The sequence below is a fragment of the Bos grunniens genome, chromosome 10 (genome assembly GCF_055505025.1).
Source record: "Bos grunniens cultivar Pamir isolate PY7600 chromosome 10, Bosgru_T2T1.0, whole genome shotgun sequence".
In the NCBI taxonomy this organism is placed as follows: domain Eukaryota; kingdom Metazoa; phylum Chordata; class Mammalia; order Artiodactyla; family Bovidae; genus Bos; species Bos grunniens.
In genome coordinates, this window is record NC_141174.1 from 86,445,793 (window position 1) to 86,682,857 (window position 237,065).

The 237,065-nt window shown below is 42.0% G+C and overlaps 2 protein-coding genes, 4 long non-coding RNA genes and 2 pseudogenes across 12 annotated transcripts; 3 read left to right on the forward strand and 5 right to left on the reverse strand.

Annotated features, from left to right (window-relative positions):
• Positions 1 to 11,683: 11,683 nt before the first annotated feature.
• Positions 11,684 to 38,948, reverse strand: SPESP1 (sperm equatorial segment protein 1). The gene is made up of 2 exons (XM_086322806.1): positions 38,723 to 38,948; positions 11,684 to 12,884 (listed from the first exon to the last, which is right to left on the reverse strand). The coding sequence occupies exons 1-2, from the start codon at positions 38,793 to 38,795 to the stop codon at positions 11,848 to 11,850; spliced, it is 1,110 nt and encodes a 369-aa protein (XP_086178932.1). The 5' UTR covers positions 38,796 to 38,948; the 3' UTR covers positions 11,684 to 11,847.
• A 23,238-nt stretch (positions 38,949 to 62,186) lies between these two features.
• LOC147365267 (small ribosomal subunit protein uS11 pseudogene) lies at positions 62,187 to 63,194 on the reverse strand (annotated as a pseudogene). Its single transcript, XR_015133793.1, has one exon. The product of XR_015133793.1 is annotated as a small ribosomal subunit protein uS11 pseudogene (transcript).
• Positions 63,195 to 66,744: 3,550 nt separating this feature from the next.
• LOC147365268 (uncharacterized) lies at positions 66,745 to 156,301 on the reverse strand. Its single transcript, XR_015135336.1, has 4 exons — positions 156,164 to 156,301; positions 82,717 to 82,848; positions 68,155 to 68,257; positions 66,745 to 67,296 (listed from the first exon to the last, which is right to left on the reverse strand). It is a non-coding gene; the product is annotated as an uncharacterized LOC147365268 (long non-coding RNA).
• Positions 124,677 to 145,223, forward strand: LOC147365269 (uncharacterized). Its single transcript, XR_015135337.1, has 3 exons — positions 124,677 to 124,913; positions 125,451 to 125,532; positions 145,059 to 145,223. It is a non-coding gene; the product is annotated as an uncharacterized LOC147365269 (long non-coding RNA).
• Positions 149,125 to 155,373, reverse strand: LOC147365270 (uncharacterized). Its single transcript, XR_015135330.1, has 2 exons — positions 155,236 to 155,373; positions 149,125 to 152,767 (listed from the first exon to the last, which is right to left on the reverse strand). It is a non-coding gene; the product is annotated as an uncharacterized LOC147365270 (long non-coding RNA).
• On the forward strand, positions 152,637 to 191,464 carry ANP32A (acidic nuclear phosphoprotein 32 family member A). Of its 3 annotated transcripts, none has more exons than XM_086322807.1 (7): positions 152,637 to 152,843; positions 183,097 to 183,246; positions 183,479 to 183,601; positions 186,149 to 186,347; positions 187,731 to 187,828; positions 189,974 to 190,037; positions 190,238 to 191,464. In XM_086322807.1, the coding sequence occupies exons 1-7, from the start codon at positions 152,790 to 152,792 to the stop codon at positions 190,297 to 190,299; spliced, it is 750 nt and encodes a 249-aa protein (XP_086178933.1). In that variant the 5' UTR covers positions 152,637 to 152,789; the 3' UTR covers positions 190,300 to 191,464. The 3 variants fall into 3 exon arrangements, 2 of the variants coding, with proteins under 2 accessions (XP_086178933.1, XP_086178934.1); XR_015135329.1 differs by lacking the exon at positions 152,637 to 152,843 and adding an exon at positions 155,308 to 156,048; XM_086322808.1 differs by lacking the exon at positions 152,637 to 152,843 and adding an exon at positions 155,797 to 156,222.
• Positions 191,465 to 194,587: 3,123 nt separating this feature from the next.
• On the reverse strand, positions 194,588 to 230,064 carry LOC147365272 (uncharacterized). 4 transcript variants are annotated; one of them, XR_015135334.1, is made up of 3 exons: positions 229,865 to 230,064; positions 212,706 to 212,820; positions 194,588 to 194,727 (listed from the first exon to the last, which is right to left on the reverse strand). It is a non-coding gene; the product is annotated as an uncharacterized LOC147365272 (long non-coding RNA). The 4 variants fall into 4 exon arrangements; XR_015135331.1 differs by lacking the exon at positions 229,865 to 230,064 and adding an exon at positions 222,893 to 223,025; XR_015135332.1 differs by lacking the exon at positions 229,865 to 230,064 and adding an exon at positions 222,756 to 222,893.
• On the forward strand, positions 210,165 to 210,782 carry LOC147365273 (large ribosomal subunit protein uL16-like; annotated as a pseudogene).
• Positions 230,065 to 237,065: the final 7,001 nt, after the last annotated feature.

The following is a 237,065-nucleotide window of genomic DNA, read 5'->3' on the forward strand; positions in this document are numbered from 1 at the left end:
TTTTTTAAATTTATTTATTTTAATTGGAGGCTAATTACTTTACAATATTGTTATTTGTCTTTTTAAATTGGAGTTCCTTAAGCCTTAGTTCTAACTAAGAGAGAATCTTGGTATTTCAATGGTTTATATTTCCATTTATACGCAGATAGCTCCTAAATACTTATATTCCCAGCTATTTCTTAAGCTTTAGACCAACATATCTAACTGGTACATGTCTCATAGGCATCTTAAATATATTAAAAAATAGCATTTCCAAAGTAATCTCATCCGTAAATTTGCTTACTCTTAAACCGAAAACTTCCAGATGTTTAAGCTGCATTTGGAAAAGGCAGAGGAACCAGAGATCAAATTGGCAAAATCTGTTGAATCATAGAAAAAGCAAGAGAGTTCCGGAAAAACATCTATTTCTGCTTTATTGATTACCCCAAAGCCTTTGACTATGTGCATCACAACAAATTGTGGAAAATTCTTAAAGAGAAGGGAATACCAGACCATTTTACCTGCCTCCTGAGAAATCTATGTGCAGGTCAAGAAGCAACTATTAGAACTGACATGGAACAACAGACCAGTTCCAGATTGGGAAAGGAGTCCGTCAAGGCTGTATACTGTCACCTGCTTATTTAACCTACATGCAGAGTACATCATGAGAAATGCCAGGCTGGATGGAGCACAGGCTGGAATCAAGACTGCAGGGAGAAATATCAATAACCTCAGATATGCAGATGACACCACCCTTATGGCAGAAAGCGAAGAGGAACTAAAGAGTATCTAGATGAAGGTGAGAGAGGAGAGTAAAAAAGGTGGCTTAAAATTCAGCATTCAAAAAATGAAGATCATGGCATCCAGTCCCATCATTTCATGGCAAATAGATGGGAAAACAATGGAAACAGTGACAGACTTTATCTTTTTGGGCTCCAAAATCACTACAGATGGTGACTGCAGCCATGAAATTAAAAGATGCTTGCTCCTTGGGAGAAAAGCTATGACCAACCTAGACAGCATATTAAAAAGCAGAGACATTACCTCGCTGACAAAGGTCCATCTGGTCAAAGTTATGGTTTTTCCAGTAGTCATGTATAGATGTGAGAGTTGGACCATAAAGAAAGCTGAGCACTGAAAAATTGATGCTTTTAAACTGTGGTGTTGGAGAAGACTCTTGAGAGTCTCTTGGACTGCAAGGAGATCAAACCAGTCAATCCTAAAGAAAATAAACTGAATATTCATTGGAAGGACTGATGCTGAAGCTGAAGCTCCAACTTTGGCCACCTGATGCAAAGAACTGATTCATAGGAAAAGGCCCTGATGCTGGGAAAGATTAAAGGCAGGAGGAGAAGGGGATGACGAGGATGAGATAGTTGGATGGCATCACTGACTCAATGGACATGAGTTTAAGCAAGTTCTTGGAGTTGGTGATGGACAGGGAAGACTGGTGTGGGGCAGTCCATGGGGTTGCAAAGCGTTGGATACAACTGAGCGACTGATCTGAACTGAATGTGTTAATATTATTGAGCATTCCTTTGTCTTAGACATTAATCACCAAGTTCTATTGATTCTTAAATCCTAAATATCTCTTAAACTCAACTACTTATTTCTATTCCCTCTGTTACCTTCCAGATCCAGAACATCGTCTTTCACCAGATTCCTATAGTCTCCTAACTGACCTCTACTCCCAATCTTGTTCCCTCCTTTATGTACCCTGCAGCCAACTAGAATGACTTGTTCAAAATGTTTAAAATCATTTAAAATATTCTTATGGTCTTTAGGACAAAGTACAAACTCCTGCTGCTGCTAAGTCGCTTCAGTCGTGTCCGACTCTGTGCAACCCCATAGACGGCAGCCCACCAGGCTCCCCTGTCCCTGGGATTCTCCAGGCAAGAACACTGGAGTGGGTTGCCATTTCCTTCTCCAACAAACTCCTAAATACAACTAAAATCCCTGGACATTATATATAAACTAGATATAAGATATAGACTCTTAAAGGTGAACAAAAAAAGGTATACTGGCTAAAGACCTCTAAACCCAAGAAATGACATGGTAGTGCATTCTCCATGGACTTCCCTGGTGGCTCAGTCGGTAAAGTGTCTGCCTACAATGCAGGACACCTGCGTTCTGACTCTGGGGTGGGAAGATCTCCTGGAGAAGGAAATGGAAACCCACTCTAGTATTCTTGCCTGGAAAACCCCACGGACAGAGGAGCCTGGCAGGCTACAGTCCATGGGGTCACAAAGAGTTGGACACAATTGAGCAACTTCACTTGCAGTGCATTCTCCAGATTTCCTTCTTTGCCTCATATACCCCAGACTTGGAGCTGAAGAAGTTGACAACTCTGAAAAAGGAGGCAGCACATACATAAAAACCCCATAAAAGCCATTCCCTTTAGTCAAAGGATCTGGGAAGGGGCAGGCTAACAATGCAGAAAACTTTTAGATAGTAACCACTCTATTCCCGCAAAATAATACAGAAAAACTTTGACCTCCAGTCCAACCATCTCTACCAGCAAAACCCAAGTAGGGATGCTGCCCTCACCAGTGTGGTGCCAGAGAAAGGGGAGTAGGAAACCAGAAATTTCATCCCTGATGGGTATACTAAATAGTGGAGACCATGGGGACAGCCTGGACTTTCCTACCTCTATTCAGCAGTAGTAAGTCATCCTTCCTGCTCACCACTACAGTGGTGAAAAAGGAGGCCTAGTGGAGACTTAGAATGTTCACCACTAACTTAGCAGGAATGATAATCAACTGATGTCAACACCAAGATGACAGAGATGTTAGAATTATATGACAAAAATGTTAATGTAGCCATCATAAAATGCTTCAGTGAACATTATAAATATAATCAATATAAATGAAAAAGTATAAAATCTCCCCAAAGAAACAGAAGATATAAAGGAGTACCAAATGAAAATTTCAGAATTGAAAAATAAAATAGCTAAAACAAAAAGCTAAGTGAACAGTCTCAACAGAAGAATAGGGGGCAGGAGTCAGGCAACATAGGAAAGAATAAGTAAACTTGAAGACAGAGTAATAGAAATTACACAAATCTGAATGAGAAAGCAAACCAAAAAGATAAATGAAGAGAGCCCCAGAATCCATAGTACTGTAATAAAATGACATGCCTGTCACTAGAGTCCTAGGAAGAAAGATTAAGGTAGAGTTGAAAAAGTACTCAAAGAAATAATGAATGAAAAGTTCGCAAATTTGGCAAAACCCATAAGCCTATAGATAAAAGAATCTGAACAAATTCCAAATAGGATACATCTAAAATAATCCACACCAAGACATATTGTAGCAAATGTCTCAAAATTAAAGTCAAAGAAAAATCCTCGAAAGCAGTGAGAAAGAAGTGACATCTTACCACCAAGAAAAGACAAAACAAATGGCAGTGGATTTCTCATCAGTTATACTCCTGTATTTTAGTAATGACCATGTGAACACTGAAATTAAAATACCATTCTAAGTGGTTCAAAAATGAAATAAGTATGCTGCTGCTGCTAAGTCGCTTTAGTCGTGTCCGACTCTGTGCGACCCCATAGACGGCAGCCCACCAGGCTCCGCCGTCCCTGGGAGTCTCCAGGCAAGAACACTGGAGTGGGTTGCCATTTCCTTCTCCAATGCATGAAAGTGAAAAGTGAAAGTGAAGTCGCTCAGTCATGTCCTATTCTTAGCGACTCCATGGACTGCAGCCTACCAGGCTCCTCCGTCCATGGGATTTTCCAGGCAAGAGTACTGGAGTGGGGTGCCATTGCCTTCCCTGAAATAAGTATAAACCTAGCAAAACATAAGAAGGCTTGTCTACAGAAAATTCAAAGTACTAATGAAAGAAATTAAAGATCTAAACAAATGGAGAGACAGACTGTGTGAATGGATTGGAAGATTCAGTAAAGATGTTACTCATCTCTAAACTGATATCTAAGTTTGATGCAGTTTCTATCAAAATCCCACAAAGATTTTTTTTTTGTAGACATAGGCAAGTTTTTTAATAAAATTTACATGGAAAGGCCACAAAGCTAGAATAACTATTTAAAATAAGAGAAAAAATGGGAGAGGGACTTCCCTGGTGGTCTAGTGGTTAAGACTCTATGCTCCCAATGGAGGGGGCACTGGGTTGGTTCCTAGTTGAATAACTAAGATCCTGCATACCCCACAGTGCAGGAAAAAAAGGAAGAAATAAGAGAAATTCCAAGATTTATTAAAGACAGTAATCAAGACTGTATGCTATTGGTAAAGGGATAAACACTAAACCAATAGAATAAAGTATTCAGAAATAAATAGATCTCCGCATACATGCCTAACTGATTTTTTTAAAAGATACAAAAGCAATTCAATGGCAGAAAGATAGACTTCTCAAAATATGGTGCTTGAGCAACTGAACATTCATAGATTAAAAACAAACAAACCCTCAAGCTTAGCTTCACAGCTTATGTAAAAATTAACTCAAAATGGATCATAGACTTATAAGTAAAATTTAAAACTACAAAACTTTAAGATAAAAACATAGGAGAAAATCTTCCAGGTACAAGGCTAACCAGAGCTCTTAGTCTTGACACCAAAGTCATTATTCATAAAAGGATTAACCGACTTCATCAAAATAAAACTTGTGCCCTACAAAAGACTATGTTAAAACTATGAAACGACAAGCTACAGATGGGGACAAAGTATTTGCAAACCACATATGTAACAAAAGACTAGCAACTAGTATGCATAAAGAGCTCTCAAAATTCAACGGGGAAACAAAAGGAAAAGGAAATAAGAAAGAATCCAATGAGAAGACAAAATACACGAAGTGACATTTCACCAAAGAGAACATAGTGATGGCAGATAGGCACACGAATACTATGAATAACCATTATGAAAATGCAAATTAAACCCACCATAATCTACAATACATACACATTAGAATTTCTTAAAAAAAAAAAAAGGATAACAGCACCAATGCTGACAAGGATAAAGAGAAACAATCATAACAATCATTTACATATTTCTGGTGGGAATGTTAGATGGTATAACCTCTATGGAAAAGAGTTAAGACAGTTTCTTTGAAAACTAAACACACAGCTTCCATACAATCTAGTTATTGCACTCCTGAGTATTTATCCCAGAGAAATTAAGACTTATGTTTACATAGAAAGCTATATAAGAATTCTTATACAGCTTTATTTGTGATAGCCAAAAACTGGGAATAACTCCCATGTCCTAGAATGGGTGGAATGGTTAAACCCTGGTACACCTGTTTCATGAAATACTACCCAGCAATGAAAAGGAGGGAGGTATTGATACAGCAACTGGGGTGAGTCTACAGATAATTGTGCTTAGTGAAATTAGGCAATGTCAAACATTTACAATTACACAATTCCACTTATACAAAATTCTTAAAAGACAAAATTATAGAAATGTAGAACACAATCATTGTGTCAGGGGTTAATGAAGGACTGGGGGCTGGAGAAAAGTGTGGCTATAAAAAAGCCAACATGAAGGATCTTTGTGCTGATAGAAATGTTCTGTATATCGACTGTACCAATGTTAATATACTGGTTATGATATTTTACTATAATTTTGTAAGATCTTACCATTGCGGGAACTGGTGTAGGCTGTACAGAATTTCTCTGCACTATTTCTTACAACTACTGTGAATATACAAGTATCTCAAACTAAAAATTGCAGTTAAAAAAAAAGAGAAGTAATAAACTGGGGAAAATATCTGTAGCAAGCATATACGGCATAGGATAACAAAATCATTTTACAAAAAGCTTTAAAATAAACATTTTTAAAAGTTTTAGTAAAAATCTTTTTTAAAAGCTTTAGTAAATTAATAATTAAAATAGTAAAATTCTTCCAGAATGATAGGGAAATAGATGTGTATATATAATTTAAAAAAAAAATAAAATTGCTATTAGAATTTGGAAAAAAAATTTTATCAGCATTCAAAGGAATACAAATTAAAACTTTAATAAGGTATAATCGTCTTTCTATGAAATTGGCAAAAAAAAACCCCTAAATTTAAAAAAATATATCCAAAGATGACTAAGTTGCATGAAAAATTGCTCTTGTATATTCCTTGGAGTACATATATTTGCTAGTGTTAACTGTAAAAAACGTTTCTAAATTTTGACCTAGTAACCCAAATTCAAGAATCCATCTGAAGAAAAATAAAAATGTCGTCAAAGATGTACAACCAGTAATGCTCACCCCAGCTTTGTTTGCAATAGAAAAACTTGGAAACAAGCCCATGTTTAACAATTGGGAATGATTTTACAATTTACATATAGTACATACATACAATGGAATTATCTAAAAATTATGCTTTTAAGAACACTTACTGACAAGAAAATGTTCAAGATATATTAAGTAAAAAACATACTAATTTATCACTAAGTGATTCTCTTTGGGTCATGGGTTTACAGAGTTACATTTTTTTGTTTCTACTTTTGATATTCCAAATCTCAGAGTGGGAAGGGCAATACACAAAGCATAAAGACTCTCAAAGAAAAAAATGTATAAATTGGTTTTATAAGTGTTTTAAATTTCTACATGGAAAAATCAAAATACAAACAATACACCTGAAAAAATATTTGTAAAACTATGACACAAAATTCTATTTTCCTTATTATATAAAAGGTTGTATGCATCACTAAGAAAGAGCAAACCATAGAGAAATAGACATGAACAGACTATTTCCACAGATAAAATATAAATATGAAAAAATGTTCAACTCATAACTAAGAAATATACATAATAATAATTACTAGCTGGCATTTTTTTCACTTATCAGATTGGACAAATGTAAAAGTTTGATCAAGTATCTCACTTTCAAAGGTGTGAAAAAACTGGCACAACTGAAAGTGCATGTCTACACAAAAACATGCACACGGATGTTTACAGCAGCTTTATTCATAACTGCCACATCTTGGAAACAGCCAAGATATCCCTTCAATAGGTGAATGGATAAACTGTGGTACATCCGTACAATGGAATACTATACAGTACTGGAAGAAATGAGCTGTCAAGCCACAAAGACATGGAGGGGACTTAAATGCATATTGCTAAGTGAAAAAAGCCAATCTGAAATGGTTATGTACTATATGATTCTAATTATATGATATTCTGGAAGAGGCTAAAATATACAGTAAAGATACCAGTACTTCCATGGGCTGGATCAGAGATATCACTTTGCCAGCAAAGGTCCGTATAGTCAAAGCTATGTAGTCATGTAGGGATGTGAGAGCTGGACCACAGAGAAAGTTGAACACTCAAGAATTGATGCTTTCGAATTGTGGTGCTGAAGAAGACTCTTGAGAGTCCCTTGGACTGCAAGGAGATCAGATTACTCAATCCTAAAGGAAATCAACCATGAATATTCATTGGAAGGACCAATGCTAAGCTCCAATATTTTGGCCACTTGATGCGAAGAGCCGACTCATTGAAAAAGACCCTGAAGCTGGGAAAGATTGAAGGCAAAAGGAGAAGGGGGAGGCAGAGGATGAGATAGTCAAATAGTATCACCCACATGAATCTGAGCAAACTCTGGAATAGTGAAGGACAGAGGAGTCTGGCATGCTGTAGTCCATAGTGTTGCTAAGAGTCAGACACGACCTAGCTGCTGCTGCTGCTGCTGAGTCACTTCAGTCGTGTCCGACTCTGTGCAACCCCATAGACGGCAGCCCATCAGGCTCCCCTGTCCCTGGGATTCTCCAGGCAAGAACACTGGAGTGGGTTGCCATTTCCTTCCCCAATGCTACTGAACAACAGATGGAAGGTTGGGAGAAGGAGAGATGAGTAGGTGATGCACAAGGCATTTTTTAATATAGTGAAACCATTGTGTATGATATTGTAATGGTGAATACATGGCATTTTACATTTGGCAAAACTGAAAGAATGTACAACACAAAGAGTGAAGCTTAAGGTACTATGGACTTCAGTAATAATAATGTATCAACAGTGGTTCATCAGTTGTAACAAATGTACCAAACTAACATAAGCTATAAATAACAGGGGAGATATTGGGGGAGGAGAGCAAGGTACGTACGAACTTTGTATTCCTTTTAAATTTTTTTGCATGCCTACGAGTGCTCTAACAGAATAAAGATCTGATTTTTAAAAACTGGTCCCATTGGAGGATTCTATGAACTAGCTGTTCTGAAAATTATTAAACATAGAGGAAGATTCAAGCATGCGATGCCTTTCCAACACACTGGACCACTGGGGACTCAAACAACATATGGGAGGCACTTTCTCTTTATAAGACATATCTCAGCTAATAAAGGAAGGAATGACATCCCCTTTTTTAACACCTGATCAATTAATCTACCCATGTAATAATCATCAAAGGCTGCTAATATAAAAACAGACATACCAGATTGACAGCACATCTTGACAAAAAACAAAACAATCAACCTGAGTCTGACAAAGCCTCTCTAGATCTAACTACCAACTTACCAAAACCATACTAAATGGTACTATGGGGTGATATAATCAGCAAAATCCATGCTGTGTAAAACCATAGGTCCAATGACCGATTTCTTTGACAAATTTCAAAAAGGGGGAAAAGAAGAGGTATAGATTAAACGAGATTTAAATAAACTAACCTCAATATGTAAATGTTATTTGGATCTATTTAGTTTCATTCAAACTAAATTTTTTATTATAATTTTACTTATTATTTATTTTTGGCTGTGCTTGATCTTCATTGCTTTGCACAGGGATTCTCTATTTGTGACAAGCAGGGGCTACTCTCTGGTTGTCGTGCTGGACTTCTCACTGTGCCGGCTTCTCTTGCTGCCAATGGGCTCTAGGCACGCAGGTTTCACTAGCGCAGCACACAGGCTCAACAGCTGCAGCACGGAGCTCTAAGGCACACAGGCTTTGCTTTAGTAGCTGGGGCACACAGGCCCAGTAGGTGCAGCTCATGGGCACTACAGCAGGGGCTCAGTAGTTGGGGCACACAGGCTTAGTTGCTCGGGGGCATGTGGGATTTTCCCGGACCAAGGATCAAATCCATGTTCCCTGCATTGGCAGGCGGATTCTTATCCACTGCGCCACCAAAGTCCAGGCTGATAAAATTTTAAAATTATTCCACAATCAGAAATTTGAACATTGACTAGATTTGATGATTTAAAGAATTATTAAACTTTTATGTGTGGTATTTTTGGTAGTGTTTTTTTTTTAAAGCTAATAGAGCTTCACACTATCATATTTACAAATAAAATGAAAAAGTATCTAGTGCTTAATCCAACATAAAAATAGGAAAGAGAAAAGGGGGTTAGGTGAAATAAAATTGGTCATTAGTAGATAATTGTTGAAACTGGATGCTGGGTACATGGGTTTATTAATCTGTTTACTTTTGCACATGTTTAAAATTTTCCACAGCAAAATTATTTTTTAAAAATACGCGACAGTGGACTTCCGTGGTGGTCCAGTGGTAAAGAAATCACCTGCCAGTGCAGAGAACACAGGTTCAATCCCTGGTCCAGGCAGACCCCACAGGCCATGGAGAAACAAAGCCCTTGCATTCCAGGGCTCACACACCACAACTACTAAGCCCACATGCTGCAACTACTGAAACCCACTCCAGAGCCTGTCCTCCACAGCAAGAGAAGCCACTGCAACGAGAAGCTCGTGCCCTGCAACGAGAGTAGTCCTGGCCAGTCATTACTCGAGAAAGCCCTCACCCAGCAACGAAAAGCCAGCATAGTCAAGAGTAATAAATAAATCAATGATTTCATAAAATAAAATAAGCAACAGTAGTAAACAGTAAAAGTGTCTTGAAACAAAACTTTTATACTCCTTTTTATAATACAGCTACCTGTGAGGGAGTTATTTTTGATCCCTGCTACTCCCTCAGTCACCGTATCCATTCAATCACCAAATCCTGTTGATTCTACCTCTTAACTATCACTTCCTCCCATCTAGTCCAAGCTAAATTTGACCTGTGCACAGTACACTTCTACTCCTGCCTACTTTCAAAACTGTAGCCAGACTGGGGTTTTTTAAGAACACAAATTTGATCATATCTAGCCTTTGCTTAGAATCTACTGACGACTTCACACTTAACTATCAGATAAAGGCTAAAATCATTCAATGTGCAATTTGAGGATTTGCAAGATCTAGTCCAGCCCTGTGTACCTTACCAGCTCCATCTGGAGGTGCTCTCCCTTATCTTTCTTTTTTTTAATTTCATTTATTTAACTCTCCCCTACCTTTCTATACTCCGGCTGCTTCTTGAACTTGCCATTACTCATTCTCACCTCACAGCATTTACACGTGCTCTTCCCTCTACCTGGAATGCCCTCTTCCTTACATACAACCTTATCCTACAGATCTCACTTTAAATGCTACTTTCTCCGGGTAGCTTTCCCATTATTCTTGGTCTTGGTGAGGTCAAATTTCTCAAACTTTTGTAACAACTTATCAAAATTGAAGTTTAAAACTGTTGAAGTTATGTCTCTTTGATGCTATAATTTCAAAGAGAGAAGGAACTAAACCCTACTATTGCATTCCCAAAATCTAGCATTTTGTCCTGCACAAGGTCAATAAATGTTTATTAAACTATAAATGACTGGCCTGATAAATGAATAAATAAATACTTCATAGCTCAGTCGGTAAAGAATCTTCCTGCAATGCAGGAGACCTGGGTTCGGTTCTTGGGTCAGGAAGATCACCTGGAGAAGGCAATGGCAACCCACTCCAGTATTCTTGTCTGGAGAATCCCATGGACAGAGGAACCTAGCAGGCTACAATCCACGAGGTCACAAGAGTCAGACATGACTTAATGACAAAACCACCACAAATTGTGAAACAGAATTACCTGTACCATAATTACAAAATTACAGTTAACCTTAATGGTGTTAGTCGTGTCTGTGTGCACGTGAAGTCACTTCAGCTGTGTCTAACTCTGTGCAACTCTATGAACTATACAGCCTGCCAGACTCCTCTGTCCATGATATTCTCCAGGCAAGAATACTTGAGTGGATTGCCATGCCCTCCTCCAGGGGATCTTCCTGACCCAGGGATCGGAACTGCATCTCCTGAAACTCCTGAACTGCTGGTTGGATTCTTTACCATTGAGCCACCAGGGAAGACCTTGTTACTCATACTCCCAAATACAAAATTTGGAAGGCTTCCATGTATATGTGTATAAACAAACAAAAAGAGACAATAAGTGAGAATGATCTCATTACAAATCCAGGTTACAGTCCTTCACTGATACTCCAGAAGTATTTAACAACAAAGGAATAGGGATGTATCTTAATATATCATTTACCTTTCAAAGGTGGCACATATATATTCAGATAAAAGTTTTGATACAAGCTCCAATTATGTTATTTGGATAGAATACTCAGATCCTCTAAAAGAGTAATAAGATAACATATCCTAAAATTTTACATTTATATGCAATTATTTAAAACCAGCTACTCTGGAGAAGGGAATGGCAACCCACTCCAGTTTTCATGCCTGGAGAATCCCATGGACAGATACCTGGTGGGCTACAGCGCAAGGGGTTGCAAAGAGTTGGACACGACTGAGTGACTACCACTACCACTACTACATATATAGTGGACTGCACAGTCTCTTAAGTCTTATAAAACGGGAGAATTTACTAACCTATCAAGTAAAATCAAAGCTTAAACTTTAAAGATTTAAAGATTAGATATTCATAACTTTTAAAATTAATGAGAGAAAATACAAACTCCTGAACCAAAATTTTATTTTAAATTGTTAGGTTTCAGTGCATATGAAAATTTTTCATAACATGTGACATATAAAGATGTTAACACAGTGAACTACAATAGAAAATATTTTCATACAATTTTTGAATCACTAGTATGCATATTTCTCCCATGAATGAATGCAGTTAGCTTGAATCATCTTTGTCATGAGTATCAAGTATGTGTAAAATTCTTATATTATTATTTAATAACTGCTTAAGGAGGTTGTGAGTTTCTTCTCCATGACCAACACATAGTATTCTTTTCAATGTATGGACTACTACAGTAGCTTTTCCTCTCATCTCTAATGGAACATATTTTATATCTAAATATTCAGATAATTTATATCTAGAATTATACAGCATGTTAATAACAGTTATAATGTCATAAACTCCACCACTGCTTCGTCCTTGTGGTAACATCTGGGATTTATACATTTTTTCTAATTTATGTTCTGCTGCTATGGCTAGAGCAAGGCTTCGTTTTAGGTGTTCTTTAGAAGCTCGAATGTCCGCTCTATATTCTGGCTTGTAGCTCTCAGGAAGAGGGACGTGATGCAACTGTGAATTAATATCTGCAATTCTTTTCAAAACGTCTTCATTATACATGTCATGTGATTCAAGATAATCCATTTCATTGTCACCTGAGAGCTGAGGAACATCTTCTTCTTCCGTGGTGGTACCCAAGTCAGTGCTCCCACTTAAAGAGGTGACATCCTGACTTGGTTCAGTAACACTTGGCACTTGCGTTGGTGCCCCAGTGCGATGTTCAACTGGCTCTGGCTCTGGCTCTGGCTCTGGCTCTGGCTCTGGCTCGTCTTTCTCAATAAAAGGTTCTTTTGCATGTAAAACAACAGAAACATTACTTGGTTTAATCGACCAGAATGCTGTGCTTTTAGTACGTTTTTTCTTGTCTACTTCCAGTGTGAAGCCCCTAGTAGGGAAAGTTGTAGTTTCTTCACTGACAGGATTGATTAAAACATCATTGTCACCCGGACCTACATCATGTGTATATTTTAGCTCCTTAACTCTTGATACTCTCGGTCCTATGAAATTAGCATTATTTGGAGACTTTGATTTTTTCTGACGACCTGGCTCCTTAGTGGGAACACTTAGTATTAGGTTCTGTAAAACTTGTACGTAATGATTCAAGTTTTGTTCTTCATCAGGCGTCACAGTTACTCCTTAAGGAAAAAAGAAAAAGTAACATTTATTATTATATATGACATATTGACAGTATTTACTCGCCTAAGTTTACTTCACATGCTATCACTTAAAAGTTGAGATAAAGAACCAAGAAATAAAGCACCTGACACAGTCAACTCTCACCTAAATAAACAAAATTATTTTTTCAGATTCTTATTAAAATACATGAGCAAGATTACTGTAAAAGTTGCATATTAACACAATTCTCTATTTCTCTTTGCTTTTACTTTCCCATATAACCTATGATTCAGCAGGTAGCTTATTAAAACAAAATTCTTGGTTATGTTCTCTAACACAGGGGTGTGCTATAGTAGACTCATAGTGGCTCATTAAAGCCAACTATTAAATTTTAATGAACATCATGAGCCAGATGGTAAACACAGACATTAAAAATTAAATTCTGTATTTACAATTAAGTAAATATATTCAAAACAAGGTAATAAATACTCAAAACTCACCCTTTCTTATTATTTTATTTCATCTTATTATTATTTCTGCTCTTGAGGTTATTTATATCTAGTATGTTATAAATGCTATGTAGTGGTTGGCTTCCCAGGTCACTTAGTGGTAAAGAATTTGCTTGCCAACGTAGGAAACATGGGTTCAATCCGTGGATCAGGAAGATACCCTGGAGTAGGAAATAGCAACCTGCTCCAGTATTCTTGTCTGGAAAATTTGTATCTAGTACATTATGCTGCTGCTGCTAAGTCACTTCAGTTGTGTCCAACTCTGCGAGACCCCATAGACAGCAGCCCACCAGGCTCCCCCGTCCCTGGGATTCTCCAGGCAAGAACACTGGAGTGGGTTGCCATTTCCTTCTCCAATGCGTGAAAGTGAAAGTGAAGTTGCTCAGTCGTGTCCAACTCTTCGCAACCCCATGGACTGCAGCCTACCAGGCTCCTCCGTCCATGGGGTTTTCCAGGCAAGAGTACTGGAGTGGGTTGCCATTGCCTTCTAGTACATTATAAATCCTATTTAATGGTATGCCTCTGTTTATCTCTTTCACCTCCCTGTTGAGTGATGTCAAGTAGGTAGTTTGAAATCGACCATGGTGAGAGTATTTATACCATGTAAATGGGCAAATGCTATAAGTCAGGGTGTACTCATCTCTCAGAAAAGCCAGTTGTTAAATATTTATCAGTATATCAGTCAGACACAACTTAGCAACTAGACCATCACCACTCCTTTCAACCCAGAAAAGATCTAACTACAGCCTGTGGGTCATATCCACCCAAATGTTTTTATAAATAAAGTGGTTTTTTTTTTTCCCCACTCAGTCTTGCTCCTTTGTTTATGTATTGTATAGGGCTACTTTTGGCTGTTCAGTAGAGCTGAATAGTTGGAACAGAGACTTTATGGCCTAGAAAACTATCTGGGCCTTTACAGAAAAAGTTTACTGATTTCTCGTTTAAATCATCAACACTTAACTCTTACAATAAAATGGCAGTTCTATTTATACTGGTATTTTGTTGCATCTTCTCATTTCCAATGTGGAAAACAGAAAAGATTACTGAATAATATACTCTGAAATTCTGTTCAACTCCCCTACTCTGATGGATAGAAATTGATTTAATTCAAGGAGGTAAGTTACTTTTCCCCAAACACTAGTGAATAAGTTCTAACTGAACATTCCCTCTGCAGGCAAAATGGAATAACAAACTTTCTGCCCAGGAGGCACTTTTATTCAGCTCTTTAGCAAGCACAAAGAAGTCCCCAAATGCTTTTCCTCCTCTCTTTCTTAACTCATCTGTTAAATTTAGACCAGATGGAATTTTAATCAAACTTGAAAGCACATTTCTAAATTTTAAAAAAGTCTTAATCAGAAGTTTAATAGGCAATGTGATAGTAGAAAGATACTAGACATGTCTACTAGAGATCTAGATTCTAAAAGCAGACTCGGCATTTTATGTCATGTTTAGAAAAGTCTGGCATACTTCAAGATCCATTTGATGATACATGAAAAAAGACAGAGAATGTAGATTTATTTGTATATTATCCTCATAATTTTTTATGAATAAATGATATAGCATCATACATTTGTCTGGGAATTGAGATTTTTTTTTACTGATTAGAAGGATATCATTATCAAATTTATGTGAGCATTTGCCCTTGAGGAGAGAGAATGGGACTGAAGTTGGACATTAAAGGGGTCTTAACTTTTACTCTCTAAGCACACACACCCAATCATTTAACACAGTAAACAATTAAAGGCCATATTTTAAAAAGAAAATACTTATTTACATATTCTTATGTGTATAAATTAAATTAGGTCCAGTAGACAGAATGCCAGAAGAACTATGGATGGAGGTTAGTAACATTATACAGGAGGCAGTGACCAAAATCATTCCAAAGAAAAAGAAATGCAAGAAGGCAAAGTGGTTGTCTGAGGAACCTTTACAAATAGCTAAGGAAAGAAGAGAAGCAAAAGGCAAAGGACAAAGGGAAAGATATATCCAACTGAATGCAGAGTTCCAAAGAATAGCAAGGAGAGATAACAAGGGCTTTTTCAATGAACAATGAAAAGAAATAGAGGAAAACAACAGAATAGGAAAGACTAAAGAACTCTTCAAGAAAACTGGAGCTATCAAGGGAATATTTCATGCAAGGATGGGCACAATAAAGGACAGAAACGGTAAGGATCTAACAGAAAAAGAAGAGATTAAGAAGAGGTGGCAAGAATACATAGAAGAATTATACAAAAAAAAAAAAAAAAAGATCTTAATGACTCAGATAACCACAATGGTATGGACACTCACCTAGAGCCAGACATCCTGAAGTGTGAAGTCAAATGGGCCTTAGGAAGTATTACTACAAACAAAGCTAGCAGAGGTGATGGAATTCCAGCTAAGCTATTTTAAAATCCTAAAAGATGATGCTGTTAAAGTACTGCATTCAATATGCCAGCAAATTTGGAAAACTGAGCCATGGCCCCAGGACTGGAAAAGATCAGTTTTCATTCCAATCCCAAAGAAGAGCAATAGCAAAGAATGTTCAAACTACCATACAATTGTGCTCATTTCACATGCTAGTAAGGTTATATTCAAAATTCTTCAAGTCAGGCTGGAGCAGTGTGTGAACCAAGAATTTCCAGATATACAACTGGAAATAACTGGAAAATTTCTGGGTTTAGAAAAGGCAGAGGAATCAGAGATCAAACTGCCAACATTCATTGTATCAGAGAAAGCAAGGGGATTCCAGGCAAAAAAAAATCTACCTGTGCTTCACTGACTAGGGTAAAGCCTTTGACATTGTGAATCACAACAAACTGTGGAAAATTCTTAAAGAGTAATACCAGACCACCTTCCCTGACTCCTGAGAGACCTGTTTGTAGGTCAAGAAGCAAACAGTTAGAACTGGACACGGAACAATTGACTGGTTCAAAATTGGAAAAGCAGTATGACAAGGCTGTATATTATCATCCTGCTTATCTAACTTAAATGCAAAATACATCATGTGAAATGCCAGACTGGATGAATCACAAGCTGTAATCAAGACTGCCCATAGAAATATCAAAAACTTCATACATGTAGATGATATCACTCTAATGGCAGAAAGTAAAGAGGAATTAGAGAGTATCTTGATAAGGGTGAAAGAGGAGAGTGAAAAAGCTGGCTTGAAACTTGACATTCAAAAACCTAAGATCATAGCTGCGGATCCCATCACTTTATGTCAAATAGAAGGGGGAAGTGGAAGCACTAACAGATTTTAATTTCTTGGGGATGAAATCACTGCATGGTGACTGCACCATGAAATTAAAAGATACTTGTTTCTTGGAAGGCAAGCTAAGAAAAATCTAGACAGTATATTAAAAATCAAAGACCTCACTTTGCAGACAAAGGTCCATCTAGTCAAAGCTATAGTTTTCCCAGTAGTCATGGATGGATGTGAGAGTTGGACCATAAAGCAGGCTGAGTGGTGAAGAATTGATGTTTTCAAATTGTGGTGCTGGAGAAGACTCTTGAGAGTCCCTTGGACTGCAGGGAGATCAAACTAGTCATCAATCCTAAAGAAAATCAACTCTGAGTATTTATTGGAAGGACTGATGCTAAAGCTGAAGCTCCAATACCTAGACCACCTGATGCAAACAGCTGACGCAATGGGAAAGACCCTGATGCTGGGAAAGATTGAGGGTAGGAGGAGAAGAGGATGACAGAGGATGAGACGGTTGAAACGCATCACTAACTCAATTGTCATGAGTTTGAGCAAATTCCAGGAGACAGTGTAGGACAGAGGAGCCTAGTGTGCCGCAGTCCATGGGGTAGCAAAGTCGAACCCAACCTGGTGACTAAACAAAAGCAAATATTTATAAAATGCATTGTCCTGAATCTAGAGGTTTTTCTGAAGGAAAATACTAAGGAAAATTAACTTGTGACCTAGTGCAGTGAAAAAATATCTTTCATTCTGGTTCTGGTTCTACCACTTTCTAGCATCATGACCTTATTTCTCTACTACTAAATTTCTCTACTATTAAATTACTACCTACTAAATTTCTCTGAATATTTACTTAACTATAAAATTAAGATACTAAATCTGCCCTTTATCTCATAGACTTAAAAATATTGGTTATTTGAAAACACTTTAGGAGGCGGTCCTAAGATGGTGGAGAAATGGGACGGGGAGACCACTTTCTCCCCTACAAATTCATCGAAAGAACATTTGAACGCTGAGCAAATTCCACAAAACAACATCTGAATGCTGGCAGAAGACATCAGGCACCCAGAAAGGCAGCCCATTGTCTTCTAAAGGAGATGGAGAAGTCTTGAGGCTACTGTAAGAATAAGACTGAAAACCAGAGGTAGGAGGCTTAAGTCCAAAACCTGAGAACACCAGAGAACTCCTGACTCCAGGGAACATTAATTGATAAGAGCTCATCAAAAGCCTCCATACCTACACTGAAACCAAGCACCACCCAAGGGCCAACAAGTTCCAGAGCAAGACATACCATGCAAATTCTCCATCAACACAGGAACATAACCCCGAGCTTCAATATACAGGCTGCCCAAAGTCACACCAAACCCACTGACATCTCAAAACTCACTACTGCACACTTCATTGCACTCCAGAGAGAAGAAATCCAGCTCCACACACCAGAACACTGACACAAGCTTCTCTAACCAGGAAACCTTGACAAGCCACATGTCCAACCCCACCTACAGTGAGGAACCTCCACAATAAAGAAGAACTACAAACTGCCAGAATATGGAAAGGCCACCCCAAACACAGCAATATAAACAAGATGAAAAGGCAGAGAAATACTCAGCAATAAAGGAACAGGATATATGCCCACCAAACCAAACAAAAGAGGAAGAGATAGGGAATCTACCTGAAAAAGAATTCAGAATAACGATAGTGAAAATGATCCAAAATCTTGAAAACAAAATAGAGTTACAGATAAATAGCCTGGAGACAAGGATTGAGAAGATGCAAGAAATGTTTAACAAGGACCTAGATGAAATAAAAAAAGAGTCAATATATAATGAATAATGCAATAAATGAGATCAAAAACACTCTGGAGGGAACCAACAGTAGAATAATGGAAGCAGAAGATAGGATAAGTGAGGTAGAAGACAGGATGGTAGAAATAAAAGAAGCAGAGAGGAAAAAAGAATGAAAAGAAATGAGGACAACCTCAGAGACCTCTGGGACAATGTTAAATGCCCCAACATTCGAATCATATGAGTCCCAGAAGAAGAAGACAAAAAGAAAGACCAAGAGAAAATACTTGAGGAGATAATAGCTGAAAACTTCCCTAAAATGGGGAAGGAAATAGTCATCCAAGTCCAAGAAACCCAGAGAGTCCAAAACAGGATAAACCCAAGGCAAAACACCCCAAGACACATATTAATCAAATTAACAAAGATCAAACACAAAGAACAAATATTAAAAGCAGCAAGGGAAAAACAACAAATAACACACAAGGGGATTCCCATAAGGATAATGGCTGATCTTTCAAAAGAAACTCTTCAGGCCAGAAGGGAATGGCAGGTCATACTTAAAGTGATGAAAGAGAAAAACCTACATCCCAGATTACTGTACTCAGCAAGGATCTCATTCAAATATGAAGGAGAAATCAAAGCTTTACAGACAAGCAAAAGCTGAGAGAATTCAGCACCACCAAACCAGCTCTCCAACAAATGCTAAAGGATCTTCTCTAGACAGGAAACACAGAAAGGGTGTATAAACTCGAACCCAAGACCACAAAGTAAATGGCAATGGGATCATACATATCAATAATTACCTTAAATGTAAATGGGTTGAATGGCTCAACCAAAAGACAAAGACTGGCTGAATGGATACAAAAACAAGACCCCTATATATGTTATCCACAAAAGACCCACCTCGAAACAAGGGACACATACAGACTGAAAGTGAAGGGCTGGAAAAAGATATTCCACACAAATAGAGACCAAAAGAAAGCAGGAGTAGCAATACTTATATCAGAAAACAGACTTTAAAATAAAGGCTATAAAAAGAGACAAAGAAGGACACTATATCATGATCAGAGGATCAATCCAAGAAGAAGATATAACAATTATAAATATATATGCACCCAACATAGGAGCACCGCAATATGTAAGACAAATGCTAACAAGTATGAAAGGGGAAATTAACAATAACACAATAATAGTGGGAGACTTTAATACCCAACTCATACCAATGGATAGATCAACTAAAGAGAAAATTAACAAGGAAACACAAACTTTAAATGATACAATAGACCAGTTAGACCTAATTGATATCTATAGTACATTTCACCCCAAAACAATGAATTTCACCTTTTTCTCAAGTGCACATGGAACCTTCTTCAGAATAGACCACATCCTGGGCCATAAATCTAGCCTTCATAAATTCAAAAAAATTGAAATCATTTCAAGCATCTTTTCTGACCACAATGCAGTAAGATTAGATATCAATTACAGGAGAAAAACTATTAAAAATTCCAACATATGGAGGCTGAACAACACGCTGCTGAATAACCAACAAATCACAGAAGAAATTTAAAAAGAAATCAAAATATGCTTAGTAACAAATGAAAATGAAAACACAACAACCCAAAACCTATGGGACACTGTAAAAGCAGTGCTAAGGGGAAGGTTCATTGCAATACAGGCGGTACTTCAAGAAACAAGAAAAAGTCAAATAAATAACCTAACTCTACACCTAAAGCAAATAGAAAAGGAAGAAATGAAAAACCCAAGGGTTAGTAGAAGGAAGGAATTCTTAAAAATTAGGGCAGAAATAAATGCAAAAGAAACAAAAGAGACCATAGCAAAAATTAACAAAGCCAAAAGCTGTTCGTTGAGAAGATAAATAAAATTGACAAACCATTAGCCAGACTCATCAAGAAACAAAGGGAGAAGAATCAAATCAACAAAATTAGAAATGTAAATGGAGAGATCACAACAGACAACAGAAATACAAAGGATCATAAGAGACTACTATCAGCAACTATATGCCAATAAAATGGGCAACGTGGAAGAAATGGACAAATTCTTAGGAAAGTACAACTTTCCAAAACTGAACCAGGAAGAAATAGAAAATCTTAACAGACCCATCACAAGCATGGAAATTGAAACTGTAATCAGAAATCTTCCAGCAAACAAAAGCCCAGGTCCAGATGGCTTCACAGCTGAATTCTACCAAAAATTTAGAGAAGTGCTAACACCTATCTTACTCAAACTCTTCCAGAAAATTGCAGAAGAAGGTAAACTTCCAAACTCATTCTATGAGGCCACCATTATCCTAATACCAAAACCAGACAAAGATGCCACACAAAAAAGAAAACTATAGGCCAATATCACTAATGAACATAGATGCAAAAATCCTTAACAAAATTATAGCAAACAGAATCCAACAACACATTAAAAAGATCATACACCATAACCAAGTGGGCTTTATCCCAGGGACGCAAGGATTCTTCAATATTCACAAATCAATCAAGGTAATACACCACATTAACAAATTGAAAGATAAAAACCATACGATTATCTCAATAGATACAGAGAAAGCCTTTGACAAAATTCAACATCCATTTATGATAAAAAAAAAAAAACCCTCCAGAAAGCAGGAATAGAAGGAACATACCTCAACATAATAAAAGCTATATATGACAAACCCACAGCAAACATTATCCTCAATGGTGAAAAATTGTAAGCATTTCCCCCAAAGTCAGGAACAAGACAAGGGTGCCCACTTTCACCACTACTATTCAACATAGTTTTGGAATTTTTGGCCACAGCAATCAGAGCATAAAAAGAAATAAAAGGAACCTAGATTGGAAAAGAAGTAAAACTCTGTTTGCAGATGACATGATCCTCTACATAGAAAACCCTAAAGACTCCACCAGAAAATTACTAGAGCTAATCAATGAGTATAGTAAAGTTGCAGGATATAAAATTAACACACAGAAATCCCTTGCATTCCTATACACTGAGAAATCAGAAACAGAAATTAAGAAAACAATTCCATTCACCATTGCAACAAAAAGAATAAAATACTTAGAAATATATGTACCTAAAGAAACAAAAGACCTATATATAGAAAACTATAAAACACTGATGAAAGAAATCAAAGAGGACACAAATAGATGGAGAAATATACCATGTGCATGGACTGGAAGAATCAATATAGTGAAAATGAGTATACTACACAAAGCAATCTATAGATTCAATGCAATCCCTATTAAGCTACCAACAGTATTTTTCACAGAGCTAGAACAAATAATTTCACAATTTGTATGGAAATACAAAAAAACTCAAATAGCCAAAGCAATCTTGAGAAAGAAGAATGGAATTGGAGGAATCAAATTCCACTCACAATTTGTATGGAAATACAAAAAAACTCAAATAGCCAAAGCAATCTTGAGAAAGAAGAATGGAATTGGAGGAATCAACCTTCAAGCTATACTACAAAGATACAGTCATCAAGACACTATGGTACTGGCACAAAGAAATATAGATCAATGGAACAAAATAGAAAGCCCAGAGATAAATCCACGCACCTATGGACATCTTATCTTTGACAAAGGAGGCAAGAATATACAATGGAGAAAAGACAATCTCTTTAACAAGTGGTGCAGGGGAAACTGGTCAACCACTTGTAAAAGAATGAAACTAGAACACTTCTAACACCATACACAAAAATAAACTCAAAAGGGATTAAAGCTCTAAACGTAAGACCAGAAACTATAAAACTCCTAGAGGAAAACATAGGCAAAACACTCTCTGACATACATCACAGCAGGATCCTCTATGACCCACCTCCCAGAATATTGGAAATAAAAGCAAAAATAAACAAATGGGACCTAATTAAACTTAAAAGCTTTTGCACAACGAAGGAAACTATAAGCAAGGAGAAAAGACAGCCTTCAGAATGGGAGAAAATAATAGCAAATGAAGCAACTGACAAAGAATTAATCTCAAAAATATACAGGCAACTCCTGCAGCTCAATTCCAGAAAAATAAACGACCCAATCAAAAAATGGGCCAAAGAACTAAACAGATATTTCTCCAAAGAAGACATACAGATGGCTAACAAACACATGAAAAGATGCTCAACATCACTCATTATCAGAGAAATGCAAATCAAAACCAAAATGAGGTACCATTTCATGCCAGTCAGAATGGCTGCTATCCAAAAGTCTACACGCAATAAATGCTGGAGAGGGTGTGGAGAAAAGGGAACCCTCTTACACTGTTGGTGGGAATGCAAACTAGTACAGCCACTATGGAGAACAGTGTGGAGATTCCTTAAAAAACTGGAAATAGAACTGCCTTATGACCCAGCAATCCCACTGCTGGGCATACACACTGAGGAAACCAGAATTGAAAGAGACACATGTACCCCAATGTTCATCGCAGCACTGTTTATAATAGCCAGGACATGGAAGCAACCTAGATGTCCATCAGCAGATGAATGGATGAGAAAGCTGTGGTACATATACACAATGGAATATTACTCAGCCATTAAAAAGAATACATTGGAATCAGTTCTAATGAGGTGGATAAAACTGGAGCCTTTTATACAGAGTGAAGTAAGCCAGAAAGAAAAACACCAATACAGTATCAATTCAGTGCAGTTCAGTCGCTCAGTCGTGTCTGACTCTTTGTAACCCCATGAACCGCAGTACACCAGGCCTCCCTGTCCATCACCAACTCCCAGGGTCCACCCAAACCCATGTCCATTGTGTCGGTGATGCCATCCAACCATCTCATCTTTTGTCGTCCCCTTCTCCTCCTGCCCCTCAATCTTTCCCAGCATCAGGGTCTTTTCAAATGAGTCAGCTCTCTGCATCAGGTGGCCAAAGTATTGGAGTTTCAGCTTCAATATCAGTCCCTCCAATGAACACCCAGGACTGATCTCCTTTAAGATGGACTGGTTAGATCTCTTTGCAGTCCAAGGGACTCTCCAGAGTCTTCTCCAACACCACAGTTCAAAAGCATAAATTCTGAGCTCAGCTTTGTTTATAGTCCAACTCACATCCATACATGACCACTGGAAAAACCATAGCCTTGACTAGATGGACCTTCGTTGGCAAAGTAATGTCTCTGCTTTTTAATATGCTGTCTAGGTTGGTCATAACTTTCCTTCCAAGGAGCAAGTGTCTTTTAATTTCATGGCTGCAATCACCATCTGCAGTGATTTTGGAGCCCAGAAAAATAAAGTCAGCCTCTGTTTCCACTGTTTCCCCATCTATTTGCCATGAAGTGATGGGACTGGATGCCATGATCTTAGTTTTCTGAATGTTGAGCTTTAAGCCAACTTTTTTCACTCTCCTCTTTCACTTTCATTAAGAGGCTTTTTAGTGCCTCTTCACTTTCTGCCATAAGGGTGGTGTCATCTGGATATCTGAGGTTATTGATATTTCTCCTGGCAATATATACGGAATTTAGAAAAATGGTAACGATAACCCTACATGCAAGACAGCAAAAGAGACACAGGTGTATAGAACAGTCTTTTTGGACTCTGTGGGAGAAGGCGAGGGTGGAATGATTTGAGAGAATAGCATTGAAACATGTATATTATCATATGTGAAACAGATTGCCAGTCCAGGTTCGATGCATGAGACAGGGTTCTCAGGGCTGGTGCACTGGGATGACCCAGAGGGATGGGATTGGGAGGGAAGTAGGAGGGGGTTCAGGATGGGGAACACATGTACACCCATGGCTGACTCATGTCAATGTATGACAAAACCACTACAGTAATGTAAAGCAATTAGCCTCCAATTAAAATAAATTTTAAAAAATAAAAAATAAATTTCTATGTAAGATTTCAACTATTTCTATACATTAAAATATAATGGTTGCAAACTAAACTAGCTGGAAATATTTTGTTTCTTTGTTTATGCATTGGTTACCCAGAAGCATTAACTATAAAAATTGATTAAACTATACATTAGACTGTGCACCTTATTCTATGTATATTATATATTTAAAATCTCATATTGGTAACTGGTTTGCATTACACTTACTGGACATTAACACAAAGATTTTAAAAATCATTTTAAAAGAGCTAGAATTAATAAAATTTAATTTTATCAGTAGAAGTTATTTTCATTTTTTATATATAAATTTATTTATTTTAATTGGAGGTTACTTTACAATATTGTATTGGTTTTGCCATACATCAACATGAATCTGCCACAGGTGTACACGTGTTCCCCATCCTGAACCCCCCTCCTTCCTCCCTCCTCGTACCATCCCTCTGGGTCGTCCCAGTGCACCAGCCCCAAGCATCCAGTATCGTGCATCGAACCTGGACTGGCAATTTGTTTCATATATGATATTATACATATTTCAATGCCATTCTCCCAAATCATCCCACCCTCTCCCTCTCCCACAGAGACCAAAAGACTGTTCTATACATCTGTGTCTCTTTTGCTGTCTCGCATACAGGGTTATCATTACCATCTTTCTAACTGAAGTCATGCATAAACCAAGTGTTTTATTTATCAGTTTCATTATGCTATATCTTTTCATTATGCCATTATGCGATGCTGCTGCTGCTGCTGCTGCTGCTGCTAAGTCACTTCAGTCGTGTCTGACTCTGTGGAACCCCGTAGACGGCAGCCCACCAGGCTCCCCCGTCCCTGGCATTCTCCAGGCAAGAACACTGGAGTGGATCATTATGCCATAACATATGCCAAATTTTACTATTTTAAAGCATGAGGAAGCTAATATAAAATTGCATGAATAAAAACTTCAATTCGTAATAGGTGTAAAAATAATTTCTTTCACAATATCCATTTAAAAGAATGGAAATATATAAATGTATTGTTTTGTAAAAACCTCAACAGTTATACCTTTATCTGTTTCTGGAGAGATTTTCCTAATTAGTAAAACTAAAGTACATTATGGAGAAGGCAATGGCACCCCACTCCAGTACTCTTGCCTTGAAAATTCCATGGACGGAGGAGCCTGGTGGGCTGCAGTCCATCGGGTCACTAGGAGTCGGACACAACTGAAGCAACTTAGCAGCAGCAGCAAAGTACATTAACTGTTCTAACTAACAATTTTTTCCAGAAAACTTACACTAAAAAGTGGGGTGGGGCATGAGTTTCTATGCAACTAAAAAGTGACTCAGTTCAGTCAGTTCAGTCGTGTTCAACTCTTTGCGACCCCATGAACTGCTGCATGCCAGGCCTCCCTGTCCATCACCAACTCCCGGAGTTCACCCAGACTCACGTCCATCGAGTCGGTGATGCCATCCAGCCATCTCATCCTCTGTCGTCCCCTTCTCCTCCTGCCCCCAATCCCTCCCAGCATCACAGTCTTTTCCAATGAGTCAACTCTTCGCACGAGGTGGCCAAAGTACTGGAGTTTCAGCCTTAGTATCATTCCTTCCAAAGAACACCCAGGACCCATCTCCTTTAGAATGGACTGGTTGGATCTCCTTGCAGTCCAAGGGACTCTCAAGAGTCTTCTCCGACACCACAGTTCAAAAGCATCAATTCTTCGGTGTTCAGCTTTCTTCACAGTCCAACTCTCACATCCATACATGACCACAGGAAAAACCATAGCCTTAACTAGACGGACCTTTGTTGGCAAAGTAATGTCTCTGCTTTTGAATATGCTATCTAGGTTGGTCATAACTTTCCTTCCAAGGAGTAAGCGTCTTTTAATTTCATGGCTGCAATCACCATCTGCAGTGATTTTGGAGCCCAGAAAAATAAAGTCTGACACTGTTTCCACTGTTTTCCCATCTATTTCCCATGAAGTGATGGGACCAGATGCCATGATCTTCGTTTTCTGAATGTTGAGCTTTAAGCCAACTTTTTCCACTCTCCTCTTTAACTCCTCTTTAACCTCAAGAGGCTATTTAGTTCCTCTTCACTTTCTGCCATAAGGGTAGTATCATCTGCATATCTGAGGTTATTGATATTTCTCCCAGAAATCTTGATTCCAGCTTGTGCTTCTTCCAGCCCAGTGTTTCTCATGATGTACTCTGCTGCTGCTGCTGCTAAATCACTTCAGTTGTGTCCGACTCTGTGTGACTCCATAGACGGCAGCCCACCAGGCTCCCCCATCCCTGAGATTCTCCAGGCAAGAACCCTGGAGTGGGTTGCCATTTCCTTCTCCAGATATACTCTGCATATAAGTTAAATAAACAGGGTGACAGTATACAGCCTTGACGTACTCCTTTCCCTATTTGGAACCAGTCTGTTATTCCATGTCCAGTTCTAACTGTTGCTTCCTGACCTGCATATAGGTTTCTCAAGAGGCAGGTCAGGTGGTCTGCCAATCCCATCTCTTTCAGAATTGTCCACAGTTTATTGTGATCTACACAGTCAAAGGCTTTGGCATAGTCAATAAAGCAGAAATAGATGTTTTTCTGAAACTCTCTTGCTTTTTTGATGGTCCAGCGGATGCTGGCAATTTGATCTCTGGTTCCTCTGCCTTTTCTAAAACCAGCTTGAACATCTGGAAGTTCATTGCTGAAGCCTGGCCTGGAGAATTTTGAGCATTACTTTACTAGCGTGTGAGATGACTACATGCCAAAAATAACAATAAAAAGCAATGACACTAATGCTAACATTAAAAAGCTTATTAGAAAGATTCCTACTTAGTTCCTTTGAGACTAAAGTGTTAAGAATAGCATTGAAACCTGTATAATATCATGTATGAAACGAGTCGCCAGTCCAGGTTCGATGCACGGTACTGGATGCTTGGGGCTGGTGCACTGGGACGACCCAGAGGGAGGGTAGGGGAGGGAGGAGGGTGGAGGGTTCAGGATGGGGAACGCGGGTATACCTGTGGCGGATTCATTTTGATATTTGGCAAAACTAATACAATATTGTAAGGTTTAAAAATAAAATTAAATTAAAAAAAAATAAACAACAAAAAAAAAGAAAAAAAAAATGTCACCCTAAATCTTGATCAAAGAACCAATAGCTTCTAAGCTGAATAAAAAGAAAAACTAAACTAAAAACTCCAGCTTTTTGGTTAAAAAAAAAGGAAAGGAGCTACAATTTTTAAAAGATGTATACCCTCAAATTTGGAAGCTTTAATATGAGTAATCTTTACTTCAAAGGGTAATAAAAAGTAGGACTGTAAGAAAACTAGGTAATTTTAATGTTTCTTTGGTAAGTTCCTTATTTAATGTAACAATTTAAAATCTCAAAAGTGGTAAATCTTAAGACTTTAAAAAATTTTTACTTTTAAAAACGTATTTTTCTGTGTTTTATTTATGTGGTGATTGTGTAGTTATCGCAGAATACAAAACTGGAAAGTAAGGACACATCCAAATCTATGCAGAATTTGGATTTTTGAACTTGAAGTCCATATAGCTAAACTTTTCAAGAACAGTATCAAACAACACATACATAAAATGTAAATATGGGATTTCACTTGAAATGTATTACAAACCAAACACTTGGAATCTCAAAAACTGGTTATTATAAAACTTATACAATACTGTAAAATCATAAGGACCAATAAAATTTTTCCATTAAAATATTCTATGTATAGTCTTTAACTGCTATAATTCTCTGACAACATTTAATATGAATTGCATTTTATTTTGACATTAACTTGGTTATAATTCCTGACATTCTTAATTATGAACCTGCAAACTAAAACAATTTTAAATTAATAGCATATGTATTAATCTAAAGGCTTTTAAAAGACAAAAACTTGAGGTTTGGTATCAAATATTTTAAAGTAAAAACAATTTTACTTTTGCTAGTAAAATAAAGTATACTGGTTAATTGCTTATAATAATAAAAAATTAAAGGACAATTTTAAATAAACTCTCAAAATACTGAGTTTATTTATAGTCTCTTTCTAATTTAGAGTACTATGAATCACTACTCAGATAAAATTGTATCTAAATAACTTAGATATCTGATAGTCAATTAAGACTTCTCTCTTCTTTCCAATAACTAGTACCTATCAACTATAAATTGGCATTTGCCACTGGCACTTGCCATCCACCTCTACAAGGATTAAATCATGTGCTACTGCAGCTGCTGATTTTCAATACCTGCCCCCCTCAAAAAGAGTTCAGGGTGAACAGAAATGAGGCACCCTACTCAGGGAAAAACTGGCAGGACAGGTCTTCAGATAGTTAGATGTTTTCAGGAGCCGATTTTATGAGCCCAATTCTTGTATCTACTCATATTTTAAAAAGCACTAAAATCCTGCATGGTGATGAATGATCCTCATGACAGGCAGAAAGCTTCACAAGACTAGCAGAAGCTTTCTGGAAAAATATGTGTCTGGTTGCATGTATTCCTCCTTAACCAAAATCACATATATACTGACCTTCCCCCCTGCCTCTTTGGAGCAATTCCTCCAAAATCTGAGGTGTTGTCTCCTGGGCTACACTCATTTTTTCCCAAATAAAACTTAACTCACAACACTCACATTGTGCATTTTTTTTAAGTCGACATACCTTATACACAAACTGGAAAATAACATAGACAAGACAACTGTAAACTTAATTCCAACATATTTTGACCAAAATTAAAAACAGGTCATCACACAATTCCTATGTGTGTTCTACTTAGGTAATCTTGTTTACTTGTAAAACATAATGCCTCTTCCATAAGCCCCAAATAAAATGTTTTAAAACAATGTATTTGGACTTCTACTTCCAAAAAGATAGACAATATGTATTTTCCCTCTATCCTTCCTACTAACAGTTAAAAATCTTCAACATTATATGTAAGACAAGCATGAGATGAAAAGACTCTGAAAGGCAGAGCGATGAAGGTAGACCAACTAGGGACTTCAGGACCTGAGTAACGACACAGCAGTGAGTTCCCTGGGTTTTCTTTTTGCCATATATATCCTAGACTGGGAACTGGAGATGCTGGCAATCCAAAAACACCAATGGACACAGACCAAAAAGGCTCAAAGAGAAAGACTGCTTTCTTCATGGCCAAAGGACCAGGAAAAGAGTAAACTGGCAAGACAGAAAAGGGAGGGGATATATGTATACTTATGGCTGATTCATGTTGAGGTTTGACAGAAAACAACAAAATTCTGTAAAGCAATTATCCTTTAATTAAAAAAAAAAAAGCCAAAAGCACAGAAAACCTTGCAATCCTACCCCCATCAGCAGAGGCTGAGTGGAAAACATAGACTTTCACCCTCATCAAGTTTCATTAAGCTTCCCCAATTCCTCTGCCCTTATCCCATGAAGTGCTGCAACAAATATGAATACCTCCTCTTTTCAAGTAGAGAAGGCCAAGTAAGGAGCTAGGACTTTCAGCTCCTTCCTGTGGTAACAAGGCAACACCCCACATCCACCATTAAAGTGGTGTCAAAGACCTATTTAAATCTGTAGCAAAAGAGTTAAATGAGGTCCAGAGTCTTACAACATAATACCCAAAATATCCAGGTTTGAATCAAAGGCTAGTGGTCATTACAAGAACCAGGAAAAATCTCAATTTGATTAAGAAAAGAAACCCAACAGATGCCAACACTGAGATGATGCAGATGTCAGAATTATCTGACAGGGATTTAGAAGTAGCCATCATAAAAATGCTTCAACAAGCAATTATGGATTTCTTGAAACAAATGAAACATAAAAAGTCTTAATAAATAAGTAGAAAATCTCAGCAAAGAAATAGAATATATAAGGACGAATTAAGTTTTAGAATTGAGTAACACAATAACTGAACTGAAAAACTCAGTAGATAGATTCAACAGCAGAATGGAGAGGAAAGAGGAAATAAGCAGTGAACTGGAAGATAGAATAACAGCAATTACCCAATCTGAATAAAAGAGAAAAAATGAAATGCAAACAAATGAAAAGAGCCTCAGGGTCTTGTGAGACTGTAACAAAAAGATCTAACATTCATGTCACCTGAGCCTTGGAAAGAGAAAAGAAAAAGGATAAACAGAAAAGGTATTCAAAAACATAATGACTGAAAATTTCCCAAATGTGGCAAAAGACATGAATTTACAGATTCAAGAATCTGAATCTCAAAACAGAATAAACCCAAAGAAATCCATGTTAAGATGTATCATGGTCATCTTAGACAAAGAAAAACTCTAAAGACAAAGAAAAAAATCTTGAAAGAAGCAGGTTAAATTACAATTTGAATTCTCAAGAGAAATCATGAATGTCAGAAGTAAAAGGCATAATATTTTTCAAGTGATAAAAGGAAAGGACTATCAATCCAGAATTCTTTATCAAGGGAAAATATCCTTTAGCAATGAAAGGATAATCAATACCTCTCAGATGAAGGGAAATTAAGATAAGTTGTTGCCATAAGACCTATTCTAAAAGAATAACTAAATTAAGCTCATTAAACAGAAAGGAGGGCATCCCTAGTGGGTCAGCAGTAAAGAATCTGCCTGCAATGCAGGAGACACAGGTCCAGTTCCTAGGTCAGGAAGATTCCATGGAGAAGGAAACGGCAATCCACTCCAGTATCCTTGCCTGGAAAATCCCATGGACAGAAGAGCCTGGTGGGCTATAGTCCAGAGGATCACAAAACAGTCAGACACAACTTAGTAACTAAACAAGTGAATTGGCTCAGTTGGGTCCGACTCTTTGCAACCCCATGGACTATCCTGCCAGGCTCCTCCATCCATGGGATAAAACAACATTAAAAAAAAGGAAATCATAAAAGAAGGTATCCTGAACATTGGCAAGGAAGAAAGAGTAACAGAAGGAGCAAAAATATGGGAAAATTCAGTGAACTTTTCTTTTCCTCTTGAGTTTTTCAAACTATGATTGACAGCTGAAGTAAAATTATAATACTATCTGATGTGGTTCTCTATGTATGCTAAAGAAATATATATGACAATTAACAGTATGAATGAGAGAGGGTAAAAGAACATAAAGGGAGGTTAGGTTTCTACATTTCACTGAAACTAGCAAAATGCTGATACCAATAGACTGTAATAAGTTATGTATACATAATGTAATACCCAGGCAGTACAAAGAAATATGCTCAAAAACACTACAAGATAGAATCCTAAAAAACCCTAAATCCTAAAAAAACATCTCTCTATCAATGTAAGATGAGTTCCCTTGCAATCCCATAGAAGAAATGGAGTAGCCCTCATAATCAACAAAAGAGCCCCAATGCAGTACTTGGATGCAATCTCAAAAACAGAATGATCTCAGTTCGTTTCCAAGGCAAACCATTCAACATCACAGTGATCCAAGTCTACGCCCCAACCACTGATGCCAAAGAAGCTGAAGTCGACCAGTTCTATGAGGACCTAAAAGACCTTATAGAACTACTATCAACAAAAAATGTTCTATTCATCATAGGGAATTGAAATTCAAATGTAGGAAGTCAAGAAATACCTGGAGTAACAGGCAAGTTTGGCCTTGACGTACAAAATGAAGCAAGGCAAAGGCTAACAAAATTCTGCCAAAAGAACACACTGATCATAGCAAACACCCTTTTCCAACAACACAAGGGATGACTTTACACGTGGATATCACCAAGTGGTCAATACTGAAATCAGACTGATTATGCATTCTTTGCATCCGAAGATGGAGAAGCTCTATACAGTCAGCAAAAACAAGACTGTAAGCTGACTATGGCTCAGAACATCAGCTTCTTTTAGCAAAATTCAGGCTTAACTAAAGAAAACTGGGAAAACCACTAGGCAGTTCAGGTACGACCTAAATCAAATCCCCTATGATTATACAGTGGATGTGATGAATAGATTCAAGGGATTAGATTTGGTAAACAGAGTGCCTGAAGAACTATGGACAGAGATTTGTAATACTGTACAGGAGGCACTGACCAAAACCATCCCAAAGATAAAAGAAATGCAAGAAGGCAAAGTGGTTATCTGAGGAGGCCTTACAAATAGCTGAGAAAAGAAGAGAAGTAAAAAGCAAGGGAGAAAGAGAAAGGCATACCTAACAATGCAGAGTTCCAGAGAATAGCAAGGAGAGGCAAGAAGGCCTTCTTCAATGAACAATGAAAAGAAAGAGTGAAACAACAAAAGGGAAAAGACTAGAGGTCTCTTTAAGAAAACTGGAGACATCAAAGTAACATTTCACGCAAAGACGGGCACAATAAAGGACAGAAAGGGTAAAGGCCTAATTGAAGCGGAAGAGATCAAGAAGAGATGGCAAGAATACATAGAAGAACTGTATGGAAAAAGATCTTAATGACCCAGATAACGATGATGGTGTGATCACTCACTTAGAGCCAGACATCCTGGAGTGTGAAGTCAAGTGGGCCTTAGGAAGCGCTGCTGCCAATAAAGCTAGTGCAGGTGATAAAATTCCAGCAGAGCTACTTAAAATCTTAAAAAAAAAAAAAAAAAAAGATGATGCTATTAAAGTACTGCACTCTAAATGTCAGCAAATTTGGAAAACTCAGCAGTGGCCACAGGACTGGAAAAGGTCATTCTTCACCCAATTCCCAAGAATGGCAGTACTAAAGAATGTTCAAACTATCAGACAATTGTGCTCACTTGCCATGCTAGTAAGGTTATGCTCAAAATTCTTCAAGCCAGGCTTCCATAGTACTTGAATCAAGAACTTCCAGATGTACAAGGTGGGTTTAGAAAAGGCAGAGGAACTAGAGACCAAATTGCCAACATTTGCTGGATCACAGAGAAAGCAAGGGAATTACAGAAAAACATCTACTTCTATCTCATTGATGATGCTAAAGCTTTTGAGTGTGTGGATCATAACAAACTGTGGAAAACTCTCAAAGAGATGGGAATATCTGACCATCTTGCCTGTCTTCTGAGGTATGCAGAAGACACACCTGTATGCAGGTCAAGAACCTTATATGGAAAAGCTGACTGGTTCACAATCGAGAAAGGAGTATGACAAGGTTGTATATTGTCACCTCATTTATTTAACTTATATGCAGAGTACATCATGTGAAATGCTGGGCTGGATGAGTTATAAGCTGGAATCAAGACAGCCAGGAGAAATATCAACAATCTCAGATATGCAGATAACACCACTCCAATGGCAGAAAGCAGAGAACTAAAGAGCTTCTTGATGAGGGTAAAACAAGAGTGTGAAAAAGCTGGCTTAAAACTCAATACTAAAAAAACTAAGATCATGGCATCTGGTCCCATCACTTCATGGCAAACAGATGGGGAAAAGGTGGAAGCAATGACAGACTGCCTCTTCTAAAATCACTACAGATGGTAACTTCAGCCATGAAATTCGAAGATGACTACTTCTTGGAAGGAAAGCTATGACAAACCTAGACAGCATATAAAAAGCAAAGACATCACTTTGCTGACAAAGGTCCGTATGGTTAAAGCTATGGTCTTTCCAGTAGTCACATATGGATGTGAGAGTTGGACCATAAAGAAGGCTGAGCGCTGAAGAATTGATGCTTTCAAACTATGGTGCTAGAGAAGACTCTTGAGAGTCCTTTGGACAGCAAGGAGATCAAACCTGTCAATCCTAAAGGAAATGAACCCCATATATTCATTGGAAGGACTAATGCTCAACTTGAAACTCCAATAGTTTGGCCACCTGATGCACTGGAAAAGACCCCGATGCTGGGAAAGATTGAAGGCAGAAGGAGAAAAGGGCAACAGAGGATGAGATGGTTGGATGTATCACCGATTCAGTGGACATGAACTTGGGCAAACTCTGGGAGATGATGAGGGACAGGGAGGCCTAGCATGCTGCAGTCCACAGGGTCACAAAGAGTCAGACACGACTTGGCGACTGAACAACAAAATAAGATGAGTGCTATCTGATCATGTGCTTAAAATGTAATTTATGTTTTTAAAAACTAAGGCCTTAAAGCCCAATAATACTATTGATTTAAACCAAAAAAATTGGCATAACAATAAATACCTGGTAAGTTAAAGGTAACAACAAAATGTTCATTATAACTGGGGGAAACATAGTAGCTCGGTAAAGAAGGAAAGATAAATTCTTAAACTTTTCAGATACAGACAAAAGAAGTTAAAGCTCAACAAAATATGATTGGTCATTGTGCTTTAGAACTCATATGTTTTTACTGTAATCTTAACATAGTACTTGGTGATTGCACCCAATTTAAAACAAGAATCGTGGATGCTCATCTTTTAAAAGATTCAAATATAACTAGGATTTGTATTACCACAAGAGTGAATGGCTTCGTCAACAAAGAATTCATGTATATAAAGCTTAACATATACCCACGCATTGAATCATTTATAAATGGGCCAGACTCTGCCTGAATGTCTTAGCTCTAGAGAACAAATTGCTTGTATTTTCCATCCAAATCATGAAATGAGCTCATAAAGAACAGACTTCCCATACTCTACAGAAGTGTTGCAAGTAAGAATACCTGAAAGCTGTCAGCATGTAAGAACTTCCAGCTAAAACACCAACACCTTCAAATTAAAAGAAACTTGAATAACTGAGCTGAAGTACTTCCAATTCAAAGCTGTAATAACTATGCTTCATTAGTAGGGTATACTCAAAGAATGATCAGAAAAGAAAATGTCACATCTTGTTATTTATGCAGCAGTTTTCCTATAATTTGTTAATTCAAATTTTAACTTTTGCTAGCAGGTAAAACAAACAAGTAATTATGTTATATTAATTAAGTGTTCATGTTAAGGAAACAACTTCAGGGTCAGGGATACGGGAAATGGGGAGAAAGTCTGGTAAAAAAAAAAATACAAACTTTCAGTTATAAGAAAAATAAAGCCTGAGGATCTAATGTATAATATGATGAAAATAGTTGATGATACACACAAAAAGGTAAAGATGTGAGGTGACATGTGTTAATTAATTCCATGGTGGGAGTTTATATATATATATATATATATTAATACATATGTCAAATTATCATATTGTACACTTTAAATATATTATAATTTTATTAATCAATTATGCCTCAATGAAGCTGAAAAAAGAAGAAACATAACTTTATGGCTTTACTCTTCTTGGTATTTATGTTTTGGGTTAATGTGTCTCTTCCCACGCTGAATATAGGTTCTCCTTGTGTGACTGTCTTGGCCTATTACAGGACACTAGCAAATCTGAAGTGGCATAGGCTTTATAAAAACTTGCATATTGAGGGCTTATAAAGTTCTGTCTGGGAAGCAAGCTCCCATGATATAAAGACACTTGGGCTAGATTACTGAGAAATGAGAAGTGATGTAGAGAAAGACCCTGAAAGATGAGCAGCCATGCTGGATGTTCTCATCCAAACTGAGCTTCTTCATTCTTCAGTTCCACCACATGAAGCAGAACGGCTCAGCTGAGTGCAGACAACCCACAGAATCGTGAGAAATGATAACATTTGAGGGTGGTCTTTTATGCTGCAACAGAAAACCAAAATAACTATACTAAATATATTTTGAAAAAGGAATACACATTTAGTTAAGGTGAAGAGTCAAAAATCAGAAAGTTATCTTATGAGTAATGTTAAAATTTAATCAGAACCCAAACAAATTCATGACCATGAAATATATCTCTTCTAGTTCTGTTGAGTAAAATGACCTAAAAAATAATATTACCATAGCATTGATATATATCCCAAGTACTCGGCTCTCTAACACCATGTACTATTTTGTCTTCTCAGAAGGATGGCTAATCCCATTCAGAACACAGAATATACAAAGTGGTCTTGGTACAACTGGTTACTGTCAGAAAATAAGAAGTCTTAAAAAACATGAAACCCTATCAAAAGAACACGGACAAGAGCTCCAAAGAACAGAAAGACAGAATTTTTCCCATAAAATATTAATAGGCTAATGAAACTACTATATCCCCAAAGGCTACCCTTTGACATCTGCATTAGAAGACACACTCCTTATTATCCAAAACATTAATGAAGTGTGTCATAACATTACATTCACAGGTTTGAAAGACTCTCCCAAATGCCATGGCCTTGAGCCTTGAAATAGTGAAAAATGAACTTGCAGCACCAGAACCAAATGAATTTCTCAATGTTCTTGAAATAAAAGCAATCTGCTTTCCCTTTCAATTCCAATCAGTTGCCAATAGATTTGAATATTTATTGCCTTACTACTTCCCTTGCCTTTTGTGGTCCATTAAGACTAAAGTCTTCCTAAAGACAAAGACAGATGCCAAAGAAGTACTGATATTTTCAACAAGTATAATAATTCCTGTGATGTTTGCTTAAGATAACCTCAAAGCTATCTAGTATTCTAAAAAAATTGTTAAAGATGCACTTTTCCTTAAAAAAACCAATGTGTCTTTTATTTGGCATGAGAGAGGAGTGTTTTATATGGTTCTCTTGACAATACTGTTGGAAGAGCAGACATACAAATCAAAGAATACATACCCGATTTAAATTGAACACAGTGATAAGTTTCACAGGAAAAGTAGCCATGTTAGCACTGCCCTACATATCCCTTAATCTACTTCTATGGAAAAGATGTAAATTACATTTTCTAAGAGATCTTCGTGATCTATGACCTGTATATATATTTCCTTTTCTCTTGTACCATCTGTATATTCAACACAAAATCATTCCTTTTTCTGAGAAGTATCTTTTCATTTTCTACTTAAGAAAATTTAGGTTAAGAGGGTACAAAGGAAGAGCACAGGCCATGGAGTTTTGGAGTTAGACAAGAGATCGAACTGAGTTGAGTAACCAGGTATTGCTTTCAAGCAGTCTCAGAGAATACTGTGTGACAGTATTTCACTTCAGCTGAAGTCTGCATATATATTAGTCAGTTGTGACCTACTGCTCTACAACTACCAAAATTCAATCTCTGGTGTTAGTAATAATGACCACTAGTAACAGCCAGAAAAGACAATTATCATCTTCAGTATGCTCTGCTCAGTTCAGTTCAGTCGCTCAGTCGTGTCCGACTCTTTGCGACCCCATGAATCGCAGCACGCCAGGCCTCCCTGTCCATCACCAACTCCCGGAGTTCACTCACACTCAGGTCCATCGAGTCGGTGGTGCCATCCAGCCATCTCATCCTCTGTCATCCCCTTCTCCTCCTGCCCCCAATCCCTCCCAGCATCACAGTCTTTTCCAATGAGTCAACTCTTCGCATGAGGTGGCCAAAGTATTGGAGTTTCAGCTTTAGCATCATTCCTTCCAAAGAATACCCAGGACTGATCTTTAGAATGGACTGGTTGGATCTCCTTGCAGTCCAAGGGACTCTCAAGAGTCTTCTCCAACACCACAGTTCAAAAGCATCAATTCTTCAGTGCTCAGTTCTTTACAGCAAAAATTTTTGCAAAGACTTTTGTTTAAAACAACTAACAATCATTAAGTGCTAGTACTGAAAGGGCTGACTTTAGTTACCTAGGGCACTTTATTCAGAACTTTAACCACTACTATTTATGACTTTGGTTGTTCTGTGTTTTCATTTTTGAAATTTAATTGTTAACTAAGAGCTTTTAACAAGTCTGAAATATAGCTCTGCATAACTAGCATGCACTTTAGTACTTTTTTCACACCTACCTGTTAAATTTTATTTAGATAGTTAAACCAAACCCCAACATCACTAGATACTACAGTGAACTAAAGTTAGTCTAGATGAATAGGCCTCATGGTCTATCTGGAATACCAGATATCAGACACTTAAATACCTCAAGGTGTTCATGTGATATTAATATAGCAGTCTCAGCACCCCTGAATATGACCTTATTAGTTTTCAGCCACTGGGGAGGGACAAGTAGTTAAGTCATAATTCTGCTCTACTAAGGTTTTGAATTCTGTGCACCTGAGGATGCTCAGTGGGCGTGCATAGGTCAGCGAGAGTCCTAGACAGCTGTCCACAATCCACACACTCTCCCTGTCTAAACATGGGCTCAAAGTCTTTCTGTCAAGGGCCAGAAAGAGAACAGTTCAGGCTTTGCAGCCCATCCTGTCTCCGTGGCAACTACTGAACTCTGCTATTAAAAGGCGGGAAAGCAACCTGGACTGCTGTGTTTCAACAAAACTTGACGAACAATGAAACTGGAATTTCATACTTCTGCATATGTTACGACAGATTACATTTACAGCGAAAAAGGTAGCGAACAATGTAAAAACCATGCCCCCCAGCCAGCTAGGCAGCCATCCAAAACCCGGCCGCCCCGGCCTGCTGGCCGCAGGTGCTCCCACCCTGCTTTACCACACCTGCAGCGACTCTCCGGTAAACGAGGCCAGGTGAACAAGGGTTGTCTCTGCCCAGGGTGTCCCAGGTGCCCAGTCCGGCTCACCCCAGCCACGCTTGGGACCCAAAGCCTGGATCACTGCCTCACCACGCGCAGGTGGGGCGGACCAGAACTGGGACACAACTCGGCACCTGAAGCCAAGCCCCTGGAGAATGGGGTTTGGGAGGCATGTAGGACCCAGAAAAGGAAGAGCTGGGTCTTAGGCGGGCCCGGGAACCCTGGGAGGTTCCCCCACAAGTGTCCCCTGGAGTGGCAGCCGCCTCTGGCCACTCACTTCGATACGCTGGCAGGGACAAAGGCCATAGCAGCAGCGCAACTAGAAGGACTAAGAACTTCATGGGCATCATCCACAGCACTCCGCCATGCGTTGGGAACGTCCTGGGGCCACCAGGCCGGGTACCTCAGTCCGAAAGGGGAGGGGGTTGGCGGGACGACCGTCCTTCCTCGGGGCCCCGGGCGCCCCGCAACGGTTGTCACCAGCACGCAAGCGCAGAAGCCCTGGGGAGGGGGGCGGGGTTGAGGATCGCGAACGGCCGTGGCCACGCCCCCTATTAGCGCCGCACACAGTGGGTGGGGCCACGGCGCCTGGCCCCGCCCTCCTACACATGGTTGCTAAGCCTTGGAAGGCCTTTTCAGGGGAAGTGAAGTGAAGTGAAGTCGCTCAGTCGTGTCCGACTCTTTGCGACCTCATGGACTGTAGCCTACCGGGCTCTTCCGTTCATGGGATTTTCCAGGCAAGAATACTGGAGTGGGTTTCCATCAGGGGAAGGCAGGGCAAAATCTTGATGCCCAGGGGAATATTGAGGCTTTAAAGGGTGAGTGTGGTGGCCTTTGCCTATTCCAGGAACTGGACTTGCTGTGCCTAAAACAAGGTCGCTGTGCAGAAGGAAGTGACTGGTAGAAAGACAGACAAATAGCCTGGCCGTTACAACAACTCGGAAATGTCAAAATGGGGAAGCATAGTGGCCAGCCACCTGAAGTTAACAACTGACCAGTTGAGAGCAGTCATCAAAGATAATCCTCTTATAGCTACAGGAGAAGTTGTCAAAGAACTCAATGTCAATCATTCTACTGTCATTTGGCATTTGAAGCAAATAGGATAGGTGAAGCTAAAGCTAAAGGCAAAGGAGAAAAGGAAAGATAAACCTATTTGAATGCAGAGTTCCAAAGAATAGCAAGGAGAGATAAGAAAGCCTTCCTCAGTGATCAATGCAAAGAAATAGAAGAAAATGATAGAATGGGAAAGACTAGAGATCCCTTCAAGAAAATGAGAGATACCAAGGGAACATTTCATGCAAAGGTGGGCTCAATAAAGGACAGAAACGGTATGGACCTAACAGAAGCTGACGATATTAAGAAGAGGTGGCAAGAATACAAAGAAGAACTGTAAAAAAAGATCTTCATGACCCAGATAACCATGATGGTGTGATCACTTACCTAGAGCCAGACATCCTGGAGTGCCAAGTCAAGTGAGCCTGAGGAAGCATCACTATGAACAAAGCTAGTGGAGGTGATGGAATTCCAGTGGAGCTATTTCAAATCCTAAAAGATGATGCTGTGAAAGTGCATTCAATATGCCAGCAAATTTGGAAAACTCTGCTGTGGCCACAGGACTGGAAAAGGTCAGTTTTCATTCCAATCCCAAAGAAAGGCAATGCCAAAGAATGCTCAAACTACTGCACAATTGCACTCATCTCACACGCCAGCAAAGTAGTGCTCAAAATTCTCCCAGCAGGCTTCAACAGTACATGAACCGTTAACTTGTAGATGTTCAAGCTGGTTTTGGAAAGTCAGAGGAACCAGAGATCAAATTGCCAACATCCATTGGATCACTGAAAAAGCAAGAGAGTTCCAGAAAAACATCTACATCTGCTTTATTGACTACGCCAAAGACTTTGACTGTGTGGATCACAACAGCCTGTGGAGATTCTTAAAGAGATAAGAATACCAGACCACCTTAACTGCCTCCTGAGAAATCTGTATGCAGGTCAAGAACCAACAGTTAGAACCAGACATGGAACAATGGACTGGTTCCAAATCAGGGAAGGAGTATGTCAAGCTGTATATTGTCACTCTGCTTATTTAACTTATATGCAGAGTACATCATGCGAAATGCCAGGCTGGATGAAACAAGCTGGTATCAAGATTGCAGGGAGAAAAAATATCAATAACCTCAGACATGCAGACGACAGCACCCTTATGGCAGAAAGTGAAGAACTAAAGAGCCTCTTGATGAAAGTGAAAGAGGAAAGTGAAAACGCTGGCTTGAAACTCAACATTCAAAAAACGAAGATCATGGCATCCAGTCCCATCACTTCATGGCAAATAGATATGGAAACAATGGAAACAGTGACAGACTTTCTTTCCTTGGACTCCAAAATCACTGCAAATGGTGACAGCAGCCATGAAGTTAAATGATGCTTGCTCCTTGGAAGAAAAGCTATGACCAACCTAGAGAGCGTATTAAAAAGCAGAGACATTACTTCACTGACAAAGGTCCATCTAGTCAAAGCTATGGTTTTTCCAGGAGTCATGTATGGATGTGAGAGTTGGACTATAAAGAAAGCTAAGCGCTGAAGAATTGATGCTTTTCAACTGTGGTGTTGGAGAAGACTCTTGAGAGTCCCTTGGACTTCAAGGAAATCCAACCAGTCCATTCTAAAGGAAATCAGTCCTGAATATTCATTGGATGGACTGATATTGAAGCTGAAACTCCAATTCTTTGGCCACCTGATGCAAAGAACAGTCTCATTTGAAAAGACCCTGATGCTTGGAAAGATTGAAGGCAGGAGGAGAAGGAGACAACAGAGAATGAGATGGTTGGATGGCATCACCAACTCGATGGACATGAGTTTGAGCAAGCTTTGGGAGTTGTTGATGGACAGGGAAGCCTGGCATGCTGGAGTCCATGGGGTCGCAAAGAGCTGGACGTGACTGAGCAACTGAACTGACTGACTGACGATTGTGTAAATTACACAAATTCAGGGTGAGAGGGAATATGTCATAAGATAACCATAATAGATCATCTATAATATACTTTTTTAAAATAAGAGAATAGTAAATTATATTTGTTGGTTAGAATACTTGGCAACCATTAAAATGATGCTTATAAAATATACTTAATTTGGGAAAATGTTCAAGTTCTAGTAGATCATATTTGAGATATCATCTGGGCTTCCTTGTCCTGTTCCCTTTCATGCCACCATTGAGATATCAATGCACTTGCCTTAGAGAAGGCCAGCTAGAATCTCAGAGACTTAAAAGAGGACCTGAGTTTTTACCAATTCATGGTGAGATTGAAAGTCAAAATACAGTTGTAGGAGCTACTGCTCAGGTAAAAAGTTTTGTTTTGTAAACTTGTTTTGTTTGTATTTTAGTGGATATACTTGCTTTGGATATCAAAAATCAAGGAAACTGGACATGTGGGAGAGCAAAGTCCATAGACTGGGGTGGATTCAGGAGATGGAAGATCTACTTCCCCCACAAAGAGTAAAATTTCTTGGAGTAGAGAAGAAAGTTTGCAGTTTTCAGACAGAACTCTGGACAGGTTTGGAGGTTGCAAAGATTGTTTGTGTCTCTCTTTCCAGGGTAGAGTTCAAGGGAATTGGGTGAGGAGCTTTAAGTGAGAGTTTAAAATAAGATATCTGTTTGAGAGACATGGATAAAGAAGATGTAGTATATTATGTATACAATAGAATACTACTCAGCCATAAAAAGAATGAAATAATGCCATTCACAGCAACATGGCTGGACCTAGAGATTATCATACTGAGTGAAGTAAATCAGACAAAGATAAATGTCACATGATATCCCTTATATATCTAAGATATTATACAAATGAACTTATTTAAAAAACAGACTCACAGACATAGAAAACAAACTTATGGTTACCAAAGAGGAAAAGTGTGGCGGAGGGATAAATTAGAAGTTTGGGATTAGCAGATACGAACTACTATATATAAAGTAGATAAAAACAAGATCATATATCACAGGGAGCTATGTTCAATATTTTATGATAAACTATAGTGAAAAAGGAAATATATATATATATATATATATATAAAACTGAATCACTGTGCTGTACACCAGAAATTAACACATTTCAAATCAACTATACTTCAATAAAAATAAATAAATGTGAAAAAAAAGATGTCTGTTTGTTAGGTCCAGAGTTGAGGTGGGTTTTTTTGCTTGCTTTGCTTATGCAAATAAGACCTTAGTTTCTCTCACTTTATGGACCATCAAAATGGACATGGTGAAATAGCCTTACTGTGAAATTCTAGTTAAGGAAGAGTTTAAACTGTATGTACTAACATAGAAAAATATCCAAAATATGGTACTGAGTTTTTCCTGAAGTGCAGAAAAACACATATATCCATTTATGTAAAATCACAGCAGAGTTATATATTCACATAAATACACTAGAGATCATTTGGGAAAAAAAAAAACACAAACATGCATTGCTCATATGATTGATAGAAAATAAAAACAATAACTTTTTTTTTCAAAATCCGGAAGCTTAGAGGAGGTGGGGGCAGTGGTGTGTGTGTGTGCTCACTCAGTCATGTCCAACTCTTTGTGACCCCATGGATTGTAGCCCTCTATGCTCCTCTATCCACAGGACTTCCCAGGAATGAGTACTGGAACAGGTTGCCATTTCCAACTCCAGGGGATCTTCCTGACTCAGGAATCACACCCACATCTCTTGTGTCTCCTGCATTGGCAGGCAGGTTCTTTATCACAGTGCCACCTGACTCAAATATTTCAAGTCTCAAATATAACATCTACTAGGAATCCACCCCTCCCTTATCTCTCTAATTAGAATGAACTGTATCTTCCTTATCACATATTTCCATAATGCTCTGTTATAGCCATTATTTTACTGAATTACTGTAGCTTATGTTTTTACAAGTCAAACTTCTCTAGACCAAGGTCTTTGAGTGCAGGGAACCAAATCTAAGTCATTCCTTCATTGTTCTTCCCAACGAGCCAAAGTCTTACATTCAACAGGAGCTCAGCAAATGAATGTTTGAGGTCAACTGAAATTAAAAGGTTGGGGATTTTATAAATGTTTTTACAGAATCATAGCAGGAGATAAGAGTAGTAACCAGCCACAGAGACAACTGCCAACACAATTTTGATCTCAAGAAGGAACCCCTGAGGAACTCTAAGCATCTGTGATGCCACCATTTAAGCCTAGGTGAAATGAAGGGCACGTGGTCTTATCATCTGCTCTTTTCTCTACATACCTCCACAAGCAGTTCTGCACAATGAATTCCTAATGCCAGATTTGCTGTGTCAAATAGAATGCGCCAGTTTGCATACCTATCAAGACTACAGTGACTTACTAATACTGGCTGTCGTAATCTCTGAGAATAAGCCATGTTAAATATGGCATCCTGCTTTTTATTAATCTGTTTATTTTTTTCAGTGAAGCAAAGGGTTTTGCCTATTTTCTCTTCCTGTCCCCACCTCAAACTTTCCTTGTATAAACCTTCTAGTGTATATCTAATGCTCACATTTACCTTTACTTTCTATTCTTGTTAACCCAATGGATTTAAATTATTAATAATAGGCTATAAGATATGTTTGTGCCCCTGGGGGAAGAAACATATTTGGAAAACCCTGCCTCCATTATCATCGGTCACTTCCCCAGTCCTTGCTCCCTCCTACTGTTCTCCTGAGACCAATGCCCAGGGCAGCCCTGAGCATGGCCCTTGACTTCTTAATGATAAGGCAGTTTTCAGATCTTTGATCTCAAATGTCATTTCCTAACAGCACTTGACACAGTGACTGGCAATATAGTTGAAATTCTATGTTTATTAATTGAATAAATAAATGAACAAATCCCAATCATCACCCTATCCATCCATTCTCTGCTCCGTTCTAAAAATCACTAACTTCTGAACGGAACACTGGAGTTGTCAGAGAAGGGCTTCAGCCACCTGGGGGCAGCAGAGCCCCACCAATGGCTAGGATGGCATTATACTTGGCAATTATTTCCAAATATCCCTCCAGCTATGAGTCTAGGAACAGGATTCTGATTTTGTTGTGCTGAAGCACGTTTTGCTGTTGTGTGTTTTGTTTTACGCTCATGCTTTGTTTTCTATACACCAAGTAGCATGTAAAAACACTTTAAAGGACAATAGCCTTTTTCTCCAAGTGAGATTTTCTTTATTGCAGGCTGTCTAGAGGAATGATGCATACCGGTCTTTCTCTGACTGTTAAAACTACTTCATTTTACAAATTGATTTCAGCAATGTACGATGCAGACAAGGGACTGAAGTCAGTTTGTAAAGCGAGACCTGGGAAAATAGAGATGAGGCCGGCTGATCCTTTCAACAGGTTCTGTCCTATTTGAGGTAGGCAAAATGCGTTTTTTTATTCACAATGTACAGGACTCTAAATTGGCTTCATGGGATGTTTTCGTTTCATTTTAATAAATGCATGCAAAGAAACGGAAATAGAGATGAAACTAGCTGGAAAGGGTGACAAGAATGTGAGCCTCAGAGTTTTTTACCTTTGTCCAGGAAAATCCTCCCCTTTTCCTTTTGGCTCTGCTAAGGTCAGTGTGCAGCTCCTGAAAATATGAGGATGGTGTATAATCTGTATTAAATATGCTGTGAATTTGGTTTCCTAGTATTTTGTTGAGAATTTTTATGTCTATGTTTATATACTGTTCTATAGTCTTTGCTGGGAGAAGGCAATGGCACCCCACTCCAGTACTCTTGCCTGGAAAATCCCATGGATGGAGGAGCCTGGTAGGCTGCAGTCCATGGGGTCGCACAGAGTCGGACACGACTGAAGCGACTTAGCAGCAGCAGCAGTCTTTCCTGTGGCATAGTTGTCTGGATTTGGCATCAAGGTAATACTGGCTCTGTAGAATGAATGAGGAAGTGTTCCATCCTATTCTATTTTTTGGAAGAGTTTGAGAATTAGTATTAATTCTTTAGAGTTTCATAGAATTCACTATGATTTTTTGCTCCATGGATCCATCGACCTAGAAAGGTCCCAGAATTCTAAAGAAGTGCTCAATATACATTTAACTTGAATTCACTTAACTTTTGAAAAATGGAATACGTTCCCACACAAAAGGAAGATTTGTAAGGACAGGACTTTGTATTTTTGTATCTATGTCCCACGGACTTTTCACAGTGTCTGGAAGAATGTGTAAGTATCTGTTGAATAACATATGAAACTTTCTGGCTAATGCTACCTAATCAAATTGAAGATGACCTTAGGTAGTTCAGTTCAGTCTCTCAGTCGTGTCCGACTCTTTGCGACCCCATGAATCGAAGCATGCCAGGCCTCCCTGTCCATCACCAACTCCTGGAGTACACCCAAACTCACGTCCATCGAGTCGGTGGTGCCATCCAGCCGTCTCATTCTCTGTCGTCCCCTTCTTCTGCCCCCAATCCCTCCCAGCATCAGAGTCTTTTCCAGTGAGTCAACTCTTCGCATGAGGTGGCCAAAGTACTGGAGTTTCAGCTTTAGCATCATTCCTTCCAAAGAACACCCAGGGCTGATCTCCTTCAGAATGGACTGGTTGGATCTCCTTGCAGTCCAAGGGACTCTCAAGAGTCTTCTCCAACACCACAGTTCAAAAGCATCAATTCTTCCACGCTCAGCTTTCTTCACAGTCCAACTCTCACATCCATACATGACCACAGGAAAAACCATAACCTTGACTAGACGGACCTTTGTTGAAAAAGTAATGTCTCTGCTTTTCAATATACTATCTAGGTTGGTCGTAACTTTTCTTCCAAGGAGTAAGCGTCTTTTAATTTCATGGCTGCAGTCACCATCTGCAGTGATTTTGGAGCCCGAAAAAATAAAGTCTGACACTGTTTCCACGGTTTCCCCATCTATTTCCCATGAAGTAATGGGACCGGATGCCATGATCTTCGTTTTCTGAATGTTGAGCTTTCAGCCAACTCTTTCACTCTCCTCTTTCACTTTCATCAAGACGCTTTTTAGTTCTTCTTCACTTTCTGCCATAAGGGTGGTGTCATCTGCATATCTGAGGTTATTGATATTTCTACCAGCAATCTTGATTCCAGTTTGTGCTTCTTCCAGCCTAGCATTTCTCATGATGTGCTCTGCATATAACTTAAATAAGCAGGGTGACAATATACAGCCTTGATGTACTCCTTTTCCTATTTGGAACCAGTCTGTTGTTCCATGTCCAGTTCTAACTGTTGCTTCCTGACCTGCATAGAGGTTTCTCAAGAGGCAGATCAGGTGGTCTGCTATTCCCATCTCTTTCAGAATTTTCCACAGTTGATTGTGATCCACACAGTCAAAGGCTTTGGTATAGTCAATAAAGCAGAAATAGATGTTTTTCTGGAACTCTCTTGCTTTTTCTATGATCCAGCGGATGTTGGCAATTTGATCTCTGGTTCCTCTGCCTTTTCTAAAACCAGCTTGAACATCTGGAATTTCACGGTTCACGTATTGCTGAAGCCTGGCCTGGAGAATTTTGAGCATTACTTTACTAGCGTGTGAGATGAGTGCAATTGTGCGGTAGTTGGAGCATTCTTTGGCATTGCTTTTCTTTGGGATTGGAATGAAAACTGACTTCCAGTCCTGTGGCTATTGCTGAGGTTTCCAAATTTGCTGGCGTATTGAGTGCAGCACTTTCACAGCATCATCTTTCAGGATTTGAAATAGCTCAACTGGAATTCTATCACCTCCATTAGCTTTGTTCGTAGTGATGCTTTCTAAGGCCCACTTGACTTCACATTCCAGGATGTCTGGCTCTAGGTCAGTGATCACACCATCGTGATTATCTGGGTCATGAAGATCTTTTTTGTACAGTTCTTCTGTGTATTCTTGCCACCTCTTCTTAATATCTTCTGCTTCTGTTAGGTCCATACCATTTCTGTCCTTTATCAAGCCCATCTTTGCATATGTTCCCTTGGTATCTCTCATTTTCTGGAAGAGATCTCTAGTCTTTCCCATTCTGTCGTTTTCCTCTACTTCTTTGCACTGATCGCTGAGGAAGGCTTTCTTATCTCTCCTTACTATTCTTTGGAACTCTGCATTTAGATGTTTATATCTTTCCTTTTCTCCTTTGCTTTTTGCTTCTCTTCTTTTCAGAGCTATTTGTAAGGCCTCCCCAGACAGCCATTTTGCTTTTTTGCATTTCTTTTCCATGGGGATGGTCTTGATCCCTGTCTCCTGTACAATGTCATGAACCTCCATCCATAGTTCGTCAGGCACTCTATCTATTTTAGTCCTTTAAATCTATTTCTCACTTCCACTGTATAATCATAAGGGATTTGAGGCGACCTTAGGTAAGAAGGACCTTAATGTCTATTGTCCTTATCCCTCAAATAATAACCCTTTATATTTGAATACTGGCTTTAGTCTAAACCTTATAGACTCTATATTTTTCTTTTATGCTCACAAGGATACTGGGAGGGTAGGCTACACAGGTATTAGCATCACAATTCTATGGATGAGAAAAATGAGTCCCAGACTAAATGATTTGGCCAGGTCACCCAGTCACATCCTGATGCAATGACTACAAAACCCAAGTCATTTGAATCTAAGTGCAGCAAACTTGTCATCAAATGTTATATCTCTTGGGACCTTTTCTCTAACTCCAGCAGTCCTTACTGCACTTTATAATTAGTGCAGAGCTTTAAAAGTGTTAACCAGCAATCAAGACTATGTGGTATTGGCAGAAGGATAGACACATTGATCAATGGAACAGAATAGAAAATCCAGAAATAGGCCCAGACATATCTGCTCAACTGATATTTTCCAAAATGCAAAAACAATTCAATGGAAAAGGATAATTTTTTTTGGAGAAATGGTGCTGAAGCAATTGGACATTTATAGTTTAAAAAATGAAACTCGACCCAAACATTACACCTTATATAAAAATTAACTTCAAATGAATTACAGATATAAGTATAAAACTTTTAAGGAAAAAAAACTGGATAAAATCTTTAGGATCTAGGACTAAGTGAAAAATTCTTAGACTTGAAACTAAAAGCATAATCTATACAAGAAAGAAAATTTGATGTTAGACAACATAAAAATTAGTTACATCTGCTCAAAGAAAGACCCTGTTAAGAAAGTGAAAAGCTACCAACTTGGAGAAAATATCTGCAAACCACAAATCTGACAAAGGACTAGTATCTAGAATATATAAAGAGTTCTCAAAACTGAAGATTAAAAGAAAAAAATTCAATTAGAAAATAAGCAAAAGATATAAACAGACATGTCACTGAAGAAGATATAGAGGTGACAAATAATACACATGAAAAGATGTTCAACATTATTGGTCATTCAGTTCAGTTCAGTTCAGTCGCCCAGTTGTGTCCGACCCTTTGCAACCCCATGAATTGCAGCACGCCAGGCCTCCCTGTCCATCACCCACTCCCGGAGTTCACTCAGACTCACGTCCATCGAGTCAGTGATGCCATCCAGCCATCTCATCCTCTGTCCCCTTCAAGAACTGCTAATTAAAATCACTATGAGATACCACTGCACACACATTAGAATAGCTAAAATTAAAATAGTGACGCCATCAAATGTTACTGATGATAAGAGAAACAGGATCACTAGGAATTGCTGGTGGGATATAAAATTATGTAGCCATTCTAGAAGACAGTTGGGCATTTTCTTATAAAATTAAACATGAAACAGTTATATGACTCAGGAATTACATACAGTCTTGGGCACTTATCCAAGATACTTAAGAATGTACTTATACAAAAACTGAATGTGAATAACAACTTTGTTCATAATAATCAAAAAACTAGAAACAACTCAATTGTCATTCAATGGATAAATGGTTAAACAAACTCTGGTACATCTATGCCACAGAATATTACTCAGCAATAAGAAGAGTTATTGATGTGACAACTTGGATGAATCTCCAAAGAACTCTGAATGAAAAAAGCCAAACCACACTTGATCATGGTGTATAGTCCTTATTAAATATGCTGTGAATTTGGTTTCCTAGTATTTTGTTGAGAATTTTTACATCTATATTTATATACTGTTCTATAGTTTTCTTTCTTATGACATCTTTGGATTTGGTATCAAGGTAATACTGGCTCTGTAGAATGACTGAGGAAGTGTTCCCTCCTCTTCTATTTTTTGCAAGAGTTAGAGAAGAATTAGTATTAATTATTCTTTAGAGTTTCACAGAATTCAGTATTGAAACCATCTTGTTCTGGACTTTTCTACATTGAGAATTTTTTTAATTACTGATGCAGTCTTTTTACTTGTTGATGGTCTACTGCCGAGGTCCAGCCCCGGCTGATCCAGGGTATTCGAAGGGGAGACTGCATCGGCGACCTATTCAAATGTTAATTAGAGATATAAAGAGTAATAGAATGAGGATAGCTCAGTAGGAAAATTCAGTGGAGAAAAGAAGCTGAGTAGCTTGGTTTACGCAGAAAATCAATATAACCCATGACACCAGGTTAGCTCTGACCACGGAGGCCGCAGGCGCCCTCTCGAATAGCGGAAGGTGCCCCACCTTAGACACCTTCTCGAGTGGGTCTTAGAAGCCCAGGCAAATAAATGGTTGCAGAGGATATCCGCGCTCCAGATGGAGACTCAGCTGGAGGTTAAGGAGAAAAATGACATGGGGAGACCAAGCTTTGGTGAGCAAGGCCCGTAGCTTTATTTTCAACAGGGGCTTTTATACCCTAAGTTACACATAGAAGATAATAGGGGATGCAAAGTCAGCAGTCTTTGATCCTTATCAAAAACCAGGGTTTCTTTCCTGCAAATTTATCGTATACAAATGGTTTAGGTGATTTACATCATCTTCTGGCCAGAAGGCTTATTAACATTTTATGACTCTTGACAAGGACTTATCAACAAAGACTTATTTTCTCTAAGAGTAATTATTTTAAGGTTTGGTGCCATCTTCCGAAGATAAAATTGCATTCCTATAGGGCGGGTGTGTAATGGGTTTACAAAAAAGGAAAGAATTTATTACCTTAAGGGTCTAAAGTTACTAACACCAAGGCCACTACTTATTTTTTCTACATACCAACTATATTAATTAATACACATTCAAGGATACAATTCAGGGGATGTGAAAACTTGGCAACAAACATTGGCTCATCAATGAAATCTTTTACTAGTTTTATTCTGACAGTTTCTGACTCTCTTAGAGGCTCTAAGCTATTTGAATATCTTAAGCTTCCCGTGCCTCTCGAGGCTGGGAGACTGTAAACAATCGTATGCATAGCTGTAGGAGACCGGGTAAACTTGTCAGGCAAGTTAGAGAGCCATCTGAGGGTTTTGGATTTAAACACTCCTAGTTGCCCAGGAACTTTATTAATTGGAGCTGTAAGTTAGCTCTTTGACAGAGAGAGTGAGATGGTGGTGGGGGACAGACCCCAGTAAAATCAGAGGTGAGAGCACAAAGCAATAAAGTAGGCAGACTCTGGTTTTGGGGGGAAGATGCTCGAGAATATCCGGGGGGACTCCCGAGGCTCGATCCCGCCTTTGCGTATGTCGAGCCTCCTTCCTCATGACCTTTGTCACGAGTGGAATGTCTCTCACCGGCTCCCGGCAGTCTACTGAGATTTTCTGTTTCTTCTTAAGGCAGTTTTGGTGGGAGTTTGTCCATTTCATCTAGGTTATCCTATTTGTTGGCATACAGTTCTTTACAATATTCTATTATGAACTTTTTTATTCACATAAGGTCAGTATCAATGTCCCACTTCCATTTCTGATTTTAGTTGTTTAAATTCATTCTTCTCTTTTTTTTTTCATGGTAATTTTAGCTAACAGTCTGTAAATTTTATTGATCTTTTCTAAGAACCAACTTCAGATTTCATTGATAATCTCTATAAAAATAGATAATTCTATTTTCTATTTTGCTTATCTCCTCTCTAATCTTTATACTTAATTCATTCTGCTTGTTTTGGGTTTAATTTTCTATACCTTTTCTAGTTCCTTAAGTTGTAAATTTAGGTTATTGATTTGAGATCATTCTTCTTTTTTAACATAGGCATTTACAGCTATAGATTTTTCCTCCAGATACTGTTTTCACTGCATTCCATATGTTTTGGTATATGGTGTTTTCATTTTCACTCATCTCTAAACCCTTTGCGATTTCCCTTTCTTCTTTGACCCTTGGTTGTTTAAGACTACATTGTTTAATTTGCACACAGTTTAAAACTTCCCAGTTTTCCTTACATTGCTCAGCTCTAGCTTCATTCCATGGAGAAGGCAACGGCACCCTACTCCAGTACTCTTGCCTGGAAAATCCCGTGGACGGAGGAGCCTGGTAGGCTGCACTCCATGAGGTTGCTAAGAGTCAGACACAACTGAGCGACTTCACTTTCACTTTTTACTTTCATGCATTGGAGAAGGAAATGGCAACCCACTCCAGTGTTCTTGCCTGGAGAATCCCAGGGACGGCAGAGCCTGGTGGGCTGCCGTCTCTGGGGTCACACAGAGTCGGACACAACTGAAGCGAATTAGCAGCAGCAGCTTCATTCCATGGTGGTTGAAAAAGATAACTTCAGAGGATTTCAGCCTTTTTAAATGTACTGAGATTTTTCTGTGGCCTAAAACATGGGCTATCCTGGAGAATGTTCCACATGCACTTTAATGGAATGTGTATTCTGCTGCTATTGGGTAGACTGTCCATTATGTCTGTCAAATCTAGTTGGTGTATAGTGTCGCTCTATTATTATATTGTTGTGCTATTTTCTTATGACCTTCTGTTTAGATGTTCTATTCATTATTGAAAGTTGAATATTGAAATCTCCAGCTACTATTGTAGGACTATTTCTTCCGTGGCTGTTCACTTCATGTATTTGGGGGGCCTGTCATATGTTTATTTTGGCTGTGTTGGATCTTAGTTGCAGCACGCAGGATCTTTCCCTGTGGCACACGGGCTTCTCTCTAGCTGTGGCCTGGGCTGTACAGTATGTAGGCTCAGTTGCCTGCAGCATATGGGATCTTAGTTCCCCAGCCAGGTATTGAACCAGCATCTCTTACACTGGAAGGCAGATTCTTAACTACTGGGCCACCAGGGAAGTCCCTGTAACTTCTTGATGAATTGACCCTTTTACAAATAATATATAATGTCCTTCTTTGTCTCCTGTAATAGTGTTTAACTTAAAGTCTCTTTCCTCTGATTTCAGTTTAGTTACTCCAGTTCTTTTGGTTAGCATTTGCAGGGAATATCTTTTTACATCCTTTTAGTTTCAACCCATGCATGTTCTCAGAGTTGAAGTGCCTCTGTTATAGACAACATATAGCTGGATAATTTTTTTTAAAGTTCTGCCAATCTCTGCCTTTTTTTTAGAGTCATTTCACTCATTTACACTTAAAGTAATTACTAATAAGGAAGGACTTATTTCTGCCCTTTGCTATTTGTTTTCTGTATGTCTTACACCTTTTTGTTCCTCATTTTCTCTATTACTGCCTTCTTTTGCACATAATTTTTTGTAGTGTGCAATTTTTGCCTCCTTCTCACTTGCTTTTGTGTATCTTTTAGATATTTTCTAAGTAGTTTCCATGGGGATTACAATGAATGTTCTAAATTTATAACAATGTAGCTTGAATTTATTCCAACGTAAATTCATTAGTGTACAAAACTGCTCCTATACAGCCCCATTTCCCCCTTTATATTGTTGTTTTCACAAAATATATCTTTATATGTTTGCACCCTCTGACACAAATTTATAATTGTCTTATGCATTTGTCTTTATTCATGTAGGATGTAAAATGTGGAGTTAGAAACCAATAATACTGGCTTTTATATTTACCTATGTAGTTATTTTTACAAAAGATTTTTTTTTTTCATATGGCTTTGGGTTACTGCTAGTGCCCTTTTCCTTCAACCTAAAGAACACCTTCAGTGTTTCTGGTATGGCAGTTCTATTACCAATAAATTCTCTTAGCTTGTATCCATCTAGGGATGTCCTAGGGCTTCCCCAGTGGCTTAGTGGTAAAAAATCTGCCTGCAATGCAGGAGCCACAGGAGACATGGGTTCAATCCCTGGTTCTGGAAGATCCCTTGGAGTAGGGCATGGCAACCCACTCCAATATTCTTGCTTGGAGAATTCCATGGACTAAGAAGCCTGGTGGGCTACCGTCCATAGGGTCACAAAGAGTCAGACAGGACTGACTTGACTTCACACACACACAGGGATGTTTCAATTTCTCCTTTCAGTTCAGTTCAGTCACTCAGTCATGTCAGACTCTTTGCGACCCCATAGACTGCTGCACGCCAGGCTTCCCAGTCCATCTCCAACTCCAGGACCTTGTTCAAACTCATGTCCATTGAGTTGATGATGCCATCCAGCCATCTCATCCTCTGTCATCCCCTTCTCCTCCTGCCTTCAGTCTTTCCAAGCATCAGGGTCTTTTCAAATGAGACCGTTCTTCGCATCAGGTGGGCAAAGGATTTGAGCTTCAGCTTCAGCATCAGTCCTTCCAATGAATATTCATGACTGATTTCCTTTAGGGTAGACTAGTTGAATCTCCTTGCCATCCAAGGGACTCTCAAGAGTCTTCTTCAACACCACAGTTCAAAAGCATCAATTCTTCTGTGCTAAGCTTTCTTTATAGTCCAACTCTCACATCCATACATGACTCCTGAAAAAACCATAGCTTTGACCAGATGGACCTTTGTCGGCGAGGTAATGTCTCTGCTTTTTAATATGCTGTCTAGGTTGGTCATAGTTTTTCTTCCAAGGAGTAAGCGTCTTTAAACTTCATGACTGCAGTCACCATCTGCAGTGATTTTGGAGCCCAAGAAAGGAAAGTCTGTCACTGTTTCCATTATTTCCCCATCTACTTGCCATGAAGTGATGGAACCAGATGCCATGATCTTAATTTTTTGAATGCTGAGTTTTAAGCCAGCTTTTTCACTCTCCTCTTTCACTTTCATCAAGAGGCTCTTCAGTTCCTCTTCACTTTCTGCCATAAGGGTGGTGTCATCTGCATATCTGAAGTTATTTATATTTCTCTCTGCAATCTTGATTCCAGCTTATGCTTCATCCAGCCTGGCACTTCACATGATGTACTCTGCATATAAGTTAAATAAACAGGGTGACAATATACAGCCTTGATGTACTCCTTTCCTGATTTGGAACCAGTCCATTGTTCAATGTCCACTTCTAACTGTTGCTTCTTGACATGCATACAGATTTCTCAGGAGGCAGGTAAGGTGGTCTGATAGTCCCATCAAGAATTTTCCACAGTTTTTTGTGATCCACACAGAATCCACACATCCTTCTTGAAATTTGTTGACTTTCTTGAATGTGTAGATTCACAATGTTATATCAAATTTGGGGAGTTTTGGACCATTATTTCTTCAAATATTCTCTGTGTACCTTTCTCTCTTTTCTCACTGTACATACATTGGTATGATAGATGGTGTCTGAAAGGTCTCTTGGGCTCTGTTAGGTTTTATTCATTCTTTTTTCTTTCTGTCCCTAAAACTGGGTATTTTCAATTGATCTATTTTCAAGTTTACCATTTTTCTCTCCTTCCTGCTCAAGTCTGCTTTTGAAGTCTTCTAGTGAGTTTCCATTTCCATTATAGTAATTTTCAGCTCCAGAACTTCTGTTTGGCTCTTTTTAGCATTTTTGTTTCTGTGTTAATATTTCATATTTTGTCATATTGTTCTCCAGCTTTCCTTTATCTATTTGTTCATGGCTTCCACTAGTTCTTTGAGAATAAAAAAGATGATTGATTTAAGTCTTTTAAGTTCAATAACTTCCCTAGGGACAGTTTCTGTTAACATTTTCTGTGAATGGGCTATATTTTCTTGTTTCTTTTCATGCTTCATAATTTTTGAAAACTGGGCATTTTGAATATTATAATGTAGCAACTCTGGAAATTCAGATTGTTCTTTTTCTCTGTGTTTGTTTTCATTGTTTGCTGTAGGCTTTAGCTGTTTGTTTGCTGAATTACTTTTTTAAATTATTTTTGTAAAGTCTGTAATCTCCATTATATGTGGTCTCTGAAGTCTTATATGGAATTCCATCACCTCCATTAGCTTTGTTCAGCTAGCATTTAACTTACCTTCAGCTAACATTTTGACAGATTTCCCTGGATACCACAAACTGAATGGGAGACAGACATAGAGAGATACACAGAGAAAAAAACCTTTCTTAACCCTTTCACTCTGGCTCCATCCTAGGGCACTCCTCCAATGCTTCCTCAACTTGTTTCAACTCCCAATTGCTCTGGCCAGAACTTCCAGTATAATGTTGAACAGCAGTGATGAAAGAGAACATTCTTGCCTTGTCTTGGTTCTGATATTAAGGATCAAACTTTCAGGAGAAAGGAGAAAACTGTCAGTCTTTCACCATTGAATACAATGTTGCTGCTGCTAAGTAGCTTCAGTCCTGTCCGACTCTGTGTGACCCCATAGACGGCAGCCCACCAGGCTCCCCCGTCCCTGGGATTCTCCAGGCAAGAACACTGGAGTGGGTTGCCATTTCCTTCTCCAATGCATGAAAGTGAAAAGTGAAAGTGAAGTTGCTCAGTCGTGTCCGACTCTTATCGACCCCAAGGACTTCAGCCCACCAGGTTTCTCCGTCCATGGGATTTTCCAGGCAAGAGTACTGGAGTGGGGTGCCGTTGCCTTCTCCAGAATACAATGTTAGCCATGGGATTTTCATAAATTCCCTTCTTGGGACTTTTCTGTTGTTTTGTTTGTGTTTTCTTATTAAGTTCATACAAAACCACTGATCTGGTTACCCAAAAAAATTAAGTGGAAAGGACTTCAAATTTAAATCTCCCATTGTACAGAGAGAGAAGCTGAGGCCCAAAGAGGACAAATGTCTTATCCAAGGTTACTAGTGTTATTGAGGCTTCCGTGGTGGCTCAGCGGTAAAGAATTCGCCTGCCAATGCAAGGGACTCAGGTTTGATCCCTGAATTGGATCCCCTGGAGTAGGAAATGGCAACCCGCTCCAGTATTCTTGCCTGGGAAATCCCATGGACAGAGGAGCCTGGTGAGCCACAGTCCATGGGGTTGCAAAGAGTCAGACACAACTGAGCGACTAAACAACAAGAACACTAGTGTTGTTAAAGGCAGAGCTTGGGCCAATAATAATAAAAGATACTGAAACTCCTTACCTGCCTACTTAATGTCAGTTACCATGCCAAACCACACTATCTCATTTATTCTTCATATTAATCCTATGAGGTAGGTACTACTGCTAGTATATTATAAATGAAGATGCTGGAGCTTGGAAAGTTTAAGAAACTTGTTCAAGCTGATGAACTGGTGAGCCTGGGTGATCTTGTTATGTCAGAAAGTAAAGAACTTTCAAAGGCTTTTAAGTTTGTCAAAGGAATAAGCCAGCTTGAAGGGGTTTTACTGGCCAAAAGTATAACAATGTGAACACCAAAAAATACTTAATGTTATTGTTTGAAATATTTAGAATGCATAATGATATCATACTAAAAATCCACAAAAAATATTCAAATAAGAATAAAACAATAAACTCACTTCTTATCAGTGGTGGTGGCTATAACAGTAATTTGAAAATTGTTAATTACTTTCTTACTTTGAAAACAGGTTTTTAAAAGAAAGTAATTAGGCATTTATTCCACTTTCCATTAGGAATTATTATCAGCATAATCAACTAAACCTTGCTGATGAGAGTCTTAGTAATAGAAGAATGTTAGATAATAAATGTAAAAAATAATAGAGTTAGGAAATCAATTTACAATCCCTTAGTGAAATAGTTTATTCAGGCAAGGATCAACAAAGATGTTAAAAGCATTATGTGAAAGATCAATGGGGAACCAGTGTTTTACATATTTGCAAAATTTCACCTCAAAGATTACTTGCTATGCACAAGCAAGAAAATGTAACTTTATAATCCTAGGATCAGGCTGTTATCATCTTAATCCAAGGATCAATCTTAGCGTTGCAAATATTAAGAGAATCAGACTCATGAGCCTTCTAATATGATGAAATAGAAAGTATATATCACCTCTCCTATGAAGTATTTTCTGCCGAAAAATGTTTAACTTCTAGGTAAAAGGAAGTAGAAGAGATGAAGAAACAACTCACGCCGCTCTGAGGAAGCAAACAGACAAATCTAGACGGTGCTTCAACAAGTGAATGGTAAGGTAGCTCAAGATGAAACGCAGGGACTTCCCTGGTGGTCCAGTGGTTAAGACTTCGCCTTTTTTGCAGAGAGTGCAGCTTTGATCCCTGATCAGGGAACAAAGATCCTACAGTCTGTGGCCAAAAAAAAAAACCCAAAACATAAAAAACAGAAGCAATATTATAACAAATTCAATAAAGACTTTTAAAATGGTACACATAAAAAAGATGAAACATACAATGAAATAACATGAATAAACCAGGTATAAAGATATTTTGGAAACAGTTGGAAAATCTTGAGTAACTTCTAGATATTAGATTATATGAAGAAATTATTGTTAATATTGTTAGAGATGATAATCTTTTCTGGTTATGTAGGAAAAGGTATTAACTTTAGAGATGCCTTCTGATATTTAGGGTGAAATATGATAATATCTGTATTTACAACATCTTAACAAGACCAGTGTGGCAAATATGGTCAACATTAACAATTGTTAACTCTAGCTTATTTGATGAACTATTCAATTTGTTCTCTTTTTATGTTAAAAATTTTATCATGGAAATTAGGGGGAAGCATTTCAGGTTAAGAATGTATCCCTTTTGTCTCATACAGTTCAGCATAAACATAACAAATAACCCAATCAAAAAATGGGCAGTAGACCTCAACAGACACTTATTTCAAAGAGGAAATGCAGGTGTCCAAACTGCACGTGAAAAGATGTTCAACATCGCTAATCATCAGAGAAACGCAGAACAAAAACACACGTTGGGATATCATCTCATACCTGTCAGAATGGCAATCATCCAAAAGAACACAAATAACACACGTTGGGAAGATATGGAGAAAAGGGCACCTGTGGGTGGGAATGTAAATTGGTATGGCCACTGTGGAAAACAATGTGGCAGTTTCTCAAAAAACTAAAAATACAGCTACCATATGACCCAGCAATTCCACTCCTGGGTATAGATCCACTTCTAGCTATATCTACAGATGTAGAAAATAAACTTATGGTTACCGGGGGGAAGAAGGAGAAGGGATAAATTGGGAGATTGGAATTTACATACACACACTACTATATAAAATAGATAACTAATAACGACCTACTGTATGGCACTGGGAACTCTACTCAGTACTCTGTAGTGGCCTATATGGAGAAAGAATCTAAAAAAGATGGATATATGTGTATGTATAATGGATTCACTTGGCTCTATACCTAAAACTAACACAACATTGTAAATCAACTATACTGCAATAAAAATTAAAAGACTAATTCACAAAGATACATGCACCTCAATATTCATAACAGCATTATTTACAATTGCCAAGATATGGCATATGGAACGTGCCAAGATATTTGTTGACATCCATCAACAAATAAATGTATAAAGAGGATGTGGTATACATACACACAATGCTATACTACTCAGCCTTTAAAAAAGAATGAAATTTTGCCATTTGCAGCAAGATGGATGGACTTGGAGGGCATTATGCTAAAGTTAAAGAAGTCAGACAGAGAAAGACGAATACTGTATGGTATCACTTATATATGGAATCTAAAAATATACAAACTAGTGAATACTATAAGAAAAAGGACAGACTGACAGACATAGAGAATAAACTAGTGGTTACCCGTGGGGCGAGAGAAGGGAGGGCCAACATAGGGGTAGGGATTAAGAAGTATAAACCAGTAGGTATAAATTAAGCTACAAGGATATATTATACAACACAGGGAATGCAGGCAATGTTTTATAATAAGTGGAGTGTAACCTTTAATAGTTGTGCATCCTATGTTGTATACCTGTGACTTACATTGTGCATCGATATATACTTTATATACTTCTATTTAAAGTATAGAAGTATACTTTAAGAATATATCCCTGTTTGCCCTGAAGACATACTTGTATGAAGAACAAATTAAGGAAAGTTCCTGGATAGGAGGTCAAAATCTACAAGGACCAGCCAGCAGCACCACTAGAATGACCAGCAAAGAAGGAGGCTGGACCAAGAGCCCCACACGAAGATGGAAGATCACCAAAGTGCGTTGCTCTGAGCCAACCTAAAAATTCTTGGCAGAGGAAATGGAGGGGAAAAAGTGGCATAAGATGATGGAGCATGTTCTGTGCAGGGAGGAAGACACTGAACACCTGCCGTGACTGGGATGGTAAGATGAGAGTGATGGCTAGAAAACTGGAGGCTTCACCTGGCAAGTCTACCAATACCACGAAGTCAAGGAGGACGCAGTGAAGCAGGACATCTCCCTGCAGGGACTCTCAGAAGAAACTGATGGACTTAGTCACTCTTCCTGATTTTCCAGCATTTCCAGGAAGGCTGTTAAATTACAAAGCTTCCCTGTTAAATTACAAAGATAAACCACCTTCATAAATTGGAGAATTCAATATTGTGACATTGATCTTTCCCAAGACAATCCAAAAACAGGCCCACAAATATATTGTCCCCTGACATTTAAAAAAATTAGTTGTTTCTGGGGTATTGATAATGTACTGTTTCTTAACCTGGATGCCGTTTATATGGAAGAGTTGCATTTGTGAACATCTAACAAGCTGTTCATTTATTATATGTGTAATTTTGTGTTTATATACTGCAGTGAACATTTTTTAATCCCTTTTAAAAATTCAAATGATGTTTTACAAGATTAAACTGCTGTTATTCAAAGTAATTGAGTAATATATTTTTAACACTTTCTGTTAGTTCTTGGGTTGCTTTCACAGGTACTAACTTGATAGACAGGCATTGTTAACAGGTGGAGATACAAGTGCCATATTGGTGAGTTACTCTTGGTCTTCGGGTAGTTGCTCTTCGGTCTCTTAATAATTGTTGGGTTACTTGTTGGATCCCACAAGCATGTGCTGACCCACTCTATTCCCTTAGCCCATTTGGAAACTTCCAGAAATAACACTTTTTTAGAACCATTCGTGAGATAGCTTCTGCCTCCTGTTTTAAAATATCTTAAAATTTATTTTAATTGAGTAGTGTCTAGGGAGAGACAGATGTAGGTCTGGGAAGAGAAATAACTTGGGTAAGAGGAAAAAGCATCCTTCATCCTCCAAACTTGAAATAGAGTGATATAAATAGATACAAATAGATAATTTTAATTCCATAAATAATATACTACCTTTATTTGATAAGTGATTTTAGTACATTACCTGGTTGAAGCCTTTTGCCAGAAGTACTGTAGGATAGAGCGGCTCTCTCTTTAGGTGGAGAGGACTGATTTTACCTACTGTCCATGGTGTCTTTTTATATCCAGTCAACACTGCCATCCGTCTCTGATATGGTCAGTGCAAGAAAGAAGTACAGTGATTTTCAGTCAGGACCTAACTGAAAACATGCTTCCTTGTTCTTAAAAGAAACAAAAAGGAAATTCTGCCTTCAAACAGAGAAAGTAATGTAAGTACATCCCAAAAAATTCAAATGGAGCACCTCTGCTCCCATTTCTAAGCATTAACCACTCAACAGTTTGCCACAAACATATTTCCTAAATGATTTATGAGTGCACACACAAATGTGTATGCAGATTGTTTTCTTATATTTATTTTACAAGATAAAATCACACGATGCATACTGCTCTGCAACTTGTCATCTTCTCCCCAGTATATTCCAGCCTTATTCCCAAGCCAATGCACATAACCTACCTCCTTCTTCCTGGTGGCTAGTTTTCTTCAATGTGGAACGCCAATAAAGTTGTTTTTCTTCCAGTTTTACTGACATACAATTAACATACAGCACTGTATAAATTTAAGATGTGGAAGCACAATGATTTGACTTTCATACATATGAAATGATTATCACAATAAACTTAGTGATCATATGGGTAACAATAGTAGAGAAATAGAAAAAAATAATATTTTTCTTACGATGAGAACTCTTGGGATTTATTCTCTAAACTCTCATATAAATTAAAGCAGTGTTAATCACATTTATTACATCCCTAGTACATTACATCTCTAGTACTTATAACTGAAAGTGTGTACCTTTTGACTATCTTCATCCAATCCTCCCTCCCCATACCTCTGCCTCTGGTAACTACAATAAAGTTCTTAACTCTACTGTTAGATTCAGGTTGTCTAGATGGACAACTATCACAAATATTATCCATGTTCAGCAATAAGCTTTCCTTGTTTTGCAAATCTGTGCCATTCTGTCAATATACCAAATTCTTAGAAATGGCCTTGTTTGATCAGAGGACATTGCATTTAAAATTTTGTTTATAAGGTCAAATGACCTTCCAAAAATTTGTACCAGTATACCTTCCAATAAACACAGATGCTAGTGTTCTAGTAGTGGGACCTTCCTGTTTGGTGCTCCACTTTCAGAAAGCTAATGCATGTTCAATCATTCAACAACAACCGCCTTTGTTGTTTTTTTTTTTTATTCCTTTATTTCTCATGTGTTCCCCATCCTGAACCCTCCTCCCTCCTCCCTCCCCATACCATCCCTCTGGGTTGTCCCGGTGCACCAGCCCCAAGCATCCAGCATCGTGCATTGAACCTGGACTGGCATCTCGTTTCATACATGACATTTCACATGTTTCAATGCCATTCTCCCAAATCTTCCCACCCTCTCCCTCTCCCACAGAGTCCATAAGCCTGCTCTATACATCAGTGTCTCTTTTGCTATCTCGTATACAGGGTTATTGTTTCCATCTTTCTATATTCCATATATATGCATTAGTATACTGTATTGGTGTTTTTCCTTCTGGCTTACTTCACTCTGTATAATAGGCTCCAGTTTCATCCACCTCATTAGAACTGATTCAAATGTATTCTTTTTAATGGCTGAGTAATACTCCATTGTGTATATGTACCATAGCTTTCTTATCCATTCATCTGCTGATGGACATCTAGGTTGCTTCCATGTCCTGGCTATTACAAACAGTGCTGCGATGAACATTGGGGTACACGTGTCTCTTTCCCTTCTGGTTTCCTCAGTGTGTATGCCCAGCAGTGGGATTGCTGGATCATAAGGCAGTTCTATTTCCAGTTTTTTAAGGAATCTCCACACTGTTCTCCATAGTCCGCCTTTGTTTTGACTGACCTTGAAGTTTAAGCCTCACAGGTGTGGCAAAAGGCCAAATTTTAAGTGGTCAGTGGATGACGTTTCTGTAACCTAGTCTTTTTTTTTTTTTTTTTTGAGCTTACGTCACGGCAATTTAACAGAAAACAATAATAATTTGAGGAGTCCTGTTCACAGATGACAATCACAGCAACCCCCTTCTGGTGAGCGCTGTCAGAGGGGATGGGTGTGACATCCTCAATCTGCCCAATCTTCATTCCTGAGCAAGCAGGCTTCTGAGGGCTGATTGAGACCCCTCGCCAGGAGTCTTGGTCCTATTTCTGCCTGTGGCCTGGAGTTTGCTGTGGACGGCAATGTCGCCCAGCTCCGTGACCTCTGGGCTACATCCCAGGCAGCCAACATAGCAGCATATGGAGATGATTCATCTCAGTCGGTCTTCACCTTCATCCCACCAGTTACACAGGAGATGGCTTCCTTGCCAGAAGGATCAGTAACGTGCACAAAAGTGTCATTGCAGGGTGCACAGATGTGGCAACACCACATACTTGTTCTCTCCAGCCACCTGAGGGCCAAACCTGAAGGAGAAAATGGCCTGTTCTTCCTTCTTTCATTCCCCTTGTGAAGTATCACTTCTTCCCATCTTTTCCAGACTCTGCCACCAGAAAGCTGTAACCTATTCTTTAAACATTATCTTTCAGGCTTGGATGTCTTTTATTTTACTGTTTTGAAAATAAAAACAGGCAAAGGTGTTCATCAAACTTTCACAAATGACTTTATCTCAATGCTTGAGTCCGGCCACAAATCATTATTTATAGATCATGCCATTGGTTTGAGGGCAACATATCATGCATGAAAAACACCATCATTCTCTTTTACAACTATCTGTTTCAGCACAAAATCGCCAAAAGACAATAGCTTGGTTGTCAGTAACACTATGTATTGATTTTTTAGTTATTTAACTCACACTGGGTACAGTTTTAGCAGGATAATATACGTTCCAAGCCTCTTGTTTCATTACATATTCAAGGGTTTGGATCCCCCAACTATCTTGGACACTTCAAATTTCAACTCTGGAACCCCAAATCTAGGGCTTTCTGATTTACATCACACAGGTGTGGCAGCAGCCTCGGGGATCTTCAGAAACCTAAGTCTCTGCTATGTTCTTTAAAAATTGCAAAATTTCTACATTCACCATGTGTTTAGTTGTAAAACACTCTACGGTGACTTATATAAAGGACATTCCCTAATAGCATTTGCTGTTGTCATCAAACAAATGCTCTGTTTGAGTCAGAGAGAGGTGGTCAGTTTAGGGAGGAGAGGACATCAGTATAAAGAGGCGGCCATGCTTCTAGGCTGAAGCCTCCTAGTCTGAGAGCCAGTTTCAGCATCAAGAAGAAATGGCTGGCTTCTCCATCCCTCCAGAAAAGACTTAGCCAGTGAGAAATCAGCCTTCTGTGAGATCGTGGTGTGCTGCTCTCCGAGGGGCTCAGGTAGGGTGGCACCACCTGGGTTTGCCTGAACTGTCCCAATTTTAGCACTGAATGTCCTGTATCCTGGAAAACCCGAGTCCCTGGAAAACTCATAGGATTGCTCACTTTAGCAGTGCTTACAGGCTCAATACACCTACTACTTTGTCATTTTATAGAAATGACAAAACGGTTATTAAAAATTGTGGTACATTTTAATATTTACTTATAACTTTTTTCAAAAGTTTTATTGGAGTATAGTTGATTTACAATGTGGTGTTAGTTTCTGCTTTGGGTAGTACACCTATTTTAAATACCTCAAATGTACAATCCATTATGCTTGTGCTAATCAGAAGAAAATTTCAGATTTTTAAACAAAATTAAGGTACATGTAGCAGTCCAGTAATGACACAAGTCAAAAATTGTAAGGTGAACATCTTCCTTCATTCCTGCTGCTCTATCTCTGTGGCCACAAATGTAGCCTCATATATGGCAGATCTGTGAATACAAGGTCTGGGCCATGATAGGCCGGTGGGTGAGGCCGGGAGTGAGTCAGTGGTTGTCTCACCATTAAAGTCACAAAATGCAAGTAACTTGGGAGGGTGGCTTACCAAGGGCGAAGGAAGCAGGCAACAGGGAAACATTGAAGAGAATTTTAAAATATTAAAACTGACTAAAAGCTGATCTGCTTTCTGTTATCACTACTTTTGACAATTCTAAAAAATGTTAATGATAAAATACTCTTCTCCAGGGGGAGAGAAGCATTGGGAGTTTGGGATTACCAGATTCAAACTATTATATTAATATCTAGGATGGATTAAACAACAAGTTCTTACAGTATAGCACAGGGAACTATATTTAGTATCCTGTGATAAACTAATGGAAAAGAATCTGATTTATATATATATAGTGGTGGTGATGGTGGTTTATTCACCAAGTCATGTCTGACTTGCAACCCCATGGATTGTAGCCCGTCAGGCTCCTCTGTCCATGGGATTTCCCAGTCAAGAATACTGGAGTGGGTTGCCATTTCTTCTCCAGGGATCTTGCTGACCCAAGAAGACTGTATGTATATGTGCTGGAAAATCCCATGAACGGAGGAGGCTGGTAGGCTGCAGTCCATGGGGTCGCTAAGAGTCGGACACGACTGAGCGACTCACTTTCACTTTTCACTTTCCTGCATTGAAGAGGGAAATGGCAACCCACTCCAGTGTTCTTGCCTGGAGAGTCCCAGGGACGGCGGAACCTGATGGGCTGCCGTCTATGGGGTCGCACAAAGTCGGATACGACTGAAGCGACTTAGCAGCAGCATGTGTGTATATATATATATATATATATATATATATATATATATATATATATATGCTTCAGAGAGACATATACATATGACTCAGATATTTATGTGAGTGACTTTACTGTATAGCAGAAATGAACACAACACTATAAATCAACTATACTTCAATAAATTTTTTTTAAAAATACTCTTCCCTCCCCCTCTAAAAAATGTTATTGGTCTACATTCTAAACAATAGTAGTTATTGTTGAATTTTAAGAACATACATGTAAGCTCCAAATTAGCACATTTGTCTATCACATACTTTGGTAAGCAGCATACTTTACGTGGAGACTAATTTGAAAAACTCTCAGTTATATAGCTGACCCCAACACTCACCTATGCACTTTAGTTTTGAGGTTCAGCTCAAACCATTCATGATTCTTCAAGTTCTCTTTGATGTTGTACGTGCCCACAGAGCTTGTGATGCAATTTTAGGTGCATTTAGATGCGTTTAGATGGTAAATTTGACATAAGCAAAGATGACACAAGTTATAAAGATGAAGAAGCAGAGCCTGAAGTACTTCAATTTCATCACTCTTCATGATCTCTTGGGAGTATTTCCCTTGTTGTTATTCAGTGGCTCAGTCATGTCTGACTCTTTGAGACCCCATGGACTGCGGTACTCCAGGCTTCCCTGTCCCTCACTATCTCCTGGAGTTTGCTCAAACTCGTGTCCATTGAGTCTGTGATGCCATCCAACCATCTCATCCTTCTGTCGTCCCCTTCTCCTCCTGCCCTCAATCTTTCCCAGCATCAGGGTCTTTTCCAAAGAGCTGGCTCTTCTCATCAGGTGACTAAAGTATTGGAGATTTGGCTTCAGCATCAGTCCTTCCAATGAATGTTCAGGGTTGATTTCCTTTAGGATTGATTGGTTTGACTTGGAGTTTTTACTTGTGTTTAAAATTGAAAATTGAAATAGTGTGTCCATTGTGAAATATATTTTTTATTGGTGAGTGCAAATTTTACTTCATGTGTGAAATTTCTTTAAGATTTATATTGATTATTATTTTTAAATAGTTGTTACAAAGCTAAAGAACAAATCAAGAAAATTATTATTACTGATTATTATAGAAAACAATCTTGTAAAGGTTATTTAGAGGATATGGGATGTTAAATACATTAGTGTGTATCTGTTAATATTAACTTTTTCTTCTATTTTGTTTATGTCTTTTATGGGTCAAGTGGCTTGCTCAAGATCACACAGTTAGAAACTAAAAGAACAGAAATTTAAACTCTGTTCTTCTGACTCTGACGTCAGTACTCTCCACAACCTTGCAGACATCTTTCACCATCTGTTCTTGCTCGTTTTTCAAGTATAAATCAAGGACTAAAAATTGTGGGTCTAGAAGTTCAGCGGCAAAGGAATCTATTGTTTAAAAGGCAAAACATCTTTTTATGCAGAATTTTATTTTGCACACAAAAGTAGCCATGGTTCTCCCAAATGTTTTCTTTTCCTTTTTTTCTAAATATAAATGAATGTCTGTGAGACCTTCCAGACAGCGTCTCTGTAAACTGTGGGCCCCTCTGGAATGCTCTTCAGTGAGTGCGTAGAGAGTTTGCTGGGAGCTAGACCAGAAGCAAGAACATTCAGGGGTTAGTGCCCCATCCCTGTCAGTTCATGGGCAAAGTGAGACCCACAAAGGGTCCCAGGAGTTAACGGTTGTGGTTGGGGAGAGACCTATAGCATACACTTGAAGATGCTGCATTGTGTCACTCACCTGCATGGCCAATTCCACCTTGGTCCAGTAGATAAACAGACCTTAGGCACAGAGTGTTCCATTATGCTGTAATGACATCAGGTGGAGATGTTTTACATGTCCAATGAAGGCACAGGTTGTTCCAACGCTTTCCATTTTCTTTCCAGGCTACCCTTCAGTGATGAGTCATATCATTAATACTCTCTGCTTCTAAGGACAGACATTTATGGGTGTTTTTACCCCCTGTGGGGAGACAGCATAAAATGCAATGTCAATACAAACACTTTATATTTGCTATGGAAGCATGGTAAACTAAGGTGCATCTTTATTTAGACATCCCGGTCTAGCTGGGTGTGTGCCCTCAATGAACATTTTCTGCTCTTACCTTTGAAAAGTTTGTATAACTTAGCCTGAACAATTTGACTTGTTTGTTTACTAATGTGTAAAGGAATGCACTCAAAATGTCAGATGTGTGAAGATTGAAATATTTTAATAATGTATTAATAATTCAATGGCTAACACAACTCCACTATCTTCCCTGGATGGTTTTTCTACTCAGTCCCTGTGCTATGTGACACACAGGAATGGCTGTAGAAGGTGCATATAAACTTGGCATATGCTCCGTCTTTGGCATCATTTAGTATATCTAAACCCAGTGGTATATCTGAGGCAGACAGTGTTTTCACCATGGGGTTTTAAAATATATTAAAAGACGTCTTCCAGCAGCATACCAGAATGCAGCCCTGCTGGGTTCTCCCTGGATCTCACAGCGACTCTGGAATGTCTGGGCAGCCCGCTCTGCTCTGGCACTGTCCCCAGACAGGCAGCCCTCTTCTCACTTCCTCCCATGACAAAATTCACCTTCTCTTTATTTCATATGATCCTTCAATTCAATAGACATGCTGGCTGTTATTTATTCTCACTGTGAATTGATTTTTTTTTTTTTTGAACTTCCCTTTAGGAGTATATTTTAAAGCCAGAATCAGTCAGGATTTCACCTTTAGAGAGTTAAGAAACTGACTTTCCTAACTTTAGACTAGTGCATGCAAACAGAATCAAAACGTGATTGCTACCAGTGAAAATTAAATGATATTAACTTACAAAATGTGAAACAGGCAAAATATTCACTAAGATCAGTGCCAATGAGTTGATCTCCTTGTTACTCAGTAATATGAGTGAGGAAAAAGCTAGTCCCCATTTCCACCTTAAAGAAACAACAAAATAGAGCAAAATATATTCAGACAAAAGCCATTCAGGTTTCGGCAAAACTGGTCTTTCTAGATCAATAATATAGAAGGAACACAGGGTCTTAATAACATTATACCTTCACTTACTAATAATTACATGAAAATAGGAATTATTCAATATGGTATTCAAGCCTCTGGTTTTTTAATTGGGGGGAAATAAGTTCTTTTCATACTTACTTCATACCTTATGGCAAAAAATGTATAGGTAGATCAAGGAGTTAAGTATATAAGCATCAAGCCACAAATAGAAAAAGAGTTGCATATTTAAAGAGCAATGTTAGAAATTCAAAGGAAAGTAGCAACATATTTAACAACATTAAAATGTTTGAAATCTATATGAGACTATAAACAAAATTAAAAGACCAACTAGAAGCTAGAAAAAGATTGCAGTAAATATGATGAATAATAAACGTCTTTACCAAATAAAGATCTCATGTAGAAATAAGAAAACCATCAAGGATCAAACAGATCAACAGGCAAAAAATATAAATAGTTCAAAAAAAAGAAAAATTAATTAATTAGCTAATTAATAGGTTAAAATATATTTAGCCTCAACTGTATGCAAATTAATATAACAAAAGCCATTTTGCTTAACTCAAATAGTGTACATTATTAAAAATTAATTATAAAAGCAATTCTAGTCAAGGTGCAGTAAGATGAATTCTTGTTGACTATGGTGAATTAACATTTAATTTTCTGAAACTAGTTTAAATGTGTATACCAATTATCTGAAAGGTAGTGATATTCTTTAACATAAAAGTAGCTTTAGGCCGATTATATCCTTGTGATGTTGTTTAAAGTGTGGTTGGATCCACTGGTTGATTGGATTCAGGTTCAAGATTTTTTTCTTTTTCAGGCAAGAGCACTGCCGACGTGCAGCTGTGCACTGCATTCTGCATCTCAAGAGACACAGTACAACTGGTTGTCCCATTCTTAATAATGCCAAGTAGCATGGCATAAACCGCACAGCCTTTATATGTGGGATGTAACTCTATTTCTTTTTGATACATGAAAAATAATCAAAATCATATAAAAATTATCTTAGGAATTACAAATATAAGTTCTATTTGTAAAATATGGAGGGGAGTGTTTTTTCTCATGTGCACTGTAAAAAATTGTGTTTTTTTTAATTTTATTGAAGTATAATTGATTTATAATATTGTATGAATTTCCACTGTACAGCAAAGTGATTCAGTTATACATATACATTCTTTTTCATTATAGCATAGCTCCCTGTGCTACAGTAGGACCTTGTTATTCATCCATTCTATATGTGATGGTTTGCATCCGCTAATCCCAAACTCCCAACCCTTCCCTCCTCCTCCCCCTCCCCCTGTGGCAACCACAAGTCTGTTCTCTAAGTCTGAGTCTGTTTCCGTTTCGGAGATAGATTCACTTGTGTTGTATTTTAGATTTCACATATAAGTGATATCATAAGTTATTTGCCTTTCTCTTTGTGACTTACTTTGCTCAGTATGATCATCTCTAGGTGTATCCATGTTGCTGCAAATACATTATTTCACTCAGAAAAAATAAATTTTGATGTTAAGCATGTAGTTGATCATATAGACCTTTTAAATAATTCAACTTATGAAGTGGTTAATTCAAATTTGGTACAATTAAAATGCCATCCAGAGAAGTCTTCTTTCAATGTTCTAGAACACACGGAAGAATCATCACCAAGATGGGTGAAGCCAGGACGCTTCTAAAAACAGAACTATAATGCATTGGATTCTGATTTGATTATCAGTCTAGGAATTTTCCAACACCAAATTCTACCACCCAGACTAAGGAAGGACTCTGTGCATTTATTCCATTTATCCTCATTTACTCTCTATATTGGGAGTTCCAGCTCCTAGGTAACCCTCTCCAATCTTTTTACTACATGAAATAAGCTGTTTGCCTCTGCTTAGAAGAGGGAACTGGTAGGGTTTTAATAGATTTCTCTTTTGGGAAAGGCACACTATCCTACATCACATTATAAGCTCCATGGTCCTAGGCATAATTTTAAAAGTGTTCTTAAACATGTACATTCACCATCAAAGAGAGTACAGTTATGAGACAATACCTTAAGGATTACCGGGCTACCAAAATTCCACATACCATATTGAATTAGAGCCTTTGTGAGGGTCAACAAAACTCACCCTGCGGCTGGCTAGGATACAAAGGATGGAATTTAGGGAGAATCAAATCATTTTATGGCACAAGATGGCTAAAATCTAGTTAGTAATGTTAGGTTGTCTGATACAAACCTATTTTGCAAATTTGAGGTTGTCATTTCAGTCTTTAGTTTGCTCCCCAACACCCTCCATGCCCCTCTCCTCCCCTTCCAACATCATACGTTGACAGAGCAGAAAGTCTCATGAGCATCGTCACTGACAATCCATGGGAAGAGTCTTAACCTTTTGTAAGGGTATAGTGAAAACATCCTGAAAATATCCTTTCAGTTAATATTTTTCCTTTCCATTATGGTTTATTACTTACAGTTAAATTTAAACAAAATATTTTTGACCTGAATAAAATTAACCTGAGTATAGGACTATTTATTTGAAAATAAAAAAACTTCTCTATTTGGAGTCATTAGGGTCTCATGGCTTTTTAAATAGACTTCAGTTCAGTTCAGTCGCTCAGTTGTGTCCAACTCTTTGTGACCCCATGAATAGCAGCATGCCAGGCCTCCCTGTTCATCACCAACTCCCGGAGTTCACTCAGACTCACATCCATCGAGTTGGTGATGCCATCCAGCCATCTCATCTTCTGTCGTCCCCTTCTCCTCCTGCCCCCAATCCCTCCCAGCATCAGAGTCTTTTCCAATGAGTCAACTCTTCGCATGAGGTGGCCAAAGTACTGGAGTTTCAGCTTTAGCATCAGTCCTTCCAATGAAGGACCGATCTCCTTTAGAATGGACTGGTTGGATCTCCTTGCAGTCCAAGGGACTCTCAGGAGTCTTCTCCAACACCACAGTTTAAAAGCATCAATTCTTCAGTGCTCAGCTTTCTTCACGGTCCAACTCTCACATCCATACATGACCACTGGAAAAACCATAGCCTTGACTAGACGGACCTTTGTTGGCAAAGTAATGTCTCTGCTTTTTAATACACTATCTGTTGCTGCTGCTAAGTCGCTTTAGTCGTGTCTGACTTTGTGCGACCCCATAGACGGCAGCCCACCAGGCTCCGCCATCCCTGGGATTCTCCAAGCAAGAATACTGGAGTGGGTTGCCATTTCCTTCTCCAATGCATGAAAGTGAAAAGTGAAAGTGAAGTCTTTTAGTCGTGTCCAACTCTTAGCAACCCCATGGACTGCAGCCTACCAGGCTCCTCCATCCATGGGATTTTCCAGGCAAGAGTAGTGGAGTGGGGTGCCATTGCCTTCTCTGAATATGCTATCTAGGTTGGTCATAACTTTCCTTCCAAGGAGTAAGCGTCTTTTAATTTCATGGCTGCAATCATCATCTGCAGTGATTTTGGAGCCCCCTAAAATAAAGTCTGACACTGTTTCCACTGTTTCCCCATCTATTTCCCATGAAGTGATGGGACCAGATGCCATGATCTTCGTTTTCTAAATGTTGAGGTTTAAGCCAACTTTTTCACTCTCCTCTTTCACTCTCATCAAGAGGCTTTTTAGTTCCTCTTCACTTTCTGCCATAAGGGTGGTGTCATCTGCATATCTGAGGTTACTGATATTTCTCCCGGCAATCTTGATTCCAGCTTGTGCTTCTTCCAGTCCAGCGTTTCTCATGATGTACTCTGCATATAAGTTAAATAAGCAGGGTGACAATATACAGCCTTGACATACTCCTTTCCCTATTTGGAACCAGTCTGTTGTTCCATATCCAGTTCTAACTGTTGCTTCCTGACCTACATACAGATTTCTCAAGAGGTAGGTGAAGTGGTCGGCTATTCCCATCTCTTTCAGAATTTTCCACAGTTTATTGTGATCCACACAGTCAAAGGCTTTGGCATAGTCAATAAAGCAGAAATAGATGTTTTTCTGGAACTCTCTTGCTTTTTCGATGATCCAGTGGATGTTGGCAATTTGATCTCTGGTTCCTCTGCCTTTTCTAAAACCAGCTTGAACATCAGGAAGTTCACGGTTCACGTATTGCTGAAGCCTGGCTTGGAGAATTTTGAGCATTACTTTACTAGCGTGTGAGATGAGTACAATTGTGAGGTAGTTTGAACATTCTTTGGCATTGCCTTTCTTTGAAATTGGAATGAAAACTGACATTTTCCAGTCCTGTGGCCACTGCTGAGTTTTCCAAATTTGCTGGCACGTTGAGTGCAGCACTTTCACAGCATCATCTTTCAGGATTTGTAATAGCTCAATTGAATTCTATCACCTCCACTAGCTTTGTTCGTAGTGATGCTTTCTAGGCCCACTTGACTTCACATTCCAGGATGTCTGGCTCCAGGTCAGTGATCACACCATCGTGATTATCTGGGTCGTGAAGATCTTTTTTGTACAGTTTTTCTGTGTATTCTTGCAACTTCTTAATATCTTCTGCTTCTGTTAGGTCCATACCATTTCTGTCCTTTATTGAGCCCATCTTTACAGGAAATGTTCCCTTGGTATCTCTAATTTTGTTGAAGAGATCTCTAGTCTTTCCCATTCTGTTGTTTTCCTTTATTTCTTTGCATTGATCGCTGAGGAAGGCTTTCTTATCTCTCCTTGCTAGTCTTTGGAACTCTGCATTCAAATGGGAATATCTTTCCTTTTCTCCTTTGCTTTTTACTTCTCTTCTTTTCAGAGCTATTTGTAAGGCCTCCCCAGACAGCCATTTTGCTTTTTTGCATTTCTTTTCCATGGGGATGGTCTTGATCCCTGTCTCCTGTACAATGTCATGAACCTTAGCTTGTTTCAATAAATTACAATTTTTTCTGAAGCTTGAATTGTCATGTTAGAAATGGTGATTCAATGTGAGATCAGAAACCTTATTTGAATTGTTTATAAAACTTGATAAGCTCACTCAAAAACTCACCTGGAAAATCAAATGTACAAGAGTGTTCAGGAAATTTTTTTAAGAGCAATGAGGAAATATTTGACTTTCAACAGAGCAGAAGATACTGTAAGGAGATCAAAACTGAAATCTCTGGGGTAGCTTATTTTGTTTGTTTGTTTGTTTGTTTGTCCTGCTGTGTAGGGTCTTAGTCGTGGCACTCAGAATCTTTGTTGCATCAGGCAGGATCTTTTGTTGTGGGGCAAAAACTCAAGTGTTGGTGAGTGGGCTCAGGAGTTACGGCATGCGGGCTTAGCTGCTCTGTGGCGTATGGGATCTTAGTTTCCCAAGCAGGGGTTGAACCCATGTTCCCTGCGTTGCAAGGCAGATTCTTAACCAGTAGACCACCAGAGAAGTCCCTTTGGGTATGTTGGAGCAAATTTATAGAGACAGTAAGTAGAATGGTGGTTGCCAGGGTCTAGAGGAGTAGGCAATGGAAGTGATTATTTAAGGATACAGAGTTTTAGTTTTAATGAAAAAAAAAGTTTTGGGGCTGGATGGCTGCATAATGAGGTGAATGTAAATAATAGCACTAAACTGTACACTTAAAATGGTTAATATGGTAAATTCACATGATCTATATTTTACATAATTAAAATTTTCTTAAAATATTAAGAATAACAACAAAACACATGTGGTAACAGCACAGAACAGTCACAGTTATGGAAATATTAGGCTATGTAAACAGTACCCTTCATACTGCTCATCCTAAGCACCTTATAGCCCAGTTTTCCACAGACATCTGGAGCATCATTGAATATACTGGGCCAGAAAGGCTAGGTGGCAGAATCCTTTCCTTGCAGCCTGGTTAGCTTGAGAAGTGTTCCGTCTCTCCAGGCCTCTCTCAAAGCTGGCAAGCTTTTGCTTATCCAAAAACGTCCTATAAAGTACAGTATCTCAGCGTGTACATGGCCATCCGAAACTCCCTAAGTATTCCTCATTGCTATTTTGTAATGGATAACCAACAAGGTCAGACTTGTATAGCACATGGAACTCTGTCCAGTGTTATGTGGCAGCCTGGATGGGAAGGGACTTTGGGGGAGAAAGGATACGTGTATACGTATGGCTGAGTCCCTTCGCTGTTCACCTGAGGCTCTCACAACATTGTTTAATTAGCTACATGTGAGTGTTCAGTTGCTCAGTCATGTCCCATTCTTTGCGACCCCATGGACTGTAGCCTGCAGGCTCCTCTGTCCATGGAATTTTCCAGGCCAGAATACTGGAGTGGGTTTCCATTTCTTCCTCCACGGAATCTTCACAACCCAGGGATTGAACCCATGACTCCTGCATCTCCTGCACTGCAGGTGGATTCTTTACCAGTGAGCCGCCTGGGAAGCCCCAGTTGGCTTTACCACAATACAAAGTAAAGTGTGCTTTTCCTGTTGTTGTCTGTTGGTTCGTTTTTAGAAGTATGGTATCTCTTGTCAAGATTGTAGAAGGGTACAAGATGAAGAGACTAGTCTTTCATTCTGGAGCAAGTATCCATCATGACTCAGACTCCTGGACTCCCTGAAACTTTACTCACGTGGTAGTTTCCTGATTTTTTTTGGTATTTATCTGCCACCTTTGCTATGCCCGTGTCTTCCAAGGCAACCAGCAGACCTATTCCTTCCCACTCACCAGGCTCTCTTAGCATGATGACATCTATGTAGAGGACCAGGACTGTATCCTGTGGACTGGTGAGATGATCAAGGTTTCTAAATACAACTCTTTGCGACCCCATGGATTATAGAGTCCACGGAATTCTCCAGGCCAGAAAACTGGAGTGGGTGGCCTTTCTCTTCTCCAGGGGATCTTCCCAACCCAGGGATCAAACCCAGATCTCCTGCATTGCAGGCAGATTCTTTACCAGCTGAGCCACAAGGGAAGCCCTCTAAATAAAAAAATGAATCACAAAACCATGGAGCTGCTACAAGTCTAAGGCAAGATATTGAAAGTATTCTGTAGACCCTGCCATGTAAAAGCAAGCTGCTTCTGGTATCACTGTTTCTTGAGATGGAGAAAGCAGCACTTGCCAAATTGATTATATATATCAGGGGCCATGAAAGAGACAGCAGCTATAAAAGCAGATGCAGTTGAAGTCACTGTCATTACACTCTCCAAATTCTTCCAAACTGTGCATCAACCACACTGTCAGGTAAATTGCAAGCTGGGATAGAAATCATCACTTCTGCATCTTTCAAATTTTAGACAGTGGCACTAATTGCTACAGTTTTCCCAGGGATACATATTACTCTTTGGCTTGGTAAAAAAAAAGGAGGGGACAGTCTGGGTTTTCCAACTGTAATAGTTCTCACTCCATGGTTCAGGGATCCAGTGTGAAGATTATGCTGATTTCTCAGTGTATCAATTTCAACTGTACACTCAGGAATTTAGGAAATAATTACCAAATAGGTTCAAAACATCTTACCTCAGAGGTTGCTAAATTCCAAAGTATAAGTAAAATAGATGTTTACCAGCTTCTTTCAGGTTCTTCTGTGCATCAGTGAAGGTAATTCTAAGGGATAATTCCTAAAAGTGGGGATGCTGGGTCAAAGGGAAAATACCAATTTCCATCCCATAAACAATGTATTGAATTAACAATCAGCTTGGGGATCTTGTTTTAATCTTCATTTCCTTAATCTTTAGTGAGGCAAAGAGCTCTATCTAGCTCTCCCTTCCCTAACCCAAACACTTAGAAATATCTTTAAAGTCCATGTCCCAGTCAGCCTACTGTGAGATGAGGTCAAATCAAAGCATCATTTATTCCTTTGCCCACTAGGAGTCCCCACCCTCACTGGTGGATAACGATGGCAGATAAGCTCTTGGTATTTCCCTTTCCTCAGTACTCTGTTACTTAGCCAATGGCCACTAGTCTCTTTGGGGATGGCTTGAAATAAGATTCTCAGTTCATTCTCTTAGCGCCATCACTGGGTTCTTATTCAGGGGTCCCCAGCTTCCCCTCCTTCTTGGATCTGTGAATAGATTCAGATCTTGGGATCAACAATGACTCTCTAGAATGGTGGCATAAGACAAGGCTCCATTTACTAAATCCAGACTAGGATTAGTTGTTGTTGTTGTTGTTGTATACATTGAGGAGGACCTGAATGGGTTGCCCATTTTATGGTTGATCAGATGGAAATACTTAAGTAACTAAGTCAGATGTGCCATACCACGGAGTACCAGTTTTAAAAAACAAGGTATATATAAATGGAACAATACGTAGAGTTCCCTAAATATATTGGAGTAAAAAAAACAGTTGATTAAAATGTTCAGAATATTACCATTTCTATAAAACACAGAGACAAAAAAACTATATATATTTTTATATACACATAACTATATGTAAATGCATAGATAAAGTTCTGGGAGGACCCACACCAAACTCAATGGTAGTTGTATCTGCAGAGAGATGTGGGCTTGGAGGGAGCTGGAAATGATAAAGGGAGGTTCTGATTTTTTTTTTTTTACGCTTGAATTTTTTTCCAAAAACATTTTCAGATATAATTCATAAGCATTAAGAAATAATGATACATTTTAACCCAAAACCTGAGAAAAGGTAATGGTAACAGTGTACCTCTCATCTTGCCCTTTGCCCTCAGCAGGCTGTTTTCCACTACACTCCAAATATTTAGGGCAATGGCTCTATCTCATTCCTGGATCCTGCTGACAATGCAATTGTCACTAATTATACACCGTAATTTAACATCATACCTTTTTTCTCCTTGTGATTTGGCTTCTTTCATGGTAGAAGGTCCTCCTACTTCCATATCCCACACAGTATCTATACCATGTCCAGTATGAGCTCAGCAAACATCAAGTAAAAAAAGGCCTCATGAAGTTCTTAAAGCAGATGCTCCTTCCCCCCTCCACGGCTCCTATGCCAAATCTTTCAAAATCCAATTAATTCTTCAAAATCTGTTCAAATGTCATGTCTTCTGGGAATCATCCTCACTCACATTTCTTCAATTACAATTTATTGTGCTTTTCTTTTCATGTAACACATTTAAACACACATTCTCATACCTAGGACTTCCCTGGTGGCTCAGACGATAAAGCATCTGCCTACAATGTGGGAGAACTGGGTTCGATCCCTGGGTTGGGACGATCCCCTGGAGAAGGAAATGGCACCCCACTCCAGTACTCTTGCCTGGAAAATCCCATGAACAGAGGAGCCTGGTAGGCTACAGTCCATGGGGTCGCAAAGAGTTGGACATGACTGAGCGACTGAACTTTGACTTTTCACTTTCTCATACCTATAATATACCAAGTGCTCTGTGCTCTGTCGTGTCCAGCTCTTTGCAACCCTTTGGACTGTAGCCCGCCAGGCTCCTGTGTCCATGGGACTTTTCAGGTAAGAATACTGGAGTGGGTTGCCATTTCCCCCACTAGAGGATCTTCCCGATTCAGGATCAAATCTGTGTCTCTTGTATCGCAGGCAGATTCTTAACCGCTGAGCCACTGGGGAAGCCCTGATTATTTTATTGCAATCATTATATTTGAATTTGTCACATGTCAGCATTCCTTTCTAGACCATGTTTCTGGAGCACAGGAAGCCAGGTGTTACCCCTTATTAAAATACAGTTCTTTATCCCTGCCAAAGCCTTGTATCAGCAGGTTCTCAGTAAGTGTGTTGAATTGAACTGAAACTAAAAGGATAGGAGAGATTGTTATATAGAAATGTTTCTGCACATGGATCTGCTTTTACATAATCCCACATGGAGTGATCAATGGTAATTCAGCCACTGACACAACCTCCCACACAATATGTACTTTTCCTCTCTCAAAAAGAAACCTCTCTCCCAGACCGGGCTGCCATCCTATTATTTAAGCCCAGCCACACTCTCTTTCTCTGGTAGACTCTTCACATAGCGATGCCCATAATTCTGCAGGCTAATTTTCTAACAGTGAGTTTGCTGTGTCAGAGAGATTTTCCATTCTCACCAGCACTGTGCATTTATCTGCCTTTGCCAATCGGTTTCATGAAATACGGCATCTTTTTGTTTTAGGTTGCATTTCTTTATTTTCAGTGCTCCGTCTTGTCTCCATCCTGTACCTTCCTCATCCACATACTTGTAGCTGTCCCTTGAGACAACGCCTTCCTACATTATTGTTTTCTTACATTAACTCAATGAAATAAATATATAATTGTCTTCAACTATCCAGGGACATGATTGTCCACTTAGGGAGAGATCAGAGTCAGATCAAGAAAAGCCTGCCTCCTCCAACTTCATGGGCCATTTGCCCAAAAGGGCAAGGACACCTGAGGCAATTACCTAAGTAGTTCAGTTCATCACCCTTACCTGGTTAATTCCAATTCAACTTTCAGAACTCACTTCAAAAGTCAGTTCCTCAGGTAAACCTTTGCTAACCCCTAGATGAGTTCAGGCTGCCCTGTTCTTAAGATCTGTAATCTACGTGAGGACAGGGGACTGGTCTTTTTGGGCTCATCATCTCTTATCACAGTGCTTAGCACCTGGTGAGAACTCAATAACAATATTTTGTGAAATAAAGAAAACTACCCATCAGTAATTTAAAAATGAAATCCTCACACAGTGGTTCTCAGCCCTGGCTGCACATTAGAATCATCTGTGAAGTTGTGTTTTTAAACAACACTAATGTCCCTCCCTACCAAGTTGTTCTTTAGCCACTAAGTCGTGTCTGACCCTTTTGTGATCCCATCGACTGTAGCCCGCCTGGCTCCTCTGTCCATGGGATTCTCCAGGCAAGTATACTGGAATGGGTTGCCATTTCCCTCTCCAGGGGATCTTCTCGACCCAGGGATTGAACCCACGTCTCCTGCACTGTAGGCAGATTCTTTACCACTAAGCCATTTGGGAATGACCCCCGTAGACTTAAAAAAAAATGACCATAGACTTATAAAAAAAAACTCTATTTTTTCAGAATAGTTTTAGGTTTTCAGGGAAATTAAGAAGAAGGTACAGAGATTTTCCATAAACCATTTCACTTATATATAAGCATATATAAATGTAAATATATATAAAATCATAATATATTTTGCCATTATTATTTTCAACAAACTATTAAACAACTAAGAATAAGAAAATTATAATAATATTATTTAATGATAAGTAATAAAGTTTTTAAAATAAGAAAAATGATAGTTTTTGTTTTACCATTATTTAATCCTTCTTTGATGTTCTTCCTTTTTTAATGTCAATCATGTTTTCTGTCCTATATTATTTTCATTCTCTCTAAAGAACTTTTTAAACATTTTTTGAAGGAAAATCCACTGGCAGCAAAGTCCCTCAGTTGTGTTGGTCCAAGAAAGCCTTTATCTATCCTTCGCTTTTGAAGAATAATTTCACACAGTTCAGAATTCTAGGTTGGTGGGAGTTTTCACTAAACACTTTAAACATTTAGCTCCACTCTCGTCTTGCTTTCCTGGGTTTTGAAGAGATAGTAGGTGTAATTCTTATCTTTCATCCTCTATAGATAAGATCGCTCCCCTAGTTCCTTTAGGGATTTTTTCTTTATCTTTGATTTTCGTAATGAGAAAATCATGTGCCCAGGTGTAGGGTGTTTTGTTTACTATTTACTTCTTTATATACCTATTTTGCTGCTTCGACTCAGTCGTGGCACTCATGATCTTCCGTTGTGGTGCGCTGGCTTCTCTCTAGATGTGGTGCGTGGGCTTAGCTGCCCTGCGGCATGTGGGATCTCAGCTCCCCAACCAGGGATGAAACGTGCAATCCTTCCCTGGAAGGTGGATTCTTAACCACTGGACCACCACGGAAGGCCCTGTAAGGTGGTTTTTTTTTGGCATTTATCCTCTGTGGTTTGATGTCTGACTTTAATTGGGGGAAATTCCCGGTCATGGTTTCAGGTATTTCTTCTGTTCTTTTCTCCCTTTCCTCTCCTTCTGGTATTTCCATTAAGTGTGTTACACCTTTCAGAGTTTCCCCACAGCCTGAATATTCTGTTCTGTTTCTTAGTCTCTGTTTTCTTTGCTTTTCATCTCAGAGGATTCTATTGAGAGATCCTCAAACTCAGAGATTCTTTCCTCAGCTGTGTCCAGTCTACTAATGAGCCCATCAGAGACATTCTTCATTCCTGTAAAAGTGTTTTCTATCTCTAGCATTTCTTTTTGGTTCTTTCTTAGGATTTCCATCTCTCTGTTTACATTGTCCCTCTGTTTTTGCATGCTCATTACTTTATCCATTAGAGCCCCTAACATATTAATCATAGTTATTTTAAATTCCTGAACTGATAATGTCAATATTCCTGCCATGTCTGGCTCTGATGTTTGGTCAGTCTCTTCAAATTTTTGCCTTTTGGGGTGGTTTGTAAGCTTTTTCTTGATAGCTGGAGATGATGTACCAGGTAGAAGGAAGTGCTGGGCCTTTAGTGATATGAGGGGAAGTTGTGGGCATATGAGAAGATTTCTATAGTCCTGTGATTATGTCTCAGTCTCTTAGTGAGCCTCTGCCGCTGGACTGGGAACTTCTCAAGTGTTTCTCGTTTTGCTCCCCACCCTCTTAGGTGAACAGGCTGCCTAGACTGGGCTGGAGTTGGGTTCTCCCATAACTGAGCAGGCTCAGCTATGCCCTGCTTACGTAGTTTCTCCTGAGGACAGGTGTTAAGAAGCACAGAGTGCTCTGGTATATTTCAGAATGGTTCCTTTTCCTGTCCCGCTCCAGGAAGCTGGAGGGGATTTTTCTGTGCTGTTTACTGTGGGAACCTGATCAAGCTCCTGCAGGCACATCCCAGAATACTGTGGCAGTTGCACTATGGCTGGGTCCCCATTCACCAGTTACAGTGCAGGTTTTCCTGGCCAGCACTGGCTCCTGTAGCTGTCTCGGCTGGTGAACGAGTCTCTGCTCCGTTAAGCTATTATTCTCTGTAATCTTGGGAGCAGCGGTTTACTGTGTCCTGCCTCTCTTAGGCATCCTAAAAGAATTCTTGGTTGTTCAATCTGCTCAGCTTTTCACATGTTGTCAGGACAGAGTAATGCTTATATGCAGAACTAGCAACTGGAAGTCCTGTGAGAATCTCAGGGCGATCATTAACAGGTAGCCAGGGCTAGGAAAACTGATGACCAGTGCCAACAACCTCTCCAACAGGGAAGATCATTGGCCACCAGGTGGCACCCAAACAACACCAATGGCTCCAAGAACATTGGGCTAGATTCTCCCGGATTAATAAATTCATCTCTTCGGTGCAAGGTTTAGACACACACATTAGCGCTTTAAATGCCAATCCATCAAAGATCATGACGGTTATATGAATAGTGATTTAAACATAAAAAATAATAAAAAATAGCTCTCACTCTGACATTTGCCTCAGCCCAGGATACCTAGAGTTTTTCTGTTTGCCATTTTCTGATAAAGTTTACTGAGCTAAGCTGAGGATGGGTCTTAGGCTTGAAACTGCTTTGTCATGTGGAAAAACTGGAAGGGAGTCTTGGAGGCAGGGTGTTCCCTTGTGGCTACTGCCTTGCCCGGATGAGGCAACATGAGGTTTTTTATTCTTCTCCAACAGACAGCAGAATGAGCTCTGTGGACTGCATTGTTTTGTCTTAACACAGTGGACGGTGGGAAATTCTTGGTGAGAAGCGTGTGGAATGGATAGGCCTGGGAGGCAATAGCCATCTTTCCTTTTGCCTACCACAAAATCAAGTCCATCCTTCAGTCTTAACTGCTTAGTCTCAGAGTTCAAGGCAAGCACTCCTCAGTGTGTCACCTTCAAGACATAGCTATATCCCCAGTACTAGCCATCATGTTGCTGGCAACAGTATTATGCCAGAATGCCCAACCTTGTGCCTGTTTATTTACTATCTCGTTTTCAGTGCCTTCCGTGGGCCAGGCCTATGTGAAAGATTTGAGTACGCCCACACATTAACTCCCTAGACTGTGAATGCCAACCTGCAAAATAGCTATTACTAGCCCATTTTACAGATGAGAAAGCTTAAGCTCAGAGATGCTAAGTAATTTGACTGTAGGCACATGTATCTTTTGATTCTGAGGCCAGGGATATAACCAAGTCAGAGAGACCTGGGATCAAATCCCAGCCATGCCACTGACTGGCTGTATAAACTTGGCACACCTGTCATCTTCCTGGGGTTTCATTTCTTCATCTGTAGGATGGATCATTATAGAAATCAGACAACGTACAGGAAAGTAGCTAGTAAGGTACCCAAACATGGTAGGCACTTCATAAATTAATCTGTTCATTTTCCCTTCCTCCCTTATTCTTTCCAGCTGGAATAAGGTGGGCGATCAGATGTGAGCTCAAAAAGGGAGTGAGGTCCACCACTCCAGCACCTTTGAAGTACTCTGAGCACTCAGTGCTACATGGTGACACTCCTTTCCTGATTGGACAATAAAGCCCTTTATCACATGTGCCTTCTATTAGATAAAAAGGAAAGTATCAGAATTTCCACATGGTGAATGTGCTGAGCTACTGAAACACTTTTACCAAGGCAGGAAACTTCTTCCCAGGAAATCCATGGTTTTTCAAATGTCCGGCATGGTTTGAATGCCCAGAGGCAGGAGATGGACTAGGCCAGCATGAGGTCAGGGTCTTCCATGGTGTTCTGCTTGCAAATCCCTAAAAGAATTGTACACTTTTAAAAAGTTGATCTCAGAAACTTTTGTTATTTCTTGATATCACAGAAGTTGACATTTTAACAAAAAACTTTCACATTCTTTTAAATACACACAATGGAAAATAAATACTACGCAATTTGATTCCCATTGTTGTCCATTTAAAACATGAATGAACTCATCTTTAACAGTCAAAAATTCCACATAATTTTTTTCTTGAACTCAGAATTTTGCATAAAAATAGCTTTATATCTCAAAGTTTTAAAAACTATTATCTTATCATCCTTATCTGCAACTAAGACATGGGAAAATTGATTTAAACTTTTTAGTTTCAAATGACCATGGAGCTCTAAATGTTAAAAAAAAAATTCTAGATTGAGTTATCATTGCCATTAATATTAGTATGTGCTCTGCTGTGCTGTGCTTAGTTGCTCAGTCGTGTCTGACTCTTTGCAACCCCATGGACTGTGGCCTGCCAGGCTCCTCTGTCCATGGGGATTCTCTAGGCAAGAATATTGGAGAGGGTTTCCTAAGCCCTCCTCCAGGGATCTTCCCAACCCAGGGATCCAACCCAGGATTCTCGCACTGCAGGCAGATTCTTTACCATCTGAGCCACCAGGGAACCCAAGAATACTGGAGTGGGTAGCCTATCCCTTCTCCAAGGGAAATTCCCAACCCAGGAATCAAACTGGGGTCTCTCACATTGCAGGCAGATTCTTTACCAGCTGAGCTACCTGGGAAGCCCCTAATATTAATAAGAGCCTGGCAGGCTACAGTCCATGGGGTTGCAAAGAGTCAGACATGACTGAGCAAATAAGCACAGCACAGCACATGCTAATATTAATGACAATGATAACTCAATCCAGAACTCAATCTCAAACTGTGGGAAAGAATTCCTTAGAAGAAACAGAGCAGCCCTCATAGTCAACAAAAGTTCAAAATGCAGTACTTGGGTGCAATCTCAAAAAATGACAGAATGATCTCCATTCATTTCCAAGGCAAACCAACATCACAGTAATCTAAGTCTATGCCCCAACTGGTTGGGGTATGTGCCAACCAGTAATGCCAAAGAAGCTGAAGTTGAATAGCTCTTTGAAGATCTACAAGACCTTCTAGAACTAATACCCAAAAAAAGATGTCCTTTGCATCATAGGGGACTGGAATGCAAAAGTAGGAAGTCAAGACATAACTGGAGTAACAGACAAATTTGGCCTTGGAGTACAGATTGAAGCAGGACAAAGGCTAACAGAGTTTTGTCAAGAGAATGCACTGGTCATAGCAAACACTCACTTCCAGCAACACAAGAGAAGACTCTACACATGGACATCACCAGATGGTCAATACTGAAATCAGACTGACTATATCTTTGCAGCCAAAGATGGAGAAGCTCTATACAGTCAGCAAAAATAAGACCAGGAGCTGACTGTGGCTCAGATCAAGAACTCCTTATTGACAAATTCAGACTTAAATTGAGGAAAGTACGGTAAACCACTAGACCATTCAGGTATGCTCTAAATCAAATCCCTTACAATTATGCAGTGGAAGTGACAAACAGATTCAAGGGATTAGATCTGATAGACAGAGTGCCTGAAGAACTATGGATGGAGGTTCATGACACTGTACAGGAGGCAGTGATCAAGACCATCACCAAGAAAAAGAAATGCAAAAAGGCAAATGGTTGTCTGAGGAGGCCTTACAAATAGCTGATAAAAGAAGAGAAGTGAGAGGAAAGGAAGAAAGGAAAGATATACCCATTTAAATGTAGAGTTCCAAAGAATAGCGACGAGAGATAAGAAAGCGTTCCTCAGTGATCAATACAAAGAAATAGAGGGAAAAAATAGAATAGGAAAGACTAGAGATCTCTTTAAGAAAATTAGAGATACCAAGGGAACATTTTATGCAAAGATGGGAACAATAAAGGACAGAAACGGTATGGAACTAACAGAAGCAGAAGATATTAAGAAGTGGCAAAAATACACAGAAAAGCTATACAAAAAAACATCTTCATGACCCAGACAACCACAACAGTGTGATCACTCACTTAGAGCCAGACATCCTGGAATGCGAAGTCAAGTGGGCCTTAGGAAGCATCACTATGCACAAAGCTAGTAGAGGTGATAGAATTCCAGTTAAGCTATTTCAAATTCTAAAAGATGATGCTGTGAAAGTGCTGCACTCAATATGCCAGCAAATTTGGAAAACTCAGCAGTGGCCACAGGATTGGAAAAGGTCAGTTTTTATTCCAATCCTAAAGAAGGGCAATGCCAATGAATGCTCAAACTACCACACAATTGCACTCATCTCACACAGTAGCAAAGTAATGCTCAAAATTCTCCAAGCCAGGCTTCAACAGTATGTGAACCGTGAACTTTCAGATGTTCAAGCTGGTTTTAGAAAAGGCAGAGGAACCAGAGATCAAATTGCCAACATCTGTTGGATCACAGAAAAAGCAAGAGAATTACAGAAAAACATCTATTTCTGCTTTACTGACTAAACCAAAACTTTTGATTGTGTAGATCACAACAAACTGTGGAAAATTCTGAAAGAGATGGGAATACCAGACCACCTTACCTACCTTCTGCAAAAACTGTATGCAGGTCAAGAAACAACAGTTAGAACTGGACATGGAACAACAGACTGGTTCCAAATAGGGAAAGGATTACATCAAGGCTACATATTGTCACCCTGCTTATTTAACTTAGATGGAGAGTACACCATGCGAAATGCCAGGCTGAATGAACCACAAGCTGGAATCAAGATTGCTAGGAGAAATATCAATAATCTCAGATATGCAGATTACACCACCCTTATGGCAGAAAGTGAAGAAGAACTACAGAGCCTCTTGGTGAAAGTGAAAGAGGAGAGTGAAAAAGTTGGCTTAAAACTCAGCATTCAGAAAACTAAGATCATGGCATCTGGTCCCATCACTTCATATCAAATAGATGGGGAAACAATGAAAACAGTGAAAGACTTTCTTTTCTTGGGCTCCAAAATCACTGCAGATGGTGACTGAAGCCATGAAATTAAAAGACATTTGCTTCTTGGAAGAAAAGCTATGACCAACATAGACAGCATATTAAAAAGCACAGACATTACTTTGCTGACAAAGGTCCATCTGGTCAAAGCTGTGATTTTTCCAGTAGTCATGTTTGGATGTGAGAGTTGGACTATAATGAAAGCTGAGCGCCAAAGAACTGATGCTTTTGAACTATGGTGTTGGAGAGGACTCTTGAGAGTCCCTTGGACTGCAAGGAGATCCAACCAGTCCATCCTAAAGAAAATCAGTCCTGAATATTCATTGGAAGGACTGATGCTGAAGCTGAAACTCCAATTCCTTGGCCACGTGATGCAAAGAACAGACTCATTAGAAAAGACCCTGATACTGGGAAAGATTGAAGGCAGGAGGAGAAGGGGACGACAGAGGATGAGATGGTTGGATGGCATCACTACCTCGATGAACATGAATTTGAGCAAGCTCTGGGAGTTGGTGATGGACAGGGAAGCCTGGCATGCTGCAGTCCACAGGGTCACAAAGAGTTGGACATGACTGAGAGACTGAATTGAACTGATTAGATTGAGACAAAGATTAACACAACTTCTGTTCCTCTTTCCATCTCTATATATGTAAATCATTAGAAAATGTTTATATATATATATATATATATATATATATCAGTGGGTGGAAATGGGAGAAATTTTACTACATAATGTCATGCAGCTTTTTAAACAGTCTTAAGTTATATATCAAAATCCCATCATAATCTAATGCCATGCTGTGTCCCTAACACATATATGTCTAACTAATGAAAAACACAAAGCCTTGACTTCAATTTATGGGTTCTTGATTAATATTAATAACTAATACTTCAGAGTCCCCTTTGGTGCTCTGGAGGCAAAGAACCATAGTAAGAAGGGAAAAGGGTGTATAAAGTCCCTTTCTTCTGTAAAGTGAGTGAGGCAGGATTATAAAGGAAGATGAAAGGAAAAGATTCATGATGCAGGGGTTGTGGCCACACCACAAGGCAGATATAGGGGCTCTGTTTTCCTGTTGACAATGAGCTGGACTAAGGACATGGACTTGTACTATGGAAAGTGAAATAGACCGAAACAGTCTTATGTAAAGCAAAAATGGACAGAACTACAAGGATAAATAGACACATCTTTTATTTCAATGGAATATTTTAGCATATTCATCTCAGTAATTAATAGGACAAGCAGACAAAATAATCAACAAGGGATACAGATTTGAATAGCTCATGTAACACACTTGACATCATGCACATGCGTAGACCCACAACAACCATCTGCGAAATATACATCCTTCACATCACACCTGGAATATTTAGAAAAATTGCCTATACAGTAAGGCTATAAGTCAGTTTCAAAAGGATTAGCTATAATGCCATTAAGACAGGAATCAGTAATAAAAACATAATGGAAAATCCATCCTCCCCTGTGACACGTGGAGAGAAGAAGCACAGCTGGTGACCTCAGAGATGTCAAAGCTGTAACTTCTTCCCATGGGAACATATTAGAATGTGTCTGAGGATTTGTCCACTCAGAGTCCCAGAATTCTTAAGTAATCCTCAATCCAAATCAATAAGAAAACAACAACCCAGTAGGGAAGCGGGCAAAGCCTTGAGGAAGGAGTTCTCAAATGAAGAAATCCAAAAGTCCAGTACACATAGGTTCAGTGTGAGGAAAATGCAAAATAACATCACAATTAGATATCACAGAACACTGGTGAGATTGGCAAAAATTCTAATGACTATCAAGCAAACCCACTCCAGAACTCTTGCCTGGAAAATCCAATGGACAGAGGAGTCTGGCGGGCTACAGTCCATGGGGTTGCAAGAGTCAGACATGACTTAGCAACTAAACCACCACCACCATCATCAAGCCAATAAGAGTAATTTCATACAGTTCTGGTGGGGAGGAGAACTGGAGCTTAACTTCAAATACCAGTTTAGCATGATCTAATAAACTTGAAGATGCCCACAGACAATGATTCAGCTGTTCCACTCCCTGAGAAACTTGTGCTCATGTGTCCTAGGAGACACGCACAAGCATTGTTCACGAATGCCCCATACCAGAAACAACCCAAATGTCCATCACCAGGAGAAGAGGCAAATAAATTGTATTGGAACATCCGATAAAATGCAATGCTACATTGAAATCTATGAATGCATATTACAAAGTTCAAATGAATCCAGTTTACTTTTCAGTAAACTCTACTGAACCTAACATACATACAGAAAGGTACACAAGTTATCATTGTACAGCTCAATGGATTTTCACAAAGTGAACATAGTCATGTAACCAACACCCCAAAAGCTATATATTACCCCATTAGATGATGAGTTTCTTTAGAGCAGAGATAATAATCCCTTATATTTTCATTACCTTTTGACTTTACTAATACCTTTTGTACACTCTATCTCATTTAACCCTCATAATCCTAAATGTAGACCAAGCAGGTATTATCAATACATATCTCTCTGTTGTAGAAATTGACTCTCAAAAAAGCTGAAAGTCTTGGCCAGTCAGGTGGATACCAGATGGGCCAAGATGAGTATGCCCAGATCTCCTTGGCCTTAATGCATAATTCTTTCTCCTACATAATACTGATCTGGTCAACTGGACTCATTAGCCTCCAAATGGCATCTTCCTGTTCCAACAACCCATGATGTTTTGGGATCATAGACTTCAAAAAGGAGTTAAATATGACCTATCTGGGACCAGAAGGAGGCAAATGCAATATGGTTTCCCTGCTGGCTCAGCAGTCAAGAATTCACCTTTCAATGCAGGAGATGCACATTTGACCCCTGGGTCAGGAAGATCCTCTGGAGAAGGAAATGGCAGCTTACTCCAGTATTCTTGCCTGGGAAATTCTATGGACAGAGAAGCCTGGCTGGCTGCAATCCATGGGGTTGCAGAGAGTTGAACAAAAGAAAGCTGAAGAATTGATGCTTTTGAACTGAGGTGCTGGAGAAGACTCTTGAGAGTCCCTTGGATGGCAAGAAGATCCAACCAGTCCATTCTAAAGGAAATCACTCCTGATTATTCATTGGAAGGATTGATGCTGAAGCTGAAGCTCCAATACTTTGGCCACCTGATGTAAAGAACCGACTCACTGGAAAAGACCCTGATGCTGGGAAAGATTGAAGGCAGGAGGAGAAGACGACGACAGAGGACGACATGGTTGGATGGCATCACTGCTTTGATGGACATGAGTTTGAGTAAGCTCCGGGAGTTGGTGATGGACAGGGAAGCCTGGTGTGCCACAGTCCAATGGGTCACAAAGAATCAAACACAACTGAGTGACTGAACTGAACTGAACTAGTGACTAAACAACAACAAAGTGTACCAAGCAGTCCTTGATTAAGCAATGTGCTCATGGGCTTGGGAAAAGCTCCTAGAATCCTCCATTTTAGTGTCAATGTGCTATATTTTTTTCCCTTTTTAAAACCGAAATATAGTTGATGTACAATATTATGTTAGTTTTAGGTATATTACACAGTGATCTTACATTTGCATATATTTACCACGAGTCTTGTAACCATCTATCCCCATACAATGTTATTACATTATTGACATATTGCTTATGCTATATATTACATATTCATGACATTTATTTTATTACCAGAGATTTGTGCCTCTTAGTCCTCTTCACCTATTTTGCTCCCCCCTCCACTTCCTCTCTTCTGGCAATCACCCATTTGTCCTCTGAGTCCTTTTTCATTTTGTTTCATTGGTTGGCTTGTTTTGTTTTTGTTTCCACATGTAAGTGAGCTCTTATGATATTTATCTTCATCTGACTTGTTTCTTTAGCATAATACCCTATAGGTTCATCCATGTTGTCACAAATGGCAGGACTTCCTTATTTCTTATGGCTGAGTAGCATTCCATTGTGTGTGTGTGTGTGTGTACATACACATACCACATCTTTTTTATCTATTCATATATTGATGGATACATAGGTTGTTTCTGTATCTTGACTGTTGTGGATAATGCTGCAGTGAACATATGGGAACATATGTCTTTTCAAATTAATATTTGGGGTGGGGGGGTTTGAAAAATACCCAGAAGTGGAATTGCTGGACTGTATGGTACCTCTTTCAGGATTTGGAATAGCTCAACTGGAATTCCATCACCTCCACTAGCTTTGTTGGTAGTGATGCTTTCTAAGGCCCACTTGACTTCACATTCCAAATCCTGAAAGATGATGCTGTGAAAGTGCTGCACTCAATATGCCAGCAAGTTTGGAAAACTCAGCAGTGGCCACAGGATTGGAAAAGATCAGTTTTCATTCCAATCCCAAAGAAAGGCAATGCCAAAGAATGCTCAAACTACCGCACAATTGCACTCATCTCACACACTAGTAAAGTAATGCTCAAAATTCTTCAAGCCAAGCTTCAGCAATATGTGAACCGTGAACTTCCTGATGTTCAAGCTGGTTTTAGAAAAGGCAGCCAACATCCACTGGATCATAGAAAAAGCAAGAGAGTTCCAGAAAAACATCTATTTCTGCTTTATTGCCTATGCCAAAGCCTTTGACTGTGTGGATCACAATAAACTGTGGAAAATTCTGAAAGAGATGGGAACACCAGACCACCTGACTTGCCTCTTGAGAAATCTGTATGCAGGTCAGGAAGCAACAGTTAGAACTGGACATGGAACAACAGACTGGTTCCAAATAGGAAAAGGAGTTCATCAAGGCTGTATATTGTCACCTTGTTTATTTAACTTATATGCAGAGTACATCATGGAAGAAACACAAACTGGAATCAAGATTGCCGGGAGAAATATCAATAACCTCAGGTATGCAGATCACACCACCCTTATGGCAGAAAGTGAAGAGGAACTCAAAAGCCTCTTGATGAAAGTGAAAGAGGAGAGTGAAAAAGTTGGCTGAAAGCTCAACATTCAGAAAACGAAGATCATGGCATCCAGTCCCATCACTTGATGGGAAATAGATGGGGAAACAGTGGAAACAGTGTCAGACTTTATTTTTCTGGGCTCCAAAATCACTGCAGATGGTGACTGCAGCCATAAAATTAAAAGACGCTTACTCCTTGGAAGGAAAGTTATGACCAACCTAGATAGCATGTTCAAAAGCAGAGACGTTACTTTGCCAACAAAGGTTCGTCCAGTCAAGGCTATGGTTTTTCCTGTGGTCATGTATGGATGTGAGAGCTGGACTGTGAAGAAGGCCGAGTGCCGAAGAATTGATGCTTTTGAGCTGTGGTGTTGGAGAAGACTCTTGAGGGTCCCTTGAACTGCAAGGATATCCAACCAGTCCATTCTGAATGAGATCAGCCCTGGGCTTTTTTGGAAGGAATGATGCTAAAGCTGAAACTCCAATACTTTGGCCACCTCATGCGAAGAGTTGACTCATTGGAAAAGACTCTGATGCTGGGAGGGATTGGGGGCAGGAGGAGAAGGGGACGACAGAGGATGAGATGGCTGGATGGCATCACTGACTCGATGGACGTGAGTCTGAGTGAACTCCGGGAGTTGGTGATGGACAGGGAGGCCTGGCATGCTGCGATTCACGGGGTCGCAAAGAGTCGGACACAACTGAGTGACTGATCTGATCTGATCTGATCTGATGGTACCTCTAATTTTTTGAGGTATTTCCATACTGTTTTCCATAGCGGCTGCACCAGTTTACATTCCCAACAGCGCATGAAGCTTCTCTTTTCTCCATATCCTTTCCAACATTTGTCATTTGTTGTCTTTCTGATTATAGCCTTTCTGAAAGGTGTAGAATGATATCTCATTGTGGTGAACAAAATTCTTTTACGTTATGTTTTGAGTAAAAATTCATGAATAATATATAATTTATTGTATGTAAATTATACCTCAATTAAGTTGATTTTCTAAAAAAAATGATTCATACCACTGGTAGTCCCTTGGGTGGTTAGCACAGTCTGGACCCTTCTCACTGGTTCAGTAGTGGCCACACGATTGTAGACTTGAAGTCCAGGGCAAGATCTATGACATGAGAACTTTAACTGTGAGGCTCAAGAAAATACTTGAATAAATGTAAATTTACCACATGCATGAGAAGAATCAATCAATATGTCAAAGATGTCAATATTCTTTAAGTTAACACGGGTCTTTCATCTTTTATGTGTGTATAGACAGGCTGGTTCTAGTTTTTTTTTTTCCGGCTGCACTCGTCTTCATCGCTGTTCACAGGCTTTCTCTAGCTGCAGCAAGCAGGGGCTACGCCCTAGCTGCAGCGTGCAGTCCTCTCATCGCAGTGGCTTCTCCTGTTGAGGAGCATGCGCTCCAGGGTGCACGGTCTTCAGTAGTTGTGCCACAGGGGCTCAGTAGTCGTGGCTCACGGACTCTAGAGCATCGGGGTCAGTAGCTGTGGTGCACAAGTTTTGTTAGCCAGCAGCATGTCGGATCTTCACTAACCAGGGATCGAACCTGTGTCCCCTGCGCTGCAACGTGGATTCTTAACCACTGGATCACCAGGGAAACCCTGAGTTTTTATTTTTAACAATAAGGCAATAAATAAGCAATAATATTCAGAAGAATTCTGATAAAAATAATGAGGGACCAACATTCCTTTCACTTATTTTAGTATAGTAATTTAAAAGGTGGTACTGAAATCAATGGAAAATAATAGAAGATTCAGGAGATCTAAATAAAAAAATGTGGTAATAATATAGTTTATAATTATAAATATAAATATATAAATAATTATAGATTATAGTTCTAATCAGTGGGGAAAAGATGAATTATTTAACAAATGGTATTGCAACATTTGGGTAGCCATGCAGCTTACACAAGGACAAATGACAAATGGATCAAAATGTATGTATAAAAGTGGAAGAAACAATCAAAGTACTAGAATAAATAACGATGAAAAAATTTCAGTGTAAGAGTGAGGAATCCTTTTCTAAAACACAAATCCAGAAGCCATGCAAAAAGTAGGGGGGATATATATACATGTACATACATATATGCATATATGATAAATCTGACTACACACACACTCAAAATACCATGAGAAAAATAAACATGCAAGTACCAGAAATACTCAAAGTACAACCCAAAGGAACATATAAAGCACCGGTAGACAAATAACTCAGTAGAAAAATGGATAAAGGATTGGAACAGACAGTTCACAGATAAATAAAAATGCATTCATCTTAGGCATATGAATCTATGCATAACTTCACTCTTATTAAAGAAAAACAAATTAAAATCCCACTGAGATCTCACTTTTAATCTAGTAGGCTGGCAAAAATAAAAAAGATGGATAATACACTGGGATGGTAAAGATTCAAAAAACCCAGTTCTTTCACACAGTCTGTGAGGGACTGAAAACTGGTATGACATTTATGGTGGATAATTTGGCAGTATCTATAAAAATCCTGACTATTCGTACCTTTTGACTTAGGATTTTTCTCTTCTCAGAATTGATCCCTATACATATTTTCACACATGGAAATTATACTGTACCAGGTCATTCTATACAACATAGTAACATCAAAAAATCAGAAACCATCTAAATATCCATCAATAGGTGACTGGTTAAATAAAATGTGATACATACATACAGTGGAAAAATCACGTAACTGTCAAAAATAGTAACAAAGCTTTTAATGTACTACTATGAAAACAAACCTCCCCGAGATAAATTAAGTGAAAAATGTGTAAGACTATGTACATGGTATTCTACCAGGAGGCTGCCAGGGATAGAAAATAGATACTTGTTGAGACACAGATATATGTATGCATATAAAATCTCAGATAGTCACAAGGATCTGACAGTAACAGTTGCCTCTGGAGAGAAAGATGGACTAGGGGGTGGAAGGGAAGCGTTTTCACTGTATATAACCATTTATTGCTGTTTAATTCCAGGCTACGTCATTATATCACTTATTCATAAACATTTGTTGTCATCATTGTTTAGTCGCTAAGTCATGTTCGACTCTTTTGCAACCCTACGGACTGTAGCCCCTCCAGGGTCCTCTGTTCATGCGATTTCTCCAGGCAAGAGTACTGGAGTAGTTGCCACTACCTAGTCCAGGGGATCTTCTCTCCCAGGGATTGAATCCACATCTCCTGCATTGGCAGGAAGATTCTTTACCCCAGAGCCACCTGGGAAGCCCTCATAAACATTTAAATATATGAAAATAAACATAAATCAAAGAGAACACAGGAGGGCAATGAACAGAGCAGAGCCTACCAAATTCAACGGGTAGCCCCTACATAAGGCTGAGACTGAGTCAGCGAGGGAGGACAGTGAGGTTTGGGTGCATATCAGAGAGGGTCCCCTGCCAGGCTCAGGTTGGAGGGGGCTCTCCTAGACAGTGACTGAGTGTTCTTGATCTGCCACCAGACCCCAGGGCTGGAGAAGCCACCACTCATTGTCTGTGCCCCACCAAGCAGGACACTGTGGGCCTGGGTAGGAGTGACAGACAGGCTCTCGGGCAGGGCTGCTGACACCTGAAGGGGGCGCTCCCCCTCCAGCGGCTCTGGGTTTCTGTAGTATATCCCCCCTCCCCAAAGAGGACTGCGCACCCAAGGACTGCACCTTACCAGCAGGACCTTACCAGCCTCTGACTGGTGTCACTTGATTCCTCCTTCTTGGCAAAGGTCACCCCACAAGATGACCCGCTTCTTCGGTGTGGTGAGAGCATTTACGACCTAGTCTTTTTTCTTTTTTAATTTTTATTGGAATATAGTTGCTTTACAATGTTGTGGTAGTTTCTGCTGTACAGCAAAGTGAATCAGCTACGTGCGTGTGTGCGTGCTAAGTCACTTCAGTTGTGTCCGACTCTGTGCGACCCTATGGACTGTGGCCCACCAGGCTCCTCTGTCCATGGGATTCTCCAGGAAGGAATACTGCAGTGGGCTGCCATGCCCTCCTCCAGGGGATTTTCCCAACCTAGGGATCAAATCCACATCTCTTATGTCCCCTGCATGGGCAGGTGGGCCCTTTACCACTAGTGCCAACTCTTTTTTTTACTTTCCTTCCCATTTAGGTCATCACTGAGCACTGAGTCGTAGAAGGCAATGGCACCCAACTCCAGTACTCTTGCCTGGAAAATCCCATGGACGGAGGAGCCTGGTAGGCTTCAATCCATGGGGTCGCTAAGAGTCTGACACGACTGAGCGACTTCACTTTCACTTTTCACTTTCATGCATTGGAGAAGGAAATGGCAACCCACTCCAGTGTTCTTGCCTGGAGAATCCCAGGGACGGGAGCCTCGTGGGCTGCCATCTATGGGGTCGCACAGAGTTGGACACGACTGAAGCGACTTAGCAGCAGCAGAGCACTGAGTAGAGTTCTCTGGCTATACAGTAGGTTCTCATTAGTAACCTTTTTTATACACAGTATCAAGAGTGTATATATGTCAATCCCAATCTCCCAATTCATCCCAACCCACCTTCCCCCTTTGGTAAGATCTAGTCTTTTAGCCTCCTTCCAACTGCACCCCTGCAGTGGTCTCCAAGGGGCTGACACTTGCGGGGTGGGGTGGGGGGTGGGTCTGGCTCACCGAATCACGCAGCAGACTCCCCATCATCCAGCCTCAAAGGCTCGCTTAGTTTTACCCCATACAGGGTACACAGAAAAATCTGACTGCCTCCTGGAATAGCCCTGGCCTAAACCACCCACCAGGGGAGCCGCTGCAGAGGGGGTTGCCCAGCATCACAAGCATCTGTAGACACTGCTGATGGACCTCTGTCCTCAGATTTCACCTACCTCACTGGGCCCTAAATCCTTTTACTGTCAAATTTCAGAGACACAGAATTAGATTAGTGATAATATTCAGTTCCTATCACACCGATACCATGACATCCATGTGTTCTCCAGGGGACTCCCAGGAGGTGAGGGATGAGTGGAGTCCCCATGCCCTGGAGCAGTGACAACTGTGCCCCTGACGGTTTCGCGTGGCAATGCACTGAAGTTTACAGACACTGGGCTACACGGATCTACAGACTATACTATCTCCTTTTAGCTTAAGTAACCTGCCCCACATGTGGTAAAACTGGGCCTACAAAAGGACCTTGGATCAAAGATAACACTAACAAAGCAAGCACAACTCAACAACAACAAAGGGGCAAACCTGACATATCTCCTGTGAATTTACAAGGTTTGAATCAGCAACCATCCAACAATCAGGTCTGACAGTCAGCCAAAAAGGCTTGAATTCATCAAATGTATCTAATTTATACTATTAGAGGTATATTAATTTACACACATTATTATTAACTATCAACATCACCTCAAGTACACAAATGTAAAGCAAGACATTTCAATAGCTGTGTGCATGTTGGTTTAGGGGGAAAAAGGCATCAGAAAATTTCCTTTTAAAAAAAAAAATCTCAAAATAATCTTTCATGTTAATAGTAAAATATAAATTATTCAATCTTGATTACGTTTGACTTAAGAGTATATGATATATTGTATATAGATTGTTGCTCCAAGTTGCTAAACATTTCCTGATTTTATTTCCAAAAAGACTTCCTAGTTAAAAAAGAAAAACTTTAGAAATAGTAAATGAGAATTAATGCCAGGGTGTTCTGAGTATCTTGCATCTGATTCATGAAACAAAAGAAAGGCTGTGTTCAACTCTCAAAATTTGGTGCCAATATTGCATATTCAACAATCTACTTAGAACATTCATTTAGCACATAATCTATAATTAAGTGTATAGTTTTTTAATCATTGTTCAATGCCAGGCCATGAGCAGAAAATTAAAATAGTGAGAATTATATTGTTGTTCTGAAGAGAAGAAATTATCTTAATTATTTTTAAATTACCCCTTCACAAAATAGAAACAGAAATTCATTCTGTTGTATTTTTTAGGATCCAAACCCAGAAAACAAACTTATATGATAGGTGAATTATGTACTTAGAAACAGCTTAAATCTCAGAATCATTAAATTTAAATCATTAAATCTCATAAGTCATATAAATACTTTTAATATCTGGCTTCAGAAAAGTATTTTGTTGTTCATTGAGCTGATCAGTCCACAGTTTGATATGACCAGATATCACCTCCTCCTCCAGCCTGCCAGGGTAGGAATGATGACTCTCTTCTTGCATGCTCATGACACTTCATACATAAATATAATCTGGCACTGCCCACAGACAGCCATCATCATGGCTCATTTTGCTTTGCAACTGACTAGATGTAATTCTTCTAAGGCTGAATCCACTTTTCATTTTTTCCCTACATCTCCCAGAGTGACTGATGTACAGTAGACATCAGTGAGTATATGTAAAATTAATGTATCTTACTGAACTATCTGTACCATTTCTGAGGGTATATATTCTGTACTTGGGTATGATGGTCCAACCTATCTACCAAGTGATCTGCAAGACTAAGTCTTCAAGTGGGGCTCAGAATAAGAGCAAATTCTTTAGTGGGTACAGGCTGTCACTCAGGCTTATGACACAACAGATTCAGTGGTACTCAAAGCTTTATTTTTATTTGTTTTTGGCTGTGCTAGGTCTTCATTGCTGCATGCAAGCTTTCTCTCATTGCAGTGAGCAGAGGCTACTCTCTAGCTGGGAGCACAGGCTGCTTGTGGTGGCTTATCTTGTTGCAGAGCGTAGATCCCGTAGTTGTGGTGCATGGGCTTAGCTGCCCCACAGCACACAGGATTTTCCCGGACCAGGGATTGAACCCATGTCCCCTGCATTGGCAGGTGGTTACTTAACCACTGGACCACCAGAGAAGTCCTCAAAGTTGTGTGGAATAGGAAATTCCAGTAAGAATCACAGCATAGTCCCACAGAGTTTTGAAGCAAAGCTGTGCCTTTCTGAGTTGATAACTATTCTTCCCCTGAGCAGACCCTGACATGCCTCAAGGACTTCACAGAGTTTAAACACTCGACTGTGTGTTTGGTTTCCCAAAAAGTCAACTCTGAGATGGAGAATGTCTGAGATGGAGATCTGAGACAGGAGGCATATTGGGGACTGCACTTGGGTACAGCAACTGTAAGAGACTAAAAGAGTCAGGATTGGGCAAGAGGAGAAGTTGAATGGTGATGCAGTTTCAACAGAAGCCTCAACTGATCACACAGGGAGTTCTGGAGTAGAGCTGTCTCTATAGAGTTGTCTTGCCTTAAAGAGAAAAGGGAGCCAGATACTGCTACAATGACCAGGTACTGGATGTGGGCTTCCCCCAGAGAGGGGGGCAGAACTTTGAGCAAGTCTGCTTCCACAGGCTCTGGGAGATTTCCAAAGGGGGATCGACTATGATCATGTTCTTGCAGAAAGTGTTATTTCAGGAAGACAAGGGCTGTCTCAGTCCTGGATTGGGGCAGGGTGCCACAGCATCTACTATACCATGGACTCTGAGTGACGATGTGGCTTGAGCCTCCTATCATGAATTGAGTGCTCTCAAACCCGCTAAGCCATAAGGGTTGGTGCGAACAGAAACAATTTCTTTTCATTGGAAGTGCTGTCTGTGAGATTAGGTTCAAGTACATCTGGAAGAAACAAGCAAGTTACATCTATCACCATTTGCTACAGTGCGGCTCCTCCTGCAATTCACACCGCCGTATGAGGACCTTCTATTGCCCAGCTGATGGACAAAGTCGGACACGACTTAGTGACTAAACAGCAACAGCAGCAACAAGTCAGAGTTAGCCCCTACGAGGCTGAAGTGCTGCCCTGAAGGCTCTGGGAACTAACGTGTAAAACTGGGAGGGGCCACTTCACTGTTATACCCGATAAATCACTGGGCAAGCTCTTGTTCCCCATCCCCAAACCTTGGGTTCTACTACTTTTGTGAACTAGGTCCTCAGGAAAAGTGTTATTTCTTCAGGAGATAAAAGAATGGTCCCATTAAACTTGAAGCGGAGTAGGGGCTACTGACCATTCAGGATTCCTCAGGTCAAACTGAGAAAGCAGGTCAGGGGTTATTGGTGTTAATTATCATGGGAAAATTAAGTTGCTGCTACACATCTGGTGCAGGAATGACCATATTTGGGACTTAGGATAGTCATTAGGGAGCCATTTAGAATCTGGAAATAGCTAAAGAACAGTAATTGCATGTCCAATATTAAAGTTCAATTAAAGATGAAAGTAACCCAATAAAACCATAGAAACATATTTCTCAGCTTTCTTATCACCTTTGTAACCAATTCTCTGTGTTACACTTCTTCTAAGTTTTCATGTGGCTTCCACTGCTTAGACCATTTAGGTATGAAGATGTTTTTCATCAAGTAAATAATCCCGAATAACCAATGGACTGACTAACAGCCAAGGTAACATGGAATGGTGATGGAATCTCAATGAAAAATTTTACTTTTTCAGTGAGAAAATATCAGTGATGACCTTTGTGATCAGTTAGAGAAATAAGAACTGAAGGGTCTGTACATATTTTTATGGACCTATTATCTATTGATCATTTTTTCCCCTTTTCCTCCCCCCCTCATATTTTATGTGAAAAATGTTGTTGATGCTTAATTTCACAATGAATTCACTAGGCCATGAGAAGCCACATCCAAACTAGATGGGGAGTGCTGAAATTTACCTGGAGATCTTGGTTCCAAGATTAACATGATGACTGATGGAATTTGCAGCTCCTCTTGTCAGAGGGAAGATGGAGAAGGCTTTTGTAGGAGAGAGGTGTTTCACATCTGATATTAAACATAGGTGGGAGCATAAGAATGAATGCTGGATAGTAAAAGGGGTGGACTACACTGGTCCTGAGTCTGTTTCCATCAGATCCACTCCATCCAGATTCTCTTCCTCTGCTCTGCTCTATATCTCAAGGCTGATCCCTGAAGACTCCATTTCCAGGTGCCTTGATGGGTCCGCAGTGGGAGGTTCTGGAGGTAGAAAATCCAGCCCTCTTCATGTCAGATGGCATCTCCAGAAGTAGGTGAATTTCCTCCCTGGTTTGAGCTCCCATAGGAAAGGTCTGCCATGATGGTAGCTTCTACCAGTGACCCTGGCCCTGGGCTCTGGTTACCACCTTTCCCTCTCTCCCACCTAACAGTAGTAGTGCCTTCTTGCTACTGGCAATCTTTGGGGTTTCTAATTTCCCCTATTTTATTTCTCAGCTTTCTTATCACCTTTGTAACCAATTCTCTGTTACATTTCTTCTAAGTTCTCATGTGGCTTCCATTGCTTTCTTTTTTTAAACTGAACTCTAATTGATTGTCTATTTCTTAATTAGACCCTGACAGGTTAACTGCCCATGAAGAAGAAACTGACTAAAGAATGATAATGATAATCACAATAGTTTATATTTATTAAGAACTTACTGGGATGACGCTGGGGTCCAGTGGCTAAGACTCCATGCTTCCAGTGGCCTGGGTTCGATCCCTGACCAGGGATCTAGATCCCACACGCTACAGTTAAAGATCCTCCATGCTCCAACTAAGAACCTGTACAGTCAAATTAATGAATTAATTTTTAAAAAAACAACTTACTAAGATCTAGGCCTTGTGCTAGATCTTATATGCATTAACTAATTTAATCTTCCCAATAACTCTAAAAGGTTACTCCCATTTTATTTCAAGAGGTGGCACAACTTGCCGGAGTTACACAGCCAGTGGCCCAAGTGAGTCTTGAACACGAGTCAGAGTGAATCAAATTCATACTCATCACAGTCATTCATCACCATAATGCATATTGTACAAACATTGAACAATATTTTGATAAACAGTATTTCCAAAATAATAAATTTTCCAAACAGTATTTTCAAAAAATACATATATACAAAAGTGTCGATGATATAATATTAAGTTTTTAAAAGTAAAATAGAAAACTCCATGTATAGGATCGTAAGAGTTTTTTTTTTCATTTGAATATGTATGTATTTATCTCACAAATGGTACTGGATTTCTACATGGTAGAATTACAGGCCATTTTTATTTTCCTTCATATGCAACAATATTCTTTTCTGAATTTTTCCCTTTTAAAAAATGGATGTGTATGATCTTGTGTTAGTGAGGATTAGGTATGATACCTCCAAGATGTCATCAGATTCAGACTAATGCCTTCTTGTGGCTCCAACCACCTCAGTGTGCCACCTCAGAGGCTTCCCATTCCCATACCAGTAGCAGGAAAGAGGAAGGAAGCACCTAGCCCTTTAAAGAAGTTTTCCTGGAAATGTCATACCCTTGTTTCCATAGCATTGACCAGAAGTTAGTCACAGGGTCACCCGAGCTACAAGGAAGGCAATAAATATAGCCATTCAGCTGAGTGACAACATAGGTTCAGTTAGTTGAGAAAGGATGTGCAGCCAATTGATATTCTCTTGTATAGACCATTATAATCACTATAAAATAAAAATAAATTATGTTGCTTTAATTGCTCAATTCTACTACATATTTTCTAACTAGGTTCCATTTATATCCAAACATAGATGTTTAACCTTTCAGCCTATTACAGAGGGTATAGTACATGGGGAGTGATTTTTTGAAATAAACTTTTAATTTTGGAAAATTTTAGACTTACAGAAAATTGCAAATGTAGTACCGAGAACTCCTCATCTACCCAGTTTTGGTTTCTCCAAATACTGTCATCTTAAATTACCATGGTGCATTTGTCAGAACTAAAAAGGCAACATTGGTACATGGTACATTCAGTTCAGTTCAGTTTAGTCGCTCAGTCGTATCCAACTCTTTGCAACCCCATGAACCACAGCACGCCAGGCCTCCCTGTCCATCAACAAATCCCAGAGTCCACCCAAACCCATGTCCATCGAGTCGGTGATGCCATCCAACCATCTCATCCTCTGTCATCCCCTTCTCCTCCTGCCCTCAATCTTTCCCAGCAACAGGGTCTTTTCCAATGAGTCATTTCTTTGCATCAGGTGGTCAAAGTATTGGAGTTTCAGCTTCAACATCAGTCCTTCCAATGAACACCCAAGACTGATTTCCTTTAGGATGGACTGGCTGGATCTCCTTGCAGTCCAAGGGACTCTAAAGAGTCTTCTCCAACACCACAGTTCAAAAGCATCAAATCTTCAGTGCTCAGCCTTCTTCACAGTCCAACTCTCACATCCATACATGACCACTGGAAAAACCATACCCTTGACTAGACAGACCTTTGCTGGCAAAGTAATGTCTCTGCTTGTTAATATGCTATCTAGGTTGGTCATAACTTTCCTTCCAAGGAGTAAGTGTCTTTTAATTTCATTGCTGCCATCACCATCTGCAGTGATTTTGAAGCCCAGAAAAATAAACTCAGCCACAGTTTCCCCATCTATTTCCCATGAAGTGATGGGACCAGATGCCATGATCTTAGTTTTCTGAATGTTGAGCTTTAAGCAAACTTTTTCACTCTCCTCTTTCACTTTCATCAAGAGGCTCTTTAGTTCCTCTTCCCTTTCTGCCATAAGCGTGGTGTCATCTGCATATCTGAGGTTATTGATATTTCTCCCTGCAATCTTGATTCCAGCTTGTGCTTCTTCCAGTCCAGTGTTTCTCATGGTACATTACCATTAACTAAACTCCAGATTTTATCAGATTTCACCAGGTTGTCCTTTTCATGTTCCAGGATCCAAATCAAGATCCCACATTACATTTACTTATCATTTTTTCAGTTTTCTCTGGTCTGGGGCAGTTTTTCAAGTCTTTCCTTTTAAAATTTGTGTTTCTAATGACCTCGACAGTTTTGAGGAGTACAGACCAGGTATTTGTAGACTGTCCCCTGGTCTGGGTTAGTCAGGTGTTTTCTCAAGGTTAGACTAAGGTTACAGGTTTGGGGGAAGTGTAGTGCAGAGGTGAAGTGCCTTTCTCATCACATCCCATCAGGGGTGCCTGCTATCTACAAGATAGCTCAAGGTACTCACTGACGATGTTAACCTTTGTCACTTGATAAAGGTGGTATTGGCAAGTTATCTAAACTGTAAAGTTATTGTTTTTTCCTTCCTATATGCTACTCTTTGGAAGTGAGTAACAGTCCAGGCCATACATGGAGTAGGAGGTGAAGGTATCTACAAAGATTATTTGGGATTCCTCTGTAAAGAAATGTTGCCTCTTCTCAGTGAGGGAGTAAAATGGATTGCTTTTGCTTCAAGACAGTTAACAAGTGATTAGAGTGTCTTTACAGGGATCGTGGTCAGTTCTGGGATATCCTGATGTATCCCTAGCTTCAAGGAGCAAACAGTCATGGTCTAAAGTGATAGGTGCTCTAAAAGGTATTTGTGCCATGGAGCCTGGATTGCCCAGGTGAGGGAAGGTTTATTCTCTGGGAGAGAGATGGTCAGGAAAAGCCTCCATGAGGAAATGACATACAAGGTTACGTACATTTATCTGGTTATTGTAGTAGTAGTAAAAGTTACACACTTTTAGTTATACATTACTAAAACAAGTAGTAAAAGTTACTCATGATCGTATTTCACAAAATAACTAACTGGAAGTTTTGTATATGAACATACACACACATATGCTGCCAAGTCACTTCAGTCGTGTCCGACTCTGTGCGACCCCACAGACTGCAGCCCACCAGGCTTCTCCATCCCTGGGATTCTCCAGGCAAGAACACTGGAGTGGGTTGCCATTTCCTTCTCCAATGCATGAAAGTGGAAAGTGAAAGTGAAGTCGCTCAGTCGTGTCTGACTCTTAACGACCCCATGGACTGCACCCTACCAGGCTCCTCCATCCATGGGATTTTCCAGGCAAGAGCACTGGAGTGGGGTGCCATTGCCTTCTCCCACACACATATACACATACAACAAATAGATATTGTAATATATTTACATTGTGGAAATTTTTTAAATGATAGTTATATGTAAAATTTAATGTATATAATCTTCTGGAAATTTTAAATACATACCTTTGCATACCTTATTTTTTAACCAAAATAAATGGATTCATACTGTGCACATTGCTCTATAACTCTCTTTTTAAAATATTATCATTAAATCATCATTATTACTATCATGAACATTATTATTTATTGAGACACGTACTTTTAGGGAAGCATCACTATTCTCATTTTATAGATAAAGAAACTGAGGACGACATTAAGTAAATTGTGACCCAGAGTCACTTTAACCCAGTCTTACAAGAGTCCAAATCCATGGACTTTATATCAATAAATGCTCATTTAGAATATTGGTTTAAAATTAATTGTCCAACATAGTAAAATTACAAATACACTGTATAGCACAGGGAATTCTATTAATACTCTGTAATGACTTATATGGGAATAGAATCTTTAAAAAGAGAGGATATATGTATTACTGATTCACTTTGCTGTACAGCAGAAACTAAAACAACATTGTAAATCAACTATACTCCAATAAAAATTAATTTTAAAAATAAATAAAATAAAATTACAAATACAACATTCAACTTATAATATCACTATCTTATTTCCGTGTAAATGTAGAAAATTTTAATAGTCTTTAATAAGGAGTTAGTATTAATTCTGGTCTGATTTACAAATTTCATTAAATGCTTTAATCATTTCAAATTGAATTTTGAATCCAATATAGTCTATTACCTTTTTAAGTATTTCAATATCTGATTTACAGGGAGACCTCTCTCAAGTATTTAAGAATATTTGTATATCCAATAAGTTAAATATGAATAAGAATCTAAACTGCCTTTCATTCTTCCCATATTATTTATAAAATAAGTGAGATTTAAACATTAAACCACAGACTTACACAAATTATTTAATTACACATTGTAAGTTAGGACTGCAAACCTATCATGTCAAATTTTTCTAAATATCACAAACACCCAAAATACCAAACAGAAACTAACCCATTAAAATATAAATATTATTGCTGCTTGTTTCATTTACTTGTTCATCTTTATAGTGAATTCTAAATAACCTTGACTCAAAACACACTTATCCAGTTCTACTGACTGGAGGAGTAGCCTGTATTAGATTAACTTTCTTGCCAATAACAATTATAAATCTTTGATAAGATATAAAAAACAACTGTATGAAGACACTAGAGACCAATACAAAGTACAACACAAAGAGAAATGGAAAGGATATTATCCTTGAAGAAGAGAAGCTTACTGGGTGAAAATGAAAGTCACTCAGTCACGTCTGACTCTTTGGGACCCCATGGACTGTAGCTTGCCAGGCTCCTCTGCCCTTGGAATTCTTCAGGCAAGAACATTGGAGTGGGTAGCCATTCCCTTCTCCAGAGGATGTTCCCGACCCAGGGATTGAACCCTGATCTTCTGCATTGCAGGTGATTCTTTGCCATATGAGCCACCATGAGACCTACATTTAATAAGCTTTCCCCTGGGAGCATTTCATAGTTTATTGCAGTGTGTGGGCAAATTGAGTTCAAGCAGAGATTAGCACCACCTTACCTGCCTACTGAGAAATCTGTATGCAGGTCAAGAAGCAACAGTTAGAACTGGACAAGGAACAACAGACTGGTTCCAAATAGGGAAAGGAGTACATCAATGTTGTATATTATCACCCTGCTTATTTAACTTAGATGTAGAGTACCTCACGCGAAATACCAGGCTGGATGAAGCACAAGCTGGAATCAAGACTGTAGGGAGAAATACCAATAACCTCAGATATGCAGATGACATCACCCTTATGGCAGAAAGCAAAGAGGAACTAAAGAGCCTCTTGATGAAAGTGAAAGAAGAGAGTGAAAAACTTGACTTAAAACTCAACATTTAAAAAACAAAGATCATGGCATACAGTCCCATCACTTCATGGCAAATAGATGGGGAAACAATGGAAACAGTGACAGACTTTCTTTTCTTGGGCTCCAAAATCACTGCAGATGGTGACTGCAGCCATGAAATTAAAAGACTTTTGCTCCTTGAAAGAAAAGCTATGACCAATCTAGACAACATATTAAAAAGCAGAGACATTACTTTGCCAACAAAGGTCTGTGTAATCAAAGCTATGGTTTTTCCAGTGGTCATGTATGGAATGTGAGAGTTGGACTATAAAGAAAGCTGAGCACCAAAGAATTGATGCTTTTGAACTGTGGTGTTGGAGAAAACTCTTGAGAGTCCCTTGGACTGCAAGGAGATCCAACCAGTACATTCTAAAGGAGATATTTAGAATCAGTCCTGAATATTCATTGGAAGGATTGATGCTGAAGCTGAAGCTCCAATACTTTGGACACCTGATGCAAAGAAATGACTCATTGGAAAAGACCCTGATGGTGGGAAAGATTGAGGGCAAGAGGAGAAGAGGATGACAGAGGATGAGACGGTTGGATGGCATCACTGACTCGATGGACATGAATTTGAGCAAGCTCCGGGAGTTGTTGATGGGCAGGGAAGCCTGGTGTGCTGCAGTCCATGGGGTCACCAAGAGTGAGACACGACTGAGCAACTGAACTAAACTGACTGAGAGAGTAGCAGTTTTACTAGAATGATGAGACAGAAGTTGGAGTTTTAGAAATGATCCAGAAGCACTGGAAATCAGGGAGAAAGAAGTCGGTGGGGTAGGGGGTGGGGGGCTCAGAAAGGAAAAAGTCACAAAAGAAGGCAATCCAATCATTGTTTTATGGCAGAAACCAACACAACATTGTAAAGCAATTTTCCTGATTAAAAAATCAATAAATAAAAGAAGTAAATCCAAAATTTCATAGATACCTCTTTAACCCTTGACTATTTCCTAAATAAATAAGCAGGGTGACAATATACAGCTTTGATGTACTCTTTTTCCTATTTGGAACCAGTCTGTTGTTCCATGTCCAGTTCTAACTGTTGCTTCCTGACCTGTATAGAGGTTTCTCAAGAGGCAGGTCAGGTGGTCTGCTATTCCCATCTCTTTCAGAATTTTCCACAGTTTATTGTGATCCACACAGTCAAAGGCTTTGGCATAGTCAGTAAAGCAGAAATAGATGTTTTTCTGGAACTCTCTTGCTTTTTTCATGATTCAGCGGATGTTGGCAATTTGATCTCTGGTTCCTCTGCCTTTTCTAAAACCAGCTTGAACATCTGGAAGTTCACGGTTCATGTACTGCTGAAGCCTGGCTTGGAGAATTTTGAGCATTACTTTACTAGCGTGTGAGATGAGTGCAATTGTGCAGTAGTTTGAGCATTCTTTGGCATTGCTTTTCTTTGGGATTGGAATGAAAACTGACATTTTCCAGTCCTGTGGCCACTGCTGAGTTTTCCAAATTTGCTGGCATATTGAGGGCAGCACTTTCACAGCATCATCTTTCAGGATTTGAAATAGCTCCACTGGAATTCCATCACCTCCACTAGCTTTGTAGTGATGCTTTCTAAGGCCCACTTGACTTCACATTCCAGGATGTCTGGCTCTAGGTCAGTGATCACACCATCGTGATTATCTGGGTCGTGAAGATCTTTTTTGTACAGTTCTTCTGTGTATTCTTGCCACCTCTTCTTAATATCTTCTGCTTCTGTTAGGTCCATACCATTTCTGTCCTTTATCAAGCCCATCTTTGCATGAAATGTTCCCTTGGTATCTCTCATTTTCTTGAAGAGATCTCTAGTCTTTCCCATTCTGTTGTTTTCCTCTATTTCTTTGCATTGATCACTGAGGAAGGCTTTCTTATCTCTCCTTGCTATTCTTTGAAACTCTGCATTCAGTTGCTTATATCTTTCCTTTTCTCCTTTGCTTTTTGCTTCTCTTCTTTTCACAGCTATTTGTAAGGCCTCCTCAGACTGCCATTTTGCTTTTTTGCATTTCTTTTCCTTGGGGATGGTCTTGATCCCTGTCTCCTGTACAATGTCACGAACCTCCATCCATAGTTCATCAGGCACTCTATCAGATCTAGTCCCCTAAATCTATTTCTCACTTCCACTGTATAATCATAAGGGATTTGATTTAGGTCATACCTCAATGGTCTAGGGGTTTTCCCCACTTTCTTCAATTTCAGTCTGAATTTGGCAATAAGGAGTTCATGGTCTGAGTCACAGTCAGTTCCCGGTCTTGTTTTTCCTGATTGTATAGAGCGTCTCCATCTTTGGCTGCAAAGAATATAATCAATCTGATTTCGGTGTTGACCATCTGGTGATGTCCATGTGTAGAGTCTTCTCTTGTGTTGTTGGAAGAGAGTGTTTGTTATGACCAGTGCATTCTATTGGCAAAACTCTATTAGCCTTTGCCCTGCTTTATTCTGTACTCCAAGGCCAAATTTGCCTGTTACTCCAGGTGTTTCTTGACTTCCTATTTTTGCATTCCAGTCTCCTATAATGAAAAGGACATCTTTTTTGGGTGTTAGTTCTAAAAGGTCTTATAGGTCTTCATAGAACCATTCAACTTCAGCTTCTTCAGCATTACTGGTTGGGGCATAGGCTTGGATTACCGTGATATTGAATGGTTTGCCTTGCAAATGAACAGAGGTCATTCTGTCCTTTTTAGATTACATCCAAGTACTGCATTTCGGACTCTTTTGTTGACCATGATGGCTACTCCATTTCTTCTGAGGGATTCCTGCCCACAGTAGTAGATATAATAGTCATCTGAGTTAAATTCACCCATTCCAGTCCATTTCAGTTTGCTGATTCCTAGAATGTCGACATTCACTCTTGCCATCTTCTGTTTGACCACTTCCAATTTGCCTTGATTCATGGACCTGACATTCCAGGTTCCTATGCAATATTGCTCTTTGCAGCATGGGACCTTGCTTCTATCACCAGTCACATCCACAACTGGGTATTGTTTTTGCTTTGGCTCCATCCCTTCATTCTTTCTGGAGTTATTTCTCCACTGATCTCCAGTAGCATATTGGGCACCTACCAACCTGGGGAGTTCCCCTTTCAGTATCCTATCATTTTGCCTTTTCATACTGTTCATGGGGTTCTCAAGGCAAGAATACTGAAGTGGTTTGCCATTCCCTTCTCCAGTAGACCACATTCTGTCTGTTTATTTAACTCATATGCAGAGTACATCATGAGAAACGCTGGGCAGGAAGAAGCACAAGCTGGAATCAAGATTGCTGGGAGAAATATCAATAACCTCAGATATGCAGATGACACCACCCTTATGGCAGAAAGTGAAGAGGAACTAAAAAGCCTCTTGATGAAAGTGAAAGAGGAGAGTGAAAAAGTTGGCTTAAAGCTGAACATTCAGAAAACAAAGATCATGGCATCTGGTCCCATCACTTCATGGGAAATAGATGGGGAAACAGTGGAAACAGCGCCAGACTTTATTTTTGGGGGTTCCAAAATCACTGCAGATGATGATTGCAACCATGAAATTAAAAGACGCTTACTCCTTGGAAGGAAAGTTATGTCCAACATAGATAGCATATTCAAAAGCAGAGATATTACTTTGTCAACAAAAGTCCGTCTAGTCAAGGCTATGGTTTTTCCTGTGGTCATGTATGGATGTGAGAGTTGGACTGTGAAGAAAGCTGAGCACCAAAGAATTGATGCTTTTGAACTGTGGTGTTGGAAAAGACTCTTGAGAGTCCCTTGGACTGCAAAGAGATCCAACCAGTCCATTCTAGAGGAGATCAGTCCTGGGTGTTCTTTGGAAGGAATGAAGTTAAAGCTGAAACTCCAATACTTTGGCCACCTCATGCGAAGAGTTGACTCATTGGAAAAGTCCCTGATGCTGCGAGGGATTGAGGGCAGGAGGAAAGGGGACCACAGAGGATGAGATGGCTGGATGGCATCACCAACTCGATGGACATGAGTTTGGGCGGACTCCGGGAGTTGGTGATGGACAGGGAGGCCTGGCGTGCTGTGATTCATGGGGTCACAAAGAGTTGGACATGACTGAGTGACTGAACTGAACTGAACTGAATTTCTAAACTGTATGTGCACAGGACAAGACCTCTGTCCATGGAACTCTCCAGGCAAGAATACTGGGGTGGGTAGCCATTCCCTCGTCCAGGAGATCTTCCCAACCCAGGGATCGAACACAGGTCTCCTGCATTGCAGGCAGATTCTTTTTCTTTTCTTAAATTTATTTATTTATTTTCATTGGAGGCTAATTACTTTACAACATTGTACTGATTTTTGCCATACACTGACATGAATCAGCCATGAATGTACATGTGTCCCCCATCCTGAGCCCCCTCCCACCTCCTTCCCCATCCCATCCCTCAGGGTTGTCCCAGTGCTCCGGCTTTGAGTGCCCTGTTTCATGCATCGCACTTGGACTGGTGATCTATTTCACATATGGTAATATACATATTTCAATGCTATTTTCTCAAATCATCCCACCCTCACCTTCTCCCACAGAATCCAAAAGTCTGTTCTTTATTTCTGTGTCTCTTTTGCTGTTTCACATATAGGGTAATCATTACTATCTTTCTAAATTCCATATATATGCATTAATATACTGTATTGGTGTCTTTATTTTCTGACTTACTTCACTCTGTATGCTGCTACTGCTAAGTCACGTCAGTAGTGTCCGACTCTGTGTGACCCCATAAACGGCAGCCCAACAGGCTCCTCTGTTCCTGGGATTCTCCAGGCAAGAACACTGGAGCAGGTTGCCATTTCCTTCTCCAATGCATGAAAGTGAAAAGTGAAAGTGAAGTCACTCAGTTGTATCCAACTCTTAGCTACCCCATGGACTGAAGCCTACCAGGCTCCTCCATCCATGGGATTCTCCAGGCAAGAGTACTGGAGTGGGTTGCCATTGCCTTCTCATAACAGGCTCCAGTTTCATCCACCTCATTAGAACTGATTCAAATGCATTCTTTTTAACAGCTGAGTAATATTTCATTGTGTATACGTACCATAGGTTTCCTATCTATTCGTCTGCTGATGGACATCTAGATTGCTTCCATGTCCTGGCTATTATAAACAGTACCACAATGAACATTGGAGTACATGTGTCTTTTTCAATTCTGGTTTCCTCAGTGTGTATGCCCAGCAGTGGGATTGCTGGGTAGTATGGCAGTTCTATTTCCAGCTTTTTAAGGAATCTCCACACTGTTCTCCATAGTGGCTGTACTAGTTTGCATTCCCACCAACAGTGTAAGAGGGTTCCCTTTTCTCTGCACCCTCTCCAGCATTTATTGCTTGTAGACTTTTGGATAGCAGCCATTCTGACTGGTGTGGAATGGTACCTCATTGTGGTTTTGATTTGCATTTCTCTGATAATGAGTGATGTTGAGCATCTTTTTATGTGTTTGTTAGCCATCATATGTCTTCTTTGGAAAAATGTCTGTTTAGTTCTTTGGCCCATTTTCTGATTGGGTCGTTTATTTTTCTGGAATTGAGCTGCAAGAGTTGCTTGTATATTTTTGAGGTTAATTCTTTGTCAGTTGCTTCATTTGCTATTATTTTCTCCCATTCTGAAAGCTGTCTGTTCACCTTGTTTATAGTTTCCTTCGTTGTGCAAAAGCTTTTAAGTTTAACTAGGTCCCATTTATTTTTGCTTTTATTTCCATTACCCTGGAAGGTGGGTCATAGAGGATCCTACAGGCAGAGTCTTTACCATCTGAGCTACCAAGGAAGCCCAAAGAAATAAATAGAAGAAGGCAATCCAAAATTTTCATATAGATATCTGTTTAATTCTTGACTAATTATTAAACTGTGTAGGCACAGGATAAGACTTCAAGAAACCCAGCAAAAAGGAGGCTAAGGAACTAAACTGAGATTTTAGCAGCTGCTTAGGACACAGGATTTTAAGGTTGGAATTTAAGTCCATCCAAAATAGAGGAAGTTGCAAATAGCTAGAGCTTTCCTCTGATTTTCCTGAAGAACTACACCTATGGAATAAAGACAACATCTGAGGGAAAAAATTGAATATACTTTTCTTAATGAAGATTAATGCTAAGCCCCCAAGGACCCAAATAATCTGCCAGTAAATTAACTGTTGCCATAATAAAATTCTTTAGAAGAAGATAACTTAATCCAGATTTTCTGCAACATGTTATCCTCAACGACTAATATATAATAATAAAAAATTAGATATGCAAAGAAGCAAAAAAATTGATCTATAATTAAGAGGTCAGTAGAAGCAGACCTGTAAGTGACTCACAAAATGGAATTACTTGAAATGGATATAATAAATATGATAGAGAACCGATAGGAAAATATGGCCACGGTGGATGAACAGACAGGGACTCTCAATGGACAAATGAGAAAAGTTGTTTTAAAGAACCATATAGAAATTCCAGAATTCTAGGAATTTTAGATGTATAACCTAAATCTAATCCTGAGAAATTATCAAACAAACTCAAATTGACTAATATCCTGCAAAATACTTGCCCTATAATCTTTAAAAATATCAAAGCCATGAAAGTCAAGGAAACACACAAAAAAACTGTTTTATAATGCTCAGCATGCAGATTCTATATACTATTCAACAGATTAATACTCATCATAGTCATTCTTCACTATAATTCATATTAAAAGCCACCAAACTATTTTGAAGAATATATACAGAAAAGTGTTTATAACACTAGTTTCTGAAAGGTACAATTAAAAACTCAATGCACAGAATCCTAAGAGTTTTATTTTTTAATCTAATAGCTATCTATCTAGCTATCTTATAAATATACTAGATATGACTATAAAGAACACCCTTCTTTACACAAGATTGCCAGCTAACAAATATAATGATAAAAATTATCATTTTACCATAACTGAAAAAAATTAATTCAGGCAGACTTGTCAGTGGATGCCAAAGCCTTTGAATGAAAGATTGGTGGGGAGCCAACTGTTCACACAGTTCAGGTGTCTTACACCACCGGTGTGATAACCACAAGAGGGAAAAATTTACATTGGAGGAATCGAGTTGTCAACACATTAACTCACTGATCAACCTTGTCATCCTTCATGATAAGACAAAGATACATGCTTCCTGGTGTGATATAATATGAACAACACAGTAGTACCTGTGAATATTCTTGCCAAAAATATTTACCAGAGTTTAACTGATTATTTACATCTAATTTTCATTTAATGAGAAATCTGGGGATGGAGGAACAGGTTAAACTGACACCATGAGGGGTCAACCAAACAAATCCAGAAGGTAGAAGATATTGCTGGACAAATGCCCAATTCCCTTGAAAAAGCATCCTATAATGAAAAAAATAATGCAGTCTCCTGATCGTCCTTAATTTTAAAAAGACTGTAAGACACATAACCATGTTACAATGGTCCTTGATTGGATTTTGGTTTGAATAAATTAAGTTTTAAGTATACTTTTGGGATAATTGGAAAATTTTAAATGTAGACTATTAGATCATATTATGGAATTGTTAATTTGGTTAGAAGTGACAATGGGTTGTGATTAAGTAAGAAAATGTCCTTACTCTTTGGAAATGCTTTGTAATGTTTTACTCTCCTCAATTATTTGACCCTTCTTTTCTGGATAAGAATTATATATCCTCTCCTTCTCTCACCTCTTGCCATGTGATTTGCAGGCCTTCCTCTAGAAGGAGTATATTTTCCCAGCCACTGACATCATGCTGGTCTTTGGTCAGTGAAATATAAGCAGAAGTGACACTTTGCCAGTCTGACAGAAACTTGAAATGGCACTGTAAATTTCTGTCTGCTCTCTTATTCTTTTCCTTCTTCCATGCGAATGGCATGACCTAACTAGGGGCTGCTCCTTCATCCTGGATCCCAGGATGAAGAGAAAAATGAAGTAGACTCATAGCCTATTGATTCACTGAGTATACCCACTGATGATTAATAGATTACATGTAATGTGAAGGAAGAGAAACTTTGTTGCATGCTGCTGAGCTTTGGGCTTGCTCTTTATAGCAGCATCACTTAGTGGAAGCTGAGCTTCCACTCTGATACAGAGACATATCGGAGTATTCAGGGGTGACGTATTTTTAATTATTTAGCAAATATTCAAAGAAATACAAGATATGAAAAGAATCAAATGAAAATTTTAGAATTTAAAAAGCAACAGCTGGAAAAAAAAAAAAAAAAAACGTACTGGATGGGCTCAAGAAAAGAGTGGAGGTGACAGAGGAGCAAACCTAAAGCTAGAAGGATAGAAATGACCCAACCTGAGCATCAAAGAGAAAACAGTTTGGAAAACGAAGCAGGAACTCAGGATCCTGCTGTACAATATCAGGCCTATAATTAACAATACTCTATTACACACCTAAAATTTTGTTAAGAGGGTAGATCTCATGTTAATGTTCTTACCACGATAAAAACACAAAAATATCATTATTATCAACAGTGACAAAGCTAGGTAAGAAGCTATTTCAAATCTTAAAAGATGATGCTGTGAAAATGCTGCACTCAATATGTCAGCAAATTTGGAAAACAGCAGTGGCCACAGGCCAGGAAAAGGTCAGTTTTCATTCTAATCCCAAAGAAAGGCAATGCCCAAGAATGTTCAGATTACCGCACAATTACATTCATCTCACACGCTAGCAAAGTAATGCTCAAAATTCTCCAAGCCAGGCTTCAACAGTACGTGAACCATGAAGTTGCAGATGTTCGAGCTGGATTTAGAAAAGGCAGAGGAACCAGAGATCAAATTGCCAACATCTGCTGGATCATCAGAAAAGCAAGAGAATTCCAGAAAACCATCTACTTCTGCTTTATTGACTATGCCAAAGCCTTTGACTGTATGCATCACAACAAACTGTGGAAAATTCTTAAAGAGATGGGAATACCAGACTGCCTTACCAGCCTTTTGAGAAATCTGTATGCAGGTCAGGAAGCAACAGTTAGAACCAGACATGGAACAACAGACTGGTTCCAAATTAGGAAAGGAGTACATCAAGGCTGTATATTGTCGACCTGCTTATTTAACTTATATACAGAGTACATCATGCGAAATGCCAGGATGGATGAAGCACAAGTTGGAATCAAGATTGCAGGGAGAAATATCAATAACCTCAGATATGCAGATGACACTACCCTTATGGCAGAAAGTGAAGAAGAACTAAAGAGCCTCTTGATGAAAGTGAGAGTGAAAAAGGTGGTTTAAAACTCAACATTCAAAAAACAAAGATTATGGCATCCAGGCCCATCACTTCATGGCAAATAGATGGGGAAACAATGGAAACAGTGACAGACTTTCTTTTCTTGGGCTCCAAAAACACTGCAGATGGTGACTGCAGCCATGAAATTAAAAGACATTTGCTCCTTGGAAGAAAAGTTATGACCAACCTAGATAGCATATTAAAACCAGAGATGTTACTTTGCCAACCAAGGTCTATCTGGTCAAAGCTATGATTTTTCCAGTACTCATGTATGGATGTGAGAGTTGGACCATAAAGAAAGCTGAGCACCAAAAAATTGATGCTTTTGACTGCAAGGAGATCAAACCAGTCAATCCTAAAGGAAATCAGCCTTGAATATTTACTGGAAGGACTGATGCTGAAGCTCCAATACTTTGGCAACCTGATGTGAAGAACTGACTCATCAGAAAAGACCCTGATGCTGGGAAAGATTGAAAGCAGGAGGAGAAGGGGAATGACAGAGGATGACATGGTTGGATGGTGTCACTGACTCGATGGACATGAATTTGAGCAAGCTCTGGGAGTTGGTGATGGACAGGGAACCCTGGCGTGCTGCAGTCCCTGGGGTCACAAAGAGTCTGACACAACTGAGCAACTGAACTGACTGAAGCTAAGAAGTGGTACTGAGAAGCAAGAACTATTAAAAATAAATGAACCTACTACTCTGAAAAAAACTCACTGTGTACAAAATAAATAAGCCATGGTGATACAGCATAAGGAATATGGTGAATAATATTGTTAAGTTTGTATGGAAACATATGGCTGCTAGACTTATCTTGTGATCCCTTCATCATCTATGCAAATATCAAATCTCTATGCAGTATACCTGAAACTAACATAAAATAGTATGCCAACTATATTTCAATTTTAAAAAATTAGTGTAGAGAGGTCAAATGGGATTCTAAAGTATAATCAAGAAAAAGTCTGAGACATAACACTGAGCAGGATTTCATGCTACAAAATCAAAACACGAAACTCAAACATTCTTTGATATACCAGCAACAAAGATGTGCAAAACAAGATTAAAAACACTAGAGTATTTATAATCAATCAAAAGTAAATGAGATACCGAGACATGAATCTAACAAAACATGTATAGGATCTGTAGGCTGAAAATTATAAAAAGAGTTGCTCATGCTTCCATGATTTTCCTGGCTTTGACACTTTTTTTTATTTTGTGGCTTCACAATGTGGTATGTGGGATCTTAGTTCCCCAACCAGGGATGGAACCTGTGTCCCTTGCAATGGAAGCATGGAGTCTTAACCACTGGCCCGCCCAGGAGAAGACTGGCTTTGTTACCTTTAAAGATCACAGGGCAGGTATTCTGCTGAATGTGGGTCAGCTGGGATTAGTATGATGATCCCTCATGATTAGATTCAGTTTATGCATCTTTAGAATGTGAGTGAACTGCCTGCGCCATCTGTCACCCGACTGATGGCCAGGGTCAATCTGATCTGGCTGGCTAGGCAGGTGTCCCCTTGCTCCATCATTGCTCCACATGCTTCCTCTCAAAGCTGCACACTGGGTCAAAGAGGATGAGCTTCCATCAAGGATATAACTGTGTTCCCCTGCTAGAACCTCCAAACAAGGTCTTAGATTATGCATTGTCGACAGGAATAGCACAAAAGTGATGCTGCGTTTTTCTCACTGCATCCCCTCAGGGATCACAGGGCTTCAAATCGTCCCATTACTGATAATGCTCACTTTGACTGTCTGATTAAGGTGTTGTCTCTCAGGCTTTTCCACTGTAAAGTTACTCCATTAATTTTTTAAAAAATTACATACAGTAAAATTTTCTCCTTTTGGTGCACCGTTCTATGAGTTTAGACAAGTAGAATTGTGTAACCATTACCATAGACGAGATGCAGAACAATTTCATCATACTGTAAAATACATCACATACATGCTCAGTCATGTCCAACTCTTTGCGACCCTATGGACTGTGGCCCACCAAGCTCCTCTGTCCATTTCTGTGTCTCATTAGGAGCCATCCCAACTATTGCAGGACAGTGTGGTCTAGTGGGGACTTGCCTGGTGGCTCAGCAGTAAAGAATCCTCCTGCAGTGCAGGAGACATGGGTTGGACCCCTGGGTGGGGAAAATCCCCTGGAGGAGGGCATGATAACCCACTGCAGTATTCTTGCCTGGAGAATCCCATGGACAGAGGAGCCTGGAGAGTTACAGTCCATGGAGTTGCCAAGAGTCAGACATGACTGAAGCTTGACTTAGCAGCACAAACACGGTCTAGCGGGGGAGGGCACCAACTCTGGGTAGGACCAATGTCTAAATCAGCTCCACCCACCATCCATCCACTAGCTGTGTGACCTCGGGAGGCTGCTTAATCTACATAGGATTGTATTTCCCGAAAGAAAGAGAAATCATCCATCTTACAGAGTTGTGAGCATTCAAGGGTACACAAAAAACCTGGCAAATAGCAGTTGCTTTTTCAGTGATTATTTCCAAAGATGGTTTAAGATTTTATTAATGATTGCTAAGACTGTGTAGACACTGTCTCAATTATCTGTTGCATGTATAGGACACTCCCATTTTCACAGTGGTTGGCAAAATTTTAATTTAGTAGTCTGGTTGGGTGAGAGCAGTTATATATAATATACATAAATTTATCATTTTCATGAATATGCAGTGATAAAGATCTAGGAGACTCTGTAGGATGATCCTGGTTAGAACCCTTTATTGCATAGATGAGAAAATGGAAGCCCAAGAAGTGAGGCATCTTTCTCTAGTATCCTCGTCAGTTACTGGCAGAGCTGGACCAGAGCGTGGGGGCTCTCCTCTCTACTTCTATGTCCTCACTGAACATGTTTACCTGGAGGCCCTGGGTCATAACTGGTGCTCTTTCTCTTCTGCCTCATCCTCATGGCCAAAGCAAGCCACAGAGCCAGCCCAGATTAAAGGCCAGGGAAGTGGCGTCCGCCTCTTGGTAGGAGGAACTGCAAAATCACATAACAACAGGCATGGATACAGGACGGGTGGAAGAACTGAGGATATTTTGGCAATCAATCTGCCACAAAATGCAGATGTCTCCCACGGCCCTGATCTTTTCTCCCAATGAAAGCAGCCTCAGGTCTCACGTGTGTTTTATTCAGGTACAAGCATTATGCATCTCTTTTGACTTTCTAGACATCTTGGAACTGTGGAGAAGCCTTGGGAAGGCAGTTCTGTGAGTAACTGCAAGAGCCTCTTGTGGGCTCAGCCCTGTGCAGGGTGCTGAGTGGAGAACAAAGAGGCTGCACTCTGCTGGAGTCAGGGTCCTGGCCCTGCAGGTGGGCGAGCCAGGTAAGGCACACATGGGGATACTCACAAGACAGTAAATGGCATGGAGGTCAGGTGACTCCCCGGGGCAGAAGAAGGGGAAAGCAGACTGCTAACAGTCTGTACAACAAAATTTCCTTAAAAGAAATGAAATGTACACCAAGCAGGGGAATACTCAAATGTCTTTTAATTCATATTAGTCTTTCAGCTGTTGCTGATTTTCTTTTTCCTCCTGGCATTGACTTTTGGAAGATTTTAGGTCACTGCCTTATGAAATATCCTACATGGTATCCTTTCACTTATCCCACTATCCTCTGAATTCCTGATCTAGACAAGCTTGATTATGTTCAGGCCACACACTTCAGTAAGAATACTTAATAGTTAATGTTGCATACTTAGTATTGCATCATATTAGGAAGCACAAATACCAAACTTTTTTACAATTTGCAATGCTGAATTTGATCACTTATTTAAAGTTGTAATCACCATATTTCTCCATTGCAGAGGTATGTGATTCTATTTGCAATTAATATGTAATCTGGGGATGATGCCATGTGGATATTTGGTTTCCTAATAACCATTCACCTAATGGCTATAACATCTATTACCAACCCTTGCTTGAACCAATTGTTTCATCAGGAGCTGCAAAAAATGGTGATTTTTAAATTCTATCATTATTTGCATTCTTCTATTAAAAAAATCACTTTTTTCTCTCTCTCCTTTTTATTATCATGAGTTCATAGATTGTTATTTATGCATATTATAATCAATTACAGTCATTCATTTTGATGCTCAAATTGTTCCAAATTTGGCTGGTGTCCTTTAGACATACCCCATCATTATTTGAGGTCTTCCTTGCTTTTTGACACAATGAAATGTCCCAGATTCACCTTCTACCTTCTCTGCCCCAAACTGGGGCTGCTTTAGTGAAGAAATATTTGGAAGCCAAGGTCTGGACATTAGGCATGCTCAATTAGTGTAGGGTTAGTGGTGAACAGTTTTTTCAGTTTGAGATATAATTAATATATGATAAGATTATCATTTAAAACAGTTTTTTTTTCTTTAAACAGAAAATAATAAGTGTTGGGAAGAATGTGGAGAAACTGGAACCCATGTGCATTGCTTCTGGGAATGTAAAATAGTGCAGCAATTAAGAAAAACAGTGTGGAGGCTCCTCAAAACATGAAAAAATAGAATTTCTCTATGACCCAGCAATTTCACTCCTAGGTATATACCTAAAAGTACTGAGAGCAGGGTTTAGAAAAGATATTTGAACACCTGTGTTCATAACAACATTATTCAAAATAGCACAAAAGCAGAAGCAACCTGAGTGCCTGTCAACAGACGAATGGATAAGCAAAGTGTTTTAGATATAATTTTAGAACACCTTTATCACCCCCCACAAAGAAACCTGGTATTAACAATTATGATTAATAACCACCCTCAGTCCCTATTTTCCCCAGATCCTAATTGACTTTCTATTTCTATACATTTGCCTATTTTGGAAATTCAGTAGAAATGAAATCACAAACCATGTGGCCTTTGTGTCTTTTACTTAGCATATTATTTTCAAGATTCATCCATGTTGTATCAGTAATTCATTTCTTCTCATGGCCAAATAATATCCCATTGTATAGATATACAACATACGTTTATTCATTCATTCGTCGGTGGATATTTGGATTGCTTCCATGTTTTGACTATTAATACTTAAAATGGACAACATAGAAGAAATAGACAAATTCCTAGAAATGTACAATCTCCTAAGGCTGAGTCAGGAAGAAATGGAAAATACGAGCAGACCAATTGCCAGTCTGAAATTGAGTAAGTTAAAAAAAATAAACTCCCAACAAACAAAACTCCAGGACCAGATGGCTTTACAAATGAATTCTACCATACATTTAGAGAAGAGTTAACACTTATCCTTCTGAAAGTATTCCAAAAAATTGTGGAAAGAATGCTTCCAAACTCATTCTATGAAGCCACCACTACCCTCAATACCAAAATCAGACAAAGATATCACACAAAAAAGAAAATTACAAGCCAATATCACTGATGAACACAGATGCAAGAATCTTCAACAAAATACTAGCAAACCAACTCCAGCAATACATTAAAAGAATCATACACCATGACCATGTGGGAATCATCTCAGGGATGCAAGAATTTTTCAATATCTGTAAATCAATCAATGTGATACACTGCATTAACAAATTAAAGAATTTTTAAAATATATGGTCATTTCAACAGATGCAAAAAAAAGCTTTTGATAAAATTCAACATCCGTGATTAAAAAAAAAAAAAACTCTTCAGAAAGTGGGCAGAGAGGGAACATGCATGCATGCGAAGTTGCTTCAGTTGTGTCTGACTCTGCAACCCTTATGGACTGTAGCCCACCAGGCTCCTCTGTCCATGGGATTCTCCAGGCAAGAATACTGCAGTGGATTACCATGCCAACCTCCAGGGGATCTTCCTGACCCAGGGATTGAACCCATGTCTCATGTCTCCTGCATTGGCAGGTGAATTCTTTACCACCAGCACCACTTGGGAAATCCATAGAGGGAACATACCTCAGAAAAATAAATGCTATATATGACAAATCCCTGAAGAAGGAAATGGCAACCCACTCCAGTATTCTTGCCTGGAGAATTTCATGGGCAGAGGAGCCTGGTGGACTGTAGTCCATGGGGTCAGAAAGAGTTAAACACGACTGATTGACTAACACACACACGACAAACCCACAACTAACATTGTACTCAATGGCAAAAAGGTGAAAGCATTTCCTCCAAGATCAAGAACAAGACAAAAATGTCCATTCTCACCACTTTTATTCAACATAGTATTCAAAGTCCTAGCGACAGCAATCAGACAAGAAAAAGAAACAAGAGGAATCTAAACAGGTAAGAGAGAAGAAAAAGCATCGCTGTTTGAAGATGACATAATACTATACATAGAAAATCCTACAGATGCTACCAGAAAACTACTAGAGCTCATCAATGAATTAGGTAAAGGTGCAAGATATACAGTAAATATACAGAAATCTGTTGAATCTCTATACACTAACAATAAACTGTGGAAAATTCTCAAAGAGATGGGAATACCAGACCACCTGACCTGCCTCTTGAGAAACCTATATGCAGGTCAGGGAGCAACAGTTAGAACTGGACATGGAACAACAGACTGGTTCCAAATAGGAAAAGGAGTACGTCAAGGCTGTATATTGTCACCCTGCTTATTTAACTTATATGCAGAGTACATCATGAGAAACACTGGGCTGGAAGAAGCACAAGCTGGAATCAAGATTGCCGGGAGAAATATCAATAACCTCAGATATGCAGATCACACCACCCTTATGGCAGAAAGTGAAGAGGAACTAAAAAGCCTCTTGATGAAAGTGAAAGAGGAGAGTGAAAGAGTTGGCTGAAAGCTCAACATTCAGAAAACTAAGATCATGGCATCTGGTCCCATCACTTCATGGGAAATAGATGGGGAAACAGTGGAAACAGCGTCAGACTTTATTTTGGGGGGCTCCAAAATCACTGCAGATGGTGACTGCAGCCATGAAATTAAAAGACACTTACTCCTTGGAAAGAAAGTTATGTCCAACATAGATAGCATATTCAAAAGCAGAGATATTACTTTGCCAACAAAGCTCCGTCTAGTCAAGGCCATGGTTTTTCCAGTAGTCATGTATGGATGTGAGAGTTGGACTGTGAAGAAAGCTGAGCACTGAAGAATTGATGTTTTTGAACTGTGGTGTTGGAGAAGACTCTTGAGAGTCCTTTGGACTGCAAAGAGATCCAACCAGTCCATTCTAGAGGAGATCAGTCCTGGGTGTTCTTTGGAAGGAATGATGCTAAAGCTGAAACTCCAGTACTTTGGCTACCTCATGCGAAGAGTTGACTCACTGGAAAAGACTCTGATGCTGGGAGGGATTGGGGGCAGGATGAGAAAGGGACGACAGAGGATGAGATGGCTGGATGGCATCACCAACTCGAAGGACGTGAGTTTGAGTGAACTCCGGGAGTTGGTGATGGACAGGGAGGCCTGGCGTGCTGCGATTCATGGGGTCACAAAGAGTTGGACACGACTGAGTGACTGAACTGAACTGAACAACAAACTATCAGAACGAGAAACTGAGGAAACAACCCATTTATATTTACTTCAAAGAAGAATAAAATACCTAGGAACAAACCTACCTACAGAGGCAAAAGACCTGTGCTTAGAAAACTATAAGACGCTGATGAAAGAAATTAAAGATGACACCATGTTCACGGATTGGAAGAATTGATATTAGACCATACTACCAAAGGCAAGCTACAGATTCAATATAATCCCTATCACACTACTAAGGACATTTTTCACAAAATTGGAACAAATAATTTTAAAATTTGTACAAAAACAAAAAAGACCCTGAGTCGCCAAAATAATATTTAGAAAAAAGAACAGAGCTGGAGGTATCACACTCCTTGACTTCAGAAAATACTACAAAGTCACAGTAATTAAAACAGTATGGTACTGGCACAAATACAGAGCCCAGAAATAAATCCACACACTTAAGGTCAATTAATCTACAACAAAGGAGGCAAGAATAGACAATGGAGAAGAGACAGTCTCTTCAATAACTGGTGCTTGGAAAAGTGGACAGCTACCTGGAAAAGAAGGGAATTAGAACATTCTCTAACACTAGATACAAAAATAAATGCAAACTAAGACCAGAAACCATGAAACTCCTTGAGGAAAACAGGTGGAACACTCTTTGACATAAACTGTAGCAATATTTTTTTATGTGTCTCTTAAAGTAAGAAATAAAAGCAAAATTTTTAAAATGGAACCTAATTAAACATAAAAGCTTGCACAGCAAAAGGAAACCATCAACAAAATTAAAAGACAACCTACTGAATAGGAGAAAATATTTTTAAATAATAAGACCAATAAAGGGTTAATATCTGAAATACATAAGTAGTTCATACCGCTCACCATCAAAAAACAACAACAACAAAGGTTTCAAAAATGGGCAGAAGACTTGAATAGACATTTTTTCAAGTAAGATATACAGATAGCCAACAAGTACATGAAAAGGTGCTCAACATCACTAATAATCAGGGAAATCCAAGTTAAAATCACAAGGAGATTTTACCTCATACATGTCAGAATGGTTATCATCAAAAAGAACACAAACAACAAATGTTGGGAGGATGTGGAGAAAAGGGAGCCCTCATACACTATCAGTAGGAATGTAAATTGATATAGCCACTGTGGGAAAAGAATAGGGAGTTTTCTCAAAAACTTAAAATAGAACTATCCTACTGTATGATCCAGGAAATTCACTCCTGGGTATACAGACACAAAACCCACTAATTTCAAAAGATGCATGCAGCCCATTGTTCACAATTGCCAAAATATGGAAACAACCTAAGTGTCCACCAGCAGATGAACAGATAAAGAAGATGTAGTGTATATAAATGGAGTACTATTAAGCCATAAATGGAATCAAACTTTGCCACTTAAAACAGTGTGAATGGATTTGGAGGGTATTATGCTAAGTGAAATAAGTCAAATACAGAAAGATAAATGCCATATGATATCACTCATATGTGGAATCTAAAAAATAAAACAAACCAGTGAATATAACAAAAAAGAAACAGACTCACAGATATAAAGAATAAACTAGTGGTTACTGGTGGAGACGGGGAATCGGGAAGGGCAAGATACCAGTAGGGGATTAAGAGGAACAAACTACTAGGTATAAAATAAAAAAGCTAGCAAATTCCCTGGCAGTCCAATGGTTAGGACTTTCACCTAACCTAGGACTTTCAGGATTCATCCCTGGTCAGGGAACTAAGATCTCACAAGCTGCACAGTGTGCAGATAAATAAATAAATAAATAATTTTAAAGGGAATATAGCTAATATTCTGTAATAACTATAAATGGAGTATAACCTTTAAAAATTGTGAATCATGTTGTACACCTGAAACATATAATACTGTACATCAACTATGCATACATGTATGCTTAGTCACTTCAGTAGTGACCCTTTGCGATCCCATGGACTGTAGCCCACCAGGCTCCTCTGTCCTTGGGATTTCCCAGGCAAGAATACTGGAGTGGGTTGCCATTTCCTTATCCAACGTCAACTATACCTCAATTAAAAAAAGAGAATAATGCTGCTATGAACGTTAGTGTACAAGGTTTTGTGTGAACACACATTTAACACTTTTATTGAGAATATACCTGGGAGTGGAATTGATAAGTTATAAGGCAACTCTATTGTTTAACTTTTTGAGGAACTGTCAGATTTCCCACGATGGATGCACCATTTTACATTCTTGCCAATGTGTGAAGTTTTCAGGTGAAGTTTTTTAATGTTGTCATTTTTTAAACTTTCTAAAAAGGTTGTATAACTGGGTTTAAGTTATATAGTTTATGTTTTGCTTTGCAAATTTGTAATAAAATAAGCTGGGAATGCCACACGTGGGAAAAAACTATTTCAATAATAAAAATGTAGTACTACCTCTGATATCTATAAACCTGATTATATTTCTATTCAACCCTAACACCTGTAGTCTCCTGGCCAACAGGAAAATATGGGGATGATTCTCAGACCTTGCGCGCGGCGCGGGCTAGACTGGGCAATCACCATCACTCCCACCAGTCCTCCGCAATGCAGAGCAGCGGAGAACTACATTTCCCAGAATACCCCCTCCCCCAACTCTCGCCCACCTCCGCTTCCAGGTTGGAGTTTGCAGGAAGGGAATTCGGGGGAAATTTGGAAAGCAGAAAGGAAAGGGAATCTATCATTCTCCAGAGGTGGCGAAAGCCAGATGCTGCACAGATGTGGGAGTGACCGAGGCTTCCCAGCAAGCTCTCAAGAGCTAACCACTTACTTCAGGCTGTGACACCTTCCACATCCACTTCTACCTTCGCAGCAGCTGCCCCGAGTTCCGCTCCCTCCGCTCTGCCAACAATCCTGTAAGCCCCTAAAGCTATATTAAGCCCCTTTTATCCAAAGACGTACGTAGAGTGGCTTATGTTTTCCTGAACAAACCCTGAATAAGACACATGTATATTGGGACAGTGGTACCATTTAACGTTTGAAATATTTAAAATATAACGAAGGTAGGGAAATGTGATGTGTCTAGACAGACAGTGTTTTTTTTTCACCAACGGGAAATTTCTGTTTCGGAGCCAAACCGGAGTCCTGGCTTGCTATTCTTAATTTATCATGAACATTTTTTTAAAAGTGACATTAAAAACTCATTGTAAGCACCATTTAATGGTGGAATAATCATCAGATATCACGTGACTTAACGAATTAATTCCATAATGTTTTACATTGTTTTTATTTTGGCTATTATGAATAATCCTGAAAAGAGTGACTTCTTTGACTACCTCCTTTAGACAGATTCCAAAAAGAGATATTTCTGATTCAAAGAACAGAAACATATTAAAGATTATGGATACACATTGCTAGAGTGGTTTCCAAAAATGTAATTTACACTCCTACAGGCAGTGACCAAGTATTCCTCTTGCCACTCTGTGACTGCCATCAGATACTATAATGTAACAAGAATGCGTGCTAATTTGAAAGGTAAAATTTCAGGTTTATTTCTTATTCACTTGTTGATTAGCCATTTCTGTTCTCTCCACCCCACCCCCACTTCCTTTCTTTCTGTCCTGACTTCCGTCGCCTTCTCCCCTCTCTCCTCCCTTTAGCTCTCCTTTCCTTTCCTTTCCTTCTCTTTTTTCTGTCTTTCCTTCCTCCTTTTTTTTCTCCCTCCCTCCTTCCTTCCCTCCATTCTTCCTTCCTTTCTAGATTTCATATACTTTGCCTATATAAGTCTGTCAAATGTTTTTGTATAAGTCCTCCCAATTTCTGTTGCATTTAATTTTGTTTATATTTTATTATATAGCCGTATTTTTATGTAGCAGAAATCTATTCCTTTAGAGTTCCCGACATTGTTTTTAATATTAAATAATTTATCTGCTATTCAGAAGTCAAATAAGTATTAACTTCTATTTTCTATTGTTTATGGCTTGATTTAAAATTATGGCTTGGTTTTATACATTAACTCTTTGACTTACCTGAACTTTTTGGGGGGGTTATATTTTAAAAGGAGAAGATCTAACTTAATTTTCCCCCATAACAACTAGTTGCTTGAGTACCCTTTGGACAAGTCCTTACTTTTATATAAGTATATATATTTATTTTTAGATTTTAGATGTGCCTCTTTTAGATAAGTAGGACAGACTTGAAAAAAGTCCAAACGATTCAGAAATACATGATGTGGAAACTGAAAGACTCTTACCCTCTAGAGCTAACCACTGATAATGATTTAGTGAATATTTTAAAATAATGATTTAGTGAGCCTTTTAAGTTGAAGTATACAAATAACGTGTATAGTGCATAGTTTGATGAATTCTGACAAATACATACACTCAGATAACCCTCATCCAATCAAGATATAAAAATTTCCACAAAGTTCCCTCTTATCCTTTTCCAGTCAATCCCTATTTCCCCAAAGCAACAACTATTCTAATTTCAATCTCTAGATTTTTAAAAATTTTAAATGGAGGATAATTGCTTTACAATGTTGTGTTAGTTATTGCTGTACTACAGTGTGAAACCTCTATGGTTTTGTTTTAGCCATTCCTTAACTTCATATAAATGGAATCATAAGTGTAAATTCATCTAGGTCTGGCTTTGACATAAGTTTTTGAGAATCAACCATTTGTTCTGTGTAATAGCAGTTCCTATATGTTACTGAATAGTACACCATTATGAGATAAACGACAGCTTATCCGTTCACTTACTGATGGACATTTGGGTTATTTCCAGTTGGAGACTGTGTCAACGAAATCTGCTAAGAACATTCTAGTACAAGCTCTTTAGTGGATCTTTCTAGGAGTGAAATTACGAAGTCATAAAGTAGATATAACTTTAATTTTATAAGAAACTGACATAATTTTCCAAAGTGGTTGTACCATTTAACCATCAAGCAGGGCCAGCTGCTCTACATCCTCACCATACTTGGTATTATCTTTTTAGTGTCATTATAATTTTATTTTTTTTTAAAAATAGCACAATCACAAAAGTTACAAGTACAGTACAAAGAATATTTTTCTTTCACCATTTTAGAATAAGTGGCCAACCTGGTGCCTCAACTCCCCCTAATTCTTTAGTGTGCATTTAGTACAAATAAGGACATCCTCCTACTTAAACATCATAATTAGTAAGGTAACATTGGTGATATTGGCCTGTGATTTTCTTTTTTTGTGTATGATATCTTTGTCTGTTTTGATATCAGGGTAATTGTCACTTCATAGAATGAGTTTGACAGTGTTTCTTGCTCTGCAATTTTTTGGAATAGTCTCTGAAGTATACGTGTTAGCTCTTCTCTGAATGTATGGTAGAAGTCAACTGTGAAGCCATCTGGTTCTGAACTTTTGCTTTTGGGACATTTTAAAATTACTGATCCAATTTCAGTACTGGTAATTGGTCTTTTCATATTTTCTATTTCTTCCTGGTTCAGCCTCCGAAGATTGTACCTGTCTAAGGACTTGTCCATTTCTTCTAGGTTGTCCATTTTATTGACGTATAGTTGTTCATAGTAGACTCTTATGATCCTTTGTATTTCTGTGGTGTTGATTGTTCCCGTTCAGTTGCTCAGTTGTGTCTGACTCTTTGGGACCCCATGGACCGCAGCACGCCAGGCCTCCCTGTCCATCACCAACTCCCGGAGTTTACCCAAACTCATGTCCATTGAGTCGGTGATGCCATCCAACCATCTCACCCTCTGTTATGCCCTTCTCTTGCCTTCAATCTTTCCCAGCATCAGTGTCTTTTCTAATGAGTCAGCTCTTCACTTCAGGTGGCCAAAGTATTGGAGTTTCAGCTTCAGCATCAATCCTTCCAATGAACACTCAGGACTGATCTCCTTTAGGATGGACTGGTTGGATATACTTGCAGTCCAAGGGACTCTCAAGAGTCTTCTCCACCACCACAGTTCAAAAGCATCGATTCTTCGGCGCTCAGCTTTCTTCGCAGTCCAACTATCACATCCATACATGACCACTGGAAAAACCATAGCCTTGACTAGACGGACCTTTGTTGGCAAAGTAATGTCTCTGCTTTTTAATATGCTGTCTAGGTTGGTCATAGCTTGGAGTAAGCATCTTTTAATTTCATGGCTGCAGTCGCCATCTGCAGTGATTTTGGAGCCCCCCAAAAAATAAAGTCAGCCACTGTTTCTACTGTTTCCCTGTCTATCTGCCATGTTGATTGTAACTTCTTTTTAGCTTCCAATTTGATTGATTTGGGCCCTTTTCCTTTTTCTGTTGATGAGTCTGGCTAAAGGCTTATCAATTTCATTTATTTATTCTCTAAATTTAGTTTAAATTTTTTTTTAATTGGAGGAAAACTACTTTACAATGTTATGTTGGTGATTATACATATATCACCTCCCTCTTGAGCCTCCCTCCCCTCCCCCAGCCCACCCCTCTAAGTCATCAAAGAGGGCCAGGCTGGACTCCCTGTTTCATATAGCAGCTTCTCACCAGCTGTCTGTTTTACACATGGTAGTGTATATATGTCAATGCTACTTTCTCCATTCATCCCACTCTTTCCTTCTGCCACTATGTCCACAAGTCCATTCTCTATATCTGCATCTCCATTTCTTTCCTGCAAATAGGATCAATACCATTTTTCTAGATTCCACATATATGCATTAGTATACTATATTTGTTTTTCTCTTTCTGACTTACTTTACTATGTATAGCAGGCTTTAGGTTTGTCTCCACACTAGAACTGACTCAAATTCATTCTTTTCTATGGCTGAGTAATATTCCATTGCATGTATGTACATCTTCTTTACCCATTCACATGTTGATGGACATCTACATTATCCTAGCTGTTGTAAATAGTGCTGCCACGAACATTGGGGTACGTGTGTCTTTTTCAATTATAGTCTCCTCAGGGTATATGCCCGGTCATGGGATTGCTGGTCACATGGTAGTTTTGGGCTTCCCTGGTGGCTCAGATGGTAAAGAATCTACCTGCAATACAGGAAACTTGGGTTCGATCCCTGGGTCAGGAATATCCCCTAGGAAAAGGAATGGCTACCCACTCCAGTATTCTTGCCTGGAGAATGCCATGGACAGAGGAGCCTGGAGGGCTACAGTCCATGGGGTTGGAAAAAGTCAGACATGACTGAACGACTAATGCACACACACACGGTAGTTTTATTCCTGCTGCTGCTGCTGCTGCTAAGTCGCTTCAGTCGTGTCCGACTCTGTGCGACCCCATAGACGGCAGCCCACCAGGCTCCCCCGTCCCTGGGATTCTCCAGGCAAGCACACTGGAGTGGGTTGCCATTTCTTTCTCCAATGCATGAAAGTGAAAAGTGAAAGTGAAGTCACTCAGTCGTGTCCAACTCTTGGCAACGCCATGGACTTCAGCCCACCAGGCTTCTCCGGCCATGGGATTTTCCAGGCAAGAGTACTGGAGTGGGGTGCCAGTGCCTTCTCCAGTTTTATTCCTAGTTATTTATTTTTTCAAAGAACCAGCTTTTAGATTCATTGATCTTTTTTATTTTTATTTTTTCGTGTCTATTCCATTTATTTCTGTTCTAATCTTTATGATTTCTTTTCTTGTATTAAATTTAGGTTTTGTTTCTTCTTTCTCTAGTTGCTTTAGGTATAACTTTAGGTTGTTTATTTGAGACTTTTCTAATTTCTTAAGGTGAACTTGTTTTGTTATAAGCTTCTCTCTTAGAATTGCTTTTGCTACATCCCAAAAGTTTTGGATTATTGTGTTTTCGTTTTCATGTGTTTCTAGGTATTTTTTAATTTCCTCTTTGATTTCTTCAGTGATCCGTTGCTTGCTTAGTACCATATTGTTTGGTCACCACGTGTTTGTAGTTTTGGCAGTTTTTTCCTTGTAGCCAGTGTCATGGTTGAAAAGGATGCTTGATATGATTTCAGTTTTCTTAAATGTCCTGAGACTTGCTTTGTAACCCAACATTTGCTCTACCTGGGAGATGTTTTGTGTGCATGAGAAAAATGTATATTCTGCTGCTTTCAGATGGAATGCTCTATAAATATCAGTTAAGTCCATTTAGTCTAATGTATCATTTAAGGCCTGTGTTTCCTTATTGATTTTCTGTCTGCATCATCTGTCCATTGTTGTAACTGGGGTATTAATGTCCCCCACTCTTATTGTGTTACTGTCAATTTTTCCATTTATGTCTGTTAACATTTGCCTTACATATTGAGGTGTTTCTATGTTCAGTGCATATGTATTTACAATTGTTATATCTTTTTCTTGGATTGATCTTTTGATCATCATGTAGTGCTCTTCTTTGTCTCTTGTAACAATCTTTATTTTAAACTCTATTTTGTCTGATGTATTGCTACTCCAGCTTTCTTTTGATTTCCATTTGTGTGGAATACCTTTTTCCATTGTCTTACTTTCAGTCTGTATATGTCTCTAGATCTGAAGTGAGTCTCTTGTAGGCAGCAAATATTTGGATCTTGTTTTTATATCCATTCAGCCAGTCTGTGTCTTTTGCATGAAGCATTTAATACATTTATATTTAAGGTAATGATCGATACATATGTAATTATTGCCATTTTGTGAATTGTTTATTCTTTTTGTACGTCTTTCCCCCTTCTTTTCTTTTGTGATTTGATGACTATCTTTAATGTTATATTTGGATTCCTTTTTCTTTTTTGTGTGTATATCTATTATATATTTTTATTTTGCAGTTACCATGAAATATTTTTTTAGGGGTCTATATTTTTATGTGTTTAAGTTGCCAATCTCTTACTTTCAAATGCATTTTGGATACCCCACATTTGTACTCTTCTCCCCTATGATTACTGTTTTTGATACTATATTTTACATCTATTTTTTGTGCATCCCTTAGCTGCTTATCGTGGATACAGATTATTTTACTCCTTTTGTCTTTTAACCTCCCTACTAGCTTTGTGTGTGGATGATTTCCTACTTTTATTCTATGTTTGCCTTTACCAGTGAGCTTTTCCATTTTGAAATGTTCTTGTTTATAGTTGTGACCTTTTCTTCCCTTTTTTTTTGTTTCTTTCTTTATGGGTTACACTGGGTCTTTGTTACTGCATGAGGACTTTCTCTAGTTGTGACAAGTGAGGTGCACTTGTCATTCACTGACGGGCTTCTCACTGGAGGGGCTTCTCGTTGCAGAGCACAGGCTCTAGGTGCAGGGGCTCCCGTAGTTGCAGCACATGGGCTCAGTAGTTGCAGGTCATGTATTCTAGCGTGAGTGGTTACGGCAAATGGGCTTACTTGCTCCATGGCATGTGGAATCCTCCCAGACCAGAGATCAAGCCCATGTCCTCTACACTGGCAGGCCTGGGACCCCTGACCAAAGCAACAGAAGGTGAAGAAATTGCATTAAGAAAAACCTGGAGGGGAGATCGACCAAGATGGTAGAGTAGAAGGACCCTAAGCTCACCTCCTCTCATGAGAACACCAAAATCACAATTTGCTAAACAACAACCATCGATAAAGTAGACTGAAAACCTACCATAAAGGATCCTCTACAACTAATGACATAAAGACAGAAACAAAACAGATGAGTAGAAGAGGCAGACTTGTGATCTAATCAAATCCCATACCCCCTGGGAAGGCCACCCATAAACTGGAGAATAATTATATTATAGAAGTTCTGTCCGCCGCGCCGCGCTGGGCGCTCGGTCTGTCTCAGCGGTGGGGAGCGAGCCAGGCCTCCGGCCGCCACCGCTGTATAGGGGTGTGCAGCCCCTGGCCAGGCCCCGGCCGGGGCAGGAGCGCAGACTAATCGCTAAATTTTTAAAAAAAAAAAAAAAAAAAGAAGTTCTCCCACAGGAGTGAGAGTTAGCCGCATGTCAGACCCACCCCCCGACCCAGCATGGAGGTCTAGAAATGGTTAGAGGAGCCCTGAGAGCATTTGATTGTGAAGGCTAGTAAGGCTTGACTGCAGGAGCTCCAGAGGATTGGGGAAAATAGACTTCACTTTTAAAGGGTGCACACAAAATCTCACATGCACCAGGACCAAGGGAAAAGCCATCATTTGATGGGAACCTGGGCCAGACCTACCCATTGGTCTTGAAGAGTCTCCTGGGGACGCAGGGAGTAGGTCTGGCCTACCTGGGGACATAGGCACTGGAGACGGACCTATCAGGGAGCATTCATCTGTATGAGCTCCCCTGGAGGCTTACATTTTGGCACCAAGCCCTGGTCCCACCCTACAGCCTATAGGCTTCAGTGCTGGGATTCCTCCGGCCAGACAACACACTGGGCAGAGGCACAGCCCCATGCATCAGCAGACAGGCTGCCTAAAGACTTCCTAATACAGGCACCTCTAGACACACCCCTGGACAGCGCCTTGCCAACCAGAGCACCAAGACTGAGCTCTATCCATCAGGGGCAGGCATCAGTCCCTCCTACCCGGAAGCCTGAACAAGCCTCTAGACCAGCTTCACGCACCAGGGGGCAGACACCAGAAGCAAGAAAACTACGGTCCTGCACCCTGCACACCACATCTGCTAATGCAGGCCAATCATTACTGGGACAAGCTGGCCCCTGGCCCTTGGGTAACAAGAGGAGTGCACTCTTGGGACACACAGGACATCTCCTACTGAGAGCCACTTCTTCAAGATATGGAAACATCACCTGCCACATACATAAAAATACCAATAACAACTTAGATAAAATGAGGTGACAGAGGAATATGTTTCAGATGAAGAGAAGAGATGAAACCCCAGAAGAACCAAGTGATGTGGAGACAGGCAGTCTACCTGAGAAGGAGTTCAGAGTAATGATTATAAAGATGATCAGAGGGGTCTTCCCTGCCAGTCCAGTGGTAAAGACTACACTTCCACTGCAGAGTTCAATCCCTGGTCAGAGAACTAGATACCGCTTGCCACTGCACCATGTGGTAAGGCCAAAAAAAATTAAAAACAAGGAAATGGTAAAAAAAGAAAAAAAAAAGGATCAAAGAATTCAGAAGAGTGGATGCACAGAATGAGAAATTGAGAAATTAGAGGTTTTTACCAAAGAATTTGAAAATATTAAGGATAACCAAGTATAATTAAAGAATACAATAGCTGAAATGAAAAATAAACTAGAAGGAATAAATAGACTACATTAGACAGAAGAACGGATCAGTGAGCTGGAAGACAGAGTAGTGGAAATCACCGCCGCCAAACAGGTAAAAGGAAAAAGGAATAAACAAAATGAAGAAAGTTTAAGAGAACTTTGGGACAACATCAAGCAAACTGATATTCACATTGTAGGGGTCCCAGAAGGAGAAGAGAAAGAGAAAGGGCCAGAGAAAATATTTTGAGATAATAGGTAAAAACTTCCCTAACCTGGGAAAGGAAACAACTGACCTCGTCCAGGAACCACCTATAGTCCTATACTGGATTGACCCACAGAGGACTATTATTGGACGACACATTGTAATCAAAATGACAAAAGTTAAAGAGAGAATATTAAAAGCAACAAGGGAAAAAGCAATAAATATCATACAGTTCAGTTCAGTTGCTCAGTCATGTCCAACTTTTTGTGACTCCATGGATTGCAGCACACCAGGCTTCCCTGTCATCACCAATTCCCGGAGCTTGCTCAAACTTATCTCCATTGAGTGGGTGATGCCATCCAACCATCTCATCCTCTGTCGTCCCCTTCTCCTGCCCTCAGTCTTTCCCAGCATCAGGGTCTTTTCTAATGAGTCAGTTCTTTGCATCAGGTGGCCAAAATATTGGAGCTTCAACTTCGACATCAGTCCTTCCAATGAATATTCAGGACTGATTTCCTTTAGGATTGACTGGTTTGATCTCCTTGCTGTCCAGGGGACTCTCAAGAGTCTCCTCCAACACCACAGTTCAAAAGCATCAATTCTTTGGCATTCAGCTTTCTTTATGGTCTAACTCTCACATCTGTACATTACTACTGGAAAAACCATAGCGTTGGTTATATGGACCTTTGTCAGTAAAGGGAACTCCTTTAAGGCTATCAGCTGATTTTTTAGCAGAAACCGCAGACCATAAGGGAGTGACACGATATACTGAAAGTGCTCAGTTGCTTCAGTCATAGCCGACTCTTTGCGACCCCATGGACTGCAGCCCACCAGGCTTCTCTGTCCATGGGATTCTCCAGGCAAGAATCCTGGAGTGGGTTGCCATGAATGTTCATACAATGTTCTTAAATTCACACTGCAATTTTAGTATTTTTTTTCATAGATTGAAAAAGAGTTTTCAGTGTAAACTATCATATTTTCTGTAGTAAAGACAGTTTTACTTCAACCTTTTACAATCTGTATTCCTATGTCTTTTGCTACGACATCCAATACAATGTCAAACAGAAGTGGCAATAGTGAAACCACTTGCCTTTTTCTGACTTCCAGGCAATATCTTTTCAACATTCCACCATAATTGTATCATGTTAGCTCTGGGATTTTCTTAGATGCCCTTTATCAGGTTGAAGAACCTGCCATGCCAGTTTAAGGTGCTTTAGTTGTGAACTGGTGCTCCCTTTTATTGAATGCTTTTTCTGAATCTACTGAGAATATGACATAGGTTTTTACCTGTACCTTATTATTGTGACCAGTTTCATTGACTGATTTTCCCATGGTAAACTATCCTTGCCACCATGGAATAGAGCTCATTGGCTAAATTTTGTTTAGGAATATGTACCTATGTTCCTGAAAGATGTTGATCTGTGATTTCCTTTTTTGTAATATCCTTGTAAAGTTTTATATCCAGGATATGCTGAATTCATAAATGCATTAGAGAATATTCTCTTATCATCTATTTACTGAAAGAATGTATGTAAATTAGTATCTTTTCTTCACTAAATATGTGATAGATCATCTGTGCTTGGAGTTTACTTTGTGAAAATGTTATTAGAAAGGTTTGCTATCAATTTATTTAATAGATATAAGACTATTCAGATTTTCTACTTCTTCTTGATTGTATTTTGGTAAACTGTGTTTCAAGGAATTTGTCCATTCATCTAAATATTCATATTTGGTGGCATAAAGTTATTCATAATGTTATCTTTCTCTTTTTTTAAGATTTATTTATTTGTTGGCTGTGCTGGGTCTTCATTACTGAGCACAGGCTTTCTCTGGTTTCGGCGAGCCGGACATACTCTTCCCTGCGATGCGCAGGCTTCTCACTGCCGCGGCTTTTCTTGTTGCAGAGCGCGGGCTCCAGGCACATGGGCTTCAGTAGCTGAGGCTTGCAGGCTCAAGAGTGTGGGCTCAGTAGTTGTGGCACACGGGTTTAGTCACTCCGTGGCATGTGGGAATTGTATTGTATTGAATTCTCCAAATATGATTGTGGATTTGTCTGTCCTTTTCCTCTGTCAACTGCTGCTTTATGCATTTTATAGCTGTATTCTTAGGTGCATTGTTATTGCTTCCTGTTGAGTTAACTCTCATCAATTTGGAATTTCTCTTTATTTCAAGTAATAGCTTCTTGGCTTAAATTTTACTTTCTCTGGTTATTTGATTACATATGATAACATTAATGTGATCATACTTGCTTTCTTTGATTAGTTGTTTAAATGACATGTTTGGTTTGTCTTTTCACACAACACTTATTTGTGTTTTCATACTTTTGTGCATTTTGGCATGCCTTGTGTAAGCAGCGTGTAATGGGTCTTTTTTAAAGATTTAATTTATTATTTACTCATTCATTTTTGACAGTGCTGGGGCTTCATTGCTACACGCAGGCTTTCTCCAGTTGTGGTGAGCAGGGCTTACTCTTCGTTTTGGTGCACAGGCTTCTCATTGTGCTGGTTTCTCTTTGCTGAGCATGGGCTCTAGGCATGCAGGCTTCAGTGGCTGCAGCTCGTGCATGGGCTTTGTAGTTGTGGCACATGCCCTGTGCCATGTGGGATCTTCCCAGACCAGGGATCAAACCCATGTCCCCTGCATTGGCAGGTGGATTCTTAACCACTGGACTACCAGGGAAGCCCCGGGTCTTTTTCTGTTTTTAATCTTCTGCCAATCTGTTCTTTATTGGTTGTTTTGTTCCTTTACATTTACACTTACTCTCATTATGACATAATTAAATTGGGGTTAAGTCTGCCCGCCTGTAAGTTGCTTCAGTTGTGTCGGACTGTGTGGCCCTAGGGACTGCAGCCTGGGTTAAGTGTACTATCTTGCTGTTTTCTTCCCCCAAGTTTTCCCATCTGTTCTTTTCTTCTTCCCTTCATATCTTCTTTTTATTAATCAGGTATTTTGATACCCCATTTTATCTTTTTGTTTCCCTTTAACTGTCAATCTTTTCAGCAATTAATCCTAAAATTTTTTTAAAAAGTGTATTATTTCAGTATACCTACTATTGTCACAAATAATGCAGTAATCTTACAACAGTTTATCTTCATCTCCATGCACATATTTTTATTGATTTTATGTATTTTATTTCCTACTTATGTTATAAACCCTACAAATATTTGTCATTATTGTTACTAGTCGATAGTCTTATATTTACTCAGTATGATGATGTAGGACCTTTGCCTTTTAATCTGACTTTTTTTTTTTTTTGTCATGGAAGCCTGCTAGGGATACAATTCTGCAGCTCTTATTTATCTGAGAACATTTTTTTAACTCTCATATTTGAAGCATTTTTTTCTTCATATGGAATTCTAGTTTGAAAAGTTTTTTTGTGGTTTTTGTTTGTTTGACCCTTTAGCAGTTTGAAAGTGAAAATGAAAGTGAAATCGCTCAGTTGTGTCCAACTCTTTTCAACCCTATGGACTGTAGCCTACCATTTTCCTCTGTCCATGGGATTTTCCAGGCAAGAATACTGGAGTGGGTTGCCATGTCCTTCTCTAGGGGATCTTCCTGACCCAGGGATCAAACCCAGGTCTCCCACATTGCAGGCACACTCTTTACCATCTGAACCACCAGGGAATCCCTTTTAGCAGTTTAAGGACGTTATTTCATTGTTTTTCAATGTCCATAGATTTTTGTTAAGATATCAACTATTATAATAGTTTCCCCAGGAGGTACTGTGGCTTTTCTTGACCACTTTAAAGATTTTCTTTATAAGTTAACTTTTCAGAAGTTTGACTATAGTATCCTTAAGCATGGTTTTCTTTTATTATCCTGCTTGGTGTTTATGAAGCTTTCTGAATGTGTGAGCTTTATCATTCATTAAATTAGGAAAATCTCAGCCGTCAATCTTCAAATGTCACATATGTCTTATCTCTCTCTCCTCTCTGTTTGGGACTCCGATTACATGTACGTTAAACCTTTTGCCTGTGATCCAAATCTCTGTAATACTTTGTTCTTTTTCAATACTTTTTCTTTCTGTCTTCAGTTTAAATATTTTATATGACTGTATTTGAATCTAGACTCATACTGTAACCATTCAATTAGCTCTTAATTGCAGATGTTTCAACTTGCATTTCTAGAATGCCCATTTGATTCTTTTCCTAGATTTAAAGTCTCTACTGAAGTGCTCTTTTTGTCAATTTTGTTCATCTTTTCCTCCAATTTATTTAACATACTAAGTATAGCTATTTTGAAGTTTTTGTCTGGTAACTTGAATTTATGAATCATCTCTGGGTCTGCTTCTTTTATTGCTTTATCTTATGATGATTTGTGGGTTTTTTTTTTCCTCTGCACATTCAGGGATTGGGCATGTGTGTGTGTGTGTCTGTATCCACTAGTTAATACAGTGGTTAACAAAATGAAGAGGTTCTAGATTATATTGTTTCCCTCTAAGGTTGAATCTTGTTCTGGAAACAAGTATCAATTTAAGTCTAGTCCTTACTCCTGCAGGTAACACTGCTAGTTCATGGTCCTTAATGCTAGGATGTAGCCTTTCTGGGGCCCCATCAGTGTGGAGGAATTTGTGAAGCTTTATGCATTCTACAGGGCTTCCCAGGTGGCACTAGTGGTAATGAATCCACCTGCCAGTACAGGAGATATAAGAGATGTAGATTCAATCCCTGGGTCAAGAAGATCTCCTGGAGTAGGAAATGGCACCCCACTTCAGTATTCTTGCCTGGAAAATTCAATACTAAAGCCTTTGATTGTGTGGATCACAACAAACTGTGGAAAATTCTTAAAGAGATGAGAATACCAGACTACCATACCTGCCTCTGGAGAAACCTGTATGCAGGTCAAGAAGCAAGAGTTAGAACTAGACATGGAACAACAGACTGGTTCAAAATTGGGAAAGGAGTACAGCAAGGCTGTATATTGTCATCCTGCTTATTTAACTTATATGCAGAGTTCAGTTCAGTTCAGATCAGTTGCTCAGTCATGTCCGACTCTTTGCGACCCCATGGACTGCAGCAGACCAGGATTCCCTGTCTATCACCAACTCCTGGAGCTTGCTCAAACTCATGTCCATTGAGTCGGTGATGCCATCCAACCATCTCATCCTCTGTCATCCCCTTTTCCTCCTGCCCTCAATCTTTCCCAGCATCAAGGTCTTTTCCAGTGAGTCAGTTCTTTGCATCAGGTGGCCAAAGTATTGGAGCTTCAACTTCAACATCAGTCCTTCCAATGAATATTCAAGACTGATTTCCTTTAGGATGGACTAGTTGGATCTCCTTGCAGTTCAAGAGACTCTCAAGAGTCTTCTCCAACACCACAATTCAAAAGCATCAATTCTTCGGCACTTAGCTTTCTTTATAATCCAACTCTCACATCCGTACATGACTACTGGAAAAACCATAGCTTTGACTAGATGGACCTTTGTCAGCAAAGTAATGTTTCTGCTTTTTAATATCCTGTCTAGGTTGGTCATAGCATTTCTTACAAGGAGCAAGCATCTTTTAATTTCATTCACCATCTGCAGTGATTTTGGAGCCCAGGAAAACAAAGTCTCTCACTGTTTCCATTGTTTCCCCATGTATTTGCCATGAAGTGAGTACATCATGCAAAATGCAGGCAGGATGACTCACAAGCTGGAATCAAGATTACCGGGAGAAATATCAACAACCTCAGATGTGCAGGTGATACCATGGTAATGGCAGAAAGGAAAGAAGAACTAAAGAGCCTCTTGATGAAGGTGAAAGAGTAGAGTGAAAAAGCTGTCTTAAATCTCAACATTCAAAAGACAAAGTTTATGGCATCTGGTCCCATGGCAAGTAGATAGGGAAAAAAATGGAAACAGTGACAGATTTTATTTTCTTAGGCTCCAAAATCACTGTGGATGATGACTGCAGCCTGAAATTAAAAGACACTTGCTCCTTTAAAGAAAAGCTATGACCAACCTAGACAGCATATTAAAAAGCAGAGACATCACTTTGCCTTCAAAGGTCCATCTAGTCAAATCTATGTTTTTTTCAGTAGTCATGTACGAATGTGAGAGTTGGACCATAAAGAAGGCTGAGTGCCGAAGAATTGATGCTTTTGAACTTGAGAGTCCCTTGGACTGCAAGGAGATCAAACCAATCAATCCTAAAGGAAATCAGTCCTGAATATTTATTGAAAGGGCTGATGCTGAAGCTGAAGCTGTAGTACTTTGGCCACATGATGGGAAGAGCCAACTCATGGGAAAAGACCCTGATGGTGGGAAAGGTTGAGGTCAAGAGGAGAAGAGGGGTCACAGAGGATGAGATGGTTGGATGGCATCACTGACTCAATGGGCATGAATTTGAGCAAACTCTGGGAGATAGTGCAGGATAAGGAAGCCTGGCATGCTGCAGTCGATAGGGTCGTAGAGTTGGACACGACTGCGTGACTGAACTGAACTAAACCTCTCATGTCTCCCCATATTGTGAAACCTCTGAAAATCTCTGTTCAGCTCTCAGCCTCCAAGAAATTGTTCTCTGCTAGGTCTCCTAGAGTCTAGATTCTTGCCTTGCTCTTCACATCTCAACAGTGAGCCAAGTAACTGAGGGAAATTTTTATGCAATTTTGGAGGGCTTCTTCTCCACAGCTCCCTTCTGTAAGGCACCTTGCCCTCCAAACCCAGCTGGGTTAGCAGGGCTGAAGTTTGATCTCTTTCCTGTGCCCCAAGACACTCCTGTTCTCTGCTTGGGCTCTCCATTCCTGGGGTAGGAAGAACATGAAGCTGACCTCAAGTGCTTCCTTCTTCTGCCTTGGTTGCTGTCCAGTGTCATCAATCATTGTTTTACACCATTCGTCTAACTTTTATTGTTTACAGCAGGCAGGTGAATCAAATATCAGGTACTCAATCACAACCAGAGCTGGAAATCAGGAGATTCATTTTTGTAAAGGGAATGAATTTAAGGGACATTTATATTTTTCTCATCTGTAACCATAGAGAAAGGCTAAGCATAAAGATCCTCTTATTAACTGCTGCCACTCAAATTCAGATTCCAAACTGAAAGTCATAATTTTAGAGTTCTTGCCTTTATTTTCATGCCTCTCTTAAAATCATTAATAGCTTAATAAAATATATTCATTCTAATCTTTGCTAAATTTTCTATTCATAAAATTGGAGTGAAACAAAAACAGGTGCCTATTGCTTTTCATATTTATAGAGCATTACAGACAAAAAGTTACATTTCTTAGGTCAAAGACAACACAGTAGTACAAGTGCTAAAACAGATTCCCGTGGTTTTAGGTGTGGAACATGATGCTTTGATATATGTATATGTTGCAAAATGACTACCACAATAAGTTTAGCTAACTAACATCCATCCCCACAAACAGTTTTGTTTGTTTGTTTCTTTGTTTTTCATGTTATGAGAACTTTTAAGACCTACTCTCTTAGCAGCTTTCAAACGTACAACACAGTATTGTCAACTTTGGTCATCATGCTATACATTGCATCCCCAGGATATATAACCGGAAGTTTGTACCCAAAGGTAAAAAACTGCCTTTTCCCATTTTCTCCACCTGCTATCCCCCATGTCTGGCAACATCAGTCTGTTCTCTGCACTATGAGTTCAGTCTTTTAAGATTTCATTTAAAAGTGAGATTACACAGTATTTATATCGCTCTGACTTCTTTTGTTTAGGATAATGCTCTCAAGGTCGATCCATGTTGCTGCAATGCACTCATCCGTCAGTGGATATTTAGGTTGTTTCTGTACCTTGGCTGTTGTAAATAATGCCACAGTGGGCGTGGAGGTGCAGATACCTTTTCCAGGTAGTGGTTTTTTTCCTGCAGCTGTATACCCAGAAGTAAAATTTCCGGATCACATGATAGTCCTATTTCTCATCTTTTGAGGAAACTCCACACTGTCTTCTGTAGCAGATGTGCCAATGCACATCCTTACGGCACTACACGAGTGTGCCCTTTTCTCCAAATCCTTGACAGCACTTGTTGTCTCTCGTGTTTCTGATCAAAGACATTTTAATAAGTGTGAGATGATAGACCACTGAGGTTTTGATTTGTATTTCCCTGATAATTATGATGCTGAGCACCTTTTCAGGTACCTGTTGGCCATTTGTATGTTTCTTCAGAAAAAAAAAATGTCTGTTCAGTTCCTCTATACATTTTTTTCATTGGATTCTTTTTGTTTTTGTTACTATGGAATTATTGTTTATATATTTTGACTATTAACCCCTTACCAGATACATGAGTTGCAGAAAATTTCTCCCATTCTATAGGCTGATTTTTCACTTTGTTGATAGTATCTTTTGCTGTGCAGAAATTTTTTAATTTGATGTAGTCTTACCCATTTATTTTTAATTTTGTTGCCTGTGCTTTTGGTATCAAATCCAAAAAATCATGGTGAAAATTACTGTCAAGGAGTTTACCCCTATGTTTTCTTCCAGAAATGTTGTGGTTTCAGGTCTTTGAGCTTTGTCATATCATTCTGTCTTGCTTTTTGATGAGTGTAAAACCCAAAGGAACAAATATTGTATACCTTCATTAAAACTGGCAGAGACACAAAATTAGAGTTAGGGAGCTCTGTAATTCCCATCTCTCCTACAGATTGTCTTTTAAGACAATTCAATCCCTTGGTAGGAGCCTAAAATAAAAGACAATTCCTGAGTAGAAATCTAAAATAAAAATTTTATAGTAGAAAAGCTTCTGTGTTATGGTCATAGAAACAAGAATTTATTTTTGTTTCCTTCATGTTGGAAAGAATAAAGAAGTTGCTTAGCCATCTTTGGTTCTCCAATACCCTATTGCTATTTATGTGATATTGAAGATCAAAGTTATTTAAATCAAGGGTCCCTGATCTCTGGGATCTAATGCCTGATGATCTGAAATGAAGCTGATGTAACAATAATAGAAATAAAGCATGCAATAAGTGTAATGCCCTTGAATCATCCCCAAACCATCCTCCCCCCACCCCCAGTCCATGGAAAAATAGTTTTATATGAAATTAGTCCCTGGTGCCAAAAAGGTTGGGGACCACTGATTTAAATGTTTCAAAGAAACTTTTTAAAGTAGAATGCCAGCTGTGCTTGAAGCATTATTTAGCCGTGTCTGTGTGTGTGTCTGTGTGTATGCTGTGCTAAGTTGCTTCAGCTGTGTCCAACTCTTTTTGACCCTTTGAACTGCAGCCCACCAGGGTCCTCTGTCCATGGATTTCTCCAGGCAAGAATACTTCAGTGGGTTACCATGCCCTCCTCCAGGGCATCTTCTTGTCCCAGGGATCAAACTTGTGTCTCATTATATGTCTTGCGTTGGCAGACAGATTCTTTACCACTAGCACCACCTGGGAAGCTCTAGATATATGTAAATATATATAATGGGGTAACATTTTTGTTACCCCTCCATTATGTCAGATCCTCCAAATGTGTCAGACATTCTTACCTTCAGAGTTACTGTGGGAGGGGTAATTGAACACAGTACATGGGAGTAAGTGGTCTCTTGATAACTTTTGTAGTGTTAAAAAAGCTCAAGGAAGGGAAGATCTTATTTGTTTGGGTGAATCATAAAAGGTTTCATGATGCAGTGCTATCAAAATTGATCTTAAATTTTGGGCAGAACTTTGGTAAGGATTAAAAGGAAAGGGCATATCACATCAAAGTGATACAAAGGGAGAGTCACATCAAAGGTAGAAAAGAGGGGAATAGCAGATGATCTGATTTGTCTAGAAATTAGAGATAACAATGGGAAGGTAGTGTGGGATCTTCTCATTGGGGGACTAAATGCTAGTTTGTGGGGTGTAAGCCACCTGGAACCAAAGAGGCTACTGTTGATGGAAGGAACACTGTGACTAGAGCTCATCTGGTCATGGGAGGATATCAGGACCTCAGGGCCAGTGCTGGTTCACAGAAGTTTCTAACTACCTGAGTAGAAAATCTTGAAGAAGGTCATGATTTGCATAAAACTTAATTTAATTAAGGTAAAAGACTTTCCTATATTCTGAAATTAGCCCTCTCTATTCTACTATTTAAAACATAGTCTATAGAAAATATATGATAAATCCCCATGTTCACTGCAGCATTTACAGTAGAAAAGACATGGAAACAAACTGTCTGTATGAATGGATAAATTATGATATACACTTATTTATAAATATTAATATATGTGATATATATGTGATATATTTATATATGAATATTATCCAGCCATAAAAAGGAAGTTTTTAAAGTACTGTTCTTATTTGGTGAAATTAAAAGTTGACAATCATATATTGGTCCTTAAAACATTTTTTTTTTTATATTATTGGTCAGAAAACTAAAGCCTGGGAGCTACTGTCATATAGGGCCAATTGGAGCTGGTTGAGTACTCTTGGACAGAATGGAGAAAGTGGGCTGAGAGGAGGAAAGATATTTGGGAAATAACACTTAGAAGATGAAGCAACCATTTGGCTATGTGTCGAAAGGTAGCCTAATGAAAGCAGGAGAGTGAGGGACGTGATGGCATTTTGGTAGAGGCAAAGCAGGCAGCATCGGGCTTCCCTGGTGGCTCAGTTGGTAGACAATCTGCCTGCAGTGTGGGAGACCTAGGTTTGATCCCTGGGTTGGGAAGATCCCCTGGAGAAGGAAACAGCTACCCACTCCAGTATTCTGTCCTGGAGAATTCCATGGACTGGGCTGGAAGAAGCACAAGCTGGAATCAAGATTGCCGGGAGAAATATCAATAATCTCAGATATGCAGATGACACCACCCTTATGGCAGAAAGTGAACAGGAACTCAAAAGCCTCTTGAGGAAGGTGAAAGAGGAGAGTGAAAAAGTTGGCTTAAAACTCAACATTCAGAAAACGAAGATCATGGCATCTGGTCCCATCACTTCATGGGAAATAGATGGGGAAACACTGGGAACAGACTATTTTGGGGGGCTCCAAAATCACTGCAGATGGTGACTGCAGCCATGAAATTAAAAGACGCTTACTCCTTGGAAGGAAAGTTATGTCCAACCTAGACAGCATATTCAAAAGCAGAGACATTACTTTGCCAACAAAGGTCCATCTAGTCAAGGCTATGGTTTTTCCAGTGGTCATGTATGGATGTGAGAGTTGGACTGTGAAGAAGGCTGAGCACTGAAGAATTGATGCTTTTGAGCTGTGGTGTTGGAGAAGACTCTTGAGAGTCCCTTGGACTGCAATGAGATCCAACCAGTCCATTCTGAAGGAGATCAGCCCTGGGATTTCTTTGGAAGGAATGATGCTAAAGCTGAAACTCCAATACTTTGGCCACCTCATGCGAAGAGTTGACTCACTGGAAAAGACTCTGATGCTGGGAGGGATTTGGGGCAGGAGGAGAAGGGGACGACAGAGGATGAGATGGCTGGATGGCATCACTGACTCAATGGACGTGAGTGTGAGTGAACTCCGGGAGTTGGTGGTGGACAGGGAGGCCTGGTGTGCTGCGATTCATGGGGTCGCAAAGAGTTGGACACAACTGAGCGACTGAACTGAACTGAACTGATGGTCCATACGGTTATAAACAGTCAGACACAACTGAGCAACTTCCACTCACTCAAAGCAGTCAGAGGCTAACAGGGAAGATCATTTTAGTTGTGGCAATGTTCTGTGGACGATCCTGTAGGAAACTTGAAAAATGTCCCTTGGGCAACTGAAATGTCAGTCTGGAGCTTGGAAGAGAGGTCATTTCTTGATGAAAGAATATATTTATTTTATATCTACTGCGAGCTAAGCGCTGAATTTGGGGGGAAAAGATATATTTGCGTCTCAATTATACAGACTCCCTTACAATGATCTTTTCTTCATTAAGTACTTGTTTCTTTATACAGTCATCCTTGGAGATTCACGGGGGATGGGTTCTAGGAACCACTGCAGATACCAAAATCTGAGGATGCTTGCGTTCCAGTGTTGGCCTCTGAAGCTTTCCCTCTGCATCCATGGATTCAACCAATCTTGGTTGTGTTCTACTGCCTTTATTTTTTTTAATCTGCATGTTAGTGGACCTACACAGTTCAAACTCGTATTGTTCAAGAGTCAACAATATAGCTATTTTATTTCTCTTTTATGGTACTTTAGAAGCTCTAATTCAAAGATATATCACAAATACAATAATAAATATCTAAAATTTACAACTAATCTACAAAATTATAAATGAATCAAAAACTAAGACTGAAAAAAAGTTTTATTAGTGTATTGGTTAGCCGAGGCTTCAGTAACAAATAAACAAACGTGTAACAGCACAGTACCATAAAGTCTCTCACTTGGTCACACTCTGTCTCTTGATGAGCAAGTGAATAGGTTGGTAGAATGGCTCTCCAAGGAGACCCAGGCAGATGAGAGGTTCCACCTGCATGAACAACACATGGCTTCTAAAGTCACTCTGTCACTTCCATCTCAGTCAGCATGCATTCAAGATTTCATCCCTCAAAGTGGCAAACATGGCTTCTACTCACACTCTACTGGCTAGAACTCAGATATATGGCTCAATCTAACACGGGCAGCTGGGAGGCACAGTCAAGCTTTATGTCCAGGAAGAAGAGGAAATGGATTTGGCTGAATAATTAGCTGTCTGCCACGGTTTGTATTATTAATAAATTGTCTGAGAAAGAGTTAGATTCTAATAAGTGAAGCACTTGATCATGAAGAGCATTTAGTCTGTCAATAAATAGAATCTTGAGCACTGCATCTCTGGAGAGAAGTTACTGCCATTTATAAGGAACGTCTATTCATGTAACAGTTAAACCATGCTTTATATTTGTAAAAATAAAACAGTTGAATTCCTATAAGATTGTGCAGAGTCCTTGCCAGGGTATCATTTGCTTTTTCCAGCTGAAAAGCAATCTAAGCTAAGTGACCTGAGATGATGGGGGGCAAGAGGAAAAAGGACAGCATCCCAAGATTAATATGTTTTCTATAAGCAGATCCTTTCTGACCTTCCTTTTTGTTCCCAGGAACATGGGCCTCTTTGATGTGTTTGTGGTTTTTGCATTTCTTTTACCATCAGCATTTTTTCTTCAAAATTGTCCTTAAAGAGACTGTATCCTATTGTGAACCCTTACTTAGCCTGTGACCATTTGCCTATTTCAAATAAATTTTTACTACAAATCTCATACTGATCAGCTTAGTTCTGCACCTGAGCCTGAATATACGTTCACAGTAGATAGAAATCCATCAGCAGTAAAAACATCACTACTCATGATCTTGTATCACCTGATATCCAGAGATCTCTGCATTTATTCATGACGTATGACTTGTAGATTACTTCTACCCTTAGCATAGCCCTTAGGACTAAATTCTTTGTGACTTAAAATCAATTATCTCTACTGCAGATCCTTCTTCTCAAAGTCTTAGTTATTACCAGCTCAGCTTTGTTATGTATTTCGTTGACATCACATTGTTTCTTGTGGCCTCAGGTTTGGAGAGGGAAGCATTTGAAAGAAAATTAGAGTTCAGCTATTAGCTCTGTTTTAGGTTGGTCCTAGATATGTAATGCAATCTTGTCTTGGTTTCTTTGGGTTGCTTTAACAAAATACCACAGGTTGGATGGTTTATAAATTAAAAGGAATGTACTTCTCTTTAACAGTTCTGGAGGCTAGGAGTACAAGGTCAGGTGCCAGCATGGTTGGGTGAAGGCTATCTTCCAGGTTGCAGACTTCTCACTATGGGGCCTCTTTAATAAGGGCACAAATCTCAATCATGAGGGCTTATGATTTAGTCACCTCCTGTGAGAGGAGGCCCCACCTCTTAAGACCAACACTTTGGGGATTAGGATTTCAACATATGAATTGTAGGGGAAGGTGCACAAACATTCAGACCATTGCAAGTCTCTTCCTAGTAAATAGTAGTGAGCAGGGGAGGAGCTCAAATAAAGCTAATTTGGATCTTTAGGAAACCTTCACAGTATTATTTAATCAAAACATTTCAGTGGATTTTGCTTTTGGTCATCTAGCATCAGAATACTCTTTGGGCAGGATTCTTAAATAGATAGGAAGCGGCACTATAGAAGCTACAGGGGGCAGATAATCTTTTCCTCTGATAGCTGGGGCCTCTGCAAACAGTCCTGCCCAGGGCTTTGGACCTTGAAGGTGTGACACAAAAATGAAGGCTTGTGAAAAATCATTCACAGCAGTGGAGGGGTGTAGAGTCCACAGGCTAGAGCTGACTTCTGAGGTATGGGGGTCCTCTGAAGACTATACCTTAGAGTACCACATTAAATGCTCCAGATCACTCAGCTTTACTGCTCTTTTCCTCTACCTTGGTCTTTGGTTATGAGATATAAGAAATTGCCTACTGCTTGTTCAGTCAGGGAAAGTTTCTATTGTCTGCACTAAGAATTCCTACTAGCACAAACATCCCTGAAATCTGCTATATTTCCTATTAAAATAATGTTTTCTTCTTGCAAAAATACTTATCAACTGAAAACCTTAGGAATTATATAGACAGGAACAAAAACCAGTGTAACCGCAACACCCACAAAGAACCTCTGTAAAAAGTTTTAAACATGTTCTGGTGCATACTCTCCTAGACTTTTCCCCTGGATATGTGAACATATTCTGTTTATTTAGCTATTATAAAAAAATGCTGCCATACCGTGATCAACATGGGTGTTATTTACCTGCTATTCTGCCTCATCTATAATACTGCTTCTCCCCATGAACATGAATATAGACATCATGAGTTGGTCCAGCCTTGTGAAAAGTATTTGTCACACTTAGGCAAGTTGCCTTTGAATAAACATATGTAGAAGTGACATAATTCTCCTACACAAGAAGGCATACAAAATGATTTCAGACGACAGGGTTCCTCTGCTGGGTAAAAATCCTCATATGACTCTTGGTGAGGTCAAGTGATATGTAATTTTTACATTCAAGTTGTTACAATTCAGAATTTCAGAATAAGTTCAGGTCCTAATGTTTCCATGAAATAATTTTAAAATTACTAATTTCTTGGAGTGCATTATATTGATCTCTAAGAAGAATTATAGAATATACATTTTTAAATAATTTCTTTTATATACAAATAACTGCCATTACAAAGTAGGTAAGCTGAGAGGACAACTTTACCAGGTAGGCTTAAACTTATAGACTATTTGCAGAGAGTAAATATATTAAAAGTTCTTAAGAAAGTCTGTTCTCTTCCTCTTCCCTCTTAATAGACTTCAGTACTCTTCTTCAAAGAGATAACTTCAACCCCAGATAGATTAAGATGAATTAGTAGATTCTAAATCCATTTTTATTTTTTCAACCTCTGTTGCCCTCAGCCTTGTTCTCTGGCTCTTCATTCCGTTATTTGCCTTTAAGGCTTTTTTTTTTTTTTCATTTCTTTTCTCATGGCATTGCTGTTGTTGTTTACAGTAAGTCCAGGCTGACTCTTTGCTACCCCATGGGCTGTAGCCCACCAGGCTCCTCTGTCCATGGGATTCTCTAGGCCATTCCCTTCTCCAGGGATCTGCCCAACCCAGGGATCGAACCCAGGTCTCCTCCATTGGCAGGCAGATTCTTTACCTCTAAGCCACAGGGAAGCCCTTTTATAGCCATATTTAATACTAAAATGTTTATAATATTAAATGTTTATAATACTAAAATATTTAATACTAAAATGCTATGGTTTTCTTCCCAGTGAATGGTAAACAAACTTTCCTTATTGCTACTCCCAAACTACCTTTAATAAGTATATTAAAGAAACAGACTCAAAATTTCTAGTGAGTTCCTAACAAGTATATAGGTGATAGTTCTTTTTTCTTTTTTCTTAAACTACCTTTAAGCTGCTTTTGTGATTTTTTACTATTTTAAAATCACATATAATGACTATTCTCATTATATATTGCATAATGACAGTGCTTTTTCTCCATAACCAACACAATGATAAGGTGTCAATAATAAAATTCAATAATTCTGAAATTCAGTAATTTGAACGATAAAATCATCCAATGCTTTATTAAGCAAAAGAATTAAGAATGTTTTAACTTTTTAGATCCTGAACCTCAACATGCCTTTGCTATTCAAATCAAAATGCAGTAGCCTTCACATTTGTTACCATGAATTTCAAAAGAATAATTTACATTTCTAAAAAAAAAGGAAAAAAATAATCTGCATTTGTAAAAGCTATTTATATAGAAAGACAAAAGAGAACATAACTAAGCTGGAGCCTTTCCATATCATTGTCTTTTGGGGTCCAGGCAGCGAAACCATGATGTAGGTGAAAAAGTACTATGGCCAGGTTCCAGTGTATGTGATGCAGGCTGAAGAGCAAGAAGCTCAACTGTGAATACCTTAACTTGACTCCTAAAAGGATGCTAACCAGAGGGTCTCCATTTTTAGAGGCCAGGCAAGTGTAAATGAGTTAAAATGGCAGCAGCATCAACGTGGGTTACTTATAAAACAGTACTTTTCAAAATGTATTGAGAGACTAAGGACACCCATTGCTCATACCTCTTAGAGAATAAGATTGCTCATTTGTTGGGAATGGTTCTTGAAGGAAAATATTCTTCCTGTTCTGGAAGGCAGGAAGGTATCTTTCCTTACTTGAAGGCCATCTTTCTCCCTAGGGGCTCAAACTTTTGAATTGTATCTCATTTATTCTTCTCAATGTGAATCAAATCCAGTTCTAGAAGTTACAAACTCTGTATCTTTCATAACCTAACTCCCACTGTAGAATCATTCAAGAGTTAGGAACTCATCTTCTCCAAAATTCAGCCACATTCCTTGATATAGGGCTTCTCTTCTCACTATGCCTGATATTCAGAGCCATTAAGGGAACATTTATTTCCTGTAATATGCAATGAAGTCCAATTTAAGAAACTCTGTAAAACAGGGACTATAAGGGCAGTGGTGGTGGTGTTTTGTTTTGATGTTTGGTTAAGTAGCCTGGGGCAAATGGCTCAGCTTTGGCTGAGCTATATTATTTCTTTTTGGCAACAAAAATAAAAATCACTAAAATTTTCTGAGAAATAAACTACAAACAAATCTATTTGTGAGTGAGAGAAAAATCTCTTCTTTCAAAGTATGTTGGAAGTATTCAATTGGCTAAATACACTTCTTGGATATTTTAACTTCTGTAATGACTGACATCCAGTAAAGTCTTCAATTTTCTAAAACCAGTACAAAAGCTGTTATAAGTTTAATATTTTGAGTAGTAATCAAGTCACGACTTTTTCAATTCTGATTTGGTCCTGTACATTCTTTTTAACAGAGGTTTGGGCTCCCAAGTCATCCTCTCCAGTCTTCCTATGTTAAATTGAGCTATTTGTTTCAGTTCAGCAGAGCTGGATGGTGGGTAGCTCTGCATTTGATTGGTTGACTTTTAAAGGATTACTTCTCTGGAAAGATACTGTCTCATATCACATTGCTAGTGGTGTGGACTTAGCTGCAGTTAAAATTTTAAATTGAAGATGAGCATTTACCACCAGAGAGAACAAACTTCAGGACTCTTGTGTTACACAGATTCTATGTATCATGTCAGCATACTGTGTTTGTGATGAAGAGCTCTGTTTTCAAGCAACCTTAAATACCATATCCAGAAATAACAACTGACTCTGGCAAAGAGAAGTAATTTGGGGTCCCTCTATGTTTTATAATGAAACCAATATATTTTAAAACGATAAATTCCAACTACACAAATTGATGTCAATAAGATTAACAAAACTGATGACTGACATCTGCTAACACAAGTAAAACACCCCATAATACTTATACCCAGATGAAATAAAACAATGGCTTCCCAGTTTTATTTTGCATCTCCCAGTTACTCAAAAAGTAAATATGACCCCTTTTCAAATTTCACTTAATATTTTACCTGAAAGAACTTACTGAGTAAAATGCTTAGTTGCAGGATTTCACATTTGCAATCCATCAGGTTACAATTTCAAAGTTACAGTTTCTTCCCCAGTGTAGGCATTCACTATGTGCCTTTTACATTGTCACTTTTTATTTCCTCCTAAATTTTATATATTCAAGAATATAACTGTATAAGTTACGTAAAAATATTTCAGACTTGCAACATACATACATATTGGTTTATCTATCCCTTGAACCCATGTCTCTGAAAAATAAATACAATGTATCCAAAAGAACTACCTTCGAGCACATGAGGAAGAGTGTAGAAGTGTAGAAATAAAAGAATCGAAAAATACTTGTGTGGGGATGTATTTGTCCTGTTGACAGCAGTCCCTATTATCTATTAACAGACATAGGCAGCCAACTTAGTACACAATAAATGTTCTAGAACTGGCCACAATAAGTTGGTAACCAGGTGGGAATTAAGGCTTTAAGATCTCTTACAACTGTGATTCAGAAACCCCAAAGCAAGCAAACCGTAAAACCTGGAGAAAGTGCTCCAAATAGAGCCTCTTTGGCAGTCCAAATTGAACCAAATGACTCAGGTGGACAATTAAAAACTGTGCGCCGTTTTCTTTCACTAGGTCAATAAAGCCCATAAATAATGTTTGGTCCAGAAAACCAGACTTACTAGCACCTTCCTTTTCCATTTTTAAAATATTCAAAATATTCAGCATCAATTCTTGGTCCATGGTCTTTACTCATTTATTGACTAAACAAGACTGCCGGTGCCTCTAGATCACTCCTTCCAAGCTGACCTTATATGACAACAAACTGAAATGCCCCTTTAAGTAGAGGATCTAGACCGCGAGTTAAGTCACCCAAAGGTGGACGCATCTTATTTACTTATGTATTCAAGGGGCTGCGATGGTCACGGCTGGACTACGACGAGGAGGGGAAAGGTCGCGCGGATTGTGAGCCGCAGACCCGGAGTGGGAACCCGCGGAGGAGATGGGGGGCAGCAGCCTCGCTCCGCTAGCTTGGCCCTCTGGACCCAGAAAATGACCAGCCCCTCCCCCAACTGCACCCTTGATCCCTCCCCCCTTTTTCCAGGCCTTTCATCGGCCCGCCCGCCGAGCAGTTCGCGGCCCCCAGACCTCTCGCCGCCTGCCTCTTTCCACAGCCCAGTCGTGCGGCGCGGACAGACCCGGGGCGAAGCCTACGGCCCGGCGAGGACCCCTACCCCCGGCCCCTCCGGCCGCACCCCTCCCTTTGGTGTAACGCACCTGCGGCCCCGCCCCCGGCCAAAAGCTGAGGCGGCGGCGGGCTGGCGAGGCCGGGCGGCTCGGCCCTCCAGGCACAGTCGCCTTCCCTTCCCCCGCCATTCCGCCCACCCCCCTCGCTCAGCCACCGAGCTGCCGCCGCGCTCCTCAGCCGCCCCGAAATCTAAAGGGGTCCGTCTCCGGCACCACAACCAAATGGCTGAGCCTCCCTGGCCGGCTGCGCAGCCCGCCCATTGGTCCCTTCCCCCCCCGCCTCCACCACCATTCGCTGTTGCCCGGAGACCGGCGGCGGCGATTGGCTAACGCTGCTGCCACTCATTCGCGAGGCCGCCGATCCCGCCTCCACGGTGATCAGGTTAGTGTGCGCCGCGGGTGCTGGGGGCTCGAGAACCGAGCGGAGCTGGTTGAGCCTTCAAAGTCCTAAAACGCGCGGCCGTGGGTTCGGGGTTTATTGATTGAATTCCGCCGGCGCGGGAGCCTCTGCAGAGAGAGAGCGCGAGAGATGGACATGGACAAACGGATTCATTTAGAGCTGCGGAACAGGACGCCCTCTGATGTGAGCATTTGCCAAAAATATCTCTGTCGGTCCATTCTCCTACTTTGTGTGTGTGCGCGTTAGGGGGAGGCACTTTTTTTTTGAGGGGGGGCGCCCGGGAGATGTGGGTTTGGGGGTCGGACTGCAAATGAATTGCAAGGTTGGGGGGTTGCAATGCCATCCAAGCATGTTCCGGCTGCCGCCGCCGCTGCCCTTGGTGTGTGACTACCTGTGCGTGTGCTCCCGCGTGTGCGAATGTGGGTGCGAGAGTGTGCGTGCGAGTGTGCACCCATCGGGGGCCAGCGGGCGCACGCGTTTGGGTCGGAGAGAATGAGGCAAAATAACCCTCTGAGCTCTCTGCTCCCGTGACTCCGTCTGGGGGAAAGATTAACGAGGGAGGAGGAGGAGAGGGGCTGCCTCCTGGATTTAACAACAAAAAAAGGGGGGTTTTATATTTTATAAATGAATCCCCCCTTCCGCCCCCCTCCCGCGCCTTCCCCCTCCCTTTCTCTCTCTCTCTCTCTCTCGCACACACACAATAAGTTTTGGGCTTCGCGAGTCCGGTTTAGTTTCTGATAAATGTGGGCCGAGGCCCCTGGGGAGAGCGCGTGGGGAGGGGGCTGCAGCGGAGTTGGGAATGGCTCGAGTTTAAAGTGCGTCTTCATTTCTTTGCAGTGATGAGGCGAGAGACGGGGGAGCCATATTTGTAACTTTGTAGTGTTCGTGAACGCGCCCTTTCTCTCCCTCCCTCCCTTTCTCTGCCTCCCTTCCTCTCCTCCTCTGTCTCCCTCACTCTTTCCACCCCACCTTCGGGCCAGATGCTGATGTTTCTTCCTTTCCTTCCGAAGGGAGGATAAATGGAAAGAAGGGGGGGAGGGATTTTCGAACGTGCAAAGGCACAGATAATCCCCGCGCCTCCCCACCTCGCGCGATCGCTACTGCAAGTTACCCAAAGGCTACGTCCCGGTCCCCCCTCGCCTCTGCTCCTTCCGGCCTCCCTAAGATGCCAGCCTTTGAGCCCTGACGCCCTCCGGCCTCGACCTCCGGCCCGTCTTTCTCTAGGGTGGGCTCCTTGGCAGCCATTCGGCGCCCGATTAATAAATGGGCCCGGGAAACTTTGTCAGGACGCGAGCTGCCCAGAGCTGGTGCCCGTGGTGGGTATTGGCTGGGTCCAGATTTCTGCGGGCATAGCAGACACGCAGCTCGGGGATGGGAGTTTGCCTTCCCGTCGCCGTTATTGATTGGGCAGCAGCGGGAGTACAGCCGGAGGAAACTTACACGGATGGGAACTGGGAGGCTCGGGCGAAAGCTCACCCCCAAGGAAGGGAAAGGTGACAGTGGGTTACTCGGACGCCCGTTTTTATTTCTGTCTCCCTCTCGCTTTCAAACACTGTTTTATGTGAGTTGGTGGCTCAGCGGAGGAGACCCCGGGTCTGGGGCGGAGACGCTGGCTGACTCCTCTGGTGGCCCCTCTGGGACCAGCGGAGCGCGGGCGGGTGGACACCCTCACCCCAGCCCCGGTGGCCAGGGTTCCACAGAGTTGGGAGTTTGGGGAGCACTGTGCGCTGACCTGTCGCCCCTCCAACCCGTTAAAACCCGAATCCCTGGCGGAGGCAGGCCTTGCTTCCTCTTTTCTCTAGTTCCTCCCCCAAACCTGAGTGAGACTTTTGAAAACAAGATCCTTTTTGTGCCCCCCCCCGGCCCCCCCCCATCATAACGCAGCTGTGGACTGTAGACGTGCAGTGCCTTATGGCGCGCAGGGCGGGGAGGGGGTGGCGGAGGGAGGGGAGGGGTTGCCCGCCGGAGGACGCTGGAGTTTCCGCGAACAATTTGCCGGCGGTTTGCGTTTCTCTGGCCAGTTTCGTCCCAGCTTGGACCCCGAGCCAGAGGATTGGGGGGCTGGGTGTGGTGATGGGGGAGGGGGCCGGAGCCGCGGGCTTCCCGCGTACTTTCCGGAAGCCCCCCGTGCGGAGGGGGAAGGGCGCCAAGTAGGGGGCCGGGGTCGCGGTGGGAGGGTGTGGAGGCGCGGTTCGGGCGGCCAACCCTACCCCCCGCTGCTGGCCAACTGGGAGCGAGATCGAAAGCGGGTCGAACCGGCTCTTTAAACTTCCCGAGAGTGTGCTGGGGGAGGGGAACGCGCCGCGCCGATCTGGGAGCGATTTCTCACGCTTCGCCCCCTCGCCTCCGAGCCTCCCGGCCCACTCGCCTGCCCCCTGCCTTGAGGCGGGGTGGGGTGGACGGGGCACTTTCTGTCCGTTTGGGGAGGAGGGAGAGAAAGCTAGCTAATGAGGGACAAAAGGGGTGGGGGAGGAGGGGCTCGGTTTTTTAAACGTTCTTAAAATAAATAGCTCCCGGAGAGCGCCCCCTGCACCCCTCCCCGCCCTGCTCCCCCCGGGACCCCCATCACACCCACCTTGGGAGCCTCTCCCAACTCTGATCCGGGGGCTGGTAGCCACGCCGCGACGCCGAAATAGGACGAGCAGCCATGTTTCCCGGGTCTCGCGCGGCCCGCCCCGCCCCTCCCCCATGGCGCGGCCGGCGCCGAGCGCGGGGCTCCGAATGCGGGCGCCGGGCTCCATGCGGCGCGGGGCGCGGGCCGGCGGCCGGGCGACGGGGCGGCCGGGCCTCGTGCGCGCGAGCCGGGCCGCGGGCGCGCCGGGCTGGCCCTCGGGCGGGCCTTTTGGCTTCCCGAACTGGTTTGGAGCTCGAGGTGTTTTCTTATTATTGTATTTTTAACGGCCAGGCCCGCCGGAGACCGAACCCGAAGGGTGCCGAGGCGTTACTGGGGGCCAGGGGCGGCCGCCAGGGCCCTGCACGCCTGTGGCAGGACTGCCGGGCGCCGGGCTGCCATTTTGTCACCGTGGCTGTTGTCGCTGTGGGGTGGGAGGGGTGGGGGGGGGGCGCAGACTTGCGCCATCGCCCCGACGGCCCCGGACGTGGAAGCAGCAAGGGGAACGGGCTCCGGGGACCCCGAGTTGTGCTCTGGGCCCCGATGTGCGGGGGGGGTCCCCCTCCCGTTGCCAACGGCTTGAGGCTCTTCTGGAGCGTCGCGGCGGCAGTTGCTGTGGGAGGGCGACGATCCTCCCTGCGAGTGCTCCCCCCACCCCCCAGCGAGCTCCCTGCCTCCCCCGCCCCCCTTCTCTCCAGTATTTCGTCCTTCCTCCGGCAGGCGTTTTAGAGGTAGTTGAGTGTGGCCCTAAAGACGAACGGCGGAACTGATAGGAGGGTAGGGGGAGAAATTAAATACGAGGTTTCTTTGGAGGGTTGGGGGGGGGCGGCGGGCGGCGATGCGGACGCGACTCTAGCGGCCCTGACTGGAGCCAAGGACAGCAGCCGCTTACCCGGGAGGGACGAGTTGATGCGTTGGGGAAACGCCCTCGGGGCTGGGCTCTCCGGGAAGGTAGGTCGCGCTCCGTGTTTCAGGTGGGTGTTGCAGCAGCCCTGCTGCCTGCTAGGGGAGGCCCTCTCACTCTTCCTCGGCTTCTCCCCCTTTTATTTTTGCCCGCGGGAGGGCGGCTACAGTAGTAAATGTAATCCTAAACCGAGAAGAGTAGGGAATGAGGCTTGGTTTTTTAAAAGTCAATGTTATCTTTTTCCAACTGCCTTTCTTTGGCTGTTGACTGCGGAGCCAGGCAAGTCATTCGCGTCGCCAGCATCTCTCTCAGACTTTTTAAAGCTGATATCCATGCTGGTTAAGCACCTCACTGGTTAAACTCTGGTACACGTCTGCATGGAGACTAGCTTTCATGGCAGTGGCCGGCCAAGGCTGCCCAGGAAGCCAGGTTTAACTTTGACCTTTGGAATACATCGCATGATGTTTTCCAGACTGACTTACTGCCTAATTGGGTTCAAGTAGCCTGATATTAACTCCAGTTTGTGCAAGCCTACCAGGGATCCAGGAGCAGAAAATTGAGCATGAGTTCTGTATGGTCATGGTCAGTTATGTTTTGTTACTGGATTGTTGCTGCTGATGGCAGTTTTGAGCCTAAGGGCTTCACGGGGGAGGTGGGTAGTAGAACCACACAGGCCTGAGTTTAAATTCCTCCTGCCACAGAAGAAAGATAAATTTACCTGCCCCTGTGATCGCAGGCAGGTTAACTTAACCTGCCTCTTTGATTCTTGGTTTCCTCACCTGTAAAATGGGAATAATCCTATTTAATAAGTCAGTGACAAAACTGGCCTGATCTGGCTCTCAGGTGCTTAGTATGTGATAGTTTTATTTCTCAGATATTGGGGTACAATGAGGTACAACTTTGTGCTTCTATAGAGTTTACAGAACAAAAATAATAACTAATGCTTGTATAGCACCTATGTATACCTGTTACAGTTCTGAGTGGATAACACAAATCAATTAGTCTAGTCCCCACAGCAGCATTGTGAGGCAGGTACTATCATTATCCTTATATAAACATAGGAAATCAAGGCACAAAGATGTTACCACAGCCAAACTTCAAACTCCATCCCTCATCTCTACTGCCTCCCCTGAAGCACCCTTACTTGTAAGGTACAGTGAGGAAAAGCTTTTTCTTCCCTGGTTTTGAAATGGTGCTACCCTAATATGAAAGTTTGAAGACTGGACAGCTTCTTAGTTGAAAATACCGAGGTGGGTGGGCAGGATCAGAGGCTCTCTGGATTTTCATGGGGATGGGGTGGGGAGGGGAGGGGAGGAGTCAAACATCTACTTCCCTAGATTGGGTTAGCACATCACATCTGGTTAGGCTGAAAGAAATCTGGGCTTTTAGGTGTTGGGGGACACATTTTGAGTAAGAGGATAAGCAGGAGCCAGTCAGGCAGTGGTGTGTTGGGGATCGTGCATGTAATGTGTTACCCACTTTTATTAGTCTCCTTCTGCAGACACAAAGCTAAACAGAATTGGCATGTCCTTGGTTTCCAAGACCTAGTTTACCAATAACACTTCTTCGATCATCTCACTTAATCCTCCAACAACTCCTTAAGGGTAAGCCAAGGAGGGTGACATCCTCTCCTGGGAGGGTGAATCATTCAGATTGGAAGAGAAAGTAAAACAGCTGGTACATAGCAGAATTGGGTTCTCCTACCGTGAAACCAGAGATCCTTTAGTTAGACAGGAAGAACTTTGAATATTATTTAATTGTTGAGACCCATCACCAGAATCATCTGGGGAGCATGTAGAATGCAGATTCCTGGCCCCACCTCTAGACTGTGATTTAAGCACATGCATGTATACTCGTGTCTGACTCTTTGGGAGCCTGTGAACTGTAACTTGTCAGGCTCCTCTGTCATAGGATTTTCTAGGCAAGAATGCTGGAGTGGGTTGCCGTGCCCTCCAGGGGATCTTCCTAACCCAGGGATTGAACCTGGGTCTCCTGCATTTGTTTAGCATAGGCATTGCCAAGTTTGGGGTGAGCTGCCTGTTTTTGTATTGTGAGCTAAGAATACTTTGTACATGTAAACACTGCAATCAGTTTGATAATGTGGAACACTTTGAATCCCAATTAAGTGAAATGTTATCCCCGCTTCCCCCTTGCAAAAAATTCCACTTGTCTCCTTGGACCTTTATTACCAAAAGAATTGTACTCATTATATATTTTGAATTTTATCAATAAAAGAATTGTGGAAATTTGTTTTCTTTCATTATAAAAAACTGCCTATGTAGTATTGTCAGTTTTGCTTTAGGTGAAGTTCACTATCTGGCCCCTTACAGAAAAGATTTGGTAATCCCTGGTTTAACAGATTGTTGGTAAGGAACTTTTGATCTGGGTGTTTAAAAATTTTTTTATAATTCATAAGTTTTTAAAGTTTATGTGGGTGGTGCTTTAGGGGTTTTTCCAAGTCCTTTTACATGTGGTGTTGATGTCTAGTAGAAATCGGCCTCGATCCATGAACATCCAAAAGAAGAGAAATCCTACTTGTTGCTGGTGTAAAATTGAGCATCCCTTCTATCCAGAAGTTGTTCAGTGTAACCAACCGAAATTCTTTATCTTGCCTATTCAGGATATTTCAAAAGGCTTTTGCATGTCTTGTAGTTAAATAGTTACTCTTAAGTTTTAGATGTCTTAGAGGTGGAAAGAACTTTGAAGTGCGGTGGTTTGAGTTTTGAGGCCTGGTAGGTACCACAGCTGTGTACCTGGTGGCTGACACTCAGACCCTCAGAGCACAGTTAACTGAAAAGCACAGATAATCCTGGAATCTCTAGTTTGGGCCTGCTGCTCTTCCATAGTGCTTGTTGCCTGGGGACGGACCAGCAGCAAAGTGGCTTTGAGTTCCAGAACCCTTCTTTGTACCGGTAGCCTCTTGTGCCTGAGCTGATGAAGGTATGGATAGATTGGCCAGACCTCTGGAGGAGGTGATAAATCTAAGAGTGCAAATCCCAGTCCCCATAACTGTGGCCTGTACTTTAAGGATAGCAGACCCAGTTCCCTCTCTGGGCCGCTGCTGCACCACCAGCCTCTCAAGATGACTTGCTCTGTTGCTGCTGCTGCTAAGGCGCTTCAGTCGTTCCGACTCTGTGTATGCCGACACCATAGACGGCAGCCCACCAGGCTCCGCAGTCCCCGGGATTCTCCAGGCAAGAATACTGGAATGGGTTGCCATTTCCTTCTCCCTGCACTGGACTTATACAGCCCTTCAGGCACGTGATTGAGCTCTGGAAGCTGGTCATCCAGAGTTTTATTTCATATTAATTTTATCACATTGAAGTAAAAAACCTCAGGACTGTTGGGTATCCTTTATGGAGATTGTATAGGACGTTCATCAGATGTGTCCTTTCCACATGCCTGCCCTCTACTCTACTGCATCACTTAGGAAAATGGCAGAGAGCTTGTTGCTGAGCGGTCAGGAACCCTGGTTGAATGATTTTGACCCAGTTGTTTAGTCTGCGTTCTGACTTGGTGAAGAGAAGGCCCATTACTCTTGGTGTCCAGACAGGGTCCTCCCTTCGAGATATTCACTGCCATGCCCTCGCTGGCAACACACACATTTTGATCTGTCCGCCCTCTATTCTAGCTAGTACTCTAGTCTGGAAAGTACCCTCCCCTGGTACCCCATCACACTGCCTTCCTCCCACAAGCAAGTAAAGAAATAGTGACCTGAGTCTGAATCTTATATTACATATATTGAAATATATGACAGATGATTAATACCCAGCAGTGATGTTTTCATTAAAGAAATGGAGTCTGCCAGAGATGGAGAATTGTGAAGGCATCTGCTATTCCAAACTTCTCATTTAATAAAATGGGTTGAAGGTAGATGAGCAAAGTGGCCCTGGGTCCCTTTCCCAGACATGGAAGCAGCCTGCACAGAACCGGTTGTCCTGATGACATTTGTTACGGTGAAGCCTGTGAAGTCAGACAAGATGTGTCTGTTCACCAGCACTGGGCCCCATCCAGTGTCTATTGGCCACACCCTGCGACCTTTGTCTTTTCACGCAAATTTATTTTGTTTTGACTCGGCAGATGCCCTGGTGCAACCATCTGTTGCTTTCTTTACCGAAACTTTTTCTTCCGCAGCAGATTTAAGAGATAAGTTTACTTACCCCACTATGACTCTAATGTGGATTAAAGTCTGGGCTGTTTTTCCCAGAGAAATTTGCCTTTGGAGATTCTGGTTTGGTGAGGAAATTACCAGAGAACTATTAGAGACTTGGGTGCTGTTCTCAGCTTTCTTAACTAACTTGAACAAGTTGTCTTCTTTGGGCCTCTGTTTTCTCCACTCTAAAATGGGAATTTCAATTGAGATCAGTGATTTTCAAGCTTTTCATTCATATAGTAAGAAATGTTTTATAGTATATGTGTACATATACAGGCTATCTAAAAAGCTGACAATATACTCCTTTACTATGGATAAAACACTTCTCTATTCATTCAAAAAAAAGTGCTGGCTTTAACCTGTAAATTGATTTCATTACTTGTTAATGTTTGAAAGACAGTTAAAGATGAATATTAAGTTTCCTTCACACATATTTTGTGGTTTGATTTTGGGGGAAGGTAGTGGGAATGCCATTTGGAGCTTTGTGAAACCTGTCCACCAAGAGTCAGTAGTGATTTCCTCCGCTTTTAAGCCAGCTCATCTTGGGTCCCATGTTCTAGAGCTGCTCTCCTTAACTCGTTCCCAACCCTCACCTTCTCCCAGCATTATGGAGTCACTATCCTAAATTGACTCAGTGGTAAAGAACCCACCTGCCAATGCAGGAGACATGGGTTTCATCTCTGGGTCAGGAAGATCCCCTAGAGAAGGAAATGGCTACCCGCTCCAGAATTCTTGCCTGGGAGATTCCATGTGAGGAGCCTGGCTAGCTACAGTCCATGGGGTCACAAAAAGTCGGAAACAACTGAGTGACTAGACAACAACAGTCCTAAGTTCCTGCCTGGATGGATGCCTTCCAAGTGTCCTGAATGTGCCAACGACCCTCTGCCAAGTGTGTTCCTCCACCCCATTCTCTCTGCCTTACCTGCTGCTGCCCTCCACCATACCTCAGTGTGCAGCACTGGGTGCCTGGGGGCTCGAACATTTCCAGGGTTGGGGGGTGCACTTGCCCCTGCTCTCCCCAAGACTGTAGCCCCCACTTCACAGTACCTTCCCTGTCTGTCTCTGTAAAATGATGATGTAATAGCACCTACCACCCAGTCTGGCACACAGTAAGCACGCAGTAAGTGTTAGATGTCATTGTTGTTATGGTCTGTTCTGCTGAAACACCACAGTTGGCCTTCACTTTTTTAAAAAAGCTTACATTATCAACAGACATATCAAAGAGTAACATTTGTTTCAATGGGAAAAAAGGTTTTCAAACTTGCCAGAAGTTGTTTTTCCCCACAAGCAGTTCAACAGTGAATGTGTTGTTTCTCTGTGTAGTTACAGCATCTACATGTCAAGAGCAGCCCCAGCACTGAATTCCAAGTAGTTTCAACTTGCCCTTTTCCTGGACACGCCTGGTCACTACCTCCAGCAACTGTTTCAGACTCTCCTCCTCAAACTGCCCACCGACCCTCCACTCTCTGCCTCCCAGCCAGCAGAGATGTCTACTTTCCTCTCACAGAGAAAGTGGAAACCTCCAGATTTCCCAAGAAATTTCCAGACCAAACCTGTGCCCAGCTCAGCTGTCCTTTGGGTCTTACCTGGGCCTGCCCTTCAGTTACCTTTTTCCTCCTGGGTGCCTAGCTACTCCTTTGGATCCTTCTCAAGCTTGGGATGTTTCTCCCATCTTAGACAGCAAACATCCTGTGATCTTATGTCTCACTCTTGCTACTGGCCATCTCTCTTCCCGTTGACATTGAAACTTCCTGAATGGTCTCTCCCTTCTCCCACCTCTCTCACACCTCAGCCTCCTCAGTCTGGTTGGCTTTCTAAACAGCCCCCCCCAATTCCGGAAGCCTTCACTGTCATCTTTTTCTATGTTCTTCAGCAGCAGTGTTCCCACCCTTGACCTTCAGGAGGTGTGTTCCCCGTTACCTCTCCCTTTCTCCAGTGTCTCTCCTATAGCCTTGGCCGCTCCTCGGTTGCTGGGGCCCTTTCACTCTCCTCTGCAGACGTGAGGTGCTGGACCTGGTCAGGCCCAGGCCCTGAGCGCTCTCCTGTTTTGTGTTCCCTGTCCTTACTTGCTCTTCCTTACTGACAGCTACAGGCGCTTTGTCCTTCTGGGGTCTGATGTTTACTGTTAACACCTCTGATCAACCTCTTGGCTGAGCTCAGGATGCACCTAACGTCTCCCTCCAAGTGCCCCTACCGCACCCCACACTCAGAATGTCCAATGGGCACCCATGACCTCTGCAGCCTCCTCCATTCCCCCACATGCACACATGTGATCTTTATATCCATCACAGATCCTGTCGATTCAAAATAGCACTCTCTACTGCTTGCCAGCAGATTGCCCCTGCACACAGCCCTCTTGAAGGCAGGCTTCAAATTTGTCAGAATGATCTTAGCAAAATGCAGCAGTAATCATGTCACCCTGTACTTAACAGCACACCGTTCTCTTTAGGATAAAGCCCAAAAGCTTTAGTAAGACCTGTGAGGGTCCTGTGTGGTCTGCCTCTTGCTCTCATCTTTTTCCTCACCCCGCCCTCCCCTCTCCCCTTTGTGCTGCACTGGCCCCACTTGCCACCATTTATGCCCTCAAACCTACTCATGGGAACTGCCATCATCACTTCCTTAGCATCTAATCATCTCTCCCACCCTCCTCAGCTGTCGGTCTCGTTCTTTTGTTCTAAAACTCTTACAGAAATTGCCTTCAAAGAGCTTCAGTTTGTAATTAGGCATTCCTGCATGTGAGTGTTCGAAATAGCATCTCTGTCCCCTGTAGCCGGTAGACTGCATGATTGAAGGGGCCTGTTTGGGCTCAACACTGCTCTTGGCACGTGTCGGGCATTGTAGAAGTATTGGCTGGGAGAAGAAGCCACACTGCTTGGAAGATCTTGTCATTTTCCTCACCCGCAGTCTGTGAGTCACACACGGAGCCACTGGAACAAAGCATCTGAAGCATCACCAGCTTTAGTGTCCTCGGTTTTTCTTGGGTCACTGTGAGCTCCTGCCTCTCGACGGCTGATTCACACTTTCTCAGCCCAGGGGTCCTCACATTTTTGGGTTTTATATCCTGTGTCTGTAAAATCTGAACCTGAGTCCCGGCCCCGGTATGTCTACCTTTTAGTTAGGAATTATTCACATACACTGGACTTCCCCGGTGGCTCAGCGGTAGAGAGTCCACCTGCAGTACAGGAGATGCAAGTTCAATCCCTGGGTCTGAAAGGTCCCCTGGAGAAGGAAATGGCAACCCACTTGAGTATTCTTCTCTGGAGAACTCCGTGGACAGAGGAGCCTTGTGGGCTGCAGTCCATAGGGTTGCAAAGAGTCAGATATCACTAAAGTGACTGAGCACACATTCACTATACTACCTATAAATATGTACATTGTAAAACACCAAAAAATTAAAAGGTTAAGTTAAAAAATATTAATAGCCCAAGTGCCCCAGTGGAATGTCTGAGGATGGTCCACTTAGGAGACCACTCCTCCAATCAATTGCTTACTTTATTTTTAATTTTGGTTACCAAGGTTCACACCATACAAGAATGCATGTGTGTTGTGTGCTCAGGGATCCATTGCTACATGTAAACTGGGTTCTGCCTGGTCAGACCGTGTACACAGACCCATCCAGGCTCCCTCCGGTCTTCCTTGGTTCAGTAAAGCTGACCCCTGGGCTGCTCCTGCAGATGCTTAGAAAAGCCCGCAAGTGTCTGAGGTAAGAGGATTTTATCAGCCATAGATTTCAGTCGGTCAGTGCAGGGGAAGGAGGCTTTCTCTTACCTACCCGCAGGCTGGAAATAAGTCAAAGACAGAATCTGTGCAGGCAGGAAGAGCAGGCTTGGAGGACCGAGGGAAGCATGAAGGAGAGAGGTCTGCTGGTGTTCCTGTGTGTTTCTGGGGAACACTTCAGTAGGGTTGGGTGGGACTCTACAGTCAGACGTGCCCTGAAGGTCTGCATCGGTGGATTCTAATACCTTTTGCAGAACGTGCAAGAGATGCCTGAGAGAGAGAGGGCTGGTGGGGAGCGCAACTCTTACAGTAAATTTAAAGGGATTACTTGTAGATTTCTTTTGGGGCATGCATCCTGGGGAGAGACTCAACCAGCTTCCACCTGAGCTACTGTCTCATCCACAGGTGTAAATGGTGTGGCTGTGGAGGGGAGGATGAGGGGAGCCCACTGGCATAGTCTGTGCCCACAGCATCCAGAATGATGCAGGGGCAGAGTTGGGAGGTGTATGTAACACAGCACATTAGGCAGGAGGAAAGGTGTGTGGTTGGTAAGGCTGATTTCAACCCCAGCTGTGTATCAGAACCACCAGGGGAGCATTTTGAGAAATTCCCAGAGTCTATCCCATTACAGAATCAGTCTCTGAGGGTGGTGCCCAGTCTGTGTATTTTTAGAATCCTCTAAAGGGGCTTTGAAACAGGGTTGGGAGCTACCACGTTGAGGCAGGGTGTGGAACTTCACAGCAGGTGGGAAGAGATAAACTAAGTGGTTGAAAGAGAGAGAAAAATGGAGCACGGAAAACAGGAACTAGGAAAGAGGGTGAAGGATTTAAGCTACTGGGGTGTTGGTACCTAGTCCTTGGCCTGCTAACCTTACCCCCGCCCCCAGGTCCCACACTTAGCCACCCACCATGGCCACACAAAGCTCACATGTGCCCGCATTCCTGCTCATCACACTTGAGAGTTTTCATTTACTTGTACTCTTGAGGCTGCTGAGTGCTAAGTGGAATTTATTGTGCAAGGCTGGACTTGGCCCATCCTTGATCTCCAGGGACTAAGGCCAGTGGGCATTTTGTAAAGAGAGAGCCAGAGGGCCAAGCAGTCAGATCCTCTGAGCCATGCGGGGATTGCTGAGCCCGGTGGCTGGAGGATCAGTAGCAGGTCACCTTTTTGAGCCTCAGTTGCCTCATCTGTAAATGGGACTAACATTTCTTCCCAGGGGCTGTTGTCAGGACTGAAAGAAATTAGGTTTATGCCAGGTGTGTATTGTGGGCAGCCCCTAAAGGTTCTAACCAGCCTGGGCTTGATTGAGCTGTTGGAACGAGGGGGGGCCAGCCCCCCTTGCTTGGTGTCTGAGCTTATGTGTGGTGGGAGTACTTGGGAGTGCTATCTTTGCCTGCCTCAGAAGGAGGCCTTACTTGGAGCTGCTCAGGCAGTGGGCAAGGGCAGGAGGGGCCCCAGGCAAGGGACCAAGCCCCAGTTTCTTGTTGAGGTGGGGCTGGAGTGACATCCCCTGCTCCAGGCTCCCCCTTGCCATCTCGGGATTGGGGTTAGCACTCTACTCGGAGTGCTGTGTGTCAGCAGTCCCTCCCGCCTCTCACCTTCCACCCTGGCTGTAGACCTCTGGGTCTGCCCCTCTCAGGCCTTCATCTTTTCATTCAGACAGCTCCTGAGAAGTCTCCTCCAGGAAGTCTTTCCTGCACTGGAAGCAGGGGAGGAAACTGTGTCCGTCCCAAGTGCTGTCGAGATGTGCAAGTCCCCAGGATTTCTAGGTCACGCAGCCGTGGCTGGCTCTCCACTGAGTCTGGGATCGCCTCCTTGGGGTGTGCATGGTGGCCCTTGTCTCTGGACTGGTCAGTGTCTTTTTGGTCACCCTGTTGGAGGGCCACACTGAGGGTCTGCAGAGCCCAGCACAGCTCCCCTGCAGCTGGTGCATCGGGAAGGCGCTGTGATGATGTCATGGCCTCCAGCCTCCTGCCTGGCAGCTGGTGGGAGGATCTGTCTGTTCTGGCACAGGGGCCTGTTCCACATGGAGGGCCAGGAACAGGCCATCGCAGTCACCGGGGCGTTCCTTGCCCTGCTGCACGTCTCCCCTTCCCTGTGGAGATTCGGGTGTACCCTGGTGCCCAGGGAGAGTGGGCAGGCGTGGACTTGAGTGGAGCTCCTCCGCTGTCTGGGAGGCCTGATTCTTCAGCCTCTGCAGAGGCTGGCCTGCTGCCATAATGAGTGGTTCTCCTCTGAGCCCCCATCTAGTTTGCGGCTCTGTTGCAGACACGCCTTTGTGTGTCTTGGAGAAGAGCGCTGGTGTGTCTGTACATTGAGCTGTGGTCTAGGAGCCTGGGGAGGCTTCTCGGGTAGGACCCTCCAGGGTTGCAGTGTTGCGGGGAAAGCAGCCAGTCCAGGAGCAGAAGTGGCATTCTGGCTTCTTAAAACCAAGGGAGTACTTGGTTCAGAGCAGACAGTTGGCCTCTGTAGCGCTCGGCAATCTCCTCTCAGTTCCCGTGGCCAGTGTGGTCATTGTCAGGAGTGGCCACCCAGGAGAGTTGGATGTGGAAGTGAAAAAGCACCTCTGAGCCTGACCCGTGGCCTAAAACTCCTGTGGGATCTGGATCCTGGTTTAAGGTGTCCACTGTGCTGGAAATCAGACTTGTATTGGGCACATGGCTTGCTAGCCCCTGGAGGCTCATTGTGGCCACAGATCTCTGATGATGAGCAGCGCTGGCTGGCTAGTCCCTGTTAGCCAGAGTTGTGAGAGAGAAATCTGCAGATGGAAAACACTGCAGGGTCATTCATTCTCACTTACAGTATTGATGGCATGCCTACCGTGTGCTGGGTTCTGTCCTGAGCATTCTGGATACAGCAGTGAACAGGAGAAGGACGTTATCTGGGCTGCCCACATCGGGCCTCTATTCCATAGAGGGAGACCATCAATAAGCCAGTCAGAGGTGTGACTGCTCATGTGACAGGTTCCATGGAGACAGATAAAGCTGTATTAAAGGAGAGAAGTAATCCAGGAAGGCTTCCTTGAGGAGGTGGCATTTGACAGAGACTCATGTAACCTACACTCGGAGAAGGCAATGGCACCCCACTCCAGTACTCTTGCCTGGAGAATCCCATAGGCAGAGGAGCCTGGTAGGCTGCAGTCCATGGGGTTGTTAAGAGTTGAACATGGCTGAGCGACTTCACTTTCACTTTTCACTTTCACTCATTGGAGAAGGAAATGGCACCCCACTCTAGTACTCTTGCCTAGAGAATCCCAGGGATGGTGGAGCCTGGTGGGCTGCCATCTATGGGATCGCACAGAGTCTGACACGACTGAAGCGACTTAGCAGCAGCAGCAGCATGTAACCTACACTAGACTTCTGCCCCCCAGGAGCTGGAACCTTAGAATGTTCCATCTGAAAGTACCTACGAATCATCTTGCTAGAAGCAAGCTGAGACCTAGTGAGGTTAAGATGCCAACTGATGAGCTAATGACATGATATAAAAGAGTGACAACCTTAGGCCTTCCCCCAAGCCAGCTGACCCTTATACTTTGAAAAATTGGTACTTCCAAATCATGTTTGTTAACAGTAGTAGATTTATTTCCTCATTTGTGGCCGGGGTTGGGGGTGGGAAACAGTCAGCCTCCCAGGCACGGGCCCACCACCTGGAACTGGTCTTATTCCTGTCTCGGCAGAAATGTGGCCCTGTTTGGGTAGCCACAAGCTCTCCCTGCCTAGCACACCTTCTCTCCATGCTTCTGAAATAGTTTCTTGAGGGGCCCTATTGCTACTTTTCGGATTCCATCTGGACCTCTCAGGCCCTCCCACTTGATTTGGGGGGCCAGATGCCTTTGGGTGGGAGAAGGAGACCCTGCCAAACCCTCTGATGAAGGGTGGTAAGGCAGGACTCACAGGTCCCGGGGCTTATTTTAGAGAGCGAAACCCACAGTTAGGTCACAAATCCAGCTGTGACCCACCTCTCCCAAGGACCGTGATGAGCTTTAATTGGCTGATAGTTTTCAGCTGGAAGCAGGCGTCTTGCATGAATATGAAAGGAGCTTCTGGTGAAGTAAGACTTCATTAATCAGCCTGTTAGGAGCCTGGCGTCCCAGGATTATGGGGGCTGGATAATTTGATGCCTACTGTTCTGCTTTAAGCTTCCAAATTAAAGGCACTAGATTTTCATCTTTTTTTGCTAAGTATTGAAAGTAGTATCTTTTCTGTGTGTTTTGTTTGCTTTTAATTGTTACGGTGTCTGGTACATAGATACTCATTTATTCTTATTTAATCTGTAAAGAAACACTGCAAAATGAGGTTATTCCCACTTTAGCAGATGAGGAAAGTGAGGCTCAGAAAGCTAGTGAACTAGCTCAAGGTCACATAGTGCTGAGGAGCTGTGCTGGGTGCAAAGCCAGGTTATGGCTTCACAGTAGTGCGTGAAACCTCGCATCTTAACTTTGACCTCTTGCCTCCTCTTAGTTGCTGCTAATATGGAAATACTCTAGACTCCTGACTTCCATTTATTTTTCTGTTATAAAGTCTGCTGCATTTGTTCCCCTAGGAAAGCAAAACAGATGATGCCAGAATTTCTGATTTTTTTAAAAGTGTGTTATTGTGAAAGAGAACACATTTCAGAGTAAACAAAACAAATGTGAGTTTCAGTGGTTTTTCTCCTTTAGATTTTTTTCCCTTTAAATGATTATTTTAAATCACTGTCAGTGAAATCCCAGGAAAATCAACTTTGCACATGCCTATCCTTGCCTTTCTGTGCCAGGGCCTTAACAAAATGTGTGTGGCCACTCTGATGTACTTCAAACAGGAGAGCTTGTGCACACAAATGAGAGCCGTACCCAGGAGATCTCAAACTATGAAAGAGGGTCTGGAAAGTGGGAGAAAGCCAAACCATTTTCCAAGAAAAGTGGGCTAAGACGTAATTAGGGGCTTGAGTGCTGCCTTCTGTAAGGCACGTGTGGTAAACTGCTGGCATGGCAGGGCCGTGTATTTTGCCTAGAACACCTTGCTGTCCTTGCCATCAGCAAGACTCCTCCTGTGACAGGAGTTAGACTTATCCTTTGCTGAGCACCTGCTCCAGGCCTTGCTTCATGTCAGGTACTTGGCAGATACTATGTTTTGATCCTTTAAATGTCCCCTAAGGTGCAGATGTGGCCACCCTGTTACCAGATAGCGAGATAAGCCCACAGAGGTCAGATGGCCTTCAAGGCACACTGAACTTGCTTCTGGGGTCCCTTCTGCCTGTCCATCCACCACTGGACAGTCTGGGGGCAAAAGGGCAGGATACCTTTATCACTGGAGCCTGGTGCAACTGGCAGCATTTGGCAGGTGCTGAGTAGTAGTGCTGAATGGCTGGAGGCGAGATAACTTGTCCACACGGGTACAGTGGTCAGCCCATTAGATTCTGGAACTCCCAAGTCTCCATGACTGCTGCCCTGCAGATCAGAAGTGGGGTCTTGATTCTATCTCATTGGTTAATAAGCTGGATAAGTGCAAAATGACATGTGCCAGCTTATCTATATCGCAACATTACAGCAAAAGATATATAACACAAACTTCATGGAAAAGGGCAAGGCAAAGGTCAATTTATAATATGTGAATTTGGGATAAAAGAGAGAAAAATAAGATTCTGAATTTGTGTATGTGTAAACAAACTCTGGAAGGACACTTAATTGGACAGGATGGAAGGGAGAATGAACTGTGTGTCTTATGTTTTTTGGTTTTGAGACCTTGAGAATGAATGTGTTACTTACTAAAAAAATGAAAAAAGAATGGAAATGACTTCAGCTGTTCTGTGTATCTGGGCTTCTCTCCCCCTCTCTGCATCGAGGCCGTTTGATTAAGGCTTCATCTGGATGGCATGTTGAATATGTTGTGTATCTCTGGTTTTCATGGGCTTTTCCAAGAGCTACTGACCCCATCCTAGTCTGCAGTCCCTTCTTCCGTTGGTGGCCTAGACCTGGATCAGCTCAGGCTGTTGGAGAAAGCCTGGGGTGACACAGAGAGCCAGGAGCCTTCTGCAGAGGAGTCAGACCTGTTCCTGTCCCCATCCTGGGTCTTTATCCTCTGAACACTCTGCCCTGATGTGACTTAGTTGGTTCTTCCCCCAAAGTGAAGGATCTCCGAGAAGAGAGACTGTTCTGAGCATTCTGGCAAAGTGCTACCGTTTAATAGGAAGGAAAAAAATGGCAGAATGTTTTCCCAGGTTATTTTTATGCTTTTCAGTTCAGCAAACATTTATTGCTAGCTAAGTGCAAGGCAGTGTGGGGAAATCAGAGCTACATAACACCTCCTCTCAGCTCCCTGGGGTGCCAAGTTCTGGGTACAAAACTTGCTTGTAAAATTCCTCCCTGTACCCTCCAGGACAGCACAGTTTACCTCATCTGGTCTCACAGAGACCTGTGGGATTTTTAGGGATATCCTTCTCCCCATTTTACAGATGAGGAAATTAAGCCACACAGTTGCGAATGATAAAGCCTGGAACGAAACCACGTTTTCTAACTACTTCTTATGCACCCATACACTCATAAGCAAACGCTTCTGCCATAGGATACTTCCCAGGAGTGTAGCCAAGGCGTGTGTATACCTGGAAACGTTGGGTGAGCACAATCCTAACGCTCTTTTTTTTCCTCTAAGGAAGAGCAAGAGAAATCTCTGGCTTATGGTCAGCTCTTGGGTCTTACTATGGTTCAGACAGTTCTGCCTTCTGCTGCTTGTGAAATCCATCATCCTTCACCAGTTAGGTGTAGAATGTCCACGGGTGTGCACGAGTGCGTGTGACAGTGGCTCTCTTCCCGCCACTTTCCTTCTGTTCCACACATTCTGTTACCACCACCTGTTGTCCTAGCTGTTCCCCAAAAGGGCCAAGCATGCCCCCTGCTCGGGTCTTTTCCCAGGCTGTTCCCTCAGCCCTCTCTTCACTTGGCTTCAAGTCCCCAGGGAAAGCTCAGCTGGGATAGGCCTTCCGTGGTAGACTTTGTAAAGTTCTCTCTCATCACGATTGTGGTTCTTTCTTTTTTTCCCCCTTTGTAGCATTTATATATGTTGTATATGGACATAAGGGCTTCCCGGGTTGCTCAGTGGTAAAGAATTCACCTGCCAATGCAGGAGATGTGGGTTTGATCCCTAGTCCAGGAAGATCCCCTGGAGAAGGAAATGGCAACCCACTCCAGTATTCTTGCCTGGGAAATCCCATGGACAGAGGAACTTGGAGGGTTGCAGTCCATGGAGTCCCAAAAGAGTCAGACACAACTTAGCGGCTGAGCAACAACGGTGAATATAGACGTATACACACATTGGCTTATTATCTCACTCCCCGCTAGATTGTAAATCCATGTGCTAGGCACCCAGGTTTGGCCACTGCTGTCTGGGCACTGCCTACGACGGGTGCCCAATATCTGACAGATACTCTGTAAATATTGTCGAATGAGTGAATCAGGCCTAAACATTAAGTCATAGCATTTTAAGAGGTGAAAAGACCCGAGGCTCATCTCTTTGCAGAGCTTCGTTACACAGTATTATTAATTCATTTAATAATTGGTTAGTGCTGTGTATGTGTACAGTTCTTTGCAGACAGTCACCGAGCAGCCTCCAGCGTGTACGCGTACAGGGACAGGGGACTCACTCATTTATTTATTTATTTTTTTTTAGAGCAGCCCTTTCTTTCGTGGGACAGCTGTAAAGATTTAAATACCCTCTTGTGTTTTACATTGGGCTTGAAAACTGCCTGTTTGTAATTCCTGCACACTGATCTTGGCTCTTGAGCCGCTGGAGAACACAGAATAAATGTACTTGTATTTGCATAGGATTCTCCAAACAGTTGGAGAGAGTCAGCTATCGTGAGTCTACCTCGGCTCTGGCCTAAGCACCACTGGTTCCTTCCGTTGTTCTTCCAGTGTCACGCTTTTCAGAAGCCTCTCCACCCTCGTCGCCTTCCTCAGATTTGTTCCGCTTCAGGCGTTGGCACTGAGGGTTTGGTCCCGTCAGACAGAGTGTTCTGGGACCCTGACGGAGGACCCTTGGTCACCAGCCTTGTTTCCGTCCACACAACCTGGGACAGCCTTGTCTGTTAACCACCTTGGCAGGGGCCTTTATGAGCTTCTGATGAAGAGCGAAATCTCTAGGCTCTTTTTTTTTTCTAATGTTATTCTGTTTATTTATTTTGGGCTACATCAAGTCTTGGTTGCCGCATATGTGCTCTTTGTTGCAGCGCCCAGACTCTCGCCGTGGCACTCAGGCTCAGGAGTGGCGGCACGGAGGCTTAGTTGCCTTACAGCAAGTGGGATCTTAGTTCCCCTACCAGAGACTAAACCCAGGTCCGCTGTATTGAAAGGCAGATTCTTAGGCCTTGAACCACTATGGAAGTCCCTAGACTTTTTTTTCTCTTCTTTTTACGTCCGTCTCTTTGTCCAGCCCCTCCCTAACTCTTCAAGAATCGTAAAGGTTTTTAGGTTTTGTTTTGTCTTTGTTTTTGGCTTTTCAAGATTAAAGCAGCTGTAAATCCGTGAACAGCAGTGAATTCAACCTGTACTATATATTTTTTTAAATGCAGTCAATACGGGCAAAGTTCTATCACCAAGATCGAGGTGAAGAGGATGGAACTCTGGAAGTAAAGAAAAACCCACAGAGCCTTTGACTTTTTCCTCTCTGCTCTTTTTGGCTGCCCGTGTCCTTTTCCCAGTGTCTGTCTGTCTCCTCCTCTCCCTCCATGTTCCAGCCTTCTCACCGCCTCCTATCAGCCCTTTGGCTCCCATTCCATCCTTGCTCTTCCGTGTTCCCCCTTCCAGCTAGTGACATATGGAACTAACATTACTCCTTAGCATTTCCTGCACTTCCATCACCAATACTTTTACCATCAGCCCTTAATTTCCAGACTAAGGCGAGCTGCACATGTCACATTTCTCTAAGGGAGAAAGAGATTAGATCGCTTCTTATGTGTGACCCTTGGCTAATGTGCTTTGCGGTCTTGGATAGAGAAAACTTTTGGTCCTCAGCCTCAGGTTTTTTTGCGTGATTGGTTCCCATTTTTGACCAAATCAGCGGTTTCCGATTGGTGGCTGGACACGAGGGCTTCTGTGTCTCAGTGTTTGCTCGGCTCCTGTCATTGCCAATGCTGCTGTCATTTTGGTAGAGGTGGCAGGGAAGGAGGCCAAGGTCGAGGGCTGCTTCTCCGAGTCTGCTGAGCCTCCCCCGCCTCTTCTGCCCTGCCAGCCCTCCTGGGCCACGTGGGGAGGCAGGCCAGGCACGAAGAGGGTCAGGTTCAGACCTGGGGCTCTTTTCCTAACAGTTGTTCTCTTTCTCCTCCTCTGTTTCCTCTTGCTTCCAGGAGATCACCATGGAGAAACCTGCGACTCTGGGGTGTGGGCCCTAAGTTAGGAGGATAAGAACGGTCCAGGGTTCAGTTCACAGTGGGCTCTGTGACCCTGGGTAAGTCACAGGGTTGGTTTCCACCTGGCTTTGTCAGTTGCCTGAGTAGGTGGATTAGATCCAGTGGTTCCCAAGAGGTGTGATGATGGGTCCTTTGGTTCTCTGAAGCACTTTTCTAAAGCCAGCTGGAAGTTAGGCAGAGGCCCATACAAGGGCTGTGGAAGGTGTCCAGGTCTCTGTCTGAAGGTGTGGTGTCGTCTTAGGTGGGCTGTGCTGCTTGCCTGGGCTGGGCGGGTCAGGGGCTGTAAACTGCCGGCCTGTGGATCACTGTGTGATGAAGCTGAGGAAATGAATTAAATTCTGTTTTGTAGACCGTTCATCCACTTGGTACCTGAGGGGTGGGTATCTGTCACTGTCCACACCAGACCCACAGCAGAGACCCTGAGCTGTGTTCTCTTTTCAGACCCTGCTGACTGAGGACTCGGTGGAATTTCCACAAGTGGTCCCAGCCCCGCTGGGCTCAAATCCCTGGAAACTGGTTTCAAGGGCCCAGGAAGCCGTTTTTGTACCTTTTGTTGATTTGCCCCATTGGAGTTAACCGGGTGCTTTGCTTTCAAAAGTGAATGAAGAGTCAGAACTCTTGCCCTCCTCTGCTCCATCCTTTCCTCTCCAGTGACCCAGTCCAGTTTGACTACTTAGCCAGCCCCTCTGGGCAGGGCACCAGCAAGGGACACCGAGACCTCAGACCTTAGCAAGACTGTTTGGAGGAGAGACCGCAGGAGGAAAGACGGCCAGGCATCCTGTGGCCGAGCTGCGGCTCCCTGAGGACCCTGGTGGGTGGACAGGGGGTTTCCCTGGGGTAGGATCCAGTTGCCTGCAGGTTCAGTGTAGTACCTGGGGAAGCCCTTTGTGAAGTGTAACATGGGAAAGGAACACCAGGTGGTGTCACTGTACTTGGGGCAAGTCAGGAAGGCTGGCAGAGGGTGAGGCAGGGATGCACCTGAAAAGAGGCACAGCGTTTAGTCGGAGGCATTGATGGGCGGGGGCTGGGGATCCTCCTCTGGACTTGACACTTGACTCCCGTGACCATTAGAGGCTTTTGGACAAGGAGTGACAGGACTTGACGTGATCAAAACAGCATTTTGGGAAGGTCCTGTCAGATGTACCTCTCTGCTCTCTGGGCCTTGCTCTTCAGTCTCCTCGGGGTCTTCTGTTGCACAGGGCCAGTGCTGCAGCTCTTGGATAATCGTGGATGTCGTGGTTGTTTCATGACCCACAGGACTGTAGAGCAGCCTGAACAACTCTATGAGTTGAGATGCCTGCTCCCAGCTGTCCTGTAAGGTGGCAGGCATCAGACGGGTGGTGCCAGTCTCCCATATTGGAAACCCAACACCTTGAGCCCTGGGGGCTGTTTTTATGATCCTGGTGTGTTTTAAGAGACAATATGATTGATTTTCGAATGTCAGTAATTATCAACATAATTGCCTGGCAGCCCAGATTTCCTTTTTGGCATATCAACGATGAATACTGGGCTTCTCTGGCCCATAAAATTCCCCACCTCCTTTTGGGGACCAATGACTGAGTTTGGATGTGGGCTAAGACTAGAAGTGGACAGACCCTCAAAATTTTGTAATTAGAAGGGATCTTGTGTCTGTCTGTCCAGTGTGCGAATTAGGGTACTGCAGAAGCCCAGAGAGTTGGACATGACTCCCCTCAGGGCACACAGCCAAGTGGTGGCAAAGTGGGCCCCGGAGTCCAGGTCATGAGCCTTCCTGACCAGCATCCTTGGCACTATACCCCCGTGCTTCTTGCCCCCCTTCCTTCTCCTGGTCTCCATTCAAACACAACCCAGCAGACCTCCCTGGGGCCTGCTTCCAACTCCTGCTTCTCACACCTTCCAGTACCCACTGAAGGTAGCAAGGGACAACTACTTAAAAGATGCAGCCTGCTAAACTTTTGCTTGATCGTGGCGTTGACCAGTTCTAAAGCCTTCAGCTCCCCTGTTCCCACTGCCCTGTGCCCCCACCACATACACATACACACATTCACACACCCACACACACTAAAGTCAGACCCAGCTTGACTCCTCCCCACTTCCTCTCTCCCAAACAGCCTTCTGGGCCTTTATTTTTTTTTCCCCTGTTCTGGGAATTGTTCACCTGCTCTTAAATTAAGCATGGCTAGGTCAAGGGTGGGCAGTCTGGGAAGGCTTCCTGCAGAAGGAAAGAGTGAGCCTTACGGGAGGAAAGCAAAGGCTTAACACAAGAGAGAGGCCACTGCCCAGCCAGGCCCCTCTGATAAGCCCAAAGCCCAGGTCCTGCACCAACTGCGCCAGTCCTCCCTTTACCGCCCTGAGTCTGTTCTTCTGACCGGGGAAGCATCTGCAGTGGCACCAGCTCCTCTGTCTGCCTTGCCGAGGCAGAAGCCGAGCCAGAAGCCGAGCCCTCCGCACGCTTGGGGGAGGAGGTAGGAAGCCGGTTGCAGGCGGCGAGGGAGCCAGTCACAGGGTTTATGTTAATACGGGCCCTCCCCCAGCCTGCGCTTAGCCTATTACCCGGGCCCTGCCGGCAGCTTCATTAGTGGCGCAGCGAGCCTCAGCCTGCCTTCCATGGTTCCCTAAAATAATAAGGATGGCGTCACCGACTTCCGCGGCCATGTGCTCCCACCCAGTGCCTTCAGAGCTCTATTGTAGGAAACAAACAAAATCCAGACACCTAGGTGCTTTTTTCTTAGAGAGGTTTTTTGTGTGTTAAAGTAAGGGAGGACCCTGCCCCTTAGTTAAGAATTTAAAAGATCTTTATGCGGTGTGGAGATCCCAGTCTTAGCTACCATTGAGGCTGCAGAATAACCTCCTGTTAGCAGAAATGAGAGAACTTCATGGTTGGTTCCAGGGTCTTCCACTGGGGACTGTGATTTCTGATCAGAGCAGTGGCGTGCTGTGGCAGGAGAATCACCCAGCTTGGGCTTCCTCGGCTCTCAGCCAACTCTGGACCTTACTGCTTCCTCTAGAAAAAGAGGGCTAAACTAGAGCAACATTTTGAAAACTGTGGATCACGTTAATTTTTTTTTTAATGTAATAGAAAAGAAAAATTGTAAACAGGGTTAAGTTTTGTTTCTGTGTATGTGCATGTAAACACACAAAAATATATGTGTGCTGAGCCAAGGTGTCGATGTCTTTTTTACTGTGGGTTGTGGTCAGAAAGCCACTGACCTAGATGATCCTGAAGGCCTTTCTAAGCTTTTGAAATCAATGTCCAACTTTTCCCCCAGAGCCTGACGTTTCCCCCTTGGAACATGACTGATTTTTGCAGGTTTTGCCACACTGATTGTTAAGCAAAACTAGAGATTTTATGGTTAAAAGGACAAAACCACAATCATCTGTCATTCCTATGGAACACCTCTTGGAAGAAGCCCCTTTCCCTGCTGCCTTGGTGTCTTAGGTTGGCCTTCGAGCTAGAAATGGGATCTGCAACAGGGGATGGCCCATTTAAAAGCTGACCTATTTAAAACCCACGAGCACCAAAAAAACACGGGGTCAATCTGATTTAAGTCTTCTTCTGTTGTAAGGCTGGGACCTGAAAACTAGATTGGTCAGGGACTGACAAGGTTGAAACCAAAGCTACAAATATTTGTTGCATGCCCATTTGGAGAAAGAAAAGATCAGATTTGGAGGTGAGTGGGAAAGACTAAAGGAACAAGGTGTAGCTGTAAAATCCAGAGGCGCGTCTTTGAGGCACACCATTCTCGGCTCTCTAGAACATGGGGAGGCCTTCGTTCCATGGAAGGGCCCTGCGGGCAGCAGAGGCGACTCAGAGCTGCGGGCCTGCCTTGACGCCCATTCTGTCCCTTGACCATGGACACAGCAGTGAAGGTGGCTGTGGGTCAAGGAGAAGGCAGGTGGCTTTTTCCAAGCTGGGGGTGCTTTCCGTGCACTGTTTCATCTAATCCAACCCCAGGTGATGGCACTATTGTCGTTGGAGGAAACAGAAGCTCAGAAGTGAGGTGATGAGCTTGCGATGGGAAATTTGGACTTGAACCAGGTCGGTCTGCCTCCAGAGCCTGCCTTCTGTCCACCTCTCTATGTTGCCTCGGGAAATGCTGGAAAAATAAAGAGCAGTCCCCTCTTGAGCTTCCTTCTCTCTGGTTCTAGCCTTCAGAGGGCTTTGCTTTAGGCCCAAGCTGTCCATTTAAATCCAGGCCAGCTTCACAGGCATGTAGCCATGTGACCACCCAGGCCCCACGCCTGGAAGGTCTGGGGATTCTTAACAGTTTTTGAGCAAGGGTCTTCCAGTTTCATTTTGCACTGGGCCCTGCAGATTATCTGGCCAGCCCTGGCGTTGCTAGAGTGCGTCCTGATTCTTGGTCTTGCTGGGTCCCTCCTGCCTGTGCTTAGCGTGCCCGTCCTCTCCGGGCAGAGGCATGTGAAGCATGCACCCTGTTCCAGCCTCGGGCCTGCTACCTGGCACACTGGACTGGAGTTGTTTACCGGCCGTCTGTCTCCTAGCCTGCCACCACACCTCCTGCTGGCAGGGACCCCAGCTGTGGATCGTTACTGGCTCCACGTCCCCTCCGCTGCTTAGATGGACAGTGTCACAGGAGCTTGCTGGGTGGAGAGAGGGGGTTTCTTAACGGGCAAGAGAACCTGCATGCAGAGCACTGGGCCAGGTCAAGAGAGGGTGCGGTGTTGACTGCGCTCCTCACAGGGCTTGCCTGGCGGACACAAGACACACCAAAACACGTTGTTATTGTTTCTAAAAGGGAGGGCTTATTCAACCTGTGTCAGACCAGTTGCACTGTTAATTTCACGATGGTTTGTCTCCCTTTGCATGCCCAGCACCTAGTGCTGTGGCCAGCACGATAAACAGGACATTTGTTAAGCAGTTGCTTGGCTGTCCGCTCCCTGCTAGGCTGATTACAGAGAAGGACAGTCCCTGACCTCTAGGAGGATCGGATGCTTAATACACGATTAAATGATTCATGTGGCAGCTGCCCTCGGTGCCCTGGGATGCTCAGAGCTGGGTGATGAAGGTTTCCTGGGGAGGGGTGCTTAACTCGGTCTGAAGGCAAGGGTGAGAGGTGGGGTGGGGGGCAATGAGATTGGAGGAAGTTGGCTGAGGTTGAGAGTAAAAGGCTTCCTTAGGTCAGTTTAGAACCTTGATTTTTTTTCCCGGAGGCGGCGGGAAGCCAAGAATGTTTTCTAGGCCAGAGTTTGTGCTTTATAGGCTAAACAGATATCATTGTCCCTTTTCTGCAAGGCAGAGCCTGAGACCTCGGGGATAGAGTCAGGGTCGTTCAGCAACCTGGGCCGGGCCTCCGTGTGGAGGTCTTTGCCCAGTAGTCTAGCATTCCTGCTGTCACAGAGACCCCATTTGGAAGCAGAATCAGACCTAGAGTGACTTAGACTACCGTGAACAGGACCATGTTGCTGGCAGTAGAGAGGAATGGTCAAATTTGAGAGATGTGTGAAGACAAGATTTCACAGTTTTGAAACAAGCAACGGGTTCTTCCTTAGAGTAATAATGTGTTCGTGTTTATCACGGACAGTTCAGCTCCGCTTGGTGAGAAATGACTGTCACATCTTGCTTTGGGGACGTGTTTTTCAGGAAATGCGGAGCCGGGCAGTCTGATTTCTTAGGAACCTTCAGTGCCTCCCTACTGACATCTCCAAGGGGGCCCGAGTATGAATATGCAGACACCTCTTAGGTATTAACACTTGAGGAATGAGCCAAAGGCTCCTGTGGAGGGTTGTCACTGGGGTGACTGAAAAGCTCCCGATAGAAGCAGAGTAAGTCCAGTCCTTGGTTCTAGAGAGAGTAACCACATTTTGGTATTTTTAAACGGCCAGTGGGATTGGGAGAGAGTTTAAACCCAAAGTACAAATTTTCAGTTTAATTTTAACTTTGCGCTTAGCTCACACCCAGGGTTTGGCAGGGGGGAATGGGCCTTACTTTTTTTTTTCTGTTTTAAGCAGAACACACCCTGGATGTAACAAGGATGTTCTCTTCACATGGAGGAAGGGTTTGCAGCAGCAGCACTAGGAGAGACGGGAGGAAGTGGGTTGGAATTGCGGCAGGATTTCTAAGAGTCAATTTAAGGAAGCTTGGGGTGGGTTGGACGTTTTGAAACACGCCCTGGAGCTGTAAGAAAGCGCAGCCCTGCATGGAGGCAGGTGGAACTGGGCTGGATGCCATGCCTTCGACAGGTCAGCTGTTGGACTGGACCTTTTGTTTTTTCCTGTTTGGTCCATTACAGACACATCACAGTCTGCTTACCTGCCATCCCCGATGTGACTCATCACCCCACAAAGAAACTGTGGGTTTCCCCCGTGGTTTGGGCTTTCTGGTAATATCAGCAACCTCAGGGTGTAAGCCTCAGCCCACCTACCCCACCCTCTTTGATCTCTCCCCAAACTGTGCTTGAAACCCGGCCAGGAAGGAAATGCAGAAACCATGGGGATCCCAAAGTCCCCACAGACCTGGAGCAGCCACCTGGCCTTCCATATACCACAGGCTCTCCCTCCTGAGTGACAGGAAGCAGCCTTTTGCTCCTTGGGGAGGAACAGGGTCTCAGGCCCCCAGCCTTTGTCCAGATCCTTGCTCCTGACTGCAGTGTCATTGGAATGGGGGCTGGGTTAGGTTTTGTGCTTTGGTTACCAAAGAAGTGTAACCAGGGTGGGGACTTCTGGGAGTAGCCCCCATCCCGCCAGTGGAACAGCTAGAAAAGGGGCTGAAGGGGGTTTAGTGCAGTCAGGGTAGTTTGTAGGATTGAATTTGGGGGTCTGGGAGAACCTGTGCCCTGCTTGGGAACGGCAAGGAAACCCTCCTCGTCTGTGGCAACACTAACCATCAGGGCCTGTTCCTACAGTTTTAGGGTCAGTGGTTCTGATGTGTGGCTGTACAATAGGATAGCACCCCAGGAGGCGATTATGAGGATCAAATGAGACAGTGCCTGCAAAGAGAGTGCCTGCTGAGGGCTCAGGAAAGAGCCCTTGATTGTTGTTAATAAAGAAACAATCGTTGTTAGTAGTGGTGTCTTGCATATTGTCCCCAAGAAGAATGGCCACCCTTTTGGGCGTGGTGCTGGGACTGGAACCTTGGGTCTATCTGGAGAATTCCCAGGCAGCACTGAGCTGTTCTGGGAAAGAGGCAGACTTCCGGGAGGAATTCCCTTGACTCTGCAGCACCACCTCCTGGCCCCCTCTTACTGAGGCCTCCTCCTTGGCTGATGGCCACAGGAATAGAAGCCCTGACCCATCTAGAGAACCACATGTCTGAAATCTTTGAAGGTGGACTGGAAACCCTCCTCATATTTGTCTTTCCGTAATGGAACTTAAAGAATTCCCAGGGCCTTCCAAGGAAAGGAGTGACTGAAGGAGCCTAGCTGTGTGACCCCAGATAGAACTGCCCACGAAGGAGGTGGCGCTCCCTCCTCAGGACAGGTGATCTCCCGCCACTGCTCCCCAAAGGCCTGGCTTCCTGGCTCTGCACTGACCTCCTGCCCTAGGGCAGAAGGCCTCACGGGGTTTACTCCCAGTCTCTTGCTGGTGACCTTGAGAAGGGGGCTTGACCTGGATATCTGTCCTCCCCTGAAGAGTGGGAAAGGACTTAACTTCCCTTGTCTCAGATGCAAGGGAAAGGTGAGCCTTGGCACCGGTGCCTGGCTGAAAGCTTGCTGGCTCTGGATAGGAGCTGCTGCACCTGGCTTCACCCCTCCTGCCAAATTGTTGCTGTCCTGAGTTGAGCAGGCCACCTCTCTCCACCAGGGAAGAAGACAGCAGGGCACCTGCAGGGCACTGTGGCCCAAACAGGCCCTGAGCTCTCCTAGTCTGACCTCTTTCAAGGGCAGGCTGAGGGAGAGGCGCAGCAGCTTGCTGTGGATTCTCTTCTCCCACGTGGACATACGTCCAGTGATGCCCGAGGAAGAGGACCACTGTGGCAGACAGTCACCCTGGGCAGATGGACCTGCTCAGAGGTGGGGAGCAGCCCTGGACAGTGACTGGTTAGGACAGGCCTTGCTCACTTATCCAGGAGGAAAAAAGGCTGTGAGGGGCAGGAATGATAATGCAGGACTGCTGTCAACAGGACAGGCCTGGTCCGAGTGACCCATTGGTGTGAAATCCAAACTAGGGTTGGAAGTCCCAGGGAGCATCAGATCCAGGCAACATCAGTACACATTTCCTGGAGGCTGCAGAGATCAGGCTGGAGAAGGCAGTGGAACCCACTCCAGTATTCTTGCCGGAAAATCCCACGGACAGAGGAGCCCGAGTCCAAGGGGTCGCTAAGAGTCAGACATGACGGAAGCGACTTAGCAGCAGCAGCAGCAGCAGAGATCAGGCAAGTGGGGACGCAGTGTCAAGCACCAGATGAAGCCAGGAGGGATCACCTTTAAGGCTCCCGCCATCCATGGAAGGCTGGGGAGCAGCCCCCTGTCCACTCAGGACAGGAGTGGAAAGCTCTGGGCATCTGGTGGCAGGCCAGGCACCCTGGCATCCCTTGCTGACACCCCTGGGTCATGGCAGGCCTGAGAGCTGATGACTCTTCCTCAGCCCGTCTCCCTACCATCTGTGCTGGAGCCTGGACCCTCTCTTGTAGCCAAATCTGCCTTTTAACAACCCAGTGAGATGGTAGCTCTTTATCAGTTCTTTCTCCCTCATTCGAAATAAAGGGCTTAGGGCCAAAAGAGGAGATCTAAGGTCTCTTAACGGGGCAGAACCACCTCCAGGGAGGCAGGAAGCCTGCAGGGCCGCAGAGGTGTCTCCAAAGACCAACTTCTGGACATTGCCAAGCCCAGCATTTCTATGTGGGTTCATCCTGGGCTTGTGGATGTCCATTTTCCTTCCGCGTCGGCTCTCAGGACCTGAAGAGCAAAGTCTAGAGCTGTGGTATTCTGTACGGTAACTTTCATGTATCTCTTTGCACTTTGATTAAAGCTGAATAAAATTTAAAGCTTAGCTCCTCAGTCTCACCTTACCGGCCACATATGACTAGTGGCTCCTCTCCTGGATGGGTTTCCATCGCCATAGGAAGTTCTGTTCGACAGCACTGGTCTCCATTCTGTAGAGTGGAGAGTTGGAGGGGTCCCTGGTCTGCAGCCCTTACTGTGGGGCAGGCCAAGCCGGTGACCAGGTGATGACTGCCAGGCTGGGTGGGCTGGCTCTGACTGTGGTGGAGGATTGGGTTCAGGTACATCCCGGGACCCATCCGCATGCAGTGGGTCACGGACTCAGAGGTAAAAGGACGGTGGAGACTGAGGAGGGAGAGTAGTAGGTAGGGGGCCTCAGGAAGGTGGTCAGGCCGGGACCATGGCGGACCCTGGGGTGAGGGGCTCAGAAGGAACGGCAAGGCCCGGAGGTTCCCTAACAGCATTGTGGCTGGTGCAGTGGGGAGCCTGGGGGCTAAGGGGCGGCAGCAGGGTTGGAAAGAAATTCCCAGTCTTGCTGTCAGCAGTGGGATTATTGGATTTGTCTTCTCCAGTCCAGCCAAGACGCCTGTCCAGAAGGGCCCCCTGGTTCTGCAGCTCCAGTCACCCCAGCACCTCTCCCCACCCCGCCTCAGTATTGCTAAAAGCAGAGAAAGATCAGGGTGGGCGCTGGCGCTGCGAGGCTTCCCAGTCTGCCTCCTGTCCTCCCCCCATCCCTGGCCTCAACCCCCATTCCTCACCCCGGTTGATTCACAACCTCCTTCCCTTCCCAGGTGAAAGAACTCGTCCTGGACAACTGTCGGTCGAACGAAGGCAAAATCGAAGGCCTCACAGATGAATTTGAAGAACTGGAGTTCTTGAGTACAATCAACGTCGGCCTCACCTCAGTCGCAAACTTACCAAAGTTAAACAAACTTAAGAAGGTAAATAGAGCGGAGGCGCAGGTGTGCTCGGGAACTGGGCTGGGGAGGAGGACCCGGTCATTTCTCCAAGTTGAAGGAGCATAACTGCAGGGGGGCCAGGGCGAGCCCCAGCACACCTGCCCCTTCCCTGAGCCGACTCCCTTCCTGGCCCATCTGCAAGGAAATGAACGCCTGAGCCCAGAGCCTTCATTGTAAGAGTCATTTCTGCTTTTTCTCTCCCTGCCTTGTTTAGCTTGAACTAAGTGATAACAGAATCTCAGGGGGCCTGGAAGTATTGGCAGAAAAGTGTCCGAACCTCACGCATCTAAATTTAAGTGGCAACAAAATTAAAGACCTCAGCACAATAGAGCCACTGGTGAGTCATCGGGGCCTCCCCTCTCCTCTGGGATGGGAGGGGTTGATACCAGGGAATGCTACTTTTGCATTTGTGTGACACGCCTTTTATGTTTAATTATGTGCTATGAGATAGAATTGAGCTTCTATAGAGAAACTGAGGCCTCGAGAAGTTCAGAGAGCTTGACCAAGAGGCTGAAGGGGGCCGTAGGACCCGGGTCTCAATTTCTGGTCCTAGTGCTTTTCCTCTTAGAGTTTCCACTCAGCTTCGGAAACCCGAGCTGTCATTTCTTTAGGCTTAGAACCTGGCTTGTGCCTTTCACTGGGGAGAGAGGAGCCATCCAGGAACTCAGCTGACCCTGAAGGTCGCTGCCTATTTTCTCCTTGGGTCACTGCCCAGAGGCTGGTGCCTCTGAAGGTGGGTCAGTCCTGATGCGGGTCCCATGGGATGACAGAAAGCTATGTGGTACAGGAGCCCCATGCACTTCTCCAAAGGGTATAGAGAAGAGTGACCCTGGTCAGCAGTCCTGGCTATGATGGTGACCACGGACTCAAAGACCTGGGCAGTATGTCCTCCTTTGCTTGTCCACATAGAGCTGAGCACACCCAGACTTCACGATACACTCGCTAGAAAAGGGCAGGTCATGGTCAGAATAGCAATTTCTGTGTTGCTCCTGCTAAGTTGCTTCAGTTGTGTCCGACTCTGTGTGACCCCATAGATAGCAGCCCACCAGGCTCTGCCGTCCCTGGGATTCTCCAGGCAAGAACACTGGAGTGGGTTGCCATTTCCTTCTCCAGTGCATGAAAGTGAAAAGTGAAAGTGAAGTTGCTCAGTCATATCCGACTCTTCGCGACCCCATGGACTGCAGCCCACCAAGCTCCTCCATCCATGGGATTTTCCAGGCTAGAGTACTGGAGTGGGGTGCCATCACCTTTTCCGATTTCTGTGTTACCCATATCCGAATGACTGTATTCACTTGAGTTTCAGGAAATCAACTAATCATTGATTTCTATTTGTTGAAGTATAGAAATACTACTGCATTAAACTGACACCTAGCATAAATATATACATAAGAATTACTTCATAAGTTGTCCCCTTAGAATCAGGAGAGGGCCATAAGGATATTTGGCCAAGTTTGCACCTTTCCCTTTTCTGGGTATAGAGGGTACCAGTTGGGGTATCTCTCAGTTTGGGTTCTTGTCCAAAAAGCATTCCTCGTACTTTGTGGACACTTGAGGGGCTGGTTGATGTGCCCGTGTAGCAGAATGGGAGGCTGGCATTTCTCCTCCAAACTCGGGCTTTACCTGCCCATCTGTGGCATGTGGTCAGCTACTAGAATAGATTTCCCATAGAACTTTATTTTAGGACTTCTTCTGATCTCCTAGGGGAAAGCAATTCTATTTATCTAGCTAGAAACCTCAATTTCATAATTTTATTATAAACTGAAAAAAAATCTTTGAAGTTCTGTATATGTGTGTTTTGGGAGGCAAGTTATGGAGACTGTGTACACACGCGTGCACACACACAGTGTTCCTTTGGCCTAGAATACTCGTGTTTGTGTGATTTCTTCCCTGGTTATCAGTGTGATTATTGTGTTTCTCTCACCCCTGACAGTGGGGAACCGCCTTTGGTTGGGAGAGGCGGGCCTCACCCACCCAGCCCACAGCCCAGACTTCCTCTCTACCCTTCACCTTCTGCTAAAAATGACCAATCTCAAGAGAATGACCTTGTTCCTGACATTGACCTTGAGGGACAGTAGCTTTAATCACCAGTTAGGCCTGGCCCCACTGGAACAGGGACTTGGCCTGAGGTGGGATACCTCCTCCTGGAAGATGAGGGAACTGGAAAGATGTAGCAATTTCTTGCTAGCTGTGTGACCCTTTCACTTCCTGGGCCTCAGAATCCAGCTGCCAACAAGTGTAACATGGACTAGAGCCCGTCAGTTAAACCCATTGGTATTAAGTACTGTGGACAAAATCTGGATCCTTCATTGGTTTTTCTCTTGTCCTTTTTGACAGGCAGTATTGCAGAGTGTAAGAACACAGGTCTGAAGTTGGACTGCCTGATCAAAACCCAGTTCTCTGCCCTCTGCTTCCTCTTCTGTAAAATGAACTAATAATTATTTCTGCTTTATCAGTCTGTTGAGGATAAACTGAGTTAATACAAAGTGCAGTATTAATTGCCATTATTATTATTCCCAGAAGGAGGTAGTTTGCATTCCTGTGGCCTTTTCAGTTCCTCTCTGGCTCCTTAGACACAGGGCAGGCTCCAGAGCTCTTGGCTTATGCACCAAGAAAACCCCGGGTTAATTTCAAACTTGTCAGTGTTATGGCAGAGGCTTTAATTGCAGAATAGAAGTGTTGGCATTGGGTGAGGCTTTGAAGATCCTCAGATCCAACCGCCCATCTTTCACATGGATGAACAGGAGGCTCCCCAGCCAGGGGTGACACAGCCAAGCGCAGCCAAACCAGGGTTTGCCCCTCACCTGTGAGTTCTGCGTGCTGTCTCACGTCACCCCCACCGGTCTCCTCATCCTGCTCACTGTCTGACTTCGCTGTTTCCTTGCAGAAAAAGTTAGAAAACCTCAAGAGCTTAGACCTTTTCAATTGTGAGGTGACCAACCTAAACGACTACCGAGAAAACGTGTTCAAGCTCCTTCCGCAGCTCACGTATCTTGATGGCTACGACAGGGACGACAAGGAGGCCCCCGACTCAGATGCCGAGGGCTACGTGGAGGGCCTGGACGACGACGAAGAGGACGAGGATGGTGGGTGGCGCCAGTGAGAGGCCAGGCCGGGTTTTACGGGGGGCAGACTGGGCGTCGCTGGTCCCTGAGAGCTGTCGACCTCTTTCTAGAGCTATGGAGGGGGGCAGGCCGTCTGCTTTGTTTACTGTGTAGACAAACAGTGGTCTGTCTCATTGGTTGACACCCCTAAATAAAAGGACCTGAGCCCAGAGAGACACCCGAGGTTCTCCAACTGCATGGTAGCTCCTTAGAAACCATCTGAGGGACATCCCTGGTCAGGGAACTAAGATCCCACATGCCTTGCAGCCAAAAAGCCAAAACAAAACAGAAAAGATGTGACAGATTAAAAGACTTTAAAATTGGTCCACATCAAAAAAAAAAAAACATCTGAATCCTCCTTTCAGTTTTTTCCCTTTTCCAGAGTCCTCCCCAAAATGAGATCCTACGATGTCTCACTAGGATTTGCTTACAGGGAGGAGATGAGCAGATAGAGGAAGGTGGGGCAAGGCGTGAGGGTCCCCTCTTTTCATTTAGGGTCCGGTGGTGGAGATGAGGTCATGGCTGGAGAGACTGTGGGGCCCCCTGGTGGCTGCCACCCATAGGACCACGTGGCAGGACCTGGGGGTTGAGGACTCAGGAGCCCCAGGGATCTTGGAAGCAGAGGAGGTTGTAGGTAGCACAGTGGGCTCCCTAGTGGCACAGTGAGGACTCAGGGACTTGCAGGAAGGAGAGAAGGAAAAGGAAGGGGGACCTCCCGTCTCATCTCCTCTCCACACTGCCAGCTCAGTGCCACTTCTGTGCAGGGCTTTGTGGCCGAACTGGAGGGTTGAGACTTTGCCTGAATATTTCACAGATGAGAGTGCTTATCCCTTCTTAGGTGGGAATATTTTACTAGGTATTCAGACATCCAGTTGTTTCATCTTGTGCTGGGACAGAAAAGTCTTAGGACTAAAATCCTGAGACTGGGCTTCTGAGCCCAGCTCTGTAACTGACTCCTTGTGTGATCTTGAACAAGTCACTTCTCCCCTCTGGGACTCGTAGAGTTTGGCTCAATGCTCTCTCTGAATGAGTTGACTTCTTGGCTTTCCTGGGCCCTGTAACTTGGCTCCCTGAGCTGGCATTTCTCTGCCATCTTAGCCTCCATGTGGGATCTTTCCTTTTCAGAATCCTTGGGAAGAGGGCTTACCTTTGAGGTCATTCTAGGATGCTTATTTTTTGGATGACTTCAGGGTGTGTTCAGTCACATTAAAGCATCCAGGCTGTGAGCTGGGTGGGTGTGGGAGTCGTGGCCCCTACATCAAGGAGTGCATCTCCTGCGCTAGGCCCAGCGACCTGGGGCCTGTACTGTGGGAAAGAGGGGTCAGCTCACCACACCCTTGTTCTTGTCCCCATTTCTGCTCGCAGAGGAAGAGTATGATGAAGATGCTCAGGTAGTGGAAGACGAGGAGGACGAGGAGGAGGAGGAGGAAGGGGAAGAGGAGGACGTGAGTGGAGAGGAAGAGGTAAGAGGCTGGGTTGGGCTGGGGGACCATGTCTTGGAGCCCCCCTTACTTGCTTTGCTGCGTCTGAATCAGTCCCACTAACTGCCTGACTGATCGGCCTTAGCAGCCAGGAGCCCTGAGTGTGTATTGAATCATTTTAGGGCCTGTTACTGGGCTGATTTGGGAAAGGCAAGCCTTGCAGTCAGCCCTGGAAAAGAAAGAAGGGGTTCTGGAGGCCAGTAAGGAGGGGACTCTTCTGCTGGGACAGCCTGGCATTTGTTTCCATGTAAGAATCAGTTCTTATAGAATCCACATCCCCATTTCCACCTTTTTGCGTTTGTGTGTTAATTTAGATACTCAGCACTTACAGTATGCTGGGGAAAAATCAAGGACTGCCTTGGACTGGTGGGTAATAGGATAAGACACTGCTGGATTCCACATCAGAGGGTGGCAAGGGTCCCCCACACGGCGGATAAAGTGCCGTTATCCTGACACGCTGGCTGGCATTCTTATTTAGCGAGGTCTGGGATGTGTCTGTGACACGGTGCATCCCGTTTCTACCACTTGCTAGCTGTGTGTCCCTGGGCAAGTTGCTTGACCTTCTGAGCCCGTTTCTTTATAGGTGTCATTTTATAGCTGGGTTGTAAATAGGGAGCAACTCACTGGATTGTTAAGAGGATAAAATAATTTGTAAGTAAAATCCCTAAGGACAGGGAGTGTTTGACCACTTACTATTTTAGGCTTTCACACCCTTCAAGGTCCTGGCTCTGTGTGCCTGGTTTTGTACTTGGATGGATGTTCTGAGTCTTTCTAGAGCAGAGTCATTTTCTCTGACTTTTCAGCTTTCTAAATCTGACTGCAAAAGTTAGATGGAGAGAGGTTTAAAATGGTGACAGCACGGACAAGGTACCTGCCTTCTCCCATAACTTCCTGTCTCTCCGCATCAAGGGAATGGACACCTATTGGCCACACAGGCCCTCTCAGGTGGGACCTCCTGGCTGGTCCCTCATGCTGGGGAGAGGCAGCTCAGGGTCAGAGAAAAGCTGGTGACGTAGGCTTGGTTCCCCCCGAGAGGTGCTGCCGGGTGTCTGTCCTGCCCAGGTGTAGGCTGCTGAGTTCACTGCTAAAGAATATTATGTATTTTAAAAATAGAGACAGCAAAACAGCACACCGCCCCCGCGCCCCGCCCCCCAGGACAGGGCAATAAGGCATTTTGGCTAATGGACTTGCTCTTCCTGTCACAGGAGCCTCCAGAATGCAGAGGGTTTCTGTTTTGGGATTGGGTAGTGGTGGAGTGTTTTTTGGTTTTTTTTTTCCTTCTTCTTCTGTAATCTCATTAACCATGTGCAGATTACACACACACACACACACACACACACACACACACACAGTCTTAGCAAACAGACTGATTAAGGAACTATTTGGTGACATTATGAAAGGATATTCCCTTGACAAAAAGAAGTCTATTGCCAAGTTCTTTTTAAACAATGGGTTGCCTGGTGCCTCAGGAACAGTATCATGCAGATTCAACTAGCCTGGACCCCCAGGAGCAGCATAAAGTGTGGTCCTGGGTTGAGGGTGAATTCACACCCCTTGTTGAATCTCAAGGAGCTGGAAGTGATTTTCTTTGAGGCGGGGAAGAGGGGAGGATATTGCATTTTCCCTCTCCTCCGAGTGATCCAAGTTTGCAAGAAGTGAAGGGGCTGGGTAGGGTAAGGCTGGACTCACCCACGGAATCTGGATTGGGGTTTTCCCGTGAACCAAAACTAGATTGAGGGCAGATGAAAGTCCGGCCTGCTTCATGTGATGGAGAGTCGCTGGGGGAACTCACTGCTCTGGGAGGGCACGCTGCAGAGCTGCCTGAGTTACAAGGACTTCAGGTCAGTAATTCTTAACCTGGGCGCAGAATCCACCCCAACTCCCGGCTCTTGCAGGTACTGTGTGTGATATGGGTATTTCCTGGAAAAGAGGTTCAAAGCTTTCTACAGAGGCATAAAGGTGGTCCTGGATATAAAAGAACCTCTGCTTTCGATTCACCTGACCAAGCCTTGGGGCTGCTGAGAGGCTGGCCCTCACCTTTCTGAGCTCAGCATCAGGGAAAGTGGCTTCTTCCCCATGTCCCGAGGCCCGGGCGTTCCTAAAATCCAATGTCATCTTCTCTTCTAGGAGGATGAGGAAGGTTATAACGACGGGGAAGTAGACGATGAGGAAGATGAAGAGGAGCTTGGTGGTATGGCAGCCTTTTTACTCTCCGAGGGTAGCAGGCTGACCCCTTCGGTCATGGTAGATTGCTGGGCCCTGAGGACCAGGCCTCAGTTTGCCAGGGGCAGCAGAGCGTCCTAGACTTGGGCTCCCTGCTTTCCTGGTGGGTGGACGGAGTCAGAGGTGAGATCCATGTCTAACCTGAATGCCTTTTCCTTACTCTTCCAGAAGAAGAAAGGGGTCAGAAGCGAAAACGAGAACCTGAAGATGAGGGAGAAGACGATGACTAAGTGGAATAACCTATTTTGAAAAATTCCTATTGTGATTTGACTGTTTTTACCCGTACCCCCCCAAATCCCGCCCCCTGAAACTTATTTTTTTCTGATTGTAACGTTGCTGTGGGAACGAGAGGGGAAAAGTGTACTGGGGGTTGTGGGGGGAGGGAGGGTGGGAGGGGGTGGAATAAAATACTATTTTTACTGCCACTCTTTATTTTTTTCCCCTAATTTTTCTTTGTGTCTGGTTCTGTCCCTGTAAATGCAATAGCTGAGTACACACACGTGAACGTTTGTTCCTTACCCTCAGAGAGGACAATTTGGAGATCTCTGACATTTCCTGATACTTCCCAAGTCTCTTGAGTTGATTGGAAGGCCAGGGCTGGCCTCAGTTTGGTTTCTCAAAGCCCAGGAGGGCTGAGCACCAGCCGCGTCTTACCTCTTGTTCCGGATCCCATGATTTTCACGTTTCTTGGGCCTGCTAGAGGCAGCAAGCGCCTTGGCTTGTAAATAGCAACCTAAAGGCGAATCTTGGCCCTGGTCTGGGGACCTTCCCTGTCTTCCATCCCCTTTCTCTCTTCCCAGACGGTGGTGGGCTTTGCTCTCCTGAGAAGACTCTGATGTCACTCTTGAGTGATGAGCCAGAGAGCTGGAAACAGCAGGCTTCAGAGTTTAGGAGTAAAATGGATTCAGTAATTCTAATTAAAAGAGAAGAAGCAAACCCTCAAACTTCAACCTCTTTCAAAGATATAAAAAAACAAAACTCTCCCTATCTTGTTGTGTAAAATATTAGAACACTTTGTTTTACAAAATGACAGGAGAACTCTTCTGCGCGTCCTGCTCGGCCTAGACCATTTTTACAGACCTAGGCACGGGACACACTGCTGCATGTCGGCTGGGTTTTTTTTTCATACACCCGAGCACGGAAAAACTTAACGCAAAATTGTATTTTCTTACCTAGTGGAGATCTGAAGTGACTGCAAATTCCTAGTGAATGTACAGGCTCGCTTTCCTGTCCCTCTTCTGGATTGCTTTCCAAGTGACGCGTGACTTCCTAGCCCATGTTTCATCTGTATAAAAGAACATCTGCACCGGTTTTCCTCCCCCTCAGAAGAGCCAAACTTTTGAGTTTTATGTCTGTTTGTCATTGATAAATTTCAATAAATCTTTTTATACAATTGTTTTTGGGGTGGCTTCTTTTGAGTCCAACATGCCATTGGTGATGCCATCTAGATAACCTGCTGGGGGGCGGGGGTGGGGGGCAGGAAGCTTCACGTTGGTTACCTGATAAAATAGTTTTTCTTAGAAGATCTGTAACCTGATGAAGTTTGGCTACTCTGGGTCTCAACTCAAGACTTGGTGTGCAGTCTTCATTAAAGACTGGATTTGGGCAGGGAAGTGGTGGGGGATGGGAGTTTAAAAAGATAAAGACATAAAAAGGTTTATTAAACACCAAAAAGCTGGCCTTGGGACCTTTATTTTTAGTATATTTTATTGTTTTGTTGTTCAGACCGTAAAAAGAATACAGGAAAACCAAAGGAATGTACAAAACAAATCTGTACCTTTTTCATTTAGCGTTAAGTATGATAGTTTCTCCCTCTAAAGAGGCTTTAAAAGCATATACCTGAAATGGCTATGTAGTAGTCTATTAATTTACTTAATTCTAACCAAATGGTAAGATACTCAGGTTATTTTCAACTTAACCACTAGACATTGCGTTACACTCTTTATGGATTTGATAGTCCAAATGCTTAGGAGTCATTGTACCAAAAATAGACGTTTATAAGTCTCATGTGCAAGGTTCTGTGTTTTCCAAAAAGATCATCCCACATACTGTGGTAGTTGATACATATACACAGAAATTCATTCTCAGCCATAAGAGCTTGAACCTCACAGCAAGCCCTAGATCCTATGTGATTCCAGCAGAAAGGTGCTTCTCAGGAGACACTGACCCACCCTGCCTCTGGGTGGTGCCCAGATATCTCCTGCCCCCTTCTTTGGAGCAGATGGACGTTTTCTGGCTCCAGGTGTAGGTTGGGGAGGTGGCCCCCAGAGGCCCGGTGCTGTGCCTGGCATCAGGACTGTGAGAATGGCCAGGTGTGCCCTGCCTCACAGAGCTGGGAAAGGAACGTGGGAGTGGAGTGAAATGCAGAGACGCTGGTCTCAGGTTTTCTGATACTGACTCCTATGAGGGCTTTTAACAATCAGTTAATCACATAGATTGGAAATAAATTGTAGAATGATGGTGGGTGGGTTGATGCCGATGAGATCCAGGGAGGAAAAACCTGTCTGTCAGTCATTAAGCAGTCACATCAGCCCTTGAGATAAGGTCTCACTGTGCCCATTTTACTAATGAGGAAAACAGGTCCAGTGACTTGGAGGTATGAAGAACAGGAGGCAGGGTGAAACCTAGGTCTCTTTGGGCTATTTCCATTTCACCAAACTTAGTCATGTATGGCAAGTAGAAGAGGAAGCTCAACCAGAGGGAGGGAAGCAGTAAGCTAAGCTCCTCATTGAGCTCTTGCTGGATACCTGGTATTGCATCTCATTGACCTGATTGAATCCTCACAGCCATCTTAGATAGGTGCCATAATCCTTGTTATACGGGTGGCTCAGAGAGTGACAGGCCCAAGGTCATGCAGTCAGATAAAAGCAGCATCAAGAATAAACCAGGGATCTGTGGTTCCAGCCCCAGCCCTCTTAGCAGGTGGTGGTGGTTTAGTCGCTAAGTCGTGTCCGACTATCACGACCCCCATGGACTATAGCCCTCCAGTCTCCTATGTCCTTGGAATTCTCCAGGCAAGAATACTGGAGTGGGTTGCCATTTCCTTTGCCAGAGGATCTTTCCCACCCAGAAATCGAACCCCAGTCTCCTGCATTGCAGGCATTCTTTATGACTGAGCTACAAGGGAATCCCTCTTAGCAGGTGGCTCAGTGGTAAAGAATCCTGCCAGTGCAGAAGATCCCTGGGTCAGGAAGAAACGGAAATTTATTTCCTTGAAGGAGGAAATGGCAACTTTCCCCTGAAGGAGGAAATGATATACTTTCCCAGCTGTGGACAGAAGACCCTGGCTGGCTACAGTCCAGGGATTCATAAAGAGTTGGACCCAACTTAGCATGCACACACACACCAGAGTACCTCCAGCCTCCTCCCCCAAGCTGCAACCAGCTGTGTGGGAGTTACCCACACAGTTACCACTCCTCACCCTTGGTGCCAGGTTTCCCCACCAGGTCTAGCAAATGCCACAGGATGGACCCTTGAGACAGAAGGGCCGTTAGAAATCACCTAGTCCTCAACCAACCCTCTGATTTGATGAAAGAAGAAACCAACCCAGGAAAGGTAAGTGATGTGCCCAAGGTCATCCTGCAAGATAGTGGCAGAGCCCAAACTCCCATTCCTGGGCTTCTGAAGAGCCATGTCTCTCACAGCTACATCCTGTGGTTGCAGGGAAGCCAGCTGTCATGAGATCTAGGATGTACATGGTGTAATGTCTTCCAGAACACAGCCAAGTCTTGGGGGGACAGGATGTAGTGAGTGCATGACACATCTGTTTTCTGTGACTTTGGAGTTCACCTGTGTGTTTCAATATTCACAGTGGGTTTGCCTTCCTGGTAGTGTCTGAGAGGTTGATCATCCTAGAAAAGGGTGTGAATTTCTTGATGGAGAGAGCAATGTGATGATTCTTGATCATGAGTTCCTTCTTTGTGTAATGTGCTGTATCTACTGCCTCCCTCAATCCTCATACAGATTTCAGACAAAACCAAGGCTTAGAGAGGTGAAACAGCTAGCCTCAAACTTGTCTTTCTGATACAAGAGACCTTGTTCTCATGTACTACATCGAAAGAGCCAGGCAGATGAGGGAAGAGGGGATAAGCAGTTCAGTTTGTCTCATTTGCTGACTTGCAAAGGCTGTTTTTATCCTCATTCAGAAACTCATTGTTCTTGGTTGGAAAGATTCCCACAGTGGGTCCCTAATAAGCAGCTTTGGACAATGGCAGCCCTGAGTCCCGGGACCAGCCCTTGAACAGGCCCCTGTGGCCGGCTGGACCAGGGGTGAGCGGGGCCAAGGACTGGAGATGGTGAGACAGATGAGGGCAGGTCTGAGGCTTCATCTGCCTGACTGAGGCCCTCAAGGTAGCCACAAATATGCCAGCAAAAGGAAAGACCAGAGACAGATTCAAACCTGACAGGGCTTCTGTGGACTGCTAACGGTCTGATTGTTGAGGCTGATGCAGGGGACATCATGGAGTTGCCCACCAAACATCAGCTGCTATTGGTTAAGGGACCAAGAAAAGGACTCACACGGATACGGGCCACTCCCATTCCTGAAGTTCAGATGGGGCTGACCCTCACTTCTGTGATTCCTGGGATGCGCAAGCGACCCTGTCCTGGTCAGTCAGCATATTCCAAACTTTGACCATAGTGACTGGTCCGAGGAGAGCCTAGAAACCAAATTGGTTAAATGAGGCTTGGTCCTTGGGATCTGGAAAATTGAGAAGCCTGCTACCAGGGGTACTGGGCTGGGAGGATGGAGGGACATCTCTTGGAGAGAGACTCTAGATGTGTCCATTTTGGCCTGAGAGAGTCCTGATGAATTCAGACAAGTGAAGATACCGACATACCGGCACACATAGAACTTATTGTTTGCTGGACTTTGTACCTTATTTTGCTCGTTTCTCAGAATAATCCTGATGGTCATCGTTATCCCCATTTCAAAGACTGAACACCTATAAGTACTTGATAAATATTAGCTGCTCTGTGCCAATCAGCCTGGTGTTTCCCAAATTTCCCTAGAAAGGATCCTCAGGGCTTGACAGACTGCCAGGTGTCACCCCTGGGAATTCTGGTCCAGGAGCTCTGGACCAGGGCCCAGGAATCTGTGTTTTAACAAGTGCCCTGAGGATTCTCAGCATCAAGGACATTTGGGAAATGCATTCGACTCAATCCCCACCACAGCCTACCGAGAAAAGATATTACAGACATTTTTATTTCAAGTTGCGGCAAGCAAGGCTCAAGAGAGGTTAGGTAACCTGCCCAAGCTGACACAGGTGGCGAGTGACCGAGCTGGGGTTTGAACCTGGATCTACCTGACTTTCACACTCCTTGTGGAAAGGGGATGATAACAACTGCCTGTATGTTTCACAGGTCATGAAAGACTCAAATGATGGAAAGAATGTCACAAAGTGGAAAGTGAAAACCACTACCCAGAGAGAGAAGTGGTGATTTATGAAAAAGAAACCCAAGTAACAAGAGAAAAACAAAAGACCTCAAAGTGAAATTTGCTCAGTCATGTCCAACTCTTTGCAACCCCATGGAATTCTCCAGGCCAGAATACTGGAGTGGGTAGCCTTTCCCTTCTCCAGGAGATCTTCCCAACCCAGGGATTGAACCCAGGTATCCCACATTGAGGGCAGATTCTTTACCAACTGAGCCACTAGGGAAGCCCAAGAATACTGGAGTGAGTAGTCTATACATTCTCCAGTGGATCTTCCTGACCCAGAAATCAAACTGGGGTCTCCTGCATTGCAGGCGGATTCTTTACCAACTGAGCTATCAGGAAAGCCCTAAACCACTTGGTAACTGAGATGACCTACATGGAAGTTTTTTCCTCCCTTTTAAAATTTGCATATAATAAAATTCGCTCTTTGTGTCAACCACCAGATAGACTAGATTTTAGTTTATAGATCTTAGTTGTAAAAAGAAATGGATCAACTCTCTGGGAATGTCTTAAGTCTTGCTGATGGACTTCTGAAAGTGTTACAAGTCTTGGCTGTGACTCAGAGGAGACTGGACTCACGTCCTAGCTCTGAGACTAACAATTTGGGTGACTGTGGACAAGTCACCTTTATGTCTTGTAAGAAGAGTGACATGGGCCGTGCATCTTCTGACAGCCTTAGTTGATAGTTTGTTACATTCTTTCCCTCTCTGCCCTGAGGCTCCAGTTTAGGCTTTGTTGAATGTGAAGTTTAGGAAAGGTATTCCTGGTAAGAACTCTGGGATAACAAAAGGGTTAAATGTGGGAGAAGCAGTCTTTCTGCTGAGGTAGGAGCTCTTTGATGAGAAACTAGCAAAATGACTTTGAGGTCCCAACCTATAGATAGCCCAGTCTTTACACACCCACTATTGCCTGGGTCGTCCAGCTGGCCCAATAACGAAACAGAGAGAAAACCAGTCTGAACTGAGCACTCACCAGGTACCCAGAGCTTGACACAGATGCTCTCATTTCATTCTCGCAGCAGAATCTGCTTTGAGATACTTATGATTCTTTTCACTTTCCAGATGAAGACACTGAGGTTCAGAGACACTATGTCATTTGCTCAAGGTTACACAGCCCAGGAAGGCATGAGCTGGTATCAGAACCCATGGCTTCCTGGCCTGAAGGATGGAGGTGTTTCCTCACTTCTCAGATCCTGAGAAGCCTACACCAAATGGCAGAGAGATTCATCTTCTGCAAATCTTGGTTTGACTAATTTCACAACATTTCTCAAGAATCTAGCTCTCAGAACCAGTGCGCTCCTCCCACTCATCTCTGTGGTTCTCCAGACTTCTAAGTTTGTGACAAAAATCAGCCTCTCCGTGGTCCGTGGAAATAGATGTCTTAAAACAAAAGTGATCAGAACCTCAGGAACAAGGAGGATGGATGGCTACCTCTGGAGAGAGTGACACTACATGTTTTGAAGGATAAATAGCAACCTCTTCTGGAACTTCCCTGGTGATCTAGTAATTAAGACTTTGTGTTTCCAATGCAGGGGGCTTGGGTTCAATCCCTGGTCAGGAAACTAGGATTCCACATGCCCCATGGCCAATGACAAAAACAAGCGAACAACAACTGCCCCCCTCCCCCAACAACGCTTTCTAATGCTTGAAAAATAGGAAGAGATAGCATGGCTGATGGTACCATCCTGAGCTAGAGCTGGGAGGCCTGTATGATCAGGGTAGAGCCACCTTTCTGGAGTGGGTATCCTCCCAGAAGTGTCCGGAGACACAGAGCATGTCTGTGTGCTGATAGAACTGGTCCAGAGGAGAGGGAGGCACTTAAGATGGAGAAGAAACAGAATCTGGGAGAAAATCAGAGGCCTGGGGTCCTGTAATAGAGGCTTAGTCTTCAGTACAGGAAAGGACACTTCTTCCTTTGTGACAGAAGAGAAGGGAGAAGTGATAGGTAAAGTTAGGTGGATAGCTTTGGCGGAGGAGACATCTGCTTTTGAGGGAAATGTGAGGCAAGGTCACCAGTGGGAGCAGAAAGGAGCAGAATGGCTGTTGAGGTTTGAGGAGAGGCAAGAAGGTATGAAATGTTGTTCTAAAGGGTGGGAAAACCACCACCTCTGGAAAGCCTGTTGTTACCTGCAACAGATGACCGTAGCTTTAAAGTGGGACCTGTCAGCATGGCTCAGCTGCTTAGTGCAGGCATCAAGGTTGTAGACAGTTGGATTTAACTAGCCAGATGAGTATAATGCATAGAGTGTGGGGGCAAGGAAGATGGGGTGTTTAGAAAGTTGTAAGAACGGACCATGCATTCTAAGTTGGCTAAAGAGAGAAGTGAGTCATGACAGAGTGATAAAGCAGGAGATGGTTGGTAGACTGGACAATGGCTGGAACTGAATGACTGTTGGGATGGGAGTACCATGGTAGGTTACCAAGTGGACTTAACTGATGTTTATAGAGAATTCTGTCCAAAAGCAGCAGGATACACATTCTTTTCAAGTGCACATGAAACATTTTCTGTGATAGATCACATGCTGGATCACAAAACAAGCATTTGTAAATGTAAGAAACTTGAAATCATATTAAGCATCTTTTCCATCCACAGTGCGATGAGGCTAGAAACCAACTACAAGAAAAAACTGAAAAAAAAAAGTGGATGCTAAAAAATAGGCTACTAAACAACTAATGGATCACTGAATAAATCAAAGAGGAAATAAAAAATAATCTAAAGACACAAAAATGAAAGCATGATGATCCAAAACCTACAGGACTCGGCAAGAGCAGTTTGAAGAGGAAACTTTATAGCAATACAAGCTTACCTCAGGGAAAAGGAAAAATCTCAAATAACTGCCTAACTTTACATCTAAAGCAACTAGAGAAAGAAGAAACAAAACCTAAAGTTAGTACAAAGGAAGAAATCATATGATTAGATTAGAGCAGAAACAAATGAAATAGATGCTAAAAAAAAAAAAAAAACTATAGAAAAGATCAATGAAACTAAAAGCTGCTTCTTTGAAAAAGTAAAAATTGATAAGCCTTTAGCTAGACTCATCAATAAAAAAAACAGAATCAATAAAATGAGAAGTTAAAAGGAAGTTCCAATTGATAACACAGAAATACAAAGAATCATAAAAGTCTACTATGAATAGCTATATGTCAACAAAATGAACAACCTAGAGGAAATGGACAATCTTTAGAAGAACGGACACTGGGTATAATGGAGAAGGAAATGGCAACCCACTCCAATATTCTTGCCTGGAGAATTCCATGGACAGAGGAGGCTGGGGTCCATGGGGTCATAAAGAGTCAGACATGACTGGGTGACTTAACACACACTGGGTATAAATTTCAACTAAAAAAATTAGAACAATAAATAAATATTGAACTTTGGCTAAGGATATGCATGCTGGAGTATTTAGAGGTGAAAGGCACTGATTTCTGAAACTTAATTTTAAATGCATAAAAAAAATAAAATGGATTGATGGATACGTGATTAAGTGAATAAGCAAAATGTTAATGCTAGACGTTAAATGGAAAATATGTGAGTGATTATTGTACAATTTTTTCAGGTTGTATGTACGAAAAAATTCAGGATGAAATAATGATGTAGAAGACAACATGCAAAAACAAAGATATTATATAATTAAGATTATGAATGACTTTAAAAAATTTATTTATTTTTATTCCTTGGTTTTGCAGCACGGCCATATGAGATTTTAGTTCCCTGACCAAGGATTGAACTCACATCCCTTGCATTGGAAGCATGGAGTCTTAACCACTAGACCACCAGGGAAGTCCCCATGAATGCCTTTTTAAAATCACCTAAAATATTAAATGGTGTTTTATATTCAATTTAAATACTTGTAACATTATTCTTTTTTTTTTTTTTTTTTTTTTGCTGTCTGGGGAGGCCTTACAAATAGCTGTGAAAAGAAGAGAAGTGAAAAGCAAAGGAGAAAAGGAAAGATATAAGCATCTGAATGCAGAGTTCCAAAGAATAGCAAGAAGAGATAAGAAAGCCTTCCTCAGTGATCAATGCAAAGAAATAGAGGAAAACAACAGAATGGGAAAGACTAAAGATCTCTTCAAGAAAATTCGAGATACCAAGGGAATATTTCATGCAAAGATGGGCTCGATAAAGGACAGAAATGGTATGGACCTAACAGAAGCAGAAGATATCAAGAAGAGGTGGCAAGAATACACAGAAGAACTGTACAAAAAAGATCTTCACTACCCAGATAATCACGATGGTGTGATCACTGACCTAGAGCCAGACATCCTGGAATGTAAAGTCAAGTGGGCCTTAGAAAGCATCACTACGAACAAAGCTAGTGGAAGTGACGGAATTCCAGTGGAGCTATTTCAAATCCTGAAAGATGATGCTGTGAAAGTGCTGCACTCAATATGCCAGCAAATTTGGAAAACGCAGCAGTGGCCCCAGGACTGGAAAAGGTCAGTTTTCATTCCAATCCCAAGGAAAGGCAATGCCAAAGAATGCTCTAACTACCGCACAATTGCACTCATCTCACATGCTTAGTAAAGTAATGCTCCAAATTCTCCAAGCCAGGCTTCAGCAATATGTGAACCGTGAACCTTCTGATGTTCAAGCTGGTTTTAGAAAAGGCAGAGGAACCAGAGATCAAATTGCCAACATCCGCTGGATCATGGAAAAAGCAAGAGAGTTCCAGAAAAACATCTACTTCTGCTTTATTGACTATGCCAAAGCCTTTGACTGTGTGGATCACAAGAAACTGTGGAAAATTCTGAAAGAGATGGGAATACCAGACCACCTGACTTGCGTCTTGAGAAATCTGTATGCAGGTCAGGAAGCAACAGTTAGAACTGGACATGGAACAACAGACTGGTTCCAAATAGGAAAAGGAGTACGTCAAGGCTGTATATTGTCACCCTGCTTATTTAACTTATATGCAGAGTACATCATGAGAAACACTGGACTGGAAGAAACACAAGCTGGAATCAAGATTGCCGGGAGAAATATCAATAACCTCAGATATGCAGATCACACCACGCTTATGGCAGAAAGTGAAGAGGAACTAAAAAGCCTCTTGATGAAAGTGAAAGTGGAGAGTGAAAAAGTTGGCTTAAAGCTCAACATTCAGAAAACGAAGATCATGGCATCTGGTCCCATCACTTCATGGGAAATAGATGGGGAAACAGTGGAAACAGTGTCAGACTTTATTTTGGGGGGCTCCAAAATCACTGCAGATGGTGACTGCAGCCATGAAATTCAAAGATACTTACTCCTTGGAAGGAAAGTTATGTCCAACCTAGATAGCATACTCAAAAGCAGAGACATTACTTTGACAACAAAGGTTCGTCTAGTCAAGGCTATGGTTTTTCCTGTGGTTATGTATGGATGTGAGAGTTGGACTGTGAAGAAGGCTGAGCACAGAAGAATTGATGCTTTTGAACTGTGGTGTTGGAGAAGACTCTTGAGAGTCCCTTGGACTGCAAGGAGATCAGCCCTGGGATTTCTTTGGAAGGAATGATGCTAAAGCTGAAACTCCAGTACTTTGGCCACCTCATGTGAAGAGTTGACTCATTGGAAAAGACTCTGAAGCTAGGAGGGATTGGGGGCAGGAGGAGAAGGGGACGACAGAGGATGAGATGGCTGGATGGCATCACTGACTCGATGGACATGAGTCTGAGTGAACTCTGGGAGTTGGTGATGGACAGGGAGGCCTGGTGTGCTGTGATTCATGGGGTCGCAAAGAGTCAGACATGACTGAGCGACTGAACTGAACTGAACTGAACATTATTCTTGTGTTACCAAATTTTGAAAACAAACTTATTTTAGAAATTTTGAAATAGAAAAGTAGAAACCAAATTTTTAAAATCTGTAAACCTGTGACCCTCAGAGAATCGCTTAGTGACATATTAGTATATTTTTTTCTTTACTAATAATATCTTGAACATTTTCTTATTAGTGAATATTCTCAAAACCATGATTTTTAGATAGTATATTCCATTGTATGTATGTACTATATAAAATGTAAAACCACTCTCAATTGTTCAACATTGTCTTGTTTCCCAAGTTTTTCAATTGCAAACAAAGCTGGGGTGAACAGTACTGGGTATAGATCTTTGACTACATTTTGATATTTCTTCAGATGGATTCCTTGAAGTTGGGTTACTAGGTCAAAAGTTAGAAACATTTTTCACAATTAATACTGGCAAATTTACATACTCCAACAGGGTACAAGACCACTTTTTTCATGTAATTTAGTTACCTTTGGATACATATTTTTTTAGTTTTTTTTTTTTTTTTTTTTTTGCCAATTTCATAGGAGGAAGATTGTACCTTATTATAGTTTTAATCTATATTCCTTTGAATGCTACTAAACAGTTATTTTCCCAAATTCAAATAGTGATTTGTATTCCTTTTTTTGAATTATGTATCCACATCTATTTCCCTGTCATTCTGGGGGAATTTTACTATTTTAATTATTGATTTACTAAAACTTTAAAAAATATTTATATTAAAACTTCTTGTAAAATGACTGTTATTCCATGCTTCACATGTTTGCTACAGATATTTTCCCTAGCTCATTACTTCTCTTTTTTTAACTGAATGTTTTAGTTTGAGACACTTGTATATTTGGGTTTCCCAGCTTGCACTGGTGGTGAAGAACCTGCCTATCCATGCAGGAGACATAAGAGACAGGGGTTCAATCCCTGGGTCAGGAAGAACCCCTGGAGGAAAGCATGGCAATCCACTCCAGTATTCTCACCTGGAGAATCCCACGGACAGAGGAGACTGGTGGGCTACTGTCCATAGGGTCGCAAAGAGTCAGACATGACTGAAGTGCACTGAGCATTCACACACTTGTATATTTACATGTAGTTGTAAGAAATAATGCAGAGAAATTCTGTACACCCATCACCCAGTTCCAATGGTAAGATCTTACAAAATTACAGTAAAATATCATACCCAGGATATGAACATTGACACAGTCAATATACAGAACATCACCACAAAGATCCCTCATGTTGGCTTTTTATAGCCACACTTTTCTCCAGCCCCCAGTCCCTCATTAACCCCTGGCACAATGATTGTGTTCTACATTTCTATAATTTTGTCTTTTAGGAATTTTGTATAAGTAGAATCATGTAATATGTAAATGTTTGAGATTGTCTAATTTAACTCAGCACAGTTCTCTGCAGACTCACCCCAGTTGTATCAATAGCTCCCTCCTTTTCATTGCTGGGTAGTATTTCATGATACACGTGTACCAGGGTTTAACTATTCCACCCATTCTAGGACATGGAGGGTTATTTCTAGTTTTTGGCTATTATGAATAAAGCTGTATAAGAATTCTTATATAGCTTTCTATGTAAACAGAAGTCTTCATTTCTCTGGGATAAATGCCCAGGGGTGCAATAACTAGATTGTATGGAAGCTGTGTGTTTAGTTTTCAAAGGAACGCTCTCTTTTCCAGAGAGGCCATACCATCTTACATTTCCACCAGAAATATGTAAATAATTGAGTTTCTCTTTATCCTTGGTAGTATTGGTGTTGTCATTTTTTTTGTTTTTTTCAGAAATTCTAATGGGTATGTATTATAAGAGTAGCTTATGGTGGGCTTCCCTGATAGCTCAGTTGGTAAAAAATCTGCCTGCAATGCAGCGATTTGATTCCTGGGTCAGGAAGATCCCCTGGAGAAGGAATAGGCTAGCCACTCCACTATTCTGGCCTGGAGAATTCCATGAACTGTATAGTCCATGGGGTCACAAAGAGTCGGACACAACTGAGCGACTTTCACTTCATCATGATGGATTTAATTTGCATTTCCCTTATGGTTAATGACATTCTATATGTCTATCTGCCGTCACTACATCCTCTTTGGTGAAATGTCACCTGATGCATTTTTTCTGTTTTCTCACTGGATACTTTCTTATTTCCTTTTCCTTTTTCCTGTTGAATTTTGAGAGCTCTTTATGCATACTAGTTACTAGCCTTTTGTCATATATGCGGACTTTGGTAGAGCACAAGTTTTTCACTTTGATGAAGGTCAATTAATCCTTTTATAGATGATGCCTTTGGTGTCAAGATTAAGAACTCTGGGTTTAGCCTTATGTCTGGAAAATTTTCTCCAATGTTTCTCTCTAAAAGTTTTATAGTTTTACATTTTACTTTTAAGTCCATGATCCATTTTGAATTAATTTTTACATAAACTGTGAGGCTAAGGTTGAGAGTTTGTTTTTAACCTATAGATGTCCAGTTGCTCCAGCACCATATTTTGAGAAGTCTATCTTTCCTCCAATGCTTTTGTACCTTTGTAAAAAATCATTTAGGTGTATATGTGGAGATCTATCTATTTCTGGATACTCTATTCTGTTGATCTAATGTTTATGCCTCTTTCAGTGCACACAGGCTTGATTAATGTAGCTATTTAATAAATCTTGAAAATTAAGTAGATTAATTCCTCCAGTTTTTTCCTTTTTTTTTTTTGGCCATGCCATGAGTAATGTGGGATCTTAGTTCCCTGACCAGGGATTGAACTCATGCCCCTGCACTGGAAGCATGGAGTCATAACCACTGGACTGCCAGGGCAGTCCCCCTCCCACTTTTTTCTCATTTAAAATTGTTTTAATTATTCTAGCTTTTTGGCCTTTTCATAGAAATTTTATAAAAAACCTTGCCTATGTCTACAAAAAAAAATCTTTGTGGGTTTTGATAGAAACTGCGTTAAACTTAGATATTAGTTTCAAAATGAGTGGCATCCTTACCATGCTGAACTTTCCAATCCATTCACACAATCTGTCTCTCCATTTATTTAAACTTTTTTTCTTTCACTAGGGTTTTGAGTTTCAGCATACAAGTCTTCTCATATTTTGCTAGATTTGCACTTAAGTATCTCATTTTTTGAACAATTTAAAATGGCATTTTAATTTCAGTGTTCACATGGTCATTGCTAGAATGAAAAATGAAAGTGCTAGTTGCTCAGTTCTGTCTGACTCTTTGCGACTCCATGGACTATAGCTTCCCAGGCTCCTCTTTCCACGGAATTCTCCAGGCAAGAATACTGCAGTGGGTAGCCATTCTCTTCTCCAGGGGATCTTCCCAACCCAGGGATCAAACCCACATCTCCTGCATAGCAGGCAGATTCTTTACCTTCTGAGCCACCAGGGAAGCCCATCAGATCAGATCAGATCAGATCAGTCGCTCAGTCGTGTCCGACTCTTTGCGACCCCATGAATCGCAGCACTCCAGGCCTCCCTGTCCATCACCAACTCCCGGAGTTCACTCAGACTCACGTCCATCGAGTCAGTGATGCCATCCAGCCATCTCATCCTCTGTCGTCCCCTCCTCCTCCTGCCCCCAATCCCTCCCAGCATCAGAGTCTTTTCCAATGAGTTAACTCTTCGCATGAGGTGGCCAAAGTACTGGAGTTTCAGCTTTAGCATCATTCCTTCCAAAGAAATCCCAGGGCTGATCTCCTTCAGAATGGACTGGTTGGATCTCCTTGCAGTCCAAGGGACTCTCAAGAGTCTTCTCCAACACCACAGTTCAAAAGCATCAATTCTTCTGTGCTCAGCCTTCTTCATAGTCCAACTCTCACATCCATACATGACCACAGGAAAAACCATAGCCCATATAGAGGTATAATTGATTTTACTATGTGGATCTTGTATACTATAACATTGATGAACTTACTTTTTAATTTTAGGAGGTTTTTTGGGGGTAGATTCCCTGAGGTTTTAGGCAGACATTCATGCCATTTGCTAATAGTGCCATTTTTGTTTGTTTCTTCCAATCATTATGCCTTTAATTTTCTTTTCCTGCCTTAATACTCTCACTAGAACTTCTGCATTATGTTGACTAAGAGTGATGGAAGTGGAAATACTTGCTGTGTTCCTGAAATCTGGGAGAAAGCATTCAGTCTTTCTCCAGTAAGTAAAATGTTAGCTGTAGATTTTCTGTATCGAGTTGAAGTTTCCTTCTCTTCCTTTTTTTCTAGGAGTCTTTATCAAGAATGGATGTTGAATTCTGTCAAATGCTTTTCCTGGAATAATTGATAGGACTGAGTGAGTGATTTTTCTCCTTTAGACTTTAAAGTGGATTATAGTAACTGATTTTCAAGTGTTGAATTAACCTTGCATCCTGGGAATAATATTCATTTTGCTGTAGTGTATGATTCTTTTTATACAATGCTGAATTCTATTTGCTAATATTTTGTTAAGGATTTTTACATGTATATTCATGATAAGAACTGATTTGTAGTTTTCTCTTTTTTTACTATTTTTATTTGGTTTTGGTATCAGGGAAATACTAGTTTAATATGTTATGAAAATTCTTTTTCTACCCTCTGGAAGAGATTGTGTAGAATTGGTGTCAATTCTTTAAATGTTTCATAGGCTTTTCCAGTGAAACCATCTGGGTCTGATGCTTTCATTTGGGGCGAGTTTTTAAGTTATGAATTCAGTTTCCTTAGTAGTTATAGGATCAGCTACTCAAGTTATCTGTTTCATCTTAAGTAAGTTGTGACAGTTTGTGTTTTGGGGGGAATTGGTCTTTTTCATCTAAGTTGTCAAATGTGTATAGAGTTGTTCTTAGTACTTCCTTATTTTCCTTTTGATCTCTGCAGGATCTGTGAAATGAAAATTCAATTTCATTCAATTTCATGAAACCTCAATTTCACTCCTGACATTGATAATTCAAGGCTTCTCTCATTTTTTGTCTTCCTAGTTTTGTAATTTTATTGATTTTTTTCAAAGAATCCGCTCTTTGTTTCATTGATTTTTTCTATTGTTTTTTCTGTTTTCAATTCTATTGATTTCTCTTCTTATCCTCATTATTTCCTTTCTTCTTCCATTATGTTCAAAGAAGAAAGTCTTTATGATATCAATCTTAAATTCATTGAGGCTTGTTTTATGGCCCAGGATACAGTCTATCATCATATACCAAGATAAATGTATACCAAGATGTACATGTACGAAGATATATTCTATTAGGGGGTGAAAAGAATGTTTAACTCTGCTGTTATTGGGTGGAATGTTCTAAAAATGTCAATGAGATCCTGTTGGTGGTTCTTTTCTTCTATATCCTTGCTGATTTTCTGTCTAGTTGTATCACTTGTTGAAAAAGGAATATTGACGTCTTCAGCTCTAAGTGTGGATTTGTTTATTTCTCCTCTCAGGCCTGGTACTTGTTACTACATATATTTTGCAGCTTTGTTGTTGGTGTATATATGTTCAGGACTGCTGTGCTTTCTTGGTAGATATGTCCTGTTATTACTATGTAATGTCCCTCTTTGTCCCTGGTAAAATTTTTTGCTCTAAGTTTGCTTTGATATTAATATAGCCACTCTTGCTTTCTTTTGATTGCTATTTGCATGGGAGTTATATTTTCTAAAGAGCCTCTTTAAAATGGGAAATAGATGATGAGAATTATAGTTAAATACTTTTAAAATGTAGACTAAACTTTTAGCTATACATAAAGAGAAGAATCCAAAGTGCAAAGACCAAGCAGCATTGCTGAATTCACTTACTTTATTCCCAGTGTGCTCTCTTGTGGGTGAACAAATCAATAAAAGAATAATGTATTCTAGTAACTTTGGTATGCCTAATTCAAAGCTGGCTTATACCAATCCTCCTAGAGCTTATGCCAAAGAACAGAACTATAATCAGAGGTTTTCTCCTAATTTGTATTTTCTGGGGACAATTCTCCCAGCCTCTTCCAGAATTTTGCTGGATTCCCCCAGGCCTCACATTCACAAAAGATCTTAGATACAGGATTTTAATATTTTTCCAAATGGAATGATATATATGACCACAGAGGCATGCCAACAAGACTGGAAAAGGTTTATCGAACACCTTTAAACTTGTGACCCATTAGTGGGCCCATACTGATGATTGTGTCCTGTGAAAAATATTTTTACAAATTCTGTATTTATCTTCTAATTAGCACAAGTATAGTAAATTTTGTTATGTCTGGTTTTTTGTATTAAAATTGCCAGTTTAAAAAATGTAGATATTTAAAATATGCTTTGATTTTTGTGGCCCCATTTTACTAGGAATCTAGGGGGAAAAATGACATTAACAAAGTTCTCTTTTGATGGTTCAGTGAGCCCTGAGTCCTTTGAGTATAGTATGCCCTGATCTAGGATGACTGGATTCGTATTAGCTGATTTTTTAGGCTTTTACCTAGAAAGAAACAGAACTCAAGTATTTTCCACTTGTGTTAGACCAACACTCTGAAAGAATCAACACTAGAAGGGTTGCTTTCTATCCATGAAACATACAGGGGGGATGCTGATCTACCAACTCAAATAAACCATTTAATATAACCAAAATGCATATCTTGTCCTTTATGTATGTAATTTGGAGAAGGAAATGGCAACCCACTCCAGTGTTCTTGCCTGGAGAATCCCAGGGACGGCAGAGCCTGATGGACTGCCGTCTATGGGGTTGCAGAGTCAGACACGACTGAAGTTACTTAGCAGCATGTATGTAATAGCAGGCAAGCTTCCCAAAGTAAATACAAATACAAAGTAGCCATCTTATCACCTTTTCTGAAAAGTCAAAATCTTTCTCAAAATCTGCTTAAAAACTGATGCCACAACTGTGAAATATAAATGCAAGCCAAAGACTAAGCCCCAGTCCTTTAAGATGGGGTTTGTTGGTGAATTTAGATACTAAAGGGCTTCCCTAGTGGCTCAGATGGTAAAGCGTCTGTCTACAATGCAGGAGACCCGGGTTCAATCCCTGGGTTGGGGAGATCCCCTGGAGAAGGAAATGGCAGCCCACTCCAGTATTCTTGCCTGGAAAATCCCATGGACCACAGAGCCTGGTAGGCTACCGTCCATGGGGTCGCAAAGAGTTGGATACACTGAGCGACTTCACTTCACTTTATATACTAAAAAAAAAAAAAATTCCAATCCTCCAAATCATGGAGGCTATAAGAAAATGTCAGGAAAGTTAATGTCCTAACTATCTTGAACACTATCATGGGTTAAAAGACTTTAAAAAATCAACCATAACACAATGGATGTTCATGCCATTCCACCGTTCACTCACTGGAGGTGACAACCTGAGGCCACACTGTGGTCAAAGAGAAAGGTGGGATTATGTGTGGGTTATATGTTACCATCCTCATATTGAGCTTCCATGATAGCTCAGTGGGTAAAGAATCCGCCTGCAATGCAGGAGATCCAATTCAATTCCTGGGTTGGCAAGATCTGCTGGAGAAGGGATAGGTTACCCACTCCAGTGTTCTTGGGCTTCCCTTGTGGCTCAGTTGGTAAAGAATCTGCCTGCAATGCAAGAGACCTGGGTTTGATCCCTGGGTTGGGAAGATCTCCTGGAGAAGTATTCTGGCCTGGAGAATTCCATGGACTTTATAGTCCAAGGGGTCACAAAGAGTCAGACACGACTGAATGACTTTCACTTTCTTATCCTCACACTGGTGTGGTCTGACAGAGCCATATATAGGTACTTATGGTAGGATTCAAGCTTTGAAATCATGGTATATGTAATCAGAATTAATGTAGATTTTTGTCTATTATCCATTGCTACTTTAACAATAAAAGCAGTCCTTCTGAGGCTTAAAAGATAAATAATAAAAGAGCAAATAGATACAGAAATCTCATTAACTGATTACTTAGGATCATTTCTTTCAAACCACTGATAAATTAATTTGGAGCAAAGTTTAAATTGTTGTTTTGTTATGGTTTACATAGGTAATACACTCACATGGGTCAAAAATCAAACAAAGAAGTGTGCAATAAGAATACAATATTTAGAAATAAACCTACCTAAGGAGGCAAAAGACCTGTACCCCAAAAGACCCCAAATAGTCAAAATAATTCAGAGAAAGAATGGAGCTACAGCTAATTATGCTCCCTTACTTCAGAATATGCTACAAAGCTACACTCATCAAAACAGTATGGTAACTGGCACAAAAACAGACACAAAGATCAGTGGGACAGGATCGAAAGCCCAGAAATAACCCCACGTGCCTGTGGTCAGTTAATCTTTGACAAGCGAGGCAAGAATATATAATGGAGAAAAGACAGTCTCTTCAATAAATGGTACCGGAGAGACTGGGTAGCTACGTGTAAGATAATGAAATTAAGATATTCTTTAACACTTTATACAAAAATAAACTCAAAACGTATTAAATATCTAAGTATAAGATGGGATACCATAAAACTCCTAGGGGAAAACATAGGCAGAACACTCTTTGACATAAATACAGCCAACAGTTTTTCAGATCTGTCTCCTGGAGTAATGAAAAGTAAAAACAAACCAATGGGACCTAATTAAACTTAAACGCTTTTGCAGCAAAAGAAACTGTCAGTACAATAAAAGACAACCGAAACAATGGGAGAAAATATTTGCAAATGATGCAACTGACAGGGATTAATTTCCAAAGCAACCAAAGAGCTCATAGAGCTCAATGTCAAACAACCAAAAACAACCAAACAATCCGATCAAAAAATGGGCAGAAGACCTAAATAGACATGTCTCCAAAGAAGACATACAGATGGCCAACAAGCATGTGAAAAGATGCTCAATACTGCTATTTATAAGAGAAGTGAAAATCAAAACTACAGTGAGGTATCACCTCATACCAGGCAGAATAGCCATCATCAAAATGTTCACAAACACTCTTTCCCTTCAGAAGGCCACTGAAGATCCTGGTATTGCCATGGGCCGCCACCCCGCCCTGTATTACTGGTACTATAAGAACAAGCCATACCTCAAGTCCCACTTCTGCCGAGGTGTCCCTGATGCTAAGATCCACATCTTTGACTGGAGGCTAAAGAAGGCAAAGTGAATGAGTTCCCACTCTGTGGCCACATGGTATCAGATGAGTATGAGAAGCTCTCCTCTGATGCTCTGGAGGCTGCCCGTATTTGTGCCAACAAGAACATGGCACCAAAAAGTTACGGCAAAGGTAATTTTCACATCCAAGTGCAGCTTCCCCCCTTCCTCATCTGCATCAACAAGATGCTGTCCTGTGCTAGAGCTCATAGGCTCCAGACAGGTATGTGCTGTGACTCTGGAAAGCCCCAGGGCCCACACCAGCCAAGTCATAATGTCCATCCACAACAACCTGTAGAACAAGGAGCATGTGATTGAGGCCCTCCACAGGGCCAAGTTCAAGTTCCTTGGCCACCAGAAACCCACATGGCCAAGAAGTGGGGGTTTTACTGAGTTTAACGTGGATGAATCTGAAAACATGATAGCAGAAAAGCAGCTCACCCCAGAGGGCTGTGGGGTCGAACACAAGCCCCTGGACAAATGGTGGGCCCTGCACTCATGAAAGGCTTGGCAATGTCCCCTCCTTACTCATGCCCACCAGTGAATCCTACTTCCTTACCAAGAAAAAAAAAAAAAAATCCACAAACAAATGCTGGAGAGTGAAGTGAAAGTCGCTCAGTCGTGCCCAACTCTTTGCGACCCCATGGACTGTCCATAGAATTCTCCAGGCCAGAATACTGGAGTGGGTAGCCTTTCCCTTCTCCAGGGGATCTTCCCAACCCAGGGATCGAACCCAGGTCTCCTGCATTGCAGGTGTTTTCTTTCTCAGCTGAGCTATCAGGGAAGCCCTGTAAATGCTGGAGAGGGTGTGGAGAAAAGGAAACCCTCCTACACTGTTTGTGGGAATGTAAATTGGTACAGTCTGTATGGAAAACAGTGTGAGGCTTTCTTTAAAAACTAAAAACTGAGCTACCAAATGATCCAGCAATCCCACTTCTGGGCATATATCTGGAAAAGGCAAAAACTCTAATTTGAAAACACATTCACATATATAACATAGATAACTAATAAGGACCTGCTGTATAACACAGAAAACTCTACTTCATATTCCGTAATGACCTGCATGGGAAAAGAATCTAAGAAAGAATGGATATAATGTATAACTGATTCACTTGGCTGTACACCTAACACTAACACAGCATTGTAAATCAACTAGACTCCAATAAAATCTTTTTAAAAAATGAAAAAAAAAAACAGATGCACCCCAATGTTCATAGCAGCACTATTTACAATAGCCAAGACATGTAAGCAACCTCAATGTCCATCAACAGATAAATGGATAAAGGTATGGTACAATGAGATATTATTCAGCCATAAAAAATGAAATAATGCCATTTGCAGCAACATGGATCTATCTGGAGATTACCATCCTAAGTGAAGAGGAGAAAGAAAAAATATAAAATTTCATTTATATGAGTAATCTAAAAAAAGAATACAAGTAAACTCACTGATAATACAGAAATAGACTCACAGACATGGAAAAGAAATTTATGGTTACCAAAGGCTAACAAGGGGAAGGGATAAATTGGGAGCTTGGAATTAAAAGATACATACTACTATATATACAATAATAGACAACAAGGTTCTGTATAGCACAGGCAACTGTATTCAATATTTTGTCAGAGCCTATATGGAAAAGAATCTGAAAAAGAATGTATATGGAATTGCCGTGCTCTCCTCCAGGGAAGCTTCCTGATCCAGGGATTGAACCTTCGTCTCTTATATCTTCTGCATTAACAGGTGGGTTCTTTACCACTAGCACTACCTGGGGAGCCTGATGTTTATACACATACACACACACACACACACACACACACGTATATAAGAATTACTTTTCTGTACACCTGAAGCTAATGCAATATTGTAAATCAACTACACTTCAATTAAATGAAATTTAAAAATAAAAAAGGCATGCAGTAAAAACTTTCATTCCCATTGCATTCTCCAGTCACTCAGTTCCTATGTGTTACCTACCGATACACTTGTACTTTTTAAATTACTTCTAAGACGCCACTTTGTAAATATGGATGTATTATAACTTCCTCCCTTTTTACACAAAAGGTACCATTAAGAGCATGATCTCTAAAGCCAGACTGCCCATGTTCAAACCCCAGTTCTTCCACAAATCAGCTGTGTCTTTAAGCAAGCTTCATAACCCCTTAGTGTCTCAGTTTCCTCAACTGTATAATGAGGGTAACAGTGGCAGCTGTCTTCTACAGCTATTTGAGGATCAGATGAACAAATATATGTACAAAGCACTTAGGACGGGGCCTGGTGCGCAGTGAGCCATCTACATGTGATGGGGGTGCTGGCACCATGGAAGTTGCAGGATCAGAAGCCTAAGTGCACGGGCTCTGGAGTGAGACTGCCTGAGGTCAAATCTTAACTTCCTTATATGTGAAATGTAAAAAATAATAGTACTTACCCTCACAGGGTTGTTGTGAGATTGAAATAGACAGTGCCTCGCACTGGGTAAGCACGGCTGTATTTCATCAAATCCAAAATGCCATGTATTCTAAGGCACGTCATTATTTTATGGACTAGGAAAGGAAAAAAAAACATTCCAATTAAATTATGACACACCTTTGACTATAACACCTCCTCATTTCAAGTGCATCATGAAGTGAAAAAATGTACGTCTTAGAATTGATGAAATATGGGATACAAGTGTTAGCTATTACACTTTTATTTTCACTTAAAAATACATCTTGGATATCACTCTGTATCGGTACAAAGAGAGCCTCTCCTTTTTTTTTTAAGTGGCTATATAGTAATCCATTGTGTGGTTGAGCCATAAATTATTTAACCGATCTCCTATTAGTTTCCAGTCTATTGCTGTTACAAACAATACCACAATGAATAACCTTGCAGACATGTCATTTTGCAAGCCTGCTAGTCTATCTGTAGGATAAATTCCCGAATTGGCATTGCTGGGCCAAAGAGTACACGTATTTGCAATGTTGGCAGGTATTCTAAGCTCCAGTTTAAATGGCCTGGTTACTTCCAGCTAAGGAATCGTGGATTGAGGCCGTTTGAAAAGGATCAACCTCATGGAATGGGAGAGCAGGATGACAAGAGTCTCATTACACAGGAATGGGAGAAGGGAAATTTTTGTATGCTGCTGATGGCCACCTAAATGGGTCAGACTTTTTGAAAGACATTTTGGCTCTATCTTTTAAATTCTCATTCTGGAAAACTATCTCACTGAAATTCTAGCACAAGTTGCAAAAACATATGTAATAATTATAGCAAGAATGTGTGACATGGAGAAACAGTGCAAAACGCTTACTCTATAAACTCATCAAAATCTCACAGTGCTACAAGTCTGGGCTAATTCTTCCCATTCTACAGACACAGACAGTCGAGATGGAGGAGAAGGCTGCAGAGAGAGGACGGTACTCAGGCAGCCTGCTCCAAATCTGTGCTCTTAGCCTTATACAAGTAGACTCTTTGAAATAGTTTAAAAAAAAAAAAAAAAAGACATCTGAAAGTTCCAGAGTGATATAGTTAATATTATTGTGGTGGTGGTAGTGAATAAATTAGGAATTTGGGATTAACATTTATATATTACTACATATATAATAGGTAACCAACAAAGACTTACTGTATAGCACAGAGAACTATACTCAATATTTTGTAACAACCTACAAGTGGAAAGAATCTGAAAAAGAATATATAACTGGATTCACTTTGCTGTACGCCTGAAACTAATATAATATTATAAATCAGTTATACTTCAATAATATATATATTATAAATTTACACTTTAGGAAACTGTATAACCATGATAAAGAAGGAAGTAAACCTTTATACGGCAACCTTAACTCATGTCTACAAGGTACTATCTTAAAGAAATTAACACAGTCTGAGTACACTCCAGTAGATGCCTATAGTCATGTATCAATCTGACAGGTAGATAATAAAAGGTCTAGAACAGGATCTTGCGCTCGATGATCTGAGGGGGAGTTGAGGGAATAACAGAAAAAAGTGCGCAATAAACGTGACGTGCTTGAATCATCCTGAAACCACCCCTATCACCCCGTTTTGTCTTCCATAGAACTGGTCCCTGGTGCCAAAAATGTTGGGGACTGCTGGTCTAGAAGGAGAATTCAACAATTAAGGATATTTTCTCCAAATCCCCCTGATTATGAGCGAGTGGTAGAGATTTCACTTTGTATACTTCCAAATTATTTGAATCCTTTTACGGACCCTATTGTTACTAAGAGGTCATTTAACTCCAGACAAAATTGTTACTCATCCCTGCACCAATGTCATCAGAAACACCAAGAAATGTTTGGGTATAAAAGGCCACTACGGGCCCAGTGAGTTAAAAAGAAAAAAGAACCCACATTTAGGGAAATATAGCCCTGACCTGTGCAACGTAAGAGAGTCAGGTTCGATCCTTGGGTCGGGAAGTCACGACTTAGTGACTGAACAAGGACAATGACTTGGAAATGATTCAGCACAATCACCTACTGAAGTCACTTATCAAATACTGTGCTGTCGTGTGCTGTGCTCAGTCGCTCGGTTGTGTCTGACTGCAACCCCATGGACTGTTGTCCGCCAGACTTCTCTGTCCATGGGATTTTTTTTCCAGGCAAGAATACTGGAGTGGGTTGCCATTTCCTCCTCTGGGGGATCCTGGACCCAAGGATTGAACTGCATCTCATGTCTCCTGTATTGGCAGGCAGTCTTTACCACTGAGCTCACTGGGGAAGCCCTTATCAAATACTAATAGTCTTTAAATAACTAAAAGACAGTTTAATTTCCATTAGCACTTTTTGTATTGTTTCCTCCATTTTTTAAGTTCTTTTGACTCCCTAGAATCTTCCTGAGCTCACTGAATTTCTCTCTCACCAGATACCAATTAAAGTAAAATTTAAGATCTCTTACATCAGGATGTGCAACAGGGGGCGGGATGTGGGGTGTCTATGAATGATCCTAAAGGGATTTCTTTTTTTGAAAGGTCCAGTCTAGGCTGAGATGGTGAAGTAGGTCTGGGCACACAGAGCAAAGTCACTGATGATTTCAGGAGAGGGAATACCCTGGTGGCCCAGTGGTTGCTGCTGCTAAGTCGCTTCAGTTGTGTCCAACTCTGTGAGACCCCATAGACAGCAGCCCACCAGGCTCCCCCATCCCTGAGAATCTCCAGGCAAGAACACTGGAGTGGGTTGCCATTTCCTTCTCCAATGCATGATAGTGAAAAGTGAAAGTGAAGTCGCTCAGTCGTGTCCGACTCTTCACGACCCCATGGAGTGCAGGCTACCAGGCTCCTCCACCCATGGGAATGTCTAGGCAAGTGTACTGGAGGGGGTTGCCATTGCCTTCTCTGGGCCCAGTGGTTAGGGCTCTGCAATTCCTTGCATGAGTTTTATCCCTGGTTGGGGAGTTAAGATCCCACAAGGAGAGCAAGGCACAGCTGTCTAAAGTGGGAGGCAGTTTCACCCCAAGACAGCTCATGAGGGAACCCTGCCCTATCCACTCAGTCCCTCAATGATAGAGGTGGACAATGAGTTCACAGCTGCTCAAGAAAAGAGACTTGCTCTCAAGGAAGAAGGAGAATCACTGAAAAAAATGGCTTGATCTTTGGAGAAAGTCATTTGAAGTCATATAAAGGCAATTCTTAAGGAACTCTCAACTAGGAAAGCCAAGAAGAGGACTAAAGTTTCATCTTCTTTAAAGAGCTAGGCTTCCAAGGTTCTCAGCAGGAAGCATCTCTTCCAGCCCATCAGACCCTCTGAGGTCCAAGCTTTTCCGCTCACTTCAGGCTCTGGATAAGTTCCCATCAGAAAATCTTAATTTTTCATGCCTCTCTTCCATCACCCTTTTCATACTTCTTAAAGTGGTCAGCTCTCCTTCCTCTTAGCTTTTTTTTTGGTTAGATTTTTTTTTCCCCCTTTCATTCTCCTATTGAGAGTTTTCCTAGAAAACTTGAGGAAAAAAAAAATTGCCTTCTTTCTTGATCTAAAAATGTGATGTTCACTGTATCCTGGGAACCCTGTTTCACTGTCCTGTCACTCACTTTCCCATTATTATTCTGTCCTGGTATCTTGGAGGTGACTGGAAGGGGTTCCTGAATTTGTAAACTTCCTTCGTGTCCCGAAGTCAGAGGAATCCGCAGTCTCTGGCCACGGCTGGAGCCCCAAAGTTAGAAGTCATATTTATAGGCTTTACGGCAAAAAGGAACAGAATATACCTTCTTATTTGAGATCTTTCCCAGCACAGCTCATCCTCACTGGTGGAGATTTACCACTGATGCTTTGGAGTTTGTGTTTCCTTTCCTTTTTTCCTTACTTTCCTTATTTAACTAAAACATTGTCTTGGTTTTCTTCTGCTTCACAGCAGCACTCAAAATGTCTATTCTTTTCTGCTGTTCTTCCTTCATAATGAAAGCAGCGGGAGTGGGGTCAAATGTGGAGCCTGGAAGAAGCCTGCTTTCTGATTCTGCATCGTTTCAAGAAGACGCTTGCTAACGGGGCACCCCATCTCAGGGGCGGTTCCCACCTCTCTGCCTTGCTTCTTTCTCCACTGTCCTCGCTTCTCTCGCAAATCTCAGTATTCTACCCCAAGCCATTTGCCCTAGAAGCTCCCTGTGCTGCCACAGCAACATCTGCCTCCCATGCTTTCGACCGGAACTAAAGCACCACTTCCTGGTTGTGTCTTTATGTGAAATATACAACTTCCTGGATTGCATCACTTCCTGAAGTCCAGCATTTTATTGAACCAACAACTTCCCTATTCAATTTTGTCCTTGTCACTGCCTGACTTCAGTCCCTGGTTCAAAATTTAAGAGGGTGTTAAGTGTTCTTAACACAAACAAAGGGACATAAAGAAACTCTGAATGGTGAGGGATGCCTATTACCCTAGTGGCTGTGGTAAAGGTATCACAGCCTATATGTGTGTTCAAACTCATAAAATTATACACATGATCAATTATACACTTTATCAATTATGCCATAATGCTATGCTATGCTAAGTCACTTCAGTCGTGTCCAACTCCGTGAGACCCCATAGACGACAGCCCACCAGGCTCCCCCATCCCTGGGATTCTCCAGGCAAGAACACTGGAGTGGGTTGCCATTTCCTTCTCCAATGCATTAAAGTGAAAAGTGAAAGTGAAGTCGCTCAGTCGTGTCCGACCCTCAGTGACCCCATGGACTGCAGCCCTCCAGGCTCCTCCATCCATGGGATTTTCCAGACAAGAGTACTGGAGTGGAGTGCCATTGCCTTAATAGACCCTCTTTAAAATAACTCCAATCTTTTGTAATATTCTGCAATATCTAGGGTTTTTTCCCTATATTTCTCAACCAACTCCTGTTTTTTGGATTTGTGTGTGCACATACATACTCAGTCAAAGAAGGCAATGGCAACCCACTCCAGTACTCTTGCCTGGGAAATCCCATGGATGGAGGAGCCTGGTAGGCTGCAGTCCATGGGGTCACGAAGAGTCAGACACGACTGAGCGACTTAACTTTCACTTTTCACTTTCATTCACTGGAGAAGGAAATGGCAACCCACTCCAGTGTTCTTGCCTGGAGAATCCCAGGGATGGGGGAGCCTGGTGAGCTGCCGTCTATGGCGTCACACAGAGTTGGACACGACTGACGTGACTTAGCAGCAGCATACATACTCAGTGGGCAAAACTGAAGCATATCTCTGGTGGGTCAAAGGTTGGAGCTCTTGGGCTCCTGTGAAGGATTTGGGGGATACAAATACAGTGGTTAAATACAGTGATTACTAGTCACGTCAAATAGGTACCTGCCGTAGGCCTGAGATCATTTCCTTACGTCTTAGTCTTGCTATTTGCTGTAAGTGTTCTCTCAGTCTTGATTTCTGTATAAGATAGTTGGGCATAAAAATAGTTCCCATATTTTATCAGTGTTTTTTTTATCACTTAGAATTTTTCATTTTGTACTTATTGAAAGTGCTCTTTTAGACTTGTTTTTATCGTTCATCTGTCTTGTACACACATTAAAAAAAGAAAAATTGGTTGTGGCATCACTAAAACTCGTCCACATTTAGAGTCTAGCCCTTCTGAATCATCATTGCTGTCTGTTTTTCTGCATGAGGTTATCCTCTGCGCTCTGAGAAGTTGAAGAGATAGCTTTTCTTAAAAGGATACTTCACTAGTCAATAGTCTTTGGAATTTTCTTGTCAAGCACTGACACTAATTTTGCAAGTGCAGGCAATAAAACTACCTCAGGACTCCTGCCTGGCCAATATAATCATAAGACACATCTCAATATTGGAGAACTAAAATGGGAAACATGAGAGTTTTTGAACTGGAGTAGTATGGAATGTATTTTTCATCATGTGCTGTAATGATTCATAATCTGCATATTGTTTCTTCATAATGTTCTGTGATAAAGATCTTTTTTTTTTTTTTTTTAGGTTTGGAAACTCAACCTCAGAAAGATAAGGTAACCTATGAAAGCAATGGGAGGAAAGTTAGCACCGCTGTGTCTGACCAAGCCATCCCCTCTCTATGCTCCTGCCTCTTCCACCCTGCTCCATCTGTCTGACATTTCAAAGCCTCTTATTTTGCCTTGGAGGTTAACAGATCTTGGGGCACTCTGTTTCTCCAGGCCACACCAGTTTGGGGGGCAGAGGGTATAACAGCATCATAAATAACATGAATAAATCAATGTTGCTCTGACGCCTCTACCACAGAACTACAGAAATCCCAGAGGCTCTCATAGTCCTCCCGAATATCCAGGTGGGTCTCATATGCACTTCTCAGTTAGTCCCCAGGCCCTTAACTCAGTAGGCTGCCTATACCCCATTTGTCCTTCTGTGAGCCAAAGGTCACTGGCCAGAGCTGCCACAGTGAGGACCTCCCATCTACTCTAAATACCCTCCAAGTGGGACTCTAATTTTTGTTCCCTGTTCTCAGAACTGGGTCCTTGTACCAAGTTTGTGGTTTGGGTATCTCTCAAGAGAGGCTCTGACCTGACCTCTTTGGAAACTGATTCTCTTCACTTCAATCATTCTGTCTATGGCCTACCCACAACCCCCAACTTTCCAGACATGGTCAGATGCCCAGGAATTCACAGCTGTGGCAGCTTAAGGCTAAGCTCTAGATTGAAAGACCCCAAGACACAAGCCCCGTCTCCCTGTATTAGTTTTCTGTTGCTATGGTAACAAATCACCACAAATGTACTGGCTTAAAACAGCACACTTATTATCTCACATTTCTGTAGGTCAGAAATCCAAGAAGGCTTGGTTGAGTTCTCTGGTTGTGGTTTTTATAAGGCTGAAATTAAAGTGTCAGGACTAGGCTCTTGTCTGAAGGCTCTGGGGGAGAATCCACTTCCAGGCTCTTTCAGGTTGTTGATAGACGTCAGTTTCTTGAGGTTGTAGGACTGAGGTCCCTGTTTCCTTGCTCTCAGCTGGGGGCTGGTCTTCGGTTCTACACGCTGCCTTATTCCTTCTCATGCTTTCCATGTACCCTCTCCACCACCCCTACAGTAAGTCAGTTGCCTTCTCATGCTTTGAATCTCCAATGTCCTCATCTTCCTCCTCTGATTCCAGCAAGATAAAGTGCTCTAACTTTAAGGGCTCATGTGATTAGACTGGCCTCACCCAAGTAATACAGGACATCTCCCTATAATCATAAGATCCAAAACCTTGATTACATCTGTGAAGTTGCTTACCATGTAACAAAACATATTTATAGGTTTCAGGGATAAGTGCATGGTTATTTTTGGTGGGGGGCATGATTTGGCCTACCACACCCCTAATTAGTTTGGAATCTCCTTACAGAGTGGGGGCAGTAAACAACCCTAACCTTGCAGGCACCTAATAAATTCTGTTGCTCAGAGGACTTGGAGGCCTTTTGTCTAACAAAGAAGGTTAAAGAGAAGAGTTCAAATTCCAAAGAATTTAAAAAATTCTTTACTCAAAAATTTTAGGGGAAGAGATACTGCCTCCTCGTGGGAGGTAAATGCCTTTAAGTCTGTGGCTCTGGCTGGTGGCACTCCTAAAGCTTGGTGTGAGAAAGGCTGTGGATACTGTCTGCTGTTTCTGGGGTAGATAGAGCAGATGGCCAAGCTCCTGTTGGTGATCAGACTGGGCAGAGTGGGTTTATTCAGGGGCAGGAAGCTGGCCTCAGAGATGCCGGCTTTTCCCAGGCTGGCTTTCAGCCAGTCCCTTGGGAAATCTTGGACGGGGAGGCTGTGTGAAAACAAATTTACGTGCATTTGGTCAAGAACGCTTTGTGCTGGGGACTTAAACATTCTGAACCTCTCTGAGCCTCACAGAAACCCACCAGTAGCCTGTAGGGGCCCTATTTTACAACTGAGGAAACTCAGATTCTGAGAGGTTAAATGACATGCTCAAAGTCATGCAGTGAGGGCAAAGAGGCAGCACTAGAGCCTGCTCTTCTCTCATAGTTCAGCCTCTTTCTTCCATTCTGCAGGTGCTCCCTGGGGAGGTAAGGAGCCATGGTTTATCACCCATGTATTTGTTAGGGGAAACACACTGACTGAAACCACCCCCCATGGCCAGGCACCACAGTAGCTATTTGCATGAATTATTTTACAAAGGGAGGTCCTAGTAAGGAACACAGCAGTAATAAGTCACCACCAACCAGAAGAGCTCGGGAGAGGTGAAAAGGAGATGCCACGTGTCCTACCACCTCCCAGAATCCTTCTCACTGGCATCCATGGTAGCTGAGCAATGTGTGCACCACTAGGAAGGACCCTGAGTCAGAATGATTGGCCAAAGACAACCTAGAAGCTAATCCCAATTGCCTTAAAACCTGAGGCTTCAAGCCACCTGGCAGAGCAGTTCTCCTGGGTTCCCTTACCCTCCTGCTCTCCCTTCCTGGGCCTCACTTCCCAATAAAGCCTCCTGCTTTGTCAGCACGTGTCTCTCCTTGGACAATTCATTTCTGAGTGTTAGACAAGAGCCCACTCTCGTACCCTAGAGGGGGTTCCCCTTCCTGCAACATATTGGATGACTATGAAAGCGTCTTCATTTGTCATTCTAGTCCTAGGCTACCTTTTTCCTGACCACCTCAACCTTTTTTTTCCCCTGAGTTTCTACAATATCCATCCATTCATTCTGAACTCAACACGCTTAAGTACCTGTGACATACTAGGCATGATGTTGGGTGCTGGAAATGAAGGTGAACAAGACAGATCATTCAGTCCACCCATCAATGAGCCTTCAGAACTGTCTTCACTCTTGGAGAAGATAATTATATAAGTAACAGCTGTGAAGTGTGCTGAGCATTAGGGTGAGGAAATCAAGGATGTTGTGAGAGTAGCAGGGTGTAGGTTCTAACCTATTCTAGAGATAGGAAGAACCTCTCAGGAGGGATTATCAAAGTCAAGACCTGAAGAATAGGAAGAAATTAGCTAGATCAGGAGAGTTGGGCAGGAGCGATGCAAATGGAAGGAACATGGCCAGGAGGCAAAAGTACATGGAAAAATACTTTATGAAATCAGGAAAACTAAGTGAAATTGAGCAGGACCCTGTGGGGGCCCTTCCAAGTACAAATCCTTTCCATGGTTCCTGTTTCTTGTTTGTAGGAAATAGGCTTCATTCATCCTTCTAGACCTTCCCTCAGTTCCAAAGAGAAGATTCAAATAGTTATGAATCAGGGTTTGATCTCTGGGGTTGGGAAGATGCCCTGGAGAAGGGAAAGGCTACCCACTTCAGTGTTCTGCCTGGGCAATCCCAGGGACAGAGCAGCCTGGCTACAGTCCATAGCATCACAAAGAGTTGGACATGACGTAGCATTAAGCCATCACAGGGGAGGAAGGAAATACAGAAACAAGGGAGAAACAGTCAAGAAACATAGTGCAGCAATGGACTGGGTCCCAGCCCCTCCAGGGGGAATATACATAACAATATTTTTGAGTTCTTCTGCAGGAACTAAGACCCCCCGACTGAGGTGGAGGATGGAAATAACTTCAGGGTGAGCATAAGACTCCTGGAACACCACTCTCTTATCCCATCACCAACCAATAGGGGAAAGTCACACACCCTGTAGCCCTCACCCCAAGTTTGCTTATAAAAACTTCTCCTCAAAAACCATTAAGGAGTTTGGGGTTATTGAGCAGAGGCCACCCATTCTCTTTCCTTGGCCTTGTGATAAATTTGTCTCTGTTCCCAACTCCAACTTTTTGGTGTGTTTGGCCTGAGTGTGTATCGGGCAAATGAACTTGGGTTTGGTAACAAAAGCAAAACAAAAAGTATCCATCTGAGACATTTTGGACAACAACCAATTCTGCAACACCAGCTGGGTGTTCAACAATTCAATTTAATTGTGATGCAAACTACGCAAGAGTTAATGTACACCCCATAGCTTAAGCTCAGTCCCACAAAATAACCTCTATTTCAGATGCCAGCCGTAAGTTGTAAGCTGCACAAACCTCTCACCTACTGGCTATAAATAAGGGGCTCCCAGGACACCCTCCTTGGCTAGATCAGCTCACCAAACTCAAGAAGGCACTTTACTTACACTTACCAGTTGATCATAAAGGATACAAATCAACAGCCAGATAAGAAGTACACAGGGAGAGTTAAGGAAGGGTCCTGAGCAGAAGAACTTCTGTCTCCATGAAATTGGGGTGCACCACCCTCCTGGCACGTGGATGTGCTTACCAACTCCGAAGCTCTCAGGATCTTGCTGTTCAAGGGTTTTTACGGATTTCAACCTCCAGCGTTTCCTCCCCAGCTCCCAGAGGGCAGTTCTCACCATTTAATCACTCGGTCCTTCTGTTAAGCAGCCCCATCTGGAGGCTCTCTAGGGGCCCCGCCCTAAGTCACTTCTTTAGCATAAACTCAGGATAGAAAGGGATTCCTCATGAATAACAAAAGACATTCCTATCAGCACTGAAATCCCAAGGGTTTCAGGAGCACTGTGCCAGAAAAAAGCAGAGACCAGATATTTATTTAATAACATAGCAGTCTATAAGAAGCAGAGTTCTAGGCAGCAAATGGCAACAGCTGAGGCCCAGGGGATAAGAGGACCAGATCAAGAAAGATCTTGTTAATGAAGTTAAAGAATTCTACTTTTAGGGCAGTGGAGTGCCACTATGGATTGAAGTAGGGGAGTGATAAGGTGAGATTTATCATGTTATAAAGATGCTATTTGGAGAACTGATTATAGGGACAAAGCTGGAGTCAGAGAGACTAGTAAGGAAGATATTATGGTAATCCTGGTGGAGACAATGATGGTTTGGGGAGGCCAAGAAGATGGAAAGAAGTGGGTGGGGTCATGAGAAGGTTGAGCTGGATTGACTTTGATGTTGAATGCATTGTGATCTCTATCATTCTTTCAGAGATTGTGCTCTCCCTTACAACATTTATTTTTACATTTATTCCTCCTTTTTTATGTATACATTTTATTTATTTATGTTTGTGAACGTGCTGCACTCAATATGCCAGCAGATTTGGAAAACTCAGCAGTGGCCACAGGACTGGAAAAGGTCAGTTTTCATTCCGATCCCAAAGAAAGGCAATGCCAAAGAGTGCTCAAACTACCGCACAATTGCACTCATCTCACATGCTAGTAAAGTAATGCTCCAAATTCTCCAAGCCAGGCTTCAGCAATACATGAACCGTGAACTTCCTGATGTGCAAGCTGGTTTTAGAAAAGGCAGAGGAACCAGAGATCAAATCGCCAACATCACCTGGATCATGGAAAAAGCAAGAGAGTTCCAGAAAAACATCTATTTCTGCTTTATTGACTATGCCAAAGCCTTTGACTGTGTGGATCACAAGAAACTGTGGAAAATTCTGAAAGAGATGGGAATACCAGACCACCTGATCTGCCTCTTGAGAAATTTGTATGCAGGTCAGGAAGCAACAGTCAGAACTGGACATGGAACAACAGACTGGTTCCAAATAGGAAAAGGAGTACGTCAAGGCTGTATATTGTCACCCTGTTTATTTAACTTATATGCAGAGTACATCATGAGAAACGCTGGACTGGAAGAAACACAAGCTGGAATCAAGATTGCCGGGAGAAATATCAATAACCTCAGATATGCAGATCACACCACGCTTATGGCAGAAAGTGAAGAGGAACTCAAAAGCCTCTTAATGAAAGTGAAAGTGGAGAGTGAAAAAGTTGGCTTAAAGTTCAACATTCAGAAAACAAAAATCATGGCATCCGGTCCCATCACTTCATGGGAAATAGATGGGGAAACAGTGGAAACAGTGTCAGACTTTATTTTGGGGGGCTCCAAAATTACTGCAGATGGTGACTGCAGCCATGAAATTAAAAGACGCTTACTCCTTGGAAGGAAAGTTATGACCAACCTAGATAGCATATTGAAAAGCAGAGACATTACTTTGCCAAAAAAGGTTTGTCTAGTCAAGGCTATGGTTTTTCCAGTGGTCATGTATGGATGTGAGAGTTGGACTGTGAAGAAGGCTGAGCACTGAAGAATTGATGCTTTTGAACTGTGGTGTTGGAGAAGACTCTTGAGAGTCCCTTGGACTGCAAGGAGATCCAACCAGTCCATTCAGAAGGAGATCAGCCCTGGGATTTCTTTGGAAGGAATGATGCTGAAGCTGAAACTCCAGTACTTTGGCCACCTCATGCGAAGAGCTGACTCATTGGAAAAGACTCTGATGCTGGGAGGGATTGGGGGCAGGAGGAGAAGGGGGCGACAGAGGATGAAATGGCTGGATGGCATCACCAACTCAATGGAGGTGAGTCTCAGTGAACTCTGGGAGTTGGTGATAGACAGGGAGGCCTGGCGTGCTGCGATTCATGGGGTGGCAAAGAGTTGGACACGACTGAGTGACTGATCTGATCTTATCTGATTACATTTTAATTATTTATTTATTATCCATGCTGAGCAGGATGGGGATCTTAGTTCCCTGACCAGGGATGGCATCCATGCCCCCTGCAGTGGAAGAAAGTGAAGTGAAAGTGTTAGTTGCTCAGTCGTGTGACTCTTTGTGACCCCAAGGACTGTAACCCACCAGGCTTCTCTGTCCTTGGAATTCTCCAGGCAAGAATACTGGAGTGGATTGCCATTCATCTTCTTCAGGGGATCTTCCTGACCCCTGACCCCTGACCAGGGATTAAATCCTGGTCTCAGAATTGCAAGCAGATTCTTTACTGTCTGAGCCACCAGGGAAGCCTGAGTGGAGTCTTAACCAATGAACCATCAGTGATGTCCCTATTACATTTTTATTTACTTATTTTTACTTCTTTAATGTTGTTTGACTTTCCATGCATTCATATCTATGATTCCAACATTCCTTAGGATCTGAGATTATCTCTCATAGCTAATCAAAATGTAATTTTTTATTCTTTGGGCCTCAGTTTCCTTATTGTTAACATGCAGTTGAGAACCCAGGCTTTTCCTGCTTCATAGGGTTATTTTGAAGACCTAGCCTTCAATGAGATGATGATAAAGATGCTCTAAATAGCGTGCAGCTGCAATAGATGATTGTCAGAAAGGAGTTACGTATCTGTATTAGACTAGCACTGCCCACAGCGGCATATATTGGTCAGGATACAGTCAGAAAAGAGAAAAGCTGGTTTACTGTCTCTTGTATGTTTGATGCGTAAATTATGACTGAAGTTCAATCAATAATAGCCACATAATATTGACTTCAGCAAGAGAGAAGCCTGGAAAAATGTTTATTGTGATAATTGAGTTGGGTAGTCAAGGGTTTCTTGTGTCTACTGGGGTAATCCTGATGTAGGAAATAGAGGGACTTCAGGTTAGACATTTATATATATATATATACATATATTTATATATATCCTGTTTCCATTTCCTGAGACAAGCAATAGGTGGGTTCCAGTTGAGACATTTACAATCAGCCTCCTGCTTGCCCTCCAAAATGGAAGTAACAACAAAAACAGGGTAAATAGCCAGCATTTATCTCTTGTAAACACTTTAAGGTAATAGTCATGGCAAGGACAAAGAAGGACAAAAACCTGTTTGAATTGGAATTAAAAAGGATTAAGGGATCTCCCTCCCCCCTATTTTGGGACAAAGCAGACACTACACACGTGCAGAAAGGCTCCTTGTGGGTCAAAAGTCAAGGGATAATGTTAGGCCATAATAAGTCTTGCTCTTCCCAGAAGCCTTCACTTCAAGATCCATCTTTGTCCCCCAGGGGAGGGTTGCACGGTAGATCAGGTGTGAAAAAGGAAAACAGATGATTGGCCTGAAGGAAGACAAAGACCCGGAAGAACTGCCTTATATAAATGACTTAACAGCCTCTTTACTGCTCCTCCTCACTAGAGGGAACGCCCACACCCTTTCTCTCCAGTTGTGCATCTCTGCCTTTCTTGTTTCAACTGAATTTTCTCTCTGTGCTCTCCCACTTGTCGTTTGATGCTATATCTCTAACAATAAACTTTGTGCCTGCATTTACAGTTTCTGCTTCAGTGATAAATGCATTTTTCACTGGGTGCAAAGATCCAGGGGAAAATTACCTTCTAGCCTCTAGCCCTTGCTGGTTTTGGGGCTAGGATTTCTGGTTTTCCCAGGATCAATTCCTGGGCAGGGAATGAAGATCTTGCTTCATGCCACCTTTCACTGCTGCCTCTCTGAGATCAATCCTAACATCTCAACTGTACAAGTGATTGGCTTGAACCCCATCTCACAAGATAGGGAAAACCTAGGTCTTCTCCAAGATTTCTATGACTTCCCTGTGAAACAGGAGGTAGGGCACAACCTTTAAAAGAATGGCATAGACCAAGGAAGCAACATAAATTGTTTAGCGCAAAATAGGTCCAAGATGGCAGATGAGTCAATTTCCACTAGACCTTGAGCCTCAGTATACATTCACTGAAACACATCAGCAAGTTAAATGACACACCCACAGGCACCAAGATAGATCTAAGTCTGACCATAAAGGTCTTGAAATGGGCAGAGGCCCAATTCCTGGAAATCTCCACCCTTTCCGCCAAATAGCTGGAATAATCTTCCCATTCATTAGCCTGTGAAATTATCCACCCCTATAAAAACTAAAAAGACCCTGACGCTGGGAAAGATTGAAGGCAGGAGGAAAGGAGGACAACAGAGGGTGAGATCATTGGATGGCACCACCAACTCGATGGACATGAGTTTGAGCAAGCTTGACAGGGAAAACTGGCGTGCTGCAGTCCATGGGGTCGCAAACAGCTGGACACGACTGAACGACTGAACCGATAAAAACTGACAATCCCGTACTCTGATGCTGCTCTTGCCTTCTGAGATGGCCCACACTCTGTCTGTGGTCTATATTTCTCTCTAAATAAATCCACTTCTTACGTATCACTTTGTCTCTCACTGAGTTCTTTCTGCTCTGAGACATCAAGAACCTGAGCAGCATTAATTCCTGAGACCCAGTGTGCTCTCAGTTCAAAGTCCATGGGTTCAAGTCCCAATCTGAGTTGCAGTGTCACCTGGACTGATGTTTCTCAGTGTCACCTGACTCTAAATTTCTTTCTTTGCTGTCTGTGGACACACCTTTATCTCTATCCTAGAATTGCCCCCAAAGTTGAACACAGTCCCTACTCTGCTGCCCACTGGCCCTGTTCCCACAAGGCAGCTTTGGGTAACAGACATTTATTGGAGATTTGGAAGATAGATTACACTGGAGAGAGGACTGAATTGCAGGACTGCAGTCCAGAGATCTCTTTGTTCTTAAAAGTCTTCCCCAATTTTTTACAGACTAGGGCATTAGTCTCTGATCAGATTACTTGGTTTTCCTTTTACCTCTCTCTTTTGTTCTTCCTCATCCCCAAATTCTTCACTTTTTTTTTTTTTTTTGCCTCACCATGCAGCATGTGGGATCTTAGTTCCCCAACTAGGGATTGAACCCAAGCCCCTGCAGTGGAAGCATGGAATCCTAACCACTGGTCTGCCAGTGAATTCCTCCTGAATTTTTGTTCAATTCTTAGGCAGAGCTATTTAGCTATCTTTGTTTTTTCCTCCCCACCCATGTCCTTAGGGCCTCACCTTCTATCCCCAAGGGGCCTATCAAGGTATTTTCCTAAACAATGACACTTCCTTCCTGAAAAGGAACTCTGGTGCCAGCTGATAAAATAATGACTTCTCTTATCTGCTACAAGAATGACAAGGTTGCCAGATCATGTTTATTCTTCAGCTGGCAAATGGGGAAAGCAACCTGTCTGCATCCCTGGTAATTTAGGTTTGGACCCTTTATGTCATTTGATTTGATGCTCACAAGTTTGGGAGAAAGAGTAGGTAGCTCTGATTAGCTCACTTTATGATGGGAAAAAACAGCGTTTAGAAATGACAAGTGACTGGATGAATGCGCTTCTAGGCTCAATCTTGAACCCAGATCCAGCTCATTCAGTTGTCTTTCCCCTAAGAGTTTTCATGAAAATTGAAAATGTCCCTGGTTTATTAGCCAAGTAAGCTGTTTTGAGAATGAACTTGGTGTCCCTGCAAAGAAGGTCAAAAGACACATGGGTTATTTGACAGATAGGTTTTACATAAGTGCTGGAAGAAAAGATAAGCTGTCAGCAGATGCTCTTCTGTGCTAGGACTGAAATGTTAGCCTCCTCAAGATAACCATCTTCAGGCCGTTAGGAAAGACTAAGGCTACGGAGGAATCCAGCCAGATTGCTAGGTATGCGCCTCCTTCTCCCTGCCTTGGGTGCCTTGCCCTCTTCTCTCCCACCCCAACCCTATCCTTCTTCAAGCCCACTTCCCACTCCTCAGAATCCTCTGGGAAGCTATCCTGAACAGCCTCACACAGATGGAATCTTTCTTTCCTGGAAATCCCATTGGCAGCTACTCTCTGCTTTGCACCAATTAGTGTGTTCTAGATCAGTGGCTTCCAAACTTAGTTGATTTTGACCCGCAGTGAAAAACACATGTTTTCTCATTTCAGTACACTCCCCCTCCCCCAACACACAAAGCGATACACGCACTAGCGATGAACAAAGTTTCATGCACAGACGTGCTGTGCTAAGTCGCTTCAGTCATGTCCTACTCTGCGACCCCATGGGCTGTAGCCTGCAAGGCTCCTCTGTCCACAGGACTTCCCAGGCAAGAATACTAGAGTGGGTTGCCATTTCCTTCTCCGGGGGTCTTCCCCTTCCAGCTATTGAAACGGGGTCTCCCGCATTGTAGGCAGACTCTTTACTGTTTGAGCTGCCAGGGAAGCCCATCTTATTTCATAAGGTGCACACTAATATTTCCTTTCTGTTCTACTTAGTGCTTTCTTATTCTATGATACTAAAAAAAAAAAAAAAAAAGTGCTGGTTGTAACACATTAACTTGATTTCAAGACCCACTAAGAATAATCATTCCTTTGTGCATGAGTGCTAAGTCACTTCGGTCATGTCTGATTCTGAGCAGCTCTGTGGATTGTAGCCCAACAGGCTCCTCTGTCTATGGGATTCTCCAGGCAAGAATACTGGAGTGGGTTGCCGAGTCCTTCTCTAAGGGATCTTCCCGACTCAGGGATCGAATCCACATCTCCTCCTTCTCCTGCGTTGGCAGGCAGGTTGTTTACCACTAGCACCACCTGGGAAGCCCAATCATTCCTTTGATCTCTCTGCAATTCAGTGTGATATTTTATCGTATTCTGCAGCCTCCCTCCACCTCCTGATTCTCCATCTGGTTCTCCAGGTCAGCTCACCTGAGTACTCCCAGAAGTTCCTCACAGCCTCTTGCCCAACGTGTCTCTCTTTTCCATCCTCCTCATGGATTTTTCGAAATGCAAATTTCATCTGATCATTCTGATGCTTCTAAGGCTTTCCATTGCTTAAAACTGCCTCCCAAATAAATAGCCTGAGGAGAAGGCCCTTTGCAGACGGTCCCCTTGCCAGCCTTTTCCTTAGCTCCAGCAACTCAAGGCCCCCCTCAAGTCCGCTGTTTCCTGCCTCCGTGACTTTACACACACTGTTCCCTGACTGGAAGGCACCTCTCTCTCTTCTCTAGTGGAAAACTACTTTCACTTTAAGAACTCAGATTACTAGAAAGAAGGAAATCCTGTCATCTGTGACAACATGAATGGACCCTGAGTGCACTATGCTAGGTGAGATAAGCCAGACAAAGACAAATATTGTTTGTGGAATCAAAAAAAGCCAAATTTGTAGAAACAGAGACTAGAATGGTGGTTACCAGAATGTGGGGGCTGGGGGGGGGTGGAGGTGGGGTGGACAGGGGTTTTGGGAATGCTGGTCAAAGGGTACCAACTTGTAACTAGAAGATGGGGATCTCATGTACATCTAGTGATTATAGTTAATAATACTGTATCATGTACTTCAAAATTGCTACAAATTTTTTTTTAAGATTAAAAAAATATATTGACTTGGCTGCACTGGGTCTTAGTTGCGGCATGCAGGATCTCTAGCTGTGGCATGTGGGATGGGATTGAACCTTGGGCCCCGGCACTGGGAGTACAAAGTCTTAGCCACTGGACCACCACGGAAGTCCTGCTAATAGATCTTAAATGTGCTCGCTACAAAAAAGAAATGGCATGTTTGACCCCTGGTCAAGGAACTAATGGAGAAAGAAATGGCAACCCACTCCAGTATTCTTGCCTAGAGAATCCCATGGACAGAGGAGCCTGGCAGGCCATGGTCCATAGGGTCGCAGAGAGTTGGAAAAGACTGAAGCGACTACGCACACAAAGGAACTAAGACCCTGCATGCTGCTGCTGCTGCTAAGTCGCTTCAGTCGTGTCCGAATCCATGCGACCCCATAGACGGCAGCCCACCAGGCTCCCCCGTCCCTGGGATTCTCCAGGCAAGAACACTGGAGTGGGTTGCCATTTCCTTCTCCAACGCATAAAAGCATGCTGCATAGCTGCAAAAAAAGAATAGCGATGGTAATGACTTGATTGGGCTTCCCCAATGGTTCAGTGGGTAAAGAATCTGCCTGCAATGCAGGAGACATAGGAGACATGGGTTCAGTCCCTGGGTTGGGAAGATCCCCTGGAGGAGGGCATGGCAACCCACTCTACTATTCTCTCCTGGAAAATCCCATGGACAGATTAGTCTGACGGACTACAGTCCATGGGGTCGCTAAGAGTCAGATACAACCGAGTGACTTAAGCACACATGAACAGTGACTTAATAAAGGTGTTAGCTAACACTATGGTGGTGGTCATACTGCAATACACAAACACATCAAATCCTTGGGCACCTTAAACTTACTCAATGTTATATGTCAATTATATCTCAATAAACAAAAAATAAAACTCAGATTACCTGTCACCATGAGGTTGGTGTTTTGATTGTTCCTATATAATGCTCTGATCTATTACGTATTATGCTGAATTATAATTACTCATTCATCTCTCTCATCATCTTGAGAGATGCGGGCCAGGAATTTGTGTATCTCAGTTGGTTTTGTATCACTGGCGCCTAATGTAATGCCATTATCCAGCAAATGGTAACTGAAAATTAGCAAAAGAACACTGTTCTCCAGGGACTTCCCTGGTGGTCCAGTGGCTAAGTCTCCTTGCACCCAATGCAGGGGCCTGGGTTTGATTCCTGGTGGGGGAACTAGATCCCACATGCTGTAACTAAGACTCAGAGCAGCCAAATAAAAAAATCAATATTAGAAAGAAATTCTTTGTATAAGAAAAAGAACACTGTTCTCCAGTTCCATGTCATTAATTAAATTTCCCCAGTTCTATATTATCTTAATCTGTGGCCATTTTAATGATCCTGTTGTGTGTGTGCGTGCACACACATGTGTACACATACGTGTGCACATATGCATGTTGGTGAGGTGGGGGGTGGGTGAGAGGATGGATTTTGTAAACAGCTGTTGATCTTATGTATCTCCTCCCCATCTCAGCCGGAGATATTCACTGCCTCAGGGAAAACTAAGATTCTGATAACAGGAATGTATAACAAATAATCAATAATGTAATTTCAAAAATTCGTGGTTGAAACAATAGTTTTGACAGCCTACGGTTTTGATTTGAAGAGGAGAAAGGGCTCAATGCCAGAAGAAGCAGGTCACAGGGTTTATGCCACAAACAGTGGGTTGGGAAGAGGCAAGATTAGGGATTGGGGACGCCTGGGGTAGGGTAGGAGGAGATCAGCGCGTGGCACCAGACCTAAAGGGGTCAGGGAAGGCCAGGGCAGCACCAAGAGGGCCCAGGGAAGGCTGAGCCAAAGCCTGGCGGAAATCTGTTGTCACCTTGTGCAGGAATCCACGTGCGCAGCGTGCACCTCAGTGTCAGGGGTTCTCCCATCAGGCCTTCCTCCCATCAAGTGTCCAAGAGAAGTGACACCTGGCCGCATCTGTGCTGCTTACGCCATCCAACTACCCACATGGGCAATCTCCTCTTCCGGTCTAGAGGGGCCATGATAATGTGGGAGGAGAGGTCCCAGTTCCTGAACCTGGTGAACTGAGCAGATAAGCCTGAGGTTTCATTCAAAGGGAAACAGTGGCAAATCCCACGCTTTTACACGTATTTAAAATATCTTCCAAACTAAAAAAATAACCTTTCTCTCTCACTGACAAAAATTGTTTATTGTAGAAAAATGTAGCTCTTCCAAAAGGAGAGCGCTAACCTGTTATCTCATCACCCTGAGAAAATCACTGTTAGTCATCTTGGTCCTCCCAAGCATTCTTTTCTGCACTGTATGTGAATTTTAACTGTAAATTAGAGTGGAATCTCTTTGCAAACAAGAACTAGATCCTGTTCATCTCTTTCATCCTCGCACCTAGGATAATACTTGAAGCAGAAAAGATGCTTGATAAATATTTTATGAAACAAATATTTTGTAAAATAGCTTTTGAACGAAAATGCTTCCTAGTAGGTGAAGAGAGACAAAAAAGCTATTTTCATTGTCGTTACAAATGACTTCACCGTCGGACAAATAGGTGAATGTCAGGCATCCTGAGGGGCAGGTGGGACAGGTAGGGTGGAAAACCCTAGGGTGTGTGGGGCCCTGTTATTTCACGGGACAGTATCAAGCAGCCCCAAGGGGAAGATAGTTTTTATAGTGATAAAAAGAACCCAGCAGAGCTCTCTAAGAACAGCCATTCCTCTGTGAGCTAGTCTGAAGGACAATTGCTAAGCAGGGTGCAACCAACACTGCCTGCTGTTGGAAGTTTAAGAGAGGTATAAAGCAAGGTACCAAGCTCTGTAAAGTGCTCCATCTGTTGGCAGGGGCGACTCATTTCTCATCACACTGCTGGTTCCATTCCTGGGACGTTTCTGCACGTTTTGCCCTCCTCCACTTCCCCTACATCCCCACCTAAGATGACCATCCTGGAGTCTGTCCTAACCCATTCCCCAGCCACCCCTTCCCCATCTCCTCCCTTACCCACCACTAGTCTACCATCCCCCACCTGGCTCCCTGCTTCAGAGCCACCCCCTAATTCTTTCTGTTTGCAGTAGTCAGACGGAAGTGTTCACTCCTGCTTCAACAGAGTGGAGTCCAGCCTCCCAGGGCACCGATTCAGGGCTTCCATGGCCTGTCTGAGACCCCTCTTTCTCTGCCCCTGGGCTGTATCTCTTGCCTGGGATGCAGTTCAGGTTTCTCTCGTCAGCAACTTCCTGGAGATCGTGTGGGGCTGAAGCTGATGAGCCCCAGGCCTGGGCTGGGCTATGACCAGGGCTGCAGAGGTCTAGCCTGGTCCCCTGCTCCTCCTTCTCTGGCGTTTCTTCCCTCCCCTTCATGTTCCTGGCTCTTCCTTCTGCCATCTCATCAGCTCCAGGCCTCTTTGAATTGCACTCTCCAGGCCCCTCCCTGCCATTGTCCCTTGGGCCGGACAGGAAGCGGGGAGCTGCTAAAGGTCAGAGAGTCATGGGCTCAGCTGGGAAGGCAACCCCGATTCAGCCTTTTTCCAGCTACTCGAGACAGGCAGCCTCAGAGGGTGGTGAGGTGAGCGCCCCCCTCTGGCTATCTCCAGATAACTCCTCCAGCAGTCTGTTGACAGTGACCTGGGGCAGCGAGGGTCCTGCTGTCCCCCATTGAGCCTTCCTTCTTCTGTACTTGGGGTGTTTCAGATCCTAGCTATTCTGTGTGCCTGCTTTGCCGTGAGGCCCTTGTGCCTATATCTGGGTCATTCATTCTGGGGTGGGATGGGAGGTGGCAGAAGGGACTCAGCTCAGGAAAAATGGGCTCGATAAGAAGGCCATAATCTGCCACCTGCTGGCTAGATTCAAGCTCCTAGCAAACTCTTCCTGGTCTTTGAATTTTGCCTTAATCACTGTGACCTTGAAATCCAAAATCTTAGTCTTCAGTGTTCCCATCACTCTCCTTCCACTTGAGCCCGCCCCTTTTACATTGCCCCCTTCTTTCCTTCCTTCAATCTCTCAACCCTCTTCACAACAGCATCTGAATACCCGCGGGAATCTGTTATAGGTAGAGGGCTTTGGCAAGGGCAAAGCTTTGCCCAAAGGGACTGTGCTAATGGGGGAGATTCCAGGCAGTGGGACAGCCAGGTATAAGGCCTGGGACAGGACCTTCGTAGAACTCTGCAGACCCGACCCTGTAGCTGCTCACCTTCTCTAAGTAAGGTGATCCAATTGAGTTTGTCACTGAATACATTCTAGAGGAAGACAGTCTGCAGGTTGCTCCCAAATAGAAACACAGAGGCACAGAGAGCAAGAAGCTTCTGCCAGCATAGCCCTCTTCCTCTCCCTGATCCAAGGGCCTGCATCCCCCTGCTCGTCAGGCTGGCGGACCTAGGTTGGTGGGGATAGAGGAGAGGAGTCTGGTAAGGCTTCCTGTGGTGGAGGTGAGCGTCTGCTCCTGCTCTAAGCAGCCCGGTCAGCACAGCCTTCCAAGCTGAGGGGCAGGGCCCTTGTGGTGGAGGTGTTTGCAGTATGAAATCATTTCGCACAGTGAGGAAGCAGCCACGTTCTGCACGGTCCACTGGCAGTCTGGGATGTGTGCCCAGCACCAAGAGAGAGTCTAAAAATGCCCAAGCCCATCTTGGGATCTCAGGAGGCTGACTGCAGGGAATCCAGGAATCAGTAAATCCGCAAACAACGGCCTATTTCACCTGGAATCCGGCAGAGGGTGGAACTCACCCCAGCCTCCAGGGGTTCCACATCCCGCTGGGTGACACGATGCCTGTTGATGGACCACTGGTTGGAGCCCCTCAAGGGCAAGTCTGATTCTTTCCCATCTCTGGGTTCCCGGTGCCCAGTACTGAGTAGATTCAGCCACTCAAGGTGAGTTAGGCTGAGCTTAAAATCCAAGTAGGTGTTGGTATGTGGGGGATATGTGTGACCAGAGTTCTAGGCATGCCCAGAGGGACCTCTCCATACAAGAAAAGGGTCTGGAGGTTAGCCTCAGATAGTCTCACCTGGAGAAAAGAAGGGAGCAAGCACCTGGGGAGGAACATGGCATTGGGAAAAGGTATGAAAAGCCAGATGGGCTTGTTCTCCTCCATGGTTACACTAATCAGGGCAACGTGGTAGGTGAGGCCGTAACTGGCCGCAGGATCAGCAAGGCTGTAACTGGCCGCAGGATCAGCGTAATGAATGAGGAGGCATGGAGCACATTCTAGGATGTGAAGAACTAAAGGACATATGTGGACAACCAATGAGCAAGCAATGGGTTCATCAACAAATGCACCTGGGAAACGGGCTGCTTGGAGAGAAATCACATTCACCTCTGACCTTGAACAACCTTCCATAATAAGTGAGAATTAAAGAGCTGCCCAGTTGGACTGGGAATTGGGGATCCCATGGGACAGAGGCATATATGAGACAGGTCACCGTGTGTGTTCACCTGCCCAGGCTGGGAGAAACCTTGGTGAAAGACCCAGCTTTACCCACCTTCTTCTGCATCCCTGGAGAAGGAGCTTTGGGGTCCAAACTCTCAATGACCTTAGCATTTCTTTCAAACCCAGAACTGTGAATTGATCCACATCAGAAACTCTATGGGTGTCTTTTTCAAATTCATGTTTAGCTAGAGTATATTTCAGCACCCAAGCCCTGTTGGAAGCCACCCTACTACTTCCCTTCTCCTGATGGTATTGGGTTGGCCAAAAAGTTTGTTTGGATTTTTCCATAACATCTTACGGAAACTATTTCTTGTTTGCTTCACTTGTGCTGGACAGTTGGTGATCTTGGGGCTCTGTCCCATTCTCCTAATTGCTAGGAGAAACTTGTGGAAACTCAAGTGTCAGATCATTAAGGGACCCTCCAATTGTCCTACACCCTCACTTTATAGAGAAAGTGAAGCCCAGAGAGGAGCAGTGAATCCCTTCGGATCACGTAGCCCGTCAGAGGCGGAGCTGGGCCTGGACCACGCCCTACCTATCGCAGGTCATTCCCCCTGCTCTTCCACTGCCCTTTATCACTTCCTCACCAGCCCTCTTTTCTGAGACTTTCACTGCTTTTCTCTCTCTGGAGTTTCCTGTGGTATCCACACTGTCACATGACTATCCACTTTGTAGACTGACAGCTGTGCTCCACCACCACCCTGGCTCGGTGAGAGAGGGAGGGTGGCCCAGCGGCCTGGCAGCCCCTTGTCTCATGATGGGCCCTAGCCCTCCTTCCAGAAGAGACCCTGCCCAGCACTAAGCCTGGCTGAGGACTGGCAACATGTGCCTCCTCTGGCTCTGGGCTCAGGAGGTCCATGTCCCTGCGTGTCTTCCCCATTACACCAGCTAAATGACCTTGACTGAGCATGTCACGTTCTGGACCTGACTTTTTTCTTTTTGAAAATGGGAAAAATCAGAACACACCACTTAGAGCAGCTGTGAAGATCAAAGGAGTCAAGTACATGGAATAGTTCTTTGTAAACTGTGAAGCAGCATTCCAGTGTAAAATGTAGGTGTCCTCTAGACCCCAACACAGGGCTGGATGTGGATGTGGAATAGTGGTCCTCAACTGGGGACAATTCTGACAT

What these genes read in the sequence shown, in the direction of transcription:
- ANP32A (XM_086322807.1), top strand. Translation starts at nt 152,790, where the DNA reads ATGGACATGGACAAACGGATTCATTTAGAGCTGCGGAACAGGACGCCC. An exon ending in CGACGAAGAGGACGAGGATG is followed by an intron (nt 186,348 to 187,730) that starts GTGGGTGGCGCC and finishes TTCTGCTCGCAG; the next exon opens with AGGAAGAGTATGATGAAGAT. An exon ending in ACGTGAGTGGAGAGGAAGAG is followed by an intron (nt 187,829 to 189,973) that starts GTAAGAGGCTGG and finishes CTTCTCTTCTAG; the next exon opens with GAGGATGAGGAAGGTTATAA.
- SPESP1 (XM_086322806.1), bottom strand. Translation starts at nt 38,795, where the DNA reads ATGATGCCCATGAAGTTCTTAGTCCTTCTAGTTGCGCTGCTGCTATGG. An exon ending in GTCCCTGCCAGCGTATCGAA is followed by an intron (nt 12,885 to 38,722) that starts GTGAGTGGCCAG and finishes TTTTTCCTTAAG; the next exon opens with GAGTAACTGTGACGCCTGAT.